A 288,358-nucleotide genomic window follows, 5' to 3' on the forward strand; every position below is an offset into this window, starting at 1 on the left:
AATTATATTCCAAAAGCACTAATAAGACATTTTCCCAAGGAATTGCCTATCATATGTCAGTTTGCCAGAGATACATTTATTCTCTCCTGCATTATTGCTGTTACAGAATAAGTCTCTCAGGAAGATTTAAATTTAAAGAGATATTTCAATAAGCAAAATGCAACTGTAAAAAAACACTTACTGAAATGTATTTAAAGGAAGAAATATGGGGGAGAACCCAGCTACAGAACCCACATAAAAGCCTCTGAGGAGCTGAGATATAACCAACAAGCATTACGGAAGAACAGGATTAGCACGACTCCTGATTGAGCTGAGCTGTGAAGAGGTCAGGTTGCAGAGCACTTGTTGGGACTGAAGGACTGAAAGGCACCAAGGAAGGAAAAGCACCACTTGTGATGGGCCATGAACAGAAGCTACAACAGAAAAGTTACAGAGAAGGTGCACAAGGTGTTCAGTGGCAGCATCACAGCATATGATGTGCACACAATGGATTCCTGACTCCTTTTGCTCCCCCTGCTTCCATCAGCTACAACATATGTCTGCCACTCTGTCAAGTGTCATGTGATGCCTTTTAACTTACACCCACTGTCATCTCTCCCTACTGCCATCTCCTCTCTGCCAGCACAGCAATATGGTTTATCATTCTCTTGGAACCCATTAATGCCACCTTCTCATTTCCCAGAGTATTTCTGCAGGATAACAGCAAGGTGTTCCTTCCCTTCAATGCCTGCATGCATTTGCTGTGGTCTTCTCAAAGCCACTTCCTGCCCTGCGAGCCAGACACCAAGATAAGGACTGCATGCCACATGTTAGCACAACAGAGGAGAAACAGTCAAGCATTAACTGTGTTCATTTGACTCAGACAGAACCCCGACAGATTTTCAGCCTAGATGAAGTTTTGATAAGGAAGACTGAAAATAGTTAAGCCAGTTTTCCAAAGTACACTACACTGGGCAGCTTCTAACTGAAAAACCTCTGTGTGAATTTACGAGGTTAATAACATTCAGCTAATTAAGCAATCGGATTAACTAAGAATGATGAGCTTTACAGCAACACTGAAGATCAAACTGTCAAAGCTGACAGTACCATGTTACACCCAGATACAGCAGGATGTAAAATATAGTGAATTAAAATAGAAATAAATATGCATTATACAGAACTATTCTAGGACAGCAGGAAGATTACAAACTAACTCAGGACTTAACAAGTACCAGAATTAGAGCTGCCTGTATATCTAGAAAACAAGGAAACATATTTGGAACAACTGTCATAAGAAGCTGATCATAAACTTCTAGGCCAGTTTCCAGGGCAATGATACAGTCACTAAAATCACAAATGCAGGCTTAGAAGTCTGGTGATGCTCATGGTCTACAGCTTTCACTTGGAGCCTTTGGATCACTGACCTCAAAGGTAGCAATGTAAAGCGGCATTTAGGAAACAAGCCCACTCGCAGAAGAACTCTGCAGAGTTCTGTTCTCACTGAGGAAAGATTACATGGATTCCAGAAGCAATTACTAACACTAACACTTCCAAAGAGGGGAAAACCCAGCTGAAATACATCTGAACACAAAAAAAGAGACATTCTAATCAAGACGTCATCATGCAAACTTTTGCCATCTTTCCAAAACCAAGGTAAAAAGGAATCAACATATAAAAGGTCTCCATCAGCTGCCCTTATGGGGTTATTGAAGCTTTTAAACATGATGTTGTAGGAAATGCATCATGCATTTAGAAAGGCAGGAAAGATGAAGCAGGTAGAAAAGGGCACTGATAACTAAACCAGCTATTAGCTGGATTATCTGACAGGTATTTGTTCTTACCCAGCTGGGTGTTATTTAGTCCTGACTCAGTGAGCCTGAAATGCTTTAGAAACACCTCAGGGAGTCAACATCCCTGCTGTTAAAATGACAGTGACTCAGTAAATGGGTTCCTTATGTACATGCCAGCATACTCTGCGTTTGCCTGCATGATTATGTCTTAACTCTTTCAAAAATAATAAAAAAAAAAAAAACAGAACAGAAAAGAATCATCTACAATTATTGAAAATATTACTTAAACAAGACTATTTTTTGGTAGGAACGTCAGGTTTAAAAGCTTTTATGTTTACACTTGTACAGTAAGCAAAAGATCTGAATAATCCAAGTGACCAAAAGCACTCATTGCTAATTAAGTTATCCAATTTCACTGGTGGCCTGAAGGCAAGCTGCAATCTTCCACACTACCAAAAAAAACCATAATCCACCATAACCAACAAAAGGAAGAACAATGGCTGAATATTGTTACAAGGAATAAAAGTCTGATCTACATTGGGATCTTTTTCAGTAGATTCAGTGTCTTCAAATGCTGAATTCACAGGAGGAAGGAGAGCAAATGCTAGACAGAAATAATGTCTGTATATAATATAATTGCAGCTGTAGAAGAAAGTTACATAATTTCAAGGGAACATGATATTACCCTCCCTAATAATAGCTGGATTCACAATTATCACTTTACCTCCAGACCATGGCCAAGTAATCCCAAACCAAGGAAACTGGGCTCTTCTGCATTATGGTAGATTTAGGTTTAACACTGTTGCTGATTCCATATGTAATTAATGCCCTTGAATATATTTCTCATATAATTCAAAATTCTATTTTAAGATACATGCTTACAATATGAAACTCATATCAGCAAACTCATTCACTGCTTGCACATGAAGTAGGTGTTGGGGAGTGTGTTCCAGGATACTGAAACCCAGAGACACAGCTGGCAGCAAAGGACAGGGTAACTGGCAGCTTGGCCATTTGGTTTGTTACCTCCCTTTGCACACTCCCAACATCCAGCTAACCCATGAAAAGCCAAAGCCGGTGTCACCTCTAATATTCATAGATGTCATCTTTCGGCGGAAAAAAGAGGAGAAAATAAACAACATCTCAAATATTGCCAGCAAAGGTGCTACAGATATAAGCAAGAGTACATGCTATAAGTTGATTTAAAGTACAAACTGGGAGAAAACACTTGACAAAGCAACAAAATTAAGTGGAACGCTGGGTAACAGCAAACTGGGCAAGAGATCAGAGCTAGTATTTTAGAAGCATTTTAAGAAAAAATGTGGGGGTTTTATTGTATTAAGAAAATAAAATCATATTCCAATTATAATTAATTACATTTTTTTAAATTTACCCAGTCAAAAGAAGTGACATGTACCCAAGTTTTTCTGTCTGCCTAAAGAATCTTCATGTGCATGTTGGTCTCTAAAGGCAAGACAGACATTGGAGCTACTTCATTTCTAAACAGGGCATTTATTTCTCTGCACATTACTATCAAGCACAATATCTGGGAAAGAATGTAGTTTTCATTTTGAAAGTGAGCCTCAGCAAACACATATGTAAAACTGACAGTTAGCTGATGGCTTTCTTGACTCTGGTAATTACTAGATTTGAATCCAAGTCAGATTTTGCAGTGACATAAAAAGTTGTATGAAAATGCTAGCAGGGAAAAGCTTAGATAATCTACACATGTCTGCAGCAAGCTATCTGTAAGAGTCAGCTGCAAGAGATAAACAGTGCTGCATAGACTGCATTAAAACAGTGAAACAAAGGATCTTGAGAAAAGTGACTATTGTTAAAAATGCAACCTCTATTTTTTATTCTTTAAAAGACTTTTATGCACAAAAGTCAAGTAGCAAAGTGCTACAAAGCTTGTCCATGTAAAGAGATGAGAAAATTTAGAGACCTCTTTGAAACCTATTGAAACCTGGTTGTTAAAGATCAGAACAATGGAAACAATCATTATTCTTACAATATTTCAAGGAATATTAGAACAAAATATAATAGTTCTTATTGCTGTGCATCAGCATCAAAGCAGCTAAGTGCATTTAAGTAACAGACTCCTTAAACAACCAGGAAACATGTCTCAAATTCCCTTGATTCCCACCAGTGCAGATTGGTGGGAGTTTCAGTGCAGGCAGTGGTGACAAACTGATGTATTGGCAGGACGATCAGGCTTTGGCCAATACCTTTGTGCAATTACAGCCTACAGCAGGATACTGTGGCAGTCTACTTATACATTCTTGATGCTCCTGAATAAAATACAGAATAATCCATCCCAGTTAAGTAGCTTGAGCCCAAAATTCTACTTTCTTTACATCCATAAATATTATTACAACCTTGAATTGTCTAATATAGTTCAATTGATTAGGATAGGGCAATGTGATCTATAATACTTCTGTACTATTGACCTCTGGTGTGGGTAATCAGTTTTTGCTGTAAAAAATTGACTGGCTAACCACTGACTGAGACAGAGTGACATGATCTTTGACCTAAAAAAAAGAACCCTCAAAACTGAAAAAATGCCAATAATACAGCACATAACTGCAGCAAAATATTACCAGATGATACAGAACTCTGTAACAGTGATTTTTTTTCATTATTTATTAAATTCTCAACTACTGTTCCCCATTTATTTGCACCATAAACAAAATCATTCTTTGTAAAACAATGCTAAAGGCTCAACTTGTCTCTCATGAGAATCTGCAAGGATTATGTCTGTAGTGACATTGGGTCAGTGACATTACCATGTTCACTGACTGCTGATTGTCACCTAACTATACATGAGCCCAAATACCTCTCTGAACAGAAAAGAATTATTATATAAAATGTCTTTGAAGATATATTGTAGAATTTGCAGCACAAAGAATAAGAAAATATGATAAAATTCCAAGGGCATTGAAATATAACTTTGATGTTATAACATTATACTTTTATAAACATCGTATGCTTTTTCAGTATACAATGGTGTTTCCTTTGTGATTGCAGAACTGAAAAGCTACAGCAATTACTCTGTGAAAAAAAGGAACCCGTCCATTAGAATTCTCCTGCAAGAGCCTCAGACAGACCACTAAAGTGACACAGGTTTATTCTCTGCAGAAAACACAGGAACAGTTAGCCTTGCAGAGCAGAAGGCTAAAGATTATAAATAGACACACACTTCTGGCTTGGTTCCACACAAACATTTTACTTTGTCTTACTTGCCACTTATTCTCACTTAAAATCCACTGAGAGGAGAATAATCACCCCTAGTGTATTTAAAAACCAGTAAATATTGACAGTGAAAAACACTTATTTCATTCTCAAACTAGTCCTCAGCTTAAAAGGCAAATGAGTTTTGCCAATCATCTTTTCCACATCCTGCTGAAATTGTAGGACATTTGTTTAGACAAGTGCAACATTACCTAGTGCTTTGTCCCGGTAAAGTTCTAAGGAAAACTAAATAATATGTGAGAGCTTGAGTTTTTCAAGTATATTCACACTATCTTGATGCCAATGACACCTCTAAATTGAAATGCTGAGTAAGTAACTTCTGTTCATGAGCCAATTTAACTTGGTCTTATAGGTGGGAATTTGAGTTGTTGATTGTCCACTGTAGCACAAATTATGAAAAGCTGGTGAAAAAGCAATAATTATAACAATGTGTGAGATATGGCGTGTGGGAAGCATTGATGAAGGAAGGTCATGAGGAAAGAGTATCATTGTTTCCAACACAAAGGTTTTCTTTGTTGCTAGTCCCTTCATCTAATTCCAAAGACGAACAAAAAAAAAGTAATCTGCATACCCCCTGGTGCAGGATAATTGCTAATACTGCTCAGTGACCAAAGAGTAATTACTCAGAGAAACAGTGCTGCTTCCCCTGGCTATTAGAATTTTTACATTCTTAAGTAATTCTGTCTGGTCTTTCTGTCCTAGACCAGTTCTCTCACCTGATCCTAAACAACCATTTTCAGCTCTATTTTCATCCTAGAAAGTGCCATCAGGACTGTCCTAGGATGTGAATCCTTTCAAGCTTCTTACAGCTCTCAGCACCGCTCTTGCCATTTGGAAGTTCTTGATTTTCATTTTTTACTCTTACAGTCTAATTCACTGTAAATATGCACAGTTTGCCCAGAGAAGCTGTGGTTGTTCCACCCCTGAAGTGTTCAAGGCCAGGCTGGATGGGACCCAGAGCAGCCTGATGTAGGGGAAGATGTCCCTGCCCATCACAGGGCAGGTTGGAACTAGAGGACTTTAAGGTCCCTTCCAACCCAAACCATTCTGTCGTTCTATAGGTATGTGTATTGGGGTATTTAGAGCATCAATATGCAGTTTATAGGCCAAAAAATTTGGTTTTTAAGCACTAGATTAATACTTTAAAGTAGATACTTCACAAAAGACACCAGCTCTCAAACTGAGATTACAGAATTTGGCTAAATTCCACACTAGCACTAAGGCTTTTCTTTCAAATATTAAGTAAATTATGATTGAACCATATTTTTTTTATCACATAAATAACAGACTTGCTTCCTTTGCATTCTTAAAAAATCCTAGATGTGCCCCATTTGCACATTTTTTGAAAAGAACTCAAGCAGGTAGAGAAGAATTTAGGGAGAAGTAAAGCACGAGCATAACTTTGCTTTTGCATTATTTAAGTGCATAGGCAATACTTCTGATGCTGCACTACTCAGGTATATAAAAAGCACTCTAAAAAAGGATAATTTATTTAAACTCAAGGGTAGTATTAAGAAAATAAAGCCGCCTCCAATGCTAAGCTAAAGGAACTTGAATGAGTAAACAATGCTTTCTGCATACATCAGACAGACTGTTTGAGGAGGAGTATTTCACCTCCAGGAATTCTAGTTTTGCTCTTCTATCCTAGAAGAAAGTTTATTCCTCAGCAGTTCCACATCTGCAGTTATCATCAGCTGTCCTCAGGAAGTGCTTGCATTCTGCTCAGAGCACACATCTAGTATAGTCATGTTAAATTACTCTACACAAGAAATTACTATTCATCTTTTTGTTATCACTGGCACAGTTTAGTGGCACCTACTAACAGGCAATACCAACTACTACATTTTGATGAGAAAAGAACAGCTGGCCTTTCTTTCCATGCATGAACATTTACAATTAGACACACAAAGGCATCCTGGATCAACTCTACAGAACTGCAAATCGTTAGCAACACTTATGGTCAGAAAAATGACATTTTAAAAAAGTCTAACACTAAACCCAAAAAACCTACTTCACTACACTAACTACAGGTTAGGCATATTAATTTTACTGCCTATCTTGTAAAAAGACACAAATGCCCCAAAACAGCCATTTTCTGAGTGCAAAGAAAAGAAGACAGATTTGAAACAGAGTTTGAAGCCTCAGTAACAGCTAACAATAGTAAATCAAGCAACATCATTACAAGGACTAAGTCATCAGTAACAGGACAAAAAAATTCAGAGGTGCCAGTCCCAGTCTGAGTGATACAATAGATACAGCGTATATTCACAGATGAAATAACTTCAGCAATCAGTGATGATGGAATGAATCAGTGGAAAACAGACACTTTCACCTGAGGAGTGGAAATTGCAAAGCAAACAAACTCAATGAAACAGAAAAGGTCACAACAAACAAAAAAGGGGCTGTATCTCCAAAAATCCAAAACAAAGTGGTTAAACACAATTTTGCACAGAAATGTCAAACACCTGTCAAAAAAACCTAATTTGAGACCCAAAAGGTAATTTCCCAAACAAAAGGCTTCAAGGCACCCAGTTCATTTTGGTTTGGAATTAGAAAGTTAAATTGGTAGTTTATGCCAGCAAGAAATAGTATTTATTTTATAATTACTAATAAATCAATCTCTCATGAAGCAATAGTTTTGCATTCTCATCAAGGTATTTTTTCCTAAGTATGGGGTGGGGTAAGAAAAATCCCATTTCACAGAAAAGTTAGAATAGTTTCATATAAAAATAATTATCAAATTAGCAAGGTAAATTCCAATATGCAAAGGACTCATACTGACATGTTGATATGTAGGGTTACAGAAGTTAAGGCCAAAGGTAAGCATTTACAACATCAAATACTCTAAGCACAAAATGTCAGTGAATCCTCATATGGAGAGCCAGGATCAGCTCACCACAAATAGGAATAAACATCAGAATATATTTTACACATACTCAGATCTGAAACATCACAACCAGTTCTAACTTTCAAAACCTCTAATGGCATTTTTTCCTGAATTTGTTTTAAAGACCATAAAGCTTCAACACTTTATTATTCATTGAAAAAAAGAGCAGAACAAGCTGTTCTGCTGTCATGTTCTGTTCACGTGAGATGCCAAAAAACTCTGCAAAACTCATCCTTGCTAATACAGCAGCTATGCTTACCCTGTTTCTGTGTGGAAAGTCACACAGAGTGCAGACAAGCCCGTTGGAATCAGGTTGTGCTATTAACCCATTGCACAGGATCTCTCTCAGGAAGTTTCACAAGTGTCATCAAGAAATCCACAGATACCAGTGGAGAAGCAAATGTATACCTGAAGGATCCCATAGGATCCTTAAAGTAGTCCAAATATTTTCTAACTGCAAATAATTCCAAGAGGGAGTGTGACAGCTTTCATTTGAACACACTGTAAAGATCACTGTAAACCAGCCAAAAGAAATCACAGGCCTGAGTCTGCATCAAACCATGCTGAGTAATCATTATAAGGCTTGTTTTACCTTTCTATATTTTCAAGAACAAAGAACTATCTTCTACAAAGATGCTCAGTTTTGACATTTGTGAAACTTCTATTTCAGTGTGTTAGAAGATGTTTAAATTCATAGAAATGGGTAGAATATATTATTAAACACTTCAGGAGAAGCTCTAGTTACATGTAGTGGGGAGTCAGCTCCCATCCTACTCTTCCTCTTGACTGGTGATGTCCTTGGACTTTACAGTTTCCCCTGGATATATTATGTCATGGATATAGACTGCATAAATGGCTTAACTTTGTCCTCAATATGACAATACATTGTTTTATGAACTCAACAAAAAAAATCTGCAGTGAGTCTGATGGTTCATACTGTCTAAATTATAGGAAATTATTGCACAAAAATTTCTGAAAGAAGCAAACTTGATTTAGCAAAATTCAGATATGATCCTACCAAATCTGAAAAGAAAAATATTTCTGGTATTAGTGGCCTTGGCCATATGGACTTTAACAGAGAGGTGCAAGAGAAAGTTCTTATAATACACACAGGCCGTTATTATTTTTTAAATCTTCATCTAAAGGAGCCACTGATAGTTACAGACCAGACCAGGTCATGTTTTGGTCACAGAAATTTTTTTAAAGTGGCATAAATGTATTTTTGGGAAGAAAAACCAAAACAAAAAACAGAAAAAATAGTTTTGAGGATGAACATGAGTGGCAAACAGGTGAAGGGAAGTGGTCAAGCATGAACACACAGATCACAGAGTGGCCAAAATCTTGCCTGCTGCAAAGTGTCAAGCTTTTACCCCTTCTTTTCACACAAAAGTTTTTATGAAAGTCTACACGTACTGTAAAATACATGTAAAATTGTGACTAGATTTAACCAAACACTGACTCACAAGTGTTTACTGTTTGCAAGGCTAAGCACAGGGGCTAGGTATGGACACCTGATATGTTCTGTTTGGGTGATAAAGGGGCCACTGTAACAGCTCAATAAAAACACATTAAAATTTGTTAGCAAGGGGAAGCTGTGACTACAGCACCACACACTCCCTGCATCAAATGTGAAATGCATTTTATACATACAAACTCTTCTAAATATGCTGGTCTTGTGTGGTTGGTATCAACACAGAAATACGGTTAAGAAGTAAACTGACACATGTATCAATTTCTGGCACGTCGCTGAGACCAGCTAACAAATGCAACAGAGCACTAAGCAAAGGGCCCGACCCCCCTCTCGCATCCAAAACATTCCTCCTTCTCCCGTGAAAAGGTCCATACTGATTTTTTAGCAGTGTCTAAGACCTAAACCCCATTGCCTGTACCTTTTTACTAGCCTAAACTAGTACTAGAAAGTTTGGAATATTATGCAATTCTTGAAGGTAGGGAGGGATATAAAGGTATTTTGAAGCTCACAGCTTACAGGCACCCAACTTTGCTTAAAGTCTAAAGGAAAGCGAGAAGGAACCTAAGGAATTGTAGTAGGAGATACTTAACAACTTTGGTAGGAAAACCAGATTCTAACAACCAGAAACTGCTGTTGGAAAAGGAGAGCTGAACATAAAATGTTCATCTAGAATTTGAAGTGCAGGTCAGATGCAGATTATGGAGAAAGCAGCCAGAACAAAAAGCCTTCTAAATGCAGCAGCAGAGGGCTGTAACAGTGAGCAACTTGATGGAAGAGGAGAAGACCACACACTTCTCAGTCACCCCAAAACATGAACTTCCATAACTGCATTTTAATATTAATCTTGTTTTTAGCTTTGCAGTAGACTAACAATATCATTTTCTACAACAAGTTTGTACTGTTTTTTTTATCCCAGAGATGAGAAGCCTTAGCGAAGTTGGGATATGCAAATACTTGATCCTTACGGAAAGCAACTAACCTGAGCAGTGCAGACAGCAGCTCACCTGATACCCTTAAAAGCAGAGTACAAAGCAGCACATGAACTTGAGCAACCACAGCTTCAAAGCCTTGATTTATATACACACCAGTGTAATTAATCTGATATTATCTCCTGCTGTGCACTGGTATATTAAGCATTCGACAATAATATTTCATGACACATAGCATACACGACAAAGAGGCTGGAAGTACATTACACACATGCCTGTAACTCTGGTAAATCACTTCACTGGAGCTCAGCTTCTCTGTCATTCTAGCCAGAAATGACCTACACAACTGGACCACCACTCCAGAGGAAAATAAATCAGAAACTATGAAAGTATTGCAGCACCCTGCAATACCTCAGCTTACCAATTATCGTGTTCTAATGGAAACCTGGTATACAGCTGAGTTAATTGCAAAAAAAGGACTCACAAGGGTTCTGCCAACCTCCCGGACCTCGGCTCTCCCGAGCGGCTCCCAGGGACACATCAGCAGAGGGGGTGATCCGCAGGAAAAACCTATTCGGGATGAAAAGCCCAGAAGAGAGGGAAGAACGGTCAGGGAGATAGCGATCAGGCACAACAGCCATTGTGCTGCCACAATAAGGACAAGAAGGGCCATGAAGGGCTCGGGCAGGCCGGTGCTGGCACGGACCCCGTAGGGGCCGGGAGAGCGCTGCCTTTCCGCTCAGATCGGACAGGAAAACTGCCCCTGCGTCTATCAAATCCTGAGAACCCACGTGCGTATATGTGTGTGTGCAAATATATATATATTCAGTGTATTTTTATACATCTATATATAGCACGAAACCCACCACATGGAAACATAAAGCCCACCACTGAGCACAGCCGGGAGCTGCAGAGAGCCGAGCGCAGTCGGGGTGGGCGCAGGGGGAGCCCCTGGAGCTGTGCCCGAGCGGCCGAGCCGGCAGCTCGGCTGCTGGGGCCGCAGCCACGGGGAGCTGCTCCTCGGTAGCACTAAAACCGAGCACGGCCTCCGTTTTAGCGCTCAGCCACAAAACAAACCCACCTGCGTGCGCCAAGACCCGCAGAGCCAGCGGAACAGCCACAGCTCTCGGTCACTTCAGGCCCCGTTCCATCGCCCCGCGGTTGTGAGGGAGGCTCGGGAGTTCTGCCCCGCAGCTGCAGCCAATTAACCAGGTAATTAATGTAATTAATTGCACCTGGCACGGCCGGGCTGAGCCAGCCGGGGCACGCTCACCTGCGCCTCACGGCCTCGGGAGGTACGGAAACACTCCAGGGCAACGACAAAGTTTCCATCTTCTCATACTTAGACACAATATAAAAGCACATTTCTTAAACTATTTTGAGGTGAATGACTCTGTTTCTTCTTGTTGTCAGAACCACGAAAAAGTACATTTCTTCTGTAAATAGCTTCTGGGACTCCAGGCTGCTTTGTTTTCTCTACCAATACCTGAGAGATTTACGAGAGAAAGAAAACAAAATTATAGTGCCTCATTCTAAATTTGTGAGGATCTTGTAAATTTTTTGTCTTTAGGTATTCAGTAGAAATGAACTTCAAAAACATTTCATAACAGGACTCTGAGACTTATCAAGTGGATAAAATTATTTATTCCCATCCTAGTGTGCACATTGAGAATTGTCCAGTGCAGACATACACAGTCCCTAATTCATGAGAATCTCAAAGAACATGGGGGAAATTCACCTGCAAGAGTAAAATACTTGAATATTCTTCCAGATTCCCACCTTAAATTCTTCAAACCAAAACAAACCAGGTATTCTGACATTTGTAACCTCACTGGTGCTTTGTCTTCTGTGTTGTCCTGTAAAATTTCCCTGGAATAAGAAAGGGCAAGCTAAGTTTTATCAAGTTTTTAATACTGCAACGCTCTACACTTATACAGCACTACTGCTGGCCCAGTGAAAAAAGAATTGATTCAAAACCCAGCTGGAGAGGAGGTTGAAGTTTTAAAAGGCTTTTACTGCTTGATCCCTTGCTGCTACCTCCTCTTCAAAGCATGGGAAAAACCTAGGGAGAATCTAATAAAACAGAATCAGGCCTCTTGAGATGAATGTCTTATGTTTTCTTTTACCAATTGCCCTTTGAAATTCTTTGATGGATGGCATCCATCGCATAACAGATACGTGGCAAAGAAGTGTGAAAGGCAAAAGACCCATTTTCCGTCCTATTCACATACCATATATGTGTAAATGTTATGAGTGGATGAGTGTCCCTGTAGGCTGGCAGGTACAGGCATTGACATCATTAAACATATTTCAGATTGACATTTTATGTCATGGTTCCAAATGCTTGCTTAATACAAAATAAATAAATATAATGTAACTAATGAAACATTTGCTTTCTTATTTTCCAATCAAATCAAATTTAGGAATATTTATACACACACAACCAGTAGACTTTCTCTATATAAATATGACACTACCTTTAATAAAATATTTACAATAAAAATAATGGGATCTTTTAATAGGCAGTGTTTTAGAGATACAGTTCATGTTTAGTGTAGTAGACATAAATCATTAAGGTTTAAGTTTAAATTGCAGCTATCAATTATCAGGGGTAACTTCACAGTAGAGCCTATTTGACTCAAAACCCCACATCAAAGCCGCAATGATGATTTTGAAACCCTTTCCAAATCCATTGAGTATTTCCTTCCTAAATAGGAGATAATTTCCCGGAAATTCAATGCAGTGTACATTTCCATTATAAGAAAACTTTTGCATCTAGTTAATATGTAAGCAAATCAGTGGTAAATTTATTGACTGTATGTCAAAGATGTTTAAAAAATCCTTTTTGAATGTCAAATGGTCTTTCATTTCCCCACCTTGAGATTCCTGTCTCTATTCTTTCTCTATATTTCATGTCTACTTGTTCTTTCAACCTCCTTGGAGTGCAGCCAGGCTCTCAGCCTCCAGTATGAATGTGCTGCTCTATTCCTGTTTGATCTTCTTCCCTTGATGTGTCAGTTTCTTTGTGGCCTGCCTACTTGTCAAACCATTTTCACTCTTCAAAACTTTTTATGAATTTTTAAAAAGTAATGCAGATCCCAATACATTTGATGAATTTTTCAAGAGCTAATCACACTCAAATATCACAGACACTGATGTTCATGTGTTAATATACTAAGGACAAACATTTATTTACAAATTTCTTTTCCTAAATCAGTCAGACAGCAACAAAATACATCACAAATAAACTGAGTGGTAGGTAAAAGGGAGAATGCACCTCTTCCAGCTGTAATGGAAGCAACTAAATGCTCCAAATGTGAAAACCAGGGAGAACCATAGCTAAAAGTGTCTATGTCTACAAGCAAAACCCTGAACTATAAATCTTAGCAATACAAAAGACATGCAGAAGAAGAAATAACAGGCAGTCTTCACTTAAAATACATATTTTAGGAAAAAACATATAGTGGTGCAACTTCTTGTTACGAGGTGGCTTCATCCTTCTATGATATAGATCAGGGTTTCTTATCAGCTCTAGTGTGTGATACCCTTCACACAGTAGTCCATCCATATGCATCCATAATGCAGGGACCAATAGATGAATAAACTGTTTGCTAAAGGTCATAAGAGATTACTGACAACACATTTTTTGGAAGTTAGTATGCTTTTCAGATGGTTAAAATTACTCTTGCTATGAGTTCCTCATACAAGCATACATCATATACATCAAAATACAATGTTCCCTGGGTTGGATGGGAAAATAAATCCCAGAATGCTACAATAAAGGATGTCTAATCTCTAGACAGGAAACAATTTAAAATATTGTATTAGTGAGGATGTAAATAATATTGTTTACTTTTAAATGAGAGTCAGGAATGCCATCAGACAAAAGCTATCAATTAATCTAAAATAGCTCATTATGCCCTTTCCCAAGGAAGACCACAAAAAAGCATACTTAACTGAAATGTGCAGTATGAAAAAATACTGCTAATGTCTCTTGGAGTCAATACAAGAGGAGACAGGATAAGTGAATAGAAGGGAAGAAGTATATATACTAAGTTGTAATAAAGCAGGTTTTAATATACAGAACATTCCAGCCAGGAAGTGGTCTGTCCTTCCAGGACACTGAGAGTGTTTGTCATAACCTGTTCCATGCTAACCTGAGGACAACACTTATTCTCAGACCACATCACAGGATATGTTACCTTCTAGCTATAGCATGACATTTTTGAATTGTATACATTCTATAAAACTAATATTGCATAAAGGGTCCCCAATAAATTAGTAGAGTCTACATGTAAAATAAATTATTTTTCAGTAGTTATATCTCTCTTAGATTTCTTGTCCCAATTGTAGAACACACAACATGAATATTATATTTTTTTCAATTAAGCTTACATGTCAATGAGACCTGTGGAATATTGCTTGTTTTAGTGTATTCAATTTTTATTTTCCATTTTAAAGTGCAGATGCTGACACAAATACAACATTTTTTGTTTTCTCCTAAGAGAGCTAAAGTATAGTAATGTATTGAAAATAGATTTGAGTTTTGAAACAAGAATAATTCCTGGAAATGGACTAATAGAATGGTTGGGGTGGACATATGCCAAGAACAGGATGTTGGTACAAACTCAGTATCTGTCAAGGTTGAAAGGTATTTGTCTGTTCCACTTTACAAATCACTCTGATACCTCCACATTGAGGGATCAGGTTCTCAAAGGCATTAAAATTACTAGTTCCCATGGAATAGATTTGAAAATAGGTGAAAAGAAATTCTTACAGCAAACTTGATTCATGAACACTGACTTTTATATGCCATCAGAAACAATGGCCTTAAACAAATCTTTCAGAGCAAAGAGAAGGTTGATTAAGTTAAATAATTATTAGTTCCATTGTTATAAACCACAGCTTGAGCAGGCAGCCTCGGGCATGCTATTCTTTCAAACCCAAAAATTCACCATAAGTAAACAAAATGTATTTTTGAAATTATTATTACATTTTTCTTTTTTGGTTTACTAAACAAAACAAACAAAAAATTGGTCTGCACCATATTTAACACAGGTGAAATGTATCAAAACCCAGAGTGGATGCATGGAAGAAGAACCTAACAAACTGTGGTATATTTAGCATTACTGAATCATCCCTTAATGACTCCAGAGATTTGACTTTCTTGCTTATGAGGTTAAAAATAGTTTCCTTTAAGAGGATTTATGTGATCCACCAACAATTAATTACAAATTGTCCTGTTAAAAAATAGAATACAAAATATTGAGGAGGAATGAAGTGTAGATTTACATCTATTAGTGACATAGAGCACTCTCAGAAACAACTGGAGGAGAAAAACAAGGCTTCTAAAAAAGGGTGAAATAAGTACCATGTTGTGTTAGAAAAAGTTGGCATCTGAGACAAAGATAATTATGAAATTTCTTCATCGCTTAGCTTAGATTTCATTAACTGAAGTTTTGCTCTTATTAAAAAAAAATTATGATAAAAATGAGTTCTGAGTGACCCTGAGAACAAAAAGTTTTTTAGAAAGTTATTGTCGCTTAGAATGTTATTAATAATCCAAGTCCTAGGAAGTACCTGACATAATATTCATTTTACCTTTGTGGATTCTAGAACATTCATTAGCCTTCTTTATTGCCAAATATTTTTACTGAAATTCTGTAGTAGCAGTAGATTGTAGTATGGATAGCAAGAGAAAATCACTCATCTTCCTCCCTGCTTCACCTTCACCATAGATTTCACATGCCAAGTACATAATTAAGCCTTACAGTATCATTTAAAAACTTAATATTTCCTTACCATGGTGCTGTTGGCAGAGTCAACACTCTGCAGTGGAGAGTTTGCTACCTTTAAAATGTCTATGACAAGAAATCACAAATTTCAAATGCCTCAGGGGTGCACGGGATGTCTAAATAGAGACTTCACATATTCAAGCCATTTTTTCAAAGGGGATCATTTCTGTTGTCAGTCTTGGAAGAACAATGATGGCAGGTCATTATGGGATAAAAATGTGATAGAATTGAATCCTGTTCTGACTGTCAGAAATGTCAAGACTGGATTTCATTCATTTTGGTAGAGGCTTTCCTTACACAGAAATATGTTTCTCACTGTGCCTTTTGATGTGTAAACATTTGTGTACAAATAAATACACACTTTGAGGCAACTTGCAAAACAAGTCATTCCCACAGGTAAAAAAATTGTAGTATTGGTTCCTCCTGATGGTACTATTTGCATGAATTATTTATTCCTGAGCACAATACTCATATTGAGCAAGCAGGATGTAATCAATTGATAGTCATCACAACTCTGAAAGTCATAATCTACAAAGAAGCTGTTTCAAGCCATGGGTGTCAATGCAACCCAGCTCTGTAGTGCTAAGACTAGACTAGCAGCCAGACTGAAAAAACCTACAGATGGTAGGTTATGCCTTGGCATACTATATTTTTAGAATATTTAGATTTATTTCATAAACCAACAGGTTTTGCTCTTACTGTCATTTTTAAATTACTATTATGCAAATACAAAAAGCACTATGCAAACAGGAACTGTTCACCTTTCTGCTGCCTACACCCAGCCAGATACAAAATACAGAGACATTATTTAATGCCTATGTTAATTCCTAAGTTTTTAGCTGAATAGGCATAACAGCCTACACACTACAGTAAATTTGGGCCAGTGTCTTCAAAAAGAGCTGTGAAAAAATAGATGGGAATAAAACTGTAACATTTTGGCATTCTGCTTTTAAAGGGTAGGCAAGTCATATACCAATTGGATGAAGAGGCTGTGAAAAAAACCAAACCCTAAAAGGCTGAAATATGCAAATGAAAGGAAAATAAAGTTTTTTAAATAAAAGAAATGGAAAAAAAGTAACAATTAAAAGAAGTAAATAGTTCTCCTTGCTGTTAAAAGCTGAAAGTTTGGAAAACTTGTTCATGTTTTTCTGTGATTGCATTATTTTTCATGTATACACTTGAGCATACCTATAAACATGAAAGAGAGGAAAGGGACATTTCAATAGTCTTGTATAAAGAATTTGGGATTACTCTATTACTAAATTTGGGGTGCAGACATAGATAAGAATAAAAATCCAGCACATGTGAGGATTGTTTTTTTCCTACTTCCAACCATCTTTTTGTTATCTTTTTCCCCAGACACAAACTGAAGAAAACAAGCCTATATACCTATACATCCTTCCATAAATTAAATCTTAATGTGGCATATCAAAACAAGCCACAGGAATAGCTGTAGAATACAGTTTTAAATTATTACAGCATTATGTCTGAGCTGAGTAGTGGACAACTTGCTAACAAAATAAAAGCTGTGTAGCTCATTGCAAATAAAACTTTTTTACTTTGCTTTCACAGTGGTTTTGTGATAGGAAGAAAAAGTAAAGGTTGCAATACCACAGACAAATGGACCCACCCTCCACAAGAAGCAATAGTTCCTTCTAACCAGCAGCCAGAAGCAAGAAACCTTAGAGGAGGAGGGCATTCAAAAGGGGTTTTTGTTTATGTTGACTCCTAAATACCAAATGCAATATTTTTCTCAGTTGCCAGAGTGGTGTCTTCAGATTAAAATTACTTACTTATTCTGATCAGATAACTGAAAATATTTATATTTCACAGACATTCACTAAATACTTATATTGGTATTAGCAGCTTGTTCTATCCTAACCACCAGCATAACTTTCTTTGCCTTATTAGTTAGGATACTGCAAAATCTGGATAATATCCTGTAAGAATTGGAGATTGCCAAGCTTTAGATGAAAAATTAATTGGATCATTCTTACCTGGAATATCTTCTCACAATAGAAGGAAATTCTTAGAGGCTAACAGATCAGTTCTGAAACAAAAGTTCCCTGATGCCTTAGAACATTGAAGTCGTTCATGTGGGAAATCAGGTAAAATAAAATTAAATCTCTATGGAATTAAAAGTCCCAAAGAAAGGTCTATGTGTTATAGCCCTGCTTCTTATCAGGGATCTAAGTATTTGCAGTAGTGAAGGGTCATCTGAGTAAACAAAGTTGTTATGTTCTATAAGAAGGTTATTCAAATCACAGACATTGATAGGGACCTAAACTTTGAATAAGTTTGGCCTGGATCTTCGCCGCTCCTGTTTCTTGGCAGCACAAGGTCTCACCAATGAAAATACCATTTCTTAGAGATCCTAGGACCTTTCTGTCTTCTCAGACAGCATGTCTTCTCAGAAAGAGAGCAGAGGTGCTATTTTAATTATCATGTGAATTGTAGTAGTTGATCAAATGAGTTATTCCACTGACTGATTCTGAGGAACAGGCTGAAGGTCAATCAATGGACAGTGACTTTCTACCTTTGCTTCGCTGTCATCTTTGTATGGATTTTTTATTTTGCAGTTTACCTTCCGGCTCTGGCTTCCTGCTCTACATACTCCAAGGTACTTCAATCTTCATAGTTCACCTGAACTGGCCCTTGTTCAGTAGTAAAGTTTGAAACCTTACATTTCTTAGTATAGTAATTTTAGGTGCAATTTTAAAAGATCTTTCCAAGTTATTTTAGCTTCCTAGTCTTTCAAGCAAACTAGATAAGATGAAATTATTTTATTCTGTATGATGCAATTGTGAGCATTTAATGAAATCTCTGTCTCCAATTTATTATTATTCCTTTCTTATCTCTTTGTTCTAAAAATTGCACACTGTTAAAGATGATTGTATATCAAAGTAATTTCATCATTAAAAGCCTCCTTATAGTCTGTGCTACAGTAACAGTCTAGAACTTGTATTTTGTTGAACCAGCTATGAAGTATCTGCAGAATGAAGCTCTCTACAAACCATTCACACGTGCATATTTCCCTCCTGGTTTCACACTGGAGTAGATTTTCAAGTCAACCTTGCAGGTATAATCTCAGTGTGAAAACTTACGGAAACAAGGGAAGGAAAAAAAATTTGCTATGGATTAAGGGTCAGATAATGCTCCAAGTTATCATGATAAAGTTTCAGAACTGATCTATTAGTTTCCAAGAATTACCTTCTATTGTAAGAAGGTGTTCAAAATAAGGATAAGTCCCAGTGAACTTTTCATCTGAAGATTGGTCAAGTTCAGTTTTCTCTCTTTGATAACTGTCCCAGAGAAAATGGATTAAAAAAAAACCTTAAATAAGATCAGAAATAGTCTATCAAATCAAGTTACAAAACAATCAATCTTTCTGCTATTTAGCTATGCTACAATATAATTTCCATGGCAAAGTTGTTCTTACCTTTAATTACCTCACAATCCTCTTTGGATATTTTCATGTTCCTGTCATAAATCAATCAATAAAAATAGCATAAACTGTTGCTACTGGTTATGTTCACTGACCAACAAAGAGGCTTTCTTCTATATCAAGCAGTCATCTCAAATGAAGGTTTCTCTATGACTGCTGCTTTAGCTAACATAGTCAGCAACCTCAGTTGTATTGTGTGCTTCTTAATTAACATTATAGTATGAAAATTGACATTTATTTAAGAGACCTCTTCTGTGACTTATCAAAAATCTTGAAAATGAGGACTTTGCCAAGATGTGTTTAGAACAAAACACATCTCTGCTCTCAGCTCAATTCTAAGTCACAAATAATGCCAAAACAAGCGAGTGATTTTTTTTTCCAAGACCATTTATAGTTCTTTTAAATTATAAGATGGGGGAACTGGTTCCCTAAGAAAAGTGTCAAAGGCGATTCTAGGCACAGAAGTCAGAAGCTCACCGCACTTGACTTGTGATTCAACATTCATCTCCAGGCAAGAAAATGTTGGTTACTTAGAGGATGTGCTAATTTGCAGTTCTAGATTCAAAAATCAGTTCATGATGATATTTGAAAAACAGAAATATTATTCACACCAGAACAATCCCTTTTTAACCAACATTTTATATCAAACTATTTCCATAGGAGAAAAATAATATTGAAGTGAATTAGTTTGCTAGAAGTACAGTTTCTTTTTCTTGACAGCTGGGTTTTCGGGGAGTGTGATTTTATTTATCAACTTCAAGGACTTAATTTTTAAATTTTTGTGTGACACCAAAAACTTCTGTGGTTTTTATCTTGGATGCTTCTCTCAGATAAAGATATTAACTTTACTCAGTTACTCAGATAAAGATATTAATATTGGCACAAGAATATATTATGACTATTTAAATACTAGAACCACGTAGGTAGTAAGATTAAATAGAAATATTGTAAAAAATTAATCTAGTCCATTAAGGAAAATTCTGCAACATCAGATTGACAGTTCACAAATATGTAAACTCTACTGAAAATAATCATATTTTTAACTTTGAAGCACCTTTTCTAGATATAGTTTTGAACAATAAGGCAGTTACTAATATAAAATATGCTTTCAGAATTAAGGTTTGGGGATTAAAAAATTCCACCTTTTAAATTAAAATGAAAGACTGTGAGGACTGAGATCTCTCATCTATCTTTATATCTCAGTCATATAATAGAATACTGATCATGTTAGGTGTCTTGTTTGGGGAAATTGTAAGTAATTACAAAAATAGGGATACCATTACTATGTAGGCACACAAAACAGGCAAAAAAATGGGGAAATTTTAATGTTGCAGCTTTTATTTTGCCATTTCCAAGCTGTGAAGTACTTGACTGCATGCTTTTGATAGTTTTTATACTAACTACATAGATTAAAATATTCTCATCCCTGGATCTTTATCTCATTTACTTCTCTGTGCTGAATAGCACAGATGGTACCTGATGCCTCATCCTCAATTTTTTTTTCCTGAGGGTGTTTAATAAACCTAAAATTCCTGGCTTGTTCTAATTTCCACTGAAGCTCATTTTGGCTTAAGTGCTAGAAAAATCCAACCAAAAATTACAAAGCACATTTCTATGTTTTCTGACATATGATCCAGCAAATAATTGCACTTCAATTGTTTTCTACTACACCTTATTTATTTATTTTTCTGACACTGTTACAGGAAAGGGAAAAAAAATCTCTATCACAGGAAATTTAGAGAATTCCTCTCATCTGCATCTTGTAAAGTTACTTTTGTTTCCTTTTTCTAAAAGTATGTAGTCTCCATACCTAATGTATGCTTCCAATTATTATAATCATGTAACTGTAATTCAAATGATGCAGAACTCCTACAGTCAACTGTCCAAAGGCAAAAAACCACCAACTGACCCAGTCTGAACTAAGAAACAATAGTAAATAAAATAACAATTGGCCCAGTCTACACAACAACAACATCCTAATTTTATATTTTCTGAGTTTTTTTCTTTTCTTAAGCAATGTTTTGATATTCAAAACTTCCTTCATATTGTGATGGACTAAATCTAAATTGAAAAAATACAACAAAAATATATTAATATATGGATAGTACAATTATCTACATTCAAAAAAAGTCAAATATGATTCACTATCTACAAGACCTGAAAATAGATCAATACCTATCATGGTAATAATAATTATAATTTCTATTTCAATATGTAATGTTTTTCCCTGTCAGGCTCAGACCAAAGTCAATGCAAGCCATTGTTGAATCACTAGATAATTAAATATAGTAAACATATTTCATTAGGTTTTATATCCTAGAATTTCATTCTACTGCCATATGGTTTTTGCTTTCTGCATAATGACAGATGATAACATGTGGACCTATCTCTAGTTTATTGCAGAGAATTAGTTTGCCAAACTCTTTATTACTAATTTTTAAGTATAGTTAACATGTGATTAGTGCAGAATTGAGGAAAGAGATCAGGTTTTTTGGGTTATAAGAAAGAATAGCACCATGATTTATATTCAATGCACAATTTTAGAAATTAATTCCTTGACCAAAGCCCAAAATTACTATTACATTAAATTCTTTCAATGCCTCAAAGAGAAAAAGCAAGGTACAAGCATCCAGCACATATGTGTCAAATTTGTAAATTTTATGAGAAAATAGGCACATAAAATTACTAATAGCCCATAATTTTACAACCATAGCTGATGAAGAGTTAAACAGATTGATTATCCCAGGCAAGATCCAGATCTATTTTGTGAACACTGCAACAAAGCAAGTGCATGTGTGAAACCGATACGGTGCAGCACTCGCCAAAAATACTTCCCAGAATTCTGGGTCTGTATTGAGGTTGTACGTCACAGCTAAAATTAAAGTACATTTTGCCCACTATAGGCTACATGTGAAGGAAGTGTGAGAAATCAGCTGTGCAGTCCCTTCCACTTATTTTGAAGCAATTCTTCCTTTACAATGTGCTTCAAACTGCAGCGCTGACATTTTCACCTTTGAACTGGCCAGAAGCTGAGCCAGGATTTCTCCGTTGTGTCCATTTGGCATCCATGGGAAGAAGCAGGATCTTCATCTTTCCTCAACAAGGCACCTGCACAGAAGTCCCACAGGCATGGGAGTGGGGACATCTGACCATGGCCTCTCTTCACTTGCTCCAGAAGGATGGAAGGAGTGACTTGTGCTCTCCCAGAGACACCTGGCAGTGCTGCAGGGCCGTGCAAGGCGCAGCCACACACAGAGTGCTTCCAGAGACAGAGCAGCCCCGTCACAGGACCCACCCAGCTGCACAGTCCTTTTTCTCTTCTCCCCTGTAGGCCTAATCCCAACTTTATTTACCTTAGGTAAACGTCCCATCTGCAAAATGTGAGTTGGCTAAAAATGTGTTTAAATGCTCTCCTATTCCTGAGGGAAAGAGCTCTCTTAAGAATATTGCCAAGGAAACTGGAGCCATCTTCATGAAAAAGGCAGACTGCCTGGAAAGGCAGAAAGCAGCACAACAAAAAAGCCTTTTGTGTCTTATTTACCACTCCTGTAGTACCAACAGGCTAAGTACTTACAACATCCAAGAGTAGGAGAACAAAACCAAAAATTGGTTCAATTTAAAACTAAGTGAAAAGTAATATTATTTTCAAATATATGTATTGCTCTATCTAGCAGAGGGGCACCATTGCCTGACTGTTTGAAATAAGGAAAGGCTGTCACTTTCAACATTAACATTCAACATAAAGTTTTAAATTAGACCCTATTTAATATAAGCAAGGAAGATATTTCCAACATAGTCTGCTATCAAAACTGGTCTGTCTGTAGCTCTTTGAAAGTGCAGATTATGCATTAGCTTCTCAATATTAGAGTGTGAGTGGACCAAGACAGTGAGATGATCCTTGTGCCCTAAGCCCGAGTTTGCAGAGGTTATAGACAAGTTCACTGCAGGTACAACATATTTCCTTGCTCTCAACAAGAATTTCTGGGAGCAACATTTTAGGTTATCGGTCTATTTGCTTTACTTATACAAGAAGAAAAGTAGAAAAGTAATGGATTTGGTATCTATTTGTAACCCCACTGCTGAGGTTTTCTTTATCTAGTTCTCTGGTTGGCTGGTTTAGATTTTTTTTGGTTTTTTAAACCTTGAAAGCACCACCATTACATGCAAAAAATATTACTTTGAAGCAGTAATTTCATTGAATGACACTGAAAAATGTGCCACCATTACAGAATTTACTGAAGAAAAACACAGATTGCCTCTACTGTGTCTTATTCAGGCACCATCACAGACATCAATATAAAATTAAATGAAAAAAAGCATGAAGCACAAAAAAAAAAACTTCTCCTGGTTTTCTATTCTCATCATTAATACTGAAGAGACTGATCCATATTAAAGGAACTCCAGAAATATTTCTGGAAGCTCTTCAGGTGGAGATGTATGTTTCATTGTATTTTGCTAGATCCAAAGATGCTCTCAAGGCTTTATCCTGGTCCCAGTTGAGCTGATGTAATGATTCTCACTGGTGAGTGCTGATATCAGGCTTAATATCAGTAGAATTCATACAACATCACAGAGCAATAGTTTGTTCTGGTTATAATTTCAAAAAATGGTAAAGAATCTCTGTTACTCTGGTTTTACTGGCAAAAATACAAGAGTGCTTTGCCTTGGAAAGAGACCAAAAGCCAAGAATTTAATGTGGCTTCAAACTATGATAGGAGCTCTGGAGTTGAAGTATTTTTTTTATTATTGGACATGGAATGTACTTTCTAATTAATTCCCCGAGAACACATTTGAAACAGGAACAGACTGTGTACTCAGTGCTTTACTCTCTGCAAGCCTGGAACTCTAAGGTAGGCTGTGACTGTTTCCTACTGAGTTGTTGCAGAAATATTTCCTTTAATATCAAGCTCTGTGTGAGTTTGTAATGGAAAATAACAGGATTATTAGGGGCTATTAACAGATTATTTTGACTTTTAACTAGGATAAATCTCAATGATGTAAAACAAAATAAACATTTCCTGAAATGCTGTCATTTACCCTAACAAATCTAATCTTGCATTGAAACTAAGAAAACTTTTTTTAATGTTTATTTGGGTTTTTGCTTTTTATTTTTAATTTTATTGCAATGAAGCAGTAGCTATCAGATTAAAAAACAAAATGCTACCAAAATTTTCTCATCTCTGATTTTCAGTTGAACATAAAAACATATTTTAACTTATTTGAGGTTCTTGCAAATTATGTATCACTATTCCACAAGCAACACCTTTCTTCTGGAATCCTTTTGATGGATTCCTCTTTAGTGTTCCTTTCGTAAAAGTGCATTAACATTGGTATTTCAGGTCAGACCAATACTGTGTTTCTGAGGTGATTTTTTTTCTTTTGTTTGGTTTTGGTTTTTATTGGGTCTCTTGGGGGGTTATGGGCATTTTTTTGCAGGTTTTTTTTCTGTTTTGTTTTCATATGTCAATATTGTTTAAAGTCCTCAGGTTTAGCCTCACAGCTTTTCCCAGTTGGATTAAGGTTAGAATGGACTTCATGGAGTTTTAGGTCTACAAGGTATGGAAGTGAAATTTCGGATAAGGTCCAATATGCACAGCTAGGTAAATAATAAATCTAAGCAAAATTCTATATATCTCAGTTCTAGAATACTTTCCATAAAAACTCTTTAAGCTCAGTTATTACCTTGCTCTCTGTTGGACAATTGCTCCAAAGACAGAGCCTTATTTCACCAACTCACAGAGGGAAATACCCATGCCATTGAGACTGAGACAGTAGGAAGCTGTAAAACTCTCCATCAGCATGGAGCTTATCTCCTGACTGGCTCTGTGCACAGCACTCTCCACAATTTGCTCTGCTCCATGGCCAATCCAAGTGCAGGGGCCCTTGGCAGGGATGAGCAACCTTGTATTATGCCCTCTCCAATGCCAGCCTGATTTTTCATTCCAGCTGTACCTCGTGCTGATGACTCCTGTGTTGCTGCTGGGTTTTCCTGCATCCTAATCAGGTCAAACCCTTATCAAGCAAAATCTCCTGCATTTGCATATGACAGAGCCATGCTGCTGCTGGTAATCAGCAAAGTGCATGTGCAGCTTCTTAATACAGATTCAAGCTTATTCCTTCAAGGTGAAAAATCTACTTCTGATTCTGCTCCTCATTCATTGCTCTTTAGATCTCATTTTGATCAAGATCAGAATTTTATGATCTTTTTGAGGAAGACAGTTAAGATATTTACCAATTCATGATTATAGAAGAATGTATATGAAAATATGCTGACATATAAATGAGTTTCACCCTATAAATATTTAAGAAATTGTATCCTTAGCTAAATGCTTCCTAATCATATTACTCCCTTTAAATTACACCTCTTCATGCATCTACAGCTGTAGCTAGACCTGATAGTGGTCTACACATATACAATTACCAATGACAATTAAGAGAAAATAAAATCCCCTAGGTTACAGTTTAAAGCCCACTATAAATTTTTAAAAATGTCTTCAGAAGCTTACATGAGAAAAAAAATTGTTAGTTGTGTAGATTAATATTCCAGAAAAAAAAAGAAGATAAATAATGTGGAATAATGGCACTGCAGGACGAGAATTCTCATTACTTGTTGAGAATGTTTTACTTTCCAATCTCAACTTTGAAGATACCAACTTTCAGCAAAGGGACAGAAATTAGAATATAATCAGTGGTTTTGTACATATACCCACAATCGTTTAACCTGCTTAGTATTCTTATCAAGGGAGAGTGACATCCAAAGTAAATGTAAACAAATTACTCTTACTTGGGTAGTACTTGACCCAGAGCTTTTGTCACACAGCTCAGTGCATAGGTATGGATCTCATCAATTGGGCTCCAAGCAGGGCTCTGAGACAGAAAGATGACAGAAGAGAGTTGTGAAAACAGGAAGGAATGTTTGGCACTCTTCTGTATTAAACCAAAGACTATGAACCTTAAATAAATTTTGTCCCAGGGTACACTTGGAGAGCCTGGGGCAGGCTTTGACAGCAGAAGAGAAAATCCAGCCATTTGCTATATAGGAAAAATACACTGCTCTTTTTTTCTTTTCAAGGAAAGAAAAAAGCCAGATACCTTACTATAATGAGGGGACAGAGATGCTGGTGAAATAGATCTTTATGGTGTGATTTTTAACTTCTGAGTCCAGCCAGGCTGGAATGTAGGGCAAGAAAGAATAATGTTCCAGGGTCCTAATGCAGGAAGAAAAGAGCAGAAATAATTGTGAATATCTAATGTTCTTCAAAGCAACTATTTTTTTCAGATTTTCAGTCATAATAGCATAGAAATTTTGCTTTTGTTTCAGTTCCAGGAAAGTTTTTCCCTTTCTATGTTAGAATGCATATTTATCAGGTTAATGTTGGTATTTTCATCTGCTGGATCTACCTGCAATTTAGCATATTTAAGAGGAGCTGGAAGAGTTTTACTGCTGTCAAATCTCTGATTGAGACTGCAAGATTAGAAAATCCCATTTAAAAGATTTTTCAAACAAATGTATAGTATTTTTAGAGAGATGCTCATTTTTAGAGATATGCTCATTTCCAACATTGCAGTGTCTAGAATTAGTTTGAGCTACAGTGGAAAAAAATATTCTTTGGTCAGATTGTGGGCTTAGCAGAAAGTGCTGAGTCTGCTTTCATCAAGAAATGCTATTCCTAAATAACATTATTTTTCAGAGATAACAGCAAACGGAATGTAGTGCCAACAGAGGAAGCCTGATCTGACTTACTGAGGCATTCAAGCAGTATGGAGTAGTGATATAATAATTTCAAAAAACTTTCTGCCCTTTGGCCAAAATGCTCACTGTTTGGACAAAATAAACATATTTTTAAACTGGACTGTGTAACAAAGGCATTCTAGGTACAAAATAGAAGGATCCTAAGTTTAGCATTACCACTCTAGTTACTAATGGCTAATGACCATGCAATCAGTGATAACCCACCACTCAAGCTATGATGAATTATCAATACAGTTTATCCATTTTGAATCCAGAGAAAAGAAGCCAAAGAAAATGCACATTTTTTATCTCTAATGGAAGCAAGGAGCCATGAAAAAGTAATTCAGTGCTAAATGTCTTAGTTAATCGCTTATTATGTGGTTCCTTTCACAGAAACACTGGAGTAAAACTAATTATAGTGAAATTTAAAGCATTACATTTTGGTAAACATTTGTCAAAGATCACTGAAACTATAATTATTTGTTGGTATCATAATAGCCCTCACAAACTCCCAAGTTCCATTAAACCAATCATATTCATGGAGTATATTCCCTCTGCACAGAAGCTTGTAACCTAGAAAATGAAAAAACCAGAAGAGGCAGACAGAATAATTGTGGTTTGTTAACATGAAAATGGGAACAAAATGAGGGAAATTGGGACATGGAGAATTACCTGCTATTGGTTAGAAGAGGATTCAATAGCAAAACCAGCAAATAAATCAAAGTTCTTCCTTTGCATTACTGAGCACCCCTCCTTCCCACTCAAATCTCTTGCCATTGGCATTTGTTGCAATTAGTTTGATGGAAAAGGAATTGTCAGGTTTTCCTTTTCATTTGATCATTCTATCCTTTGCTATTATTGCTCAACAATAAATCTGGTTTATTGCAAATACCTAATTTGAAAAAAAATTAGTATATATTTATTTTTAATAGAGCAATCTGAATACATATATCAAACTACAAGAAAATCACTAATATCTTTACAAAATCTTTTGTTCTATCTCTTTTTGCTCAAAATCTTCTCGAGATCATAATCTATATTATTATAAATGGCTTAAAGGTGAAATACTGAAATACTGGAAACTTTTTTCCAGAACAGCCTATATTGTTTCGTTCTTTTTTCCCCCTCTCAAAACTGAATAATAGCTTTGCTCAAATTCTAGAGTAATATAATATTTTAGAAAGTAAAAAAATAAAAAAATGTCAGCAGGTCTCTGCACAGGTATTTCATCCTTCTTCTTCCAAGAATTATAAAATTGCATCTAAAAGATGTTTCCATTGTAACTGTTGAGAAGCTTTTACTGTAAATCCTTTTGATGATTTCTCTAGAGGTCAATGGCAGATCTTTTACATTTTAAATCAATATTTGTTAAATCTGAATAAAGTTAATTCCACAGCAGTACCTTCCTGCTTATTTGTTCCAATGATAAAATGCAGTAGATCAAAGATGATTTTTAAATATGACTGAAAATATATCTCCTTTTTTATTGTCTACTCAATTATCTGTGAAAATGTCAACTGAATTAGAGCACATTCTTAGACAAGTTTTCAGGTTTTCTGAGGGATGTAAGCACAGCTAATTTTTACAACTTATATTAAATCAGGAAGGGATTGTATTTCTGCACTTCCTTTTTAGTGAATTATTCTCGTAATACAAACAGAATGTTTTAATGTTTTTTACAATCTTAAAAAGCAAATAAACAAACAAGAAAAAAAATCAAGCCTCTGCCCCTCCACTGAGACTACAGACATCTTTTTTCCACCTTTAATACTCAGTTTGGTTTTTGCAGTATCTGAGAACGAGCTGCTGCCCCCCAGCTCTATTACATCTGGGAAAAAAGTGTAGAAAGAGTAAATCATTTTTCCCTAGACATTACTCAAAGCTGCTTCCATGGCTCTAAAGGGACTCAAGAAAATGACACCATAGCATCAAACATCCTGCACCACTGTCCTCTAATATACAACTACAGGGACTCATCAACCCCTTACAAAACGAGTGTGACAGGTCTTTGAAAACCTCCACTGATTGTCAGGGTCCTTTATTTGTATAAAAACAGCCAACCCACCTTTAGGAGTTATTCAGCAATTAAGTACATATACCTTCAATTCCTTCTATCTGAAGAATAGATAAAACTATAAAAGTTACTGCAAACTTTGTACTTTCTGGAATGCAGGAATAGTAAAGATACAAACAAATTAGATAGTGCAACTAGAAAGGGGAGGGAAGCAACTCTATCTCATCAAAACCACATATTTATAAGACTAAAATATGCAGTTCAACAACCAAACCAACCCTAAACTAGATGCCTTAATTCAGTCTACCCTGTATGCCTTGTACAGAGACATCTGGCCTAGCTTGAATACAGGAAATAGTAAACTTTAGAGATATAAAATGAGCCTGTTTAACTTTTCATTTCAACAAGGTGTTTTATTTCCACCTGTCAATTTTATGAGCTGTAAAGTGCAGGATCTCCAAGAGTACTGTAAAACCTGAATACATGAACACTCATTTTCTGAATGACAGCATTGTAGGCCAGAGTAGGAGAAAGCACAAGAAGAACACTTCCCAAGTTATTCAGAAGAGAAGCCTGATCAGTCTTGCCCAAATGCTTAAACACCACCATTAATTTTAAAGTTTTGTTACAATAGATATAAAAATGCCCATGCAATCCCTGCTACACAGCACAATGTCAAGACTCTTCACCTCTTATAGTTAGCAGGGAAGACAGTGATGTGTCTAGAAAATTGTTCACTTATTCCAGAAATAATAACTTAAAAAGCTGGAAAATATTTGGCTCAATATACAAAAATTACATTCCAACATCTACACTAAGCTGACAGTCAAAAGGAGAAAAAAAAAACCCAACGTAACTTTAGAGCGAACTCACTCCAGCAATTTAATCTGAATTCTATTGCATGGCTTTAGTATTAAGAAAGCAGAATTTTATCAGTCATGCTGCCATCAGATTAACTTGGCCAATGTTGCTGAATTTACAGGAATATGGGAGAATGCGTAAGTTAGACATAGAGCGTTCCTAACTTTACTGAACTTAACAAGTAGTAAAGAGATGGCAATAACATCACAGATGCAGAAAAATTCATTTTTGAATCTTAATGTAGCCTTGGCTGTGTGTTTTATAAAGTATTTAGCTCACTACAGAATGATTTAACACCATGAAATATTCCACATCTCAAACACAGAATATATTGTCAGTGAATATATTCACCAATGAAAAATTAATTTTACTACATAGTTAATAACATATTAGGCAATTAGGTAATGAAATAATTTCAGTATACTTAAACACTATGCTGAAATATGCTTATGAAAGATTGCAGAAATTAATACTGAAATTTCCAACAGCACACATATGCAGAATTCTGCATGTTTAACTAGTATTCCTTTATTTCAGAAGTGCCAATAAATTAGAGGAAATTTTGTTTCACATTAATTACTATGATGAAGCAGTACATACAAAGCCCATCAATTACAGTGATACAAGTAATTAGGCTTTCAGTTTCTATGAATTAACAGCATGTCATGTTCTTGGGGATAAATGGCATGCATGATTATCTCTGATTGTATCTATCCACTTAATTTTTAATGAATGTCATAGGATGTATGCAGATTCTAATTGACAATAAAAACAGGTAGATTTATTAGTAGTTTTCAACTTTATTAGTTAAACTTGTGTTATGTTAATGATCCTTAAGCTCAGTAATGGAGATTTCTCAGGGTATTACTGAATGGCCTCAGTGTTACATACTTGGACAGGGTGAGAGCTGTGATAGTTAATAAATAGTTAAACTGCTAAATATGGAACAAACCAGCTGCATTCTGACTCTGCATTACAGTAAATGAGAATCCATAATAAAGTCATAAAACTCCCTGTTGTGAAGCATGCTAATGCTAATAGACTGCCAGGAAAACTGTCGGTTTAAATAAGTAGTCAACAGTAGTTCAAATGGCTCCTTCTCCCTTTTTATTTTTCCATATAATACAAATACATAATTTTTTTTTACTTTTGTAAAAAAGTTTTTTCCCTTGAGCATTATCGAGCATCTGACTATAAGAAGTGGAGAGCTTATAAAACATAGTATATGTTGTACCTCTTATACAATAAATATTACATGTAGCTAATAATTAATTTTTTAAGAATTATGAGGCTGGGTGCAAAAAGTTAAGATTGGGTCCATTTTTTCCAAATGGGTAGACTACTCGACTAATTTTTTTTTCTCAAAGCTAAACAACCCTATTATATAGAATCATAAGCCAAGGAAGACAAAATTTAGCAGAGAGAGATCTAATAATTCAAAATATCAATATTAATTTTGACCTTGATATACATGAAAACTCTGCTATGCATTTCATTATATATTTATTTATATCCATTTATATATTAGAAAAACATCACACAAAGTTTTGCTTTCCAAAATACATGTTTCCTTCTTTTTTTTTAACTAAACAAAAAGTATTTACCCTCTATACAAACACAGACATACACACTGTTATAGCCTAGAGATTGCTGTAAAATCATTTAATCAATATGGTGAATCACTGCAGCCCCTTTTCACAAGAACTGGTGAATGAGAGCTGTGGTCTCATTGAAAATGTACCAGCAATTCAGCTGTGATTGCCGCTGGAGAAATGCATTAGAGTAATATCATTAGTCATCACATATGCTTAGGGCTTTTTTATTTATTTAAACACATTTAATTAAAGGATAATAAAGAAAGGACAGATGAGTAAGGGTCTACTTCCAGGGAAAATAATGAGGAAGGTATTAACATAATTTTGTTTTTATTTCTGTACTTGTATACATCAACTGACATTCCTTTAATAGTTTCATGCTCGCTTTCATGTTTGCTTTGCCATCTTTCATTTGCAAGCCTTTTGGCACCTAAAACACTCTGGGCAATAAAGAATTTTCTTTTTTACATTTGTCATGGAAAAAAGCGACTTGCATTCAAAGGCTGAAGGACCAGAGGCCAGGAGCACATGAAAGTCACACTTCATTCACCATCCATTACCCCAGCCTCGCCCTCCCCTCCTCCCTGCCTCTGGTAGGCCAAGTCTCCACTGAGTGTTTATGCTCCCCTTCAGGGAAGAAGAGCTCTTGGACTCTTTTGCTATGTCATTCTGCAAATTGATGTTTGAATCAACTAATTCTTTAAAAATTCATGAATTTAATTAATGTCACATCCTGTTGCCTGTTTCACTGGACTTAAAACATTCACTTAGCATTACTGGCCACAGCTTTTTCTCACTGAAAGCAGCAAAAAGCAAACCATGGAGGGCTTTTTTTGTTATTTTATTTTTTTCTCTTATTTCACATCAAATAAATAAGTGAGAAAAAAATCAAATTTAACATACTACCAGATGCATATTTTAGAATTCTAATGAAATATGGTCTTTCAAGAGAGGTAGCTAATTGGTTGTCTTAAGGTATAATGCAGCTCTTATAATATGTTCTACATAAATTTGATCAACTTCAAGAGGAATGGAATGTGACAAATTTTTTTTTCTTTTTTTCACTGATCACCCAAGTATCTTTCTGAGTCATAACTCACCAGGAAAGAAAAATCACCTTATTTTCTCCTCTTCTATTTAATTACCTGTTCTCCTCATCTTATCCTCACAGGGGTTTTACCTTTATTTTAGAAGGTGTGGATGCCTGCTCACTTCTGCACATGGCTGAGCAAGAAGCAAGATGTTATTGGGTGATCCATAAGTGGAGAGATTCCAGAGCAGTCTGGAAACACTTCCACAGTTGCACACCAAAGATTTTGTGCAGTTCACAGACAGGACAGCTCAGCCACTCTGGTGCTGCTGAGCTCCTGCTTCCAGCCTGCAGGGACACAGGAAGGTCACTGGCACTCAGTGGCACAGCATTCACAATTTCTTCATAGCAAAGTAAAACATTTCTAAAGCTAAATTTTAAAGCAGTCTATGCTGGTGAAAGTAGTGTCAATGTTATCAAAGTTTTCACTCTAAGGTGACAACTCGACAGAAATATTTTAGGTTAAAAAATGGAAATGCAGTTCTTACATAAAACACATGTATTTAAGTAAACAGAAAATACAAGGTAGGAACCCAGTGGGAGATATATTGGAATTTAATAATAGATTACAAAAAACCTTTAGAATTTCCCAGAAAAGGTTTTAGAGAGAAGATATAAACAAATCTCATCAAATTAATCTCTTCATTGTTCCTAATCTCATGTGCTGTCATGAGATTACCAATGCTTATTTTCATATCAGATATTAAATTTCACCCCTATACAATGGCTGGTTGGATGGGGTGGGTTAGTGGAAGGCTAAACTAGAATAGAATAACTGAAATTAATTTTTTGGTACTCTTTAGTTGAGATTTTCTCTCATAACCCCTTATTAAATAGTCACAGGAGCATCTCTGAAGAAGGAATTGATGCAAAGAATATCACAGCTGTAAGACATGGGTCTCAATAAATAATAATTTATCTTAGGAACATTAAGGGCAGTACTACATTTAATGTGGAACATGTCCAGGGAACAGAAGATAGTTTCTCACGTTTATTGTGAAGATCTTAAATTACAAACATGATGAAACATGGGCAGCAGCAGCATCTTCTTGGTCTGTCATGTTCACTTTTCCATTTGCTAGAACAAATGGGGCAGGGAAGACCAGATCTAAAGATCTGTGATGGCCTGGGATATTTTATGAATAGCATAAAGTGGTAAGAGACACACACTTACATGCATATTGACACTCATGTAATCCCTGGAAAAGCCTACTTTAAACAAGGTTTTTAGCTCTGCATTTCTGGAAACTTTACAATTGCACCACTCTCTCTATTGTAACTGCTTTGTATCGTCTTTTGTTTTAATTGTACCCATTTTTTTATTTTGAAGGAGCACAGTATTTCACTCTCCATTTTTGCAGAGCTGCAAGGTGTCTGTCTTTGTGCCTGCTGGTCCAGTGGGTTCTGGGAGAATGAATCCCCACTGCTCGGCAGCAGGGAAAGGTGCAAACCCTGTGCAGAAGAATGATTACCAGAAACCAAAGGAAAATGTAAAGAACAAAACCAGGCAAAGATAAGGACTGTAGAGTTATATTTTTTAAAACCCACTCAACCATCTGAGGTTTGGATTAAGCATAAATCTTCAGCCTAATGGGATAGGCTGAAGGCAGCACATTAAATATCTCTGCTGTGTGACTCGGCTATTCAGCAGGTCAGAAGAGAAATTCAGTGCAACTAAACAAGCAGGTTTTGGATGAAGTCTTGCTCTGTCAGCCAGGAGTTGACAACAGATACAACACTAACAGGCAGGCAGGACTGCCTACAGCAAAACCCAAGTCTAAAACACGCAGCATTTGTGTTTGCATCCTGTGATGTGTAGCATTTGCTTTATTGTAACAACTGTTTTTAAATAATATGTAACACCCCAATATACTTTTACAAAAGTACTTTGTGGTTTTCAGAGTCACTTAAATAGCTTCAATAGATACTTCCAGAAAGCCTCACTTTTCAAAGATTCTCAGATTAATCATACAAAATTTCAGGTGGTAATATGCAAATAGAATAAGTCTGCTCTCTTCAGCTCGATTTTTACATGAATTTCAGTTCAAGAATCTTTAACATATTATTAAGTCAGTCTCCTCTTTACCAACACATCATATTTTTCATGGATTCCAGAACACACTGGTGGTTCAATCACTAGCTTTTTACTCTGCTAAAGATTGTTGAGCTCCACTTAACACATTTGAAACACAAGCTTCTAGTTTGCAATTTGCAGAGCTTCAGTTTCAAAGACTGTCAATTAACCACAAATCTTTAGAAAGTAAAGACTTGAGAAATCTCCTAGCAGGACCAAAGAATCCTCAATTTTTTCCAGTGTTATGCTCTGACATTCAGCAAAAAACAGGAAGCAGTAGAGTATGACTCTCATACACAATAATATCCAAAGATTAGAAGATGAAAGTACATTCAACAATGAACTATTAAGATTGCCTGATAATAAACTGAACAGTGTTGATACCCATCAACACCATGATTTTCTTTTTCCCCAGTTATTGACACAAAATCTGACCCCATGTGCAGTATCCCCTTATACCATTTGACTGAAAACATAATCAACAGAAAAATTTCATAAAATAACCTTTTGAAGTATCACAGTATTTGATAAAGGAATTGGATCAGAAATAGAAGAAATTTAGAATTCTCATCATAGGCAGTACTAAAGACTTACTCTAATGAAATCCCTTAGATAAAATGAAAAGCATTAATAACTGCAAAATACTGGGGTACAGACAAACTGAGAAGAAAACTGGTGAGGCAGTTTGAAAATTCCTCTTCTGTCTGCCTGGCCTCAGGGCTATTGCAACTATATGATTGTGGCCACCAACCTATGCTTCTGTTTCAAACCTGATCCTGAAAGTCCTAGGCAAAGAAAATACTGCTCTGAAGTAATAAATAGTACATTTATTGTTAGAGGAATTTTTAACTGTCAATATGGAAATTATTGAATGGCAGAGGAAACTAAGAATCACTAAGTTTAGGCATTGAATGGAATTTTTTTTAGAATAACTGTCTAAGCAGTGTGAAATACCCAGATACATGTTTCAAGTACATCAAGTACAAGAAAACATGAGAGAATGAAAGAGAAGGAGGGAGGAAAGGATACTTGAAAGCATCTTGGACCCTGAAATCAGCCTGAGGTTTTTTTTTGTGCCTGAAACCTATCAACCTAAGAGCAAACAGCAATTCAGCCAGCTGGAGTGAAGGGCTTTACTGATTGCACCTTGTCTGTGCATTTGTTGCAGAAACCCGTGGGGCTCAGTCACAGGAGTACAACAGGCAGCCACATTCAGGTGAGTATCTGAGCTAACAGCAGAAAAACAGAGACCAGATCAGAGCAGAGATTCTCCTCAGAGACATTTTCAGTCCACTGACCAGAGCAGCCATTCACAGACTCCATCTGCTCTGGAGAGATGGGTGACTGCTGTCACTGCTTTTCCTGAGTGCAGGGGTGCACTGGCACTGACTACAGCTCAACAAAAGCAGCTGGGCTTTTGCCCTGTGCCAGGGGATTCCTCTCCTTATAACCACCATTCTGGGATGGCAGCCTTTCTCCAAGCATAACTTCATAGAGTGGAAAAGAGGCAGCATTTCAGAGAAATCAGAAACTGGACAATACAATGAGAAGGAAATAAGACAAAACTAAAGACCTTTATGATAAAATAGAGTAAGCCTGCTCAAAAGGAAAGAGCAACATCAGATAGTACTGGTTGAGAGTCGAGCTGTAATTGTGGGGTTGTTTTTCTTCCTTCTTTCTTGCAAGGAGCTATTAAGAAACAAAGTTATTGAGAATACAGTCCAAAGTAAAATAGTGTTAGTGCTGTCTCCCTCTTCTCTCAGCTCCACACTGTTATTATTTCCAGATCTACCTTATCCTTGCAATTTAGACTTCTGCATTAGACCAAATTTTGTTCTGCTGAAATCACCCACAAATATGCCAGCTAAAAATGATAACAAAACTATTTTTTATTCTTTTTTGAATTACTAGGCTAAAATTCTAATTCTCCTACTTGGACTTCTGGGTATGCTACAAGCATCCATCACTAGCAAGTTAACTGGGCAATGATCCCTGACATAAGAAAACCTTTCAAATGGGATTTTTACCCTGAAATAATCCCTCCAAATACAAGTCATTGGAGCCAATGAAACATAACAAATATGCTCTACAGAGCACATGTACTAAGAGTAGACTAAAACCCTTCTTTCTGTGACAGTTGTATGATCATTCATTTCACTTGCTTTTATGGACTATTTGTATAGGAATATAAAATTTGTTTACCCTTAAAGCAAAAATGTTCTGATGTTTCATTTTGCTCTGCTCAGTTGCATAAAAAATTTACATACAGCAAACAATTCTTTAAAACAGCACAGAAAACTTTTCTTGATTAAAAAAATGTATTTTTTTACATGTTCTAGTGAAACATTTCTTTACAAACATATATTTTGGAAGACTAATGAGTAAGAATGAATCTAGAGTAAGGTCTGTAAAAAAGTGCTAGACCTGGGCTCCTTTAAGCTGAAGTTGTCCTTTAAACACAGTGTACACTGATTAAAATTTCTTTTATATATGTGAAATATCATGAAGAGAAAGTTCTACATCCCTCCATAAAACTGACTGAAAGAGAACACTACATCATGTAATCTCAGTTTTAGTCCAGGGAGTCAAAATAATTCTTATACCATATTTTTGAAGTCATAGCTATGATTTCACAGTATTTCTCAAGTGAAAAGCAGCAACAATTAAGCAATTTCCAATTTTTTTTGACACTTAAAATCTAATGAAGATAATTGGTTTAAATTACAGAATTTACCTGAGGAATCAACACCAATTTAACAGCTGATGGATCAAGTTTGTGATATGGGGCTTTTTTTTCCACTTAAGAAGCAGAAATTTTCAATTTAAACAAACTTTTACAGTTAGGAGGTACATGGAGATTTGCATAGTTAATTTCTGAGGTTCAGAGGCTTCTTCAAATTTCAGAACTTCAAAATCCTTAATTAAATAATGTTATTTCAGAAGTTCAGGTACAGTGACCTGTCTAAAGTTCATGGTGTGTTTACAAGTCCTCTACTTTGACTTAAATATGGGAAGGGGAAAAAAATTAGATTCCTTTTAAGTCTTTTGCTTCTTACATCTATAACCTAGAAATGAGGGTGAGCTAAGCTTTCCCTGCTTGTTTATGCCTGTTAATTGAATTCACACACTAAATTCATACATTAAGTTAACAAAGCCATCTTGGTGTTTGTTTTCATGTCCAGATCAATACAGGAAATTTTATTTTACTGCTACTGAAGGTGTATCATGCAAAATAAGATCATATTTTCCTCTTTCAATCCATCAGTCTTGTACTTTTCAAAGATAGACACTGGGGTGCTTAGAGGTCAGGATGCTATTATTTAGTTGCTAAGGGAAAATTTTAGATTTGTTATAGAAAACATGACTGTTACTCACTGGATGTCTGAAAGATATTAGAGTTTTGAAAAAACATCCTCCCTCAACCCCTTTAGAAATACACACAAAATTCTTGGGTTTGACCATTAAGAAGATGTGGATCATGGGTTAAATCTGAAAATGAAATCACAAATTTCACACAATACTGGCATCTGATTTTCAGTTTTCAATTGTTCTTCATGCTAAACAATTTTGAGTTTTATATAGCTGAAATTGTTCAAACTAATTTTGCCTTGGTGTTGGTTTAAGAAAGTGCAAAAAAAAAAGCATTGAGCTCCTGCCACTGAACAAAAAAAAAAAAAAAAAAATCCATTCTGACTCAGATCAAGCAAATCAGCCTAGGTGAAAAGAAATTTTAACAAAATTCAATTGTAGAACAAGAGGAGGGGTGGCAGCTCACCTGTAATTAGGAACACCTCTGAAGTAAACCAGAAACTGACGTGGCACCGTCATTATGTCGAGGAGGCAAAGAGCAACAAAGACTCTTGTTCACTTTGTTTTTCCTCAGCAGACCACCTTGTCTCATAAGATTTGTGAAGAAAAGCAGTCTAAATTTGAAAACATAGTCCTGAAAAACAATGTTTCCTTTTATTGGTGAAAAACTGGACAAAGACACCCCAAAAACCTGCTACAATTAAGAAACCCAGGTCCCAGCAGCAGAAATAAGAGATGGTAAATTATTAAGTAAGAAGCAATGATGAGATCACCCACATATGGTATTAAATTTAGAATACCAGTGAGCCATCAAGTAAGAATAGCTTTTGATAACTAATGGCCTCTATGTGAAAGGCTTCTTTATCCAATTTCAATTCTGTTTTGCCTTCTCTCCTTTCATACATCCTTTCCTAGTTTAGAAAGCAACTTTCATAGGCAACAGGAAATATTCCACTGAGTTTCATGTATCTAATGAATGCTGATAAGTTATTTTTCTGCCCTACTGGATACTGGAACTAAGCATCAATCTGAGAGCAAAATAACAGACAAAAGTTCATTATATTCAGAGATTAGCATCAAAATTCATGTCTGCAGTTACAGAGAATTGTGTTGTAATAGTTATTTAAAATTTATATTATATCTGCTGCAGATATAGACTTTTCCTTTGAGAGTCTCTAAAAAGCTAGAAAAGGCAGAGAAAGTTTCCAAAGCCATAGGTCAATAAACCAAACTCTACTGAAGTTAATTCAAAAAATTTGCATTGTTTTACTTGAGCAAGGGAATTTTTTTGAGCAATCAGCACAGTAATACATTCAGTACTCATGGTGAGGAATAGATAGCCCTCAGCCTTCTGCCTCACATTACCTTTGGCTGAAATAATTTCTTTTTCCCTGCTAGCTGCAAACAGCTGTGGAAGTGAATTCTGCTGCCTCTAACTGAGCAGTCCATTGCTCTGACAGCTGACCTCCTGCAGGCTGTTAGCATCACCAGAAGGGTAATCAAAACCCACCTCTTTAAAATATCACTGTAATGTTTTTATTCAGATAAAAAATACCAAAACTTCACAGACCACCCAGCTTAAAGTAGCATACCTAAAATCAGTGGAGGTATAATGGTCAGACAAGATGATTTAGCCCAAAACCCTTACAAAAGCTGTTGACAAAAGTCTAGTAAAGCCTGTATTCTTTTACTCTCAGGAATTCACAGGTCAATGGTTATTACCATAAAGTGGAAAGGCTCCATTAACAAAGTACTAGATATCAGCAAGGTCCCATCAATTTCAATATAGTATTGATAAAAATATTGATGGAAAATTTTTGATAAAATACTCCAAAGAAAATTAGTATAATAGTAGAAAACTAAGTCATTAAATTCAGAAGCAACACATTCAGGTACTAATGCAAATTACAGTTCAATCTAAGCATTTATCTGTGAAAACTTGTAAAATACATATTTTTACTTGATTACTGAGAGTTTAAAGCTGAAATGCATCCTCTGGGATTCTGTTTAAGACGTTCGTATTGAAAATGAGGTAATAGAACCAGTCAGCATATGCATGTGATTTATACTACTAATGTTTTTAAAATACATACTTATTATTATTTAAATGTTTATCTTCCATGTAAAAACTGGAGCAGGGAAAGGGACAGCTCCCATTGTTTGGATAAAGAGCTCTGCAGGTTTTCCTAGGCAAGAGAGGCACTGCTTCAGCCTGAGTTTAACAGGGGTGACGTGGCACGCAGCCTGGCAGAGGTGCCAGGAGGCAGGCCCGGCCTCGGGAGGCTGTTCGTGTGGAGCCCAGGCAGCAGGGAGGGCAGGGACACACACCCTGCAGCGCTGCCAGTGCCAGGGTGCTCAGGGCACACCGGGCTCTCCATGCTCGCCTCTTGCTAAAGATCTGCTGTGGGATTTCTTTCCATCTTTCCCTCCATTTCCCTTTTCTTAGGCTCACTGGCTGAACCCACCAGCACGGTGACGTGCTCTGCCCCGTGCTGCCAGCGCTGCCAGCCTCTGGGGCGGCACGGAGCAGTGCCACAGCTCCCTGCTGTGCCAGTACCAGGGCTGAGACCAGGGACAGGTTTCATCTACGAGGAAGCCATGCGCAAGGAAAAAAGCTGATGTGAAGGACATGTTGGAAACACATGTTGTACAAAACTCTTACATCCATCCATTTGATATAATTTTAACATCTCTTAGGGGTTTATCCAGTTATCACCATATCTTAACACTTTGACAAGAACAGCCAAACTCCAGAACTACAGGAAAATTCACAGAACTGCTGCTATTTTCTCTTCTCTGAGGGAGTAGGCTCTTGCTAGCATGTTTTTATTATGAAGGGACTGCACATAAGATGGGAAGAGAATGTATCCGTAAGAGGAACCACTGGAGGCACTACAATTTTTAAAAATAATCATTTATGTTACATACAACAGCAAATGCTGCATTCCTGGTGTTTCGGAACACTATACAAACACAGAGTTGCTCTTTCATAAACTAGAAATGAAAGAAGAACTAACTCAAATATATACTGGAAATCAAGAAGAGTGAACAATGCAGAAACTCTTAAGTCCACAGTATCACTTCCTGCTCAAGCAAAATAATAACAGTTCTACTTTTTTGTAGAAAGAAAACAAAAATTAAGATGGAGGGTGAAGGTGTGCCCATATTACAGCTCTGCAGGCAGAGTTGCATGAAGACCCCCAAATGAGAGGAAGTGAGTGAATTCCTTGACCTTGTGCCTTCTCTATCCACTGCAGGGAATGCCAAGCTCAGCATCAAAATTCTTTCCTCAGAACATAAACCTAATAGCACATCAATGCAACTTTAATCCCCATCCCAAACAGGGCCACAACCAAAATAAAAACTTTTCAATAGCATAAGATCTAGAACTAGTTTTGAGCCCATTTTAAATTTATAGTTATTAACATAGTAAAAATAACCCATAAAGGCAAACTGAATAGGAAAACCACTTTCCTGATGTGAATTTCTTCTCAATCTGCCATAACTTCTTCATTTCTACATGAAGAAACTCCATTACAAATTGGAAAAGATTTCAAGTTATGGAGTAAACCTACAGATTAATGTTAAGAGCTCAGAGTAGAAGTCAGAAGAAAAACACCACTCTGTGTCTTATGTATATTTAAGTGTACTTCACAATCGGTGCAATATTTCCATAGCTCTATGGTCTGGGAGCTATACATAAAAATCAGATTTTCTGAACTGAATTTCAGCTTTTTTTCCTGATTGTATAGGAAAAGTTTTCATTCACAACTATATATTCACTTAACTTACACCATAGTCACAATTAATTTTGAAAAAATCAGACTGACAGGTTGCAAATCCATAAATGCCCTTGGCCAGCAGCATATTTCTTAAATTGTTTGGCTACCACAACTCAGGCAGTTCTTCATACACCTTATATTAGTAGTCTCCAGCCTATCACCATACTGTGGTACCACCATTTTGTCATTCTTTTCAGTAGAATAATAATATGCACAGCAGAGAAAAAGGAACTGAAATTACTGCTAAAAAGGAAAATAAAGCCTATTCATACTGTTATCCTCTCAAACCTCAGTGTTAACCACATTTCATTGCAAGATCAAAATACCCAAAAAATAAACCATAACTTTATCTTTGCAAAATGCTGCACAGCACCACAGAATGCTATGCTTGTTAAGGTGATAGCACACAGTGTATTATTTCTAAACATTAAATTACTGTATGATTCATGACCGAATCACTGGCAATCAAAATACACAGAAGTTAACTGCTCACATATTTGAGAATTTTCTCTCTGCTTTGATCCAATACCATCAAAATACTTGTTAACATTTCCCTGGATTTGTTAGAAACTGGGATAACTTCTCTGTTGTATTTGTTTAGTAAGCTTGAAATTGCTGATTATTGCTATGCATTATTGCCTTTGTGTCTCTAGAACCAGTGTTGCTGGGACTTAGCTTCTGTATGTGTGTGTCTGCCTAAGTGATCTGTATAATTATTCCTCCTAAGTCACTGTTAATTACATTTGCATTTCTTCACTAAAGAGAATAGAGTGATAAAAGGTGACTGGCACCATAAGACAAGGTAATTCACAGATAAACAGGCACATGATGATTACAGATAATAATTAATAAAAACAATTTATTGTTCTAAAGTGACTCTAAAGAACCTGGAAACTAGAAAGTAAAAATATGCCTCTGTTGTCGATTAGGTCTTGTATATGAATGTTACTGACTAGGAATTGAGCAGTCAGTTTTGAAAGTTCAACAGCACTTTTAAAAATGTGTATTCAATCTTAATGAGATTAAAAATTTAAAATGATGTTACAGTATATTTCAGGTTATTTTCAGCATGCTAGTCTTGTCTTAGCATAAAATACAGCTCCCCACCTTTATTGTAAATATGAATAGCTGCAGATATATGCATATACACATTTGCATTACCCACATTTATATCCAATAATCCAGAGTTCAGAAAGGAAGGCTCTGAAGATCAGCCTCTGAAATGTTAAGTGTTGAGTCCAGCTTGTAACCAGAGGAAAAATAAAGGAAAGAAAAAAAGAGGCCAAAAGTCCTTAGTGCTCCATCCTCAGTAGTAGCAGAGTCTTCTGAATGGCTCCGTTCACTGAGTTGTCTGTATTTAAACATGTTGCTGTTACCAAACCAACCCACTCAACTTCAATGGGATGTAATGGACAATAAACAACAAAACAAAAAAATTATTTATATATGCTAGTGCTAATCTCAGTCTTAAAAGCACTTCATCCATCCTTAGCAAGACACCTCTCAAATGATAAAAAGCACAGCCAAAATCTTGCCAAGCACTAACTAGCTGTGTCTTTGATTGCACTGTTTGTAAATCTATAATAGCACTTCTTCCATCTGTTCTGCAGTTTCCTTCTATACATTCCATTTTCAAAATTAAATAAATGGCTTACAAATTTGTTATGAAGACCTCTTCCAAGGTGGTCTTCCAGCATATTGACTATTGTGGACAATATTGTAAAATTTGGACAAAAATAATGGAGCCTTGTATAGGAAAAAATAATTTAGAAGAGCTGATAGGATGTTCAAGGGAAAATTTTAAAGAAATATATATCACTAACAACTCAGCCATTGACTTCTTCAACATAATGTACAATTAGTTTACAAAGCTGCTTTGTTTAAAACCTCAATATAAAAAATACTAGCTGGTTTTCAAAAGAAGAGTTAAATGGAATTCCACACATTATCTATAATAATTTTATGGTAAAATTATTCATAGTTTCTGAAATCAGAGGGAAAAGCTCCCTGTTATTCTAGGTATGACTCAGCAAAACAGTTTGGAAGTTGATTTTAAAAGGCTCAGATGCCCCCTGGAAGAAGTCCAGAATTATCCATTACTTTATGTAGGTGATGAGTCTTGTCTTGCTCAACATCCTCTAGATAGGAGCAAACACTGAAATAATAGTCACAATCTATTTTATATATATATATATATATATAAAGCCTAAAATACATGTTAACAGTTTACATTACATAGAAAATGACTATTACAGAATTACAAGTTTTTTTCTGACGCCAAAAGGAAATGAGATAACAACTAAATTTCTACAGAACAAAAAAAATATTTCTCAGGAAGAATAACATTTAATGCCTTTTTTTTCACTGGGTGACTAGTTTGGGGTTTTTGTTTACTTAGCAAAACATTCAGAACAGGATCAGTTTAGAATTATTTTTATGGCAAGTCCTCTATTAAACTCGTTTTAATGTTGTGCATGTGCATGTCTGTTTGGAACTTGTGTAATAGAGCCAAAAGCAAGATTTCCTTTCTGTTATAATAGGACACTACCTTTGCCATTTTTGTTCTTATTGCTTAAGCATGGCACTTAAGCCCACAGTTATACCTAAAATGCCAGTAACTCTGTTAGGCATTACTACTGCTACTACTAAGCAAGGGCCTAACACTTCAAAGGGCTCAGTAGCTGAACAAATCCTCCAAACACTGTTGGAATTAAATAACATGGCACTGATGAATATAATATGAATATAGCTCATGTTTCTTTCTTCATTTACAAGATGCAGTGAGTCAGAAAAGTAGCACTTTCTGACAGCTTGCTCTGCAGTGAACAGTGAGCACTGAGTCACCCACACCACCCCAGAACAGCATCCTTTCCACTTGATATTTTCCATTCTATAATTAGAACAAACGGCATTCTTGGGACACACCAGAATGCTTTTAGTTAACTTTCTGCTTAAACCCATTTACAGAGTCTTTACTGTTCCTGCCTCAGAAGATAAGGTACACAATCATGACCTGTGCTACCTCCACTTTAGAGACAGACCTATTATTATAAAAGTAAATGCCACCCACTTGCTAACACTGGAGACTAATTAACTCTGCAATGGCTGCTTACCAAAGAGGGTAAAAATCACACTTGCCTGTACCAGCAGCTATCCTAGAAAATCAAGAGGATTAGATAATACTTTGTCTTTACTGTTCCCCCCCACCCCCACCATTCCTTTTTCTTTCATTTTTCTTTACTTTTATTTTTAATTTCAACTTATTTTGCTTATAACTGTAATTTAAATACTATTTTTTGTAAAATTATAGAAGTTCTGTCCTGGTTCTCTCTAGTCATGAACCCATTTCCTGGAAAAATGTTTTGAAATCCATTTTATTGTTCATCATCTGATTCATTTTTTGAAAATTTCTCTTTTAAAAGCAAGTCAGATTGATTTCAGTGCTACACTGAAAACTGACAACTATATATATTCATTAACCATATGATATTGAAAGGAAATCTTCAAAAATAAATTGGTCCTAAATCTTTTGTATTTAGGACAGATTTATTAAAGTAAAAGTCAGTTACTATAACTTACCTTGCACTTAACCATCTACATATCTGTTTAAACCAAACTTGCTCAGTTTGAGAAAAAAATTCCAAAAGCATGTCAAATAAATATGCAACTCATCCAAAGAAATAAGACCCAAAAAAACAATGACCAAGGCTCACAACACCAACATAACACATACCTGGAGGGGAATATATTAATTACACCAGTATCAATAAGAATTATGCAGTTCAATTAATTGGCATTGGGAATAATAGCATAAACAATTTGCAAAAAGTCTCTGAACAGACTATAAGTCAGCAATGTGTTTTGAGTTCCCACTTTACTTGCATTACTTTCTGTCCCCAGCAAACAAAGAGCAAATTAGCTTGTCCTGATTCTCAAGAACAGCAGCAGCAGGGAGGGCATGAATACAAATACTTTAGAACTTCAGTTCTATGAACACTTTTAACAAAAACTCTTTTCTATCTTACCATTTTTTCCGCATCTAATATTGAAACCTTTTCAAAAACAGAAATGGCTTTTATGCAGGACAGAGCTGCTCAGAAATGGACCTGTCACTGCTGGCTTCAATGATCAAGTGAAACACATCTCTGCTACCAACTGAGCTGGTGGCTGGATGTAAAGAAGTCTTCCTTTTGTTGTTCTGGTGTTCTGTCCCGGCTCTATAATACATAAAGAAGCAAGAGTATGAAGTGTATCATATTGCTGGTTTAGAAGGACTTGCATGGTAGAGCAGAATTGCTGAAATGTCCCTCTGCTGCTACTTTCACAACCTCTTGCTGTAAGAATCAAGAGGAAACAGGGAAGGATAAGTGGAGGGGTCCAATAGCTGGTATGTGTCACCAGCACCACCCTAGAGCAACCATCTTGTCAGACAGTTGCAGGAGATACAAAAGAGCTTCAAAGAAACGGCATCCCAACAGGTTCCAACAAAAAGCACAACACGGCTGCAGTGTAGGAAGAGAAATTTTAACTATGAGGTTCTGCTTGGCTTATCAAATGTGATAGCTGAAGTCATGCAAGAGTCACCCAGGCATGTCAAGCTCTCCAGAAGGCCTTGAGATACAAACAGGAATAACTTAGCAATTGTTGACCTGGTAATTTTTAAAAACAGAACATATGGCCTGTGAAGGCTTCTTCTTCCTTTGGATCTAGTCCAGCAGACAGGCAGATGAGTTCAACCTTGCAATGGGACACAGCTGCCAGAGAACAAGTGCTAAAGCTCCCCCTTTGCTGCTACCAGCATCATCCTCCGCAGCCCTTGGTGTGTCCCACCTGACAGCAGCACAGGCTGTCCCTGTCCCTCCCCAGGAACTCTGGTGTCCCCTCTGAGCATCCAGAGAGTCAAAGCTCCCCACTCAGAAATCCACACTGATTTGCATTCCACACACTTGATATTAATAATAAGTCACGCCAAGGGAGTCAACACACCCCAGAATTCTTTAATACAAAAATCAAAGTGGAATAATGTATTTATTTCCATTGTGGTAAATTTTGTGGCTAATTGATACATTATTTTATATGATTCCAGATTTGCTCTCCTTTCATGGATTATACAAATCAGCATAGATACACATACAAGTGACAACAGTAACCATAGCAGCAATAAAACTGCATCTGAAACATGAAAGAATTGCTATTGTATAAGATACTAAAAAGTAAAATGATCACTTACTATAGTAATAAACTGTCATTTTGTTCATCACCTACTGAAAATTATTTTTTACTCTTCAGAAATATTCCATCATTACAAGATTTTGATTCCAATCATGGAAGAATCTTTTTAAATTACAGAAATTCCCAATTCAGGCCAGAATTTAATTTTCATATGTCCTGGAAAATATACTATAAATTTTCTTTACTCTTGAAATTGTTGAAGTTGAAGTTGTGAATTAGTCCCGCTTAGCTAGTTTTCAGTTGGATGAGAAAAAAATGCCTATTTTCTGGCAGTATAGAATTGAAAATCTTCTAGAATAAAAATGTCTATTTACCTAACATTTATAATAACTAAATTTATTCTGTCAACTTTGACTTGAGCTAAGTGATATATGCTGTTTCCTCTATACATGATTATTCAAGGACACATTAGGGACACTAATTAATAAACAGGAACAAATGTTAGTGGCTAACTCATATAACCAGACCCAGTAAGGAAATTAATTTATTTAATGTTTCACTGAAGCTTATAAGAAATCAATAGAAAATACTTTATTTATGTAGGAATTCAGTGTTGTAGACAATAGGGTTGGCTTGGGCTATAAATAAAATTAATACTTCAATATCTTTGGGTAAGTAATTTAATTACATTTTTATACAGCATTAAATATAATAAAGACTCCGTCTAGATAAGATCTGTGGTACTATAAAATATATGAAAACAAAGAAATTAGAAAGAAGTTACTGCCATCTAAGTATTTAATTTAAAATAATTTTTTTACTTAGTATAAACTGTGGGTTTCAGATTTTTTTACATGGCATATCTGTAATATTTATTAACATAAATCTTATTTATAATTAAGAATCTTGTTTTCTTTCAAGTTTTTTCGCTACAAATTCTTGTCCTATTTTCTCTTCATGGAGCACATGTAAGTTCTATTATACTAATGAGAGTTTAGCCTGTACATGAAGGGAAGGCAAAACCCTTTTATGTTGAACATTTAATTAAAGTTCTTTAAAGAGTTTCATGTGTGTTATAATGTGCAAATTATTTTCATACCTAACAATTTAAAAACTTGAAGGGAAATAATAGAAGTTGTCATTCTGACCACTAAGACTCTGCATACAAGTTCACAAGCAGTCCAGATTCATGTAGCTACAAAATCAGGGCACAGAGAGTATATATATTATATATATATATATAATATAATTAATTTCTTGAGAGCTTTTCACAGTGCACCACTCATAACAGGTGCTTCAAACCACCACTTATGCCTTATTTGACTGTAATAGACAAGCTGTATTTGGGGCTCAGTGTTTTCAGCCTTTGTCAGTGACTTACCAAGCATATATTTTATGATGAACACCTTAATTTCTTCCTTGTAGAATGCAAGTGACACATAGCAGAGCGCTTGGCAACAGTGCGTGCACGCACACTGAGTGTTGTAGTAACCAACGACAAAAATGAAATTATAGTAGAAATAAGTACGTAGGACTGAATGACATCCAGAGAGTAATTGAGAAAGGACAGCTTGGTGATTCAGTGGGGGCTGAGCTGTGCTTTGTGCATTGTTCTTGTGAGGCAAGAATGGCTGCCATTAATCATTGTGAAATCCGGCTGAGAAACCATTCATGTGACTGCATCCCACCCTCTGCTACCACCTCATCATGGGGCTGTTAGAAGGCTATGAGATGTTTGATGGTTTCTGGAGTTCTGGATTTTCTCCTTGCTGCTTTCATCCAAGGGACATTAAAAGATCTTTCCAAGCATCCACTCAGATATACATCTATGTTCAGATCTATGCTCAGGTGTCCCCAAACCTAGTCAGAGGAGATATAGAGTATGGGTGGCCTTTAGCAGTTCATTAAAAATTAAAAAGAATTCCACATAATTCACAGGCAACATAGCTATTGTGAGATTTACTGTTCACAACTCTCCAGCCAGACCATTGCTAGCCTAAGAACTGAGGTAAAGCTGACCTGATAGCAAAAAATTTGATACCTGCATTCAATGCCAATGAGGTATTTTGAAAACTGCAGGGTGTGGGAAGAAAATCAAAGTGAGCATTAACTCAATCTGCAGACCTGCAACATCATATGCAGATATGATAAAGCCTCTCAGGGGATGAAACAGATTCATTCTGCATAACTCCTAGACAACTTAGTGGCTGATGGAGGCCTGAGAGAAGGCAAGAAAAATAGCCCTGTCCTAACATCATTGAAGAATAATGGGAGACTGCAGAAAACAACACAAGAATTAGGACTGCCCTATGGCTAGGCACCACATCTGATCAAATGTCATTCAGCTGTAGCTTTACTCATTGTGGTAGGTGTTAGTTAGCAGATTTGGAAGCTATGGATTATAAAATCACAGAATAGTTGACTCCATTTGCATTTAGAAATGCCATGAAAAGCTGTAATTTACTCTCACCTTGGGGGCTCCCCTGTCCCCCTCTCTTACAAAGCAAAGGGTAAGCAGTCAAAAGGATCTCAGCCAGCAGGCTCAGCTCATGAACACCCCACAGCCCTATCTAATCAAATATTTGAGCATCATGCTCTTAAAATTTGCTCAGACTGTGAAGGACATTTGATATGTTTGTTAAATTGTTTGTATCTACTGCTGGCAATTTTTAGCTGTGGATTTACTCTAGAAACTTGACACTGAAGTCACAGGAAATCTGGATGTTGACATTGGCTGTAACAGTACTCGTTCTAAAGTGGGAAGAATAAGGATTATATATATCATTATTATTTGACCAATTGTTGTTCACCTGAATTCCCATGTGTCTGTTCCAACAGGAAACCTTTTTTCCCCCTTGTAATATGCCACCTGTTCCTCAGTTGAGACTCCAATTATTTATTTTCAGCCCTTTTTGAATCGGTAGCTAATCTAAAAGCAAATATGTCCTTTAATTTTGTTTCTGCGTGAGAGCTGGGAAGCTAAATGTTGACCAAATTTATAACTGCCAAAACTAATAACATTTTAAAACATTGACATAAGGGAAATGAATAGAAAGCCATTAGGACATATCCCTTAACCACACTGCAAAAGACAGAGGAGAAAGATAAAGTGCTTGAACTGGAGAAAACAGGTTCAAGCTCATGTCCTCACAAATGTACTGGCCCTATCTCTTCATGCAGGAAGGGTACATAAAGGGATACATAAAGATTATAGGATCTGTGATAAAAGAATTTGCTAAAAAGATGCCCAAGATTGTCAGAATTACTAATGCATCTTTTTCACATCTAAACTCTTTATGATACGTGTACAATTATCTCTGTAACTACTGCATTCACAAATCCGTTTGCAAAATAAGGCCTTATTCTTTACAAATTGAATGCAGTCCAATGCTATTTTTGATAAAAACACCAGGTAGTCTGAAGGCTGCTGCACAGCCTACCCAGCCTTCATCCTCCAACAAAATCTCAATCTCTCTACAGCACTACAGCCATCTTATCCTCTGGAAGGCACGGGGAAAGCAAAGCTCTCCTCTTTCCCCACCATGCATACCATTTCCTCTAACAAGGACAGTGTCTCCTTTTGAAGTTTGATTTACAGGTGCTATAGAGCCATTGTGCTGACTGCATGTCAGTCTCCAAGGAAACAGGTAGCAGATATATTCTAGAAGCATCCCAAGAAGAAAAGAAGTGTTATCAAAAGTATTCTCAGCATAACCTCTGCTATGAGCAGAAGCAGAGTTCAAGGTCTTCTCTTGAATGGTTGAAGGATGCTGTGTTCAAATAAAAGGCTCCTAAGGAAATAATAGCAGGTCAAGCTGTGGATCAGGCAGCTGTACAGTCTCCATTTCTGAAAGAGTTGGAGATTGAAAAATAATCTATTTAAAGTTTTAGAAAATCTTGATATTTCTTATAAATCAGCCAATTTTTAGGTTGGCATCTCCTCTTCCTACTTAGCACTTTGTGTAACACATTGTCTTTTTGCTGCAATTACACTTCTCAGCCCAATCCATACCTGCTTGCCCATCTATATTTAAAAGTTGATGCTTAACCTCTGCCTAGATTTTTTTCTCACTCATTTAGAAGACTGAAGCACAAGATATTGCATCTCAGCCATCTCTGCAGCCCTCTGCTCCCAGGAGCCAAGCAGACAGGTGCCTTACAGCTAGGACAGACAGACAGTGCAGCAGCAAGACTTTGTAGTTGGAAAAGGCATCACATCAAAGTGTGCTGTGCACCTCCATGATCATTAAAAATTGTCCGTGGCATTTTTAAAGTATGTACAGTAGAAAAAATATCATACTTAAATTTTAAATGAGGAAATAAATTCCCCTCTCAGTTCCCATCTGAATAAGGTATGTTTACTTCTTTTTGTCTTAAACTAGTAAGAATTATTTTATCTTTGTGAGAGTTTTATCCAAGAAGAGCCGAACTAATCCAAATCTAAAGTTACTAAAGCATTTTGGGAACACATGAAATTATTGATATTAAATAGTATGACATTTTAATTATTGCTGCTGTTGCACTAAATGTTAGAAACAAAGCTTCTCAACACTGAACCTCATTTTCTCTATCAGTGGCACAGTTCAGTACAACCAAGCAAAAGAGAACAGAAAACAAAGCAAATAAAAGAGGAAAAAAATTCCATGAATGATGGATAGTTTTGTTCCCAGCTTGGATCCAAGTGGACCGTGCTAATACCAAGCATTTCCACAAAATAATTTAATTTCATTTTATCAAGAATTTGTGATTTCATAACCCTCTCTGCCCAAGTATGTATCTGAACAGACTCATAATTGTAAGAAAATATCTGAAGACTGAAGAAGGAAGATGTAGGCATTAGCAAAGTTCAAACAGGATAGTGAATTAAGGGTGCTGCCTAGGAGATGAAAAGAGCTAATAAATTTTTCAGAGAAAAAGCAGTTAAAGTAATCAAATAAATATTGCTGGCAATTCTGTTAGCATCAAAAAATCAGAAAAAAAAAAAAGGCACGTCATAGACTTAAGGTCTCATTTGCCCCTGTTGTACTGCTTATCTTTTCCTTTCATAACTATGAATCCTTAGGATACATAAAAGCAACAACTTCAGCCACTCTCATCAAGAAAATTAAGCTGTTGCAATATAACATGGCCAATCTGTAATTTTCTACAGCAATTCTGTATGACCCAGAAATGAAACAACTCTAAGTTGGCACCATGGAACAGGAGTTATCACTTTCTCTATACAGGAAAAGGTCCTTTTACCAAATAGCAACCATGCATACATCTTAACCTGGCTTATATTTTCTTCTCAGAATTGGCAGTAGGACAAATCAGTATTGACAAGACAGCCCTGCCAATACTTGTTCCCAAATCACCTACCCTGCAAGACATCATCTGCAGTTACCATTGCATTATTCTCCCATTATGAAATATGATTTAACACGACATTGTGCAACACGAGAATGTTTTTCAAATCCCTATGATACCCTTTTCTATTTCTTATTGAATTTGTCCTGCATTTGCCATATCAATAGACCTTTGTTATTTGACGTTAATACATTTTAGGTAAATACAGATATATTTTTCTATTGATTTCTACATCCCACGTGAAAACCAGATTAAATTTACAAGATTCTACCAAATGTTAACACTTCATGTGATATTTTACTCTCAAAAATGTGCATCCAAAGTAGACAGCAAAGACACACTGCCAGAGATATAATAGCAAAAAAAAAAAAAAATTCAAAAGCTTTTTCCTCATGATTTGCATCAGTTTTTCTCTTTTCCTTGGAAAACCTTTTGCAAGTAGAGACAGATGATGATAGTTTGATATTCATATACATCACAAGCAAGTTGTGTATATGATATTCATATCAATAACAACACAGCATCAACGTATAGCATTTTACTTGATAGAAAACACAAGTCTATCTCAGCACCAGAACAACCAGACAGGGAATCTGACACGCATGTTTAGAATCATGCCCAAGTGGGGAAAACACAGAAGATCAGATATTCACAGGGCCTAATCTAGTAGAATAGCAAATACATTCTGAGAAATTGCCTATTCCTCCTCTATCTGAAAAGTGATCAAGCCTTCAAATATCAAAGGAATAAAAGAGCAATGTGCAAATTTACCAAACTCAAATTCTAAGATCTCTAATGAGGGAGACAAACAGGGAGCAGAAAGTAATTTTCATCATCTGGCAAGGATGCAGATTTATGTCAATACCTGAAAACATTCTTGTAATGGTTTGAAGAAATAAAGGACTATTAGTAGTAGATTACTCATTACAAGTCCCTCACCAGAGTGAACCAAGTCATCTAAAGAAAGGGGCAGCAGTTAATTTTCAACTAAACCACAAAAAGGTTATATGAAATGATCCTCATTAAGACCCATTAACATTTAAAAAATATTTGATGCCTTTATGCAGAGAAGCACAAGAGATATGCTTTTCAAACTGTAGTGATGAAAACATAATGAGCAGATTTTGTCTCCTGCTATCATGTGTGGTACAATACTGGAGGGATAATGAGTGTTCCTTCAGGCATCTGACCATGTGGAACAGAAAATCCTTTTCTATTCAAGTCTGAAAGATCTGAGAAAAACCCAACTCATTCTCTAGATGAGTAACTTCTACTTAAGATGCTTAGTTAATAAATCCTGTCCTTCTCCATGCCCTTACCAATTAAAGGAGAATAAATTTCTGTTGGAGTTCTATTGTTAGTTCAAACAAGACTTAATTCTTGACCATGTATTGACACAGCACTGATGCTGAAACCCCAAGTGCAGCTCAGTTCTTATTAGATAACCTAATCAAATGCTTAGAATGCTTTTAAAGCTGTTGTATTGACCAGTATCTTGATTAATCATAAAATTTTAATTTTTTAATGTGGAATTCAAATGAAAGAATTATCTTCACAGTTATAACAGTAATTGTGCACAGCAGTCATAAAGTCGGGAGTATAAGATTATGGATAATTTGAGAATAATGTGAAGTTATTCCAGGAGTTATACTAGGTTTGTTTTCTCTGTTTTAAATCAGGCTATTTAGAAAACTAATCCTGAAATTGGAAAGACACATGTTACTAAAATAAATGAGTTCTTTATTTCTCTAGTCACTATAATAAGGGGCAATGCTCTTTTTATCTTAATTGTACAACATACCAAACAATATGTCTAATACTTAAACAAAAGGGAAATAAAAATAAATCCAAGAAAAACTGTTGTGGTTGGTATGAACATCTGCTGACTTTTATAAAGTAGCTTAGTTTTACTGACACTTCCCACTGCAGTTCCTAAAAAACTGACACTAATTATTCAGGCTGAGACTATCACCACTTTGAATGTATTTATTTCCCTTTTTTAATGCAGATTACACATACTGACCAAAACAATATGCTAAGTGATAAAAAGTGATTTTCTGGCTTCCAGAAAATAGATGGTAAGTTGCTGAATGTCTTTCATTTAGTACCAAGATTTTCAAAGGTTGGAAGAATGATCACAGGATCTAATTAATTTTGAAATCAGCTGTTTATGCTCAAAGTAATCACTCTTAAAATCATATCATTGCCTGCTACAAGTATTACTATCAAACAGTAGCTCCTTGCTAGCTTTGAGAAAGGCAGAGCAGGTGCACAGTCAGTAAGACTGGAGAATGTGACTTCTGCCACACCAAGTCAAGTGTGACATTCATTTAAGTAGGATCAAAAGCAAATACACTTTCAGAAAACAGGACTCTCTTGTTCCCCTTTTGGACCCATCAAGCCCATGTATGAGATAGTCTTTCTATTTCAGGACAAAATAATTAAATCTGAATAGAAGAACTTCTAAAAACCAAACAAATATGTAATGCAAATGAAGGTTAAACAAAATTTGCTGCTCCATTTCCTTTTGTTTCCAAGCATTAACCTTCCCTCTTTCCAGTTCAGTCTAAAGTGTCACCCTCATCCCCATTTCCCGAGAGGAAAATGGACAGTAACCTGCACTATTCCAATTCAGTTGAAGAAATCTGGCTTTTCATTTTCTTCCCCCATGAGCAAATGTATCAGTCAGTGATCAGCCCAGTTAGCAGAGACCACAGCCTGTAAGCAGAGCTACAATCCTCCAGAGGGCTCAGAAAATACACTTGTGTTCTAACCTCTTGCCCATGCCAGCAGGTGCAGCAAATTTGATTTCCACAGATGAGTAAAGAAAAGGAAGACTGATACCATCAGCAGATAATGTCAACAGAATACCCTTGTCAACAGAAGCAGGACAGTAATTCCCACGTCTGCAATGGAAACCAGTGTACTGACTGTTTAAGAAGCTGAGCTCACAAGTATGTGAGAAATAGATTTCACATTTCTTTCTGCCGTTACCGCCTCACTGTCTGAATTTCTTGAAAAGAAATTTTTTACTTATGTATATATGTAAAAACATCTGTTGGGATGTTTTTAAGTAAACACTTGAAAACATTTCATTCATTGGTTGAAATCTACTACTTTTTGACAGAAAAAATAATATGACAAAAGCCAACTCCTATTTGAAAAGACATAGGAGTCAAATTTATAGTTTTACTGTGTCACTGATGTAACATTAAAGCACAATGTTAAAACCTTTCAGATTAACTGAGATGAAGCTTTCCATCTCCCCACAAACTTTTAAAGAAATTTAAAAGGATAAACCTAAGCATGTATAATGTTTTAGATTTCAAAGTTCTTTCATCAAAATCACCACTTATAAGTCATCTACGTAGACAATGTCCTGACTTTTAACTGTATTTCTATTTCAATATTTTTATAAAGTTATTTCCACTTCATATTTACTGTATATTTATCTTCATTTTTAATGCTGAAATACATTTCACTGCTCCCATTACCTAGAAGAAAGAAAACTAGAAAAATAAAAACTGTTGCTATAAGAACTTCAGTGATCTCTCAGTTTACAAACACTCACATCTTCAATTTTACACTTCATTAATGTACCAGGTGGTGTTAATGGGCCCCTGTGATGTGTGCAGGGATCTTGCATGGTTGGCTTTATTCCCTGACCTACACATTTGCAACTGTGGCTCAAGAAACATCTAACACAGATGAAGTACAGCAAAGCTCTTGTTCCCAGATCACAAGACCACTCACAAAAAAAGGAGTCAGCTCTAATCCTATCCAAGGAATTAGAGCTCCATAACAATTTTTTGTTGTGTTTTTGTAAAGGTCTGCAGCATATTCCCCACTTGTTCAGGGAAGGGAGACTTTTGCTGGAATGAAATGAAATGCAGCAGTGGTTGGGAGGCTGTGTGACACCTGGGGTTAGCTGGGAAGTTGAGTAGCTCCAGTGGCTGATGGGCAGGGTACCCTTTGGGAATTCAAGGGAGAATAAAAGTTACAGAGCTCAGGTCTCCCACATGCAAGTACCTCAGCTACTCTCTCAGGCCTGGCTATGCTTCATTCCTCTCTGGTTTTATGACGTTGCTGGATGTTTAAGAGTGAAACAATGAAATACATATTCATGCAAGTAATGCACTTCATTTGGTGCAAAAATCTTCAAGAATCTACCCAGAAACAAACAGAGACAGCTATCAACTGAACTGTTGATGACACAATTTTATAATTTTTACAAGTATCAAAACCCAAATAGCGTCTTTTGTTTAATTGCAAGGTATTTAAATTTGGGCTGCATTTTGTCTCTGTTATTAAGTCTAACCAGATAATTAGATATAATTCTTTTGCAAATAAAGAAACTGAGGCAAAAGGCTTACCTATCTGTTACAGTGAGCTCATGGGCACTCTATTTCCCCTTCCCCGGGACCCTGTGACTCTGATCAGATATCCCTGGACCCCTCCTTCCTGCCCCAACGGGGCTGCGGAGAGCCAGGGAAGCCCACCCTGTCCAAAGTCTGTAGAGACCCTGACATTTCCTGTTCGTCCTCTTTTGCCCCGCTCTCCCCTGGGACACCACAGAATAAAGAGAGCTGAACCAACATACCTGGGGTAAGAGCCTCTTTTGGAAATCTTTGCCTTCTCCTGATATTCCTCCCCTCACAGCCTGCTTACCTCTGAGCTAGCCTAGGATATTTTGGGGGCTGTGCAAGGCGGGGAACGTCACCTATCCAGGACAAATAGTAAGAGCTGTGAAAGAGTTATTAACACAGCATGCCAACATGTCAATCCTACAGGTTTTCATCTTTCAAAGAATGTCCCTGTATAAGAAATGTATTTGAGATACCATATGGCTATTTGCTTTCTACCAACAAACACCACAAACTCTTTCTGCATCAGGCATGAAGCACACCTGTCATTTTCTTCAGAATAGCACAATGTCATCCAAACTGCATCAATACATCTCTTACTAAAATTTAGGGTTATCAATATAATGTATAAGAAGTTATGCACAGAAATTCCTGCAATTCAAAATTGTTCAATACCCATGAGAATATGAAGATATTAAGAATTATTGTCAATGTAGTCTTATTTATCTTATGTTCCCCTGACCCCTCAGATTTTTTTCTTCAAAGCTTGAGAAGTAGGAACTAAGATACATTTCACAGAAAAGCTGAACAAATGAAAAAACCTACTTTTTTTTTTTAACATAAAACTGTAACTGCCCTTTTCACATGCAAGACAGGTAATTAATAAACATTAAAAATGTTTTTAATAGCTAGAACAAAATCACCTGTGTTAAGAGTACAAGTTCTTGCTCTAGACTGGTCTCATAAAACACTTAAAACTTGTATTTGGCAACCACCAAAGCAGAATTTAAAAAAACCTAAATTTTTACAAAGGAAAAAAACCTCAGCTTCTTTACAACCTTATGCATCAGAATAGGCATAAATATATTTTAATATTTCAAGATATCATTCCATTCTAATAAAACAGCAAACATTTTTTGTAGATACTACATAGGGACCATATTTTTTAATAGTTGTGTGTATTACTTATGCCCAGAAGAAGGAAGAAGAAAGAAGGCAAAATCCCCCACTCTACATTTACAATATGCATTCAAACACATCTGGCTTTACTCAGAGAAATATCTTCATAATGGTATTGATACACAGATGGAGAACTTTAGTGTGGATAAATGGAGGAATGTACTGGGGGAACATGACATTATCCAAATGCATATAAATTGCTAGATAGGAAAGATTATTTTTTCCCCCTGTCAGGAAGACATAATTATATGAGATCTGGGGTAAATATTCTGGGTCTGACCTCTTTCTAGCAAAAGGTAATAAATACAATTAAGCCCAGGCTTATAAGAGGTGACTAAACAGTACTGTCCAAGGTAAACTTTTCTTTTTCAGCGTTTTTCACGGTGTTATCTGGTTGTCCCAGAGAACTTCATGCAGATCCTGGCTGCACAAGTATTCAGCATAATTTTGGATGCTCTAAGATTAGATGTGCTGCCTCCTGCTCCTTCCCAAGGGGCAGAGGATGCTCTGTGTCCTGGGATGTATTTGCCACCCTCTGCAGGTGACCTGGATGCCAAAGCCATCCAACAAGGCAAGTGCCTTGAGGAGTAAGGAAGTGACCCTGCCCTGGGGGGGTGACTTGTGGGGACCAGCCCCTGCCTGCAGGAGTGACTCCTTGCAGGTAGCTGCCCAAAGGGAAGCTGCAGCTGGCTGAGCTCAGGGCAGCCTGAGCTCTCCCTCCAGGTGGCCTGGGAAGTGCAACTCACTGGAAAGGCTGAAGTTTCTGTCACTGTTTCTCTATAGCTTGTTTTGCAATTTTAAAATAATTAATTATTATTAATTTGTAATATATGTCTCATTTAATCTTTTGTATTTTAAAGAAAGATGAAGGCTTCTTAATTTAAAATTACTGAAAATAATAGCCTAGGAAATTTGCTTCAAGTAAATAACCACGGATGTCTGACATAGTGTCCAAGAAGTAACTTTCTGCAGTCTATAATCCCCATTTGGATTAAAATCAGCTTAAACATCTCCCCATTTCATATATTTATTTGGTGTTTTGAAATTAGAATATTATAAATTTTAGTAAGATATGAGTTGGTGAAGAAATGCAGGGCTACTTTTTCCTTCCTCAGCATGCCTCAGTCATCAACTGCTGAGGTTTTGGCTTTTAAACTGTAGCATATAAAGCATCAGTATGGCATGGCCTCTGGTTCCCTGCTGAAGTGTACTCCCTGCTTCCCAGAAAATCATTAGATGCCATTGTAGCTCACTCTATTATTGTAGGATTTTGCTGTCAACTGGGTAGGAAAGAAGGAAGTGAAAAACTCAGAGCCACCTATTGTTTCTCTAATTTTCATCAGTTGATCCCTGGTACCAAATGCTCCTGAGTGAATCTGAGATCTGCAGAGCCAGTACATTCCAAACGTAGGGCCCAGTTTTACTAGTTTAATGAAATGCATAACTTCTGCTCTGTTGCAATAAACACTTAATGCACAGCTACTTTCTAAGGCTCCTGTTGTTAGAGATGATTACAACAGAAGGATTAAAGGACATGACATTTTAAAATGCTCTAAAAGTCCCTCACCTAGTCCACACCTTACACTACAGCATAGATGCAGCTAAAAACTAGGTGTAAGAGTCATAGCATTGTGGCTTTCTGTTCCTACACTGGATATCTGCCCTGCTGGCCTTTGTGCCACACACTCCAAAATCAAATCACTGCTTTGACCACAAGCCCCAGCAGGTTTGTAGCACATTATCCAAGTCCTCTAATGCTGAATGATGGTGAATGTGCTTCACTTGCTGCCTGGATGTATCCTCAGACAGAGGGTGAGGGAGGAGTGAGATCTACTTTATGCTAGGCTGCATTTTGCTGTAAGAGTAATCCCAGTGAAATGGGAGAAATAAGAGATTATGAATGCCAGGTATGATGGATGGACCCTTGAGAAGGAGAAGAAAAGGCATCAGCACCAGTGCCATGGAAAAGACATCCACAGAACTCTAATCCAAATGGCAGAATTTAGTCCACATATAGGTCCTTTCTAAAGCTTTGGAGGAGTTAGTATTTAATTTACAAGTCATTAAAAGGTTTTGCTAGCTATTTTAGAAGTGTAATGAGCTGAAACAAAATCACCCAATAAGCAATAAAAACAAACCTTAGGTACATAGAGATAAATATTTAAAGACAAAAGTTAAAAACAGTATTTCAGTCACTACTTATATTAAAATTAGTATTTAAATGAAGTTAAAATTGTAAAACTATTTCTGAGTACACAAATAAAAAATGTCTGATGTGCGGATTTAGCAGCACTGACAATTATGGTTTGGGCATGTAAGGAAGGCAGAGAAGAGAAAAGGGATGAAAGGTAACCATGAACATCAAAGACTATGACCTGTGATTAAAGGAAGCTTTAAAGCCAGCAGACAAATGTGACTTGTTAGGGTAATAACAGATCAAATTTTTCTTACACCTGCACTTTTATAAAGACTTTCTGCAGCACAGCAATGTCATCTTAAAACCTCATGTTTCATGTCCCAAGCAATCTGCTTTAAAGCCCTAAGAAGAGCTTTAATGATGAGTAGTCTTTCAAAAGAAAGAATAGAATACATATTTTACAGAATACATTTTTACAGTCATTGTGCTATAGTTTTTATTGATGCAAATTGAAAGGTTTAGGTATCCACCTGAAATGCATCAAAAGTCAGATGAGAGCTGTCTGTACAGACAGAAAGCCAAAGAGCACATCAACATTAGACATTCTTAAAAAATAATAAATTTCTATTTATCTTAAATTATAAATGGCCCACATCATAGTAAATATGATCACTTTCCTGTTTATCATCTACTCTCTCCTGTTGCACTGTGTTTTTCCAGATTATTCTGTTTCATGAAGCAGGGAATCATGTGCATTACACATATGCATGCAATGCCCTCCTTCTGTTGTCAATAATGCTCTTGCAGCAGAGCCTTGAGTGTGCTGCTTTTGGCTGCAGGGGAGTCACTTTGCCCCACGGTAGTGGCAATGGGACTACTTCAGATTTCTGCTGAGCACAGTGGTGATGAGATAAGAGATGTTTTTGTTATTGCTGGGCAGACCTTGTGAGGAGCCATGGCCTTTGTGCTTCTTGCAGCACCCCACCAGTGAGAGGCTGGGGATGCAGGGAGCTGGCAGGGGCACAGCCAGCACAGCTGGCCCAGAGATGTCCCACCCTGCCTGGAGTCACGGCCAGCACACAAAGGTGTTTGCCACCCTTGGATGTGATGGAGCCCTGCTTTCCTGGGCATGCCTGAACACCTGCCTGCCCAGGGGAAGCAGGGAATTAGTTCCTTGCTTTGCTTTACCTGTTAAACTGTCTTTATCTCAACCCAGGAGTTCTCTCACTTCTACTATTTCTATAAAACAAGACTACAGTGACTCCTTCTCATGATGAGAATTTATTCTGTTATTTTGTTTTTAACAGAGGTCTTTAAATATTTGTTCAAAGTGGCTTAAAATAAATCTGCAACATAGTTTTAATCAAACACTGTGAATAAACATTGTTTTCCATATTACGTTTTTGAATGTGCAACTTTTAAATGTGCAAATTTATAACTCATTTTGTGCTAGTCCTGCTGATGTAATTAATGAATTGCATTTCTCTGGAGAAAGTGCAATATGCAAAGCATAAAACCTAAGTAAAGGCCTTAAGCAGATAATTGAAGGGTCTTTTTACTTTTCTGTGCACATGAAATTTCCTGATTCTAAACACAGACTCTAAGAGTGTTTGAAATGGAATGCATGCCTAAAGAATCACAGCAGAGCCTGGGTACCATGAGATGTGCTGCTTTATGGACCAACAGAGCCCCCAGGAGCCCACGGAGTTCCCTCCTTGCACCGTCTGTGTCCAGCATTTTGCCACATATTCTCTCAGCGCACACAGAACTGAGCACAAGATTATTGCCCGTGCTGTGCCTGTGCCTCCAGCTATCAGCCTGCCAGAATTCCAGACTTCAGAGAAGAGATTCTGAAGCCTCCCCTCCTTCACACAACAGCAGACACCTGCTGCAGAGCTCCCTCCTTTCCATTTCACACTCTGCCAGACCCATTGCCACAAACAGCACATAGTATGGGGTGGGGACAATGTTACCCTTTCAATCTTATGGTGACAGCGACTTGCAGGAAAAAACACAGGAAACGTCATAGATAAGGCAGCCCTGTTCATGGTCCTTAAGGCGCTTTGGACAAAATGTTAAAAATAAAGTTCTAAAGATCAAAAATGATAACAAATGATGAAGTTGCTTCACCAAGGGAGGTGAAAGTTACAAAGTTTTTCTTCTTTCTTTGTGTGAAGTCAGTACATGGAAATTCCATGTCTGTAGATTAATTTTTTAATAATTTTCTTTTACTCTCATAGTACTATCCTTAACAAGTATTCCTACAAGAGTTTTGCTGTTTTTCCTTCTGCTTACAGCATTAAATTTTTTTTCCAGAAGTAATTTTTAACTTTCCTTCAGACAATATTTTCTTCCTGTCGATTGCATTTTCATCCAATGAAAATATTAAAAATCAAGTTTAGGTTTGAGGCTGCTGACAACTGGAAAAAAAATTCCATTATAGGATACCTGCCAATGTAGAAGAAGATAATAAAACTTGAAACATCCATTCTTATTCTCTCCAAATCCTGTAGGTTAGTCTGAGGCATGGAATGAATTAAAATAGAACAATTAAACCCTTCTATTTAAGTCCCCAAAGAAGAGACACTAGACCTATTGTTATAAAATTTGCAGATTAATAGTACAATAATTCCTACCACAAACCTCCCATCTCCTAGTATCTCAGGGAATATCTCTTTGCCAGCTCACTAGACCTAGACCTGTAGTGCCATTTCACTACTGGCTGATGTTCAGTCATTTAGCATAGGAAGATGAACAAACCTATTGCAAAGCTGTCACGTGTGCTGTGTCTCTTCTGATGTACAGTTTCATCCATCAGCTCAAATTTAAAATCTGCTGACTGCTTTCAGTACAATAATCAAGAAACTGAAGACAAAATATAAAAAGCATCATCTCATGCCACTACTATTTCACAATATCCAGAAGGGCTAAAACTCTACTTAAAAGAGATCTGTCAGCTTTCAAAATACATTGTTTAGAGATGGTGCAGGAGCAGCAGCAGAACTGGCAGTAGCACCACAAAGCAGAAGTGCCACCCCTGCTTAGCTGCACTTCAAAGCATCCTCAGGAACCAAGACAAAGATCTCTCCAGCTGATCTCAGGGTCCCCTCCACACCTACCATGTTAAAAAACACATTAAGTTTTCTATATCACTAAACCTTAGAATTCTACCAAGTTTGATAAACATTATGCAAACACTGTAGATTTACAGCATATGCTCATAGAAGGTTAAACCCTATTGAGAAGTACATATTTAGCTGTGTATACACAATCACAGATTAGGTACTCTAAGCACTAAATTACATTGCATATTAAGTAAGGAGACTACTTCTTCCTGTAAACAGTTTTTATTCTGTGCTAGAGAAAAACATAAAAGGAAAACAAATATTTAACAGAAGATTTACTGAAATCATTCAGTGACAATAAAACAAAAAAAAATATGCAAATGCTTCAGGTGTACTGAAATTAGTTCTAACACAAGCCAATTCTCAGAAAAAAATATCTCAGGATATTTTTGGTATCTTTGTTACCCTGTAGCTGTAAAAACTGTAGCAACTGTGCATGTTGGCTACACATACCCTGTCAGCCTTTTAAGTGTAGCCCTATCCTCACAGACACTTCCCAAAGCTCAGGCTGCTCTCTTGCTTTTCCCTGCTTTATCAGAAGGGAGCAGGGCAGAGGCCTCATTTCCAAGACTCCCTGAGGTTTTTGAGTACAAGGATGTGCAAAGATGTCCTCTTGCAGCTGCAGGACTGAAGGCTTGAATTTCTGCTCACTTTTGTCCACTACAGGAGAAGGAACACATCTAATTCACCATTAGAAACCTTCATCCTTCCCCTCCTGCAAATGAAAGTGGATGCAAAGAAAGGAGAGGCGAGATGGCAAGCAGGACATGGGCAGATGAAAATTTGATGCTAGAAACCACAGCAAGATTTATTACTAACTGGCAACTTTTCTCTTCCAGCTAGTGTTTCTTTTTAGTATGCATTAAGGTTAAAGAAAAAAAAAAATAAAAAGGACTTTTGATGTCTTGAATAGTAAATGTCATCTACTGAAAGGACCGAAACACAATTTCTGCCACAAATTACTCACTAGGCTACTGAACTGATAGTTAGTGATTGCCCTCAGCCTGTGTACCTATGCAAGGATAGGCAGGCAGGTACTAAAGTCTCCTCCTTCACCCTCTTTACTTTTTCATGTTTTTCACAGTTTTCTCCTTTTCTCTCTCATGTTTCTCTCACAGCCCAAAGTGGAAGGTAAACCAATTAATATTTGAGTTAGATGTTTGACTCCATTTAGTTAAATTTGCCTGGAAGTCAGGCAAAACAAGTATGACCCACTTCAGTCACTGCTGTTGAACTATGATTTAACAGTGGACAAATGTAAGAGCAAAGAATATTTACTTGAAATGAAATAATCCCTATAGAGTTTTGACCTTCTGGCAAAGAAGGGTGTACACCTGGGTAGGACAATGACCACTTAACAAAAAAATAAACACAAAAATGATTGTTCTAAGAAATATTTAGCAACCTCCCACTGAGAATACTTGTCCACCAAGAAATGCACACATCCTTTCTGATGCAAGGATCACATTCCTTTTGCTTTCATTCCAGCCACAAGTCACACATCCAGCTGCAGTTTAGCTCTCCCTGAGGAAAATACACATACAATTGAAGTGCTTTTCCCCTTGATGCCACTTCTCAGGTGCCCTGCACAGAGGTGCAAACCCTTTTGCCAGTCTGGGACAGTCAGCAGGGTAAAATCACTCAGGTGAGAATATTAGAGCACATGGCATTTGTTGGAAGAATTCAGTTACTAACATTTTGAAGGATGCACAAAATATTAACAGTAAGCAAGGATGACAAGCATGACAGTGAGCAGACAGGAAGCCAAGTGTGTAGCCTTGACTGCAAACTCCAACAGTGGCAGGGAGGGGATTTAGGGCTGCTCCTCCAGTTGACCGGGCTCTACTGATGCCAAATTCAGATCCCTGTGTGGGCACTGTGTATAGCCCCAGTGTCAGGTTGCTGTTCTCTGCCAGAGAAAAGATAATGAAGCCACAGGCTAATAACCTGGGGTCCATTAATGTTTCTGTAGTAGCTGGAATACATCAGGACAGCTTGAAGCAGCACCTTCCCTACTCTGCCTGCTCCCAAGGTGACAGCCCAGGATTACACTCAATTACTTTAGGTCTTTGTTATACAGCAAATGGAAAGGATGGAAACTAAAACTGCACTCCAATTGAATATAAAAGTAATTCCAATTTATTAAATTATTGCAGACCACACAGTTCTTGTGAAGCTACTTCTGAAGAGTATGTCTTACTAAATCTCTTAAAATATATTGACTTTGCCAGCTTTAGCCCACATGGCAGATCTTCCATTCAGTAACCAAACTGTTTCATGTAGAGATTAACCCAGTGATCCCACACTTGAAAGAGATCGCTGCAGGACTTCATTCATATTCTAACACCACCATTCTGTTGGGAAAGGCTAATTAATCCACAGTAATAGCACAGTGATGAAACCTGAAGGAACTGCTGAAAGGTGGCTCTGCTAAGGTGCTTTAATCAAACCAGGAAATTTTATATATATGCTATAAATAAATATTATGTTAGCTTATAGGATCAACAAAATTATAGGAAATAGAGGACTACTCTAGGATATTAACTGGATATTATATTCATACTTGGCTGCTAAATATGCCATTTCTGACATGGTGTTTGTGTTATAACATTGATTTCTGTCTAAGAGGTAACAGTCTGCAACAGCTAACTAGGATTTTTTTAACAGTAAAATAAATTGATGAAGAAATTTTTTCTTTACCTTATCCTTGGAATGTAAAAGATTCTTTAAAAATTTTCCAAATTTTAAGAATTGTTTCAAGAAAATGCAGTCCTCATACAAGATTTTTGATTTACAAGTTTACAAAGAAGTATGCAAGTTCTGAGTGAATGCAATTGTAAATCACTCTTTGAACTAATGTAGCAGTGCATAATTGTTGGAACTATTTGCTTCACACTTTTTGGGAAATAAAATTTAAAATGTATGCACATATGCTTAAATTCCTAGTATCACACATCTGGGCCACAAACTTGGAGAGAATTACAAAGGTACCTAATTTTATACAAATTAGTAATCTCAGCAAATACAAATTTCCATCTGAAAAGATAATTATTGCTAATTTGTGGACCTAATGAAACACAAAACATTTACCTACATAATCTTAATACTTTAAAAATCAATTCTAACTGCTTTTATCTGCCATTTTTTTGTCCTTGGTAATAACCAGAATAGATTTCAGTTCATATTTTTCCTTAGACCACCCCCTTGTTAGCATAACACAAAGAATTATATCCAAAAGTTCTATTTAGACCATGTTCTCTAAACAACCAGTCTCTGTACAGTTCAGAGCAGTGTCAGGGAGCCAAATGTCTCAAAGGATTACTGGAAAGAGAGATATTGTCAGGACACTGTTTAGAGTGCCCTGGGTGAAACAGAGACAGTTACTCCCAAGCACCTTGGGCATTCACTAGTACAGGACTTATTAAACTGCATTTTTCAGAGTCAGACTCCTCACTTTCCTCAGAAGTTAGAAATTTTAGGAGGCTAAAAGCAAACACTCAGGCACTGGAAGGGCATCTGAACAGTCTCTCCTTTCTGGGCTTGTGAACAGGTTGGAAAATATCTTCAAATGTTTTCCTGAGTTTAAAAAGACCGTCTACAATTTTATTCTGCGGTGACTAATCAAATATTTGCATAAAGCTCATTAGAATTAAGCAATACCACGTTTCTCTAAAATTGTCCTCAAGAGAACCTGGACAAACATCTTTACACCACGACTCCTCGACAAGAGCTGCTGCAAACAACTGCGTCAGAACCTGCAGCTTTCCAACGGGTGAGAAGGATTTGTCAGAGAAATAGGCTACCTAAAGGTCACTTCACCTCTCTTCACCTCTCTCACACTTGCATCCCTGTCCAAGAGAGCTTTACTTGAAGATCTTCAAGCTCAGTCTGCAAATGAAATTCTGTGTAAAAGTCAGAAGATGAGAAGGAATGTGAGTGATGCTGCAGAGCCCCTTTGCCGAGCCAGTGACTTTCACAGAGCCCTGAGCAAGCACATGAAGCTTTTCAGCAGCACCACACTGCTGTCTTTACTTGAGCAGAAATCATTTGGCTGTCTGAAATAACAGCACAAACCAGAAGAAACAGTTTTCTGTGAATAATTTGAATTTAGACATTCTTCCTTTCAGCAGATCAGACTCAGAGATGATACCAACTCACTCTTGCATGTGAAAAGCCAGTAGGGACGACCAGGTGCTGCAGTTATTCAACTGAAAAATGCTGTGGGGCCCAAAAGCACAAAGGGATTGTGAGGTACAATAGGAAATAAGAAGTCATACTCCAAGAACCAAAGAAAACAGTGTTTGGGAATGACACTGTGCACCTGCTAAAAGCTGGACAAGATTTGACTTTGCACTGGAAAATAATTAAGATTATTGCATTTTAATAGGTGAATAAAGTGAGATCAGGAAGTGGAAACTGATGATAAGGCTGTAGAAAAAAATCTCACCAAAACCTTGTCCTCTGTAGAATGGCCCAGATCAACCAGGCCAAGCTCATAAAATTAGGAAGTAACAAATAAATGCCTCAATAAACAGATAATTGCCTTGTTCCTGTTATGAGACAGTGCACTGAGCCACACTGTCTTTAAAACTACATTTAAATAATCCTTCTAAAACCCCTGAATATAAACAAATATCATTTATCTATTCTCCAAAGCAGGAAATTGAAGTAATGAGATTAAAATATTTTTCCAAAGCTACAATTCAAGCCATTTGCAAATAGGATTAGATCACAAGATCCTAGACCAGCCTTCTGCACACTGGAATATATGAACTCTTTATTAAGCTTTGGGGAATACTTTCTTAAAATAAGAAAAAAAATCACTTTGTCTAAATCTGTGTGTTACACTGTAAATGTAGTAGTAAGAACAATCAATACATTTAACTGATTAGGAAAGGATTACATGTTGATTTTAAAAAATCTGATTGGATGGCTGCACACACTGTAGACCAAGGAAACACCTTCCACAAATGAGGTGCACAGATTATTCTGCAGAGCATCAGGTGCAGCAGTTGGTTTCACCCATGCAGGCTTTGATTCTGTGGGTAACCTTTAAACAGTACTGGGGGGATTTTTTACCTTCCAGTCTTTCTTGATTTGTAGTTCTGATTCATTGTAATCCAGAAATTAATATTAGTTACACGGAGAAGATGAGAAGAGAGAGATAGTTATCAGGGTGTTCTGAGGCTTAATTAATATTTGCAAAGCTCTTTGAGTTTCTTTGATGAAAGAAGCCATAGAGGGCAAAGTGCTATCATATTATTATTTTTATTATTATTAATTAGTTTTCTATTGAATTCATTGTGTCAATATACAGATTGTTGAACCCACTTGCTTCACCAATTGTTGTGCTGTGGTCTTTACAAGTGCTCTTTAGAAGCTTCATTGTGGTGATTGAGAATATTGAGGAGGAAATAAAACAGAGAATAAATAAAGTCTACTTACAAGTTATAGACACAAGTTTGAAACAAGCACTTTATCCACTGATCTGGAAGAAATTGTTGCCATAGCAATGATTACACTGATTATTTCCTTGGATGCTGGATGTCACTTTAAACACTGAGTTTCTGGATGTTTGCAAATAGTCTGCCAAAAAAAAAACCAAACCACAAACCAAAAAAACCCAAACATTACTTGGGATGTTTCCCTCTGTGTTGCAGTAATTAATTACCCTGTATCCTGCCCATGAAACCCTCCCTGGGAGCAGGGTGAGGTGGTGCATGGGGGGTTCCAGGGCACAGCTGGAGCTGTGGTTACAGAATGCCCAAAGCAGCGCTGCCCAGCCCGGAGCACTGCCTGGGCACCATTCACTGCTGGGATGGAAACTGGCACCCAGCATCCTCCCCAAGGGCCAGATGCATATGAGCTACTCAGGTTTTCACCACTAGTGACCATCTAAACCCCCAAACAGCAGATGAGTCATTGAAAAGAAAATCCATATCTAGAATTCATTTGTAAATCAGTCAACTTTGATTTCATATTTAAAAGTTAAGGCTACTTGTTTTTGTGTCCACAATACTTAATTTTTAACATTTCTTTTCTGTAAAGACAGGATGGTTAATTTTAAAATATTAATTTAAAATTTTCTCCTAATTATTTATCTTTTCCATTGAAAATAGTGACCAATCTCATCACAGCTAAGCTCATTTTGAAGTTTCTGGGAAAGAAATATTTTTAGCTCAGTGCTCTTTTATGTACTTGCATTAACTACAGATAGGAATCTGAAATTACTATGATTATTTATAATTGTATTTTTTTTAAATATCAATTACTGTTTTCTATTGCTGATGAAGTTCAGTACTTGTTGGCACCTTATATAAATCTACATTGTTGCAGTGGGAGTTCATCTTCCAGCACCTGAGAATCAGGTTTCTGCACACCAAATTCCAAATCTTTTAACTGTGTGTGACTCACTAGCAGGAGAAAATTTCTCCCTCCTGTGCACAGGGGTATTCAAAGCTGCATTTCCATTTAGAAAAACCATGGTCATACACTTTGGGAAGTGTGCATTGATTTATTTCCTCTGCCAAGAATACAGAGAAGCACAGACTATAGAAAAAACTCCTTTTCCAAGGGTTTCCAGAGCAGCCTCTCTTGTGCCAATCACTCACTTCTATCAGACACTATTCCCACAGACATTTCTGTACACAGGACAGTTTTCCAGCTGGACACCAAGCCTGACTCCATTGCACAGATTTGTTTATAGCTCACTTCTTCCCTTTCCCCTCCCCCTATTTATGCCAGGAACAAGCTGCACTATTTTTCTCTTTGTGAGGATATAATTTAGTTTTCACTCAGCCTTTAACAAGGTTATACACCCATTAAGATTTACGTATGTTTTGCCACCAACAGATTTGACCGCTGGAACATACTCATTTTTTAATTTAATGCTATTTTAAAAAAGGAAGGCAAAGCTAAAATCATTATTATGAAAATTAGACTAGCGTTTGGAAAGAAGAGACAAGCAATTCTACAGCAAACAAAGAGATCTGTAATAACACATCTCTATAGTCAGCCAAATGCTTTGATTATTTTTTTAAGCAGTCATTTTCTTTTATTTATAAATTTGGGATTATAATGAAAGTTGGCAATTGAGTAGGTTACAATTTTTAAAAGATCGGCCAATAGGAATGGAAGTGAGAGTACTGAAAGATACTGTGTGACATGAATAAACACTGTGGAGAATATATAGAATTTTTACTCTTTGGAAGTTTGCATAAAGCTTGGAAAGCATGGGAATACCTGTCACTGCAGGCTGGAGAGCTGTGTGGTGATGCCCCAGCTGCTCTGCCCACAGAGCTCGAGTGCAGACCCCTCGCAGAGCCACGTCCTGCAGTGCCCTGCTTCCCTTGGCACAACTGGCACGGGACCTGGCAGCTCATCCCCCTGCTCTGCTCAGGCACTGGGAAGTGCTCACACACAGCTCACACTCTGCAGTGCTACCTCAGAAACGCTCGCAAAGCATCTGCATTGCATTACAGACACAATAAGGGGTTTAAGTGTGGTGTGCCTTGTTCACACTGATTTCCTAACTCACATTGACTTCCTTGATTTCCAAGGAAAATCCATTAGGACCAATCTCATTTGTTTCTTCCCACTGACTACCAAAAGTGCTAAATCATTCTATAAAATGTTTCTCAGTTTATTACCTAGCATGTTTTATGACTGCAATAATTGCAAGACTTAGTTCTTTAATCTTCAACATATCATCTCAATGAATTCACTTTGTTAGATACATTGAGGGCTAAACTGCTTTTGTACTGAAAAACCCTGAAAGGTACCTGACTAGACTTGAAATATCAAATCTTATGACATAATTGCAGATAACATAATAATAGCCACACCATTCAAGAATATATCCCATCAGAGTGTTTTCATTCTCTAAATGAAGGACGAGAGCAAACACATGTCTTAATTAACCATTTGATCGTGTCTTTATAGGTCTCATTGCTTTGATGCCTAAAACCAGCATTTCTAACAACTAAAAACATGGGCAAAACAGATTCTTGAGGCTGCTGTTGCTTTTAATCCCTGAAAGCGGGATGGCAATCCTCAAAGGTCCTTACCAAATGGAAATACCATACTTAGAACTTGAAAAATTTTTCACCACAGTGCAAATTTCTGGCTCCTGTCCAAGAAATATTCCCTTCTCCTCAGCCTGCTGTTCTTAGCAACTGATGATATCATCTGACCTTTCCCTCTATTCTCACTCTCTGAGGCTATGTTCATATTTGGAATTGCATATACTATTGAACTGGATCTGATATTTAATTCTGAAATATCCTGAAAGAAGAGAATGTGCACTGACTGGCCTAAATAAACACACAGGAGGTCAATTACTCTGATTCAAATGATGTAATCCTCTATATCATCTACTTGGGTTTTTTTTCAAAGACATTAAGCATTATGTACAAGAATAATATTTAGTGCAATAGAATTTCCTAGTGTTGAATTATTTTGCTGAAATTCTTGTAAACTTAGAGCTTAGTGTTCCCAACAATGCAAGCAACTGACACAGGAGTGACCCCTCAGGATTAAGATAGTTGCCTGCATAGTCTGCCCTGCCTTGAAAGGTGCTCAATTAATGTTGTCAGAGGAAATTTTAAAACCAGAGCAGAACTACAGGTTACCTTTCTAGACCATCTCCCCAATTTCAAAAAAACTTTGCTTTTCAGAGACTATCTCAGGCAGAAGTGATGTGTGTATGTTTAAGAGCTGGCTGACTTGCTGTATATATTATACATATGTACTTTAGTCTTGCTGCTGTTTGCTACATTACTATTCCAATTACTGTAAGGCTTTCTTTCACACTGATATCTTAGATACTGCCACTTTTGCAATTACTAGCAAAATACTCGGATGGCATAAGTATAAACATGTCACTTTCCCCTCCAATTCCTGCATTTTAAATGCTTTGAAAGAAAATTGAGCTTAGCAATAAAAGCTAGCACAAAAGAAAATGAAATAACTTAATTGTGGAAACTTACTTGGACTTTTTTTCACTTTCAAAGAAACATTTATACTTCTTCCATATTTAGACACTCAGAAATCTCAAATTATTTTCATTGCTCCGTGTATTTTGTTGTAATTTCGATTACACCAAATATTTGCTGCCTTGACCAAATGAATTTTTTTTCACTGCCTTTATTTAATTCAAGTAATTAAATGCTTATTTGGCTACCACCTATACACATGGGGGTCTCCTATATGTATAGAGTGTAGCCAAAGGATACACATATCCTTGTCTCTCTAATCTCTTTTTGTCTAACTGAATCAGCTTTCCTAACATTATGTAGAAGAAAATAACTTCATGGAAATCCTATTCTCTAAAGTAGTTCATATGTTGACAGATTTATTTCATTGGGTCTCTAAACACATTATTCCTTTACAGATGCTAAGTATATCATTTCATAGACCATTTACCTTTATAGTTATGGACATTTTAGGACTATTGAACTATTAAAATACTAAATCTTAAGCTTTATGCACTGCAAGTTTAAAGATAAATAAGCTGAATAAGTATATATACATCTACCTCTCTGCACTCTATACAACAAAGGCACATACCAGCATGAGGTGATATAAACATTTTATCAGCCGAAATTTAGAATAACCTCATTAATTCTGAGTGGTGCAGCCCCAAATGAATTACATCTGTCATACTATAAAGAGCTATACAATGCCAGTAGAGGGTATTGCAGGAAAGATTTGGAGAAACGGATAAACTTCATTAATATTGTCTTCTTGGTAACCCTTGGCTCTTGAGGTTGGCACTCTAAAATCAGAAAACAATAAATTTCATACATCCAGTTGAGATGGGCAGATATCTGTCTACATCACAAAGTCCAACTTCTCTACATTTTTAATAACAAATTTATGCATGAGTGAAATGCTAGTTTTCCAATGGCATCTTCATATAAAAACAGGTAAGTATATTTTATCTCTAGGTCAGCAAAATTTCTCAAGACTGCTGCAAAGTAGATGTATCTCAAATAATTCTGCCTACAGGTTGTGCACAGAGGGAAATCCGAAAGATGTGAAACCTGCAGTCATTTCTGTGTCTGGAACAGAGTCAGCACAGCAGATTTGTCAGAGCTGCTTGTTGAGGTGGCATTGGCAGCACAGGAGAGGCTCAGCAGAGGCTGACTGTCATTGACAGCACAACTTGGCCTAGGTCAGCAAGCTTAAAGCCAGCTTCATGCACAAAAGTGCAGGGGATCACTTCACACTTGTCACCCTTGGCTGTCCAGATGGTAACAGGGAAACTTTATAAGCAACCAAAACCAGAACCAGTTCTCCAGCACGTGATCGCTCACGTGGCAACAGCTCCATGGCAGTGATCTACATTTCTGTCTTCATCAAAACACTTTGTACAAGAAACTGCCTACACACAATCTCCAGGGCATCCTGCTGCAAGACTTTCTGGTAGTGATCACAGCACACCTGTATTCCATTTTCCACATAGAGGAGTAAAAATAAAAAATCAACTGTAAGTTTAGAGTAAGGTCACTAATTTTAAAGCCTTCAAACTGTCATGGGTCAAACTACCTTGTGGTTGCTTTTGTTATCCATTACACTTTCTGGAAGTGGTTATCATCTAAAGTACTATGGGGAACATTCCCCTGAGAGGCATTCTCTGGAGCAGAGGGCAGGCTGCGCTCCATCAAAGCCCACAGCTGTGAAATATACTATACTACTGCAGAGCACCACGAGCCAGTCTTCACCAAAGTCCCAGGGTAAAATTAATCTTTTGAAACAGATATTTATCCATTCAATCACCAGTAAGATAGCCCAGTTTTCTTATGGAAACAAATTAATCCTATTTGAAGAAGCATTTTAAAAGTAACAAAAAAGAAAAAAGAGAATGGCATTTACTTTTTTATTTATGTCATTTTCAATATAGATAGAGCCCACAGAAATACTCACAGTTAATATAAGAAAGCACTTCTCAATGTAACTATCTTGCAGTTGCTCTCATTATACTACACTTTAAATATTTGAGATTAAATTCTCCCTCTGAATGTAATTTTAAAAATAGTTTTAGGAAAGTAATTCATCCATTTTTGAGACAGGGGCATTTTTCAAACGTGAATAATAAATCGATAATAAGAAAGCTTAACAGCTTCATGATTTGCAATGGGATTTTGCAAAGTTTGGCAGCAACTTAATTTTTAGGATACTGCACTGGAGGTCAAATATGCTCTCTACCTATCAGTCCTAACTGAACTGTAAGGTTCAGAATTATTGTCTGTGCATGCTCTTAAAAGGCAACATCAAAATCCTCTAAAAGTTTAATCTGCACTGAGCAACCTCTTCCCTTTAATAAACATGACTAGCTTCAATTTCTTCATTTTTCTTCTTTAGCATTAGAAAAAAAATTACGATCCTGGTAAGCAACTGCTACATAATAATAAAGGAGATATATGGCCTTTAAATTTCTTACAGAGAGAGAACCTCATACAAATAAGAAATGTAGCTTATTTAGATTAAATCTGTAGTCTATCTTGTTAAAACAGATCAGAGGTTTTCCTTGATTCAGAGCAAGTCAGGTCATAAAAATAGAACCCATCACTTTTCACTTACCTAGCAATGCAATTTACCTCTCCAAACCTTTCAAGCTACTCTCATTATTAACAAACTAGCTCAATGGTATTGCAGATGTACAGGTGGCATATGAGGTTTTTGTTATTTTTCCTTTTTATGTGTTGCTTCAGATACAGAGAACAGATATTAAATTGTTGCTTATTTAAAAGATAGTACCAAACACAGAAATTGAAAATAAATCTGAATTTCTTTCTATTCCCAGGTTTTCTCATTACTGGTTTGATTTAAGCGAGCTATCAGTTTGCTATTAAAGGAAAAAATCCCATGTAACTATAAAATTAAATATTTGTTAATTATATAATATTTTCTGTGTATGTTTTAACTGACAAAAACTTCATCCAATGGCACAAAATAGAGCTCTACTAACCATGGCAGGATAGATTGTAAAGGCACTTCTGAGAGTTATAAATATTTGTGTGCACTCCAAGTCTGGGTCATCTAGCCCAGAGAAGGATTTGTGTGGTGGACAAGGACACTGATTATATCCCCAGCCATCCTTTCCCTCAAAGGGGAAGAGAGGGAGTCCTGATCTATTGAAATTCTTGGATTGCTAAGGCACAGTGGGGCAGGAGAAGAGTTTTCTCTCCACTACTGTTTTATTTACTGCCCTGGGAAAAAAAAATGTTTCCCTGTTAGAAATTGATTTAAAAGTGTATCAGGAGATTTTAAAGAGAAAGAGCTGCAAAGAACTCACCACTGTTACAAGCTTTATTATGAGCTATATTGCAGTGCTACAATTCAATAATAGTTGGAGATACTATGCTGGTTTGAGGCATAAATTTCCTGTAGTGGTCTCCTGTTCAGTGCTTAGGTCAGGATCATGAAGTCAGACATTCTATAAACAGTTATTATAAAAGTATTAGCCTTCCTGGGTCTCAAGAAGAAGAGAAAAACAAGCCTAAACTATAAGTTATTTTCCTGGCTTAGTAAATCACAGACAGGATTTTGGCCTTAGTGAGCTGTAGCTCAGCAAGGTATTCAACATTTCATCTACTCCAGTCTTGTCATTACTTGTCCTTATGTCACTTTTTCTAAAGCTGCAGCAGACACATTTGCTAGCACAGGTGTATGCAAAGCTCTGCCATTTATCTTTAAACACAATAGCACTGATTTGGCTCGTCACGAGCAGGTAGGATAGACCATGACAGAGGGAATTAAAGTCTCACTCTGGGGAAAGTTTGATGAGGTTTTCCCACTGTCACATTGAAAATAGCACCAAAGGGAAAAAAATTCCTGTACAGGCTGTATCTATATTGGAAGCCCTTCTTTGGAGTGCAGAGTGACCTGCTGGGGTGGGGTAGCTGGTGGCCCAGCTCCTGGCAGATGATCAGGTCCCTCTCTGCTCTGTGGGGCACAGGGAGCCTAAGCTGTCCCTGCTGATGTGCTTATGGTTCAGGCTGCAGCCCTGGGCTGGTGCAGACACTGCTCCTCACACCTTTTCATAAAGGACAGACACATGGACATGATGAAAGGTGTGGACCCTCCTGCACCATTTTGGAAGCCAGAATTAGAGTCAGAGTAAAGCTAGGAGCCATGTAACCCTGTCACTGTGACTCTTCTCCCAAGCAATTTCCTATGGTCTAAACTGGAAGCTCTGAGCAGCCTCAGGCAGCGTGGCTGGCTGGGGCTGTGTATTATGATGGGGACCAAGGAAGAATAAGCACACTTCTAGTTAACCTAATCAGCTCTACCTTTGCCAAAAACTTTACTTCATGTAAGTCCATTTGATAGCCTACATTGTTGTCTATTTGGGCTCACTAGACTGCTAACTCTTTAAGCAGGGGCTATTCCAGGAAGCTGAATGGTTTTTAATGCATGGTACTAAGGGGCTTCCTAGAGGTTTGCTAAACTAATTGATAGCCAAGAAATTAACAGCATTATATTATGTTCACTAAAATATTTCAAGACACACAATATTTACATTTTAGAACCCGCTCTTATATTTTATATTAATTTCAAACTCTCTTACTCAATAATATGAAAATATCCATAATTCTTGAATGGAATCTTTTACTGTTTATGAACCTGGAGAATGGTTGTTCTGTCCTTAAATACACTTAAAATCTACACAGAAGTGTAAATATTTAGTCCAGTACATGGGGATTTAGCTGTGTGATTTTGATTTGCATTAATAAATACAAATATTTACAGTACATTTCTCCCAGAACGTTTATGGTCAGATTTGGTGCAATAATAGAATCATGGGGAATAAAGTATCAAAACAGTACTCTTCCATCAAGAATATTCTCCAATATCTAATGCAGCATCTAATATCCCACAGGAAAGACCTTAGCTTAAGAGTGTCCTAGGGTGCTTTACAATAAAAGCATTTCTCCATATTAAACCAGTAATATCAGAGGTAACATGAGGAGGGAAGGAGAACATTTGCAGCTTTGGAACCAGCACTTCTCTACCATACAGGATCCCTTTTTTATTCACTTCCAAGCTAGACCAAAACTTTGCAGAAACTGCAATGCCACTGACACACCTGAGGCAGTTTTAAAGCAGCTAACTCAGGTACCAATGGCAGTGTATCCATGATAAACAAAAAGTCAGTGAAGATAGATTTGTCCTATACCAGCCCCTATCCTGCTGGTAATACCCAGTTTTCTCAGCAGTTTCTATAGTCACAGGCATTACTGCACAGCAGCACAACTTAAACCTCCTTAGCAGGAGATCTTAGCCCATTCAAGAGTTGCCTTTTAATTGGGAGAATCAAAAAAGCCTCAATAAAAAAATGTGTTGCTTAACCAACTTACTTAACTAACTCTTTGTGCTGAAAATGTTCAAAGATCAGCTCAATGTTTTAGAACAGCCAACTCTGTCTGAATTTTGTATGTTGAGTGGTAGCTCTGGCTCTTACTTGTTCACTTCAAAGCTCTCAACGCAGCAACGCTTCCTGCCCCACTGAGTTGTGGTGTTGGGTTTGGTGCCAGCACATTTACGTTTAGCACTGAGCCAAAGAGGGCTCAAATTCATGCAGAGTTACAAAGTGCTGGTGAGGATGGACCCTTTATGAGGTGAGAGCTGCTCCTGGTTGTCCTACTCAGGTGACCCTGGTTAATCAGCACCACAGTGTGAAGACTAACACCAAAAAAGCATGAGTTTGCTTCTCCACATCCTTTGAAAAGATTCCAGCCATAGCCTTTCATTAGCACTTGGCAAAGCCACCTTCAAAATCACTCCAATCTACTTTTGTCTTACACACATTTTCCTTTTAAAGGCTTCCCATGACAAAGACCCTGAGGGAGTAATTCTTCCTCTTTCCCAGTGGAATTTATCTATTCAGTGTGCCACTACAATTTTTAACAGTTAGTTCCTTCTTCATTAAATTAAAAGGTAATGGGATTATTTTTACTTGCAATCTGAACTAAAATGCAAACTGAATAGAGAATATTTATGGCAGACTCTCAGTTCAGCAATAGAAAAATTAACAGTAAATTAAAAAATTCTGCAGATTACCCCATCCCATCCACCAGACAGATAACCAGTGTCTGCTGTATGCTGATTTTCCTGTATGTTGTCCTGACATCAGACGCACCCAGTTGCCATCAGAACTGCATTTGAAATAAAATGCTCACTCTGCATGCTGTGAACAGCACTTGCTGTCCAGCAGCTCTCCTAATCCACCTTTCTCAACTTGCAATTCTCCACTAGGATACAGGATCATATAGCCAGCTGTACAGATAACACAGTTGTAGCCAACATGCATTCCCGCAAGTCTTAAAATTAAATTTCCTTTTTAACAGCAAAAATCTAGGATTACAGGGATAGAGCTAATAAGCAGCTCCAAAGTACTGTCTGGAAAAGAACCAATAAAAGATTTTAAAAAAACCACAGTGATTAAATAAAAATATATATAATAAAACAAACACAGTCAAGCTATTGAACCCCACAGCCTAGGCAGAGCAGCTCTTCTCTGCAAGGAATAACAGAGCCTTTTCACTGGTCACTTACATTCTGTTTTCCCTAAGAAGAAAACTAAAACCAAAAGCTACGACCTTAAACCAACAGATAATTCTCATCTAAATGGTGTTTTAAAATCAAACCCTTCAGATGTCTGTTCTCCTGGGAAATGACACACATGAGCACAGACTGCAAATGGCTTAACAGTTTCTGTTTGTACCACTGTAAGAATAAAAACAACTAAAGTACTGCTATGGATGTCCTTGATTTTATTCCTTTGTCATTTTAGAGGAACTGAGTTATTTTGACTTTTTCCCAAACTTAGAAGACCAGTTTTAATACATACCAAGAGGGTCTTTGATGCTCTACAAATTAATCACCAGTTTTCTTCCAAAAATCAGGCATCCTCCAGGCCATTCTGTGCCCTCAAATTTCAGAGGATGTTTGAAATGCTAAGCTGGTCTTCTCTGTTTTTGGATTTTTTTTTTTTTGTCAATCCTCAGTCTGGGATTTAAAACTGCAGTTACTCTAGCATTTCTGCAGTTATTGTGCAGAAATAATTTCTATTCAAAAACTCAGTAATAATTGTTTCAGAGTTCATTAGTTAACCCACGTAGCCTGCTGTACAAAACAGATGTTACAATGCCCATTTCTCAGATTGGAAATCCTATTCCAGAGAATTGTTTCTTGTGTAGTACCAAATTGAAACAAAAGTTATGTCAGCATTTCCAGGCTTAGTCCTTTAAACTGTATTGTCAAAAAAAACCCCCAAAAAACCCAAAAAACAGAGATCAACCAAGTACAATCCAGTTTGAAACTATGGGTGTTTTTCAAACAAGAATGAATCATAAAGCCATACATAGAGAGACCACCTAAAAACAACTAAAGAGTAAAAAATATATAGATTTTTGGTCGTGTTCACCTATGGTTCTCTACCAGTATCACCCAGAACTCTCAGTGGGAAATAAAGGACACTTCAGCACACATGACTTAGAGGGAAATTATACCCCAAATTTTAAAAGCTGACCATCAATAATGTGAAATTCTCAAGGTGGAGCTGTTAAACAAAAAAAGATTAAAATTAACTGAAATATTTAGATGGTTTTGTCTTTTCTCCAGAACTGGCTCTTAAAAAAAGCCCCATAGCTTCTTTGGCATTTACAGCATTTAGAATTCTTTTTGGTAGCAGCAATATTGGTGCCAATAGTGTGGTTATAGGTCAGCTTTGGAGATAAACAGTTTGTGGGGTACAAAGTCTCTTCTCTGTGTCCCTGAAGTATTAAATAAAATGCTTCAACAAGGCATTGTTGTACATACCTGGGGTTCAAGTTGGGGAAGAAATACAAGGAAATGTGAAAACATGGGATTTAAAGTATCTAAATGAAATTTTATCCATATTTTTCTAGATATTAATTTGCTTACTTCTCTCTTTGCTGCTGTACAACCTCTAACAGAGGGCACAATCCCTTTTTACTGCAATAATAATAACGAAAAGCTTTTTGAAGAGATGAATTTTGCAATAGTAGAGATAGAAAACTTAGTATTTTCCTACTAGTCAAGTAAAACAGCCTCAGGGAGCATCAGTAATTTGTTCACAGTCACTGGGAAATTCTAAAATTATTTATGCCTTATTGAGGCCTTGCTTTCTACCAAGAGCAAAAGATTACCCTTCTCATTTTACATAAGGTTAGTTCCAAAGGAGAATCTAATGTCTCTGTCTTCACAAGAACTTTAATTTCATACAAGAAAAGAGAAATTCCATCAAAAATAATGCAGTGTTCTCACTGGTACCATTCTTCTTCAATTAGAACACAAAATGCACAACAATTCTCACATTTTTTCAACATCTCAAATTTTTTTCTGTGTACCCAATTAAATGTGTTTGCAGTAAACATAAATAGACCTTCCACAATACTGTAACCTTCTATACAACAATCTCACAGTATATCAGGTTTCCTATCATCACAAAACACCTAGGAAAGTGTGATGTTTACAGCTGCTTCTGTATTTCAGACCTTGACTTTTTTCACGTCCCACACATAACACACTTTTGGAGATTTGTCACAAGGTGAAGAACACTGATTAACACTTGGTGTACAGCACTGGACATAACCCTTTAAGAGAGCATGGGACTGACACAGGGATTAATTAACCAAAAATGACAGTAACTAAGCCAATGAAATACGGAGTTTTGCTTTCTGAGAGACTTCTTCAAGAGAATGGGTTTTTTTCCAGTGTCAAGGAGACTTTCCTAAAACTTGCCAACTGCCTATCTTGAGCTTTATTTGTCATCTGGATTGATTATTGTCTTCAATAGGATTTACAGATCCAAGCATCCAAGATTTTGAATGCAATTTCTTGTTGATCTATAAACTGTTAAGCAATAACAGCTTCCTGTATTGGCATGGATTGCCTACCCAAAATGTTCAGCATTTTAAACAGAGAAATAAAGAAAACACAGGTGTCATGCTATGTATAAGGAAGGATAAAATCTTCAAGTGCAACAGACCATCCCATGTCCGATAGTGAAACAGTGTCACATAGGGATTCTCTATGAATACTTTGGTTCATTTCTAACAATGCATGAAAGTCCAAATTCCATGTATTGAACTAGGGCATGCCCACTAATTGCAGAAGCAGGTACTTGAATTGTCTTGCTGGTACAAATACCCAAAACTCAGTTTTAAATGTTTGTAATTATTTTTTGTATATGTTTTGCTGATAGCCCATTACTCTAACCGAAAGCACATGACTATGTGGTGACATCCCTGAATATCAGCAAGCATTTTGTATTTGGCAGTTCAGGCCAGGGAGTCAGACTGATGAATACTGCAGGGCACTGTAATAAAAACACTTGATTCATATCAGGAAGAGTGCATTTGATGGGAAGTGTTGCATTTATGACACACTAACAAGTATGCAGATTGAGTAGATAGTGTTAGCATTTTCATCATTCAGTCTTAGCCATTCCAATAAATAATGCTGGTTTGTGGTCGACAGGACTCTTTTACTGCAGTATCTCAGATGAGTATATAAACATTTATACTTACAGCCACAGTGCTTTCCTTTGTAAAGGAAATTAGGTTCAATCCCATTATTTATTTGCCATGAACTTGCCGAAGGTCACTAAAATGGCCTTTGGGAGATCCTGGAAAAGAGCCCAGGTTTATTGCATGTAAATCATCAACATATTCAGCCCTCAAAACCTGCTGAGTAGAGAAATATAAAATATAAATAACTTGAAATGGTTTTCCCCATACAAGGGTCTAAGAGACAGGCTGGCTTTGGCTTAGATTGGATCTTTTTCAATTTTATCATTTAAATAGTTATATATTTCTTTCTAATAAATAATAAATGTATTGAGCATTTCATCTCATATTTGAACAGTATATATTACCTATGACAAGATAAAAGATACACCCAAAATAGATTAGAATTGTGAAAGAAGACTAAGGGATATAGGAACTTGATTTCTTTGGAAATACAATAGTAGTTGGGTGCCTGACTGCATTTGGCTCTGAAAAAAAGGTCTCAGGCACATACCAAAATAATTTTCCTCTTCAGGTATGTGTTTACCTGAAACCAAATGTAGTGGCTCTGTTGTGCTTCCCTGGAGTTCTAATCAAGTTATACTTACCAGATCTGAAGTACTCCTCAATCTGCATAATTTTCAGAATCTCTTTTCTCCTTAACCCTAATGCAAATAACATTATTGATGTATATAAATACTTGAAATTAATGTAAAAAGCAATTTGTGTAAAAAGAGCTAAGTACTGTTACATATAATTTTATCAAGTCTGAGGACCTGTCTTTTTCATTAAGGATCATGTGTGGAAGTTGATGATACAAAGTATAACTAAACCCAGAAAAAAAAAACCATGAAAATAGGGTAAACTTGCAATAGTTAAAATGCCCTAATTATTAATGATTTTTAAAACGTCAAAATGTAAGATGGAGAGAGACATGAGATAGAAGAGAGATTGGGAGCCAGAAGAGATGTTGATACCAAAACAGTTTGATTTACTGGAAAGGTAACACATCAGAAATTTGCCTGGCCAAAGCCAGGATCTCAGTCTCCCCTGACATTCAGAGGAGACAGTTCAATCTGGTGTCATGGTTTAGGAATGGTATTCTCCAACTTAGTTCTCACACTAAAGCCAGGCAACTGCTTCCCCTCCTACTCTGCTCCAGATGGAGGCACAAAAAGGCAAAGATCACAGGTTGAGATATGGATGACTTACTGAAAAGAGCAATGAGATAAGAAAATTAATTATAACAACACAATATTAATAATAAAATGTAAAAGAAAGGAAAACAAAGTATACATAAAGGCCCTGAGAACAAAGGAAGACCAGACTGCTCCAGCTGCCACCTTTTCTTTACTGGCAGGAACCCCTTTTCCCTGGCAGCAAATCCCTTTCCTTCCACCCCCAGCAATCCCATGAGCTGATATAGAAAAATCTCTGTTGCCCCAGCAATTCCATGAGGTGGTATAGAATAATCTCTGTCCCAGCCATGCCATCTCATGGCAATTGAAAAAAATTAACCATGTTTTGGCCAGAACCAGGACATCTGGACAGACTCCTGAGTCACACCGTTACAGCAAATGAACATTTCATCACTAATTTTGGATGAACAAGGAAACCATATATTAAGTTTTGTATGCAAAAAGGTTCATATTGCACAAAATTCTTTTAGGGACTCTCAGGTTTTATCTGCTGTCTAGAGTAAGGATTGTAAGAATTTGTAAGTTCATCTGCTGTCACTCATGGGGCTGCATTTGGCCACCAGGTTGGGAGCTTTACCAATGGTTTATCTGCTCTAGAGCCTATGTGTTGGCAGACCTAAATGCAGTATATTCCACAGCTCATGCCTGATATTGTCCTATAAAATAAAACTATGGACGTTCATAGTTTCAAGCAAACTGATGTTTGGCACTCAGCATACAAAGAAAACATCAGCTGCTTCAAAAAAGCTGAAATCTACCTAAATGGCAAGTTTTTGGTTCATATTGAAAAAAAAACATATAAAATACATATAAACTATCAAATTATCTACAAGAGCAATAATTTCAAAGCCAAATCAATTATATGTTTACTTTTTCAAATTGAAATTAGCGATTGAAAATGATCACTTAAAAAATTATTTTAAGTGTACCTACTTCCTACAAAGGCACACTGGACATCAACCCTGTGGTCCCCAGAATAAACTATTCCAGATAGTTAACAGATAGCATCTCAGGAAATTAACTAAAAGCAAGACATAATGTAGCAGTTCTCCATTTTCATCACTGTTTACTGTTTAATATTGTTTTCATTAATATTAATATTGTTTAATACTGTTTTCTATTGTTTTCATGTTGCTGAAATAGAGCAAGAGGTTTTTTCATTGATATAAGTACAATTTGCTTTTTTATACTAAAGGTTTCTTTAATATAAATACTAATGAAACAAAAAAAAATTAAGAGTGGCAGTTTGTAGGAAAAATGAACAGTACAATGCAGAAAATGGCAGCAATATATAGAAACCCTGGGCCAATGTTTTTTCACATATAAGATTACACATAATTCTCCTAAATATATAAAGGGTTAAACCTACCCTGTCTTAAGAAGTTTGTAGCAGTCTCAGAAACCAGGAGATAAAACGTCAGAACATCTACAAATAATTGTAAAAGAGTAACATATCAAACCCAACACCATTGTAAAATATTTTATTATAGGAAAAAGCAATAGGACATTACAGTTCCATGATACTATAACTTTGTATGTGACAGCCTAGCAGACCAACAGAATCCTGCCCATTTAGAAATGTCCTAGAGGACATACTGAGAGAATGAATGCTCTGTAATAAATGAGGGATTCCTGGCAAAAGCAAATTTAACATGGCCCAAAGCAGCAGAATTAACAAGAGCAATGGAAACAGCAGGAAAAAAAAAACAGATCTGCTCATAGAATGCAAATAGTCAAATTAAAACAAAAGGAGAATCCAGGTGCTAGGGTTCTAAACAGCCAATTTTATTTAACTTTATACAATCAAAATGATCACATGTTTTAAATAGATGATTGGCAAAACAAGCAACCAAAATAAAACAAACAATTATTAAAAAAAAAAAAAAAAAACAACCACAAAAAAACCCCAGCAAAACCCCGAAGACTGAAAGCTGTCACTAGCCTTTAACAGGCAGAATCTCCAAAAGAATAAGGGAGACACTGCTTTGTGGTTAGAGAATAACTACATTGCAACAGAAATAGAAGAAAATGGGAGTTTCCCACAGCAAACAAGTAATTCAGCAACTACTTAAAAATATTATCTATGAGCACAAGTCCTTAGCTGAATTAAGCTGTAGCTAGCATGAATTAGTTATGATCTTAGCTGTGGTTCTCAATTAAGATCTAGCAGGTGGCAATCCTAGTGGAGCAACCATCACCTTGTACTTGCCCTTACAGAAACCTTGGAAGCCTGAGAGAACATAACAAATTCTCTTGTATTTATAATCAAAATCAGAGACAGATGTCAAATTATATCCCTGAGCTCTTACACCCCAGGAGATAATGCATATGAAATGGGGCCAGGTAACCATGGTCTCCCTCTCACTGATTTAGGAACACCACATATTAATGCTAAGAATGTCTACAGGACTTGGAAGCAGCAGTGAATAAGATCATCAAGTTAGAAATTAACATGCCCCATAAACAGATAACATTAAGTAAACCTTAATACGATGGTGAGCCAGGTATCTTACAATACCAGAAAAAAAGAGAAAAATAAATAAAAAAATCCCACAAAACTATAAAAAATGTGCTGCTACAAATAGTCTTAAGGGGTCTGTGTATTAGGCTGCCATATAGAATATTGTCTGGAGTTTGTCACTTACACTGAAAATGTGTTAAATATTACCCTGCATCTTGGAATCAGAATTAGCAATGGCTTTGCCATTTTGACCTGTGATATTAAATATCTGTCAATGCAAAGAACACATTTCAAGCACTGGAGGTAGTAGTAGTCTTTCAAGATAAAATACATTTTTCTTATTGCTACTGGAAAAAAGCAAAACTGAGCTAAATGACAGCAAATGAGGATATAATAAGAGAATTAATTGCCCCAGTACTGTCAAGGACCACAGAAGGAAGAGAACATACAGTAGGATGAGTGACAACAGACACTGGGTACAACACAGGAAATCTTGATTTATAAGCAAACATTTTCACAAGGAGGATCTCACATTCTGGGAACACATCTCTTAGAAAGGCAGTGCAGCTCCTGTCCAGCAGGTACCAAGAGCCTGGCTGGAAAAAGCTTGGACCTGCTTTGTGCAGGGGGGTGGGCTAGAGAAGTCTGAAGGTGCTTTACTGATAAGGGACAGAGCTTTACAGAAGTGTGAAAAGCCACTTCAGTTTCTAGCATCTGTTTCCTCATTTTAAGATTTTCCCAGGTATTTCATACTTCTGTCTAAAGGGAAAGAAAGGGTTCCCCAGCACTAGGTGGGACAAGATGAGATGAAAGTATAGTAACAAAAACCAATTCAGTTTATTTGAGGGTCTCTGTTGCCAGAGACTGCAGAAAGTGAGGTTGTTCATCTGTACAAAACAGTATTTTGTGAACTACTGCTAGTTACTAGGAAGCACAGGTTACAAAGGAATAGTGAGTACATTTTAAAATTATATTTGTATAACTTTAGTTTTGTGAATGAATGAAGGCGTACTACAGTCCAACACATAAAAGCACATATCAGGCAGTTATCCAGCAGTACAGTTGAAGTTTGGTTCTGAAACAAAACCCTAAATTCTTATTTGATAAATTATTTTCTCTAATTAGTTTTTATGACTTACTGATTCTTAAATTATACCATTTTTAGATAATGTATTTTCACTAATTGAAAGAGACACTTAGTAACTGCTCTCCTAACACTGCCTCAATAAAACAACTCAAACGAAAAGCAAGAATTGACTTGATAAATATGATGACCTTGCTCCAGGCACTCGGAAGTGTTCCTTACACCCCACGCAGCAGCCAGCAGTTGTCTTCCTTAAAGTCCCCGCTATTGATTTCAAATCTGTGGAAAATAAGCTGTTTATCAATTCTATCCCACAGTTCCTAATGCATTCCTGAAGAGATTGATGTTTTCTGAGTGTTCAGATCTGGACATATTGGAAAAAAATTCAACAATTCAGAAGCTAACATTGTTTGGCTTGAATATTTTTAATTTATTTTTTTATTGTTTCTATCTATCATGAACAGCCATGTGTGATAAGCAATTACAAAAGATCCTTGATGAAATTGCATTATATTGTGTTATGCTTTGTGCTACATATGTGACACAAGACATTTATCTCCAAAAAATAAAATCAATTAAAATATGGGATGTGTGGAGGATAATAAGCCCTAGTCACACAACTATTTTACTTGTAAACTGTTGGACCTGATTTTTAAGGTAATATGAAATACAGTAGAATGTTTCTTTTATTTTCATTTTTTTTAGTTCACAACCTTATTAAAAAATCAATCACAAAAAACATGGCAGTGATGCTAATTACATTCACCTAAAGCTAGTTTAGAACCAGCCAACTCACACAGCAGTTGTACAGCAATTTTCTCTGGTTTCCTTAAATTGGCACCCAATTAAATATATTCAATAGGTTTCTTCATTGTTATATCAACCATTGCTTCCTGTATGATGTACCATGCTGAATTTTGTAACTTGACAGCATAAAGTCAAAGCAGAGACAAAGAAGGTAAAAAATAATTTCCTTAAGTAAATAACTCCATTCCTGGGTTTAAACTGGCACCAAGAATGCCAGCGTTTTCCTCAAAAATGTACATAACTTTCCACATTATCCCAGTCATTTGAAAACTACAAATTCCACATAGAGTCTACAGTTCTAGGATTCAAGATATGCATCAAATAACTCTAAGGAATATAATACTATAATATAAGGAATATTTTACTATTTTGGAGATATTCTCACAAGCCTGCTGGGACTGATGCATTTCTATGATACCTTCCTGCCTTAGCAAGAGAGAAATCAGACACTGGCCCGTTTACTCTTTTTTTTTTTTTTGGTAGATTAGTCTCCCTAACCTCCCCCAGTGGTTGTTTTCCAGAAATACCACAGGTTTTTATATGACAAAGTACATAAAATACCTTTGCAATAAGCAAGAAACCCCTGAGAATATTTATCCACAAGTATTTAAGGTTTTGTTCATTTATTCCCATAAGGCTCTCAAATATTACTCATAGCATTCTCCCTAAGCAAACCTTTTCCCCACTGTTATTCTTTTGAGAGCCCTATCCTGTGAATTATGTCTCAAGAGTCTCAGCAGTCCTTTGCCTCCCAAAATCTTTTGTGCAATTCTCTTTTTCATTAAAACTGCAAGATGTTTCTTCATCTTCTCCTCACATAGGCAGAGCAACTTCAGAATTCAATCAACACCTGTAGTGAACTGCCACTGTTTCAGAGGACTGGGAATCAATGAATACTGTGTTCTAGTTTTTAAAAACTGTGCAAAGAATCCACAGAATTGTGGAATTAAATGTGACATATAACACATGTCAATATTGGCATATGAAAGAGAGTTTTACCTATGAGCCTAGTGAACACTTAAAAGGCCGATTAAGAGAAACAAAGTATCTGGCATATCATGAGCAGGTAAAATAGTTTCTGGAACTTTATAATTCTCAAGGCATGGAACACAACATGAAACAGAATCACATAAGTTTACAGACTGAACTCCCAAGAAACCTGTGAAAGGATGATTGGTTTAATGAGAAAGTTAGTTTTCATTAACCAAGAACAAAGAAATTTCCCTACAAAACTACCAAGAGCATCACAAGCAGTCATTTAAACTTCCTGACAATTGTTTTTGACTCCAGACCCAAACCAGCCAATGACAAGATGTTGATTTGGCACATCCACCAGCTGAAGATGAATACAGCAGTGATGCTGAAGACCTGCTTTTCTCAAAGGGCCAATTGTTTATTATTTTCAAGTGCCCAATTTCTTTTACTTCAAAGTATCTTTCAGAAACCTGTCAGCAATTTACTGAGGAGATGGCTGAGGAAGTGAGTTCCTGGTGCTGGAGTATTTCTTGCTGGCCATGCTGTGAGTGTTGGTGAAGTGTCAGCCACTCTCCCATATGGCAACACGAGGCGCGGGTCCCTGAGGGAGCTGTCAGCTCAGCCAGACAAAATGGGCATCCTGGGGGTGTGGAACTTGCAACATCTCAAAGGAAAGGTTCAGAGGATCAAAACAGCCTGAAAAGTCTGGGAAGAGCTGCACAGAATCTCACTAGCCTGGCAGTGCTGCTGCTGCTGCTAGGGCTGGCTACAAACTCTGCAATCTGGCCAGCTCTCCTGCCAGTCCTGCTTTCTATGAAATGTTTTGATGTCATCTCTGTAATCCTGAGAAATGTTTTAATATCATAGAACCTTCATTTTCCAGGAAGAGACCACACAATGAAAATGGAGGTGAAAGCTGCAAGTCCAGAAATGCAGATGGGGAGAAAAATTTAGATCTATGGTACACCAATCACAATTCTCTTATCAGAAAAGCACCACAAGAAAGGGATGGAACTATCATTGTGGACAGCTCAGTGAGATTTTCTCTCAACAGGTAAAGAAATTACAGAAGAAACATTAGGTTGTCCCAAGAGTAGGACAGAATATAATATCAAAACATGCATATCTTTTCATACATCACTGATTTTGTTTCTTCAAAAATACTATTCGACTTCTGTTTCTTCAAACACACTTCACTGTTCCAGTCATTTTATGTAAGAAAGGTTATTAAAAGACTGAAGGAGCACCAAAAATCATCAAAGGTTTGAAAAGACATTCACATAGCAAGACATTAAGTATTCGAAATTATTACCTATAAAAGGCAAAGGAAGCAGAGGGAGAAATAATGCATGAGTTTCTTAAAGAAACTTGGATAACTTCTGTCTTCCAGGCCTCACCAAAACCACTCATTAAATGAAATTAAACAGTGTAAATTCTGGTAAAAGCTGGTAAGTGGTAGATGACAGAAAAGCAGCCTAAGCACATACCACTAGAAGTTTGTTCTTATTATACCTCACCCTCTTCAGACTGAATGTTTTGGAGTTACTGTGGAAGGAATCATTGGGATCTGGGCCTCAAATCTAAAATTAAATCTAATCTTAAATAAAAATGAACCAGCAAGCAAAAATCACCAGCAACAACCACCAGATTTGGGAGTAAAATCTGTTTTTTCAAAATCTCTCACGCTGCAACTTATTTGAATTATTCCATCCTTTTGTCATTACATGAGCTGTAATTTCCTAAAATTGAATTCCATGAACAATCCCTAAAAACTGGACAAGTAACAAAAAACGCATGGCTTCTTGAATGCAAGGTAAAACGGAAAAACTCACATGTAATCTTAAATATACATCCAAATCCAATAAGACATAAAAATAGAAAAGCTGATAAGAAACTAAACTATTAATGGCCAGCTGGAGGAAGCCAAGATTGAATACTGACAGTCACTACTGCTGAAAGTGATAGTAACAGCAGTCTTTTCAAACTTTCAGTCTAGAAATTTCCTATTTCACCATCTATAGATTATAGAAGATGCTCCAAAGACCATTTAAACTGTATTTTCAGAAGAATTTAGCATGTATGAAAACAGCTAAATAATTAGTAAAAGATGTAAAATACCTCTGTAAAATATGTAAAATACTTCCATTTATTTACTGGAATTATGGGACACTGCTGCTGAAAATGTCTTACAGTTTACTTCATTGAACATTTAAAACTTTGAATTTGAGACATTTTGTCCTTTCTCAGTTTTTTACTTACATTGACATCAGTGCCAAATCTACTACCATGACTGCAGTCTGTACATCCAATGTTGTCTTTCATTAAAAATGTTAAAATATACTATGACCTCCCTTCCTGTTATTGTGCTTACACACAATAAAAGCTGACAGTAGTTCAAAGGGGCATTGAGACAGAACTGTGATGCCTGACAGGCTGGGTAGGGACAGTGTGCACCTGGCTGGCATTAGGGGGGGCTGTGGGCTGCTGCCCATGCCCTGTTCCCTGAATCCCAGCCTGTTGCTGGGACCTTACCTCACAGCCAAACCTGCTTCTGTGACAAACAGGATCAGGAAGGGAGACATTTTTCCCTCGTGGGTATGGGTACATCAGAGACGAAGGGGCTGAGCACCCAGGTATCAAGTGTGGTAGTGTCATTCATACTTTTCTTAGACAACAATCCTCCTCTGAGAAACACTAACTATGGAAAATACTCCTTAGCCAGAGGACTCCATCTACAAGTGAAAAAAGAGACACAAATCCCAAATCATCTTATAGAACAAAGCAGTGACACTTCTCAACATTTTTTTCTTTTTTTCTAATGGATGGTGTGAGGGACAAGGTTGCAAAGAGTAGGGGGGAAAAAGCATAGCCAACACTGGAAATAAATCCCATTTATAAGATGACTACTGAAGAAGGCAGAATTTTCAAGCAATAAAGCAGCTGCCAGTTCTGTTTGTTACCTCCTTCTGCTTACACACTGATCTTGGTAAAGGATTTGAGAAAATGGAACATTGAATAGCAGCACTGGTATGACTGAGGCAGCTACAATGTATAGGATGCTCTGTTGACCTTCTCTAGCTGCCACATGGCTACCCAGTCTATCACTCCCCCTTCTCGGTAGGACAGGGAGAAAATGAGATTAAAAACCTTGTGAGTCAAGATAAAGACAGGGAGATCTCTTGCCAATTACTGTCATGGGCAAAACAGACTTACTTGAGGAAAGTTAATTTAATTAAACAATTAAAATAGATTTGGCTGGTGAGAATCAAAAACCAGAGTTAAAACAGTAGGACTGACCTGTCTGCTGGGATGCCACAGACAGATCAAGAGTGGAATGCCGTCACAGGGTTAAGTGAAGCTCTTCACACATAAAAGCTCCTAACCTCAAACACCCCCACACATTAAACCATTTGCTCTTAAACTGCTTGGCAGCTCCTGCCTTTAAAATGAAGAATCTCTGATTTTGTTTCTAAGTAATGAAGTAGTGACTGCTGCCATCATCCTGTCAGTCTCTTTCCAGGGCCAGGAGTGCCCTGGCTGACACCGTTCAATTAACTCATCATCAGAGGTGCCATCAGAGCCCCACGCAGGCACACACGTTATAAATGGCTCGCATGGATGCTCACTGTGCTGCTGCAGAGGTAATAGGCAGCCCTCATGTACTGAGGGCTCACTAAGTTTTGTTCTTTTCTCTGTGCCTATAACACTCCCTGTAATAGCATTCATTTTGTCCTCTCAGCTCTAGCAATTCCCCTTCAATCAAAACAAGTGACCATAAGAAAGCATATTAGAGCCTGACACAACAGGCATCAGACACACTCATTGCTACTGCTTTGAGGAAAACCCTGAAAATGGTCCTGATAACATGAATACAAATTATCTGTGTCCCTCTCTTACCATAAAAACAATGATTGCTAACCACTTTGTTCATATGCAGCTTACACGTAGATTTCTGAAGAGTAATGAAATTTGATTTACCCCACTGTGAGGATACAACTTAAGGTAATAAAACATTTGAATTTAGTAATGCATTCAGTATTTTTCATGCAACTGTGGAAAGGAAGAACTCTGATCAGATTAGATTTTAGGACTATCAACCCTAATAATAACCCCAAAGTTATTATTAGCAGCAGTTATCAAAATTATCTACCAGCTAAAGATGGTTCAAAAACCATGGGGCCACAGTCATGGCTGGCTCCAGAGATGTTGATGGGTCTACCTTCCTTGCTCCACAAAAATGATATGAGATGATGCCATTCAGGCACAATGTCCTGCAGGCATTTGTAACTAAAAAATTCATTTACTAAGAGAGTGCTTTAAATCTAATTACAAAAAACCATCTACACCTTGAATTTGGATAAACATGAATCTCCTTATCCTGTTGAAAAGGCAATAACTTTTCTTTCTCCCAAAGACAATAATCAGCCCTGTGTGACAGGAAATATGCTAACATTTAGAAAGCTCCACCAATATCTAAGCAGCATAGAAAACAAAGAAATATATTACTAAGGTTTCTTGGACATATTATTAATATTTTCTCATGTAATTGGCTATGAAAACAATCCCTGCTGTGGGCCTCATTTTTTTTATGGCACACTCTCAAAAATACTTAAGTTCATCATCCCTTCCCTTTAGAAATACTTAGACAGAACAAAAATTGATCATGAATTCCAAGTGCACTAATCTCAAATGCCATCACAGTTTCCTATTTGATGATGTTTATCCTTGACTCCGCAATGTTATATTCACTGCTTTCCTCTAATGATATTCTTTACATTTACTTAAATATCAGCACATAACAACTGCTTGTCCTTTATTAGAGCACCACAAATACGAATTAGAGGAGTAAGAGCTTTCCTTACTGATCTTATATGAAATACTCCTTACTGATCCTATATATATAGGCAGTTTCTATTTGGATTTTACAGGAAGGGAAGTAAGGCAGAGGAGGAAGGAGGCTCGTGCTGTAGGATTGCACAGCTCACAGGAACCAGACCCAGCAACTAATCTCTCAGATGATAAAGCAAATTTGCACAATTGCCCTTGAAGGGGATACTCTGTGATTGGGGCCCAAATCTTCCTGAAACATTCACTGAAGGCTTAACAGTCACAGAAGAAAGCTCTGAAGTCATTGCTTGTCCTCTTTATTTCTCAAGGCAAGATACAAACAATGCTGAAAATTACATTCCCAAAGGGCATCATCAGTTTTGTAAAAGCCTCTAGCCTGCCGAAATAATTTGGCCAGAAAACTCGCACAAAAATAATCCCTTAAAGTCTTTTCCCAAAGGAATTATGCTCAACAAGAAGGTTAAAATCTACAGTCTCCTATGCATTCAACTAAGACTCACTAACTAGTGCCAGTCTGCTGGAGGCCTGCAGTAGCCATGGCAAACAGGTGGGAATGTGGAGAAGGGTTTCAGTAACTCACCCCAGCAATATCTTAATATGCATTCCTTTTTCAGATTGAAGTGCAAAGTTATCATAGACAGAAATTAGAAAGTTACATTAGAACCCAGCCCCAACCCCCATCACACCACCTTTTTGTAGCTTGGGAAATTAAATTGTTATAGTGAAACAATAAATCAAGATCCCTCCCCCACTTTATTTTCATGGGTATTACATCACTTAATCAGGTTGACTTCTGATATAATCACTTTCCATACACATATGGCCCAAAAAAAGTGGCAAAAATATTGATATATCTTTTATCCCTTCCTATTACATTAAAAAAAGGTTTCATTGTTAAAATATGTCAGTACATCCTGACTTTTTAATTTAAAAAGCTAGACTTTCAAAAATATTAAAAATCAATTATTCTAAAACTTTGTGATTTCTAGCTCTCTATAATTTATTGCTACATGAAGCCCTCTGTCATTTCAACCAGTAGCATCTATAGACTACAAATGCTGATGCATTCCCGTTTCTTCTCTCTGCGAGTCAACAGATAATATAATTGTTCTTTGCTTCTAAATGTAGACAGAAGTGTAATACTCCACTGTAGTACTTTGGGTTTAGTTCTGAGTTTGAGCAATTCGGATTCTCTCTGTCAGATATTAACATAAAAAGTTCAGAGATAGAAGCAGAAAAAATACAGTATGATAATTCTCAAGAATTTTCAAAGATATAAGCACTTAGATTGTGCAAGACAGCTCATTCATTAATGAATAGGAAAAAAAAAATCCACTCCTTGGATTTTTTTCTCCAATCATAATATGAAAAGAATCACCATCAATAAAAGTAAAGATACTCAAGGGCACAGAGAATTTTTGGACTGAAGAGCCTCAGAGCTCTATACCTATAAGATACCTGTAATTATGAAGAAAGATATGAGCTTTACCTTATCTGGGGCTACCAAGAAACATAGCTTTAGTATTAACATCACATGCAATTATCAGAATTAATTTGATACTCTGATTTTTTTTTTCTTTTAAATTAAAACAGGTGAAATTCCATCTAACCTGTAGCACACCTTAAAAATTTGGCATTTTCCTTGAAAATATTTCAGTTCTATCTAAACAACACTTTCTGGCAGAGAATATTTCCATCTATATACAATAATTATTCACATAAGAATTATTCTGTTATTCTTTTCTATTATTTTACAGGAGAAAGAAAAAAACCCAGCCAACTATGGCAAGACAAAAGGCTTGTATTCCATGAAAGAAAACTAGCAAGGACACCCAAACTAATTTCAGACCTTTAATTTACTACTTAAGGATGACTGAAAACAGTCTTAGGTGACAGATTTCAGGTGAAACAAACTTTGAATTTGATTCACAACTTTACTGAATGGAATTTATACTAGAAAAAAGACTCAATAAAATGTATAACAGCAATACAAAATTACACTTCAGATGTAGAGCAATGCAAATTTTACATTTCTACCTCAAAATCCATGAAAACTCTACTTGTTCCTTATAGAAGTGATTAACACGAAGCAACAAGGCAAAGAAATTACTGCCAATTAACTCTGTCTAAAGTGTAGAAAGATTCTTAAGCTCAGATGACACCAGCAGAAATTCACATGTTCAGTGAAAGGGGTACAAGTCTCCAGGCACAACAGGGAACCCATAGGCATTGCTCAGTTTTTAACAACAAGCATTCTAATTAGAAAGTGCTGTCTTTACCACAAATATATCTAAGCATTGCACCAGAAACATTTTCCTCCTTAAAAATGAACACATTTTAGTTATTAACACTCATCCTTTAAATTTAACTGGCTTAATTTGAATTTCATTTGTATAATCCAAGATTTTTTTTTGGTTTGCATTCAAATTATCAAATATAACAAAAAAGAGTTAATTACAGATGAAATTACAATTTTAAGTCAAATTCCATGTTGTTCTTTGTAAAATCTTCCAACATCTTGCATTTGTGAGCTGCATTTGGATCTTCAGCTTCATCCACTAAAATACATTAAGAGCAGCACAGAATTTGTTTCTTTGTCTTTTCTATAGCATAGATGAATGTAGGTATATTAAAATACTAACAAATCATTTCAAGAATAAATAAATTTCTTTTTTACAGCTTCAATGTACAAATGCACTTATAGCCCATTATAGCACAAAAGATTTTTAAAAATTCTATATATACATAACAACCAGTATCACAAATTAAAATTCAATCCATAAATCACATTTTTATCTTTGCATGGTACTTCATTTTCTATTCTTTAAGTATGTTCTCAGTGACTGCAGATCATTGGAAAAAATGAACACCAATTCAGGCTCCAAATAAAAGAAGCTCTCCTGCTATTTCACTAGATGGTTAATAAATTGTCCTATAGGTCTGCCAAGGTGTAGGAAGATGCATTAAAATGTATATTGTTACAAGTTCATAGCTGTGTAAAATTTATCCAGCACAGCGGAGATGTGGGATTAACCTGCTCTGAAATTTAGGATGGAGACTCTTCTATGAAAATTACTGAAGGATAACAACTGTCAGAAAATTTTAAACCATTAAACCTGAGACATCAGAAAATATTTAAGACCTCAGTACTGCAAACAGCAACTTGTAGAAAGACTGAGCTGACAGGCACTGTTAAACATTCTTTGAAGGATCAGCAGCAACAGTGTGGCCAGAACACTTCTGGAAAGCCACAGCATTGGATCTCCTCAGTGCTGCACTTTTAATGCCCAGAATCAGCTGGGATTGTGACCCACTTAAAGCAAAATCCTCTTCCCCACATACACAGACTAGAATACCTGGCAAGGGTATCTAATCCTCCAATGAATACAAACAAAAGCCTCTGAGATCACAATTGATTTTATATTAGACCAACAATTTCATGAAAATATGGATACATATCATTCTCTGAAATCTTTTCTAAAGTAACATCCCTGCAGATAGACCACTGTGATACTGTAGGTGATATGAAGGTGAGCAGACATGAACATGCCATTCCTTTAGTTTTTTTAGGCTCCAAAATTTTAGATGTACAGAGGTAGGATTGTCCTATCTTAACTTTAGTATGGTACAATTTCTCTTTAAAACATTTCATCTTCGCAGGAAAGACTTCATTGAAACATATTGTCTGATGCCATCTTCAGATCAATTCTAACATTTTAGGATTTGGATTACACTCATAACTGTCCTTTGAAATGAGTTTGCTGCTATGGCACATTTTATTTCAAAACAACTAGTTTTAAAAATGCCAAAAAATATTTAACAAAATGCTGTTTAAGACTGAGCTAAAACTGAATCCATATGGAAAGTGCCAAGTTCTAATGGTTGAAATATGCCTGTACACTAAACAGCTTGCAGGGAAAATGTACTATATTTTCATTAAATATATACTTTTTATGTTAGAAAAACAGTCTAATAAAATATTCAAAAGCTTTTCTAAAGGACGTATTCTACAAACTATTTAAGAAATACAGAATTTGTAATAGGGCAGAGACTGTAATACATATGTAAATAACCAACCCAAATGTAGTCATCATTTGAAATAAAGAAAAGGAAAAAGATATGGCAGTACTCCCTCTACTATCAACACTTAGGTCTCAATAAACTATTTCTCCTGCTTGTGGCTGGGAAACCAAGCCCACCTGAGGCAGAAGGCTGTGCTCTCTCCTTTCCTTGCTCCATGGCCCCAGTGCCTGCACAGGTGCCACAACCTCCAGAAACGCGCTCCCTTCCTGTGTAACTCATGGACCGCCACTTTGTGCTCAAGTCATCACAGGGACTGGGAGCACCATGTAGGGATCTCCCTTGTCCTGAGAGCAGGGGATCATCCCTGCCACATCAAGGCACATTATAAAAGGGGACATGGGAAGAGCCTGTGAGTACAGCCCTGGCTGCTTTCAGGACTCCAAGGAGTGTTTTGACAACAGCACTTGGATTGAGGCTGATGCCTAGAAAGGCTGATCTGGAACAGAGGTAAATGGACAAAGCAGGTAGTTATTGAAAGGCCTTAAAGGAATACACCTTGGGCAGCACATGAACCTGGCCAGGGCTACACCCAGACTGAATCCAAGATGGATCCCAGTCACAAGTTTTTACATTTTTATACATTTTGGTTCATCTACATATTGCGTTCAATTGTCCAATTTCAGCTCCAGGTCACGAAGTCTCAACCCGCTGACTTGCACCCTTCTCTTTGCACTGTTAATGCTTTTTGGGTAACAGTTCCTTGATTGTCTCACTGGGAAGGGATTACTTTGTCTAACTACCCTGTCAAGAGAACCTACTAACACCTAATGTGAAGTTTCAGAGTTACATGCCGGGCAGCAAAGAATCTGAAAAATATTAAAGCTAAAGCCCAAGGCATCAAGACTGCAGGCACTTTGGTGCAGGGGTACAACAGACTTTGCAGCAGCAGCCTGGCAACTGCAACAGACAATTTCCTGTGTACAACTTCACCATGGGGACTATTAGCCAGCTAATACAGCTTTGTAATTAAAGATACCTGTTTCCTGGGGAACCAGTATAATTATTTTTGACCCTTTTCCTGAGTTTTGCTGCAGTTTATGGCTTAGTAGAAGGGAAGTGCTTTGTGGTTTTTCTTTTGTTGTTGCTGTCAGTCTTTATTATTTAACGTTTTGAAAGTCATATCTCTCAATACCATTTACAATCTGAGATTGTTTTTCAGTGCCACCTGCACATCTCTTGTATACAATATACTCATGCAGTCACTACATTGAGCTACACTTGTTTTTAGGACTCACACACTAATGCTCTGGCATATCAGTGGGACCTTCAAGAGCACCTGAGGATATAAAACATTAGTGAGAGTATAATGACCATTACGTGCAACATTAAAAACTCTTCACAGTTCAAATCTTGGCCTTATGTGCTTCATAGTTTTATGAAATTACAAATCTACAGGTTATTGTGTTTTTCTACTATCAGCACTGGTGCTTGGCACCAATTGATTGACCATCAATTTATCATTCCACTGTAAAACTTCCATACCTTCTCTCTGTGAGTCCTCACAGGCAGCTCCTTGCAGCCCTGGCTCCTTTTCTTTCTTCCATGTGGCTGGCTGACTTCTTCCTGTTCCTAGCACGACTGCCTGACCCTTTCTGTCCCTAGCAGACATACTAACCCTTACTATCCCTAACATGAACACCTGACCCTTCCTATCCCTAGCAGACATACTAACTCTTACTGTCCCTAGCATGACTGCCTGACCCTTGCTACTCCCAGCCCAGCCAACTGACTCGAACTCACCTCTCACCAGCTGAGCCACTCTTTTATAACACCCATCCTTACTGGCCCAGCCTTATTGGACACAGCTGTGCCCTGTTAAAGGCAGGGCTGCTCCTACTCTTTGGTAATTAGTACAGCTGCAACTCCTCAGGGGTGAGATTGCCTTCAGCGCTAGCTCTAGTTTCCTACAATCTGTCCTCCCACATCGTACACCCCCTATATAAAATTTCCTTGTGATAAACATAACTTATTGCAATGGTGTTGGAGGCAAACAGGGCCATGCCCTTTTCCCCATCCAACAGGACTGATACATGTTGCATCCAGGGAAAAGGAGAGGTCAGGGAGATGTTTTAATGCAGCACATCTGAATCACCTGTGTTAGGTGAACTGAGCTATGAGCACAGATTAGAAACTCCAGTAAAGTTGGAGACTGACTGGAGAATCAGGGAACCAAAACCAGCTCCATAACAAACCTCGTCCTGCATCAAAAAGTGAAAATCTGTTATCAGGCTCTCACTGAATAGAACTGGCAATCAAATTACAAAGTTGCATATAAGGTTTTCAACTCAGAGTGCAGCAATGCAGAGGAATCCAATGAAGTAGGAGAAGCATACAGTGATACAGTGTATTACTTTAAAATCTCTCCTACACTCCTGCTAATCATGCCAGACTACAGCTCATAATTTAAATTATTCATTGGGGAAGAATAAAAGTTTAATCAATAAAACCAGGGTCAAGTCACCCATACCAGAGGTTCAGAAAAATAAGATGCCTTGAAACTCAGCTGTAAAATATTGTATGTTTTGAAGGAAACTTTAATATCTCCCATTGCTCCTATATTCATTAATAATAATAACCCACCACCTCACCTGACCTTTGACTTCACAGGTTTGAAAGAGAGTTTATGAAAATCTTTAGCATTACTGTGTTTCCTTACCACTACTTCAGTACTAACAGTACCTCCAAGAATCCTTAATGTTACAAAGACAGCTCTTGATCTTCCTCCAGAGCTATGTGTAAAACATCAGTTATAAGAAAAAAAGCTTCAAAAGAGAAAGATATTCATAAAGGCGGTCACCACTGATTACTTTTTTGTCTTTTGTTTGATGCTTAAGTGCTACAGCACCAGATTGCAATGTGCATTGATACTCCATCTTTTTATAACTGGCAGGGCCATAGGCAAGTGTTAAAATATTCTGTGTAGCTGCGATTGTGGTGCTGATCGATCACTCTCCAAGGCTGCAGGAAAAGCTGGCAGTTAAAGTCACTGCATAGAGCAATCATAGCAGCACTGACAGGCTGCTGTCAAGCAGGCAGGGGCATTCTGGAGACAGATAGCAGAAATGCCAAATCTGAGACAAATGCTCTTGGAATATGTAATAAATCATATTAGCTGTCTGATGCTTCTCCTTGGTGTATTGATCGTGATTAAAATAAACTAATTAGAATCATAATCATGATGCAGTGATACAGCAAACAAAGAGGTGAGCTATGCAACATAATCATGAAGTGTTTTGTAGCAGTCAAGCCAGACCACTTTCTATCTTCTCCACTTATCAGCCAATTACAGCAAGCAGTACATTTCACATCAGGCTATAGAAATGTCAAACAGAAGCCTGGATATATAGCCCTCCCCTCTTAACAACTGCACATAGGTGCTATATTAAGATCTCAATTTGGGCTGCTCTTCCAGGGAAGCTACAGGAGGATTTGAAGGTGAAGGGTAGAAAGTGGATTCCACCTGTAGCCTCCTGCAGGGCTAGAGGGGACATGAACACAGTCACAGCCTCCCTGCAACCCTCAGGCCAGGAGCCAGAGGTGAGGACAGCCCATAGCCAGGCACATGTACAGAGGAGGGACATGGGACTCCCCTGCAGCAGGAGGGGCCTGCAGGAAGGCACTGTTTTGCAATGGGACTTTTACTTCTGTGACCTGACCCAGCATATAGCTATAGACATTTTGAGATAGCCAGGATCAAACAGCGCTGAGGATGCAGTTGGATATGCAGGAGCTTGTGCTTTCTTGCATTAAAATTCTAATAATTCATGTCATACTATATTGAGATGCATTTGCCAATTTTGTGACTTTCTATATCCATTCAGCACAACCTGAAATATTTAACACTTTTCTATGCCATGTCATGCAGAAGAAAATAGAGCAGTCATATTAAGTTACCAAGTATAGTTGACTAAGGAAACACCCTTATCCATACTGGGAACACCATGATAACTTTAAATAAGCTTTCAGAACTCCTGGGATAACTCCCAAAAATAGCTCTTTTGAATTTCTAGCACCCAAATATTTTAAGTTCCCTGACATGAATATTCAAGTATACAAAATACAAGGATGTCCCAGTGGTTAGTTTAAAAGGATCAGAGGAACAACTTGCATCTGGAAGCAGGTGTCATGCATCAGTCATGAGAATTTTTATATATAACAGGTTCTGTATTTTTTTCTAAACCAATGACTCAATATTACATCTTCATCCTCTTATTATGCCAATTTTACACTGACTTAACTCTATTAACATATCCCTTACCTTTAAATGGCATATTTCAGATTCACATTAAAGTAGATGAGACAGAAGTCAGTGCTTCCTGGGGTTGGTTTCTAATATATTGTTGATGCTGTCATCAACAGCTTAGAATAAATATTTTACTGCTTCATTTAACCTGACACTTCATTTTATCTACTAAAGGTATAATATAAAAAACATTCAGATTAACATGCAGATTTACAAAATCTAGATCTACAGTAAATTTAATCTGTGCTAAATGTATGTGCAGGGCAATGGTAATATCGATGTTAAATCATTCATACAACTTCAGTTATGCAATTCTACACAGATTTCATGTATGCTAATTTCTCAGCAACTGTAATTGCCTGTTTTTAAAAGGTCACAGAATTTCATCTCCCATCTCACTTTACGCAGCAACCAATGAAGACAATGTAATCTTAGGATTTTATCTGCTTGGCCAAAAAATTCTAACTCATCTGCCTTCAGGAAGGAACATTCTATCTCCCATCTCTACTCAGCCATTCTGAAAAGGTGCTGATTAGTTACATGATTAATGTTAATAGTCACTTCTCTAGGTAACTAAATTGGATCTAAGTGACTAAGTGAAGGCAGTGCTGTTTGAGCTGATTGGGCCCAAATCTAACTACAAAGTAATTGACAGCAGAGTGGAAGGTAGCTGCAACTAAAAAACTGGTCTGCAGCAAAATTAAAATAGAGGTATTCAAGTAAGTCTTCACAATACATGCAGATAAAGAATTCAGTGGTGGGTCCTGAGACCACATAACACTAGGCAGGAGTGTGAGTAATCCTATCTGATCTGAAGCACAGAAAGAGCCTGACAGTCATAAAGGAAGGAAGCCTTTCCTTTCTCCCCACAACTGATCACAGTCTCCCTGGAATAAAGCCAGTCAGGCTCACAGCTCCTCCTCATCCTCTTCTCTCTCCCCAAGCCCTTGCCATGCAGCATGTTTAGGGTCCCAAGGCTGCAAGGCTGGATGTCTTTGTGTGTGGGGAAACAAAGGGAAAAGCAAAGGAGTTTCCTATGTAAATATAATTTAGCCCCAAGAATAGTGGTAGTGTTTCCATTCTTTATGTTTGTGGTGGCTTGTAATCAACTGATATAAGTAATTGTGTGACAAGGCTAATGAGATTGATTAACTCAGAGGAAAATGAGGCTATATAAGATACACATGGCTTTATCTATACTGCATTTTTTTCATTTAGTTACAAGATCAAAAAAGGAGCTGTTTTTCGCATCACAGGAAGAAGCACCATAGAAATGCTCTCCATGATTTTTATAATAGCATAACTAGACTTATATCACAAAAATCAGATTAGTATAGATAACCTATTAAGACCAGGGAACTGATTTAATTGAGGTAAAAACTTACACTTTGGCTTTCATCAGTTCTGCTGCAACAAAAGAAAAGTGGAAAGAAAATAAGAAATTAGAAAATGAAATTAAATGTATATCTGCATATTTAACATTTAAAAGGCACAGTTTTTACTGGCATGCTTTCCTATTGCAATTCCAAATTTTAGATTTTGTAACAGTTTCATAGGTGTCAAAGCTGAGGTCAGTGAAGCTCTACTGTTTATCTACCAAACAGGTCAGGATGACCACAAATGCAGAACCAGACAAACTATTACAATGGAAGTTAAACCTTGAATCTTCAAGGTCGTGGGTTTTGGTTTGTTTGTCGTGTTCTGCTCTCCCAAACCTAAAAAGGCCACAATTCGGGTACTTGACTTCAATTAACAGATCAATTTTCCAAAATGCAGCAATAAACTCCGTCACAAGAGCAAAAATCTTCCAATCTGTTTTGGAACTAGAGAAACAAAAATGCAAAAGGTATTTCCCTTTATATAATGAACATAAGTTTTTTGGGTTTTTTTTCAAGTCACATTATTATGTAGAAATGGAAAGCTGGAAAACTTGTTAATCTTCTTTCCTTCCTTCTCTTTGCTTCATATTGGCATAACCTTTTCTGGCAGTAGTGGGAATGCCAATGTTATGTGTTTCTAATAAAAGAAAGAACCTTTTTCAGATTGTACACCAGCTGCTAAGCATTTCTACAAAGTTTCATTTGAGAATTAATGTGCTTTCTTAAACACTTTCTGCAGCTTTTTTTTTTTTTCATGAGAGTTCTTTTAACACAACAAAACGACAGCTTCAAAGAGTCACTTGGAAGATCTCTACAAACTCTGCAAAGGCTTCTCCAACTTCACATAGGACTAGAACTCCTCTTGTGGTGAGGAGGAAAAACACTCCTGTCAGTGAAGCTCAGCAATTTTGTATGCAGACTAAAACATTGGTCACTACAAGAATAAGAATTATTATACCAAAAAAAACTCAACCAAACCTTACCTCTCAATTGTGTCCCTATCAACGGCTTAAAAACACAAGTCCCACACAAGTTAACTGGCTCCAAAACAGGTGTTGGCAGATGGCTTATTTGGGAATGCACAGGCAAACATCAGGCATCAGAAGTCAGCTGGAAAGAGCTAAAATACTGATTTAATTTCTGATTTCTTTATGGCTTTTATTTCCATTTGTGCAACTGTAATCACAGTGTTTCATTTTCTGTTTTGTCATTTTGGAGTGTGTGAAGCACTGATATTATAAGCCAGTGAGTGATTAAATTTCATTTCAACTCAATTATTTTATTTGTTCCTTTTTTTCCCCTTTTAATCCTTCCCCTAGCCTTTCCTTCCTTAACATTTAATATTCTATAAATACAAAATTTCTAAGTAGACAGTGATGTTTACCCTCACCAATTCTTTCTTCTGCTCTTACCATTTAGAAAATAGTGGTGTTAAAAATAAGTAGCACCCACCAGCACATGAGAAAATGACACCAGCTGGCAACAGCCAGTTCTCAAACAGCTCTAGAGTGGCTGTTAAGAGTCTTCATTGCCAGATACATGTTCCAAATAAATGCAGATACTCCCAACCTCAAAATCTCTATGAACTCTATCAGCTGGCTACAGAGACACAGCACTTCAAAGACTGGAGTTGGAGGAGGAAGAGCAAGCATTAAAAAAAGTAATGATACACACAGCAGAGAGGCACTACAAAAATTTGCCTTCAAGAATCCTAGCTGAGTATGTTTCAAAGTACTTGGACTGAAAGCCTGTGACATGTGCATGAGCTCTTAGATCACAGTTCCAATTGTATAAACAGCATCCAGTGATATAACAAGATCCAAATTCAACTGGATTTATTAAAACATCAACATTTTTGATTGAAAAAAATGTGTTTCCATTGTGAGGAGACTGTACTTACAACTTAAAGATATTTTGGAACTGAATCATTACATAGTGACAATTTAACAAAAGAATTGTGGATTATAAATAAAGTTTTCCCTTCCCTCTCAGAAATTATCAGTTTGTAGTAGAGAAGCAGCACCAATAATTAGACAGTGAATGGGCAAAAATACCTTCCTACCTCTGAGTGAACTTACTATCTTCTTACAAAAAATAATCATAGCAGGAAAATCTCAGATCTGTGCAACCACAACCACCAGGTTTGGACACTTTACAACTAGAGTGATTATTGCTTTCTTTTCCAATACAAAGCAGGAATTACAAGAACATTTATCAACAGGATGTACCAGAATCCATGTAAATGTTGGTGGTAAAAAGAAATATATATTGGGAAACACCCTTTTTTGCTCATTAATGGGATAATTGCATGGTCAGAGTAATAATGGAACAGGACTGTTCTCAATAAAATATTAATATCTTTTCTGAAAAGTCTATTCACAGTTGAAATAAAATGCGGTGCAGAGAGGAAAAATACTCCTCACACAGAATATTTCTTTTTCATCCATGTCAATTGTTAACTAATTTTTATTTTAAAACATCTTAATAACTTTTCAAACAGAAAAAAATTATGGAACAAGGTGTAGTTTCCATATAGAGGATGAGTGAAGTATGTCATGCTCTTCAGCCAATCTCCAACAAGGCCCCATAACAATGACAGTTTGCAAGTATAGATAATTACAGATGTAAATTTGTGGCAGCAATGATGCATATGCATGATTTGTGGCATTTAGGTGTCACACACGTCATGTATAAATGACATAAATTGTGTTCAAAATAGTTACAGGTGCCAAATGATGAAAATGACAAGCAGAGAAGGGAATATCAACTGATAGCTGAGCTCCTGTCTAGGAAGAGTGGCACTTGCTGGCAGGAAAACTTCATTTGAAAAACTTGGTCTGTGTAACATGGAAATTAGATAACAAGTAAAATACTTGGGTGTTAAGTAAACTTAATCAACTCAAGTGTCTAAATATTTATATCCAAATATTCAATTTGGTGCACATATGAGATCAGCTTCAAAGACAAAGCATTTCAGAGTGACCTGGATGTGCAGACTGTTCTCTTTGATTCAATGGCATTCTTTTGCAGCCATAGCAACACATAGCTTAATTTTTTAAAGACAGTATTTGTATAAACAGGAAGAGAGTAGTGAGAGACAGAGCACCTACTCTGACCCCTGGCTGGGAATGGCAAAGCCAGGCGACCAATTTTCACTACTGTTCTTTAGCAGTAGAGTATCCAGCTGCTCTTTGTGCCTCAAAATGTAAGCAGAAGGAAGAGAACGTTGCTTTTACCAAGAGCATAGGCACTTATTTCAGTAAATATTTGTCTGAAGATAATCCTTGAAAAATAAAATTACTTTGAAATTCCAACACAAGCTTAACAAATTAGTCTGCCTTTTACAGACCAATTTATGTCTTCACATCACTATTAAAAAGCATTTATGAAAAACTACAGTAGAGCCAGTCATGGAATACTTCTGTTTGCTTTCTTTTCAGCAGTTTCAATTGAGTTTTTAATGAAGTGCCATTCCCTCCCATCAGCAGATCAGGAATACACTACTTGTTGTGATTGCAGTGTTATCCCCCCACCCTTCAGCCCATAAAACATGGCGGTGATAAAAAAAGAAATTAGCAGCATTGCTTTGCTGTATTACACTGATTTTCTAAATATAATTTTTAAAACCTATTATTTTTTTATAGTGTTCTCAAAAACACATCATTCTGCACTTTTTGATAGTATAGAGAAATGTTAGCTTGCTACAAGTGAAAAGATCTGGCATTTCACTCAGCTGTGCAAATGTTACCTGAACAACCAGAAGCATAAGGTCTGAAAAAAGTAACACATTATGAATACTATGTTGCAATATGTCCATAAATAATATACCATAACATGAGTTACTATGGTAACTATGTGGATTGGAGATCATTAGGTTGGGGTTTTTTTCTACTATGTAAGAAAAAAATTCACGTATTTGTGGTATTATCAGGTAGGTTTGATTCCAAGTGGGTTACTATTTTAGGTATTGTTCCCTTCTCACAAATAACTCTGGGAGAAAGAATTTTTGACTCAGCAAGCTTTTCTTAGGTCACTTACTCTACAGTCTTTAAAGCAAACAAATAACATTTAGAAAAATAAAAAAAAAAAGAAAAAAAAGAAAAAAAGCAGATCCTTTACCTGGAAAATGCTCAAATTGGGCAAGTTTTATTGAATAAAACATTTCTTCAAGAACATGTCTTGTTTCCATCCATGGTACATTATTTCAAATTTTGTAAAATCATTACATATGTGCAAGAATGAAATGCAAGGTGGTTCCTTATATAGTGGTTGAAGAGGTGGTGCACAAGTGTTCAAACAGCAACCTGCAAGTGGGCAAAATACAAACATCATATTACCTATTGTTTTAGCTAAAGAAAAAAGTGAAGAATTTTCTATTTTTTTTTTTTTTTTAGCTTAATAAAAGAAAGGGCAGCAGTAAATGTTAAAAAAAATGAATAACCTAAATTTTCTCATTATGTATTTATGGCTCTGTGATGGTCCATATAATTGAAATTTATTTTTAAAGATCAGATGTAGGAAGGAAGAGAATCCACAACAAAGAATTTTAAGAAAAATTACTATTCAATATTGCATTTTCAAGGTAATATTCAACTATTTTGAAAACTTCTCTTGGACAGAACAGTAATTCAGTGAGGTTTTGGCTACACAGTGCCACAAAAACTTTTCTGAAGCTTCTTGCAGAGAGCAAAAAATCACAGAATATTCTAAGGAAAGCAATAAAGAAATTGGTCAAAGTTAACAGTACCTGCTCTATACTTGAATGCATTTGCATATAGCAGGCACACACATATATATTTATGTGTGTACACACAGAATAAAATAGAATTTAAGACAGATAACACATATCACTCAGCAAATATTTTCTAACATTAATCTTAGATCATTTTATAAAAATCTCTTTTCTCTTTATTTTTAATACATAAAACCACCTAACATTAAAATTAAGTCTTGTGAATACCTTTAGTTTCACCTGCTTTTAAGCTGAGTAAACAAAAATATAAGCAACTGAACAAAAAATATTATTATTAAAGTAGTATGGTGGATTTAGAGCTCCTATGTTGATTTATAGTCCTTGTGATTTACCTTTTTTGTAAAATAAAGCAAATAGTTAAGCAAGGACTAACTATGAACAAGGCTACTGGTGATTTTTGCAGGGGTATTTTTTGGAAGGGTTTCTTTGGTTGGTTGATCAGTTTTTTGGTACTACATTTTTTTTTACAGTTGTGTTTCTCACACTTCCCTAACAGCCCAGGAAAACACAGGGCCAAAAGCCACAATCATTTAGTGCACTACAGACATATTTTTCAAGACAAAATTGAAAAATTGTACGTGAAAACAATAATTCACAACTGCACATTCCACAGCCTTGCTGGTGTAGGGTGTGAGTTGGGTGCCCAACCACCCCTCAGCACAAGGCAGAAATTTAACATATTTCTGCACTGGATATTGATCAGTGAAAGTCTGTATTCTGCCTTGTGCAGAATATACTGTGGTTTTTTTCACATTTTAATTGATCTTTGATATGCAGAATAGAAGGCAGTTATCCCTAAGATTTTTTTAGGAGAATTATCAGAGAGTGTGATGCCTCATTTGCTGGATAATAAATGTTCCATCATGGTAATAACTGCAGGGAAGGGTATGTTTCTGAAACAGCTTTTCTAGCTGGAGAAATGGATTAGAGAGATTACCATTTCATCAAAGTGGCAGAACAGTTGAGAGGAAATATGGAAGGAAATTTTTGTATAATTTCTGTAGAGTTGCTATTTGTCAAACCCCACTGGCATCAATCATGCTATATCTTTTCTCCTGATGCAATCACATCAAAAAAAGCTTCTCTTTAATATGCATGTGTTGGAGTAAAAGAAGAGACATATAATTCAAATTTCTTTGAATTTTACTATCACCTAGATAAGAAATGCAGAGATTATACTATAATTTTAATTTCAGTTTATAATTCTTTCCCAACATTAAAGAAATTTCTTTATCTTGATCATATTTGCTATAGCAGATTTTTAAACTAATATTGTACCATGATTTCCAGCAAGGTACTCAGTCCTGTGTATAAATAAGGCACGTATCGATTCTCAGACATGAAATTCACATATAGAAAACTCGAGAGGTCTGACATTCTTGAAGAATAATGGTGATTAACATGCCTGGACTGCATTCAGTCAAGAACCATGTTAATGGATTTTGGAGAAGGCATTCCTATCGACCCATGCAACCCTGTAGTGAAGTCATTAAAGAACAAGAAATAACCAATAAAAGGATTTGATGCATGTAAAAAAAGTAGTTGCTGAATTAGAATAGGGAAGCTTAGAAGTTAGATCATACAGCTTTTTTCAGAAGTGTCTTTTTTATTATATTCTGTTTTTCTTATCTACTCTCACCCCAAGTTTCAAATAGAACACATTTTCTTTACAAAATCATATCCAAAAAATATAACTAGTTGTAGTATGATTACCATATGTTGTTCAAGTGAGATTTGAGAGGCATCCAGAAGCTTAAACTGGTGAAAATGCTGCCTAGTGCCAGAGGAGCTGTGTCTGCTAGAACATAGTATGTCTGTGACTGGGATATAAGTGTAGTGAAGGTTAGTGTATCAGAGAATACTGAAAAGAAAAGGTAAATACAGAAAAATCAAATAGCTCATCACTCAAAGTTTTGAAATTCAGTATATATATCAGCTTATCTGAATAATCACAGCTCTCATGCATTTTGGACTGGCCATGCAGAAAACTACATGCATGCTCCTGAAAAGCAGACAACCAAGAACAAAGACTGCAGTTCCTTTGAAATTTTCCTAATAATACAAAGGATCTTAAAAATTATAGCATAGAGGCATAATTGCTTTTAAATGGTGTTTGTCAGAATTTTTTATGAGGTGTCCTAGGCCTTTAGCTCCTGGTTAAAAGGCTATAGAATGTTTATATTTTGTTTAGCTATTTGCATAATGTAAAAATATTGCCTAGCAATTAATGTATGTAGATTACATCCCAGTGACACTTTCTCGACGTGAATTCTGTGTTTCCCTGCCGTTGTGTTTGTTATTGTGTCCATAATTAAACAGTTTTGCTTACACACACCCTGGTATCTAGGTGTCTCTGTAGACAGTGTTTAGACCTCTGCTTACACAGCAAGCTCCATCCTGTGCAGCTGTAGTTTTCCAATTATCTCCATGACTTGAAACACAAACCTGGAAAAATATAACCCAAAGCGACCAGGACAGTGTGTTATTCCTGACTAAGACTGTGGGATACTCACTTTGCCACACCCTCAGCAGGATCCCAGTGGAGGGGTCAAATGCCACGAAATATTACCATGCTGTACACATTTAAGGTTGAGGACTAAACCTGATAGATGAACAGAACTCAGTCCCATCTTCCATCCATGCATTACCTGCAATGCCAGATCTGCAGCAGGTATAAAATAGGGCTAGCCTACTATATTTGGATCTGGTTTTGCCTGCTGATAAAGTCAATCATACCTTTAATCTAGTTAAATTAATATTTACACAAGCTTAGGGGGTTAACAACAAATTCATATCATTGTAGCTGATCCCCCTAAGCATTACCTGAGGATCACAGAGATCAAATCCCACAGACTTTTAGGTCTCCTCTTCCCAAAAATGGAAAGTTTCATTGAGATACATTTTTGGATAGTTGCACAGTACTGCAATTCAACGGATGCCTTTGATGTATGAGACAGAAGTGAAAAAAGAGGAGCTTTTACTCATTTTTGAAAAATTCAGCCTCAGTTCCTTGGTTCAATGTGGTTTTTTTTGGTGCCTAGGGATCTCAGTCTGGATAAGGGAATTAATTCCTGGTTTTGGACAGTTAGGGCAGACTTTGGTGTGAAATAATTTGTAATGTATCAGTGGTTTCGCCTCTACTCTTTGCCAGGAGTAATACACCTAGATCATTGGTGGGGTCTTTTTGGTCAAATTGCCCTAAGTACTTAAACTAAAAATCTCATAAAGCACTACATTAAATAAATTTTTTAAAATTATTATCTGACCATAACGTATCATTTAAAGCTTTCATGTTCTGAGGAGGAATATTTTTACATAGCTGCGGCAACATTCACCAGGTTTTCAGATATTTTTAAAGGGAGACCACCCTAAAAAACATTGAGATATATTAGAAAAAAAAAAAGGTTAAAAATCAAGCACTTTAAATAGTTTTCAAACTGTAATCCTTCATAGCTTTTGAAAAGCATGTGTCATTATTTAATTTTCATAACTTGCCATTTTTACACATTTACTATCTTTCATCGATTCTTCTGATACCACAAAAAATTGTCTAGAAAAAGTTGCAGTTTTATTCTTAATAAACAAATGCTAGTTTTAACTGGCATTGAAGTTCAGTTGGAGAAACACATGTCTCCATTACCCAGCTGTTTGCTCTAGTAAGAGAAGTTTCACACACAGGAAATGCACCGTGCCAGAGGTGTACGAAGAGTTTCTGCATGTGTATAGCTTTTGACAATATAGATTTTCCTGGCTTCTCTGGGGCTTTTCCTTTCCTAATGCTACCCAGAAAACTGAAACTGATTGCAGGCCATACTGAGGGACCTCATATTTCTGTGCTGATGGAGCACCTGCAGACCATCAGTAGCTCAGAAGTGTGCAACTCGTGCAGCACTACTGCAACACCATTTTATCAGATCATCTGAAGGTGAGCTCTCTGTAGTTTGGGGCACACACAGGCACTCAAAGCCTGAGCAATCCACAGTCACAGTCATGGCTCAAGATATTTCTCCAGGCAAAAGATAAACTCCATTGAGAAAATGGTGATGCTAAAACTGCCGGGCTGTCCCTGGGCTCTGTCCACTGTACCCAGGAGCTCTCTCCCTTGAGAGCAGCCTGAGCTACCAGGGTGGATTCAAACACTGATCTCATTTTCCAGCATGGCACCTAAGGAACATGATTGCAGTGCAGAAAAAAAAACCCAAACATTTACTGTTGCTACATATTATTAGTCTATCACTGGTCCACTGAGGCATGCAAACACTTTTGAATTTTTTGCCAAGACAACAAAATTGCATTAAATATAACACTGCCAACAGCCTGCATACTAGAAACAGGAAAAAGAGCAATGCTTGAAATTCACAATGCATCTCCAGGAAAAGAAATACTGCATTTAGAGAGACCAACAGCCCATGTCCTGGTGGTCAGCAGCTCTCTGTCAGGAGAGCTCCTGTCAACTCCACTTCCTTCCTCTTAGCAGAAAATGACACTGCTCAGGGTCTCCAGCTTGTCAGGCAGGGAGGCAAAGCTTCAGATTCTTAATTCAGCCACTCTTAGAGAAAATATATTTTCTAAAATGCTGGGAACCTTTACTTAATTTGGATCTACTGCCAGCAAAGTAGCAACGTGATATGTAAACATGGCCTCTTCTAAAATCCTCTAATACTTTGCTTTCTGTCTGCAAAGATATTTCCAAGCCCTCATGAGAAGGTTTATGCTACCCTTCTTTAATTGGAGATGTAAGCATGTGGTTATGGGACCAGGTACAACAACAAAGCCATGCAGCACAATTTGTTGAGCTCTTGCTACCAGAAAAGTAAAATTCAAAGTCAAAATTTCTCCAATTATTGCCTCCATACTTATCTTTAAAATTGCCATATATTTATGGCTAGTAACCACTCTTGAATGAACACCAGCCAAGACAACAAAATGAAAACAAGTTTGCCCAAAAGGATTATGAGGACCTCACCCTCTAACAGAAGCTATGAATAGGATTAAAGGATTAGTTAAGCAAACAAACAGCAGTAGCAAAAATGGTTGAACCAGCTTTTAAACAGCTCCACAAGAAAAAGTGAGATAAACTGCCAGAAATACCACAGGTCTAAGCTAAGGGCCAAAACCCACACTGCTTCTGTCTCCCAGAAGAGAGAGACCTGAAGAGGATGTCTAGGAAAGGATAACTACAAATGTTCCAGTCCTACTTTTATGCACAAATAAAAGGCTTGAATGATCAGCTGAGACTGCTTTAACAATGTGGTGGCTGCTTGTAATCTGTTGCTGATTTATAGAGAGAGCTAATAAATAGTTAACTACCCCTTTCTCTCTTCTAGGGCATATCAGGTCATTGGCATCACGCTATGAAAGCATCATGAGGAACACCTTGACCTCATTACACGATGAAATGCAGGGACTTTACAAAAGAAATCATAATGCATGCTTCTTTCCACAGTACAGCCAGGGAGGCACACGCTTGCTGTGAAACAGAGTATTCCCTAGAGCACCTATGGAATGAGGAAAATGCAAAGGAGCTTGGTATTAGGGCAGCTGGAAAAGACCACAAAATAATTACAAGAATCTCTGAAATACCATCAGAAAACAAATCATCTTCTTCACAAAAATGTACAAGTACAAAGATTACAATAATTTTTATAATATTTCCTTTTTTACTTCAATATTTAATTGTTGAGAAATACATCATAAATTCAGTAAAAAAGTATTTTCTTTATGCATTAAAAGCCAAATAACTCTGCCTATAGTTCCACTCATCTGTAGTTACACAACAGAATGTGACTCTAAAATACAGTAATAAAAAGAGCAAATGTGATATACAATACTAAAACCAGCATTCTAAAAAAGCCAGACATTAAAAAAAATTAATTAAAAATCTCATAATTAGTACCAATGTTAATTATTCACAAGTTAATGCACTACTCTAATAGCATGACAAGTTATCTAAGGTGCCCTTGCTGTGCCAGCTAACCATGCTGTGACCACAGTACCCTGTGGTCCTGTCACTGGTCACTCAAAGCTTGCCAGCATGTTTTCCATCTGACTGATGATGATGGAATGAAATCATGCCCAACATGTTAAAACAGTCATTTGTTTGACTTCAGCTTCTGGTAGACCAAACAGTACCTCACTCGTCTTCTCCAGGAAATCTTTAAATTATAGTCATCCTTTAGGTTCCTTCCCTGTCCCTCTCTTTCTGCCCCAGTTTAAGGACAAGGACATTTACAGATCGAAATGTCACAGGGCTTTTGCAGAAGTAAAATGTAGGCTCTTGAAAGTTAACAATGCATTCAGATTTCCTGACTTTCATTTCACAACAAAGTTGGACAGCCACAAATGTTATGGAAATATCATCAAACAATGCAGCTACAAAGCTCCTGTTCAGTTTTGGAGTTACCAAAGCTGAGAAGATCTCAGTAAGGGATGAAATATCCTTTGTTCCCACACATATTATCCACATCTTGCATACTATTTCTAGCTGTTAAAATAGTGATGAAAAACCCTTGAAGGAAGTAATCTTACTCTTTTTTAAAAAAATATTTCATGCTGATTTAATTTTCATTTCCCCAGATATTAATAAAGGAGTTATTACAATGCAAATATATATAGTATATACAGAATATACCAGAGCAGATCACTGCCAGAAGATTTATTCTACTGCCCATCTCTGTAATAACTTAAACCTTGCTGTCTAAATATGGCAAGCATTTGAAATCTAAACTAGGCTGTATGAATGAGCTTCCTGCAACAAAAATCTGTGAAAGCTAATTGCAAAACAAATTGTAATAGGAAAACCTTTTTCTAAGTTGTGATATGGACTTTCCTTAGTCAGCTGAATATCTCCACAAATCAAACAAAGCACACATAAAACATGGCTCCAAAACCTATAGGCAAACATGCAGGAAAAATGAAGCATTGTTGTTTCATACTGATGGTTGATGGTTCAATTTTCCTTCACAATTATTTAAAGTTTCTAAAAGCTGTCAAGGACACTTGACAGAGTGAAGCCAAGTATAAGGAACTGTAACCAGATCTGACTTATATGAGACTTATTGTCCTGATGTCTGCACACAAGCACTTTGTAAAAGAAAGAACAATAGGAACAAATCACGAAAGTGAGTGGCTCTAATTCCATCTCTTTACTCTGCCTAAAAGATCCCTGACTCCATGTCTTTATTATTTCATCCTTATCACTTCTATTCCAAAAAAATCTACAAGTGGCTATACTGTAGTTCCAACACATTAAACAGATAATCCAAAAGTTTTAATAAATAAAAGTATATTTAATATATTTTCAACTCCAGAACTAACTTAATTCTTACTGTTCTTCAATACTCTTTTCCATATATCCTTCAATACTCTTTTCCAAATATCTTGCAGATATTTTCAGCTATCCTTGTTTAACCTTAGAGATGGGAGGAGTTTGGTTCTATTATCAGAATCAGAGACACTCTTCAAGGAAATTTCAATTTTCAAGATTTTCTCCAAGAGTCAAAAATTCATGTATACAGAAAGTTGTCTATTGAACCTAGCAATAAAAGGTTCAAAGGACAAGCTGGACCATGGATTCAGTTTGTTCCTTATCTGTAATTATGTAAAACTAGAAAAACCCCTAATTAAACTAACACTCAGGTTTCATTCCTGTATTATTAATAACAAGTGTTCAATCAGCAAAACTTCTAGAAAAACTGAGCCATGTTCTACTTGAACTATTTTCTATTTGAGGAATCTTCTCTTCAGCCTGCACTATTCCATAAGAAAGTTCAGGGAAGCCTCTGTATCCATCAGTTTCCTATTTATGTGCTTACGGTTACAGACTAAAACTAGAGAAAAGGTGCTTCAGCCACAGGCTACTGATGCTTTAAGGCTTTATTTTCCTCTTTCTTTGGGATTCAGACTGCTGATAGTTACAGTGCATTTGACCTGAACCAACCTGCTTTAGGCCCATTTAGCTGACACTACAGTTCCTTTATCAGTGAAATCAAAACTTCTGCTACTGACATATAGCAAACATCACCTCAGCTCCCCCTCCTCCACTATATGATGCACAGCATAAAATTCATAATATACTCCCTACCGAAAATATAATGAAAAAGCATTCATATTTTCTTTTTCTGAAGGATCGTACTAAAGAACAAGAATAAATATATTCTGTTGAGCTAAACTATTTCTAATGAGAATAATAGAAAAATAATAAGAAAATTGCTTCCTAGCACAAACCAGAAATTAGTAGCCACCTCAAGGATAAAGAAATCTCTAACCTGCATCTGTATATGATAGCTCTGCTTCTCCAAATTTTTGCTATTAAGTTTATAATTTTTAATATATTTTAATAGCCATCTGAGATGAGGTAAGATTTTGGAAGTTCCACTTCTAGTTGATGTGGGACATGACAGTACCCTCATCACAACATGCCATGTAAAAACACTTAAAGAAACAGTGATTTGCCTTGCTTGTGATTTTGGATGCCTCAGACTGGAAGATGACAAAAACATGAAGGGGGAGGGGAGAATATTCTCAATAATTTTCAATTTTTTTTGCTTTGATAAGGTTATATTTTTACACTTTAAGGAAAAGATTCTTGAACACTTGGCACATAAGATCCTGGCCAGATTTTTCTCAGAGCTCAGCATTCAATTGTTCCTATTTACAGAACTTACAAACACATTTTCAGGTTTTGAAATAGCTCACATATTTGTTCATCAGTGAAAGCTCTCCAAAATTCTGATCCTAAAATTTACCAAAATTCTGAATGAAAAATTAATTTGTGCTGTTTGAAAAACAATGGGGGAGGAAAGTTGCAAGCTAGACTCATTTTATGTTCCCTGGTTATTTACTGAAATTTAATTTGAGCCAGAAATTTCAAAGCAGATCTCATTATTTTTAGTGGGGAAAAATGTAAGACTATTCTACAAGTTTTAAGTGTATTCGTTGGCGGTACATTCTAATAATACTGACTCTAAATGATCTTCCCATTTATTTTACTTTACACTGAAAGCATATTTAACTTGAAGAATGCAATCTGTTGCCACAATGTATTTGAATTAGTGGACATTTCACATTTCTCTCTGGGGAGGACAACCTGGGGGCTGCGATGCTGAGCCTGACCCAGCAACGTGAGCTTGCAGCCCAGAAAGCCAGCTGCAGCCTGGGCTGCACCCACAGCAGTGCTGGCAGCAGGGCAGGGAGGGGACTCTGCCCCTCTGCTCTGGTGAGACCCAGCCTGCAGTGCTGTGTCCAGCTCTGGGGTCCCCAGTGTAGGGAAGAACATGGACCTGTTGAAGCAAGTCCAGAGAAGGTCACAGGGATGATCAAAGGGCTGGAGCATCTCCTACAAAAACAGGCTGAGAGAGCTGGGGCTGTTCAGCCTGGAGAAGAAAAGGCTCTGGAGAAACCTTAGAGACCCTTTGAGTATCTAAAGGGGGGCCTATAAGAGGGACCTTTTACAGGGGTGTGCAGTGCTAGGAAGAATGACTTTCAGCTGAAAGAGGGCATATTTACAGTAGGTATTAGGAAGAAATTCTTTCTTGTGAGAGTGTTGAGGCATCAGAACAGGTTGCCCACAGAAGCTGTGGCTGCCCTATCCCTGGCAGTGTTCAAGGCCAGGTTGGATATCGGTCTGAACAACCTGGTCTAGTGGAAGGGGGGACTGAAACCAGATGATCTTTATGGTCCCTTCCAACCTAAAGCATTTTATGAGATCATAAACATGTGATTAATGCATGGCATCACAGACAATAAACTAATATTACAAGGTAGAGGAACACTCAATATTTTCTATTTCTAAGAGCTTCATGAAAAAATAAGCAACATTGGCTGGAATAATGAAGAGGTGAGAAAAAGAACCCTTTATGGTCACTGGTATTTATAGGGAGTGTTCTCAAATACACAGCATACAGTCCTAAATCAAAAATGTTAATATCACTTCATTACAGTATAAAATAATTTAGCCTCTCTCATATTTGATCAGTTTAGTACTTGAGTCTAATCAGTCAAAAAAAAATTATCCATGGTTACTTCATTAATAATATGAAAATCATTCTATGACATATGGCAGGATTTTATGGATTCCATTACCTGTAAAGCAAGGACGTAGGTCCTGGAAATAGCTATATCAACTATTAAACTTGCAAGTGCTCCAACTGAAGTCAAAAAAAGCTCATTCCTTCCTCTGCTAAAGCCAATTCCAGATTTTTAAATATCCTGCAATGAGAGTAAGACCTGAATGTGAATAAGAAAAAGTCTTTTGTTTGTTTGTTTTCAAATAAAGATAATAAACATTTATATGTACCAAGAAAAGTGAAGTGCCTCTGACAGAAAATTTTGAAGCAGTAGAGAAAAGTATTTTATCTGCCAAAGGGATTGGCTGTAAACATTATTGAAGTCTTTTACAGTGCATGCCTTTTTCAGTGTTCATCTATGCCTACTAAATTTTAATTGTATGGTATTTTCCTCTGAAAAAAATTTATCACAGAGGAATTGAAAAAGCATTTGTTAGAAAAGAGGAAAAAGTGCTAGATACTTCATATTGTGTCTGCTCACAGTATTTTTGTTTGCTCACTAATCATTGCATTTGTTTCAATATTTTATTTCTACAGCACAAGCTTTCAGGTGTGAAAAAATCTTTTAAGCCTGTCATTGAATCTAGACAATGTTGGCTATGTTTTCCCCTTCTCTTGGGTACACTGCCATAACCTCTGACTCCACATAGTAAAGTTCATCTTTACTACAAATTCCTTCATCTGGTGAGAGGTCTCAACTGAACTCCAACCCCAAAAACCTTTCCTGTGTTTCAGATGCTCACCAAACCCCCTCAGGTACTATGTCTGGAAATGGATACCATGAAATATACCCTGCCAGCCTGAGGGAAATTCTGTTTGCCAACCAAACCCTTGGTAATCCAATATAATTTACAAACCAGGATGCAGGTATGAGTGAAAGTGATGCATGTTTCTGCAAGACTTTTTTGCACACAGGTGAATTCTACCTTTTGTGGTTTTTCCTTACCTCATCCTTGATCTTAGCTATGGCCTGTGTATCCTACTTTTATCTCAGCTTGTACCCAACCACTCTATTCAAAAACTGCTGCTAAAATTATCCCTTTCATCCTGCTAAGACCCTGCCATACATTCATATTCAAATCAAACCCTTCATCCTCTGCTTCAAGTTCACTGTTCTTCTCTCAAATACAAGGCCCAGAAAAACACAACACATACTTACAGCTTCCTTCAGTTTGCTCTGATTATTTTAAAACTTTCCTTCTCCCCATTATGCTCTTCAGACTTTCATGCCTGTTTTATTTTCTGTACTGTTCCTAAGTTTAGTGGTCCATCTTGCTGACTGGATACAAACTCATGAGTTCACAAATTTATCTTCTTCCATAAAACACACATGCTTGCAGTGAGAGAGGTCATGTCAGGAGAAGGGGAGTTTAACCACCACCTCTGTGACCACATCAAAATCTAGAAAATGAATCACAATTGTGTTTTCACAGTTCATCACACTTCTGAACACTTTAACTTGAAAAGAGAGACTTTTAAGAGCCACATAGACACTCAAATGTTAGGTCATCTTACCTAAAAACATTGAGAAAATCCAAGCAACTTCAATTTAAGATGGTGTCAAGGTATAATCTTTTTAAAACAATGAAAATCTTCTACAAGATTGTTTTGTTGTAAGAAAAAAAAAAAAAAACAAAAAAAACCCGAAAACCTGTAAAACAAGTAAATAGTCCATTTTCTTTCAGAGGGTATTCTTGTTTTGTTTTCAATTCTGACTTAAAAAGCTCCTGACTCTGGAAAGCCAAAAAAGAGAGCTGGGTAAAGTAAAAGTAAAATAATAATGCCCATCTTAAGCCTAACTTTATACTCCTCTGATTTCTTCTCCTATATCACTGAATTCAATTAGCTTACATTTATTTTCATTTAATCTATTTAATCTCTCAGTACTCATCTGTGACTGACACAAGACACTGTTGCCACTACCCTGCAACCGCTGCCTGCTCTCCCATGCTTTTTATCACCAAGGGCGCTCATCCTTTCCATTTCCTACCCATCAACAGCCCAGACACCAGGACAAAGACGGAAAAAAAAATTATAAATTAAAAAATTTGTTTTATGAAACTCCTCACCTGGTAATGTGTGTTCTCAGACACGGACTTGTGTGTCACCGAGGCTCTCCCTGCAGCAGCTTCCCAGGGTTATCAAAACAGCGCTGAGCATCCAGAGATGCTGCCCACCATCATTTTCATGCTGAAAGCTGGGAGGATATCTATTCCCTGACTATGCTTCACTTTAATTATCAGGTTACAATTAGCACCCTGCCACTCTTTTCTGTTTGCTTTGCTTTGCTCCATTTCCTGCAAACTGATTAAAAAAGTGAGAGAATAAGGCTTCCAGAACCTCAGTTTATCCAATAACATGATTTTATATCTGAAAGAATATTTTCATCTTTTAATTCTTTTTCTAATTATTTTCTGTGCCCTGCATTCAGCATTTCCCAAAATTTGCCTATCAATGACATAAAAAGGTTATATTTTTCATATTTCTAGCAGAGAGACAGAGTTAAATCAATCTGAAATTATTCTAAACCTTCAACTCATTTACCCCAGCCTTATTTCATCCTCTTACTTCCTGATTCAGGATTTCTGTGTTACAATGTTGTGATTGAATGCCTAGGGTGAATAGTTCCAGATATTGAAAGAAGTTTAACACTTAAGTAAAATTATTACGTATTATTAGGTTTTTACTGTAGAAAAAGAGAAAATCTTTCAAGATGTATGTTGAAATCTTGAAAGTATTAACAAATGTTTTATCTAAAGATCAAAAACCTTTTGAAGAATGATAGGTAAAGCACAGCAGCTCTGCTGGGTTCAGCTTGCACAATTTCTACTTACTTAATGTCTTCTTCTTTTTTCCCTATGTAGAAGGCTTAAAAACTCTCAAAACCACAGGCATTGGGGCAATTTAATTCACTAAGTTTCTACGGTAAGATTCAGTTTTCAGAAGTCTACAAAACCTTGGGAATTTTTACATAATTCTTAGCTTTATAGATCATAGGCAAGATGCAGGAGAGTTGGAAGAAGGGTGCTACACAGCAAAAAAGGTCATATAAAAATCACAAAAGAAACCCAAAGATGTAAGTCTGTGTGTGTGTACAGTAAATTAAATAAACAAATATTCTTTACATATGAAAAAATGTTTACTTAACATTCTGCCTATATAGAAAAACTGAGTGGACCTCATAAACCAGCACAATACACCTGCTGACCCAATATAGCAAGTCCTATTTCCCAACAAGGAAATGTTTCAGCAGATGAAAAAGCCTGTCTGAACTCCCAGAGACTTGCTGCATGGGTGAGAGGTGCTCTCAGGGCACCAGTGACAGGGACCAGGCTGCAGCAGTCCTACTGCAAACAGGTGCCTTTCCTGAAGGACAAAGAAGAAAGAGTGGCCTCAATCTCTACAAGTCACCATAGTGTAAATTGGAAAACACCTTCTTCACTTGACCATTGAACTTTCCCTTCTTCAGAACAATCCTCCAAAGGAGATAATCTCTTATAGTGCAATATTCAAGGTACACATTAAACAGGGAAAAAAGCAAGAGTCATTGTGCAGCGGTTGATCTGCAGAGTCAATTCTCTCACATTACATGAAATGTACTAATGTGTAATTTAATTTTTGTAGAAGCCCTTCTTCAGTAGTTAATGACCTTTCTATGGTGCATAGTTAAGGTCAAATTCAGTTACTATGGTTCATTATCAGTAAGGCTTAAGAACAAAACACATGTTTTGTTTATCCTCAGTTGAACTTTGAGAAGGACCAGCTTCCTCCTGTTTGGAATAGAAAATGTTACACTGGACGGGGAAGTAATAGGCCCTCCCTTCTGCCTTGAACCCCCTTTTGCCACCATATAAATGCATAGCCAACTGCAGTCACACTACAAGCTTCCAAAAGCAATTCCATTTGCAGAGCATTCCAGCCAAAGCAAAGTTCCTCCTATCCTTTCTCCTCTCCAAGCAGGAATGACCACCTGTGGCAGTATCCTGTGCTCCTCCAGCCATATTAACATTTCACAGTAAGCTAATAGGAGCAAGAGGTGGCTAACTGCCTGGAATAAGAGGATAAAGGTAATGGAGCAGAAACAGAATAGGAAATATAAGACATTTTAATGCTGTTGTAACTGCCTGCTTCTAGCAATTTTTGGCCCTGTGATTGTCTCATCTAAGATTCAGACTTTCTGAATTAACCAAGCTGCATAACCCTGCACAGGGTATTCATGTTCCCTTCCCTCTGGGGCGCACTGTTCTCTTTCTGAGAAAGACAAAGATAACCTTATGTCAGTGTGACAGAAACCTGGGGACTCAGCTGCATTTTAGCCAAAACTCCAGGTGAGATTAGGCTGAGTTTGAACCTCAAAGCAAGGGTAAATCTGAATTTGTATCCCCAGCTTATAGTGAAGCTCAATGCAGGCATCCAAAAATCAATGCACTAAAGCTAAAAGCTTAGTATGGAGTCCCCCAACCTGATTGCTCCTGGTTTTTTTTCACTTCTTTTCTTTGACTCTGAGCAGTGCTTTTCAATCAGTAACACACTGGTGTCACAGAAGGCTGTACATTCTAACAAACAACCCTGAGGACACTCATTAACCTGAGGAATTCATTTTAGATCTTGTCCATTATGCAAATAAGAGGCACAATTTGTTCTTGTTTTCTGTGTAGCATTATTGATTTACGTAACTTCAGGTTAGTCTCGACAACATACTTTTTAATCAGGAGAGGAAAACAAAATGAGACTTCTGAGTTCAAATAAAAAGGAAAACTGGAACACAGTTTTTAATAAATTAAAAAAAGTAGATGAAACTGCAGCTAAAGGTGAGGTATGAAAATTATATTGACCATACAATATCTATTTGATGCCAATCAATGAAGTAAATTGCCTGGAATAGATGACAAAGTATTTATCACCCTAGGATTGATTACATAAGCAAAATATACTTATTTTGATACACCAAAAATGGATTGTTCCCTGGGGATTTGATTCAATGGCAGACTTCTAAATACTCCAAACTCTATGCTTTCTAAAACCCACAGCAACTGATCCTTCCCAACAGAGCAGTTCTCAGCAGCCTGCTCCCAGATCTCAGAGCCAGGTGTGGCTTTGGTGCCACAGGGCAGAGAGAGTGAGATCTCCAGCCACCGCCACCATGCAATCCTTTGGGACAGCTCCAGGTCCTGCACATACCCTGCTACCCACCCACTACTTCCCAGTTCTTATCCCATTTCCTTCAGATAACATGAGTAACAAGCTGAGTAACTTGCTAAAAAACACATATATAAAATCAGTTTTCCTTGCAGCTCATGGAAAAGCTCACAGCAAGCCAAGAGCAAAGATGAATCATTTAAATGGAGACACCGATCGATGCAGTGATCGTAAACCTGCGGCACAAATGCCGGCATTTGAACGTGGCGCTTCAGCAGGGGCACGCACGCACAAGCTGGGACTTCTCCTTGCTGCTGCCCAAATAGCAGTCAGGCAGGGACACCAGACAATATGGACAGGGGAAGAAGGAAGAACCCTTGAACATGAAAATGTTGGGGAGCAGCTCAGTGAGAGGACAGGACTGAATACTTGCAAGAAGCACATTTTTCCTCCTCTGAACATAAAAAGCATGTTCAAGCTCCCCTTTGAATTTTGTGTCCTCACAGAAATGCAGTTCAAAAAAGTGTCCTTTGTATGAGTGATTACACAGGTTTTACTCTACATTTTCATCAGGATTTTTTACACTACCTATTAAGAACAGAATGTCCAGAATCACAGTGAGCTTTCTTTAGGGACTAGATAGAAAAATAGGAAAAAAGTTAAGACCACCTGCCAAAACAGACAAAAAGTCACCCACAAGCAAGAGCCCTGAAGGTTTTTTTTTTTTTTTTTTTCCCTAAGAGGTATGACCTCCCCAAAAATACTCTCTTTTTTCCCTTCCAATGAAGAGTGGATTTGGATTTTTTTTCAGGGTGTATTTAGGAATCTTGATGTAGCTATTAGAGATTCAATTTCAGAGATTTAAACAGGAAAATTCAAAAGCCTACTGGGGAACTATATGAAATAAGAAATAATCTGTACCGATATAAGGTCTAAGATCCTCCTGAGTCCAAGTTAAATTTGCATTTCAAGGCTCCTTTTTACTCCATATTAGCTTCCCTGCCCTGCCTGACAGAGAAGGGCACCACAATGGGTAAATATGGGAATGTTGCACTTTTGTGGTTATGCAGCTGTGGTTTAAATAAAATTTTCACAATAAGATAAGCAGTGGAAAAGACCTGAGGCACTTTGAAATATCCATATTTAGAGATATTCAGAATCTGACTGGAAAATGAATCAGGTGACCTCCAGAGACCCTTCCATAATATTTTGTGGTTCTATGAACTTTGGGTTTTTGCAATCTAATAAAACAGTTGATTGAAGGGTTCATATTGGACTGTAGCTTTGAACAATTACACTTTAAACCAAGAAAACCTGACTGTGACCAACCACAGTGAACCAGGAGCCCCTGTGGGACAGCTCAAGGCAGCAGCCCCTTCACCTGCCAGCAAAAGAGCTCCTACCAAGAGGAGCTGTGCCCAGACACCCAAAGCTTCTACCTGCTCTCCTCCTGCCTTTTTCAGGTTGAAACATCTCTTTAAGCATAAGTTTTCACTGTAAGAATATAAAAAATAGCTTTCTAAATGCATCAATTGCTTTTTAACTCATTGGGGTTCTGAAATGTTTTTTAAAGCATTTTGTACGTAACGTCAGTGGGAGTTCACTCAACCTACCAGTTTAACAGTTCCTTTTAAGAGGGTTCATATGTTAAGTGGTCGCTGGATCAGTGGGATAACAGGCATGGCAGCCCAGAAGGGTGACGGGCAAAACGCTGTTAGCACACCCGCCTGCCCTCCGCGTGTGCCTCCCGCCCCGGCTGGCGCGGAGCCCTGTGCATCACCGGGGCTGATCTCCCACAGCGAGCCCAGACAGCACCATCCCAACAGGGGAAAAGGGCCAAGCACACAGAGCCCTTCCCTTTGACAGCATCCCCAGAAATGTTTTCCTGATGTTCCATGCACTGAGATGCTGGCAGGTTTGCAAGAGACAGATACTGAAGGACTCACCATTGTGACACAGTGCAATTGCAAAGAGCTGGACCAATAGGTTTCTAAGTACCATCTGATTGCTTTGGCTACCAGAGTTAACTCCATGGACCACAAGTTTTAAGAATGCAAATTTCAGCTTCTCAAAATATCCGTGACAAACTACTTTAAATAAATTAATTAAAAAATAAACTCCCTGAAACCAAGCCTTTTGTAGAACGATGAAAGGGATGAAGGCAGTCTTTGCTGAAGAAGACTGCCTACCTCTTGAGCACTTTGGTCGTCAATGATGTCAGAAATATTGCTTACCTATGTTGAAGGTACACTGTTCTCTAACATGTAAATCTCCTATCACAGGATTCTTACTGGAGAAAGCTATTCAATCACAGAAACAGCCTGCTCATGTTTAAAAAAGGGAGCTGAAAGTTCAAAAATAGTTATAAGGTACGTCAAACACAGCCGATGCATTAACCAGCCACTTACCTTACTCTCCTGAGGGCTGTGAAATATTCAGTTTTACTGCAAGAAAAAAGGAGACTAGCAATATGATTTTTTCATCTGCCTGTGCTTTCTGCCTGGGATTTAATCCTGCATATAGATACACAATATTATTCCCACTCAAGCTATCTGTTTTGCATCACAAAATGAACTATTCCCCATTTGAAGGGGCTGTCAGTTATCCATGTTTTGTTAAGTATAAAGCAATACTTGCTATTTCAAATCCCACACTGCTGACAGTCACTTCTTAGGAATCTGAATAAAGTCACTTGAATTATTTAGAATAGTGAATAGAATGCATTATTCCATTGTTCCATTTCTACAATTAAATCAAGATAACAATATAGCTTTCAGTTAAGTACATGCCAGTGTTTGACCCTGATTGAAACTGAGGTAGATTCAACCTGGGCTTCACTGAGGAATTAATCATGATGCTTCAAAAAACCAGAGGTGAAAAACAGGGTATTCTGATAACCATTTTAGGAACAAAGGCTGAGACACTTAAAGCAGGTGGAACCTGTACAGGCAAAATGTAAAACCTAGTTATGGCAGAGTTTTATTGGTAGAGACCTGCTGGAGGACGCATCTTTTGGATAAAACTGACTATGAACACTAATAACTGCTGCTCACATAGACTAGAACTAATGTGTTTCCAGAAAGCAATTCAGTTGCCTGATAGATATACTGGATTTTTTAATAAGGTGCTTACCTATTTTATTTAGAATTTAGGAGGCACAAGATATTCCCATATTCTTCTTCAACATATTTTCTTGTTAAATTTTTCATTTCCCCAAAAGCGTGGCCAACTCACAGCACTATGGCTGCTCCTAGTAATCATTTATAGGGTGTTTTTATACTTCAGGCCTTTGAATCTTATTCTTTAGAAACACAATATATTACATTTTTTCAGAGTAAAAAAAATTCCTACGGACGTCTTCCCCATCATAAACATTAGATAGAATTATTAGTTCAATATAAAGAGATTAAACAAGCTGGAATAATGTCTATTCCAGCCCAGAGATGCAGAGTAACAAAGGCTTAAGAGAAATCATGGTACTAGAAAATTAAGCTTTAAAGCTTCTCCATCATAAATCGAGTTTATGTTTTAAAGTAATGATATTGTGAACAAGAAGGCTGCCTACAACCTGTGGTTTATGCAACTGTCAATACTTGAGTTACACTTATTTCTAAAGCACAATTTTTTTCTTTTGTAAAAGCAAAAAACAGTTTTATGTGTTATCATCAAAGATGAGGAAAATTTCTAACATAACTGTCTCAAACATGGCACCTGAAGTGAAATTTGGTGAGAAATTTCTCACTAATGGTTTTGGCATATTCAAAGGATTACAATCATCTATCTGAAGTTTGCTGAAGCCTCTGCTATGAAGTAACTTAACTTACTATTTTCCCCAAGTTATTGTGGATGGTGTTACAGCAACAAACTAGAGAAACATAAAACTATCCAAAAGTTGTTAAATATCTTAAAAACACTCATTGAACCATCATCTTAAAACGTGTTTTGAAAGTATCTCTCAAAGAACAAACTGTATTTGGTCATGTAAGTAACTATAATCAGTAAAAAAGATTACTGGGGTAGCAACGAGTTTACTCGGAGGATAATAATAGTCCTGGAATGAAATGAAATTCCAGAAAAACAGAGGAAGCAAGCCAGCTCTCCTCTCCAAGCCACCTTTCCTAACACACCCATAAATAACAAACCTTCACAAACATAAGCAACATCTTGTCATAGAGAAGCACTACAATGTTTATATAAATTTCATAAGTTTCCACAGGGAAAACATGACAGAATAAACTATATGTAACAGATTAGTCACATTACTAAATGTTTTCAGTGAGAATACTCTAAGCCACTGGTAGAACTAGAAAGAACAGTCCAGGTTCAACACTTATCTAAAAAATAGAGTCTCATGATTTTTACAACATAATTTTCCCAAATGGAAAAAAAAATGGTTTTAGAAAAAAAATCATAAATAAAGAGGATCTACAGAGAATGTAAGTAAATATAGAACAGTGACAACCAAGAAAAGTAGGTCTTTATCACCAGGTAGTTGAGAAGGAAGCTGAGCAGCAATAAATACCAAATTCCCCTAACTTACCTCGGTTACAGAGTTAAAAATAAACTGTAAAAGTCCAGAAGACTGCAGTGTGTCCTGTGTTATTAGTTTTTGTACACAAGTGTAGCAGTATGGAGACTATGCCAATGTCAACTCCTCAATTTCACAATTTCATTTGACTTGGAAAATAATCTTTACTATGGACTGCAACATTCATTCTCCAATTGTAGCTTAGAGAAAGACCATGTCTGGAAAACCCTGACAGAGAGATCAGTGCCTATAGTTACTGAATGGCTTAACCACAGGAAAGGAATGAATTTACTACCAGGAAAGCCATTAGTTTGTCTTGTTGAAGTAGGAGTCTAGGACTCCTGCTGCATATGCAGTAATATAAAAATTGCAGTTTCTCTTCTTGCCATTCCAAACCAAATGTCAAGACTCAGATTTAAAGATAATTCCTTTTGAGCTAAGGAGTTTGTTTTGCCTCTAAAAGCAAAAGCCCAACAAAAAGAAATGTGGAGAGACCAAACCCAAAAAGTAGCTTTTGGGCAACCTGCAGCTCCCTTGAGAGGGCAGAGAGCAAAGTCAGTTCTCAGGATGAGTCAGGACATCACAACCAAGCAGGCAGCTGTGGCCACTGAGGGACCTATCCCTGCTGCAAGGAAACCCAGAGTGCCAGCAGCCACGTGCCAAAACCAAGAAAGGGAGAGCAGACAGCAAAAGCTGGTCTGACCATGCACAGCACTTCCAGACTGAGAGTGGTGACTGGCAGCATGTGCTCCTGTTGTTGTCCAGACAGAAGCGTGGCTGCTCTTGTAAAAGACATTCTTACAGTTAGCTTTTGGAAGAACTACCTCATGAAGCACTTGCAGAGGAAACAAGTTGTCTGGAACTCATTTTGACTTGAGCTTTCAATATCTCTCTATGAGTATCTAGTTTCAAGCAAAATGAACATTAACCTTAATTTTCTCCATTCTCCTCAATGCAAATTGTGTCCCTCTTAGTGTCTCCCAAGGAGATGGGAGTTGCAAAAACAATTGGGTTTTGTTGAATTGGTTAGCTGAAGCAGGTAGTGCTGTTTAGAATTTTAGCATGATCTTGCTTTCTTCTTCTTTTCAGATGAGGTTAAAAATTATGCATTTACACTCTTGGTGTATTTCAAACTTCCATTTGAAAAGATATGCAAATCAAGCTTCAGTGTCTGGAATGGCCAGTCCAAGTGATCTATTTTATCAATTTCAAAATTTGATGCTCTGTGCTTTCCCACATATTAAGTAAATCTTTCTATATATCCCTTATAAAAATTTAAGTTCATGCTCTTGAAAAGTACAAGTGCTAAGAAAAGATGGGACACCTACAGGATAAAAAATTATAAGAGCTATAAGAGCTCAAGCAATTCTTGTTCTCTCTTGGCTTTTTCAATTATGCCAGGTTTGGGAGGAAGGGATTAAACCATTCCTCCAGCAGTCCATTCTGCATCTAAGGCATACACAGCAAATCATCGATAACAAGAGGAAGAGATTTTATATCTATGACACATATGCTGATAGACTTGGAAAAGAACTATTTTTGCTTAATATTAACCTCCTATGCAACCATGCACTGCTTACAAAAAAAAGTCCCAACCTTATTATCAGTGCTGTGCAAACATGAAAAGACTGATCAAGTCCATTGCACAGCCCTGGCTTGGATGTTTATTGTAAAAATTACAACAATAATTATAAAAAATACGTATCTAATAACCACGTTTTCCTCTTACCCTAATTTATGAAGTGCAGTTTCCCAGGCAACAGACTAGTCCAGGGAGTCTGTAGACCTCTGAAATTTTTTCATTCAAAATATGAACCATTGTTAACTGAAGCTGTGTCAGCTTACACAGGTTTGCTTTAGCAACCTGGTGTGCATTGCTTACAAGTAATCTCTATGTGTGCTGCAATGGACACTTTATGCCTCCAAGCCCTGTATAATAATTTGATTTTCCAAGGCAGTAGAAGACTTTTTTCTGGTTAAAAAAAAAGGCAAAAAAATAGGTGCACACAAGTTTGTGATCCCCTCATCATTCCCTCTTTCCCCACTGCTTTCTTAAGCATGCACAGAAAGAACTTTCACAAACTTCAGATTTTGCATCAGTTTTTGGACCAAATTTTGTAATACCTTCTGTCCCATAATGTCAAAACCAACCCATTACACTAGTAAAAGAAAAACACTCAAAAAAATGGGTATATCTGCATTCAGAACCTTTATAAGTTTTGCCTATCCTTAAACATCACAAATATGCTGAAGGAGCACATTTAATTAAGAACATGAAGTGTCCAAAAGGAAAACATACCAATTCTGTTAATTGTGCCATAATTCCTGTAAAACATACCTGAGGAGAAAGCAGTCTGTGACCTGTAAACATATGCACAAATGTGTCTCTACTTCCAAGCTGTCCTTTGTGTAGAGTCTGAGATGACAAACTAGGTCTACAATGAGAAGTTTCACTGCTATATGCCTGTTCCTCAGCTGAGCTAAATGTGCATCATAAAGTAAGGAGCTATGTAAGAGCCAGTTTTGTCTTCCTATTTTGAGACTTTTTTTTTAACTTGCTCAAAACTTATGTAAACTATGTCACTTAAAACCTAATACATGTCATAGTCTGTTTTTTCTTACATTGGTCATGTATCTTCTTCACAGTCTTGCCAACAAGGCAGTGCAAGAATCAGCATGCCAGGGACTCCTCACAGAGTGAAATTCCCATTTGGCTCCGTAGGCTGCTGTCTGTCTCCATGCACTACACAGATGGAAGATAAGTTCACAAATTGAAGACAACTTACCAAGATCTAAGAGTTCAACCAAACACTAAACATGGGATTTCTCTTTCACTCACACAAGCACCCACTGATATCTCTATGGAAAACTGTCACATATATTGCCTACTTAAAAATAGTGATTTACAATAAAACAGAAAAAGAAAAAGGCAATATTAAGAAAAGACAATATTAAAGAGGTGGGTTTTTTTTCTGATTTGTGTTTGCTATTATAAAAAAAGGAGATTTATTTTTACTGTTATTTTTTTTCTCCAGATTATTATAAATATAGGATAAAGTCTGATACCTGAGGTGATATTTGCATTCATCATCACCATCCCGGTGTAAAACTTTTAAATCTGACCTGAAAATATATTAAGATTGCTGGACCTAAAGTAATCTGCAGGCAAACTTTATGCATCTCAAGACAATACTGTATGATTTCACTGGGTGTAAGTTAGAGCACTACTAATTTTTTTTTTTTTTTTACTTAACATCACTGACCAACATCTAATTCTTGTTCTATTTTTTGTCTAGCTATACAAGAATAAGAGAATGAAAATTTTCCCATCTTACCAGCTTCCCATCAGTCAGTAACTTGATATCTATACTGCAGGAGCCTTGTTTAGAAGTTGCTGCTCAGCCTAACAGAAAAGCTCCTGTGAGAGAGGTCTATAAACAAGGTAACTTGTATAACTTTATGTATAGAGAGATCACTAATAAAAGACAATAAAGTATTTCCCTCACTCCTTTTATACTAAGCAATGGATTTCCCCATTATAATAGATACCTAAAAGCAATGGCTGTCAAAGGCTTAAAGGTACAAAAGCAATTAACTTTTCAAATCAGAAGTGTTAGCACACAAAAATGGAAAGAGTTCAAACTTCTGCTGTGCATCCTTTGTTTCTACTGCTACAGAGTTCCAGATTTCCCACTTCTCTTTTCTCACTTTCAGATTTTCACTGCTGAGAATTATAGGAAGAGAATATGTTTTCCAACATCCATTTTAATTTTAGGAACATCTACTTGGTAACTGAATTTTAAACTCAAATTATGATATGAATTCAACTTTATGTCAAGAGGCATTTCACAAAACAGAAAACACAAAAGGATTTGTGGATGAACTCTTAATTCTGATAATGACTTCTTTTTGATTGCCAGGTAGCCCAGGAGTATAAAGCAATGTTGAAGTGAAAGGCAAGGTAATTCTACCTTCAAGAGTGAAAATGCATATACTATATAACTATCTACAAAAGTAGGAACTGCTGAAAAATACTAACCTTGGAGAAAATGGCAAAAAAAAAAAGTGCAAAAAGCAAAGCTTTTGGGAACTAATACAGGAATGGCAAGAGGCAATCTTAGAAGGCCACTGGGTTAAAGAGCTAATTACAAAAGAATGTCAATCAAAAAACAGTTTATTCAGTCACAAGACCTCAGTGGCCATAGTCTAGTGATCTGGGAATTGGAAGAAATGAATCAATGGGGAAGCATGGAGCAAATCCATGGTATAAGCTGCTTAACTACCAGATATACCAAAAGCTCTAAATAGTCACCAAATTCAAAATTTAGCAGTTATTTCTCTTTCCTTTCTACTAGCTGGGCTCATGAGAAGGAGTCTGTGGCCCTCAGCCATCCTCCAGGAAGTAAGTTAACAGCCTCATTAATTATGATGGACACTCTTTTAAGTGCTATTGAGATCAGTGTAACTTTCTGCAGGGTGTGAGATCATGCTAACAGTGGCCACCTCACCGTGACACTGAGCTGTTAATGCACTACTCCTGTTTCAGCATGTTCATGCCCCATGAACAAATGCTAACATAGCAAATGTCATCATGATTGCTCAGTGCACCCAGAGCAACTTCACAGGCACCCATGTCCTGGGAATTTGGCAGGCAGGGAGGCAATCTGGTGTTTATACTGCATGGCACATGTATGAAACACTTCTCCACTGGTGATGAAGCTAGCAAAGAAGGTCCCAGCTGTTAAGCAAACAAGTATCAGCTGTCATATTCATCCCTGAATGTGTCTGCACCTCCTTGGATGAATGTCCTTGTGCACCTTCCACAAACCCCAGCAGCCTCTCTGAGACATGACTTCATAACAGCACACTCTGTGTCTTCATTCTGTGAAGCAGCTGACCACTCTTCTTCAGGGAAATAATGCTGATGGAACAAGGTAGAGGATCCACAGAAAATGGTTTCATGATTTCAAGATGCCTACAGATACAATAGCCAGTGCAGCAGGGATGATCCTGACCTCACCACCATGGCTCTGCAATCTGTCAGCCCAAAACTGCTTCTGTTTCCCATCCACTCAGCACAGACCACGTGGTGTCTGCTTTCACTGTCTCAATTCAGCAGTATAATGATGCAAATTCTGCCACATCTGACTGTGAAAAATAAAGGTTCTACCCATAAATGATGAAGACTTTTTTCCTTATGATTCATGTTTCTGTTTAATTCTTCTGATTTAAGAAAGAAAACAAATTTTACAAATTCCTTTGAAAATTCTCTGAATTGTATGTTCATGTTTATATTAGTTATAATTTCAATTTAGGGTCCTAAAAAAATACTAATTGAACTATTGGGATCCTAAATGTATCTCTGAAAACTATCAGAATGCCAATATATATTGAGCAAGTACACAGAATATTTCTGATTAAAACCAGAATATTAGAACACTAGGAATTGCCATATTGGTCTGTAGCTGTGGGGTCCTCTGCAGTTTTACAAGACAAGTTGCTGTCTCCAACTTCAGTCAAATTTCTGTTTTATTGACCAACATTAAGCATAAATATTACAACAGGACTACTGAGACAGAGCCCAATGTTAAGGCAAGTTGATAAGGCCATAGAAGAAACAGAATAATAATAGAGTAGAGAACTGAACTTGGCTCTTCCATGTCCTAGGAATTAGATGTAGTCACTCAGCAGAGGTCTGTGAAGAAAGTACTGTAGCTCCAAGCCAGTAAATGAGATACCTCCACTATGGTAATGTGAATCAAACACACACATATTTCCAAATAAGTGCACTGCTGGGACATAGTACAGGTTCATTTCCTCCATTTTTTATGGAAGCAGATAACAAAGGTTAAAATTCAAGGTTAAAATTCAATTTCCTAGCGAGGCAAAGAGAAAGAATTTTTTTACCTTGAAGGTTTTTAATAAGAAAACTGTTTCATCCATTTTCAATAATCAGCATTGCTGAAGCTAATACACAATAAGGAACTAAAAGTTGCTAAGTTTTCCAAGGCCACTTGGCTCTCTTCACACAAACAAGTATCCTGAAATACAGGGTAATCTGAATTTCGAATTTGCAGTTGACTTAGCCTCAGTTGGTTATGCCGTTCATACAACTACTTCTATACATTTCACTGATGATGCATTGTGCCTGCTCTAAGCTGACATATGATCAGGTATCGTGAAGGGCACCTTCATCCTTCTTCACAGATTCCTTTTGCCCTTCCAAATATTGTTCCTGCTCCCCTGGCTCCCTAGTCTTTGTCTTACCCTTCCAAAACATTCACTTTTTGGGGAGTTTGCAAAGCAAAAAGAACGAGCTACACCCTGCTAGAGTCTTGGTGCCCCAGCCCTGGCTCTGCTCGTGCCCGCTCTCCCTGCTGCTCCTGAGAGCAGTGAGTCATTGCTGGGAAACACAGCCTCTTCCTCTAGCACCAGCTGCTCTCAAACTCAACAACAAACTGGAAATAATATTATCTCTCTCTAATAGGATAGAACAGTATTTTCTGGCCAGCCCCACTGGCTTGCTTGGTTTTTTTCCTCCCACTTTTCTTAAGGCTTTAACTGTGTCATTCCCTCTCCCTCACCCTTGAAAACTGAAAAACACAATTAAACCTCATTGTCAACTACCAGCAAGAAAAAAATCACTTTTAAAGTTTCAGCATGCAAATTTTATAGTTGGAGTAAACAAAAACAAAGAATCCCAAGAACGTCATCACTTTCTCCTAAATCCATATATTTTCTTGGATTTCATATTTTCTACGTAGCTTTGAAATTTATATTATGTTCTCCATGTTATGGTAGAAATAATTGCCTCTCCACTGACAACTTGTCAGGTTTCAGGTTGATGCAATATGAGAAGACAGAGATATAATCTTCCAGAGTTATAACAGAAATACTCCTCAGACCCTTACCTAGTGCAGTGGTATCAAGTGGCACTGCAATATATGATAGTAAAAGTTATGTTATCTGAGGTAAAGGATTCCCTGCACACACCTGAGTACTCTCCTAATAACTTTTAAAAGTTATCCATAGCATAAAAAATTATAAAAAGTAACTTCTTTTCACAGTGGTATTTTGTGTTTTACATGTGAGTCTTCAGCTTCTTCAATCAGGTTTTTTACTGTTTTGGCTTGTTTTTATTCTTTTTTTCAACTGTCTACACCCTTGATCTTCATCAAGATTTCTCTACCTTTCACCATGATGATATCAAGCACATAAGCAGGCTGCTGAAAAGGGAAGGATTAAAAAAAAATAAGTGTGTGTGTGTATAAGTATGTACACATGTACCTATGTATCTGATAGCTCCTCAGACATGCTTCTAATTTTATATGTGTAAGCAGAGTATTCACCAAGTTCCCAGAAGCCTTTTGTAGAACTGATTAAGTTCTGAGTATTTAAAATTAGAATTAAATATACACAACTGATGTTTCCTACATGAAATATTCTGTTCATCTCAGAGGGACCAAGTTTGTTTTCAAGGGATAAGGAGCCAGTAAGAAAATGCACAGATAGAAGCAAATGAAAAGAAACCTTCAGTTCATAATTAGAGGCATGATGTATTGTTTTTAGATTTGATACACACAGAGAAACCCTTGAGATACTTTTCACATACAGCTGCATAAGAGGATAGCCAGAGGTCTGAGAATGAGCAGCCAGCAAGTAAAGCAAAGCATGAGCAGGAGCCTCTCTTTCCCCCAGTGTCACAGTGCTGCTCCCAGGCAGGATGCTTCAGGAGCTGCCCTGGCAGCAGCCCCCATGTGAAATGAGCTGCTGGCTCACCCAGCTGAGGTGGCCGCTGTGCCCTGCCCAGCCAGGCCCCCCAGCTCTGTGCAGCTGCCCAGGAACTGACTTGGCAAGGCACAAACAGCTGACTGTACCCAAATGACTGAAGTGCTTGTCACAGAACCTCTGCTGCTGCACAGGACACGGCATTTGTCCCATGGAAATCTCTGCTGGAGACAGTGACACCAAGCTGGGCATGGCACAGACTGGGGTCTGCCCTAGGAAGGCAAACTTCACAAAATTCAAACCTGTTATCAGCTTCAGAAACCACTCAGATTCCATGGCTAGCTAGATCAAAAATGCCACAGAAGGTTAATCCCTGTTTCCAGAAGGCAAAGAAATGAGTGCAGAGTGATTAGGCAATAATCACAGCAAATTTCTAAAATAATGTAATAAACAGACTCTGATATTGAGACATGCTGGAGACAAACCCAGAACCAGTGCCCAGTTTAAAAAGCACACAGGACAGGAGACACAAACAATACAGGGCTGGCAACAGTGCTCAGGGTATGTGCTACAAACCTTAAAACTCCAGCTAAGCCTCAGAAGAGGCTGAATCACAGCCATTCATTTTTAATGCTAAAAATTATATAAAACCAACCTGGCTTTATTTCAGTTCCTGAGGCAAAGACTATGTAGCTGATCAAGTGAAGATTGCTTTTCCTGAGCCATAATATTTAAGGGACTGAGCACACAGGTCCAAGACACTGTAGAAGAGTTCAAGTGACTGACTAACAAACAGGAATTTGAACACCTTTTCCTGTCTACCCACAAAGTAGCAGGAAGGCAGAGCTGATAAAATACACCAGAAAAATGTAATTAAATCCATAATATCTTTCTCATAAAAATACCCTGTCATTAAATACCAAAACCCTTTCTAAAGCAAGATCAATTCTGTTATATCTCAAAACTGAAATAATTACTAGGTTAAAATAAAAACTTTCAAGTGTCTCAACCAAACTTTTCATACTTATTAAATAATTACAAAGACAACAACTTCTGTTTGGGAAAGGCCATTCCATTGTTGCCAGATTATAGTAGAATATTGAGAGCTAATGTGTATATCTCATCTTTTGCTTTTTCTCCAGTGCCTGATCCTGATCTCTGCTAGAGAGATTTGTTCTGAAAAAGCATTGTCTCAAGAAAGACAGCTGGAACACTTTTCCAGAAGTTTCCAACCCCAGTGCTGACTAAACACAAGTCCAAAAAACTTCCAAGGATGAAGAAATACATACAGCACTCTCTTAGTTCTTACACCCTCCTCACAAAGAAGCCTTTTTCTAATGAAAAGATTTGCACTTGCACTGATCACCTCCCTAATTTTCTTCATGCTTAGCCCAAGCCAGGCTCCTGTTGCTGGATCAGCATAAGCAACAAGTAGAACCTGCATGCTGCCTGTACTAAAAGCACAGTGCATTAATGTTCTGCAACCTCTCAGCCTGCAGGAAATCCATCACTTGGGTCTGGCAGGGGGCAGGTGCTTACAGAATCCTGCCCTTTGGCTTCTCTGCCAGGAGGAGTCAATGCAGGGAGCTTTGGGGGCTGTGTGGTTACAGCTCTGAGCTGCAGCCCAGCACACACACAGAGCACGGTGGTGACAAAGAGGGAAACAGCCTTACCTTTCCAATAAAGCTGCACCTGCTAGGGCTTATCCTCAACAGTAAAATGAATCTCCCATAACTCTATAGCTGTAGCAGGATGTAAAAACAGTTTCTGTCACATAACACGCTTAGTGTTGGGTTTATGTGCAAGTAAGCCAAGAATGGGGTTACTCACAGGATGATAGTTGAACACTGTATGAATGCTAGCACTTGCTGGACCAGCTCCCAAGTGCCTCCTTCATTATCTCCATATCCCAAAATTATAACTTCCAATTCAGACTGCTCAGTTTCTCCATGCTATTGTACTTCCTGACATGCCAAATAGAACCTTTCATATTAATTTTAGCAGATGCTTTAATTTATCCTTTATAACATATTTTATTAATGCCTATTGCACTAGCATCTAGGCAGATGGCCAACTTCAAAACCAAAGTTTTATGGAGGAATTACAAGAATAGTCAGGCAAATGGGTTCTTCACAGCTGGGAAGCTGTTACAGTATGGTATATTTATAGTATATAAAAGATACTTGTGAACAGAACAGATGGTAACTTAAGAAATTACCTGAATTTGGATTTTGTCCTGAATTTCAGTAGGTCTTTGTGAGTTTGACATTCAGCAGTTTTATTCTTTCAATGTCTTTGCTTTCTCTAACATCACACACTCAGATTTTCTGAAAAAAATATACTTCCATAAACTTAAAAAAATCTTTCAGAAAGGTTAAGCAATAACTTGAAACTGTTAAGGAATCCAGCAGGTCAGCAGATTTCTTGCAGTCAAAGTTATGAACAGCTGCAGTGTCTCCCACAGATGTGACACAACATAAACACATGGCTACCTAAGTACACACGTGTGACAAACATATCAGCTCATCCTCTCCATGTTTGTTTCATAAGCTATTCAGAAGTAAACTCTTAATTTACAATCAGTTTAGTTTTGAAGTTCAAGTCTAGCGGGGAAACTCTGGAAAATAAGAGAAGCTTTTAGAGCATTTACCTTGCCAACTGTACCTGAGGTACAGTTTACCCATCCTTTCTGAGGTGATTAGGAGGTTTCTACAGGAACTGAAAGCCTTTTGAGATGTCAATCATGAGTTTTAGACACCCATAGTATTTACTAGTTCCTTATACCAAATCATGCACTTTACACTTTCAATACCTAAGTTTATCAGCTGAATTCAAAGAACAGATTTCCAATATCCAAATGGGCATAAGACCCTCACTTCTGGTTGATTTACAAGCAAAATAATGTTGGTATTTAAACCTGAAATTCTGCTTCACAACTATTAATCTATGGCCTGACCATTAACTGGAGTGCTCTGTGCTACAAGAGCACTCTTTTCTTGGCACAGCCACCCTTGCAGATTGTTAGGTTACCCATAGCAACATTTTATGTAATAGAGAACACAACATATACAATCCTGAGTTCAAAATTAACTTTAAACAAAAATAAAGGTTAAAATATTTAATAAAAATTATCTTGTTTACACAGAAAATTTCAAGTCTATCATCTTTGGTCAATTCAGTAGTTAAACTTTACTGCTCAATATCCTAAGTGAGCCTTGGGCTTTTACACAAGCATAAATAGAGATCAGCATATCAGGTATTACATAACATTTGTTTGGTCTGTTTTGTGTATAGTCACAATCCTTTGTATTAATGAACTAAAATAGTTCTTATAAATTCTCTCCAGAGGGACCTGTGAGCCTTTTCTGTGGAGCCACAGAATCTGATTAAATGTAAGAAAATAGACTGCATTTAGCTCTTGATTCTCAGATGGCTACACATCCAGCAGGCTTCCTTAACAGGACAGCTCTGAACTCTTCTAATTCAGCTCTTGCTTGTTTGGATCAACAACAGATATGCTCAGCTCATTGCATACCTCAATCAACTAACTTGCACGAGGAAGCTACCATCCAGATAATTTATACAAAATTAACTTTCACTAGCCTGTTTTGGGGGCTGCTTGGTCATAAAATCCAATAATGTATTAGGATTTAAGGAAAAAACTATTAGTTGTTTTGTCATATAATGGCTTGAATGTACTTTTCCACAATGACAAATCATGTTTTTATTGTACTGGGGAGCAAGGTCTCGGTTGTATATCACAAATATCAAGTTCTTCTTGACACATTTACTTCTTCCCAAAAACTTTAAAAGGAGCCTACGGAGCCTTGTCTTTATAGTGTCTCAAAATAATGCATTTGCTTCCCAGTTAAATATGCATACTGCAAGACTTGACTATACGGCACTGAACTGAATATTAAATATAACTGAATAAATAACTGAATATTAAAGCAGCTCAATGCTTTTTAGTTCCCAGAAAGTTTTCTTGACATTTATATATATATATATATATTAGACTTATGGATCATTCTGGGAACGTCTTGTTTGCTGCTAAGGTAGCTAGTAAGTGTAAGCAAATTTGGTTTAAATATACAGCAGTTGAAATATAGGGTTTAATTACAAAACATCTCATATGTTAACATGAGCAAGAATGCAAAGCAAAGATATATTATATGTTTAAGTTTAGTATTATTGAAACTCTAAATTAATTTCAGATTTCTCCTTTATCTCAAAGATTAGCCTTCTAAATTCCGACACTTTTAGAATTATTCTACTTTATAGAACAGGAAATTGCTATCTGGAAAAAACTGTGAAACCATCTCAATCCTTCTGCTTCCCTGGCTCACTTATTGAGGCTGGCTTTGGTTCTCTTTGAGTTTTTTAGCATCCATGGAAAACAAATTCTACTTAGCACTAATGAAAATTTTAGAAAAAGAAAAAATCCACCCAACAAATAAACCAACCCAAGAGGGAAAAAAAAGGCAATTAAAAAGACAGAACCCAAAACAAAAGAAACCAAGAACAAACTCTACATTTCTTATTTCCACTGAAATCACTTAGGTCCAAATTCAACAAAGGACTGAAGGACTTGAAAGACAGTTGCTTCAGGGCTTGTCTTTTCAATGCCTGGAGATGATGTCAAGACAGAAGGTCCCAGGATGGGCTGTGCAGAGCAGGAGCAAGCAGGAGCAGGAGTCTCATACGGGATTTGCAGCAGCCAGGCTGTGGCAGGGAGCTGTCCAAAACCAACCACTCATCTCTGGGAAATAACAGGGTGAACTCTTTCAACCATTCAGCTGATCTACACAGTGCCAGAACAGCAACGAGCTTCTCTTCTGAACTTTGGAGCAGAGAAGGAGCTGGGATTTTGCCTGTGACAGCATCTCTGCTTCAGCCAGCACCGTGCATCCCAGCCCAGCCACAGGGCAGAGCAGAGATGCAGAGACAGGCTGAGGCTCCAGGCTGGAGGGGCTGTGGCTCAGGCACCACAGGGAGCAAAGCCCACTCCCACTGCAGCCCTCTGGAGCTCAGGTGGAAGCTGCAGCTCAGCCTGCAAGCCCCCCCAGGACGGGGCTGCTCTGGGCACACACAGACACAATGAACCGTGGCTCGGCCAGGAGAGCTCAGCCAAGTGCAGGGGTTGCAGAACAAGGAACAGCTGGGCCCTAAACTCAAAGTGAGAAGCCTGAAAACCCCTCTGCAGCTACTTCCTTACCTCCAAGCTCAACTCTTTCCTAATACGGTTCTCAGAGTCTGATTGCCTTTACTCACCTTGGCAATATTTTTTACAAGGGGAGTACACTAATATTTAGGCTCTCTGCAGTAGAACGTATTGCTCAAAGTGAGCAATAGTGGCAGAATCTATTCCAGGGGAAGGAAAAAAAAAAAAGAGCAATTGCAAACACTGTGGAAAACTTAACGTGGACATTTTTTTAGCATGAGAAAATTCTGGAGGCTTCCACATAAACTCATAATTCAGAAGCATTTGAGAGACAGCAGTGCATCAATAATAGATTTTTAGTAGGTTATATCCTTGAAAGAAGGTAGATGGTAGAGCAGACAAAATAAAGTTGTTGGTGGCCTAATACATTGCAAGTGGTTTGTCACCTACAAGACTGAATTCTTTAAAGATATCTAACACACACATACAGAAAAAAATATCTCAAGTGAATTTATTGACCAAAACCAGTTCCACAGAACCAATTAGTATCTTACACAGGCTGCCCTGCAAGGCTTATGAGGCCATCCATCACTTGTCCATTTAACTATTTAGCATTTGTTCCAGCAATTTGTCACACTGTCAGAACAGTAGCATTTCAGAATAGGAGTTTTGGTTGAAAGAAATCTAACTCAGATAGTGCAGATATTTCTTTTCTAATAAGACTTACACAAGATTTATGTTTCTATTATTTTTAACCTTAAGCATCTTGTCTAGAAGGTGAGGTTAATTCTTTGTATTTCAGAGTTTCCACATTTAAATCAATTGCGTTAGATGAGAATTTAAAAATATTATGCAAGATGGAATTACTTCAAACTTCATCAACAATTCACAGTTCTGGCATCAGGGAGTGCGTTATCTTACAACTGCAGTGCTTACATTTTTATCACTTTTGCCATCTAGTCATTTGCTTTTATGTTTATTTTTGGTGACTTTCTTAATTTCACTGCACCAAAAGAAGCACAAAAAAATTAACTTTCCCTTGAACAAGAGGCAAAGTTTCAACATAACATTAGCATGTCTACTCACAAGGTATTTAAAATTTTTCAGGTTCTATATATCTAAAGGGAAAGAAAAAGAATTGCTGACGAGTTTCAATTACTCACCTCCAGATATTTATAAATATAAATTTAAATGAATGCATAAAAACTAAAATGCAAAAGAAACATTTCAAGCTCTGCTATCTCTAAAAGAATATTTGATGTCTAAAACGCAGGTGCTGGGAACTGTTTCAAAAGACTGGCACTTGCTTTTAAACACATCCAGAATATTTTACCTGAACAACATGTAGGAATTAGACTAACGCAATTCCTACATTAAATGGAAGCAGCTACAATGAGTATGTCAGGCAACCTGTTAACACCTTGTCAGAGAACTCTCGTGGTTCTACCACACATGACACATGGTGGTGCATCCACACACCTGCAATTCTGCCACTTCACAGACTCCACCAAAATAAACAGGAGTTATTCCAAAATAACCTTTAGATTTGTTTATTGTTTCAGAAGCAGGACTCTGTTTTTTTAATGGTGTGAGCACACAGATCAGAGGTCTGCTTTCCTGATACCCTGTAGAGTTTCCTGATTTAGATTTCTTACAAAGCGGCTGCAGCAAAGAAGCCTGGGAATCAAATGCCATCTCTGCATCTGAATGCTGTTAAGTAGCTCCCATGGCATTTCTCCCTGACTCTCAGTGTGTGTCTGTCACTAAGCTCACTCCCAGAGATAAAACAGCAAATGTGAACTCCTGCAGGAAAGCACGTCAAGTAAAAACCTTTTTTGAAGCCTTGAGAATGCTCCAGCTCAGTCAATCTTCAGGCCTTCAATCAGCACACCCATCTCACCTTGTATACAGAAGGTTTTACAGTCTGCCAGCATTAGGTAGGGATAACCAAATGTTTAACAAATAAAGAGAAAAGTTAGTATCTCTGTGTAAAAGGTGTAGCAAATAGATAAAACAGCAACCAGATAACGCAGATTAGCCCTTCTCAAACACCCCAAAACATTCCCCACTCTGCTTTGCTGAGTAATCTTAGTATTAAGCATGCTTGACAGATTTGCCTATTTCTGTCTATAATTAATCACATCAATTATCTTGGTATCTGTTAAATATCACTGTTGTATTAGTCTGCCTGTAGAGGACACATCTACCTTAGATGTAGGTTACTCTGCCCTCAAATTACACTCAGAATAGCACAGCAATTCTTTAATACTGGAGAGGCAAAGTGGGAGAAGGAAAGAACCTGCAGGACAGACCATCAGTTTACAAGAGCCAAGGAGCTGGGTCCAGGCAGACACAGCCAGAAGGCCCAGGTAGAAGGGAGGAAGGTGCTTATGCCCATAGCAGCGCTGAGCCCAGCAAGCAAGAATGCCCAGCTACAGGTCTTGGGGCTGTGGAACTCCTGCTTATTTACCTTTGGTAGAGGGTTTGCTTGTTTGCTCTCTTAAATATATGTCTAACATTAAAAAAACCAAAATATACATGGAAAATTATTCCAGCTGCAGAGAGTGACATGGAAAAAAACACAACCAAAAAAAAAAAAAATCCCTGAAAACAAGTTTGCTGTGTTAAACACAACCCTGAGGGGAAAACTGCCCACAACCAGCAATCTGTCAGTTCATCTAACTGTCTTTAGAGAGAACTTGAAAACCTACCAGTAATAGGACAGACAAAGAAAGCCAGCAACAAATACCATGAACTGAGAGACAGTAGCAAGTCCTTCTACCAGAAACCTGAGGAAATAAAAAATAAACCAGAAGAAAGGATATCCTGATATTTACATACTGCATTCCCCTCTACTCACACTCTTCCTGAAAAAAAAAAATAAAAAGCAAAAAAAAAATCCTCTGCAGTTTCTGATTTCTTTTCATTCCTTTTTGTAAAGGAAGTTCCAGGTCATCTCCCAGAAGCTGCAGAAAAGCTTTTGGGGGTTTAATAATCCAGAGTTAATAGCCATTCATTTGGCAGGCTTGGTACAGAAGGCGGGTCAGAATTAATTTCTTGCTTAACCAAGGCTGAAATTCGCATTTAAAGTGTAAAAAGATATAGCAGTTACTGAAGTCTCATTCAGCAAGAGACATTCAGAGTGAGATGATCGCAGCAAGAACTTGTACTGAATATAAAAGTCATCCAGGAACAGGTACAGATTCAAACACAGAGATGAAAATTGGAAGAGGAAAATAAGAAATAACCCAAATTCATCATGAAGGGCCAAACCAGCCTTTGCCTGCCTGTGTGCAGCTGATGTCAATGACATGAGAATTGACCTCTAAACCATGGCTACTCCATCAGCTGGCACTGTGGGCAGTTCAGTGCAGAACTGATTGGAATCACATAATCAGTTCAAAAAGGTTTGACAATTGCCTTAAATGTGGTGCTTTCAGAAAGGGGGCTCACAGGTATAAAGATCAATTACTATTTAAGTAACATTCAGTGAGATACATTTATACTTCCATCAAGACAGGAAGTGGAAAGTAAGCCTGAACAAGCAGGATTTCAAAAGAAGTACAGCAGCACTTTCCATTATAAGCCTTTCCAGGGAAAGAAAATGCATGAAATGAAATAAAAGATCATCTATAAAATAATCACATTAAGCATTAAAATTTCCTGAAAACAGAATCTGGAACTAGAAAAGCTTATATAAACAAAGCAAAACAAAATTATTGGACACAATATGCCTTGTTCTAGGATGTCCTTCCACATTTTCTTCTTACTGTTCCATCTACCTCTTTTCATCTGGTTTTCTTGTCCCACTGGTATATTTTTAAGGCAGCTAGGAGCAAGAGGACAGTTTTTTCACTGTGTGTATCATGCCAAATGTAAAAAAAAAATTGTTCAAAGTAGACACGTTGATTAGACACCACCATTTAGAAAATGACATTTTAGAAAACATCAGGTACGTGATATAGATATGCTGCTTTGAGTTTCAAATTCTCTAGGCATTTTCTTTATCTAATCCTCTTTGGGATTAAATATTTTACCCCACTTAATGTTCTGGGAGTGCACTTGTTACAAAATTAGGCATGTATAAATATCTCTTTTGTGAATTCAGGCAATGATTTGTATCTTCACCCCTTTCAGGTACGGAAAAGTAAGTAGAAAATCTGATTCTGAAGCCAACAGTGGTGTATTTACATTCATCTTTTACATAAATAGGTCCAAAAGCTTGGGTGCAGAGGAATGTCTAGAAAGGAGCAAATTCAAGAGCAATGATCCTTGTTGCAAGCATCAAGAAGTTAAGAATGTTCTGCTGCACCATGGAGATGGGGAGAGAAACTCTGATGAAGGAAATGCCAGGGGCCATGTCACCAGACCTCTGCCTTCTTGCCCTGCTCTTCCTTGTACACTTATTCTCTACTCCCAAAATACCTATTGGTGATTGCCTTTTTGAGGTAAGATGGAAGACAAAATTCCAGGTGCAACTGCAAAAGCTACAAAACTGATGTTTGAGGCAGCAATAGAAGCTGATAACTGGAGTTCACACTGTTTACAAGGCTTGCTGATGAACTGTGCATAGTTTGAAGTAGATAGACTATATGATAATGTGGCTATAAGTCATGTTTATTTAGAAAGCAGAACATACTGCTAAAGTCATTCTTAGACTGGCTTAATTGCATCCCTACTCATAACTGTATTGATTAAAAAAAACTAAACACAACAAAGACCCTGTGCTGGCATCACTTCAGAACAAATCCCCCCTCTGTAAATGTATAGCCTCTCTGGCAGCTCATTGATGGGAAAAGATTGTCCTATACCAAAAGATCACTGGATGCCAGCAGAGATCTCAAAGCTGCCAAGCTCATTTCTCTCCACACTGTTGTTCCAATCTCAGGGCACCAGGTGCATTGTTAGCATCAGTTTGATCTTTCTGACTCCACCTACAACTGAATTTTCTGACCTTTAATGTTTGCCTTTACAGCACAGGAGTAGGCAGTTAGTAAAATAATGCCAGAATTCATAATGTATTCTGTCATTAATAAAAATGTCATGCACGTGTATCCAGTAAACACAAAAAGAGACCATCAAACGAGTCCCTAACATACTTAGACAAAAATCAAGTGATATACATACAAAAATCAAGATTGTCTTATCATTTGCATTAAAATTCCAGTGAACTAAGTGGCATTATTCCAAACTCATCATTGCTTACCAGATAAGCAGATGGTTCCCCAACACAACATGGGATGAGGAATTTACTGAAGATGTATATTGTTCTCAAAGAAAAACTTGAAGAAAGTACAAAATATTATAAAATGCTTTTTCTTTTAAAGTAGTTTTTTGCTTTTACAGCTAATCTGGCAGATAAAAGTGAATGAAGCCATGTGATAGGGCAGTTATATATTTTATCATATCAGAAGAATTATTCTTATCTCTTATGCTCTTCCTAGAAAACTCAAGAGAGTCAGTCCAATTATAACAGGCAGCATAACATGAGATTAGTTAAAATTTCAAAATAGTGTTGAAATTGTTGAAAGTGCTTAGATTTTTATTCGACAGTTCTTTAACTGAAAATCAAACATGTTATTCAAAGAATAAGTCTTATTTTTTTTAAAGAGATTAATCATCCTTGTTTCTCATTTAAAGTCTGGGGACATAGCCAATCTTTTCTCTCTGTTCTCAGAGGGAGATATTTCATTTTGAAAAGAAAAAACAAAATTGTTCTCATCTCCTTTATACGTTGTCACGGTAAACAAGCCATCACAAGAAAAAAAATTCTGTTTCACATTTCTTTGGGTCACTTTACAGCAATAACACCAGTGCTAAAATTTTTTTGGAGTTAATACAGAATCTGGTCTCTTGATGCTGTATCCGTGGAAAATGTTACCTGAAAAAATGTTTTTCTTATACTATTTAGGGAGGGAGAAGAAATGGAAAAGGAATTGTAATCAAACGAGTAAAAATTAAAACTATTTTATTACTCCTGCATTTTAGGATGTCCTTTGCAATTTAACATCTCCATTTAATCTCCCTGAAAATTTGGAAGCCTTGTAAATGCAGAAACTCGCTAGTAAAGTGTCATATCAAAGCTCCAGTGTTCCATGACTCCTAATTTAATAATTTCTCTTACATAAATCAATTGAATTTATAACACTATTTTCCCAATTAAGGTATTTGAGAGGAAAAAAAAAGAAAAAAAAATTCTCATTAGATACAAAGAATTCTTGGAATTGGGCATCAATTTACTGCTTATTACAGGGGCTGCCTGACACATTTTCTTTGTATGTAGACACAATGTAGGAATATAGGTTCAGAAAACAGATATATTTTCTATGCATTATTGTTATGTATTTGTAAAAGCTGTGAAGACATTATTCTTGCTGGACATTTGTACCGTGCCCTGTGCAAAGCAGTACTGATCAATTACCAGTGGCCCCAGTTCACAGGTATTTGTATTGGTTCTGTTTCCTTGTCTGCAGAAGAAACTCTGACCAGGAAGATGGTAGGAGGATTTGCTTGGTAGCCAAGTTCTTTTTTCTAACTTAAGAACAGTTAGATGGCTAAGATGAAGAGAAGTGAAAATTTTCCTCAGGAAGCCTAACTAAATCAAATGTTTCCTACAACCTAAGATAATTTACCATGGCAAGAACTTCTGCTTAAAATGTAGTTTTCAACAATTACATTCACATGTACTGTGCACATATGCTGTAAAGTGCACCATCAAAACATTCTATTAAACAGAGGCTACACTCAGGCTCTAGAAAGAATTTTGTAGGCTCCTTGACAGGAAAGAGACAATAATCCAATAGCTTCATCTCTTTGAACTATGTAACTAGGGATTTGGGGAAAGTACTTAATAGAGCTGAAAAATAAAGGACCAAGACTGGAAGTTAAAAATACATTTACTGACAGCACTTCTCTCCAGCTAATGTCTTTTCCCAAAATATTATAAATTAACATTACCTTTGTGCAAGTACTGCTCAGAAAAGATTCTCAAAATAATGAGTTGTTGGTCTTATATTAAAAATATGCTTATTCTTTTTTTGTCTTGTAGCTGTGTCTTGAAACCAGAGCTTGCAATAAGGAATAGATAGCTGTGAGGAGGGAGAGGAAACTCGGTACCAGCCCCATGTGCACTTACAGCTCATTCACACAGAGAGCAAAGGCCTGGCCGAAGCAGCTGCATTTGTCACACACTGCTTGTGCCAGCTCCCAGTGACATGTCAGGCCACTTCCTCAGCCTGCTCTGCATACTGGGGCTGGGCAGAGCTGTCTGTCACAGGATAATGGCACCAGCCATCCTATCAAATAACTCCTGTCACTTCAACCACTGAGCTGGCCTGTCTCTCCTTCTGTCTCTGGCTTGGACAATCACTGAGCACTCACACATCGTGGTGAGCACACTGCCCTCCTCCAACTTCTGGCAGATGAGAGTGGAGCAGCAGAATGGGATTTCCTTTCAATCTATTCCTGTGGAATTTCCACTTTCCTAAGAGAAAATATTTCATAGCCCATCCACAATTCCATATAAGACCCATAATAAAAGGACAGCAAGGGGTTTGTTTCCCTAGAATTCTTCTCCTTGTTTTAAAAAAAGTTATACACATTAAACAAGGAACATAGTAAAAACCAGGAAGCTATATGTATAGCTTCCTGTACATTTTTCTAATGTACAAGTACATTTTTCTAATCTAACCCACGTATTCTGTCTGCACTCAGCTTTAATAATTTTAGCAAGTATTACATTATACTTTAACTAGCAGTGTTGAAGCTCAGCAACAGTTATTGAATTTCCAGTTCACTTCAGATCTAGGGGCATGGACAGGAAATTATCCAGGTACCACAAAATCAACCTCAGCTGACCAAGACAGCCATAATCTCTCTTAATCTCATAAAACATGCCTGGCTTTGCCAAGCTTGTCCTCTACCTATAAAACATCACAGAAATCCCTAAAGAAAGGAGAGCTACCAGCACCCTGTGGAGACTTGCAGTTAGTTTTCTCCCACTCCTGATAAGCACAAAACCAACTAATTAACTTCTGAGATCTATTCCCACTAGTGCAGGAAGATGCTGTGCAAGTGAATCAGTAGCTATTTCATTTATGCAGAAAACAGATGAAGTACCACATCAATATTATTTTATTTCTAAAAGCTGCTTCTTAAATGCTGAAGCACCTTTCATCATGCAATATTTAAAACATAATCCATGAAATGCTACTAAGGCTGCTGGGAGACCAAAACTCTCTCATCAGGTAGTGTTCTGTTTATCTGCTTCTCCTTCCTCTTCACTCTTTTCTTTTATCTTTATTTCTATTTCCCCCCCTCACATCATCGTTTGTTAAAATCTATCTTTCCTTACCAATCCTACAGCTGAAAGTCAAAGATAGTTGGTTGCAGTCCTTTCTATTAACAAGGTTTGACTATGAGTGCAAAACATTGTTCCTGCAAATATTCGCTTTCTGTGTGTATTTACATGAGCACATATAGACCACTCAAAAATGTAGTCAGTAATTTGCCAATATATTTTTTGTTTTCTGAACTATCATAGGTACAGTTCAAAAACTAAAATAAACCTGAGCAGAATTTATGGGATGATAAAACAGAAAAAGCCATCATAAACTTAGGCATCAGTGTACAAAAATTGCCTTTAAGAAGTACAGATATTAATGTTAATATTGTTAGCAGTAGTTCCTCTGAGGCAAAAGGAACTTAAATATGACATTACTAAAATGAAGGTTTTTGCATTACACAGACCTCCAAAAGCTGTTGTCTAATAGCAAATGCTAGACACTTCAATACTTTCTCTTTCAAGTCCCCCAGGCATGGAACCAGTGTATGTCAGTGTCATTCCTCTCCCTGCATCTTGGCAGGTTCCACATAATGTTTTTCCAAGAAGCCTATGTCAGCTATCATAGCTTCCCCCTTCTCCTGAAAGCAATGCTCCAGTCAAAGACAACCAAACAAATTGTCCCCTTAAACAGAATCTCTCTTCCCCCTTTGGCCATGTAAAGGATGCAATCCATCTTTGTCTGCCAGAAAACTAAAAAGCAAATCTGCTTTCCTATGTAGACCCCAGAGTTTTGGAACAAGTTGGCTGATAAAATGCACATGGTTTGCTGCCAGCTTCTTCTTCAAGATCCCGAAAGTGCTTGACTCTATTCTGTTTCCCAGGATTTGCTTAAGTACATACAGGAAAAAATATTCCTTAAAAACAAACAAACAACAACAACAACAACAAAAAACTACTGGCTTCCTATGCTGCTTTAAAAGGCTTTACCTAGAATAATCTAATCCAAACTTCTTTGATGCACCTCCTCCTTGCCAGCATCCTTTTCTTTCCATTAATTTGCTCTGACTGTGTTTGAGAATCTATGCCAAGCACACATACCAATTCATGCGTGACAATTTTAAAACAGCTTTCCATTGATTTTTAGCCATTCCTCCTTATTACAAAAGTCATCACACACAGCCAGAAGTCAAAGAAATAGTAAATTCATATTGAGAACTACACAAGTAAGACATCAAGTTTTCTATTAAGCAGCAGTTTAGCATCTTGGAGCAAGCAGGTGTTCTGCACCATATAATTCTAACTTGTCCCTACCTAGACATTCAAAGGAAAGCTCACAGCCAGCAGGGATATCCAGACATAAGCACAAACAAAAAATTATTTTTTGGCTGTGGGCAAAATGAAATAGTTGCTGTCTTTGTTGATAAGTTCTCCTAGGAAGTATGCCTCCAAAGAAAATTAAACTATGAAAATAAAAGCCTGATATTCTCCTAGCTGGATAATGCCTGTGCTAACTTTATTTGCCCCTTATTTTTCACAGAACTCTACAGTAATTTTAAAAGTCAGTTCATTGAAAAATTAGAATCATTTGCTCAGCACCATTCCATCAGACTTTATTTCCCTTTCACCACTACCCTTTCCATATTGCTTCTTTAGCCACCTTCTGCCAGTGGCTTCTGCCAGTAACTTCGGGCTCAGTCCTAAAATACCTGGGAAATCTGAGCTTGCAGTTCAGCTTGAGGGACACTAACAAAATGCATGTTCAATCAGGAAACACTGATTCCTGAAATGCATTTCTTTTAACAAACTTCTAACTCCTCATGAAAAATCTGCTTTGTTTTTCAATGGATCATAGAGCAGAACCTGAATTTCTGGTCTTTCAGGGGCAATGACATGTTACTGCTTTGTTGAGGGAATCATAACTCACACCTCACCCCCAGCTACCTCTGTCCTTGCTTTCAGTCCTCACTGCTGGGCACTCAAACATCAGAGTTCAAGATTCAGCTTGCTCAAAATTTGCAAAGGAAAAATGTAAATATTTTCAAGGATAATAGTATGAGCTCTCCATATCAAAATCACTACTTTTACCTCAACAGAATAGATATTTTTTCATAGCCAGAATCTTCAAGTTTTAGTAGCTTTAGGCTCAGTTCAGCGTGACTGATACCTCAGGGCAATGGCTTTCACAATGTAGTCCACCAAGCACTCAAGGTCTGGGGATATCTGTAAGGATAACTTGAAAAGAAAACATTAAAAATTCAAGCTGATTGTCAGTGGGGCTTTAACTCACTATACAAAGATCTGTATCTTCACTAGAAAAGGTTGAGAGGTTCACAGATCAAAAAAGGTTGAAAACGACAAGCCTATAGAGTAAAATACAAGGAGGTTGAAGTGACTTGATAATTTTAGAGCAAGGTCTAAATATATCACTCTGCAAATGCAATTAACTTCTCTCTCCTTTTCCCTCAGCAAGGTACAAACATCTGCCCTACAGCAAAGGGATGCCTGCAGTCCATATTCCACTAACAATCCCAGTCCATAAGGAGGACTTGGGCTGGGGAGCAGTGCCATGGAAACACCTTGATCTGATGGGATTACCCCATCCCTCAGCGTACCTTTAGTTTTGCACTCTCTTGCTGCTTTTGTCTAGAAAGGCAAATAACATGAGAGAAGCTGAAATCACTGTTTTCTCTCCTTCAGGACTGTTGATGCCACCAGCAAGGGCTTGGCAGGCCATTCTCTCTCGTTGTAATTGTTATGCTAATTAATGCATCAAGAGGGGAAGCTCATCCCACTATTTCATGCCCCCTGAGCCTCACACCCTCAATAAACCTCTGCCTCTGTCTGTTCCTGGAAACAAAGTACTTACAGCCCAGGTGTGCACTACTTCTCTCCAGGTAACTTAATCCCAAGTGTGTATTTCTGTGTAATAAACTATACACAGAGGTAAGGGAAGAAAGTGAATTGAGGAGAAAATTCTCTTGCACCATTAAAATGAAAAATGCCTTCCCCTTATTAACAATTCTCATTAAGGCACCCTCTGCCCATTTTGCTGCTGTGTTTATCTCCTTCCCTTGATGGCAGAAATGCTGAATCATGACAAGCCATGAGGGCTCAAGCCCAGCACCATGCTGTCATCCTGATTTAAGTGACAGGACTGTAGATTCTGGCCCCACAACTCACACAAAAATGGCACTAACAGTAAAGCAGCATTTGGGGACCAGTGTTAGGGGTAGCAGCATGAGATATGGATTTTAATAAATCCATTAGAGATAGGCAAAGATACTTTGCTGACAAATAAAAATGGAATATTTTGGAATAATTTAAATGAAAACCAAGAAGCCTATAAAGAATCAGAATCTACAAATATGTAGTAGAATAAATATCACAGAAGCTGATAGAGTGCAATTTGCAAGTATCCTCCTGATAACATTATTGTTCTCTATAATCCAAATAGGGCTCTTTTTTTTTATATTGCAGGACTGGTAGCACAGAGTCTGTGGAGCAAACATTCTGCTGGAACATTGTTTTGCGTCACTATACTCAATAATAAAACCTTAAATTGTAATAAATATTGAAGTGAATTTTGAGCATATAGGGAAGTCAACCTGCAGCAAGAACTGTAAGGCATTTCTCTAACATGCAGATACAACAGAGATTTAACAAATGTTTCACTTTTTCCCTGAAGACACTTAGCTGGAAATAGTGAAATAGTGAAGTATTTTGTGGTTTATTACTTTTTGAAGGTTGCTTTTGGTACTAATTTTATATATATATATACATAAAATTCTGATCTGTAAAGCAATTTGCAACCACTCCCCCGCAGTCTCCTTTTTAATACACTAAGAAAACAGTAATAAGAGCCACTTGAGACCTGGGCTATCTGGGACTAAGCCACAGAGTGATTTGGCACTGTCACCTCCCAGGGTCATCACCTTTCTTCTAGTGACTAGCATATGTGCTCCAGCACATCTCTGCTCCTCTCCTTGCTGGCCCTTGCCTGGCTCAGCCCTCCCAAAGGCACAGCCTGGGATTCTGCGCTCTGTCCAACACCGGCGCGCCTCGGCAGCGGCAAAGCATTTTCATGAGCAGGGGACAAAGAGGTGAGAGAACATGTCAGTCATCACCAGAAATAATGCATTCCCAGCTGCACCGATGATGAAGGAAGAATATTATTTATGTGACTTCTGCATAAATGCTTTCATTTTCTGCTTGAAATTTTAGGGAGGGAATCAAAGAAATGCAGAAGATTTTGGACATCTCTGGGCATTATATGCATAAAGTTTACTTACTGCTCCAGTGATCCAATTTTCCAGTATTTAACAGACTGAAAAAAACCCAAACACAATTTCTCAAAAACAATACAGCACACAGAAAACAAATATATATGTAATGTATTATCAACTCAGAAATATACTTCACACTCTTCATATTAGCATCTCATCTTTCTATTTTTAAGTATTCAAGAAAAACTGCAGGAAATTCTCTTGACATAAAAATCTTTTTTCTTCTGAACTCAGGGTATATATTATGCACTGTATTCCCTGCTAGTCAAATCAGACAAAGGAGCGTTCCCAAGACCCCAGGAAGCAACAGCAGAGCTTTTCTGAGGGGAATATTTCAGTCAAAAAGAGAGAAAAGGAGAGATGTAGAGAAGAGATCTCTTCCCACATCCTTTACTTTTACATACAAGTAGACACAAGAGACAAAAAATGCTCTGAGCAACTGGATGCTGCCAACAAAATGACATCTACAAAATTTCTCTCTCTCTTCTGTGACTATGCAGTTGTTCTGCAAAAAGGACATCTTATAATGGACAGCAAAGAGTTTTCCACTTAAGACCCCTGTTAGGCCCTTCAAATTTTAGTGGTATCAAACATAAATGACTGAAAATGTCTCTCTGCATACACAAGAAATTTCAATTCTTATGTGGCAGAGCAATCAGCTCTATGAGCACCAACTTGCAATGACAATGCCTCTTGTTCTGCCTCACCATTGTATTCATTGCCTACTAGAATCTTGCTGTGTTTTGTGAAATGGCTTCATCCTAGGCTAACTCACTGTACTATGAATTACCCTCATTTTTTAATCGATGTTATCAAATTAGGTAGCAACTCAGGGAAGAGAAGGAAACACACGGTTATATTTACTGCATGTCTCCACATGTTGTTACTAGTCTATGTTATTTTCAGCATTACCTATTTAAAGAAGTTGTATGATATCTAGAAGACAGCAGGTAGAGTGATTGACTGAGAGTCAGATGTTAAATTGCCACAGAGCTGTGGAAAGGATAAAAATACTTCTCTACCTCAATTCATTCCATAGAAAAAAATCCTCTCAGATCTTGCATCCTTATCATTTTTACACTAAAAGGTTTCAAAGTAAAAAGAAGGAATAAAGGGTAGTGTTTAAAAATGAGAAAAAAGCCACATTTTCACAGCTTCGTTTTCGTCTTATTTTTCTAAAGAGTATAATATTGAAGGAGAAAAAGCTTGCTTGCTCTCAGTTAGGTTTACTAAATCAGTCATGAAGGCAGCTGATCTAAAATGCATCAGCTGTCACCTGCTCAGTCTCAGTTTGACAGTTCAATACCTCCTCATCTTCTGAGAATGGCAGTGCTGAGACCTGAGTAAACTATGTCTGTATGCAAACTGTCACTGATTTTGTGGCATATCATCAGGCCTGATCTCCATGACTGCAGTGACAACAGGGAACACTACAGCCAATCATCATCAGAGCTAAAATTAATGTACAGGTCCCCACATTCAGCAGTAGGCGAGGCAAGCCCCATGAGCAGTGGCCAGTTGATGAACTATGTAATTATAGCAAGATAATCTTACCCCTGCAGAGAATGGAAATCATAAATTCAAGGTATATTTCTACACATCTATATTTTCCCCTCAGCATTTCTTCGGACCAAATAAGACATATAAATGCCAGTACAGCCTAGTTAAATTCAGGTAGTAAAATAACATATTATTCAGGGCCATGAAAGGACAATCTAAGGCACATTCTCAAGCAGTGACAGTCAGGGTCACACCACTCACAGTGGTTAATAAAGTTTTAGGTGATCATTGCTGCAGTAACCCAGGCTCAGCCCAGCCCAGCCCAGCAGCCCATGCCACTTTGGAATGTGGTCAGCCAGCCCAACCATAACATAGAGCTCCAGCACTGCAGGCCCAGGGCAGCCAGCAATGTCCCCCTAGACCCCAGACCTAAACTCTTAGGCACTTTCAGAGCTGTTTAACACCTAAAAATAATTCTCTAAATAAATATAAATGGGGCTAAAACTGATGATTATTCAGACTCCTCATTTTTTGTGGTACTACTTCCAACATGAACTATGTTTGGGCAGTCTGGTATAGTTTGTCATTTGCAGTTCCTAATAAATCACACATAACTTCTGCATTACTTTATTCAAGTTGAAACCTCTTAGCCTATTTTAAGTTGTCAAATCTAAAAGCCCTAGAAACCCAGTTCACTACTATTAGAGTGTCTAAAACCTTTCACTAACCTATCAAGGGGCAGACTTGGTGTTCTTGGAGGTGTTTGCCAACCAAACCAGGGGTCAGATATGAATAAATTCTCTGAACAGACTAATTTTAGAGAGTTTTTAGTTAAAGTAATCATGGAAAGCAGCAAAACATCAAGACCTTAGCAAACAGAAAAGCTACTAGACATATTTCTGTTCTGGAAAATCCTGGATTGAGGACCAGTATCTCTATTAGCATATCCCAAATATTTAAAAGCCACCAATGAAGTATGAGGTATTCAACAGGACCATTACACTTAACTTTAGGGCCTAGCATTAGTCATTTTCTTTATCTTTTCACCATGATCAAAAAAACCCCTTACACAGTGTCAAAAGTTGTACAGCCTTTGTCATTCTTTTTCCAGACATCAATGGTTTTGGGAATGTCCAGCCTGAAAGCAGTTTGATCTCTTATCTATATAAATAATGCTGGCACTCCTCTAGCTCTCTATATTGAGGTTTTTGTGAAAAAAGTGTGCATCTCATTAATTTATCCTAGGCAGCAAATAATTTCAAATAAAACATTGCATAATTCTAGCCTAAATTTAAAAAAAACTTTTATTGTCTTTATCATGAGGGAAAGCTATACTCATAAATCAGTAAATCAGTTTTCCTTTACACTGCATCTCTTGGTACAAGTCTGGTAAAAGTAAAAGTAAAATTTTGCTGTGAAATTACAGCAGTTCTTCCAGTCTACAAGGGGGGATTTGAAATAGTCATCTCAGGGTTCACTACAAGCTTCAAATTAAGCAAGTTTTGCTTACTTTATGTTTCCTATCCATGGTGGAAGCATTTTGCTAGAAAGTGACATTTAAAATTACATTTAACCTTCTCATTCCTACAGCTTTTTGAAGAAGAAATTTTGAGCATCACTCAAGCTGACTAGTTGTGTGAGTTAATAAAAGTGACAGGTAACCTAGCCTCCTTATGTCACCATGATGAAGAGAACCATAATAAACGTCAGATTTTATGAAATTACTTCTTTTACATAAGCAGTTTCAAGGTACTGACATCCATCTCAGTGTAAGAACCATGTTGCAAAGACCTAACAGAACAGTAAAAAGTGTTGTACTCTTCACAGAGCTCTCTGTAGAATAAAAAAAATTGCAGACTATTTGAGCAAGTTCTCACTAATATTTCTTATATTTTGTGTCCACTAGTCTTGTGACTTGTATATAAACAGCCCTTTAAGGTCTCTCGCAGAAGCTAAACCTCAGCTAAGCAATCTTTTAGCTAAAAATCTTACTGATTTCTTGACAATGATTTGTGCTTGACTCTTACTGGCTTAATCAGTTTATGAAAATGTAATTTTAAATAAAATCATCAGGAGTAAATATAGATGTACTTAAAACCTCAAACCTTATCTGCAAGAAATGAACATATGTTTTAGAGCCCTTATGATCTAAAGTTACAGCAAGGACAAAACGTGCATGGTCTTGAACATTGCCTAAACACTTGAATGCCATGGTTGTATTCAACCCCATTTGCCAAACATTATTATCACCTCATAGACAAATAAATTAAGCCAGCTGTAGCTGCAAAGCTTTCTCAATTTTCTCTTTGTATGGTGAATTGCGATAGTAAGGACATTTCTCATAAGGTTAGAAATTCTGTAATGGCTAGAACTTGATCCAAAACAACTCCTACTCATTAGGATGTCCCCACATAATTCATTTGGAGTACCACTTCATATCGCCATTTGGGAAGTAGGAGGTCAATTCTAACTGAAAAAATATTTCATCTCATGTCATCTCACTGCCATATTTCTCTACAGTAGCCTTCTCCACTGGCCAATCAATAATAAAAGCAGACACAGAGTCCAGCACTTGAGCAGATACTTGAGCTTTGCGAAATCTCCATTCCCTTAGGGGTTGGGTCAGTTCCCACTGATGGAAGGAACCGGAGCGCACCAACACTGCACTCCCAGCAGGGACCACTCTGAGCCCCACAGAGGCTGCTGCTCCTCTGGCTTCCTGATCCCCCTCCACATCTCATTTTTACTGGATTTCCAGACAATTACCCCAGACACGATGCTTTCTTCACCATATAGGCTGTGTACATTGGGCAGGAAACTAAGAAATGGACTCAGGGCGGTGGAAAATGCCTCTGAAAGGAAAAGGAACATTGATGTGCATGTCTCAAAAGCGGTGGGTTAAGATAAGGAAGGTTAATCTTTTAACTTGGATTTTATTCACAATTAAGTAGGTTGGGAGACACAAACTGGTTAGAAGCACATACAGGTAAGTGTCTGTATTTTGGAAGTGTTTTCATCCCATTCCTAGGGGAAATAACTGCCAAGGTAATTGCTGTCCGAGAACTACAATATCCATTTCTGGTTGAGTTACTGCCCTTTGGCTGTTAGCTGTTCTTGACTTACGTACCCATACACTGATACACCATCTCTCTTTCCCTGTTTTTTTCCTCAAAGAAGAAACATGATTTTTTCATAATATAGTAAGACAATTGATGGAGCCTACAAAAGTACTAAACCTACATATAATAATGACTACAAAAAGAGCCAAATGTGCAAGCTTAAAATCTCTTTCTGCTAGTAAAGTATCCTTCTCAGCATTTGGGAGTGGGAAGGAAGAAAATGTCTGACAAACTACAATAAATCTTATTTTACACCAGCATGATGAGACTCAGATATGTTTTCCATTAGTTCCATATCAGTTATTAAAAGATTAATGATTTCTTAATAGCTAGCTTACTATAAAGCAAATCAGTGGTCTGTTTAACACACTGCTTGCAGACTCTGTAGTCCTAAATTATTTTAACACTTTTTACTGGCCTTGATGAGCACTATTTACCACACAATATTTTGTATGGTTTTAATATATGTATAGTTGATAATATATAATTATTTTATCAAACAGTATATTTAGTAATGCACCATTTTTACAGAATTCAAACACCTCTCTCAAAATTGCCTTTGTTTTCTCCACATTTTATCTGTTCTGGTTCCTTTTGTGTTTATTCAGAACTTCTTCAAATCAACAAATGCTCTTCTGACATTAAAATGCTAGTTTTCCTATCTCTTTCTTAAAGATTATTGAAAACAACAGGCCTAGAACACAACTTCGCCTTTTGCTTTCTACAACAGCTACAAGAATCACAAATGCAACTAGGAAAAAGAGAAAACATTTGCAGCCACTGACTCTTATCAGGCCTAAAGTACAGAGTCTCTGTCACAGCTGTTTTGGATAACTTGTGATGACTGGGCATTGCATAGGCAGCTTTTATTGTGAACATTTACCCGAGCTAAGTAGTTTAGGTCACTGAAGTAAGACTGTTCCAGGCATGTCACAACTTCACTTAATTTTTAGACTCAAACAGCTTTGGAAATTATCACACCATCTATAGAACAAAAAGATAATTACATGGTAATGAAAAGAAGTTAAATGCAGTAGCTTAAAGGTATGTAACAAGGAATTATTTCTCTTATGCTTCATCTGATTAGAAAATTACCACTTGCAGCAGCTGTAAAATTGTGACAGACATCTCCATGGTGTTCAGAGAGAGAAATCCAAAAAGCATTCAGCTGAATTTCTGGCATATGGCAGTTTTTACTGCAAAGCCTGTGTAATATTTTCAGAATTGCAAGATCTTCAGTAGAAGGAATCCCATACTATAATAAATAGGTGCACATACAGAGTTATCAACACTTGGCATTCACAGTGCAATGTTCTTTGCTACAAAGGGACATCACATCTCCCAGCTCTTCACACCAGTTATTTCTGGAGGCTGGGAGGTGCACCTGCTATGGGAAAACTCATGTACCACTCCAGACCCACAGAGCCCAGCTACAGCTCTGCTTCTCAGGACCAGGAATATTTTTTTTTTTTTTAATACTGCCTTTTTTGTTAAATTTCAAACCAGATTTATCAGGCCACTGTATTGTACTGATGCTGCTTACACCTCTTTTTTATATAAATACCTTATTTAATTTCTGTATGTTTTTCCTGGGATTTATTAGTAGCCAGTCACTTACTAAACACTTCTCATTTTGCAGATGCTTTAGTGAATTTATTCTACTTCCATTCAAAGAGCCTACTCAAAGTTTTAGGAATAATGAGTAAATAAATTGTAGCATGTGCATTTATGTACTTAAAAAGGCAGTTTAAAAATACAGATTAGAAAATATGTTTGGAAGATAGCTTCCAGTTCTGTGGGAGAATTTAATACCAGAAAATATTTTAAAGAGGAATAGGCCTTAAGGAAAAAAAAAAAAAAAAAAAGGAATGAAGTACACAAATAAGTAAAATAACATTCTTCAATAGCCTGATAGGTTTTATTCAAAGCAATGCTCCTCTCATTGAGAACTCTACAGGGACATTTTTGACTGCATTGTGAATATCACTGCCTGCTTTCACCTGAATGCAAATGTTTATGTTGTTATTAGTGCCAATAACAAAATTTCACTGTAGAATTGTTAACAAATGGATCTGTTTCTTTATAATTATATGTCGTCATTTGCTGGTTTGTCTTTAATTTTTTTATAAGAGAAGCAGCAGGGAGTCTATATGCAGTTTTTTCTCTACAGATTTCTCAGTGTATCTAGATTTCAGCCTTCACAAAACAATTGTTTGGAATACCAATTGCCTTCCTCTTCAAATAATTCTTGAACAATTGCAGGTGCTATTTACAGACACATAGCCAATTGTAAAATTTAGATTTTAATTAAACTTTGAAACCAGCTTATTAAATAATTAATACACACTAACAAATCAAAAGATGCTCAAGAACTTTGTGATGGAAAACATAACCATGATTATAATTGGAGCCACAGTTCAGAAGGTCACTGTGGGAGAGGGCAGGACTCCATGTGAGATCCTACCAGCAAGGAGTGAGAAGCAACAACTTGCATTTCTCATCAGCCATCATTCTATTTACACAGAGCAGGAGGACACAGGGGTCTTTTGCAGAAAAAGCCCAGGAAAGTCAGAGATCCACTGCCAACCCCTGTACTCCAAGCCCATGAGGAACAGCACAGCACTTTGTTTTAACAAGTTACTATAATATCAGAAGTCTTTAAAGCTACAATTAGCCAAAACCAATTGCAAAACTAGGATCAGTTGCATGTTTGTCCAGATCCATCTTCTCCCAAACTTCATATAATAAATGAAGATTATGCCTCCGGTGTTTTTGTTCATCTATCACCATGTCAGTGATTATTACAGCGTTACAAAACAAAACAACAGAAAAGCTTAATTTCAAGGAAAATTTATGGTGAGTGAAACACATTTAAACTTGACTAGATGAGAGTAACCAAATAAATTTGATGTTTGCTCAAACAAAAACTTTTGCAACAAAATAGGTTTAAAATGTCACTGTTGAAGTATTGAAGTATAATTACCAGTGTAGGAAAGAATAAACACTGGTTAGTAAGACCAGAATCAGATACATGAGCTAGATAAAAAGACTGTCATGCAGACTATGCAACTGTCATTATAATTTAGTTCTCTATAGTGTGACCTTCAATACTGTCCAAGCTAATTCTATATGGCTACAGTGTCTTAAATGTTGTGCAATATAAAAGCAATAAGCTTAAAATAACCTGCAGTTTAAGAATAGTAGGCTGAGGGAAAAAGAAAAGCACCACAAACAATCTGAAAGCTAATACTGAATCAAGGAGGGCCACTGTCTCTTAAAGACAGGAAATCTGCAACATTAAAAGTATATGTTTTTCTTTAGCTTATGTTTCTGATTGATCTTTTCCTGCTTTAATACCAAGCTATAATGAACTATCAGCACAATGAGGAATGCTGCCAAACACAGAGAAGACCTGAAATGGGCATCTGTGCCCTCAGAGTGCAGAGGATACCCCCCACACTGCCACAGTTCAGCACCTCCCCCTGTTTGAGCCCACTCCCATGTGGAACCTGGTCATTCACACACCCTCCCTGTGCCCCAACAAGAACACAGGCAAAGCATTGTGAGTGCTAATATTTTCTGTAATTTTCCCTAAGAGGAATAGACTCTTCCAAAAGCAAATGGCATGACAGGATCAGGGAGGGGTCCCCTCACACAGGACAACCACAGCACCACAGATCTTTGCAATGGAGGATGAGCACCTGGCATGGACCACGCGTGCCAATAAACACAGTTCTCAGTCATTGCATGAGCTGCCAAACAACTATGTGCCATTATAGCAGGTAGCATAATGAAGTGACAATAAAGACCAGTTTGTACCAGAATTAATTAATATATGTTATCAGCTAAGAAACCTAATTGAGAGGCATTTATCCTTATTTAAATGATGACAAATAGACAGGTCATAAGTTGGATGAAGAACATTTAGGAAACAAAAGGAGGAAAAAAAGAAAGAATGCAATGGCTACACAGGATGTCCAAGTGCAGCAACATATTCACTGCTGTCATCTGTGTAAAATTTAATCAGCAGCCTGACCTTAAGTTTAATAATTTGTCAACTATTTGCCAGAATTGAACAATGTCTCAGTCAGGATCTTGAATCTCTACAGACTAAGCAATTACAAAAATATCTTTGTGCAAGGACCAATCAAATATTGCATCATCTTTGCAATCAATGAACCTACAAAGCTTAATATTTTGTTTTAGGGAGTCTTTAATTGAACTGCAAATGCTCTTGAGCAGGAAATCTCTGAGGGCTGAGGAACAAAGAACAAGACTTCAGCCCACCAGGATTTTCTTTGTAAGCTCTCCATGCTGAACATTTTGCAAGTTCTATATAGCATAAAATGAAAGGCAGAAAAGTTGAGTGGGAGAAGTCTGTTCGAGAGCTCGAGAACCACATTATTTATTTTTCTTCTGTACCGTCCAGACACTGACTTGTCTCAGGTACACAGTGCAATGGGAAACTACAGGAAAGCTGTGGGTCATAGGAGGTCCTGTATGGCTTCAGCAGGACTGATACTTACAGGGCTCTAAAAAGAAGAGAGTAATTTTAGACATACACAAACTGCAGAACATGCTCCTCTCTACTGTCCTTAATTGTGTGGACATGAAAAAGTCCTAAACCTTTCTCCATTTTGAAAATTTGTTACTGTTCTTGAAATCTTATAAAACATATTTTAATTGTACATAAGCCTTTGCTGAAATTGAAGAGGCAGGTGTAAGGGATGTCCCAATCTAGAAAAATATTTTGAAAAGAAACATTCATATTTTTAAGACTGAGTTATTTGCAATTACTTATTAGACTGTCACTGAGATTTGAAGGTTGATGATCCATATATTAAAATTTTAAGGTCTTAAAATATTAAACGATAATGGATCCAAGGGGACAATAACGTACTATTGAACAGATAACTACACATTTATAATGGGCAGTAATAGGGATTATGGTCTATGATATGGACTATTAGGCCTACTCTGAAATTTATAGAATAGATTTTAACAAAAAACACAAAGAATTCATGCTACATTCAGTTTCTACAAGGGAGCAAGACAACACTGTGAACACAAGTGACACCCTCATCACCCTCACAGCTGTCCTTCTTTTTGCAGCACCCACAATAGCCCTTTCAGAGGTCTATCAGCAGATAAGAACAAAATGCAGCAGTGCCCAAGATCATTGTTCCCAAAACTTCCCACAAGTAATTAAATGATGATGCATCATGTAAGACACTTCATTCAAATATAACCCTGCTTAGAGAAATATACAAATCACAAGATTTGCTATTTTCCACAAAAGACATATTCGCCATAATTTTTGTACTTGGAAATACCAATGGTAAATTTGCCAAATCTCCATTTCAGTAGGTCACAATGTTTAATAAAGCTTGCCTTACTTTCCTTTCTGTAATGTAGTAATATAGCAAAGGAATGTTTCAAGCACATGAAATAATATTAAACCCTCATTGCAGTACTGACCTCAGCGTGTAAGATGCATTTCAGCTCCACTTTATTGCATCTCTAAAAGGGGAAAACAGACAAACATAAGAAAATCTAGACATTTCAAACTAATGTCATCTGTCATTCATAGAAATTGCCTTCCTATATTTATCTGGTTTGCTTTCTGTGAACTCAAGAAAATAGGAAATTCATAGAAAAGATCAAACATAGAGCAACACAGGCTCTTTTTTCAACTACAGAAAAAAGCCCAGCCACATAGTGAAGGACAAAAAAAGCCATCTTATTTTTGAAAAATGCCCATACTAAACAAGGTTAGCTGATAGGACAAACTCAAACAAGTAAATGGTATAAGACAGTTGCTGCATGTGTTTCATGCACATAATATATTCATTAGTGAGAAGATAAAGACAGGCTGATTTTAAAACCTGAATTATTTTTGCATCTCTGTTTGTAAAGAAAGAATCAACAGTAGTTTTCTACCATCTTAGAATTAATCACACTGCTATATAAATCCTCTATATTTTAAGAACACCAAAAGAGCCATTTCAGAAAAGCTAAATAATGTATGAAATTTAAAAATGTCATTCTTTTAATATCTCTCCTTGTGAAAAAAAATTGTAATTACAACTATGATAACTGATTGTAGCCTTCTTCTAAAGCATTACAGAAGTTGTCATTGTTTAGTTAAGCAATACAGATTCAGAAAACGTGACCTACCATATCCTGAGGGAGAGACCTATCATAGCAGTAAGCAATACATCTCTACACACTTGTAATTCAGAGGCACTGAGGCAAAAACTGTCAAAACATTACTAAAGTCGACAAGGATGTATGGTTCATTAGTCTAGGAACTGATGTGCTATGGACCTCGTTGTGATCAGCCTGATAATTTAAATCAAGTTACAAGTTTATGTAAACCCACTAGAACTCTATTATTAAATTTTAGATCATGCCTTCAACAAAGGTACTCATAATTGCAGAGATTTATCACAAGGCCATAACTAGCCCCTATCATGCCAACTAAATCAATAATCAATTTATAAAATATCATTACTTTAACAGAAAATCTGTAACTCTTTCTTGCATTGACTTTGAAGAACAAACTGCAACATAACAGCAGTAAGCCAGGCCTGTTCATTAACACAGAATAAGACTGCAAAGGCTTCAATATTTCCAAGCAGTTCTGTGGACAGAACAGAGTGAGCTGCAGCAGCAGAGTTCTCTGCCCCCTTCCCTGTGCTGCTCTAAACCTGTCCAAGACGTCTGATGCTCACAGTGGTGTACAGCTGACAGTACTGGAACACACTACCGGAGCATGAAGCTTCTTCATTTCCCCAACTTTACATCCATGAGAATGATATTTTAAATATGCAGCCACTCCCACATACTCCTAGTCTTCAGCCCATCTTGTTGCCTGAACAAAGACTGGTGCAATTAGGAGTGAAAAGAAGAGATGCAATTAATATCTCCATATGTCATTCACTGCAATAGGACACTGCAAACTAGATCAAGTTCAACTGTAATGGCATTGCTTGCATATGGTGTGATTCTCAGGACTGTTCTGTGCAGGGCCAGTACCTGCACCTTGATGATCCTTGTGGATTCCTTCCACTCAGGTTATCCTACAATTCTGGGATTTCAAGTGTTAAGACTTTCTTAAGAGACAATCTTCTTTTTTCAGTGATAATACATGCTGATACCTGTTTTGCCAACATGAGCTTTCTATCTAGAGAAAAGAAAAATAACTTGGAGATGATAATAGTGCTCATGGACTACAAATGATCAGTGCTACCAAACAGATAGTTCATGTGACAACCCTGATCCAGGATAAAGCTGCAGTGTCCTATAGCTCATTTAGTAATTTTTTTCTGAATATCAATAATTAGTCTAGTAATATTGCATTCCATATTTTGGGCACAGAGAACCATAATTTAAAAGTTTGGTTTATGAAACTTGGACACTCTAGTGAAAGTAGTAATTCCTTCCACTGTGCAGTCCTGAGATAAAAAAAGGATGGGGGGGTAAGTATTGAACTCACAAAACTCTGCTCAGTTCATTCCTTCTCTTGATAGACCAGATACATCAGATTCCACTTTATTAACCACAAGTTTCTGGTTTTATGTTAATTTTTATTCACTTGTGAAAATTACTGCATGAAATATGAAGATATGAAGAAATGTTAAACCAAAAATATGTTTAGTTCTCAAAGGATTTTTTTCCAAGCAATTAATACTGAAGTACTGCATAAAGCCATAGTAAATTCAGTATTTTACATTTGTGTGATTTCTCCAAGTCATCATTAATTCAAGCATTTACTTTCAGAAGTGCCAGAACAAACATTTTGCAAGCACTTCCATTCCATATTACTCTATAACTTCATACTCTTTATCATAAAACCAATTTCTGCAGATCAGAGTGTGCCTAATGAAAGCATCCATGGCAGGTATGTGTTACATCTGCTGCAGAACTGCAGTTTCCTTCCCTTTCCTTCAAATACAGGGAGCTCCTAGAAGCCTTTTATCAACAAATTCAGACCATGATAAAACAGACAAACCCACAGGTTTAAATACCTCGGGTAGATTCCACCACTGCTGAACTGCGGAGAGGGGAGGAACCTGAGCTCTCTTTGTGGGCTGGGTGGCAGCTGAGCTCTGTGGGCAGGGACATGGGGACAGAGCAGGGACACTGCAGACAAGCAATTAAGGACTGGCAGCATGTTCCAACCTTTCAGAATAAAACACTTGCTTCAGAACACACACTTGTCAGACTACAACTCCAAAGGGCTATCAGCGCATAAACACAACATGTCCCAAATTCCAAAAGGCTTTTTTCTATGCCATGTAATGTCCAAGTATCAATAAATAAATAAAAACAAAAACTCCCATTACAAGACAAGAAAAGCAAAAATTATCTTTCTACTCAATAAAAAATTGTGCAATAAGAAAATACCGGACTTAGGACAGACATAATAATGTGAAAAGCTCAGGGGACAATGTTGCTTTTCCAGGTGCAAGGTCCATTAGCTGCAGCTCAGAAACTGCTGATATCTGAGGGCTTGTCAGATTGTCCAAAAAATGCCCTGGGAACAAATTGGATATTGTCTGGGATGTCTCAGTTTGCTGAGGGATGAAACTGTCTCCCTCTAACAGCACCACTTCACAGTATTACTGCACAAATTGCAAGAAGGGTGTTTCCCTGCAGGCCATGATCAGAAATCACTGATGCAGAAGGACTTCCACAAGACACTGGAGAAAGTAAGAATGTAAAACATCTGCTTTCTCTGAAGGGTTTCCCTCTATTAACACTACTTGCATTTCTGTTTCTAGCAAATTACTTACTATTCCTGATCAGCATTAATGCCAGCACTTGTCTACTTCCAGAGATGCTGTTTTTAATGTCAGTTACTGTGGAAAACAGACATGCACTCACAGAATATTTGTTGGGATTTGTTTTGAGAGGTAACATCACTTCAGAAGACAAAAATAGCTTAACTTCTTTAAAGTTGTGGTTAAAGTGTATGTACTCCTATTGCTCTTTGATGTCAGTCCTTAGGAGTGCACAAGGAAATACTAAGAACAACAATGAAAGAGTTCATGACATGCCTAAATCTTTTCCATGACACAGTAACAAGGCTTCAGTGATACAGACTCAAGCACAATGCATCCCTGCACTGAATCACAGCAGTACAAGGAAGGTATTATTTAATGACTCTGCTTGAAAAAAATCCAAAATATGTTTCTGTATGAGGATGTCCATATCCTACAATGGATTAAAGTTTTCAACTTGGAAATTCTTGAGAAAATCTCTTGGAACATGCAGCTACGAGCTTTTATATCAGATTTCTTTTTGAGCTCAGGGTTAAAATGAAATAAGCTTTCAAAGCAGAACAGCTTAAATTTCTTATCTCTCTTGAAATCAGATGACACAATGAATGGTGAAAGCAAGATTGTCTTGGTTTCCCCAGATGATATGTTATTTCTTGCATGAGCTCCTGTTTCTCAGAAAGAGTCAAGATCACAGCAATGCCGTCTACTTACAGAATTATAGTCGTTTACTGATTTTGAAGCAAAATTTTTATATCAATCAAACTTTAGCTTTTCACATGAATACTGGAAGATAAACACTAAAGGAGCCTATATTATATTATTAAACAGGTCACATTGCATGCTATCTTAATAATTAAACAACATCACTTTCTTGATGGAGAGAATTCCTGGCTGAAATTTAAATGTAGGAACTCCAAACAGAAATATGCATGAGTAAACATTTGCTATAATTAACTGAAGATCACAAAATCACCACTAAAGATTTTAATATAATTTTTCTGCTGCTTAGATAAAATTCACAATTTTTTCTCATTGATCAAAGCAGAATACCAGAGAAATGAAATCTCAGCAAGGAGCAATGTGTAACTCAGGATTTAAACTATAGGTTTCCACTCTTTTTTACCCAGGTCTATTCTCCTCTTTCTGCCTTCCCCCTCACAGAACAATGCTTATAAAAAAAGATGGAGATTACAGTTTTTACAAGGCTCCATTTGAAAATAGATGGGACTTTTGGCTCAAAATCCCTTTCAGAGCTCTTATGATTTCTTGCTAATTTGATTATTTGCATTATATTTTGCACAAACCTCAATTTAGTGATTATATATACATAAATTAAAATTACCAACCTATCTGATATATATAATCACAATAAAGTTCACAGGAGTCTTATTTTTCTCACCAGCAAGCAGAGTCATACTTGAAATAAATAACACATCCAAATTAATATAACTTACTGTCTCTATGAAGTCATTGTAATTTTCATTCAAAATCAACAGAAAAAAACCCTTAGTAATACCATGAAAACAAAATTATTTCCAATTCTGATCTTCTCTTGGGCTTGGTGGCTTTGATTCCTAGAGATACCTCAAAGATTAAATAAACAGTTTGTGCCCCAATACACCAGTTATAATACTGGCATTGAGAGAGACCTTACTATGCCTCTCCTATGTGTAACTTCTCTCAGCTGGCACTTTCATTTCTAAGCATTATGCTGCCTTGTTTGTCTGATAGCTCAAATAACCACCGAGCCAAGGTGTTTGTGGGAAGCAGAGTGATGGCATGTAAGGCACGGGTGAATGCTGCAGTCGCTCACACATTTGTAGGAAGGGGCCCTCAGACAAGCCTCACTTACCCTTTCTATGCTTATGTAGGAACCAGTCCCAAGGCAAGCAGCAGGAGAAGGATCATTGTTAGTCTGTCAGCACTCCAGTGCCCTGGTTTTGCCATCACAGAAACCACTCAGAGCTTAGGAAAGGAGAAACTCAAACTTCAAATGAATGTTCATTTTGAAAAGTGAGAAATATCCTAGTCTGGGTATAAGCCAAACTGAGGCAAAAGGCTAAACTTAAAGTGCCTGACAGGTGCCTGAATCCTGTGAGGAAGGAAGGTTTATGTCTCTGCTACAGGATTAATATAAGCTATTTCCATTTGATGGATACAGCTAAATACAGCATCGTTCCAATGATCATTCACACAGTGAAAAAGAACACCAACTGTATAAAAGGAGCTGTGAATTTTAAGTCTCTTTTCAAGAACGTATTTAGCATCAGAGATTTTTATTTGCAACAATAGGACATACAACAATGAGATGCTTTTTCCAGGCTGAACACCAACATAACTGAGGCTCCCCAGATCCCTGACATGGGGCCAGCCAGGAGGGAGACTGCATAATGAAAATGTGATGAAGAGTTGCAAGGGTTTGCACTAAGTTGTCGTGAGGTTTTAAATCAAACTTGTTTTCATAGAGAAAAGGTCAGGACACAACTTCTCACCTGCCTCTCACCAACACTCCCACTACCAACAGAGAACTAGCTCACAGTCCTGGAAAGAGTGACCAGGAGCACTTGTCCTGCTACTGAGCCATAGAGATATTGGCCTTTGCCCTGAATGCAGTAATGCCCACTGCCACATCAGGCCAGAGGATGCCTGCAGACCTCAGCAGTTTTACTTCCACGTGAACCCAGCATAACAAAGAACACCTGCCTTGTAACACATAAGGAGGAAAGCACACACTGGATATAAGGCCAAGAAACTGACTACAATGGTTGGAATCTTCAGGGCATTGTCAAAGAGTTCAGTCCAGTTTAGCAGTTACAGAAAAGGAGCATGCAATAATAAAATAATCTATATGAAATAGTAAGTATATTACAGTTAAAGCTGCTATATATATAGGTCACTTCCCAGTGTCCATTCATTTCTGTGACAGAGAAGTGGTCTTGGGCTCCCAAGACCAACAGCTCCCGCCTGTCACGGGGAAACGAGTCAATGCCACTCATACAGCAATTCCTTCCCTGCAAGCAGCTTCTTGATGTTGACAGTGATTTCTCCAGGTTGTCTTGAAGGCCAGTTTAATGTGTCTTCTTTTATGTGTAATACTCTTTCAACCTTGCTCTTCCTTTAGTGATTCAAACTTGCTGTATATAGTAGATTTTGCACACAAGATACTTGTTCTTTACTCTTTCCTGTCCCAACACAATTTTTACACAACTCCTAAATCTGCATTTCTCTAACTGACCACTGTTGAGTCATTTAAAACTGGGAGGTCTCTGGTGGCCACTTTTGTGCCTCCTCTCATTATCCCATGCCTGTACTCCTCCACGGGGTATCCTGTGTCCTTACCTTCAAGGCTTGGCTGCTCCACCAGGCTGTCTCTCCACACTACACCCCTTTGTTAAAACTACACATACTTTGTTCCATGTGAAGTTACTATTTGCCACTGATATTTTTCTGAAAACACTGTTGCTGTATGATATAGATTTACAAATATTTAGGCTACTAGCAGAGTTGCTCTTACAGCAAAATCAAGCATAAAAAAGGCTCAAGATATTGTCACAACAAGGTGATTCAAAGCATTGTTCAAAGACAATAAGGTACTTTATGAACCCCTTCAGAGACACTTAGTTTGTCATCTACAAAATTTAAAAAACCCCAACAAATCACCCCCACCAAAAAACCAACAGAAAATCCCCAAACAAACAAAAAAAAAAAACCACCATCCCAAATAATAAATTACTTAGTACATATAATTCATAATTAAGTAGTAATACTTAGTACCGAAGGTTTTAGAATATAATCTATATTATATGGGAAAAAAGCAGAAAATGTGGGTTCTCTTGTAAAAAGACCTCTTGCTCAATAAGAACTGCAAATTATAGTGTGTCAGGGAAACACCTACACTGAAATCTGTAAGGGTTAATATATTATTTTCCTGAAAATATTATTTAAGATTTCAGAATTTTTGTCTTGATAGCAGTATTTCTAAAAACCAATTACAATTAAATATATAAAGAGATCAATATATATAGTGCAGGTAGATATGCTCCATCCACTTTCAGATTCATTCATTTACCCTGCTTTATCAGGAAAAAGAACAGAGGAAAATTAAAGGAATGTATCTGTAACTAATCTAAGGTGGCTTGAGAGCTGTTAGAGTTGTGTGTGTGAATTTTAAACTGCTTGTTACTGCTTTACTTACATGAGCTTTGTAGTTAGGGCTGTAGTACAGTATATGAAAGGGTAATGAGCTATTCAATGTCTATTTTGACTGAGCTATTTGTGTCTAGTTAATGCATTTCAAATGTAATTGACAAATTAATATCGCAAACTTTTCCCATTAACAGCATTAAATAAGGAAATTGCTGTTCCAGAATTGTAACCTTATTATTTATTATACCAAACTCTTCTTGTAACATATTAGTTAGTCTAAGTTTTCTTCCAATAAATCAAAGTGAAATAAAACAAACTTCTTCCTTCTATTTATGATCTTCCATTTCTTCCTGTTTCTTAAGGTAGACAGTGAAAATTAATACAATTAATTCCGCAGTTTATATTCAGGTTCTGCAGTGTTCAGTTTATCAGTTGTAAAAGTATGTAGTTGAAAAGAGTCTGAAGCAAAAAATAAAATTACAGTGTGGCACACACTGTTGCTTGCCTTGTTGATTTCAATAATGTCTTCTAGTATTAAAGGACCATGTTTTAAACAATCTATTGTAACTACACCTTCTCCAGAAAAAAATAGCCTCTAGACTACTAAATATCACTATGGCACCCTGACTACCAAGGTGTTCCAGGCCATCAGAGAGGTAACTAAGAATAGGTCAGGTTTTGCTCTGTTTCTAATACTTTAATATCTCAAACAGCAAGACAAGATCAGGTCCCTTCTCTCACTCAAATACCTGCTTCTACCAAGGGCCACTAATTAGAATTTTGGCTATTTCTGTTGGACACACATTTGCTCACGGTTGTTTCTGCTGGTCAGCTGCTCAACTCAAAAGGCGGGGCAAAATGAGTATTTTGACATCCCTTTACATACTGGGTATTTCTAACTTCATACAATTCACTTCCACATTTGAGGATCCATTTACACCTTTAGCTGTTTACTGACAATAACTAAAAAGCCTAGATAATCCACAGGTCAGTAGGATAATTATTTGTGTGATAAACATAAGCATGCCACAATCATCTTGGAGACAACCATAATTAACCAAACACAAATCAAGATAATTTATAAAAAGTATGCATAACGTGAGTAATTTCACAAAGAAGAAATAACCTACAGCTCACCAAAGTACAACTGTGAATTGATTTTAAAGATGTGAATTCCACAGTATGCAGCTAAATTGAAAAGGCTGATTTCAGAGGAGTTGATGTCCTCTATAGAAATATGTCACATATACAAAAACATTTGTTAGATGAAAGGTAAACAATGTTATGGGACATGGAGTTTTGCTCATGCTCTTCAAGTAAAAGGAGAAGATATTGGCATTTAAGAATCTAGGAGCATATTTATTTTACCTGTAATCAAAGATATTCACAGAAAGGTCAAAAGTACTACTTGCACTTCTGACTGTTGAAAAAAAGTTTTAGCTTACCCTGCAACAGTGCACAACTGGAAGAATCCCATACCTTTGATGAGTGAACCTTCTTATTAATAAAATATAATTCCCTAACCTGGAAATGCTCATCTTCCAATCCTACAGATCAGCAAATGCAATATGACAGAGCTACTGAAGTACTTTTTACAAATTCCAGGTCAAGCATATGGAGATAGGAATGCAAACACACCATCACCTCTGTAGATAAAACACACAGAAAAGACTTTGCCACTGTGATCCCTATATTCTGTGTCCTAAGAAGGAGCTCTGTGCTCTGTTAGGTGTGTCAGCTTAAGAAGCAAAACTGTTGTTTATACCTCATTTCCCAAAGTCACTGAAACATCTTTTTCGTGGCACCAGGCAGATAAATTGGAATAGCAGACACGAACGTGTTTAAGCAAACCCTATAAGCAGCATAATTTTAAACTTCTCCTGTGTCACAGATGTTGCTTAGTTAAGTGATAGTTGAGTATATCTGCTTTAAAATGCTTGAACCAGCACAAGTGCCACTTCATTCCTATGTGATGTTTTCATTTGGCCGGACAGGTGCTCTTGCAGCAGAACATCCAAAAAAAGAACATCTAAAATATGTATTCACCAACATCTGTCTCGCTTTGACTTAAAGAAGCAACTCAAGTATGCATGTAAGTCCGAGCAAAATGTTTTCCATTCACTTTGACCTTCTCAAGAAGTTTCATGAGGTTATATGGGAAACCCCACTTTTATACAAAAGTAACCTTGACTACACACAATGTGGGCATTGGCACTTGGGCTAAGAGTGGGGGTAGGGAAAAACCAAAATTCACAACAAAAAGAAACCTCTCAAGCACTGCTAAAAATATAGAGCTTAAAGCAATATATTTTTCAACTGACACATTTTGCAAGCTTTCTAAAAAGGAAGTATAACCAATATGTTGAATATATAATTTTTCAATTATAGAAACATAAATATAGTATTCTGTTCCTAGGCTATGATAGAAATGCCAATTGCTTCATTTGAGAAAATTAATTTTAATTTGGATTATGGACAGTGTTGTGTTTTTCTTTCACATCTATCTACAGCCTAACCTGTGCAGGAGTGTTTCACATTAGATGCAAAAGGTATATTGGTGTAATAGTAGTAACTTGATCACTTATCTGTCATATTTTTCTGTCATGTGTAACAATATCCAGCCCTAAATGGTTTACAAATAACACACATAAATATTCCATCACCAGTAAGATGGGGAAAAAAGAACTGTATGGGGAAACACAAAACTATATTCAAATAAACATGGAAGAAAAATGAGGAAAGGCTGTTTGAAACTAGAGGATGTTATTACCATAGACATCTGTATACTAAAATTACACACTCTTTTTGTAATTGAATTGGAAACTTGGGATTATAAAACTTGGGTTTGCTTTACACCTTAGAAAATATATTAGTATTGTAATGAATTTTATGTAGAGCATGCATTTGTACATTCTCCTGTGTGTGTGCCTGGAAGACTTTACCTGTGTATCCCTCAATGTGACAGACCCACAGACACACAGGCTTACAGGGAAAAGCACAGCCTTGCACTGTTTGCATCTTCAGCCTGGCAGAAATAAAGCAGCTGATGGCATTGCAACATCTTTACATGACTGGTAGTGCCAAGTCACTTAACCAAAAATCTAGAATCCCAAGCAGTCACAAGTATTTTTTCTCCAGAGTAAATTTATCTCTCTATGCCAATTGAAACTTACTAGTATTTATCAAAATCCATGGTTTCTTTGGAGTTTTGTTGAGTTGTTTTATTAAGGCAAGCACAGGGAAATAGCACTGCAGAGCCATTATTTTTCTAATACACGATTAATTTTTATATTGTCATTTATTCTTAAACCTAAATATTGACATGAGAGAAAGGTGTTGTATCTGAGTATCAGTGTGATGCAACTCTTCATTAAATTGTTAAAATAAAAAAGGGATTTTGCCATGAAATCCCCACTGGAAATACAATTACTCCAACAATTTACTTAAAGTTCTGCAAAAATACATCATCACACCACAAACCTAATGGAAGGAACATCATAAAGCAGGAAAGGAATTAAACTCATGTCAAATTGCTAATATTTAATTTAAGTTGAAAAAAATAATCAGCTATAATAGTCTTTCTCAATCCATTAATGTGATGTTTAGGAAGTTTTTAGTGGCAGGATATTGTATTGCAGAATGACAAAGCTAAACTGCTGGTGCTACCTACCACTGGATAAATGGAAATGCAAGGAGCCTGGGCTCACAGGATGCTTGATGGAAGATACAGCTTTGTTTGTCTTATTTGATTATTCATCTTCTTTACAATAGAAAACGGTTAATATCTGTGAAGTTGCTACATTTTTAGCAGCAAAAGTTAAGACTTTTTTTCAGAGTGCAACACCAAAATTCAACCTGAGAGTCAGGAAAGGGATGCAAAAATATCCAGAGTTCAAATGCATTGCTTCAAACACTAGGAGATATCAACACTCCATTAGTCTAGCCTAGATGCAACTCAGAATTACATGAAATAGGGATTACGTAATTTATTTAATGAACATAAAGGCTACTACCCTTGTTCAATATTCTTTATTTTGGAGCAGCTGAAACAAATACATTGGAAATTTGAAAATAATTTTCTATTGAAGAATGATTAGACAATTTGTGATGTGTAGTCATAATTGATTTCTGTCCATAATGACTGAAATGACGAGTAAAACAAAAATTCAGACATTTGAAATGTGAATAGAAAATTACAAGTGGTATTCAGTGAGGAAAAACATGAGGTAGAACATCTCATTAAAAACTAGGCATACTATATGAAAAAAAATTTTGGTGATTTTACTGGAAGATGTTAAAAAGAAATAGTGAATAAAAAACAGGTTCAGAATAAAACAGGACACTAGCAAAGGCTTATATAAAATTGTGTGGATTTTTTTTTTTTTAATCATAGAAGTATGTATATCTGAAAATAGACTGGTAAAGACTACATATCTGAAAACAACTCCAGACAGGAAATATTTATATTATTGTGCTGGTAACTTAGATAAATTAAAATTAGTTTAGGCAGAGCACTAAAATCTGCATATTATTGTAAAACCCTGTTCTGGAAGGAGAATCAGAAAATCTAAGCTGTCTTTATCCCTAACTAAATTTGGAATAAATTATTCAAACCATACTATCAACGCTACAAGATAAAAAAAAAATTCTACCTAAACAAGTACTTCCCTTCACATAATCAGTTACTTTAAATTTACCTTCTACAAAAAAAAAAAAAATAGTAAGTGTTCGTACATGGTATATTGATTATTTTTTAATACTGCTGTAGGTGTTGGAATATTTAAGGAGAACACGCTCATTAATGACTACAACAATGAAATAATTTCTTTCAGACCAATCCTTCAGCATCTCATCCTGTTACTTGATCCCTCAATCTCTAATTTTAATAAAAATAGATAAATAGATATTACATAAAGGGCTTTCTCATTAAAATGCTTTTCTGACATGTTCATATGCATTATCATCAATTCCCTGAGCTGGTGTTATCATGGGAAAGTCAATGGCTTTTGTAATATAAACAAGGCAATATTTGTTGTTGGTTGCACTTCACTCATTTGTCATCAGCCTTTCTTTTGGGATAAGTGTATTTTGGTGAGCCTTGTTCACATCCACTATTAGGTTTGAGTTATGAGTAGGGCAGGCACTTCTTCAGGCTATACCTTTTCATACCAGTCAGAAAATTCCCTTTGTGACTTATACAGCCCAGGCTCTCAAAGGACATGGAATTTGCAGGTATTTATGCAAACACACATCTTAGTGTAAAATGTCCATAGCTGAATAACCACTTATCATTGTGTTTTCCCCAAGACATTAAAATCTCCAAAAGAACAGGCTCAGAACACTGCAAGTAAAATATAATCCCATAAAATCATAGGGTTCATCAGGTTCGAAAAGACCTCCTGAGATTAAGTCCAGACAACAACCTAACCAGATCCACCACTAAACTATGTCCTTAAATGCAAATAACTTCATTTTTTCTCACTGTTCTCCACAGAAAAAGATTTTAAAAAAATTATGAAAGCCACTCAGAATCTTCCAGTGACTCCAGTGCCCATGTGAGGCACTTGATATTTTCACTACACTACACAATTCATTTCTCTCTTCCTTATAATAGTCATTTATGAGCAAAACCAAACAATTCTTATAGCAATCCTAACCAAGTAAACATTTAAAATTGAAAAGTAATACTCCTAGGATTATAATGCAATAGGCCATTTATCTGAACAACAAATACAAATTCTTCTCTGAAGAAAACCAGCTTGTACTATAAAGACCTCATCCTAGATTCATTATAAAGTCTTGATAGCAATGGGATTAGTGGATGCTATTAAAAATAGGAGCTCCTTTCCTGTGCTTTTTCCACTCCAGGACAGATGCTTTTTGGAATGCTTGTACTGCAGAATTTGAGCCCACTTATCCCTCTCCTGAAAGCTGTTGTGCAAGGCAGGGGCAAGTCTTCATATTGCTCGACTGACATTCCAACTCTCTAGAAGTCTTCTGACTACATCAATATTTCAATCAGCACCTGGGCACGAGCCATTTGATAATTTGGTGGTGAGAAGCTTCCCACCCCCTTGTTCTAATGGCAATTGTGCTCATATCAAAAATGCATTTGCTATCAGGAAATGGAAAAGGTCCTGGGGAATATGGACTTTACAAGAGAAAGGACTTTTAAAGGTCTCATATAAAGGCATAATAAATGAGACCTGTTAGATATTATCTATAATGCACCACCATATATAGTGTGCCAATACCCTCTAGTGGATACACTTGCCTGTGTTTATGCCACCTTTCTCTAGCTAGCATACTGAGTCCCATAAGCCTTCTTGTAAAAGATTCTCCTGGCTCACGTGGCAAATTAGGGGAGTTTTAGAGCAAAAGTCTCCTTAATTGGCGTTCTGCAGTCTATTGAGCATGAAGGTTTAACATGGTCCCTACAACAGCTTCTCCCTCTCCCAAAAGGCATAACTTGATTAAAATACTGATGGAGTTTTATGAAGCGCTGTGTGCATTCATGTGGGGTAATAAATAGATATAACTGAAGGCAGCTTGACATTTGTGTATTTATTCCTTTCTGTTTACCAGCCTAACAGTATCTTCTGTTACCATAAAATGATTTATACAACTTTGTCAGGCTCAGAACGTGTTGAAGAGGAGTTCGCGTGAGCCAGACAGGGGGTGAGACAGAAGCTTCCATTATCAGCAGAAAGGCAGAGTTAAAATTGATTGCCATACATAGAGAGCTTTCTCAATTGGTAATGTTTTTTTTTCATCTGCAAGACAAAGTCCTTGTGAATAAATGGATATCCCTACAGCTTATCTGTAATCATTTGCTATCAAACAGCAGCAAGCAAAACAACCCCATCTTACTGGCTTCCAAGTGGGTTCTTACTTGTCAGCTAATAATGTAAAGTAAAGATTCTAGGTAGCATTTCCTGGAACTGTTGTCTATATTTCTAAATTTAGCAATTGTTTCTGCATAAAGGCAAGAGTCTGTGCTCAGCTTAAGGAATTTATGGTTTTCAGAGTGAAATTCAAGTTCAAGGTTTTAGAAGGGCAACTAGACTGCATGCATATGTGTTATGGACCAAAAAGAAAGATCTTTGGTGTGCAGAGTGTTCCAGCAAACTTAAAAATTAATTCCACACTTAAAACAGTCACTTGCAAGTTATTTATTTGTATACAAACGTTACTGTAAAAAAGGGTGGTGATGTACTTGGAAACATTACTAAAATGAAAGGCACTGTTGTATTTGATATTTTGCAAAAGCATGATTAAAAAAGCAGCCATGCTCACAAATAACACACATCCAAGTTACATCCAAACCTCCACTAGCATTTTCTAGCAAGATGTACAGATGAAAATGTTCTCTATTACACTAACAGGTCTTCATACAACACCTCAATTTCTTAAGGAAATAGATCTTTTGCCTACATCTTATAAAGCCATCGTTGCACACAGTGTTGCAAACCATTATTCATATTGCATCAGCTTTTCTGCAGCAACTAAAACCCAGAATCCCTTTCCTGATTACTTTATAGCCTATCTGGGCTGAATTCAGATAAAGACAGTTATCATGGTGTGGGGAAGGAATTAAAGCATTGAACAGTAAAATTAAATAGAATACTGTATACTCTGGCTCTTGACAGATGTAATCAAATAAGCTGCAATTTGGAATTGTGTATGTTGTTCTATAAGGAGCTAACACCCTCCACAGACAAACAGGTACAACTCCTGGTGATTCAGGCTAAAACCAGATAATTTTCCATGTTAGGTTTAAAGTCAAGCCAAAGAGAATCTGAGTAGGTCCTGGAGGCAGATCTAAGGAAAAAGAGTAAGCTAAGGACCTGACTTCTGCTGTGCTTCACAAGAGACAGGTTTTAGCACTTTTGACAGTCTTTGTAAATAAATGGCTTTTTTACTCTTCAATGATTATCACACATAAATAGATGGGGAGTCTGCAAAAAGGTCTAATTAATCACTATGAATAAGGCAAAATTAAAAATATTTATAATTTTAGAAGTTATAGTATCCTGGATTGGGGTTTTGTTTTCTTGATTATAATTGTTTCCCAATCAGATATGTGGCCAGAACAGAAGTAATAGAGTGCAAATATAGTAGCAGCAAACAAATTTTCAGGACAAACAGCTGTCTGTTCCAGAAGACAACACAAAAATTGAAGACTTAACAGAGCTGACCTCAATCAATGCTGAGATTCAGTCTGGTGTTTCAATGATCAAAACTAATTGGTTTCAAAATTACCCATAATTAATGGGCCAAATTCCCAAAAGACTGTTTTCATTCTATCTCCTTGGAAATAACCAGTGTTCAGACCTACCCTCCATAGGAATAATCTGTCAAACATATAGTAGGATGAACTTAAGTAGGCTTCACAATATGAGAGAAAAGTTAAAGACATAGATAAACAGGGATGAAATAGCATGGGAGATTTAATTCATCTATTACACTTGAACAGTATTGTTCTGTTTTAGTGCTTGTTTATCTAACAATTCTGCAGCCTCAATTTTCAGCATGCAGGTATATAAATTTTAAAGAAAAGACATCCTTAGCTATGTGTTTATCATATATTCAATATAATAAAGAAAAACATTTTTCTATGAGATTAATTTTCTCTGCTAAAGAAGTGTATTAATAACAATATATTAGGATGTAATCTAATGTAAGACATGAGGAAGGATCCAATGTGACTTAAATCAGGTCAATCTCTGTCCATCTATTACAAGCAAACTGCAGCTCACTAATTTTCACACAAGTTCTCCTCTTGCCAGAAATTTCTCTTTATCAAGCTTTCTCTTAGGAAGTAGGGAAATAAACTCATTGCACACATGTTTAATCGGTCACTCATAAATACAGAAGAGAAACTGACACCCCTCCATTGCAGGAAGAAAAAGAAGAGAAGCATCACTAAGTATTAAGCTCTTTCTCTTCTAGGTTGCCACTTCAAATGAGACACAAGAACTGCTACCTTGGCCTGATAGATGCTTCATGGGCCATTTTTAGCCCCCACTCTACTTTCACCAGAACAGATAGCACTGAAACACTAATAACAGCTGTCTTTAGCAGAATCTGGATGAGACTTTGGCCAGACTCCTTGGAGTTTCTCCCTACACTGCTGTGATACCTGCCCCGGCTCTTTCCAGGAGCCCCTCAGCACCCTGAGCAGCCCCAGGGGAGAGCTGAGCCCTCACAGCTCTGGCTGCTGCTGCCCAGGGAGCAAACACAGGGCTCTCCACTTGAGCAACCAGAAATACTAAAAACTCGCTCAAAATTCCTTCAGATATAACAACAACAACAAAAAAAAATTGCCACAGCCATGTGTTGGATTCTTAATTTTGCCTTTTAGCCTGGCCTTATAGGATACACAAGAGGGAAAGATGAGAAAGGCAAGGCCAGAAGTCGGAAGGTCAATTCAAAAGATTTTACCCACAATAAAGTCAGTCATGACAGCACACAGACACGCTCAACCGTACATCCCAGGTCCAGACACACTGCTCTGCATCCATGAATATGTACACAGAAGAAAAAAGAAAAAGAAAGGAGAAAAGAAAAAAATCTTTTCCTTCCTACATCCTGGCGGCAGACCAAAAATCAATACCAGTTGCCTGAGTAAAATCTCACCCTGACAGGGCCTCCCTGCTGGCTACGCAGCAATACTAATGGTCTTGTAGTGGTCTTTAGACAACACAGGGATGTCAATATAATTTTGTTCCACTTTTCTTGCTTGCCATCTCCTATCTGCAACCAATTCATAACTTCAGTTACTCATACCTTTGCACAAATGTACTGACTCTCCACCTACACATTTAGCTGTCCCTTTCCTCACTCCAGTGCCTCTCTGATCACTGTGACAGCCTTTGCAGTGTGTCCCTCCAAATCTGCTTTGCCTTTAATATTTCACTAAAATGCCAATGAAAACTGCCTTTGCCTCCTGGGAGCACAAAAATTTTCTTTTCTTCTTCAAGCACAATAGACAAAGCCTATTCCCATCAGCCTAAACAAATAAGCAATGGAATCAGAAAATCAGGGACGTATATTGAAGGCTTTTCAAATTTTAACCTTAGAAGGCTTCAGAGATATTAGTTAACTCCTTAGGGAAAATATTGCATTTCATAGAAAAATAAAAGTTATATATGCATTTAGGAAAAGTGCTGAAAACATACAGTGTGTACTTTCTGGTGAGCAGCAACATGAAAAGTTCTAAAGCCTTTTAGCTAAAATATTTATATTTTCTAAACAGGCAACTGACTGTAGAGAAACACAGGCATAGAAGATGTACAGCTGGATCTTAAGCACACAAAAGAGGAAGGATGAGCACCTTTCCATCAGCACGGCAGTCCCATCCTCCAGGAGCCCAGGCAGGGCAGGGCAGGGCAGGGTCCATGAGCTCCCGTGGGCACGGCCACCTCCGGAACCACCTCAGCTAATGTGGATAAGCCTGCAAAAGAAACCAGTCTGTAATACATAATTCATCAGCCTCACAAGGCCATTGTGAGAGTTAATCAGAGGGGGAAAAGATGAAAAGATAACAATTCTCAGTGGCCTGTGCTGGGTGTCACAGGAGAGGCCAGGGCAGTGCTGCAGCCGGGGCTCCCCTGCCTCAAGCCAGGCCTCACGGGCCTCATGGCAGCCCCTTGCAGGCTGAGCACAGTGGAACCAAAACTCGTGGCAACGCAAGTGTCACACTGTGATCTTGTATAAATGTCTCTCTTAGCAAAGAGCCCTCACCCCAGAGCTCCAGTGGAGCCCAGTGGGTCTGTTGCTAACTCCAATGCTAGGGCGCCCAGGCCTTGCTGTTCCCTACTCAGCCCGGAGGCGCAGGCAGAGCGTGCCACAGAGCGTTTGGCACAGCACAAACCCACACCTCACCACCACAGCTCTGGCTCCTAAAAGCACACCACAGTATGCAAAACAAAGGGTGTGCAAACAGGATATGGAAGATCCACAGTGGTCCATGGCAGAGCAGTTTGGGAGCAGCCACACTGATGATTTAGAATAGCAGGTTCAGTTCCTCATCCCCACTCCTCAGTCTTTTCCCTCCCTACCTCTGGCAGCCCCCTGATCTCCAGCTATTCACAAGAATAGTGAACCAACACCTGGTATTCCAGAAATCAGTCACAAGAACACTAATTGCATTGGATGGAAATCTGACATGGGTCCAGCTGCACTCAATGGACATAGGAGCCATTTCCTGTAGTCTGTATCCATTGTTAACTATTGTTTGGGTCCAGACGAAGTACACCAGATTAAAAAAACCCAAAACAACCAAACCTCCAGATTACAGGTATTGATCTCAAAGATATCACCCTAAATTCACAATGCAGTAAGAATCAGTCTAGAAGCAGCCAAGTAGATTGATATGGAACACTCTTCCTCCACATACTCCCTACAAGCAATTTTTTCTGCACTACTTAAACTTGAATAAAATTGAATATTTCTTATAAGAATTAATATATTGTTTGTTGAATGGTAAGGATTTCGCCATTGCTTGTACATTCAGGCACACTATAGAAGAGTGGTTCACATTATTTCCATAACCAAGGCCACTCAAGGAGTTTTATTGCTTTCTTTGCTTCCTATGAGGCATTTTACCAAGAAATGTATTGACAATTCCAGAATGTCATTGCTACGTAAAGATACATATTTTTTTTAAACCATTTTAAGAAATCAAGGAAAATTAATATTAGCATGTAAATGCCTTATGTGAAATAGAAGCAACAGGGAAGATTAACACCTTGCAGGGAAGAACTAGGAGACAAATGTATTAAAAGAGATGAGAAAACTTTCAAGATCAAAAAAAGAGCTAGAAATACTGGGAATCATGTACAGGAGCTCAGGGAAAAAAAAATATGGAGTAGATGAGAGCCTTTGAGATTTCTTATTGCATGGATGGAAATGACAGATACACATCACTCCCAAATGAAATTAATTATTAAATACATGTTTATTTTGTCAGGATGCCCCATCTTATTTGCTACTTTATATTATTCACAGGGTGTATTCAAATTCCCTGCTAATATATTATAAATATATGTGCTATAGGCCCCTTAGTAAAATTGATTATAAAGATATCTGTATATAGAACTGCTTTTAGCATATCAGCATAAAATTAAACAATATTAAATTTCATTTCAAGTACAAAGGCTATTTATCTTTAAATAAAATGCTTTTCAGCAATTAGTAAACACTCCACTATATTACTGCATGGTGATAAGATTAAAAGAAGCTTATTACTTTTAAGCTATAAAATATACTGAACTGTGAATTAACACAAAGATAAATGCAAAATATCTCACACTTGGCTAATTAAGAACCAACATCAGTTTTCCTCATCATAACCAAAATATTTGAGCCAAATCCCTGGCAAGTAAAAGTCAGTCAAGTCTGTTTACTCCAAGCCTACACTGCCTGCAGCTCAGATCTAGGTTTATGCCCTGGCCTGGGATTTGCACTAATAGTGTGAGCCCTAACAACAACTGAAAGGATGAGCTTCCTACTAAAATCTCTTGTGTCAGCATTTAGGATTAACTTAACTTGAAAAAAATAAAAAAAATAAAGATAGAGAAAAGATACAAGGAAGCAACATCATCAATAAAGCAGAGCTAAGAGGTAGAAAGGGAAAGCAAAAGAGAAATCACATTGCTTCACAAAAATTAGAAACTTCCATAGAAAACCAAAACTTATTACACTGACTTTTCACTTTTTCAGTGTGCTTAGAAACGTAAATTATTTGTGAAGTTTGAAAACTGTTATTTCACATGTTAATAATCCAGGTATGATTCACACTGAAAAAACATTTATTCATGGAAATAGTATTAAACTCTCACTGGGATAAATTTGCTCAAAATTTGTTATTTTGCCTAGGGCAAAGGCATCACATTGAATTCACATGGTAAGTGCTAGAATTCCAACCTCTGTCAGATTTGGACAAACTCTCCTCAAAAATCCATTTCCAAAAATGTTTGGAAGCCAGCTTTCACAGAACTAAGGATGACGAAAACATAAAATCTTCTAATATGTCATAATTAGCATGGTCAGCTTCATTATTGGAAAAGCCAACTTTTCCAAAATGCTTATGACAGAAGAGAAGGGCATTAGGAGGTCCTTGTATTCAGCCTAAGACCAACACAAGACCACACATTCTTCAGTTAAACCATGATGATATTTGTCTCTCCCCTCACCCCCCCAAACACACAGGATACAAAATCAGAGAGCTGGAAAAGTATTTATATTGTCCATTTGCACTAGAGGCAATTCTTCAGGAAAACACTGTGTTTTCTTAGTTCAGCTCCTGAATTTAAAAATAATCATGATACTCAGGTAAAAGAAATAATACATAGCACAGTGCTCAGCTCAGAACAATCCAAAGCATGGGAGTGTCAGCACAGGAAAGATTTTCCTCATCAGACCAGAACACAGAAGCAAGTACAAGGTCTAATTCACTCCAATAGCAGCTGACTTGTCTCAGAGGCAGCAAGGTACCACATCCTCCCAAATCAAAGCCTGGAAATTACCAGTAATAAGTAGACAAAGGAGTCACAAATGAAGATACAAGCCCTGTGTTCCTTAAGTGTGCTAGTAACATGTCTCTGCTTCATGTCTCAGCGTGGTTTTGAACAGCTGTTGGTAGAAACAGATGGTGTTTATCCATTCTAATATTTAGTCATATTTTAATTTATTGATATTGCAACTGTTACATTGAACCAAGTGAGACTGGTAGGTGCAATGACACACAATCCCACTACCTTTAAAATGAAATTGGTAACCAAAACTTAGTCCTGATGGAAAGCAGTAGTCATTGGTATTAGGATACTTCTTAATGTACTGTATCCTTAAATTGTTTTAATTTTAGGAAACAAAGTTTGAAAACTTCCCATCACTTCCACTATTTATATTATGCCCTTGCAATTCTTCACCAAAAAAATCCAAGACAACATTTGCAGAACAATCACAAATAGAAGGCTGGGGTTTATTGTCTAATATGTTAATTTAGTTATCAGTTAGTGCAGTCCAAGATCAGTGTCCTAGTCCATGAGGCTCCCAGCCTTCTGCTCCAGTTCAGTGATTTCCATCAAAACAGAAAGAAAGAACATGAAATTTTTAATACAACTTGATCCCTGACAATTTTTATTTCAAAATTATTCCATTGAAAATGCAGACTACTACAGTTTGTAAGCCTTAAAAACAATCCAAAGTGAAAAGCAACTATGGGAATTTCTCATTCAGCTTTGCTCTCTCTCTCTCTCTATATATATACACACACATATATAAACACACACAGAGATTTATACAATAAGGCAGGCTAAGATACACAAGAAGAAAGAAAAGCAGAAAACCAGCCAAAATTAAGCACAATCTTAACTACAAAAGCTTCAAGGAAATGTTTTCTAATCAACTGAATTTTAATGGGGGGAATTGGGGGGCAATGTATGTGTGCAGCAAAACATCAGCTACATGGACAACAACCAAGGTGATGCCCTCAGCAGGGTCAGATGTTACATTTACCCCTGCAGTTAGGATCTGGTGGGATTTGGGATCATACTTCAAGCTCACTCACAAGTCTTTCTCCACAAGAGGAGAAAAGCAGCCTGTATGCCTTGCATAAGGTCCCAGCACAGCTCTTGCCTTGACAGCTGACAGAGCAGAGCGGTTGCATAAGTGTAAAAAAAAACAAAAAAACACGAGAACATGGACTTGCCTACACAAACCAAACAGGATATCAAGTCACCATAACCCTGGGTGAGGGACCACAGAGGGATCACAAGCAGTACACCCATGTAGAAGAGTTTTTTCTGCCTCTGAAGGAAATTATCCAATACTCCTTATTTTAACATTGTAAGGAAGATTCACACGTTCCATTAGAAAGCACAGTCTTGCTCTTTTCCTGGCCATTGGCCACCATTGAGACTCAAATCAATTACTGCAGAGGTAAAAATAACATCTTGCAAAGAATCATTAGAGGCCATTTCCTCAGTTTTCCTATTAAAAGATACTTTACTATATCAGGAGTGACTATGTGGTGCCTAACTATCAGAAAAGCATTACATATGACAGAGAATCTGGAGCTGAATTTAGAAAAAAAAACAGTAAAACAAAAGAAAAGGTAGTTTTTCTATCTCCTTCCTCTGTACCTAATCTTTAGTAATCTAAAGCTAGGATAAGAAGAATGGGTTAAAACTAAATGGAGCTGCTCCTTCAGAAGTCCAGAGCAATGAGGAGGTTTGCAGTAACAGTGGAAATCACCAAGGCAAGACCAGCTGCCTCCCTGCAGGAGGACAGCTGATGTGCTGGGGCAGCTGTGAGCACTAGGAAGGAAACACTGCACTGATTAACCTGTCTTGTTACAGTTAAGAAAAAAAATTAAACAAATCAGCCACATTTGTTTTTCTAACTGTGGTACAGCAACAGTAACCAAAGGTAATCACCTGCCTGTCTTGGCTCCTTTTCTCCTACGGTAAAAAGAACAAAGAGAATTAGGAATTAGCTCAAGCCTTGTATGCTTTGAACTGTCATGACTTGTGGTCCAGTCTTATTCTTTTTGCTCAGCAGTAACTCTGCCCCACATCAGAGCAGAAGGTAACCTACCCCATGCCTTGCTCCCACACCACTGCCAGGCCTTGTCCCACAGCTGGGTGGTGGCAAAAATCTTTGATAGACAATAAAATTTCCTGGATTTGCCTCACAACCTCTTTCACATCAAAGAAACTGCTGGTGTGTGAATCTCTAAGGTTCAGAGTTCACTCAATTTGGATGAGCCCTGAAGCATTCACAATTTTATTCAAGTCACCCTGGCCAGGATCTCATAGCAGGAACAGACTTCCTTAGGGGACTTCTGGCATCGCAACTTTTTTTCAAGAGTGTTGGGATATGCGCCCATCCTTAAATCTGAAAACATTTCATTAAACATTTCATGGCATTTAAAATAATACTAAAAATTCTGTGTGGCCAATTGTCAAAAATTTGTGCTAGGTAAGGGGAGTCCTAATTCCAGATTTCTCTAACCACTTTTAGTTTTTGAAGTTTCAAGCATATATTTTTTCTGTACTTTGTTAAAAGCTGGTGTCCCAATTTCTGGCTAATATTCCAGAATTAGAATTTCCTGAATTCATCTGCTTCTGTCAGAAAGGAGGCTTAGAGATTTTGGTTGTTTTCTGGAATAACAGATATAAAAGCAAAAGCTCATTGGTTCATGAAAAGACTGATTAGTCTTTTAGACTGATTAGACTCTTAGGCTACACTGTATATTCCACTGTGAGATGCACCAAAACCGAAAAAAGCTATTTTAAGAATCTCAAGTCTCCCTCTTCCACTCTCTCTCCATCTTTATTCTTAAGCATGCCTTCCTGTCCTTTAGAAGCCATGATACTTTCATTTCCCTGAGAGAATGAGCCTTCATTATACACAAATATACAACCACAAAGTGTTTTGCATGAGCTCAGGCAGCAGCACTACAGAAACTACATTTTATTTTACTGGGTCTCCCAGACTGTTTACAAGAAGTTCAGGCTAATGTTAATTTTCACAACTGCATAATCAGTTGCATTTCCTCAGGCACAGATTCTCTTTATTATATGTGTGTTAGTTCTTCAAGTCTGCAAGTATGACCTGGAATAGCTGTGTTCTTACAACATCACACTGTCCATGCTTACTGCACTACAAACACCAAACAGCACCTGCAAAAAAAACCTCCCAAAACAAAAACAAGACAAAAAACTCAGGACCTAAAGCTGAACTTTTGACCCCCTTGAAATCTTTCTATCGCCTCTTGTTTAAATGCAACATATCAATTCAATAACAATTTGCCTGCTTCACAGATGATAAAGTTCCTGAAGATTTATAATAAACAAAACATATTAAAATTAAACCCATCAGGAAGTTAGGATTAGAAACATTAATTCCTGGTCAGAAAACAATTGAGGTACAGTCACTAGATTTGTTGTTCTTCCTTTTAATCCCTTTATTCACAGAACCATAGAATATGCTGACCTGGAAGGGATTCATCAGGATCATGGAGTCCAACCTCTGTCCCTGCACAGGACACCCCAACAATCCCACCCTATGCCCGAGAACATTGTTGAACTCTGGCAGCCTTGCTGCTGTGACCATTTTCCCATGCACAACCATCCTCTGGGTAAAGAACATTTTCCTGATATCCAAACTAAACCTCCCCCAGCTCAGCTCCACACCATTTCCTTCAGTCCTGTCACTCGTCACAAGAGTGACAAGATCACCATTTGCTCCTACAATTCTCCCCTCATGAGAACAGTGAAGATCAGCTCCTGTGGATTCCCAGTTTGTCTCACTTTCATGGTAGAACACAACGCCAAGATACAGTACAGCAATTCATGCAGAGAGGAAAACCACAGACTATTTCAGGAAATGCTGGCTGTGCTTTCTTTATGTGCTACAAAAAAAAAAAAAAATTAGAAAAAAAAAGAAAAACCACAACCCAAACCCAAAAAACCACAAACCAGCCAAAAAAACCCACTCCAAAATAATAGAACAATAGAAGCATAGGAGCACTGTTTTCCTAAAAATATGATTTTTTTGTTTTTAAAATATTTTGACAGGCAATTCTCAAAAATATTTATAGCACAGCTTGAAGGAAACAATATAGATATCATCTCATTACACAAACACTGTAAAAAACAGTATTTTACTAGTAAGAGTTCACAAACCAAAACAATGGGATGGATAAGAGGAGGCAAGAAGGGCTATTATCCCCACAGGTACAAGTAGTTACGAGATCCCTACAGAGACACACAGAGACTAAGTGACATGCTATAACACATGAAAAGTATGTGACAGAGAGATAAGAACCAAGACTTTATTTCATCCCTCTGCTCTCCCCCCAGCAGTCTTTAGCCACAAGAACATCCATCTTTTCACAAGGCTGGGCATCATTTTATGGCATTCTAATTATAGAAATGCACAGACAGATTTAGAGAACTTGAAAAATTGATTTTAGTTGCCTTGTTATACCAGCAAGTGATTGACAACCACAGGAAGATCTGAAAACACTGAGGTGTTTGCAAGATGAGACCCACTCAGTATTCTCAGATAGAACCATACCATACCATTGTTTACCATAACAAGCCTTGTAATAGCTTAGGAAAGGAAGCCTGAAATCCACAAACAGGTAAGGGAAAGAAGAAACCATGTTTATAGTCAGAACCTCAGAGGAGATGGGAGAAATACACATAGGAGGTTTTGTTGCCATTTTGCTCATGAAAAACAAGGAAAAAAGAGGGGGGTTATTTCTCCTTCCCCCACATCAGCTGTGCAAGATCCATAGATAACTTAGGCTGATTAAGAAATCTCAGACTTTTCACCTGATAGTCCCAATATCTCTGCTTTTCACAGGTGCAGGTCTAACTCAAGCCAAAGCCAATTTCAAGTTTCATTGTAGCTTAACTCTACAGCAGCACAGCTGTAGCAATGGCCTCATTAAGTATATTACCTACTGATTTCACACTTGAAACCATTTTAAAGTCCTCCATGAGCCTTCCTATTAGCTTAATAATGAAAAGTGTATCAAAGAGTATCTTGCTAAGTTGACTGAAAAATTCAAAGTCCTCCCAGTGAGACAGAGCCAGTGAAACCATGAAATAACAGCGGTCACCGAATTCTTCTCTCATTATGATACTGCTAATTATTGTATTTGGGACTAAAACCTGAACATCTGAGACAGGCAGAAGGTCCAACAGTTTTTGTGTCTTGACAGATTTGCCACTGAAGAATCAAAAAATTAATTTAGGCAATTAGATGGCTGAACATCATCTGTCTCAGCTGTTTTGTACTTCTTCCTAAAATCTGATCAGGGCTTATTGTACATTAATTTAAACACCTCATCTATGAATAAGGGAGAGGAGTGTCTAGACATTACAGCACATAACTGCTGTAGCTACAAAGCAAAATTTCATAATAGCATTTTTTCTTGACATGCAAAAGAATCCCTCTTTCATTATCACCTGCAATGATAGCTGTATTTTTTTTAATTATTCTTTTAATAAAAAAGCAGTAGTCCAAACTACTACCAAAATGAAAGAAAAATAAATCAAGCCAGTGTCTCAGGAAAAGTTAAAATTTCTATACCAAAGTACAAAAATGGGTGGATAGAGCAGTTTCTTACTCAAGTTCTGGTGAGTAGACTACCTCATTTGAAAGAATTTATGCCATCAGTTAAGTAAGATTTTTTTAAGGAAAATGAAATATTTAGTTGTCAGCATCCTAACAGTCCAAACTGAAGTGTAATTGTTGGGACCACCCATGTGTTACTTGTCATTAATAAATGACAATAAATTATAACAAATGATGACATCTTCGTAACCTGTACGCTCCTTTCTGATGTGACAACGCAGAAAGAATTTTGGTTTAACCTTATTATTTGGATTTATATTTATTAAATTAAAACAAACAAACAAAAACATCTGCAACAGCTCACCAGAACCACTAAGCTGCATTCAGATTAAATTGTTTGTACAGCATATGAAGATGGCTGGCACCTGTTTGTGGTGAAAACTCAGACTCCCCAATTTTAAGAGGAGAATAGAAAATAAGTAGAAAAAAGGTACACATATAGAGATAAGCAAGGCACTGACATGGAACTTTGGAGAAAGACATAACATATTTTAATATAGTTTTAGGGAGCACATCTCTGGCTGAGGGAAATATCACATCTCATAATTTGCCAGAGAATTCTGATCACTTATACAAATAGTCAAAGTTGGTGAGAGTATCAAAACAAAAACACTGAGAACATACTCTATTATCATAACAAATGGGACATCTCCCAGCTGAAACAATATCGTTCCACTTTCCTTACTGAGGCAGATATGAGGCAGAAATGTCTCAGAGTTTCTTTCAGGAAAAAAAAAAATGGACTGAAATATTTCAATGCATAATGTACAGGAGCAGAAAAAAATTTTGATACCAAAAACTTACATTTTTATTAAAACAGATGATATTTCTCCACTACTTGTTGCTTACAGAATTGTTATCATCACATCTCCCCACTCCCCAGAAAAAATAGGTTCAAGAAGGAACTAGAGAGATTACTGTGCAAAAAATAAGAAACTATTTCCAAGAAGTAACAGCTCAGAGAGAAACAGCTATCCCTGTACTACCAATAACAATCTCTTTTATTTCTAAGTACTTGAATTATTTTTGTGTATGGCTGTGAAGAGAAGCTTCACTTCAGTGTACTCCAAAGATCCAAAACCCAGAAGATGACAGAATAATTTCAATTAAAAATATTTAAGGCCTTATTCCCTCCAGTCTCTTGATCTGCATATTTTAGTTGCTGATGTTGCTGGTTTCAGCTACCCTAAAATGATGAATTCCTCTGGGATCCACACAGAACCCAAACCATCAAAACAAGAAGGGATGACAGACATGTCCCATATTAGCCCATGTAAAAAGCAAGAGGAAAATATTATTGTGCCACAAAATATTGTGCCAAAAACTGAATTGAAATAAAAATCTGTGTTTCCTAAGTGAAGGCAATGGGACAGGAGAAAACAATCTTATCATAGTCTAGGTATAGTCTAGATTGAGGAACATGAACTTCAGTTCTGTTAAGAAGGATCCAATTTTTACACTGCTTAGTACTGGTTAGAAGAATAGAGATGAGAATGCTTTTATGGATAAGATCAACATGCCTAATTTCAGATTTTAAAGGATTTGAAAATAGTTTTAAATACATGCACACATACACATAGGACCCTGGTAACATTGTCCAATAAGTAGCTAATAGATTTGCAGATTCTTTTATTGTACAGCAACAGGAAAATCATAAAATTGCATTCTCTTAAGAATAAAAGCATTTAAGTCCCAATTCCCATAGTCATGAGGAGGCTTGTAAATATTTTTGCATACTTTAATAGCATCCAATTATAATTTTGTGCTAATTGCTTTAATCAGCCCGACCTGAAGTGTTATAGTATTTTTCCATAATTAAGCAGTACCACATGACAACCAGTGCTTTTCAGAGCTATTATAGTACTTTCTAATGCTATAATAAACAAAGATCATGCATCTTAATTATAACCAATAAAAATTCCATACACATTTAATTATATGCTACAGCGGAATTCCCATAACTTTAAAAAAAGCTCTGCCATGATTATTAAGATGTTGCTAATATGAGCTCACACTAATGGGCTGTGCCCACTATTAATGTCAATGCAAACAGTTTACATCGGGAATCTGTATCTCCAATTTAAATGTTAATGGACTGAGTCTTTTTCATTTATAGTGCAAGGAAAGGATAAATCTGCTGACGCCAATGAGATTATGTGAAACTGCTAACTAGCATATTACTGGCTCTATCTCCAAATGCATAGTATGGAATATAATCAATTCTCTCATATCTGTATCCTTTTGTCCTGCCAAAACAAAGAAAAACATATCCCTAATACTAGAACATATTGCATTTGAATCAGAGCAAAAGTATAGGTCTTTCATGTGATTGAGGCTAATAAAAGATCATAAATATCTTGACTTGTGTAAACCATGGATTACCTTTAGGTCAAAGGCTAACAAGTCATGTTCCAGTCCAGCACGTGAAACATGAGCAGACCCCAAGGCAGCAGTGCTTTGCTGCTCACCCCTTCTGCAGTCCCCAAAGCAGCAGCTCCTTCTCCAAGGTGTCTGTGGGGAGGAACTGCAGTGATGGAAAGCCCTGAAGCATCAGTGCTCACTCTGGATGCCATTAGTGGATACATTCTCCAGCACACAGCTATGAGTTTGAACAGGACCATTCATGATTTTAAAAGATGAGTTTAGATATTATTTCAAGAAAAAAGCCCATTTCTGAAATTTGTTCTGTGTGTATATGACATGACACTCACTAGATAAATGCCATTGATGTATACAGTTTACGTATCAGCTCCATTTTTCAGACAGATCAGATTATTCTCTCACACTTGATAATGTGATACTAGATAGTATCACAGCAATAATTCAGATGTAAAAATAAATCTGTCTATAAAAAACAATGCCCAGAAAAGTTGTTTATATTATTATGAATATTGCTAAGATCTTAATAATAATTTAGAAAAAAAAATCCCCCCAAAAAAGGGATAAAACATTTGCATTAAAACAATGCTTAGCTGAACAACTTCTCTATTTCAGGTACTTCCTATTCTATTTCAATTCTGTACCTTCACAAGCCAGAGAAACTATTCTATCTTCCTTCTCAGCCTCAGCAACACTCAGACATTGACATGTCCTCTTGAAGCCTGTTACCCGCTCCCACAGCTTATATCACCCTATAATAAACCCATGATGAGACTACCACGGGACAAATCTCACAAAAAATGGTAAAGATATTCTCCCCCTCCCCATCCCAACATTATTGAACCCCCAATTTACAGCCACTGTCATCATGCAGCTGTAGGAGTCTCTACTTCCAAGTTCCTGTAGTCTAAAGCAGGAATCTCAAGGGAGGCATTTGTGCTGTGTTTTCTGCATTTCCCTTCCAGAATTTCCTTTTTCCTCTCATTTTCTCTTTGCCTCTTACCAGCAGTTTCAGAACAAGCCTTAAGTGGCAAGTAACAGGCATTAATTAGGCCCACTGGTGTGCTGTTCTGCACAAGGAATCCTTCTTTGCCACAAAGAGCTTATAGACCATTATCTCCTTTTTTTTATCCTCCATTGTGCTTTTTTTCTTACTGCCTCCTGCCCGCCTTTTCTTCCCTGCTATTTAAATTTTAACATAGAGGTTTTGCAATACCCTCTTATTAGAGCTGCAAGAGCTTAGAAAAAAGTCTGTATGAAATTAATTATTTTTTATTTCAGACCTCTCAAGACCAAAGAAAGCATTAAAAGAAATCATGGGAAAAATATCTGAGTCCCAATAAGCAAAGTTAAGACCAAAGTTCTGGAATCAAATGTCAGTGTTGAGTAAGGAGAATCAGGTTACAAGCTTAAACAACACAACTGGAAACTGTAATAAGTTAGTGACTTCTTTGCTAGTCAGTGTTAATGCCCTGGGGATATTATGGTATTTAAAAGAAGATCTTAGACAACATATTCAGGCCACTTCTTAAAGCACATCTCCTTTCCTGGCCAGCAGTGCTCTCAAACTCTCACCCACAAGACAACACGTTCCCTTGTGTGACCATCCTACTGCAGCATCAAAGTAGGACAGTTCTAAGGAGGAAAGATATAATGAATTCCACTGTGCTTGGCTCTGTCTATGAAATTGTAATATTTACTTTTTCCTGACTGCTGAGGATTGCAAGTCCCATATCTTCTTCTCAGAGGCAACTTCAAACTTCTCTGGTCATTTTTGAGATTCAAGGTTGGCCTTTGCAGCCTCACTTCCCTTCTTTCCATTTCAGAAGAGTATAATGTCAAATTTCCTGGAAAAAATAGTAGAAAAGAAAGACATTGCAGCACAGGACAGGCAAGTACTTGATATCTTTATTTCCATCAGCAAGAGGAAAAATAATTCTTTCTAAAGGTTCTGTAAGTTCTTAAAACAACTAGAAAAGCATAGTTGCCTGAAGATAAATGGATTCTTCCCTAATCCCTTTGTAACACATGGGCCACCATGCACTATTGGTGATCCATGAACCACAGCTGGCCAGTCTCATTTCAGACGCTCAGGGATTAAACCTATCAGATTGTCAGCCTCCTGATAGACTGGGACTTGCTAAAAAGAATTAATTTTCCATGGTATTATTTAAGTGCCACTAACCTCATCTAAGGTCTTCTGGAAAAAGACCTTTTCCCACTTTACTACATTTGGTCATTGTTTTGTCACGGTTTAAACTGTGAATGCCAAATTTTGTCTCTACAGGCTTACATGGAGTTTTGACTGCCTTTGTGCATTTACTCCAAGTACACATGTACCAAAGTGGAGTGGCAGTGTTACTACACTGAGAAAAACAGATAAATAACAGGCACTGAGTGCACTAATTGAACACTGCACTGGTCCCAGCACCAAATGATTAAGAATCCAAGGAACCTTAAGAGAGAACAGAAAGTAGATAATTTTCTCAGAACCTAAATTGCAACTAATGTTTCTGCTCACACTAAAACAGCTGAGTACATCACTCTTCTTTAAAAGATTTGAATTCAGAAATCTTAACTACATGGAAATCACCTCAAAAGCTTTTAAGGCTGGTATTTTGGTTTTTGGAGGGCATCATAAGCATGTTGGCACTTTCTGTTCTCAGCCAAGGATTTCCCAGAGAGCAAAACACACCATTTTTTCTCTGGTTCCTTAATACTGACATGGCCTGCAATGTGGGCAATCTTACTTGCTCCAAATTAATTTGTCTTCTATGGTTCCAGTACCAGCCCCAGACACTCCAGGTATCCAAAATCTGCTCACAGTAAATTCAAGGAGTAATCTGCAGGTGTTAAGAGTAGTTAAGGAAAAAACAAGAGCGTGTCATATAGAGGAATATATGTCATTCCTGGAATGTATTAATGGTACAAGAACAGGTGACAAATTTATGAGAGACCAAGAAAGACATTGCTTTCCTTCCTCCTTATTTTGATATCTTATTTTGAATTGCAATTGGACTAATTATTTAAAGCATTGGTTAGGATCAGTAAGGAAGCTTGGTAGAATTTGTACCTGATCAAGATTTTACAATGCGGGCCATTATGAACATCCTATCGCTGGTCTCCAATACTCCTTATTTGAGTATCTGTCAGCAGACATGTTATAAACTTTTTACAGAATTTGTAGCTGTCATTTCAATTGCTTTGGGATGAAATGTGACCTGTTTCCATCCAAGCGGAAGCCTTTCAGGCTGTCTGTGTGAAACAGACCAGAAATAGAAGTGTTTTCTTCATTGTAGATGCAGCTTCTCACACCAATCCCAATTTAAACCAGAAATAGCACAAACAAATCTAAAAGCTACAGACTTCAAATCAAGATTAGGAGTCTTACATTTGTCAATCAGCTGCTGAGCTAATGTTCTCTGGTACAGAAGAGAGAAAAAACACATCAACAACCATTTTGGGAAGCCATCTTCAGGCACTACACAACAACAGGACCATTCCTGACTTTGGAAGAAACCTCCTTATGGCAGGGCTTGCCTGGAGTTCACAGCAGTGCTTGACTCACAAGGACCATCCCAATCACAAGTCCCTGGCAGGGCTTGTCCCAATCCCACCCCGCAGCCTCTTGGGCACAGCTTGCCCCAGCTACTGTTGTTTGCACTTGAAGTGAGTTTCAAGAGTCACAGCTGCATTCTTGCATCCTTCCATAATGTCTAACCATTTGAAATATTGCCTTCTGCCACAGGGAGTGTTTTTCCTACCGTAGAAAAAAAATATGTGAACATACTTTTTAAAAGCCTAGGTTTTATTGTCCAGTTAGACAAATAATTACAGGTTTTATTATACACCAATTAAAAAATTTTAGTTTTCATATGTTCTCCAGAACATCTTTTAATTTCATAAAGTTCTCCAGAATTTGCCTCATCTTTGTATAGTATTATAAATACAGCAATAATCAAAACTTTGCAGCAATAAATAATTAATATTATACTATACTGGAAATTTTATTGGACTAGAAGGTGGTCCAAGCTGCTGAGCTGCATCTTCACAGGACTGTTACATGACAATTTGTTGGAAATTTTTGATTCTTGGTAAGCCTGCAGGCAATGCTCAAGTTTCAATTATTTCTGAAATTTCTAGTTTGGTTAGAGACATCTACTTAGGAACTAATCAGAAATGTTGCACAAGAAGTAGAATTACAACAGCAGTCTAATCAAATAATTCATTCTTATTTAGGCAAAGAGGATTCATCATGGCTCCTGCTGACACGAGGAACACCAAAGTGTTAAAAACCACAGTCTTCAAATATAGCTAATAAAACATGTATGGATCATTAGGCAGACAACAAAGATTTCTATGGAACAATCTCCTTTTTCTCGTCTCAACACCAGCCTTTGGTGAGAAAGAGAGTGTATTGGACCAACCTTACCCTATGTCCCCTTTTCATCATTCAGCAAATTACAGCTTACTGGCTTCTGCAAAGTCTGTTTGTGCCACTTACTCATACAAGCAGTAACACTTTTCAGTGTGAATGCCATGCCAGGAGCCCCTAAAATGAGACAGTTAAACAGGGAAAGATGAATAAAAGCTACTTCCATAGTATCTTAATGTGACCTAGAAACTGGAAATTGAAACAGGGCTGACAGTGGGAACTCAAGATTTTGCAATCAGAGGGTTTGCAATAGGCTCTGAATTCCAGGAAAAGAGCAACTGGCTATTTTGTATGAGAGTAGTTACAGGAATTTTTTGCAGAAAAAAAAAGTGGGAACTACAATGATGGAACACCCTTCGTATGCTTCAGCCCAAACCTTTTTGGATGGGTATCATAATCAGAATCCATTTCAATAAATCCATTAGGATCTGGAAATGAGAGCCAATACTTCATTGTATATAAAATACAGCTTGATCATTTAATATTTTCAGTAGGTACTAACTTTAAAAAGAGACTTACCAGAGTAAGAATAGTCTCTCTCAGTCTCAAATATTGCCCCCCACTGTCTTGAACACACAGTAATTTTAAAGTATTTTAAAACATTTTAAATACAAACAAAAGTGTTTTAAAGGTTGTGTATTTAATTTAATTTGTAGGACCAAGATTTCCTTTCCAGTAATCGGGGAAAAAAAAATTACAAATGCAGAATCTGAAATGTTCAAAGTTTAATTAATTTAACAATCACAGTGAAAAGGAACTTTGCCATGCCTTGAAACAGTGATGTCCCAAATTCTGCCAGAGGAAAAATAAATTACCAAGTAACCACAACACTATTCCCCCACAATTCACCTTACACAGCTCCTGCAGCCCCACGGTACAGTACAGCTCAAATAACCCCTTTTGATTCCTCTTCCTGGCCCAACCATTATCAGCTAAATGAAGTCCAGCAGCCAGGCCAGAAATACATCCCATTAAACAGTTTAAGGACCCAGGCACACAATGCTTTGGAAATGCTTTCCACACTCTGAGCTTAGTCTCAGTAGCCTGTAGACTGCTAGCACTAGCCAGTGCTGCTTCAGGATGGCTGGGGAAAAAGTGTTTGAGCGTGTCACAGGTTTGGGAAATATCAGTACTTAAACTTACTACTGACAGCTTAGACTGGTCTGGTTGAGCAGGCTGTGATTTTATAACACAGAAATAAGTGTGCAGGTTCAATATAGCTTATTCAAAAATTAATTATATCAAATGCAGTTTCAATCCTTCCCATGGAGGGCAAATAAAAGCAATGTTTATCTATCTGCACTAAATTCTTGATGAACCCATAGTGACAGAGTATTTTAGGAGAACTGAACAATGAATACATTGATGAAATTGAGATCTGCTCTTGGACAATGTAATAATTTGCAAAGAAGAATAAATTTTTGATTTGAACAGTTCACTAAGTTACTTACCATTTAATCAAAAGCTACAGTCTTTTCTAACTGGCCCTCAAAAGCACTTCATAATGGCAATGAACAGATTTACAATCCATCTTGGATTTAGGCAGAAATTTCATTGCAACCATCTGAGACATCTGCCTCTTAAAACATATACTGGGTGTCTGTCACTTATTGCCCATCTGATAACTCCTATCGAGAATCTGCACAATTCTGGCGACAACTGAGGGGATTGCTTTTTTGGTCATTAAGAGACTTCTTATTCCAGAAACTCAAAAGTTGGATATTTTCTGGATAAATCATCTCTTCTGTTCAAGAGACTAATTTTTTCCGTATATAGCATCCTGCACTATAACACTTGACCTTGGAAATATTAAGAAAAAAGAAGACAACAAAAAGAAAAAAACACACACACATCCAAAAACCCCCCAGCAGCACAAGCAACTTCTCACTTAGTTACATCTCCTAATCCATCATCAACTAGTTGAAGAACTAGGGTCAGTTGCTCTCTATCACCATGAAAGAGTTCAATTTCACAGTACTAAAACTCACCACTTCACAGCAACAGCTTTGATGACACACCAGAGTAAAGCCTTTATATTATAAAGCATGGATACCAGGAATAAATACTCTTCTGAGGTCAAGGAAATTGGATTGCATAGAAAAATAAGACCTCAAAAGCAGTATAATAGAGGTATTCAGGGTGATGGAAGTGCTCAATAAGATAGAGCTTTAGATATTTTTACACTGATGAAATAAAAAAAAATTAAAGGATCACTCACAACTTAAGAGGAATAGCAAAACATAAGCAGATTAAGTGAGGTAGTTAAAATATAATATTGCACTTGCTTCTTTTCACAAGAAATATAAGCTGATACACTACAACTATGTAAAGAGAGAGAGTACCTGAATGCCTCAGCTAACCAGTATTACAGTTTCTCATGGTAGAATTTTATGTGTTTAAAGAAAAGATGGCAAAGCTGAAGTTACTGCAGTTAGAGATCCATCAGGGAGGATGTGACCCTTCTTTAACAACAGAATTATCACACCTCCATCAGGAAGCACATTGATTTAGCGTGCTTAAATCTATCATTATCTTTTCTGATTAATATCAAAATTGCTGCTTGCTGATCACTTAAGTAAAGGGGCTTTTGTATGGGGGAAAGGGCTGACAAAGATCTGATGTTAAGGCACAAAGAAATAGAGAGACAAAACAGGGAGTTCCATTTTCAAGACAATACCCTTTCAAGACATTATCCCCCAGGGCCACTGTAACAGAATGCTGTATCTAAATCAGCAGGTCGTGCACTAGAAGATGGTTTAACTGCTAATTAACACTAGATGATATGCTGAAAATTACATGCTAATTAATTCTCTGTAGATCTAAGTGCCCTTCTTTCTATATAATTTTCAGTGAACATATTAACACGGGGAATAGAATGGCATTAATTACAGATTCACATGACAAACATGTGAAGCTATATTAAATAGTTGATGGAGGTTAACTAAAAAGAAAGATGTGGGTCAAAGTTGTAGACTACAGGCCACAGTATCATAAAGATAACCCACATTAAAAAGAAGAGGGCATATATTACCCATTCAATCTTCCTGTCAGTTTGATGTTGCTCTCTTGTATTAGATTTTCTTGCAGGAAGATCACTATTCTGAAAATAGGATTCATCTGTGCAGAATGCAGTCTCACAAAATGAAGGCTAGAAATGGAAAGTAAATAATCTTGCTCTTTTAGAAAGTGACAGTGATTACAGGTTTGGGGGGGTCTTTTTAATAATTTAACTATTAACAATCCCCACATCACAACCATTTGAAAATGGCAGAGAATCAGTTGTATAGTTATGGAGGTAGCTAAAGAATCAATATTCCAAATACTGGTTGTGCAATAGTCCCACTCTAGAATAAAAGAAACCTTTTAAGTCAAATATGTATGGCAACGATATACAGAGCTACCAATTTAATAGCTTTTAATTTAAGGTCTGGAACTACACCAAATAAAGTAAAATCCAGTCACTACCATCAAATCAAACAATCAAATGTAAGACATTGCCCATGCTTCAAGGGTCTCAAATTCCAAGTACTAACTATAGGCCAGCCCAATTCAGAGATGGAAAAATTATACAGAAAATGTGGTTATAATGCTAAAATTAGATTTTCTGTTTATCAGATAATGGTACATCTATATGTATGGCTATTTATTTAGCTCATAATCTTGAGACTTTTCCCTTCCAGTACCTTCCAACAAAAGCACTGGTAATTTGTCATTAGAGAAACATTAGTTACCAACACCTTTCCATAAATTCTTTCTTCGATCCAGTACTGATAGATATAGATATATATAAATGCCTTTTTTTCCCCCACAAAAAGCCACCTCATCAGTCAACATTGTCTTTGAATTAAAAAATAATAATAATAAAAAAAAAGTGCAAGGTTTCCTAAAAAATTAAAATTATATCTCCATAATGTACATTTGTCTATTCTATTGGAATTGAAAATTTCTGCTTTAGTCATACACCTGAATAAGTTCATTTGGGGCACTGCATTAAAAGTAATACTCATCTCTCAATAAGAAATTCAGAAAAGAAGAATATTAATGCTGTTTTTAAATTTTCTTTTAATAGCACAATAGGTAACACCAAATTAGGAATCAGGGAATTCGGTGCATGGACACTAACAACCAAAATGTGTGCCCCAGAGAAGTAAACCTTTATTTGTTCATGGTCTCTAGGGAAAATAGCTGACAATTAGTCATCTTAGAGGTTCCAGACTAAGAACCAGAACATGCCCAAATGTTCTGGCTTTATATTTGGATAGTTCACTCTCCAAAATGACCAGAATCATCTTTCATGAGAGACACAGATGTGCAACTTCAAATATAGCTTTTCTGCCTAGCACAGAAGAGTAATAAAACTTTACTTTATGTTTAACATTTTTCTTGTATAGGACGTTGTTAGTAAGTAATTAACTCTGCTATATGACATAAGACACAAAATACAGAAAAAGAATACAGCCAGAATTTTTTACTTTGCTAGAGACAGCCACAGAACACACGCAAGACAGTTCCAGGTGGATTAACAGAAAGCAAAAATAAAGCCTTACCACAGCTTGTTTGAGGTTTATAGTTCCCTGACCCAAGGAAACATCCAGTATTAGAAATCTTTTTACAAAGACTTTAGTACATGCCTGCCACCATCAGCTCTTAGAGCTGGCAAGAAAACACCAAACAGTTTAGTAAGATACTGAATGAAGGATAAAAGAGAAAATGGGTGGTGGGATAGGATATAAAGCAGATGAGAAATCAGATTCAGATGAATCCATTTTAGGCTGACCATCAACCCTTGATTCAGCTCTAACCACTGCACCTTGTCTCACTTGAGAAGCCCTTGCTGCATTAATTTAATTTCAAATTTTCCATCCAAGATACTCAGAACAAAATCGAAAAATATACTGTAGGCAGTATCTAACTGTCCATAAGCCCCTTTGGTCAGGACAGTAACCTTTGTAGAGATTCCTTATCTTGGAAGGGTGATCCTCTAAAGCACAGATGAACTTTGAAGACAGCTTGAAAGTTTTTAATGACAGCTCCTGCACAGCTGGGTGAACTGACAGGTGTGTTGAGTAAGTTGAAAAGTTTTGTAAAGTAGTTAAGTAACTGCAGCCAGGTGTAACATGCCATTAGCAGAGCAAAGTTACCCTACCAACAGCTATATGTCTCACCTCATTGTTCCAAACAGTGTGGCTTTTGCTGATGGATTAGATTTACTAAATGTTTGAAGCCATTCTTAGAATAGACAAGTGAAAGCAATTGTTCCCAGGTGTGTGTTTTACATGCCTCCCCTTTTCCATCACAGCTCTTGCCTCAAGGGTCCTCATGCATTAGACCCAAGCTCTATACAGACTTTCACAGCAGCTCTGTATTTATAGACACAAAAGGAACTTGAACTCTTCTTCCTTGCATCTGAAGCTTGCATCACATCTGCTACTGTCAGACAGTCAGGTATTGTCTAACCACCCACCCTGTGCAAGACAGGCAGAGAACACTTAGCAGAAGCTGATGAGGTTCTCCTTGACTCCCCCACTAACCAGAGGGATGCAGAATTTACCTTTCAACGAGGACACAACACCAGACATTCTTCCCTCCCTCCCCACAGCTGCTAGGATGGAGTCACCGTTTTCACCCTTAGGGCCTTCCAACAATCAGCCTGCAATATTTTTCAAGCATGAGTAACTGTAGTAGTATCTATTGTTTCTTGAAGAGATTTTCTTCACTAGGAAGCACCTACTGAGATACTTAAGTGGAATTTCTATGGCTTTTTTGCCAAGATTTAAGTTGGGAACCATTAACACAAATGAAAAACATCATAACTGAGCATACGGGCAGCCATCTGAGCGCTCTTGACCACAACTGCTCTGAGAAAAGCCCTGCAGACCCATCATATATGGTATTTCTTAGATATATTGTATCTGATTTTAATAATGTAAGAGTTCTCAATATTGTTTGCACTTTTTAAAGCTTGAATTCCTCACAGGAACAGAGATCACAAAAAAATTAACCTTCTACAAACATCTTCTGTACCAGGTGGGTTAGCCTTGATAGGTAACATCATTCCACTGGTGGGGGTATGCATTTTCTTCTATATGAAATATAATCTGAAATGTTTTCACCTTAACTTATTTCTTGCAGTCTGTGAGAATACATCTATATGAAATTAGTTCCAAAGATGGTTGTAACAAATACCTGCCAAGTACATCGTAGTGGTAGAATTTATATTTCTTAAATATTGAAAAGAGCATTAAGTTATGGAAAACTAAAAACTACTCCACATCTTGCACTTGTACTCTACTAAGCAGAGGACCAGAATGTTTTCTTTATTTGATGAAAATTATCTAAACATGAATAAGCAGGATGGTTTAAGCACAGCACATTAACTGATTAACACATGCACTTTAAAACTGTAAGTAATTACTGCTCATGACAAAGCAAGTACCCAGGGAAACTAGGACCCCATGAGATACACATCTTTTTATGTGTATTAAAATGTGTATTTACATTGATTTTCAAATACTTACAGTTATCTTCTTCAATAAATTAGAGAAGTACTCGAGTTTCTGTTAGTGCTTTAGCCCTTCACTGCTACAACAAGCTGTAGCAGTTGTTCAGATCATGAAATTTTCTCAAGAAGTTCTGTAAATAACATGGTTAAAAGAACGTGTTAGTTTCTTAACTTGAAGACTAAAAAAAAGGACTGTATATTTAGATACATATGAATGCGTATTAACTAAAACATGCACGTATATATTGACTGCTGAGCTAAATACTAAAAATTCAAGATGCTCAGTCTCCCTGAATAGGATAATGATGGTATATAAAATTAGGTGAACCATCACAGTTACAGTCATATCCAGAGGATTTATTTTGCCAAATTTAGAGCCAACATCTAGGAAATACAGCATGTTCCACTGAAGAAAAACAGATTAAGTTCACATTTCTTTCTGACGTTTAAGACGTAGGAAAATCTTGGAAGCACTCACAGAATCAGCACTTCACACCCTTAGCTCTGGGGGCAGGTGGAGCCTGTGTGGCCAGGGCTGATGCAGCCACCCTTCTACCCCAGTTCCTGCACAGAGCCTGCCCTGGCTCTCCCCCCAAATCCAGGGGTGCCCAGAGCTCTTCCCAGGCAATGCTTGTAGCCCTGCTGCTTCCCAGACCAAACTGGGGCTGGGGAGGAACTAAATATTCCTTTCTGGCAAGAAAAGGCTTTTACAAAACCCATTGCTGCTCTGAACTATATCCTGCAATTGTTGGTACCAACACAACATTTTTTTCTCTCATTACTTTCCTGCTCCAGTCCCCACCAGGAGGGTGCCAGCAGCTGATCCCAATCCATGAAGTGGGTGCACCTGGGGCCTGCACCCCTTGCAGGTCCTCCTGTAGGGCAGGGCTCACTCTGCTGCCTTTACAGTGCCAATGCCAGGAGCTGGGTGACACACACAGGGGTTTGTGACTTCTCAGCTCACAAAAAAAAAATTCTGAAAACTTGCAGAAATATCAAAGCTAACAGTGTAACACACGATGAAGCTTTTGTGCTCTTTAACTGAGCACACCGCTCACATGGACAGCAGGAGTTCTGCTCACCTAAGGGCTAAAGAATTTGGCTTGGATATAAAATTTAAAGTGCCTTTAAAAAAAAGACACCCAAGAATTTATGCTGCAGTGCTGAATTAGACACTATTTATACACCAGCAATTATTTCAGGGTATTTTTCTGCCTCTGCTTCCATTTTTGTCCTGGAGCATGGAGACATATTTTCCAGTGCAGGATAACACAGAAATAAGTACCATAATCTCACTGGTGTCTACTCTTTGCATAAAGCCATGAGCATGGCTGTGCCTAAGCTGTTTATTAAGGCCAAGCACCCAGGGGGCTTCTCTGGGCACTGTCACACCCCAGCAGAGTCCGTCTGCCCTGGGCAGAGTTTGATCACTATTGAGTTTCTCTCCATCTTTACTACAACTTCTAAAACTTTGATTCCTGCAGGAATCAAATTTAATCTGTTTCAGTATATTTTATGCTCCTCTGATTTATTCAAAGCTGAATAAAAGCATTGCAATGCTTAGGTTTCCTATTTTACTTTGGGAACTATATTATTAGTAGCCCCATTCAGGAACTAGATTAACTTGAGTCAAGCAGATTAAAAACCCAAGCTACACCTGTGGTATTCAGCTTGCTCTTTAATCTTATCCACTAAATTAAAAAAGCTCTGGATAAAAATGAGACAGGTTAACCTATCACTTGTCTCATGGAAGGGTCTTTAGGGTAAAAAGAAGACTCAGTTCTCCTGCAAGCCTGGTAAATTTTCCCCTTCTTTGCTGAAAAATACCACCTCTGTACCAAATTATTCTATTTCATTGAACAAAACAAAGCATCCTTTTGGGTTATACATGCAAGAAAATGGTTTTGCTGTATTGCCAAATACAAAGAAAAACTCTATATTTCTTATAATTGATTGGTACTACATGAAAAATTAAAGTGATTTATTTTTTAAAAAAATTATTCTGTAACCAATAGATTTATTATTTGATACTCCATCATTTAAGATTACTCTTCTTTATTATAGTCTAGTTGCATTCTAATGTTATGTGAGATTTCTGGGGTTTTTTTGTTAACTAAAATGGAGTAAAAGGGTGAAAATAGTACCTGTATGATGATATATAGATATAGATGAATGCTTTTTAATATAACATGCATATTTGTATATAAGCATATATGAGATGACCAGCTAGTAAATACTTCATTTTATTCTGTATAGGGTAGAATGTACCTAAATGAGCTCAGACAGATTGAACAATAAAACTAAAATGACAAAATGGGTTTTAAGTCAGGAAACAGAACAGTAGAACAATTTCCTGAGTTATTTAAATGCTTTCATTTAAGAAATGTCATTACATACTTGAATTACACTGGAATATAATTATATAAACACCACAAATAACAATGTTTTACCTAGAAAAACAGAAGTTAAGGGAGGAGAACTATTTCCTGGAATATTTCTTCATTTTAAGATCAAGTTCTGGTTGTTATAAGAAGTAAATCAAAAGAAATGTTCTAGATTTATTTTAGGAGTCTAAAATTCTATGAGTCTAAAATCCTAAGTATGTGTATAAATATGTGTATACATTTATACACATATTTATCTTAAAATATCTGATAGATGAATAGCTCTCCATATTTAGTTCCCTGCAGGTTTAAGATGCAGTCATTACACAAAAGCCCTCCTAAATTATTTTGGTCACCTTAATCAGAATTTTAGCTTCACAATTTAGCATCACTGAGGATGATTATGAAAAGACTGCTTGTAAGCAATTAATTCTAATATTTTCATAGGCTGAGTCAGAGGAGTGTATTTTGCTACTCACATGTTTTTGATTTTGGTATTATATGTGCTACAAATTCACCACAAAGATCTGCCTAGTGTGTCTAGCTGAAAAGAAGGATCACAGAAGAGTATTATGAAAAAATAGAGACTCAAACAATCTGAAAAATTGTGTTTACTCAAGAATTTCAAAGTTAAGTGAATTTTAATAGCCCAAGAGGGGCCAGATGAAAAAATAGTTATAAAGCATGTATTGTAGAATGCTTGCTATACTTTAGAACTTTTAATATTGAAGTATTTGCAAATGAGCACAAGCTTACTAGCTGATCTTGCACCACTGATTTCAGGGATTAGTGTAAAAATAGCTATAAATAGAATTTGAGCCTTATCCACTCCCAAAATCTGAAAGACAACTGTGGCTCTTCTTTCTTGCTTGCTCATCAACCCAAATAACCCTGATCAAACCTGTGTATGTATTACAAGTAAAGGTCACAGTCCTGCCCATAGTAACAGTAAAGGACTTGAAGCTGTATTCTGTCACATTGCGAGACAAATTATTTCAGTCGCATACATGTATTTCTTCATCCATTATTCCATAAAACTGTAGGTTATTACCATGCAGTTCTCCTCTTCAAAATAATTTTTGTCTTCTACTTAGCATTTGAGAAAAATGCTTGCAAGTAACCTTCTTCCCAGCTGAATAGGGCTCATGGAGGCAGATCCAGTCCTCATCTCCCTCCTCTTGTAGTCCTGGCTGATAGCACTTGGGTTTGAAATACTACTTAAGTATTTTAAATGCTGTTAATCTAGAAAAAGTTTTTGAGAGCCTTTTTTCTCTCTTTCTTATGCAGACATGAAACAGGGACATTAAAACAAATTAAAAGAAAGGCAAGTTAGGCTACTCAAATCCCTCAGGATAGGGAGAACTGTTCTAAAGAGAAATAAACCAAGTACAAGGGGATGTGAAGTAAAGTGTGATACCATTTCAGAAAAAAAATAGGGCAATAATATTCTTTCCCAAACAATAGCATATACTCTTAGCCATCAATAGGATGTGCTTTTCCTTCAGACTTCATTTATTTATATCCCAGAATGAAAGTGATGTAGGAAAAGAGGGGTCAGAAAATTCTGATATGGATGTTTCAGATTAAGATTATGCTTGTTTTAAAATAGAGCTGGTACTTTAAAAAGACAGTCCATATGGTAAATAAATGTTCAGTCACCTAAATATGTAATTTTGGAAACTCAGGATGTAGATTTTGGAGGTAATTTGTTTAGCCCCAACAACATACTTGTTGCTGTAGAATGTCCCAGCTGCAATCTGTCTTGTAGGGAGTGATGTGCTCATGCAGGGTCCCTGCACACACCCTAAGAAAACTGCTCACTTGAACTAGTAAAAGAAGGAACATAAATCATACAGAAAGACTTGGAAGAAAGAATTTACACACATAATGCTCTTTTTACCCCATAAGTGTCAAGAATGCCATATCAGAAGGAGTAAGGATCCATCCTAAAAACCAGAATATTCCGGGCACTGCAGAAAAAATTTAAAGTCATAGGAATACAAAGAAATTAAAGTAAATTTTTATGTTTGAGGTTACTGCAGAATGAAAATGTGAACTAAAAAGAAAAGTATTTTTTCTCCCTGAATGGTCTATTAAAGTAAAATGACATGTTTCTATAGTAATATGATTAGAAGTTATAAAATTCTTTAAGATGGAGACTGTCTTCAGTAAATGGCCATGGAACACCACAGGATTTTATTATTTAAAGTGGTTAACAACAGTAGGTTTTGTTTCTAAGTCTTACATGGCCTTGATTCAGTACAGACTGAGAATAAATTCCCCAGAGGTTTGTACATCAGTTATATTGAGGCAGCTACACATGGAACCACAGAACAATGGGGTGGGAAGAGCTGGGAAGACACATAAAGAGGGGATAAAGGTGGTGAAAAATCTCATAAGACTCAGGTAGTTAGACAAGTCTCCTCAGAAAACTTGTTAAATTTGTAAGGGCCACAAGGACTGGTGTCACTGAGCACTGCAGAGTTGATTATAGTAGAGCATATTGAAAATTCCAGCTTTTGACCAAATGGCTGCAAACATCCAGCCTTTCTGAGGATTCTTCTTCACAAGGAAAGGAGAAGGTAGCTAAAGTGTACCAGCAGTGTGTGGCTCCACAAGTAAATTTCAGCCAGTCATAGAAGTCTCCCTTACCTGCTATTGTTATATATTTGTCCCTACCTACCTTCAAGGAGTGAGCCAGGTTTATTTATTTATCCAGACTAACATCATTTAGTGCTATTACATAATCTCTCTTCTCTAGAGGAAACAAGCTTAAGGCTAACACTGCCTTGGAGTTCAGACAAAACAAATGGCCCCATATTTGACTTGTCATCAAAAGGAGAGGGATTTTTAAAAAAGAGGCATTTTTTTTTTGTCTTCCTCCTTTCTGTAGTTCACAGAATGGTATATGAGAATCCAATTAAATTAGACAAAAAGGAAGAGAAAAAAACAATTTTTAAATACTTTTGTGCATATTTTGATTTTTGTTACCAGACTCTGAGGACCAGAGGTATAACCAGATGATCTAAAAATGGCAGACACCTTATATAGTAAATTAATATATTGGCAGGTTTGCAGGCTTTCCACTTCAGGCAGAGAACCTAAGAAAACTCTTTTTGCAGGTGCCTACAAACATCCTCCTTTCAGCCGCATTAAGGAATTGCTAAACTACAGCATGCAATGTCATGCAAAATGTCTGTACACCTCACAGATATGGCATGGAACAAGTGCACAAAGAAAGGGTCACCCTTAGCTGGGAGTACATACTGCTCAAGCTGGTAGTAGAAAATAAGGCATTCTCACAAAGCCAACAACAGAAGAATATGCCCACTTCTATTTCGACCATGGTAATAGGATTAATATTATTCATGCCTTTCACAAAAGCTCTTGGCTTCAAGGCTTGTCCCCCTCTAGTAGTGGATACCCAGGTAAAAAGGTTGCAGTTTTGTACTGCTTTTAACATTAAGCTTATGGAAGATGGAAAATAAGTGTTTCTCTAAGTCCCTTTCAACCACTCCTCACTCTAAATAAAAAGTAGAATATTTTTAGTCCACAGGAACAGCTCACCCTGCTGTCAGGCACTGCAGTTTGCAGCATGTGCAGTTCAGAATTGCAGTGTTGTTATTGACTGTGGGTGTAATCTGCCTAACGTTCTCCAGATTACACAATTTTTTGAGATGACATCTTGTAGAGGTTCACTGTTAGGAGGCAGGTTACATCCACATTATTACTGTGGAAACAATGGTGAGGGACCACACAAGAAGTTCCCATGGTCATAAACAATGGATTATATAAAAAAAAGCACCTAAGAGAAGGAGCACCAATTCAGCATTCTCTTTAGGCTGTTCCAGAATAGCATTTACTTTCCATGATGACATTCTCAGACAAGCATAAACATCACTAAAAGTGTAACTATGACATCCCAACTGCCCTGAGACCATACACTTTGATTATATAATGACCCCCTGGCAGCTTCATTTTCCCTTTACCTTAGATCTGCTTTCTTCATAAAATTCTGTCTTGAGCTGGCTGGGGTAGCATAGAGCATTGATGGAATCTCACCCACTAATAATTATGCAACTGTATTAACTCCTTCCCAACGTTAAACTGAATTTTTTTTTTTTTTTTTGGGGGGGAGTAAAGTCGATCACACTGGCAAGCTTGAAGAGAGTAACTCAATGAAATAATTTCAAATCCCTGACCTTCTAAAGATGGTCTGATACTCTGGCTGTATTTTGTTTTACTAGCTGCAAAGTTCATTCTGACCTTCTCTATCTTCTGAACAGCTCCTTTACTATTCAACTGCCTGTACTGTTTATCCTTCCCTGAGGAAAGAGTTAAAAGGGAAAGGAGGAAAACATCTACAATTAAATTGCTCTTAAGTTGTTCCTGCCTCTTGGCAACTGCAGGTTGTAATTCAGCAGTTTACAACTCTCCCTTCTCACTTTAGAAAGAATGAATAATGTAGAGACTTACATTCATATTCGCAGTAGAAAGGGGATGCTGGGAGTTACAAATTGCTGCTGAAGACAATAACATTCAAAGGGACAAAGGCTTCAAAGTTAAATCTCCTAAAGAGGTCTCTATGAGAAAAATGCCCAAAAAAAAAGTCAAGTTGTAATGGCTTGAAGAAAGTATTAATTCCAGTATGGTTGGTTTCAAAGCAGTTTGTACATCTGTCTAAAGGCATAAAAAGAAAGGAAACTTACCTCACAGAATTCCAAGAAAATGTTCAAGAAACACCTATAAAGAATTTCTTTCCAGTAGACACCTTGTAAAACTGCCAGCTTGTAATTTGCACCACTGTCTAGTTTTGTTACCCTTATTAGCCCGAGGTTGTACAAGTTTTCAGCAAACATAGCCCTGTAGTGTACTTTGCATGTTGTATTCTCTTGACAATCAAACAAAAGTAAAGGAACTCGGAGAGCAAATTTTAAAGCAAAATTGTCTTCAGGTCTAGAGACTGGGGAGTCTGATGTGTGAGCTTTAGAATCACAGACGGGCTGCACCAGGCACCTCTGGAGGAGATTGTCTGGTCCAACCCTTTGGTCAGAGCAGAGCTAGCCATGGCAAGTTGCTCAGAGCCAGGTCCCAGGCTATCTCTAAGGAAAGAGACGTCACAAGCTCTGTTGAAAATGTGCTCCCGTGTTTCATTATTTCTGCTGTAAAACATTTTTCCCTACATTTAACTGGAATGTCCCATATTTCCATTCTGCCCATTTCCTCTTGTCATACCTCTTGTCCTGTGGAGCACAGAATTGGACACAGCAACCAAATATCTTTCACCACTGCTGATTTGAGAGCAAAGTTCATGTCCCTGGGTCTGGTGGCAATGTTCTCATTCACCAGGAAATCAAGGTGTTCCACTGCAGAGCTTCTTTTCAGGTGGCTGCCACCCAGCAGCTACTGGCACACAGGATTACTGCTACCCAGGTGCAGCACTTTGCTCTGCTTTGCTGGACTTCATGCCACTTCTGTGAGCTTCTCTCCAGGTCCCTATGAATGACAGTACCTGGTGTATCCAAGACTCCTTCTGGTCTTTTATCAATTGCAAAGCTTCACAGGAGGCACTTTCACTCACTGCCCACTTCACTAAGGGGGTAAAGCAGTGGCTGACTCAGCATTCCTGAAGGCTGGCCTAATCAGGAAAGACTGAGGCCAAAAGGTTCTGAGTATCTTGCCTTTCCCACATCCTCCATCAGATCCCCTGGCACATTAAGCAGAAAAGCTACATTTCCCTCAGGTTGTGATTTACAGCATTCCCTCCACCCATCTCCATTCCAGTACTACAAAATGGGATGCTTATTGCCAGTTTGGGAGTGCTTACTTCATAAGCAGTTTCAGCTGTCCTGTGAGCTACATCACACATCCAATCTGGTGCCTTTGCTCTTCAGGTGGTTACTTCCAGCTGAGAAGCAAGGTGTAAAGTGTGAGCATTCTATCACTGCATCTAAATCTGTCAGAGATAATCTGTCAGAACCCTGACTTACATTTATAAAATGCCCAGCTCCTGAATGCCTCCAATATAGGCAGCTTCTTTTCAAAGGACAATAGGTAGAATATTGTACCAAATAGGTGCAAAATGTGTGCTTACTGGACTAGAATTAACTGATAACAGAAAGCAATCAATAAGTGGGAGTTTATTCTCATTTTTCTATTAATACAGTTTTCTCCCAACTCTTTCAGTACTCTCTGTGGAAAAATGGAGCAAATTTCAATTTTTTTTATCCATTGCCTGAGCAGGTTTCAGTACTACAAGACTGTGCATGACAGCGAGGTGAGTGACATGCTGTCATTAGGCACACTGCTTAGGATGTGGCATGTTATAGAAAAGCAGTGACATATCACAAAGCAGATGTGTGACATGACAGTCATTTAGATGATAGACATGCAAGTTACTCCAAGACCCTAAAGTCTTTGCTTGTTTGCTCTCAGTTCCTACTCATTTTGAACAAATGCTTGTGCCAAGTTCAAAATGTTTTTTAAAAACTGCTTGAAATATATAGTTACACTATAACCTTTCAGGATAATTTATCTGATTTAATTTTTTAGCACAATTATCAGCACTGTTCAGAGAGCACAGTCTCCATCTACAATGATACTGCCAGTATGCACACTACTGACAGAGTGATCACTTTTGCATAACTCATCCTGCCAGAATAAATACAGGAGAAAGCAAAAATTAACAGTCCCCCTTACCTCCTTGACAGGATCCAACCTGTGGGGGAAATTTTGGAAAAAAAGAGCATAGGCTGGTAATTTTGCAGAAAAGTGTGCAGTCACAGAAAATGTATATTGCCACAGGTTCCCATGTCTTCTTTCCAGGGTCCTTCCTTCCTCAGCATAGGAAAGGTGTTGCAGGGAAGTGGGCATGAAAATGGCCTTTGGTTGGGGAAGACTGGAAAAAGTGAAGGATTTGTTTTGTGTGTTCAAATACCTGCTCAAATCTGGGAGTTTAATCACAATATCAGCAGGGAGAAACAGCACTGATGTCAAATCCCATCACATATTTAAGGGAAGCAAGATGCCTGTAGCAAACAAACAACAGTTCAGAATTATTTCTTCAGGTCTAATTCAAAGACCCAGAGGCAACAAGGGGAGAACCTTCCACAGCTCACTAGTTGCAGATATTTAAATTCAATTTTCAAAGAAATATTATGACATAGTTATTGCATTAAAAAAAGACTAAAACATGGAATAATGTAGTTAAAGCACAAAACAGATAGCAATTAGTAATTAATCAGTAAACACAACCATTTGCACCTCCCATAAACTGATGCTTCATTTTATGTTGGCAAAATGCAAAAAGAGAAAAATAATCTCTTTTCAATAAGTTTTGACAGTGAAAACTAAATAAACAGTGCAAATAATGACAAATACAAAAGATTAAAATTTTTTTGATCTCTAAATCCCATAAGATGTTATTAAAAACAAAAGTGAAACAATGAAGCCTGAAATAAATGTAGTTTGGTTTTCTGTGGATTTGTATCTCATTATTTAAGCTCCAATTTGAGCTTTTCTTCTGGTATGGGAATTTATAACCTCTCACAAAACGTAAGTTTTCTCTGCTGTCTTTCCTTCAGTCAAAGTGCTTATGGGGTCTATTTTTCCAAAGCTGCTGGGAACTCAATTATCCTTGAGACTACTTCCCTCCTGTCAAGTTTGCTTGACACTGGTCAGTGGCTTTGAAAGTTATTAGACAAGGCATTTAGACAGTCATACACAAACAAATGCAAAAATATTATTGCTGTAAAAAACAGGGCAGAAGTATTTTCCAATAAATTATTTTATCTTTTTGTGTTCAGTTTCATGCACAGGGAAATATATGATAGCTAGATCCTTATAATAAGAAATCCTAAGAAACAAGTTGGATTGCTGTTTAAGACTCAAGAGTCTGAGAGAAAAGAAAAACACCACATGATTTCCTAGTAGCTGAAAGTGCATTGGTAAGCAATGACCATTGCAAATCTTCACAAAATAACACAAAATGCTACTCATGCTAATGAAAGTCAACACCTCACTAAAGAAATGGAAAGTGAAGGTAGCTGGCAGAGCTCACAAGTTCAGATAAGGACTACAGGCTCAGCCCAGCAGTACCTAAACTGAGCTCCACTTTCAAGACACTGGTAATCTGTTCAACCCACTAACTTATTGTTTCCACCTATTTGGGTCAGATAAAATAACATGCAATTTTGGATTAAATGTAAAAGTGCAGATAAGCTGCCCTATTTTTATTTATCCCTTCACTTTTTTTTTACATCTATACAACCTTGCAGTACCCAGAGTTTACATTTTTCTAAATAAAGTGCTTGAAGTTAGGGGATTGTTAATGAATGTCATAGTTTTAATGCTTAAATTAACCTCTTATTTGAAAAATATACCACCATAATATTTAAAGACATAAAAATTACTTTTATGACACAGGCAATGTCTTTCCATGTATCTACTTACAGGGGGAAAATAATCACAAATGAAAAGATTAACCTGAGCACTGAGGACACATTTAACATAAGACCTCCCCAGGCTCATCATTACCTGTATGGCACTGCTGACCTTGAAAAGCTTTCATGTTAACCAAAAAAGGATGTAGAGACCTAAGACACAGAACTCAAAAAAATACGCATTGCCATGCAGACTGCGCTCATCATTTTGGGATTATATTCACTTTGAGATTTATTACATATTTCTACCTTATAATGACATTTTTAGCTTTTCTCTCAATAATTAATTTATTTAGTAGCCTTAATCAGAACAAATAAACAGAGCATTTATGTAAATTCAAGGAGTATTTCTATGACAAGAGCAGCTGGGAGAAGAATATTCGGCACTTGACCTCTTATGACAGAGTAAGTCATGGTGCGAAAGGCACGTCCCATCGCCCCGTTCTGAAGAGAAGTTACTCCAGCAGAAGCAGAATCCCGGAGGAGTCCCCTGGAAGGTCATGAAGGGACAGGCTGGGGCTCCCGTGGTGAGCAGGGGGGAGCCTGGTTCAGCACAGGGGACCTGAGATGCCGCAGTGCCATCTCTGCGGGGCCACGAGTTGGTCCCTGAACAAATCTGTCCTGTAAGAGGGAGGCAGGGCTCTGGCAGCAGAGTTTCCATGCCCTGAACACTCACAAACTTCTGCTTACAGAGTGAGGATTTACTTTTCATTAAGATGCATAAGTAAGCACTAAGAGCATTTTTAGCAGCAGAACAAATATATTTTAAGAGTCTCAATCTACTGTCACAGAGACAGAACCTCAATGGGTTTGATTATTTGCAGGGTAACAGTGGTTTCAGAAATGTGACAGTGGATACCATTAAAATCAATCCAAAAATTCTCACTGCAACATCTGTAAAGCTTTGTGTACTTAACTCAGGATTAGATTCCACTCCCCTACTTGTACTGAATCAGCAGAGTATACCAGGTCTCTGTGGCTTGCACCTCTGGAAACCTACCTTTTAGAGAATAAAACCATTAGCAAGACAAATAGGAAATGCAAAATAAAATAAACATAGATTGCATGGAATGGCATAACTTAAATCAGATGAATAAGCAAACTCAGCAAACCCAGACATAACTAATCAGTAGCTTACATTTGTCTTTGATCTTTGTAGTTAATTTTTCTTGTACAACAATCAAAAGACATCTCATTTTTTTTATGTAAAGGTCATTTTTCCTATGCTACCTTCTATAATATATTGCTTTAATTTTATTCACTCCGGTAAAAATGGAATGGTATGCTTTCAAAACCCAGGTAGATTTGCATTGTCTTTTGAAACTCTCCATTTAGCTGTATCAAACAGTTTGGGCTGGCTGAGATCAGAAGGTACAGTTAATTCTATAATTCAAATAGTCCAAAGAAGAAACATTTGATTATTTTATCTCCATCCTCACTGTGACAAGACAACCAAAATATATTCTTCCTGGATGTGGAGAAAGGAAAAATGATCACATTAAAGACTTTTTTTTTATTAGTCTTTAAGCTGTGAAATACACAACAAGAAAGAGCACTAAATGACAGAAAAGGCAAAAAAGGCAGTGCATGTGTTGCTCTCCCATGAGCTGCCTGCACTGAGCTCCCCTCAGCAGCCTGCCACTCCTGCTGGTCAGGTCTTTTACTGAAAGAGAGTTTTTCTTTCAGTATTTATGTAGTGCAGCAGGCAACTGTTTACCTCAGAGGCATAAAAGTAAATCCGGATGTGTTTGATCCATAGTGCCACAGCAGCTCTGTTGCCTATGGAAACAAAGGCTCCTTTCATGGAGTTCACACAACAGGCCCTGTGACACAAGGGACCCATCAATTTCAGCCACTGGATTATTCGTAGGTATTTTGCTAAGATACATATATATATAGATACAGATATATATCTAGTATATATAGTACAAAATACTATAGTCCAATGATCAAGTGGGACAGTTCCCGAGTCTCATATTAATTTTATGTTATTTTATTTAAACAACATAATCCCCTTTTAAACAAATTGATAGTTGAAATGTAAGTGTTCAAGCTATAAGCATCTGGTTTTTTCCTCCACCTTTCACCATGCAGGTTGTTGAGTACTTTGTGGACAGCAGCTTGACAAATCTGTTTCATGCTTACTCACAAATTCAGCTTTTGAAGATGACCCTGAGCATGGAGTTTAAGGATGCTGCAGAGAATGGATAACATCCCAGCAGCACCTTGTTAAAGGTTTCCTTTGAAAAAAACATTTATTGGGAAATATGTTGTAACTTCCAAAGTTCCATTCCTGTGCAGAGACCCCTGCACATTTTACAAAAAACTGGTCAAGTATGATGCACTTCAACAGATCCTAGTGCAATGTTTGTTACAACCTTTCCCAGTGAGAACCTGAGGTGGCAAAAAAGGAATGTGGTCAGACCCAGAACTTTAATGCAAAATCCATTATATTTTTCTCCATGTACAATGCAAGAATTGGGTGAAACTTGAACTGTAGGCATTGGCAGCATCAGTGTTAAGAATACAGCTCAACGCCTTCTTCCTTTTACTGACATCATTAAAGAATATAGTCACAAAATTCATACCTAACATGACTTTCCTTAAAAACATCTTGCATGAACCTTAATATTTCAATTCAAGAAGGCAATTAGCAGCTAAGAGCACCTTATTAAATCTGCTTTTAATTATAATTCACCAGTGTTTATAGCTCACTTATAATTTTTGCATAAGATTACATTATTAGAGATCAAAAAGAGTGAGCAAAGCATTAGTTTACGTGCAGTGATAATGTTTCATAGAAAATTAAAAGAAAACAATAAAAACTCATTTAAACAGGAATATTATTCTCCATTAGGAATCTAGGGCCAAAAATGCCTTGAAAATGTCATCTGTATAAATATTCATGTACCTGTGAACAGATAACTTCAGAAGCAGATTTGACAGAAACAAAGAATAGCTTCTTCACGTTGCAGTAGATGACTAAGATCATTTGAATGATTTATTGATAAGACAGTGTACAAAATAAATACAAAGAGAATGGGCTGGACTAGCTGTTACCAAAAAAAATCATTACATGACTGCCTAGCATGCAAATTCATAAATATAAGAGTAGTGTGGGTAGGCTTGCATTACAAAAAAGTCAAACATAATATGAGAAAGACATCAATAATCTGCAATTTCCATTACTTTTCTGCTTTTCTGAAGAGGGTATTTTTATTTGCTTGGGGTTTTTGGTTTGGTTTAGGGTTTTTTTATAACTGGAAGTTGTGGGTAAACCCAAGGCAATAAGCACTAATGTCATAACAACCAGGTGGTGGGCAATTCAGATGCTGATCCCATCACTCTCCTGTGTGAAGTGGAGTAACCCCACTGAAAACAGAGGATGGCTTGTACACTGAGAGCTATTTAATGGAAGAGTAGCAGGCTGGAGGCAGATGAAGCAAAACTTATTAGCTTATAAACTCACTGCTTCCTGGGTAGCATCTAACCTCAATTCCCAGAGGTACCAACACTCTCCTAGATGTTCACTCTGTCTATATGTTCCAGAACTTATTCAAACAGTGAAAAGCCTCACAAGATCATCAGCAGCAGCTGCTCAAGTTGTCATAGGATCAGCTTTAAGAAACACTGCAGATCTCTTCTGCAGATCTCCAAGCCGAGGCATTTTGGGACCTTTCTCTTTCAGGGCCCTGCCTGCAGCTGGGTTGCTGGGCAGTGTGCAACCCCCAGACACACTGCACTGAAGAGCAGAAACATAGAGGTGTGTATCCAGCAGAGACATTTTTCCTAAAACCCTGAACGGAATGTCCCTTCTGCTCTATGACCCACCAAGACTGAATTCAGCACTAAAATCACAGATGCATGTGACAAAAATGCTTCTTTAATCCTTTTCCATTCTGAACAGACAACAAACCAAAATGCAATGTGGCCACCAAGTATGCACAGAGATTAACACCTGTCAGCTTTGGAGCTTCTAGTAGATTTACTTAGCAAAGCAAGGAAAAATTCTGGAGTAAACTCTGGCCTAGTTTTCTCTTTAAATATTGTTCCTAGATTGTTAATCTACTTAAACTCTTGGGATTTTTCTTACTAAGTAGACAAAAGAGAAGAAAAAATGTTGCTTTCTAAACCATTCAAAGTATGTCCTATACTTTACTGCAACAGCCAAGACCATCCTTAATATCATAATTCAAATTATGTTCAGAATAGCTGACATGGCAATAATCATGTAAAAATTCATCATCCTATCAACCTAAAAAATAGGAGACAGAATCTTAAATAAAGATGAACATCAGGTGAACACTTTCAAGTAGATGGGACCAATGAACTTCAGGATAGTAGTTAGAATAGGGGAAGAATATTAAAAGAAAATCCAGCATTAGATTCAAAGCTCAATATTATTCTATGTTGTGTGCTTTTTTTTAACTTCAGCCTTTGATAAGAGAGGGTTGAACAAGAGCAAAAATTTAGCTGCAAAAGCAGGCTCATTTGACAAGTTTGGCAGCACATGAATAGAACTTAGAGTATTATATGCAGCTTAAAAGATAAAAAAAATAACAGCCTTCCTCTTAATTAGAGAAGCCATATGCTCTATGAAATGAATCCTGGTAGGTTGTAATTACAACCTTATTTTTAAACAGTTCCTTTTAATTCTATTATATTCTGTATTTCTGAATTATTTACTAAAATATTCGGATCACAGAGTTGTTATGAAAAAGTTTACTTCACAGTTGAAAGAATACCATGGCACTAATATTGATACATCTCTTCCTACAAACAGGAGATGATAAACAGGGGTCTACATGTTAAATATTATTTTCTTCTCTACAGGAAAAGTAAGAAAATAAAGAAGGGAAAAAACAACATCTGCCATTGTGAGTTTGTCTTGCTCAGTGTTCTGTCTGTACAGATATTTAGTAGGGTTCAAATTAAAATAGGCCTGCAGTACTGCCCACACATTTTATAATCAGTGGGTCGCATGGGGCATCCAATCCAAGCACCTATTGCACCTTAGTTTTAGGATTATTCTTAATTTTTCCTTTGAAGTGGGAATGGATGTTACTTTTTTTGTAACTGTTTTCCTGAACAGTGTAAAGTTTTGACTCATGCTTTTTAGAATTAATTTCACACAGAAAAATTTAACTGTACTTCTTCCTGTTAAATGAAAATATCTTTAAACATTCATCCAGAGAATCTGCAAAAGATCACTGCCATCCTCAGCACTTCTAGTCACTCATAATAAGATGGTTTCATATAAGGAACTATCAATCAGTTTTACAGATGCAGGTATGTTTCTATAACTATATAATAGGTATCATTCACAAGCATAAATCACACGTTTTCTAGGTGCCAGACTTCCAACAAAAAGATCAGCCTCAAGAAGCACAAATCAGCCCATGCATGTCACAAACACAATTCCCTTGAGAACAAAACTTCTTGCTAAGAAATAGAAGGTAAAACAATTAAATTCAAGATAGCAATTTGACTTTTAGTGGTGTTAGGCCCAGGTCTGGTTTCTTGCTAACCTCTCAGGTTAGTATTTTACATTTCCATGGCTAGTTGGTGCTGACCCTCACCTGCAGCCACTGCCCATCCTTCAGGCAGGCATTCAGTGCAGCTTGCTTCCCTTTCAAGTATTACGGGAGCAGCTGACACAGGGTGATGCTAGTTCTGCTGTTCTGATTGCTGAGCAAAAAGGACAGGAAATCATTATAGTCAAAACATTTCTAACAAAGGTCACTTTAATACAAAATTACATCAATCACCTCGAACAAAAAAAGTACATTTCAATTGATGTCATTTGTTCGTGGGGCTAATATCAGCTTTACTTTTAAAAATTTGGCTGGTTCCGGAGAAAAAGCATTAAAAATTAACTATGTCTTTCAAGAGAGATTTAAGTCTTATGCGAGAAGATAAAATTGCATGAGTTGTTTCATATGATAATCTGAATGGCACTTTCAAAATTTTTTTGAAGACATCACTGTGAAAGTAGCATTAATGCAAAAGAATCATCTAGAGAAGATGACTCTGGATAACGCATTTCTCAGAATGTACCCGGTCTGGCTACATGCACCACACAATCCAGGCCTTCAGCTCACAAATGTAGCATTGTACAAGTGAAACAAGCCAGAATTACTGTACCTATAATTCATAACACATACACACATTCAGAGCTATTAGATACACTAGATGAGATATCTGACTGTATAAAACTTTTGCAGTAGATTTTGACATGAGCACATCGTAAAAATATCTTTTAGCACTGTAGATTAAGCTTTATACACCTAAAACTTTTTACTAGGGATTGCTAAATGAATTTGTAGGTATAAATGAGGACCAGGCTTTCAGACATTAACACTTGTGTGATGCCACATTCAACAATTAAATTTTCACTGGTAAGGGATCATGCCCATACGTCTTAACTCAGACCATAAACTACTTTTATCTGTAGCAGAGTACATAAGAATGTGCTTAGAAGTGTGCTGTTCAAAGGAACTGAGGGACTTAACCACATGTCAATTGCTGAAGAACATGCGGACAGTTTGGAGAAACTGATTTTTTCTACGGTGGTATTGTGGAACTGAATTCTACATGTACACAAATTCCTATCCAATTAATCTTTACATTTATATATAATTAACAAAATACAAAAGCATGGACAAACAATATAATTATACATAATTTTACAACACAGAGTAAACATGCAATCTCCGCATGTTTATCTACTATCTGCAGCATGTCTTCTAGTGGGATTAGTCCACTGCACAATTTTAATTCCAGTAAATGGTTTTTGAAGGCTAAGGACTATCCTCATAAATTCATATGTAAGCTGCAATTTTAAAAACAATTCCCCAAATATTTTAATTTTGATTTATCCACAACACATCTGTGTACAGATTTGTAGATGCTATATTCAAGCTCTTTAATTCAAATCACACTGTTTTCAAAAGGCTGGTACAAAATTGAATGTCACTTGATTGTTATTTTGCTTAGGAGAGACTACAAATGAAGGATCAGTGAGGGAGAAGAGAAAAACTCCAGTGAGAAATAGCATGAAAACAAAGTTGAGAACGTGAAGAATGAACAACTGAGTATGAAAAAGAGAAGCACAGAGGGAGAATATAAAATTCTCATACATTGGCATTTAAGGGACAAGAAGCTTACACAGGCCACTGAGCTGTGCCATCCTCACTTTTCAAGGGTTAGTAAACTCACTCAGGGGTAACCTGGCAAAGAGCAGAACCTTCATCAGAAGGTTCACTGAAGGAAAGTTTCCTACATCAAAATAACAGCTCCCAAATTGCTACTAATATCTAAAATACAACTCTGCAAGCCCCATAAACCCTTCACCCCATCCTTATGTATCCTCCTGTCAGTGTTCCCAATCTGCTATGCCCAAAACCACCAGAAATTTCAATCCCTTTTAAAAGCAATGAGTCCTTTCTAAGCTGCAGCCCTCCCCAGAAGAAGCACCTGAGATGCTGAGCTTGCCACTGGAGAGGCCACGGGCTCCGAGGGAGGTTTCTGTCCTGCTGTGCTAGAGCCACTCTCCTGGCAGACATGGAGCCATCACAAAGAGACACAGACTCTGCTGCTCCCTGGCCCTGGAGACACCATGGCCACACAGCTGCAATGGTGGCATCTGATTTTTTTTCTTTCCAGTTTTTCAAGCCATGGTTTCTAAAGGTGACAATGGTAATTAGTCCTAAACGCTTTATGTGTCATAGAGAAATGCAGGAGAATATGTCCAGCAGGCAACGTTTTTTAAATCTCTACTAACACTTTGATCACAGAATGAATTGTCTGGAATACTGTGAACTCTTTACTTATTAAAATGAAACTGGGGTGTTGTATCAATGAAATGTATTTTATTGTGTTCTGTCAATGAGACATATGCTATTATATTATCAAGGTACCAATTCAGACTATAAAATCAGCTTTCCATTTCTCTTAATGAGAGACTGTACCAAAAGTAAATTACATGAGTTTTCATCACTGTACTCTTAATAAAAATAGGGCATTTTGGCTCTTTTTGTTAAAGAAAAATCTAATATAGTATTTATGAAGTCTGTGCAGTGAGCAGTTAAGGACTAATACTGAATATCCAAAATGCTAGATCTTTAGTCAAAATGGAGCATGACAATATGAAACACAAAGCATTTTGTCAAGAAAAAGAAAAAAAATGTAATAGGAAGAATGAAAGGATATAGATGGTGAAAGAGAACTAGCATTTCCAGAAATGAAAATGGGGTGCATTTTTTTAAAAAAGAAGATATCTGCTAGACTTTAGTTGCATTTTCAGCAGATGAAAGAAACAAACTTGTAAGTCTCCAAAGAGACAGTAAATGTAGACACTGAAAAATCACCACAGCATTTGAAAATAAATGGGATCTTATTTTAAAACCATAAAACTATGAACTGCCTCTTTTATTATTTAAGGGGTCTTGCTTTTCTGTTCTATCAAGAAGACTTCAAGGTCAAAATGTCTGTATATGTCTGTAATGCCACTTTAGATGCCAATGAAAGGAGATTACAAGAAAAATGAGAACCCTGGGGCTTGCCAGGCCTTTCTGGGATAAATGCACCTGGTAAAGTCAAGGTTATATAAATGAAGAGAATCCATCATCTGATGTTGTTGTTGGGGGTTATTTACATTTAAAGAAAAAGAAAGTAAATTAATAATATAAAATAGTGAAATGTTCAAAGATTGCATGAAAAGGACAATTTTACACTGTAATATGTGCAATACTAAGTTGCAAATTCTTCTTTCAAGTGAGAGCTGAAGCAATTGTTATGGGAACAGAGACAGTCATAGTCTGGTAGACAACTCCAAATGAGGCTAAACCCTTTTCCAATTGTCATAGTCTGTTCCCTGGAATCTTGAGGACCTGCTGAAGGTAAACCAAAATTGCAAAATTCCAAAATTCCAATTGGTTGGAAACCAAGAATGTAGGAGAAACTTGCCCATATCTCAAAAACAGAAATTTTAACTCTAGTAATTTCAGAAAAAATTACTAGATTTTCCAACCCAAGGAAGTGTTTTAGGGGCAATATTTCAAATGTTCAAATGTTTTCATGTCCATCAAGAAAGACATGAAGAGAAGTTTCAGTATTCTGTAATAGTTGCAATTAGAAATATTGCTCAGAAAGAGTCAACAAGGGTTCTTCTCTTGCTTTACTGCACAATAAGCAAATAGATTCCCAAGGTCTCCAAAAGGTCCATTTTCCTAAAGGACAGAGGGACTTTTTTTCCTTTTTCTTTCTCATTCTTATCCCATTGTTGGAGATGTGGTTTCATGTCTTACAGGTAGGGTATTGTCCTATCTTAATATGATCAGCAGCTCAACCTGCTGCACAACTGATTTGCTCTGCTCAGTGCAAATGCTGCATTAAACTCAGCAACTGCAGTTCAGTAGACAGTGCAGATGTAAAGCAAATTAATTGCCTTTTCCCTATACCTTGATGAAAGTAAATGAAGGTTTCCTGGGAAGTTCAAGGTCTGGAGGGCATTGTTTCCATGCATTTACTATCTTTAGTGTTCAGATTTGGAGCAACATCCCTCTTTGGTACAGAGATCTAAACAATGCAGACAACAAGTACATCAAAGAGGGAATTACTGCTCTAGAACTTACATCAAATTTCACTGTTAATTGAAAACATCATACCTTTGCTTACAGATACATGCTGCTTTAATGGAGGCTATACATTTAGCAAGGGAAAGAAGGGACTGAGGTGGGTACACAGATTCCAGGAGTAAAAGCTGTCAAGAATGGTAGTAAAGCAAAGAAGAGCTTTCTCTCCATTTGCAAAGGAGCTTAAGTGAGAAAAGATTCTGAGACCAGTCAGAAAGAGTGGAGAGAGAAAAGCTGGGCAGGAGGTTAAGTGAGCAGAGTTTGACTACTCATCCAGATGGACAAATGGCTTTAGAGTTAAAAAATTTTCTCTGTCAGAAAAGAGCTCCATATACTAGAAGAAGACAAGAGCTTTGCAAGAAGATCCACAGAAAAAAATGAAACAATGCCAATTTCTTAAAATGCTACTGTGGTATCCACCTTCCACTATAGAATATGCAGGTCTCTTATTCACAAAGTCTCCCTTGAAATCTTTTGACCTTCGTGCATCTTCCATGGAAGAAAAAGTGCAGACAGAGTAGTTCCTGCCAAAATATTATCCTCTGGTGTTTGCTGTCTTAACCATACAGCATCAGAAAAGCAAAATCAGCAGCTGCAGGTGTTAAAAGACATATTTTAGGAACAGAAGTCTACATTCAGGAGAGGTAACGCCCTTCACTTCCAAAAGGCACCTCATTATTAGGCAGGGACTCTAACACAGTACTGCAAACACTTACTTTGGCTCCAGTCTCATTCCTCTCCTGTGTACTTTGTAGATTGCCCTGTTCTTTACTAATCTCAGACTGAACACTTCACCACAAACAAAAGCTAGAGAGGGCTCTGCAGCACCAAGAGGAACTAATATTTGCTCTTATTTCCAGAAGTAGCATAAGGCCTATAATAAACTTATTTTGATTTTGCACAAAAACCCTGAAAGATTGCCAGCTACATTCTTATTTCTGTAAATTTAAAATGTGCCTTCTTACATAAGGACTGGAGGACTAAGCTGGTATTTTGATACTAAAGTGCTCCAGAAACATGGACTTGCAAAGTCACAGAAGTAGCCAGAGAATTAGATTTCAGGGACATGCTGAGATTGAGCCCACCAAAGGCCATGAAAAGACTTTTTTTTTTTTTTTAACCACTGTATTTTGGATCAAATTTTCAATCAGGTTTGCTGATTTGGCCCTGGGGATGCCTGATTCATATATACAGGCAGATGGAGAACCGATATCGTTGTACAAGCTTCCGGGATAAGAAGAAAGGTATTCACAGCTGAAAGCTGCAGCCTTTCTATCAGCTCTGGGGATGCTAAACTTGCAGAGCAAAGGCACCCCATCCTGCCTATGGTTTGCTTCTGGCTTTATCTTGATTTATATCAACATTTGTGAAGCATTATTAATGTCACAAGAGGCAGACCTGTCAACTAGAATAACACTCTTGGAAAAATTGCTCCCACCTACTTTCCCTTTCAGGTTCATCAGAACTGGCATTTGTGTCTGGAGTTACCCAACCATAGATAAGAAACACGAGAAAAACACTCTGCCATTAATTACAGAGGCAAACAAGAACAGCTAAGTATGAGGAGGTTGGGTAAAACCAACAATCCTTTACAGAAGCCCACTGTATTCATCTGCTAACTCAAATCACAGCTGAAAGCAGATTGCAGGGATTTTGTATTGCATTGGAAAGGCAAGATAAGTAGCAGAGTATGGTTTGTATCCTAACATTATTGTCCCTGCAAAATCAATACTCCCGTGTATGTTTTAAGGCAGCTTCCAGGGGAGATGCAGGGAGTACCACAGGGAAAGTTTGGCATATGCAGTAACATTTGCAAGGTCAAGACCCTGTTCTTTTAACGTATTCCACCAAGGTTAATGTGTTATTGTACAAGATCCAAGACAAGGCCAATGAATCACTGGAAAATCCTTCTCAAAGCCCAGCTGTACAGAAAAGCACATTTAAGGCACAGCTATAGTGATATATATCTTCTAGAATAAAAAAATATATTATTTTTTGTGAGGAGGTATTGTGAAAGGCTGAACCCCATACATGGACCTCCAAGTAATCCATAAGCACTACATTTGTAAAAAAAACCAAAAATCTCTGATCTGAATTTACATTAATAATTGTGATAAAATATCTGGGATATTTTTAGAGACAAAGCCACTTGCTGAAATGTTGGTTTTGTGGCCACCTTGAGCTGGGATAAGCTGGTTTTCCTGGGGGTGATTTATCATGGCAGAGATGGTACTTTCTTACTAGTTGCCTCCCTATAAGAACCATAAAAACGAGTTTATCAATTGATTTTAACTGCACCGCAATTAGATATTGATTTATTGGCACTCAGGGATAGTTATAAACCTGATATTAATATCCTTCCATGAAACTAAATTGAAGATGGAAAACTGTGATCTAGAAGTAATCCAGATTCCACAATATTGAAACTTATGCTCTTCCTCTTTATACTTAAATCTTTTGCAACAAGATAGAGGTTTTAGGGTTTTTTTTTAAAATTATTATTATTTTGATTGTGAGAGTCCTTGGATACAGGATCCTCAAAGAGAAAAAAAATTAGACAGGGACAGCAAATAAGTCATAAGGGCATGATTTCATTTGGAACAGGTCATGCAAGATTAGTACCCTGGGCTGCCCAAAGCTAAAATTTAACTATCATAACTGTGAGCATCAGGTTTGAAAAGGATGAATGTGTGAGAAAGCGCAGGAGGGGGTTTCTTTCATTTTCTCTGCTTTTGGGAAGAGGGATGTGTGAGGAGAATACAAATCCACTGATTCATACCTATCTATTAGTCATACCTCTGTTGTGCTGGTTGCTTATTCTGTAGACATTCTCTGTTGTATAAATAAGGTGCACTGCCGCAGGGCTTAATATAGTATGTCTTTATACCTTTGTTTTTCTAGTTTTGTTTCTAACCTCTGATCATTCTGCACTTTCTTTTACATACTTTGTAATTCAGCTAAAGAATTTTGTAACACAAAAAGTTTGTGTCATTTACTAGTACTTTCAAACTAAGAATTTTTGGATTTTTAACCACTACGGCCATCCATTACCTCAAGAAAAAAAATCCGTTTGTTTATCATGTTTTAGAGCAAAAGTATTTTCAATGAATGCAACATTTGAAGAAATACAGAGATATCTTTTAAAATAATCTATTGTATGGACAGATGTTTATTTCCACAACAAGACAGAAAAGACAGACTAAAGGAGAAAAGAAAAGGAGAAAAGAAAAGGAGAAAAGAAAAGGAGAAAAGAAAAGGAGAAAAGAAAAGGAGAAAAGAAAAGGAGAAAAGAAAAGGAGAAAAGAAAAGGAGAAAAGGAGAAAAGAAAAGGAGAAAGGGAGAAAAGAAAGGGAGTAAAGAAGAGACACAAAGAGAGAAGTTGTATCACACATTGACTAACACAAAGCAGACTGTTTTTAAACAACAAATTTTAACAATTTTTCCCTCTTTGAACAACCAGTTGAAGGAAAAGTATTGGCTTGGCTGCATTTTTTGATGTAAAAACATCATTTTGAATTAGGCTAAAATATATGCCATGTGAGCTTCAAAGAAAATATTGGAGAGAATCATAGAGGAAAAAATTAAAAACTTCCTTGCAGGGATTTCTAATCTCTGTACATATATTATTTAAAGCTTTGCAAAAGACTAGTCTGCAGTGCTGAATAATTATTTTGCATGTACTTGTTCAAATATTCCCTCTTCTGTTTGCTTGTGTTTTCTATTTTGATTTGCTAGCAATTCTTTTTGAGTAAAAAGGAACATTATATGCATTTTTTTAACCTAAAATGCAGAAGTTACCATAACATTGGTATTTTTTACCTACCCATTTGTATCATACAAATGCAGAAGAAATTTAACAATTTAAATAGCCAAACTCACAGTTAAAAACTCATTAGTGATATGTGATTTGACAAGGAAGAGGTTTAACAGGGATATGTGATTGCACATGCATTGACTTTCACATTTCAAGTCAAGAGTACAATAACCTCACCTGATGTGGTTCTGAACTTATCAGTTGTGATTGGTGGAGAACTGTAATGCTGGTGACTTCACCTCCAACCAACACTGAGCTTTCTTGACTCTAGTACACTCCAGTCTTTTAACCTTGTCAAGAAAATAGCGAAGCAAGAGAGTTAAAACGATAATTTGCTTCTGGAAAGTATAGATTTTTTTTCCCCTAGTAAAAATGTGGGGGACAGGTATTGCTTTTCTTTTTTTTTAATTCTAATAAAACCTTAAAATAGGTCTTGCATAAATACTGCCAACCAATATTTCTCCAAAGCGAAACACAAAATTCAGAACCCGCTATTCAAGGGAAATTTGCCCTAGCTTCACTTGGCTATTTGTCCCAATACAAGTCAACAGTCATTATTCAGGATTTAGCTTAGTAAACACCTGCCTGATGACCAGACAGGCCTGTTTCCTGTGTCAGGTTTATGGGCACAACAATAAAGTGCTGATAAATGGTACCATCATGTTCTTTGGTCTACCTAGTTAAAAAGAAAAATGAGTTCCCAGGAGTTCCCTGGCTGGGAGACACATGTAAATCCCCCTCTTTCCTATGAATACTGCCCAGTTACAGCCTGCTGGATCTGGGAGCAAGAGTAACCATCCAAACATCTGTGGTATCAACACAGACCCTCTCAGTTACTAATATGAAGTAGATCTTAAACCTACAAGGCTTCAAACATCATCTCTTAGAGAAAGAGACATCACAAATTTGGCCAGACCATGACAGCACCAGCAGTATGGGACTCATTTGACCCTTTGTCAGGCACCAAGCTTCTTTTTCTGAAACAAAAGACACATCTCTGTTGTGTTTAGTGATTACTACAGAAATTGCCTACGTATTAATTCACCATGTCTCAGTCTGGTTATGGCCATTGCATACAAAACTAATAATCTTTTAGTGCAGTTCTCATTCTAGAGAGGAGAATAAATGTCTTTTTCCTGTTTAGTTTTTCTGGATTTACGTATATAGTTTTTCCATAAAAAGTTCCTCTCCCTCATGGCAAGAGCGCCTGATCTTTGGGTCTATCTCACAGAACATTCTTTGATACATTGTCTTGGCTAGAGGCATTCAACCCTCTGCCTGTTTTGCATCTCTATTTTAAAAATAAAAGGTTTTCCTATTCTTTTAATTCTCATAACATTAATTCAAGTCTGTGTCAAACACGACTCATTGACAGATTAAAGTAAATGTGCCACAGAGAGATTACCACCAACATAAAACAGTGCCCAGCATGTGCCGCTTCCCTTTGCTGCAGGCTCAGATCAGACTACAGGATTATAGAGATAGGCCTGGCTTGATACAAGATACAGAGCACCTCTTATTTATCCAACACTAACTAATGGGGAAAAACATGAAGTAATATTTAATGTTTTCTATCATTCATTTAAATTCTATGTCTTTACTGGAGCTGAAGAAGCTTCATTTAAGACTGGAGGGTACAGGGTAGAATGGCCCAAGGAATGTTCCTGTAATATTAAAATGGAACTGAAATACACCATTGTGGCCTGCAGTATCACCCAGGAAATATTTTAGCTAATGAAAGAGAGCAGTGATATCCGAAATTCACCTGAGAGAATATAAGAATAAAATTTCAATGAAATAAAATTATGCGTAGTGTTAATATTTGTCCAGTCATTAAATAAGGAAATTTTATGTCTGAGTCCTTCAGCAGAAAAGTTATAAAAAAAATTTTGAACCCCAAAAAAAGAACACTGATGAAATACCATACCATAATTTTTGTTTAATAAATACCAAAGCTTCCTAGTTAATCTTTACAAAAAACATACATCCTTGCTATTGCAGGTTTTGGTTGGCTTTTTCTGTTTTGTTTTGGAAAGGGTTTTTTATTACTTCTAGGTAAGATTATTGAAATCAGCGGAAAGAGACCCAATAATAATGAGTTCAGAATTAATTAAATCTCCTGGCATTTCAAAGTAAGCAAACTAACCAAAGCTCTGAAACTGGTACTCTATCACACCCCAGACAGCCTCATCTCCTTCTATGTCCCTTTAAACATCTATACTGAGACTGTTTCCTTCTGACAAAATCACCTGCATTCAGAGGAACTACTAAAACAGCTAGATTAAGAAACTTGTAGACCAGCAGTAAGCTTCATCATCAGTTGATCTGTTTCATGGTTCCAGCAACATGTCAGGCGCTTTTGACATTTAACTGTAAACTACTAGTCCAGGGATAATAGCTATTGACACTGAAGCTGTGAGTCAGGATGAAAGGGCTTAGGTGTCACACATTTGCAGCTGCAATTCACTCTGTGGTAGCTTCTCACCGCAGAGAAAATATTATTGGATACATTTAACCTTCCCCTATTTCTAATGCAAAGAAAAGAAATCAGAGAGACATTATAATTCAGTTTAGTTCTAATCCACACAGTGAGGAGAAAAAAATCCATTATAATTAGAACCTATACAAGTTAGCTTTCTTTGCGCTGAATTTGCAGGGCATAAAAAAATAAAAAAACAATTCCTGTCATCATCACACCACACCATGATAGAAATGTATCACTAGACAAAGACATTAGACCTGTGACTCTTAATGCTGTAATTTATATTATTAAGTTTCCTTACAGTTTCATATGTTAGCAAAATACTTACCTTTGAAAGTAAGCCTAGCAGAAGACAGAAGTACAGAGACAGAAGATGAAAGTTTGCATGTAGCAAAACATTCAATGGAAAGGAGACACTGAGTAACTCCATCCTGTGATTTGGCAGGCTGGTGGGAGGATTTTAAAAATAACCCCAGCCTACCTATAGAAAACAAGAGAAAAGTATGATTTTAAGAATTCATGCAATACCTTCCCATTTTGCATCAAATTCTCCCTCAGAATACTAACTCCTTGGATTCTGTACTACCTATACTGCCTACCAGATAGGCTCTAGGCAGTTTTTGGTCATTATGTGATTGATGTTGTTTCATACTGCAGAGAAATAGCTATAGAAAAATGACCAGAAAATTTCCAGTCCTTCTGCTTCACTTCTGTACTTCAAAGTTTTTTTTTAACTGATTCCATACAGAAAAAGATTCTGTACTGGTGTTCAGAAGGAATGGCACAAGAAACTGTGACTGCTCATTAACTGCTTGCATCCTTATGGAGGATTCTCTATGCTGCTGAACCTACACAGACTAATCTGATTTTATCCACTGACTATAGGAAAGATGAAATTCAATTCAACAACTGATTCTGAAAAATTACTTTTTTTTTTTTTAAACATATCCTCCTGTTTTATTTGTACTAAGGAACAGAAAAAACTTCTATTGTTAAGTTTATTAGAAGATGTATGAAGAAGGCAGTTATTTTTTTACACCTTCCTAATGTGTATTGGATGACTGAATATTGTAGTACTGATACCATTTAAGACCAAGGGGTTTGAAAGAGCTACTAAGAACATCATAAGATAAAATATAATTGATGTCTAGATTTAAAGGCCTTTTCCCTCATGCCCTCAGAGACTATTCTAATTTTGTAGGGGGGTTTCTTTCCATATTCTCACATGTCTATAATTTCTTACTTCTCTAAATATATATACATTTTCAAAGATATTAAGTCTCAGTATAAGACTTTCCAAAATACAGAAGTTTTGTAGAAACTATCAGGGAGGGAAAGGCAGAGAGCAAAGGTCCTGTATTTTCTGATCAAACTCAGTGTCAGACCTTTCACTAACTTCACAAATGATCAAGTTCCATTTCTTTACTTGTTTGTCATCTGAGTGGTAGACTGATCCAAGCAGCAAAGTTGTTAGCACCATATGGCTCACAGGATAATACAGCACACTCACTTTGAAGTTTGTTATCTTCAGTAACAGGTTTAGACCCAAATTCTTAAATATGCACAGGCTGTGCTCATCCTACTATTGTATCTATTTTTTCATTTATTATTATACTAGGTTCCTGTAAAGCAACTTTTTGCAAGACTTGTTTCTCTAAACCAAAAAATCTGAACCCATTAAATCAAAATCTTTCGGACTTGGGATTCAGAATTTGTGAAAATGAGTTCTATTGAAAAAAGAATGTGCTGAGTTACACTTACAGAAGTAGGAAACAAATACATCAAGTCACACTTAACCAAAATAGATATATTTTGATTTGCAAAGGCCAAATACTGATAATATTCCTTACTGTACTTTATCATCCATTCCAGCCCATATGAATGCAGAACTCAGTCCTCCAAGTCACATAAAATGCAAACAAAGTATGTGCAAAGGAAAATGAGAGCATTGCCATATACAGTAGTGTTTCTTCCACAATGTTTTATTAGATAAAATTTTCCTTGATAATTTTGATTTTTTTATTTACATAATATACTACTCCCTTGTTCCAACACTGATATAGCTAGAAACTTATATAGAGTGAAACCGACATACTACATAAATCAGAGATATTTGTTAACTTGATTTGTCTTAGAGCATTTCTTTTCCCTAACGTTGGGAAAAGGCTGGACCTTCAAGAGGCAATTATCCTGAGAGAGAGCATGCTCCCATAAAGCAGTAAAGAAAGGAAAGATATTTTTTGGATACCATCAATTTATCAAATCAGTAACTTGGTGACCCAGAGAGGGTTCTATATAAATATGTCACCCATATTAAGTCTGTCACCTAGCTGGACAAGGGCTGTATTGTCAATACTGAATACTGTCAAAGCCAAAGAAACTCAAAAAAGCCAGGAAATCCTATACTAATCTGGTCTAGTTTTAGACTGCTCTGGAGAAAGTAATTCACACAAAGGAATATTTTTCTAGATAAATCACTGCTGCTTGAAAATATGGAAAACACAAAAGGTAAAGAAGGCTGACAAAAAGTGCATATTGAACAAGTCCCTTCTTGCTTAGCCTTAGATAAGATCAAACATTGAATACTACCTTTAAATAGACATGAAATATTGCAGGCAACAACAAATACAGAAGCGTTGTCATATGGTCCAATAATATTCATCATAATTTTTACAGTTCATGTAAGTTATTTAAATTTTGAATGTGTCCAAACAGAGCCTTCACGTGACATGCACAGAGGAGCTCTGGCTCTGTGCTAACTCATAAACACAAGGCCTTATTCCTGGATGAGTCCTTCATCCTCCATCTAATTCAAGAAATTATAGCTGACCTGGGGTTCTCTGGAGTTGTGTGGCAGAAGTAGGAGACTGGTTAGCAAAGAGTAACCAGACCCCATCTTGCTGGGGAAGAGCACTGCAAGCATCACTGGCAGAAACCCAACACCAACAAGGATAATTTCTTTTGCAGTAAAAAGTTTTGAAGGAAAGTAGAGGATAACAAATTCATAGGAATTAATAATTTAAAACCTAGGATGCTATGAATTCTCTTCTTCAGCTGCTGAATGTTATGGCTTTCTGTAAACTCAGAGCAATTCTTTTTAAATTCAGATTACATATTTCCACTAGGGTCCAGATTCTGAAGTGCTTATTCAGAAATTGGTTTAGGTAAAAGTCCTACTGAAGTTGCTGGGGATTTGATTTCAATTGAAACTGCATAAATACTGAGTGCAGACTTCTGGATTTCACCCTCTAGAGTAATAGACTGTGTAAACTAGAAAGGTCTAGTAAGGAACCAGCAGGTTCTTTTAAGTAATTAATACTTTTCTTATGAAAACACAAATCATTGTGATGTCTGTGACAATTATTTTCAGGAAAAAAAAATAAAAGAGAATACCTATTTAATTTCTAAATATCTTGAAATTAAGATCTTAATTCACAAGACTGTCTTGCTGTTGTACCAGTGAATGCCCATTATACAGTCTCATCCTTTTACATATGTGGATAAGCCAATTTAGTATTCCCACACCTCTGTAATTAACATATAAGCACTGATTGACTATATTACTAAAACTTTCAGCTTCAGATAAATATGCAAACAACTTCACTAATGATGAAACAATGCACAAACCCCATTTTGTTTCCCTGAAAAATATTCTCAAAAAATAACCTGCAGCTGAGACAGGTTCTGAACCCAAAAATCACTGATCCCAGCAACAGCACAGAGATCTAAGCCAAAATTCCTTAGGTAGCTTCCAGAACTACTTATAGTACTAGTATGTATACATAGATGGTGATCTGTTTTGTATTAGCTCAGCTGAAAATGTTTGCAAGTTATGGTCTTTGAAAAAATACTAATATGAGCTCCTGGTACTCTGACATATGCCATGCTAACTGTACAAGTGTTAGAAAAATGGCCAAGTTGTACAGAAGTTATTCACATGGATAGCAGATGCTGTCTTTAGTAGGGTTATTAGTATGAGTTATTCATCCAGGCTATAAAATGTCAATCTGACTGTCTTTATGTGTTAGTACACAGCAAGTTATCTTATTTACATTAAAAGTGAAGTATAATACAAAGTGTTATATTTACATAAAGCAGAGCATCTCTGGCAAACTGTTAGGCAGTAGGTGGGAGGATGATTATTCTAGATATATAAAGGGTATGAAACTCAGGGACATATGGTGGTTGCCCCATGATTCAATAAAATACAGCAAAGACAACACTTTATAGAACAAGACATTGACTAAGAAAGATTCTCCTTAATGATCAAAATTCTCATCAGTAAGTTTTATCCATTCATTTTTTTTAGTAAATTTACCATCATGTTTCTTTTTCTAGAAATTTTTAAGTGTCTCTGCAGACAGAGAAAACCAAAGCTAAAAGAGAAGCTCAGTTCCATTGATTTCCACAAGAAAATGCTGACATTCTTTTCAAACTAGCTTGAATTTAGTATTTGTTAGTCAACTATAGAAATACTGTTGACATTTATAAATTGGTTTTATATCAAACCAGTTCAAAGCTTTAAATTTAATCATGTAGTAATATGCTTAATCTCCATTCTAGCTACAGAAAAAAATTAGAAATGTTCAGATACTCCTCTGATTATAGCTTTAAGGTTCCCAAAAGTAGGTCTTTCCAACAAATCAAGCGAAATTATCTGCTGGGAGCCATGTAGTATCAAAGATAATTCCTTTCCTTTGCTTTCCCTCAATCTTCTTAAATTCCTTCTACAGAAAGCTTTGTCCCCAGAGCAGGAGAGGGGAACAGCACGATCTAAGTGCTCTGTAGTTTTGCCTGGAACCTCAGTTCACCTAGGGTCCATCTCACACGCCCTCTATGGCATTACAGGCAATGTATGCAGTCTCCATTCTTCTCTGTATCTACCCAACCCTCAGCAGAGCAGCAGCATTCAGAATGCATTTTTCCACCTCAGAGTGGATTTTACCCTCACAGAAATCTAGTGCTGTTCCTTACCTAGACATTTCTGATGGAAGTTGTGTTGTGAGTTAAACAATCTTGAAATTATCAAAATGTATAGAAATGTCAGCACAAAGCCAGGGATGGAAATGGTCATAGGGCAGCAGTCACAGTGTCCTCCCCCAGCAGTGGCTCAACTTCTGCTGTCACTGATCAGCCTGCCTGCAGGGTGGGGGCCTAAAGAGCTTGGACTGATGGTTCAAAGAGTTGTGAAACTTGTCAAATAGCATTACATGCTTAGAAAAAATAACTGAGCAGTCAGTGTGATATTACAGGGCAAAAACCATAACTCACAGATCTCAGACAAGAATGTTCCTCTTTTGTCCCCAACATCCAGGTATACAGACAAACACAGATTTTGAATGGTATCCCATGACACATGATGTTAAATCTTGGATCAAACATCAACAAGGGAATTGTTCTATGTAAATCTTTGAATTAAATTAGTCTTTTTCCACATACCCAAACATTATAACATTTCCAAAAAATTTTATTAATATATAGCATGACTTCCGGCATGCTATCCACACATCATATTTTAAAGAATATGTCATATGTATAATAAATGTAACAAAATGTTGCTTCCTTGCTTTGAAAAAAGGATGAGCTTGAAGGAACCCCCCTGCTGTAAGTACAATAGCTGTTGTCTTTTCCTGTATCTTTGGATCTACATTGATCTGTGGATATGAGTAAAAGATAGCTATTTTAAAAAGACAATGTGACCAAATACATGTTTGCTTTTCTAATTTTGTCAACAATTCAGAAATGTAATTCCAGGAGGAACATGGTTTTACAGTTCAGATTGCTCAGCTCCAGTATCTACATCCTTCTCAGGCCTGGACATTCATTGACAGATATGCTTACTAAAACAATATTGGCCTTACTTGTGTGTCTATATTTGAGACCAAAACCACTATAATTAGCTTTTATTTAAGAATACTTTGTTAGGGAATAGAATTGCAAACAATTTTTTTCAGGTCTTCATAAAGGATTTATGTGGTAAAACAAGAATCAAAATCCTTTCCCATCCAACATGACACTTCAAAACTTATTCAAACAAATTATACAAGTTGCTACTTAGTAAAAAAGTCCTTCCAGTGTTGAGATCACCTCAGCATAGAGAGCAGAAAACCATTACAAATATTCTAACAATTACATCAGCTGTGACCTCATACTGTGGTCTATGAGGACGGGGTATAGGCTGGAGAGAACCAGAACATTTTACTGTCCAAACATCCCCTCTCTGCCCCTCCCCAGATCACTGTGCTCTAGGCTTACACAGAAGTTGGCATTACTTTTGTGACAGAAGGGAAAAAATTGTATTGTAATCAAAATCAATGAATTAAGAAATATTAACATATTATATTATTTAGCTAAGTATTTTGAAGTATTATTATTTTACAATATGTCAAAATATTGCTCATATAATGTGGAACAAAGGCAGCAATCAACCATACTAAGCACTTGTTTGGATGTCCTTGTTTAGTTTTCAACACTACTCTAGTTCACCTTATCTTGAAAGCATTGTAAATATTTGAAGGAAAATTGGCATGCTAAAATACAGGACAAAGATTTCTGATTCTAAAGTAAATGAAAATTCCCTAAAATCATAAAGTGTTGAAGCATTTCAACTCCAACTCTTCCTGAAGCAATTAAAGTATTTTCATTTAGTTTTACAATAACTCCATGAGGCCTTTCTCTCTTCATTAAGCAGCAATAGACTGACCACAGGCTGTTTAGATTTGAACTAAAGCTTTCCAAAATATGGAACCTGTCTCAAAACCAGAACAGGAACCCATTTAATAAGAGATGTCTTTTGGGTTACTTAGCATTAGCCTTTCTCTACACATCATTCAATTATTCACGTCAGGACCTTTACTCATTTTACTGCATGAAAACTTTAGGACCTGACAGTTTGTGACAGGACCCCAGCTTGGCATCAGGTTTCAATTAGACCTGCCTGGACTTTCTAACTTTACAGCAAAAAAATAGATTAAAAGTTTCTGAACTCAGCATAGGAAGATGTTTTTAAAATATATCTCCAAATGGAGAAAAGCCAAAGTGGCTGGGTTGGACTCAACAGAGAAAGGCAAAGTGATCAGGGCCCAGCAGCACAGAAGCAGAAGGGTTTTTCTGCTGGAGTTTCATGTCTCTGGGCTGGTGGTCTCAGGCACTCCCCTTCACCCCAGCTGACTGCCCAGACCCTCAGGCACATTCTCAGAAGCTGCAGTTCCCAAATCCTTCCTGACATCTCCCTGTGGATAACTGTGGGCAGAGCACTTCTGCCCAAGGCCATCCCTCAGCCACCCATGTCTCCCGAAACTAAGGCAACAGCCAGGAGAAAAAACCATAACATGATGATGTTCACTTGCCTGTTCTGGCATCCAGAAGGGTAGCAGCAGCTGCAAGGGCAGCTCAGCTCCCCTTCCAGGTCAAGCCAACAGCCCAGGCTTTCACATTGCTGGCTGCTGGGTTTGGCAGTGCTCCAGGCTCAGTTCAGGTGTCCAGCCAAGCTTGGACAAGAAGGTGGCAGCCACCCTAGTGTCACCTTTCACCAGTGCCCCACACAGGCTGCACACCCACAGCTGGGAGGTGCAGGATGGGTGGGGAGCACAAGCCAGGCACCAGCAGCACCCAGGCTGTGGCTACTCAGGAGAGCTGCAGCCTCAGCAGAGCTGTGCACAGACCTCAGCTCCCCCAGCATGGGGCACCTCAAGGAGATGCACTCACAGAGAGGTCACAAAACCAGTTTAACACAGCCTCGGGCACTGGGTACTTTCATGAGGAACCTCCAAGTCTGTCTCACCAAGCAGGCACTACTGAAAACCCAAGGAAGTTGAGGAGGTGAACCAGGGCAGTGAGCTGGAGGCAGGGTGATCCCCTGGCACCGAGGTCTCTAAGTGAGGGAAGCACTCAGCAGCCCTGTTCTAAAGCTGACCCTCCTGAACTGTGTTAAAAGAGGCAGTCCCAAAACTCGCTGCAGAATCCCAGTGATAGTAAAACCTTTCATAGCAATATACCTTTTCCTCTTACATCATTCAGTTTACAGTGCCCACATATGCTTTTCAGCAGCATAAAGCAGATAACAGACTAATCTTTTTACCCTTCAAATAAAGCTAGTTCTTGCCATCTAATTGCAATAACTAATTTTAAATTACATTTTATATCCTGCATCTATAGTTTAATAATGCTGAAGATTTCGGACAAGATCAAAATAGGCAGGTGGATGAGGGCTTTTTGTACTGTATGTTTTCAAGCATTAATAGTATCATTTGCATGCTAAAGAAATGAAATTTTGATTTTGAAGAGCCCACTAAGGATTAATTTAATGATTTGGACAGAGTTTAGGCTGCTTTGCAGTGGGAGTGAAGGTTAAAAGGTACATCTTGATAAATATTTAAAATCTTCAAACTTTTTGGTGTAGAGCCAACTGATTTGAAGTCCACTGCTCTGTTACCTATATAGAAAAATTTTAACTTGCTTGAAATTTGTACTTCTGATCTATAAATCCCGAGGTGCTGTACATGACTGACTTTTTATGTAGTGATTTATAACAACATTTTAAAACTTCCCTTGGTGCTTTTTCAACGCCCTTATCTAATTCTCCAAGACTTCGTGTTCCCATGCAGAAGAGATACAAGACTTCTCTTTCTGGTAGGGTCTCTTTCCTTTCAGTTCAGGATGCAGCCCCAGCAATAACTAAATGGAGCTGTTGAACAGCTCATTCCAGCAGCTCACAGAAAAAAAAAAAATAATTTATGGTAAATAAACATTTTTTGAGTGCTGTATACATTGATTAGTTGACATCTGGTATTCCCCTCACACACTGTCAAAACACAGAGCCAGTCCATATGCATGAAGGGTTTGGCAGCAAAGCACATTTTGTAGAGCATCAGCTTTCTTTTTCTATCAGATGAATTCTCCTTTCACTATAAATGATACATTACAAGAAATCTGTTCAAAATACAACTAAACTGAGTCATCTTTGTAAATATCTCTGTAGGACATCATTAGTTTATAAGGACCATAAAAGTTATACACACAAGCAATAAGGACAAGCAAAATTATGCAATGATCTCATAAAAGGAATAGCAAGAATATCTTGTCTTTCAGGAAAAATACTGGAAGGGCAACAGCCTCCCCCCCCCCCCCCCCCCCCCCTTCCCCCGAAAAAAATAAAAGCCTGCCTGCTGCAGCTGATCTGCACCACAGACAGACATTACCAGGTAATGCCTGGTATAGATGCTCATGACTATATTATTAAAACTTACTCCAGATTCATAGATCCACTGTCTGCTCAGTAATTCTTAGGTGTCTTCAGTTAGTGCCGTGACCCTTAAAATCTCAGACAGTTTTTCAGACTTTGAGACTTTGATGATGTTTCATTTAGAGGGTGGATTTTTTCCCTAAGCTAAGAATTCTATAATTTAGCCTTCTATTTTTTAATCTATGTGCAGAAGCTCAAGATAATTCTCTTTGACAATGTATAGCTCTGTACTTGGGAGTTTCAATGGTTTCAGTGCAATGGGTGAACCCTGCAGGGCACCCTGCTGAGTAGGGCACAGATGAGCTATTTGTAGGGGAAGGTGTCTCTTCCAGCAATAGCATCAGAAACAGATAAACAGAATCTGTCCCTTAATAAATACTACCCTATGTGATTAAAAACTTGTGAAGATAGCCCCAACAAGAGTCTCAAATCTGGAAATTTTTTTAACAGTTCAAAGGTAAGACTTTGCTGGTTTTCAGATGCTTTAGAAAACCCATCTGGGTGCATACCTACCTCTTCTAAAAGTAGTTCTCTGGTCTTTCCACCCCCAAAGTAGCATAAAAATATACTGTCATATGAAACCAAAGCATGAGTACATGAGATTGTATATATTATGCTGATGAATAGTCTATATTAAGTATTATAAACTTAATACTAAATAGTAACAACATAATTATAGGGTAATCTTAAACATAATCAATATCAACAGAGCATCTGAAATTTGCTATTAAATTCAAGGGCACAGTGAGTGCATGTAAACACCCAAATGCTGATTTTTATAAATTTCTGCTCTCAGCAGCAAAGACAAAGTTGATGGATCATCCCTCTATGACTGGAACACACTAGGAGCCATGGCTTTGGCATATGCTTAACAGGAACAATCCTTATGCTTTTGAATCATCTTCAAAATCTGTCAGAAATTAAGATCCTTGAACTTCAATATTTTTATCCTTAGTATAAACTCAGTTTTACTTCTTGCAATATATTCTGAGAGGACTTTTACAAAGAATAAGGTTTTGATTATACAGTTTATCATATCAAGAAAATTCAGGACATCATTAGTCATTAATTATCAGTAATTAATTTTAAATAGTTTCCTGTTGTTTATTAAAGAGGTACTGGTTTTATACTATATGTTTCCTTCTTCTAATTCAATTGATTTTGAGTGTCTTGTCATTAACATGCATATTTCTAGACTTATTACCCAAAAAGGAAGACTCTTTCTTTAAAAATAAAAAAATGCAACCAACCATTCTGATTGTCAGAATTTGAATCAGCTATAATATGCTGTATGTTATAACTTGATGAAGTCCATGAGCCAGGAGCTGCAACAAATAGAAACACAAGCTGAGTCATGAGAGAGGGCTGAAGAAAGTGGTTTAAGAATCCTTTACTTTCAAAAAAAATTAAGCCTACCTCTAATTTCCTGACTAAAGCCATTATGATTTGTAGATGGATGGCAGAGCTGGTTTGTAAAGCCAGGGTGATTTGTAGATAGATGGCAGATCTGGCTTGATATTAAATACATCAGGGAGGAAATTAGGTTGGAAAAATCAATGGCTGGTTATGAATACTAAAATCAAAATAAAACTTCTGAGGAATAGAGACAGGAGGCAAGCTTCCAAAACTGCCCCATTAAGAACTTCTGGACCTAGACTTATCTTTATTTAAACAGCCAGAGAAATATGCCTGCTCCTGTCTTTGGCAGAGCCAGCATCAATGTCCACTAGTTATTTAAATTAATTCCAAATGTGCAATTCCTTTAAAATATAAATTAATTTTAAAGAATAAGCAGATATACTTTGGAATATATATTGGCTCTGTCTTTGTACTTATAAGAACAGAAAGTAGGAATAGTTTTTTTAATCCCAGGTATTATTTAGCAGATAAAGTAAAACTTACTATTTGATCAGTAACATCAGAAGAAAAATATGGAAAAATGGCACACCAAAAGACCCATCAAACTACCTCATGTGCACAACAGCAAAGCATTACTGCATTGTGTTGAGGCTGCCAGGAACACACTGGCCCTGCTACAACTGTTGTGTACTGTAACTGTGTGTTACTATACTCTAAGTTTGGTTGTCAGTACCTAGATTTGTAAAGTTTGTACTCAGCAGCTGGTAGAGATGCACTCACCTAACCCCAAAAGGCCCACAGAGTAAATCAGAATAAGAGCTAAGGCATTCCATGAGGTAGAACTGTGACCAGCTCCAGGAAGGTAATCCTTATTCCAAATTGTCCTTGCTTGCTTTAGAAAATTAAGTAAAACTATCCTAACTGCTGGTAACAATTACCTGAGACACAAGGACATGATTAAGCCTCCAGCAGCAAATTAGATTCTGGATTTGTGGGGGGAAACCCTCCCCTTTCTCCCTCCTCTCCAAGTGTTTCTCACAGAAAGTGAAGCCTCTCTTACTCACGCTCTCTGAATATGCATTCCCTCCTCCAAATTTTAAAAGCCACCCTGCTCCACATCTACTGAGAGACCCCTAAGTTTAATGAACTTCTGCTCCCTTCCAGTATTTAAAGAACATAAAAGGAATCAAGAAACAACACTTATCTGTGTTACTCAACTTCTCTAAGTGCAAAACTCATTGCAGAAATTGAATGCATCATCACAAGGATTCAGAATCACCAAGCACTCAGCTGCACATGACAACTCGTAACAACAATGTTAGAAACTGAGAAAAAAAAGTGGAATCTGTCATATCTGAAATATTGTGCCTATATTCAGCATTAGCATTTCATTTTGGTTGCAAAACAGTATTTTGCAAATGTGTTTTTAAATGACTGTATACTGTGGTTATTTCTGTTAAAATATGCTCAAAACTCTGTACCATTTATGATTAATGCATTACTGCCTCCATGAGAACACAGATGTTGTGAATGACTAAAAATAATAAACAATATTTACCAAGTCCAACTAAATGTTGGTTTGAAAAGCATGGGGTAATAAAATGTCAAAGACCAAGACCTGCTGCTTTTATTAAATAATCCTTACATAAAAATGTGGATTGCTGTTCTCCAAGACATACATCTGTGCCTGTATGCCAGATAACAGTTTCCCATTTATAATCACTTGTTTGTACAAAAAGATTTTGTCAAGCTTTTGAATTCATCTGACAGACTTATTGTCTAATGATACATTCTTCAACTGAAATTGATTAGTGAATCTATCACATTCATACAATCATTTAATCAAGTCAGAAGATGAGTTTTCCTTCATCTTTCATCATAATGCAACCAAAAAAAAAGGTTGCTAAGCCAAAATTAGACCAGACATGTTAAAACTTATAACAACTCCGAATCTTAAAAAAAAAAAACCAAATAGATACATAGATAACTCCCATATAATTAAAATGTACAGTGGTTAATAATTCAAACTGGATGTGGCAAATTCTGCTTAAATTTATGTAGGAAAGGAAGTAAACAAACACTGCAAAGTAAATTCAAAGGTTTTTATTCCAATATTGCTTGTGAAAATTAAAGTAGTCATTAGATGGAGACTGACTCTTAGGTTAAATGTGAATGGAAAAAAATCTATGAGATTCTATTTCCATCACTAAAAGCTCCAATTCAGCAAAATCAGTTTACCAGGTAAAACGTAGCACCCAGTACACCAGAACACTAAGAAGAAATGAAACACATTAGTGTGGGCCTTGAAAAAACTTTTCATTTTAATTTTCTGATCTTTCTTTAGAGAATCATAAAAATGATAAAGGAATATTTTAAGCCCATGCCTGGAAGACATTTCAAGCAGCCATCTACTCTGCTGCTGGGCCCCACCATCAGTCCCGACAGGTTCTGCAAGTCTCTATCACTGCCACTCCACAACTGACAAAGGCAATCCTTTCCCACACAGGACTCCTTTTGGCACCAACAGTAATCACCCTCATTCCCAACATCAGTTTCTCTTGCAGAAATCTACAATTATTTCCTGTCCTATTCAAGGTGGAGATGGAGAATGGCTCATTCCCTTTGTGTTTGCAGCAGCATTTTATATCCTTGAAGAGATGTCCTCCTTCAGTTTTCCCCAATTCTGTCCATTTTTCTATTTGTATACCAAACAGTTCTCTTTCCTTTTCTGTAGAATCTCCCTTTTTGTCTGTATCAGTCTTGAGTTGCAGTGTGCAAACAACCACACTGCAGCTGAGGCTTGCTCAGGAGCTCACAAAAGTTACCTCATGCATCTGGCAGGGTGCACTGCTGAGTGCATCAGTCTCACAGCCTTATCAGGATCACATTTTCCTAGAGTACTTGTGACAATTCTTTTCAGCCATGAAAAAACTAGCAAATTTGCCACTTTACACAAATTTAAGCCACATTCAGGTCATGATCCACTGGAAGCCCACTACGGCTTCCTGCGGAACTTGATACCCTGCTGTTCTAGCTTTCCCTCCCACAGAGCATAACCATCAGACTTCATCCATCATCTTCAGAGTATTTCTCCAATTTTTCAACATAATTTTTGGATTCCGTTTCCATCCTCCAATACATTCAAATTTTCTCCCAGATGTGATCCAGATTTAAAAAGCTGTCACGTTATTCAGTCCTCTAGCTATTTCATTATAAAAAAGAGTAAATGCACACCGAAAATAACCAGACCCAAGAAAAGTAACTGAACAGCACTATTCAACATTGCCCTCCATTTTGAATCTGGACCACCAAGCAATTCTCTGGGTATGGATTTCCAAGTAACTTCAACTACATTTTGCTCCCTCCAGAGTATACTAAAATTATTTTCCTTAAAAGATCTAAATCATTGTAACTGGTTTGTTGTTGTTGTTTGGTTGGTTTTTTTCAATTGGACCAGCCTTTCAGAAAAAGTACTTAAGGAGTTTTCTGTGACAGTTGAAAACTGGGTTTTTTTGGGTTGTTTTTTTTTTTGGTTTTTTTTTTTTGCCTAGGAGGATAAGTTTGTTTCTGCTGGAAGGTAAGAACCTTTCCAGAGATCAGAGACACTATAAATTTTTGGCTGTCCTCATTCAAACTACCTTTAATACTAAGCAGCTAGAATTTACCTAGCAGGTACAATCAAATCTAAAAAGGTATCTGTCCCCAAAATCTTTGTTCTCTATTATTAAGTAAAAGAAGAGACAATTTGAATTAAAGTATGTGATTGATTTGTTCCCTACTGTACTCCTTTCCCAGCTCAGCCACTTCAGCCCCTCTCTCATCACCATGTGCCTTGGGTTACCCTGTCCCCTGCTCACCAACAGCTTCACTCAGGCCTTAAATCTGGCAGTTCATAGTGAACATCCCACCAATAGTGCTCATCATGGCTCTTCTTTCTAACTGTCACCCAAGGATCAGAGGTTTTCCATTCTCCTTGATCTCTGCCTTGGAAGGAGCATAGGTAGATTTCATATACAGAGCCATGCCTCTTTCTTTGAAGGACTTTTTTTTTCCTTTTTTTTCAAGATTTTGTCTTTGTTGAATAAATTCTTCAAGTATTAGTGTAGCTGTCACATAAATTACTTCACAAAACCCAAAACTCTCTACTTTGTATAGGCCTAACAAAGACATCAAAGGTGATCTAAAAACTTGCCTACTATTATTCTCCATTTCTTTGAGCTTATCATTAAAAAAAGGTATAAAATTTCTGATTTTTGACTCTGGCCAAGAAGAAACACCACTTACTTGCAGATTCTTATTATACCTTCATAGACCTTAATTTAAAACTCTGCACTGGTGTGAGGAAGTTCATGAACATTGGTGTAATGTCCAAGCTGGACCAAGGGATGGTGCTCCAGCAGAAGAGCAAATAAAAAAATGGATTTAAGATGAAGCATTATAAACTTTACCTGGTTATTCATTATTTGTTACTTCTCTTGGCTTTATCAGACCAGACATATGCATGAAGGAAAAGTGCCATAACCCACAGAAATGAGACAAAGTTAGAAGGAACTCAGTGGTCAGAATCCCCAAGCGCCACATGTATTATAAGATTCCTTAAGAAATTACACCAGCATAGTTTTATTTACATCACTTCTGCATTTAGTTAATCACTGTAGGAATTCATTACATCCCTTTCTTGTTAAAAGCAGAGGAAGAATAATAAATTTTATGTTCAGGAAAAAGTTTGCAAAGCATGTATATAGATATTTGTTTATCAGCTGAAAATAAGAGGTTTTCATATATCAGGCATATGAAAAGATTTATTGACACTAAGTAGTTAGGACAAAAATATTGATTCAGTGCACCACAAGTTTAACCTCCTACTACATTACACTTCCACAATGCCTGTAAAGACAAATGTGATAAGCTCTGGGCACAAATTATTTTCCCATTACTTTTATCAAGTTTTGTTTAAGCAAATATCATAATGGAATAATTATGTTATTGGTTGAAACAACAATTTCACCTAGTTCAGAGACTCCACAGATGGAGCCACGATGGATGTCAGACTTTTAATAGAAACTCCTGGACAGAAAACCCCATTTTAAAAGGTTGCAAGCAGAAAGTTGTCTTCTTTTCATAAATTGTTAAGTTCAAGGCAGGAGAACCACCCCCACACATATTTCCAGTTCTCAAAAGCCCCAAATAAACCTGCCTCAGCCTTCAAATCTTGCAACAGGAATACTTTAAAGAAAAATTCTTGTCTTTCGTTGACTTGAATCAAACAAAATTTTGAAGAGTAACAGCTTAATTAAGCTTCTGGAACACCAAATTATCAATTATATTTCCATTAATGCCTTAGGAGAGAATGCACAGTACATGCAAAAATATAGCAAAAACAACAACATTTTACAATTAAGTCAGAATGAAATAAAGCCTAATAATTTTGTAGCAAAGTAACCTTGAAAGTCTGCACATAGGCAAGGCAAATGGAAAAGCAGAACTTTCTCCATATTCCTATTTCCATTCAAGTCAGAGATTTTTTTTTAATAGGAGCATCTTTACATACTGCCTTTTCCTCACATAAGAAACTGACATGGGGTTGCTAGAGAAAATTTTCATGCCTGAAGCTAAAGAGTGAAGGCAGCAGCCCCACCATGAAGGCCCTGGACAGGTGGTCTGTGCTCCAACAGGCAGAAACACCTCCCGGGGCCCCGAAATCCCAGCCACAGCAGAGCCTCCATCCCTACAGCAGCATCTCTACACTGCCCAAAATCAACTTGAGACATTTTTAAATTCTGTTTCTCATGGAATTATACTTGTTCATCAACCAGGAGAGAAGATCACCATCATCTTTTCCATGCTGCTTTCTTTAGGTTTGTTTTGGGATTTTTTTTAGATAATTGTATTAAAACATAACACATGGTTTATTTAACAAAACAAACAACCCTATTATATCAACTGCTCCACAGCTAAAGAGCAAAACATTCACATTAATTTTCTTCTTCTTGTCCTGCTTTGATTAAAAGCTACAACCACTAAATCTGATGCTGAAAATCAGAGTAAACCAACAAACCAAACTTAAGCTGATTACTCCAACCTAATTTTACCAGCTGAGGATATAGCCTCAGTAACTTTTACTGCTTTAAATAATCAGAGAAGTCACATATTTATATACACATATTTATCATCCACTTTGTCTGTACTTCATGAGCTCAAGCTGTTATATGAAATCCATTTTTTTAGATTATTCTGGTACCATCACTAAAGATGAAAAGTATAACCAGTATTTCCCTATCTCTTAAAAGCCTATTTAGACAGGTAGACTTCGTGAGCGGAAAGATAATTTATCTGGTACAGCTACTGATTTTTTTCATCTTGCTCCACCCTGTGAAAGACAACATGTGAATCATACGTACAAAGAGTAGTATTTTTTTGGTACCATCACAGCAGGCCTTAAGCTATTTTAACCACACCCCTCATGGGGTAGAGTTGTTTCCCAGCAGGACATTATAAAACAAAACAAGATTATGTTACTGAAATCAACTTCAGTAAAACAGAAAACATTTTGTGTCTCAGTGATCCAAAGAACATGGCAGTTTATGAACACTGCAGCCTGCTGTGGTGTGTTCTATCACTGCTTCAAACTCACAATTACTGCCCATCAAAATAGCAATCTGCAGGAGCCTTGAATCTCTGCAATGTCTCACATCAAGTACTTTATGCAGCACTTCACAGCACTCTGGGTTTGATACCTTCCAAGACAGGTGTTTGTGTCAGTAGTGTTGTCTATTAATTACTCATCTTTCCTTTCCCTGGGTAGATCATAGGGGTTAGTGGCTTTACCTGACCCTCTCAAAGGGTCAGCAAAAGTTTCTGAAACAGAGTCAGATGCTCTTTTGAGGACACCTTGGTATTTCACAAGAAGTGGATTTCTCCAGTTTAGAGGCACACAGCAGCATCTAGAATAGAAGAAAACTGGGCTGTCATTCTTTTGAAGTTTCCCAGAAAACCTAGTTCCTTGATTTCCTACTACACAACGCAGCAGGGTGACTTGTCCTGCTGTCACCAGCCTGCTCCAATGTTTGACCTCTTCTATCCTACAAGCACAACGTGTCCTCAATGCTTCCAACGGCAGCGCCGGTGTCCCCAGCACAGTCACTCTTCCTTTGGTACATGATGCACTCTGGCACAAGCCCCAGGACTCAGGAAAAAGACACAGCAAAAAGAGGAGGTGAGGGCTCTGCTCAAAGACAAGGACAACTGAAGAGACTATATGTAGAATGTCACACTGCAGCTGAGAAAAGAAACACCTGGAAGCTCTGCACACCCCTAAATGGAGGAACCAGGGACAAAAAGTTGAAGCAGTGCTTAAACAAAAGGTTTAAGAAGAGCTTTGTGCTGGTTTTTAGGGATTAGGTATCTGTTTCTTGTGGCCAAGGTAAACCATAGATGGGGCCAATTTTACCTCTGAGTTTATTATTTTCTTTTTCCCTTACTTCAGTTCCCCTCTGCTGCTGTGGTATATCTGCCTTTAAATCCAATAGATTTCAAGGTAATATTGCCTACTCTCTCTATTTTGCAACATTCAGTATTTCAACTCTGAGCAAACTATGCTAGAATCTGGTGATTTTGTGACTAGGTCAACTTTTGATTTACAGACAATAGCAAAAAACCTCATAAGTACAGAGAAAATCTGAAAATACATGCCCTAAAAAGCTAAAAAATGGCATTAGAAAGAACAGGAAGTTTCTTAAGGGTCCCACAAGTTACAGGGTCGATTTTGAGGTATTTATTAGTTTTTTAATCTTTTCCCTGCACAGTCTTCTGCCTCATTTCTGATCCACACAGCCTCATTTGAAAAAAGCAGATTAAGAGCAGGAAAAACATAAATTGAAGCTTCTTTCCTGTCCTACCCCCTTTTCTATTTTTCAGTTTTGATCGCTTCAAATGCAAGCTCATATGACACTTTTACACAGCCTTCCTAGTACTATGACAGTAGCATGTTGTAATTTAATCGGAAACAAACAAGGCAGTCATACTCACATTTTTTTCCAGAATAAGAAAATGGAGGAAAAAAAAAAAAAAAAAAAAAAAAAGAGAGACCTTGCAACAATAATAAACATTTTGCTGTTTCTACAATGAGAGCAAATACATGCAAGGATGTTTCTTTCACTGGAGAGTAGAGAGTATGTCCTGCCTCAGACTGAAGGACCTGCTGGACTGACCCTGCCAGCTTTCATTTTATGACCTTTACAGAACAGAGGCTCATGAGTGTTGCAGTAACTAAGTTTCATCTACTGAAATTGTGGAACTTTTTTTTTCACATTCTCCTAGATACAAGGATAAACCAATGATATTGCTTGTTAAAGCCACTGGAATCCTCTTTTTATATGAGAAATGTTAATTCTTCTTAAAATTATGCTTTACATGCAGATGAGTTTTCACAGCAGAGTTCATTAACAAGGATGCTTTTTTCTTTTAAAGCATTTACTGTCAATTGCAAAGATTCTGGAATTACAGATGACAACAATTTTGCATTTTTATTCCTAAGATTTTATGTAACATATGGTTGAATGCTGTTTTGGCAGTCATAAAGCATAGGTTCAGATTTCATCATCTCTTTGTAATCGCTGACTATTAAAGTCATGATTGTTATATTCCAAACAAATCTATTCACACATACTCTATGTGCATGATTCTGCAAATCCTGTTCTTTGGTATATTTTGATCCACCTTCAGGGGGAATAACTACTGCTTCCAGAGGAGACATGCTCAGTTTTGTAGAAATGTCATCACCTCCATAATGATCCCAAGGATCAGCCCTGGAATGCCTTCCTGCACCTTGGTACATCACAACATTAATGGGTTCCACACAATAATTGCTGAGTCTTCAGGCTAAAAGCTACTTATTGCTTTTCTTTCAGCTCATTCCCTTCTCATGCCTGGATCCACGTTTGTGCAAAAGAGCACCATTTATGTGTGGAGCTCATTCCCCTCTGTTTCACTGCCTGCCTCGATAGCACCTGGGTCATTCGTGGTGCCAGGCAAACAAGAGATAATAAAGCATCACATTCATTTGCTTTGGTAAAACACAGGATCCATTCTCCTCCTCCCAGATGCAATGATGCATCCCTGAACAGTTGAAATCATGTGGTTTTGGTTAGATAAACTCTATCAAAGACAGCCAATTACTTCAAGATCTATTTGTGGGAAGCATGCTTTTAATCACAGCTTTTAGAAACCTAAATGATGGTGTTAAATAATAGACAGAGACAAAGCAATATTGATTGCCCAAGCTGATGTAAAAAAAAACATTAATCCATTTGAGAATCTGAAGATCATTTTATATTGTTATGTATTATACTATGACACTTTTTTTTCCCAAAATATTTAGATGTGACCACTTTGATAATAATTACAAAAAATAATAAATGACCTGAAAGAACCTTAAGAAGTCATCCCATTTATGCCCCAGAACTTGATACAAAGTCAAGTATAACTATGTTATCCATGCAAGATATTTGCCTAAACTATAATTAAAATTCTGCTGTTAAGGTCATTTCACAGCCTCCACCTGTAGCCTTTTTTAGTTCTTAAATATCCATATAATTAATATTTACTTGATCTAAATCAGCTTTTCTTAAAATTGCCTTTTTTGTAGCCTTTTGATTTTTAGAAACTATGAAAATAACTTCCTCCAACCTCTCTTTTCTATGCTAAACAAATATAACAACTCTTTCTTGTCAAGTATGGCATAAGTCTTGCATATACTGCATGATGTATTTTACATATAAGAGGGCAATAGTTTGTTTTGGACTTGCTGAAACAAATGATTTTTTAATATTCTAATTTTTATTACCTAGGTATGTTTTTGCAAAATTCTGCAAATAGTTAGCCTTTCTGAGTAAGTATTTTCCAATTAAAATCCAGAAGAAAATAAAAACACCAGAAGAAAATAAAATCCACAGGACCTTTTCTCTGGCAACATTTAAAAGGCCCAAGCATATCCTCAGATATAGATTATTTACTAAAATTAGGTATTTTTTGCAAGAATTAAAAGTTTGACCTTGCATCAGGCAATAATTTATTCAGACTCCTATGTTGCCAAAATTGTAATAACAGTCCTAGATAGTGGTTTCATTAGTGCTAGATCACATAGCTCTTTCTAAAGGAAATTACCTTTCTCCCCCAACCAGTCCCTTGCCAAAGACATTATTGCTTACAAAAGGTTTATAGGATTTCCCTCAGATTCAAATTTAGTCATTTCTTTCACCAAAACAAAATCTTGACTCTGAGCAGCTTTCTTTCACAAATCTGAATTCTCACTAGTATAATTTTACCAAGAAAAAAGCCATCACTACAAACTTCTGGTCTACTACACCATAGACCATATTTTATATGTGACTCTCTTTCTTTGTGGAGCCAGAGAAGAAAGCAGAAGAACTGGGTAATTTTAGGTGAATTGGCTCAATGGACAAAAGGTCTGGAACACTTATTAAAAATTGTTTGTGAGTGCTGGGACAACAGCAGGGAGGTTAACAGTAGCCACTGTGTTAAGTCAAGAGCAAACATCAAATCTGTCCAGTTTCCGTTCAAGACAGACTGTATGAGCAGGAAAGAAGGAATAAGTGTCATGTTCCTTGGTATTAGTAAAGCTTTTGACAGTTTTGCATGACATTCTCATAGGGAAGCTTCAGAAATATGATGCAAGTGAAATTACTATGAGACAGATGTAAAATTAAGTAGATAACTGACACAGAACCTAGGGAGACTGCAGGTAACATTGACAAGCAGGATTAGAGTTTGAAATAATCTTGACAGAGGAAAAAAGAGGACAGAATTCCAAAGTGAGACATCCAAGAGTCAGTGTGGGCAGGGGAGCTGATGTGTGAAGATCCTGCCCAGGCACCTGCACTGCAGGGCAGAGCTGGAGCTGCTGCGAGCCCCCAAACCAAAGGGGCAGCTTTGAGCAGCACAAATGCTCCTTCAGGAGGCACCAGACAAACAAACCTTCCCAAACACAGCCTGGCATTCCTCCCACCTCCCCCAACATGATTAATAGTTGGCTGTCTACACCATTCACACAAGTTCTCATCATTTTAAAGACTTGACAGAGATTTTATGAAAAAAAACTATGAGCCTTTTCTTTATCTGCAGCAGCAGTTCCAGTGGGGCAATTCCCTAACTCTGAAGAGAATCCTTCAGTCTCTTGGAAATGTATCAATGTATTGCTTGTATGAATGACAGAAACCCTTTCAACAGTTACCCATTCACACTCATTTTTATGATCATTATCTAGTCCAGAGGAATGAAAAAATTGTCACAAAGCTAAGAAAATAAAATTACTATCTTTTGTCTAAGTTGGTCATAAAATCTGACCAAGTGAATTAGACCCCAAATATGAACTAATTAGGAAAAAAAAGGATGTCCTGTTTGTTATTTGAAGAGAGCAAGATATAAAGAAAAGCTTATGTTTTATTTCAGGCTAGGAGACAAAGTCTAAAATTCAAGATTTTCTTGCAAAGTTTATATAGGTCCTTTGACCTATTATGTAAAGTGACCCAATTTAAGTGAAAAAGCACTGAAAAATTTAGTATGGGTCAAACTTTCATATCTTTTTTTGTTCCTCTTGTTTGCTATATTTCAGTCATCTCCCTTTTAAATCTGATCTTCTCAAGTGGGTCAGATAAAGTATATATGTTGCACTTGAGTTCCTGTGGGCTGATTCAGTGTGACTCTAAATCAACAAGTCTGAGTCACTGCCTATGCAATCCTGTTCCAAATGCCTTCACAGGGCCAGGAAAGTGGTACAGAAAGCAAGAAACTGGATCTCTAAACCCTGCAGGTAGTGTCTCTATGCTCACCTTCTTCTGGGGCAGCAAGAGGCATCCCTTTGTCAGTGTGCTCAGGAGGGAATGTGTGTGGATCTGATGATGCTTGCCTGAAGCACAAAAAGCTGATGGGCTATGCAAGAAAAGAGCTCTGACTCAGCTTTCCTGTTTATTCTTTTTTAGGGACCCGATTTATTATAGCATGACTTGAACTTGGCTGTCCACTAAAGCAGAGAGCAGGAACAGCTTTAGAGTGGGATCCAAATACATGTGATGACTAAAGAAAGAAAGTTAAAATGACATCTGAAGAGTGAGGTTCAGCAGGAAAATCTTTCATTTCATACCCACTGAGCAGGACTGGCCAGAATATCCCTAACTGCCAACAAACACTCAAACACCCTTGCAGCTGGCACTGAGGGCTGTTTGAATAAGACACCTGAACTGTGTGAGATACAGTCATCTTGACACACTTTTACTTGAGTTTTTTAATAGATGTTCCCAGGATAATTTGACTCCTTGCTGAATATTCTCAACTCAGAAAAAAAATTTAAATATCCCTTTCTTCTTTTCTTTTTAATGATATCCAGTTTTTCCTGCTATAGGAATGAATGGCTCATATTGTAAAGCATGACTCTACTCTCTTTCTTCATGCTAAACAATGTCTTTTTCCTTTAACACTGTTGAACACACAGTATCAAGTATCAGTACTCGTTATCATTGGTAAGGCAGCAGGATTTAGCTCTTGGTCAAGATACTTTCGAAAAAACACCAGATCAAAAATCAGTCCCAGCACAGAATGCAGTTTAGTAACATTCTTTTCACAGATGCTCAGATCCCTGTAAGTCACATAAATAGTCAGGTCATATAGTTTGGTTAAATAATTATTTAAGAGTGACTTTGTTTAAAACATAAATGATGCTCAGCAGTTCTGCAGTTATTTTCAGCTGCTGAAAAGGCTGCCTGTTAATGACAGTTGTCTTACTCAACTGCATTTGAATGAAGACCTCAGACAGTAAAAGAAAATAAATTTTTAAAACTATACTGCATTATTTCCTTCAGAAAACTCTGGAGTTTTAATGTTTGCTGATGCTATATGCTTAATCGAATAAAATTTGGTCATAGAAAAGATGAAAAATTTTGTAAGCTGTGTTGACATTTTGCAGTTGGTGGGAAGGATATTTCAATAAAATCAGGTTCGAGCACTGGAAATCAATAAAGAATGTGAGCAGAATGAGAATTCTACATTGCAGACAAGTACCTCTGATTTCTACTGAAAGTGGAAGAGGGATCATTATTCTGAGCATGATACTGTTACACTGCAACTTCATCCACCATGGGCTCCTCAAGGTGGCCTCTGACTTGCTTTGAATTTGTGCAGGAAAAAGACTTCCCTGCAAGGACCAAATGAATGTCACAGAAGACCTCACAAGTACAAAGTGGAAACATTTTGTAGGTAAGAACGAAATAGTGAGAGAAAGTAGAAGTAGCTTAAAAAAAACCCTTCCAGTACTTAATACAAAAACACAGAATACATTTCTCAAAGCAAGAAAAGCTTTTTATGTTGTGACAGTCTTGCTGTCTCAGTAGGGCAGCTGGACACAGTCACAATACTCAGACAAAAGTACCTCCTCAAGCCTTCTGTACCATAATAAAGTTTTGTGGATATCTGTGAATATCACAGAGGAAGTGTGACAATTTCACAGCTCCTAACAATTCATACTGACAAATCTGCATGCAGCATCCAGAGCAAAAACTTCTGCTCTCCTTGCTGGAGCAGGGCAGCGTACAGAGAGGGCAACAGTTGTTACTACCGGAATAAAACTAAAAGAGGAAAAAAATGAAATGTATATTTCAGTAGAACAATAATTGAAGTAGAAAATATAGAAATATCTCTCCTAATGGACTATGCATGAATGAACAGTTTTCCAGTATATGTGAAGCTTCCAAAAGGATCTACATCCTTTTGCGCTCCTTTCAAAGCTGGACTACATTTGAGGTGTCATAATTTCCATGAGCATTTAAATTCCAGTAACAGAACAAAGTTTAATCTATTTGAAATAAGCAAATAAAATTCTCAACCATACATTAAATACTGGGCTTCAAAACATGGGTAAACTAAACTATGGACCCAAGGACTGGTAAGATCTTCCTTTATTTCAATAATGCAAGAGCTTGCATGTGAACCATGATATTTCACTCTTTTACCCAAACAAAAGGCTTCTCAGTGATATTCAATTGCCATTTAATGCACTGAATGACCAAAGAGCAAACAGTGCTGTTATGCACAGAAAGTATGAAAATGTAACAACTCATCCAATAAAACAGCAAAAAGATGTGCTGGAAACTACAGGGTTTTTTCCATAAAGCTTTTGAAGAGCCTTTTCACTTTTAAATGACGTACACCAGTGAAATGCAACCTTTGACCTTCAAGTGTTTGCTGCCCATGTTTCAAAGCACAAAGTATCATTAAAATCATCAGCACCAAGCCCATTTTCAGCAAAGCATGGATCTGTTTCTGTAAGCAAGCTTAATTCACCAATACCTTGGGCTTATCCAAAACTGTCTCACCTTCTCAGCAGACCACCAATGATTATTCTCTAATTCCACTAAACCCTTAGGAGTTTATTAACTCACTAGCAGGTTGAATGCGTCAAAGGAAGCCCCCAAAACTACCTGTCATGAGAACTCCTATTTTTGCTGTGAATTTTAAAGTGTCAGTCATAGTCAGCTGTAGCACACGTGTACCTGTGGTCAGTTCTAACAGAGACTTTGTGGTGATAATGGTCTTGAGCATATGAGTTTCTCAATCCAAGGCTCACACAGGAAACAGCAGTTAAATGGTGTTTGTTGTAAATATACTAGTACATAATATTCTTCCTATGACAAACAAGGGGTTTAAAATGTAAGGTTTATTCAGTTTTCATTGCAGTGGAAGCCAGTCAGTATCAAAATAAATGTATTCAGCTTTCCTTGCTCAAACTTTACTCTTTAAAACAGTTTCATATAAGCTCTGAAAACAATCCATTGAAGCATGAGCCATGACCCAGCACCACTCTCCTCCACTTCTATTATATTTCCAGCTTGCATCAGTGAGAAGGCTGTAAGTTTGATTTGTGTATTTATAAAATACACACCACTTTGTAATACTTGACTGAGTCAGGTTCTTCTGACAGTAATTTTTGTACAAGTTCACACAGACCTTACTAACTAAAGCAGTTCTGGATTTCTAGAGGTTCAGCTGAGAGCTAAATTTGACCAAAGTCTCAGCAGGACTCTTAGCAGAACTGCACCCTTTTTGCTAGATATAGGATTGAGAACAAATGTGTTAGAACATAACCCTGTATATGGAAAAACTTCCCTTCAAAATTAGGCAAATATTTGCCTTATACCCACTATAAATCACAGATCCTTCAGATGTCTTAAAAAAGATTTGGATAGATTCAAATCTGCTAACAGTTCATCAGATACCATTCTTACCATATTGTTGTTCTCAAAGGACCTGTCAAATGATTCTTAGAGAATATTTTCTGAAGCCAAATTTACCTCAGGGATTATAGTTTTCTGTCAACACATTATATAATTTGTTTTCAGAACTGTTCTATTCAAGGGCAGAACCAGAGCATATGCTGTAGCATACCTCCCCCATGTACTGCTCTACTGCTCCTTCCAGTTGGTGGCTTTCACAGAAATTAATTTAGCAAGTATATAGTAAAAATCTGGACAAAATAAGATTTTACTGGATTATGGCCAAATATCTAGATATAGCACTGCTTTATCCCTATTCAGTAACTAACACGTACTTGACAATCAATCTAATACCTTCTCCTGTCTAGAATTTATGAAGGCCAAACATTTAAAAATTTTTGGATGTGAAATATCTGATATCTGCCTGATTCTTGCCCCAAAAATATTTCTTAGTATTACAGTTACTACAATCCATCTGGTAGTTTGTCTAAAAAGAAGAAAAAAAACCTTTATAATTGCAATGTTTCTCCCTTACATTCCAGCAAATTATTATGCAAATATTACATTTAAAATGGACACATCTTAAAATTCAGATACCTACACCTGAAAATATGGCCTTTTTTAGTTTGTTTGTTTTTCTTTAAACCCTGTCCTTACAAGACAAATATCTCTAAAGATCAGGCCCATCTCAAATGCTAATTTAGTCACATTTTCTTTAACAGGTCAGCTAGTCATCTGATAGCTCCAACCCAAGAAACCAAAATCTGAAATGCTATTGTATTATGGCTTCCCCTTACTACTACCTCTCTGGATTCTCTCTTTCTCAATTTACTCCTTCACAGTCTCAATTCTATTTGTCTCCAAATACCTGTGGTGGTTCCACAAGGCTGTTTTTGCCTTCAGCCCTTACTCCTGCTGGTTTGATCACAAGTGCTAGTTTAGTTATTCTCTTGATACTGACAATCCAAAGCCAGGGATATAAGGGCTCAAGTAGTACAAAAGACAACCTCAAATCTTAATCGCTAAAGTCTCAACCAAGTTCTAACTGTCAGATGAAGCTCCTATGGGAAATTCAAACTGAGAAGGTGCAACAAAAACAATAAACAATGCTGACTTGCATAAGAACTGGGAAAACAACAACAAAATCTGTGAAAAGTTCCCAATTGTAACAAGTTATGGCATAGTACAACTTAACACATGACATATTTCTACTCTCTTTAATTTCTCTTTTGTTATGTCATCCCTGCACATCCCTATAAAGTCAAAATACAGAAAATTATTTCAGCAAATTTAATGGGGTTCTGGTGGGACTCACTATCATTTAGCAAAGAGCCACCCCCTTTCTAGACTCACTGCATTCTCCATGCAGCTTTGGACAGAATTTGGTCCTCTCAGCTTCTGGTTACTCTGACACCCTTTTCATTAGGCTTGCATCCAGCCCACACAGTCAAAATTCTCCTGCGAAAATAATTCCATGTCTGGCACTGTACCCATTGCTCTTTGCACAGTAACATCTCTCTATTCAGACATGTATTTGAAAACAACATATCTGGCAAGACTATATAATTAATTTAGTGCTTGCACTCTATTAAGTGCAGCATTTGATATCATTATATAATGCATATAACACAGCAACTTCTAACTTCCAGTCTTGGGCACACCTCTTAGCTCAACAGAACCCTTGGTGCATGTCATGGTGTATCCTGATTAACTTATTCTCAGCTACTTGCTTTCATAATTTCCATGAAAAATATACAGATAAAATATAAAGATACAACCCTCTAATCTTTGTACCTCAGTCCTATCAGAGTACAACTTTTCTTGCTTAACAGTCAGTTACCAGTTTGCAATGGCAATGTATCATTTGCCAAACATGCCAAAACTTTCAGACTACTATGGAGACATTTGCTGTCATATAATTTCTTTAGTCTAAACTCAATTTCTTCTTTTTTGAGAAGATTCTTCCATACCCAGCATCCCATTAGGTGTTCCAGGTCATGAGGGCCACAGCCCTGGGTCCCTTCACATGAGAGCAGACTGACATGGGCCCCTGCTGCACACAGAGAGCCAGGGGCCTCCAATAATCTCAAACGCATTGCCCAATGCATTCCATCACTCTTCTGCACTCCTTTCCATGTCATACCTTTGTGCAAAATTGAAGTAATTACAATCAGATGCCTTGCATAGTTAAGCTATGAAACCATAGAAATCACTTATGGCATTTCCAATAATAATTTGGGTCTCAAAAATGACCATTATTCAAATTGTTACCTGCCTACAACCTTAAAAGCTGCTTCTTTTGCAAGCTTATTATTAAAATTGTATCACCAGCTTCTTACCCTAACCTATGCAACAAGTTTATTATCTCATTATAACTTTCTACAGCTTTCTTCAGAGTCAATGTTTCTGTCAGAAAAGGCACTTACAGAAACAGTGTATTGGTTAGGAAAAAAATTAAAATCTTTGTTTAGTGTTTCTTCACAAATGAGATCACTTTATATCTTATTCATTCTGGCTCCTCACTGAGGAAGCCTTGAGAAAGTAATTGTGAACATTACTCCTAGAAAGTAACTTGGCTATTTATTTTGGGGATTCTTTTGGTTTGGAGAAGGGGGGCAGGGATTGGATGTTATTTTGTTTTGGAAAGGTTTGTGTTTGGTTTTTACTTTTTAAGCCAATACTCTTTGAGACAGTGCATTTCATACTTAAACATTTCATTTGATAGCAGTAATAGGAAAACATGACCAGTCACAACTGAGTGAATGCACCTTGAGCTACCTTTTTGTAGTTGGAGCCTGTCATAAATGCTGGTTTCTAACGTGGCAGTAAGCATCAAGACTGCTTTCCATTCTAATCTGAAATTTGTTTTGTGCATGCCTTAGTCACATTAAAACAACTTGTTTATAAACCACTGAGCATTTGTGATTACTGGGATTTCATTTGACTTTTTTCTGTGAAGCAGTCCTTCCTTTGAGATAACAGGGTGCTCAAAAAGAAGTTAATTCTCTGCAGCTCAATAGGTGCAGCAGAGAGCTCTTCTCTCTGTTCTGCTTTACCTTTGCATTTTGAACCACACAGTGTGAAGCAGATTTAATTACCAGCTTACATGTCATCTTGGATTTCTTTTCAGAAGGAGAAAGGTTGGAGGACAGCTGCCCTTGCAAATCCACAAGGGAAAAGAAAGGCAATCTTTTGGTTCATTTTCTGGAAATTAAAATGTAGTTACTCTTAACATTTTTGTTTGCTTTTTTCCCCTTAAAAACATATGAAATTTATTTGCCAAAAGATGAAAAAACAACACTAAATCATGTCATATATGCCATGTATTTTGTTAGTTAGTTAAAAAAAAAACATATATTGTCATGCTTTAAATTTTAGGAAGGAAGACCAGAAAATCTTGGAGAATTTTGAAAATATTAAGTTCACAGAGATCATTACCACACTCTTCTTCAGATCCATAACCTATTAAAGGTTCCATTGATTTAGCACACACATAGCTTGATTCCATCATTTATGCACCGATATTACCATTTCTTATTAATTGTTTACTCTACAGTTTTGTGTGTCTGCCATGGTTAGATGCTGCTAATAAAACCCAAACCTGAACATGTATAAGGCACTATTTCTGGCTCTTACATCCTCTAAGGAGTTATTCTGTTCAGAATGAATTAAAGAACAATGATTTGCATTATTACAACATTTTTTGCATGAAAGTGAAAAGCGGACTACAACAAAACATGCCAACTCTTTAATGCTAAATTCTAACATGAAAAGATTTTACACTGATCTGTTGTTCACTAATACTGGTTGGAGTTCCAGTCATACTGCCAAGTTTCCCTCAGTAACACATTTTTATTATCCTTTTCTTTCTAGGATAATTTTTAGTGCTTGATGTGGGGGTATCCTTCATTCTTTTCTCTGGATTTATGTGCAAGAGCAAAATCCTTTACAGACCCAATCTTTTTCTAGTTTTTTCATATTCTGACTTAGAGAGACTGTACCTTATGTTGTAATTTGAGGTGAAAGGAAGTTAATTAATTTCTTGCATTTTATATTTCATAATTAAATCCATTTACACTACAAGTGTTCCATCATCTAAGACTTCTTTTAAAATAGCTCTTTATTTTTTGCTAATTTTCTCACATCTCTTACTCTGCTTATTTTTGTATATTCAAATCTGCAGAGTCATGTATAGGTTATTGCCATACTCATCAATCTCAGAATTCACAGGACCCCTGGGAGGGTTACTTATTTGTTCCACACAAATTTGCTTTCAGGTCATACTGAGAATTCTTATCAATAGTGCTAGGAGATTCAAGTTACTTCCATGGAAGTGGCATAAACATGATATGTCAAAAATGGAGTTGGTTTTATAAACATTTTGAGGCTGACTTGTACACATTTCACAGTCTGAAGAATTTATAATTCTCAATTTTCTTCTGCCAACATGAATTTTCAATGGTGGGCTTATGCCTTTGAACCAAAAAAAACAGTGGACTGTTTACTTTCAGAAGAATACAGAAGAGGCAGAATAGTCAGTGTGAAAGAGGTGTGAGGGAGGCTGGGCACTGGAACAAGCTCCTCTGGGAAGTGGCTGCATTGCCAAGCCTTTGGTGCCCAGCAAGCATTCAGACAATGCCCTCAGATGTTTAACACACTGCCCTGTGTGGACTCCACGAGCCTCATGGGTCCCTTACAAGTGAGGATATCCTTTGCCTCTGTGAACAGACCACTGCTGCTTTGGGCTTTATATGCAAATAAAGTCGCATCAGCAGAGTCCAAACCTTGATGACTCATCAGGTTACACAAACCAGACAAGGTCCGAATGCAAAAAAAAAAAAAAAAAAAACAAACCAAAAACAAACCCTACCAAGAGACAAAGTGTTCAAAAAACACCCCAAACAAATCATGAAACCACACCAAAGTGGAAATTTCTAGCTGGGGGATTTTCATAAATTATTAAATAGCAAACCTCCAAATAGCCTAGTTAAGCACTGTTCCTGGCAGAAGTATCTCAGCATGTTCAAAAGATGTAATCCTAAGTGGCTGACCAACATATGGTGATGGTTTTTTTGGGTTGTTTGGTTTCAGGTTTTTTTTAATCCTTTCTTAAGAGTTTTGTTTCCTGTTTCAAACCAGCTCACTATTTGAAATACAGTTTATAACTTTGGGATAGGAGCTCAATGATTAGGCTCAGCTAGGAAGTTTTTTTGTCATGTATAAACAGCAAGACTAGACAAAAAATAGCAATGACATAAATGTGACATATGACACAAGTTGGATCAAATTAAGAATATTATAAAAATAGCTGTGTAACTGACAAAATGCCCTGAGATAGAGGGGAAATAGGTCATCTAGACCCCTGCATAAAATAAGGCAAATCCAAGAGCAGCCTAGGGATAAGCAGGAAAGGGATGAGAGAAACTAATTGAGTTCTTAGACACTCTCTTTATATGTCCAGTATTTTTAATTCAGAATTTTCCAAAGAAACAAATTCTACAAATGTGTTTCCTGTTGTAAATTATTTACAGTTATTTTATTATATTTAAAAAAACTATATGAAGTGAAGCCAGTCAGAATAGGATTGGACTCCTAAACATACAAACTTGCAATGATGGATTTCTCCAGTGCCAGATTTGGAGATTGATGACTTTGGCACAGGGGGGAAAACAAAAGCCAAAAAACAACACCCCCAGAATTAATATTTTGAAGGAAAATAGAAGCATTCTTAAATGTAAAAGTGTTAGTTTTAACAAACTTTTTAAGCTCTTTGAAATTTCTTTTATAAAATTCCTTGAGAGTTACATACAGAAGCCAAGAAATGCCCTATAGAATTAAAGAAAGAGATTAGTTAGGAATAACTTGAAACAGTTAAAATTCTATTCTAGATTCAGGGAAGGAAGTAGTGAATGTATATGCATAGGGTAGAGAACTATTTAATAGGGGCACTTGCTTATGCATGTATACAGATGAAGAACCTTGAAAAAGTTCCTTGAAAAATCTTTGCCATGTTTGAGAAAGGAAACAAACCAGAAACATTCTGCTTCTGGCATACCTCAAAGTCTTTTTGAATGCAATTGGTCGTCATCCTTCTAAGGCATGGTTTTCAGTAAAGGAAAAGCAATCCTTCACAGTAACTACTTGCAACTCTCTGGAAGCCCCAACTTAGAGGTTCTCTGGGAGCTATGTGATACTGCCAGAAATTCTAACAGTCTGGCAAGAAAACCTAATTAGAGCAGTATTGCAGTAGATCATAGTGCTTCGGTTTCATTTGGGCAACAACATAGTTTATAAAGGGAAGAATTCTAAATGGAGCTGGAGAGGACAAGCAACAACTTTTTGTTCCGATTTCAAAAGGGTAGGTGTAAAAATATAAATCTTGTGATAAGTACTCTGGAATAGCAATATCCTATAGCAAAAGCTTAGAATATCCATTGAATTTTACTTAGAAAAAATAATTCTCATTATTAATAGCATGGTCTATATCTAATGTTCACCGAGATTTTGCATTCATTGCCTTAGAAAGAATTTTAAACACAGATTATGTGGTCTATGCCTTGTAACAGTTTCTGCATAATGTCCTTGTTCTGCAGGGAATTTCATTAGCATGTGCCCTGATCATGTCCTCCGAACCCTCATTGCTTTAGACAAGCATGGATTTAATTGAGAGAAAACCAAGCTGTGACTGTGGCTCAGGTGTGAAGGCTGTTTCCCTCAGCAAATTAAATCCAGTGTAATGACTGAGCTTTCTTTTCCTCACAGTCCGTTTATGAGAGATTTAATACTGCATATTAATTATTTTGTTGGGCTCTCTTACTATGATATTGTTTTTCCCATCATTTTGTGGGAGATTGATGCACAGATCAAATTGACTGTTTAATGTACTGTGAAGATGATTAACACCTTGAGGATGGATCACAAGGTCACCAATTTTGATGTGACTTCTGCTTTAAAGCATGGCAAAAAATGGTAGTCCCCGCTGACAGCGTGCTGTGTTTGGCTGAGCCCCACAGGTCTTACACCAAAGGGTTCTGCAGAAAGGCCTGACAAACTCTGCCACGCCAGTGGGGAGCTCTCAAAGTGACATCAACCCCTACACTGACATCCAACAACTCATCCCTATTTGTCAGCAGGACCAAAGCAAACATTCAGGGAATATTCAACTCATGGTACCCAACCCCAGAATAAACTAAAAAGGTACAAACCACTTATTCCCCTCTGAAAAACTAAGAAAGGATGCAGCTCCCTTGGAGATATTCCCCCAGCAGAAATAATGTGAAAAGCCCAGAAAACAGGGAAACATTTTCTGTAAGGAAAGTGTGTCAGTAGCATAGAATCTGAGCTGGGCCTGATCTACCAAAGATATGTTTCACAGTCACTAAATGTAAATGAAAGAGCTAAATATCTCTACTTTACCATATGATGAGTCTATTCCATGCTTGTACACATGCACAGACACACACACATCCAGTTCATGAATCTAAAAGTCAGAGCACTATTTCTCTCTTCCATTCACAGGGAGGGAAGCAATATAACCTCTCTGTTGGGAATGCAAGCAGTAGCTATGCCTGCATGCAAATCCTGTTTATCACTATTGCCATCAAGTTTATGGGCACATAAATTTCCTTTCATAATACTTTTTCATCAAAGATCAATAAGCAGCCAGAAGCAAATCACCTAAAAAGAATGAATTTATATAATTGACTTGCTGTATTACATCCAGGAAATCATTCTAAAGTTTCCTATGCAGCATGCAAATTCTCAGTTCTAAGGAATTTAGTAAATGACAGGAATTTAAGGAAGATCAGTTGTGGTAAATCTATTAAGCCTTTTATCCTGGTTGAACCCAACACAATACTTGTATTTTAAGATCTTCAGTCCATGGATCATATTAAGCATATTAGAAAAAAGCAGCTATTGATAACTATAAATTATAGATTTATATATAATAAATTATAATTATAAATTAAATGGATTTATAATGCCATAAAGTATACCTGTACATCTGTATACCCCAGTATACAGATCTGCACTAAAATGGTAAGAACAAAGGAAATTCATTAACTAGTCTATCATCTGTCCCCATGGAGTCATAGCATCTAGAAAATTTTGCCACCCACTGGACCATAAACTTACAGTGCAAAGGATACAGTGTTAGCTGAAGGCTGGAGAAAGCAGCTCCTATTCTATCCTGTGTGCCCACTTAGCATCAACCATTAATAAACAGCCAGAAGTGTCAGAAACACTGCTACATGTTTTATAGCCTGTGTGAAGAAATATGGTCTTATAAAAAAAGGTGGGATTAAAAGCACTAAGATCTAGAGAGAATGGGACTGACAGCTTGGAAAATCCCCAGGCTGATGTTGCTCCAAGCCAGGCCCTCATAAAACTGCTCTGACCTGATCTGCTCAGGGAAAAACCTGCACTGGGCACAGATGTGCTGTTAAATATGGAGGCTCAGATGTACCCAGCCAGTTTTAGAGCAGGTCTTCAAGTTCTTTCTTCTGTATGGGCAATTTAAATTTAAATTTAAAAGTTTACACATTTCTGCTCGAGAAACCTGTAGTAAAATAGAAGTCTTGTAATGGAAACAGAAGGAAAAACTGAATTAAGTTTATGTATCCAGAAAATCAAATAAAATAATGTATCTTCTCTTCCAAGTCAACACTAAGAAAAAAACTCTATAGTCTTAAGCGCCTGAAATTGTAACAAATCTGATCATAATCAAAAAGACTGCTAAACTCAAATGTGTTTCCTCCCCACCCCCACCCCTCTTCACCTACTCTCTCCATTTCCCATTTTCTACACTCTGTATTTGCCACTTTGTAACTCAAGCCTCCAAAAACAGGGAAAAAAGACCTTTTCTGCCCCCTAAAAAAATTAAAAAATAGAAGTCTTTGTTACTTGATTTGCCCCATTTTCCTCAATTCCAAAAAAGGTGTTTATACCCATCAAATGACACATTCCTAAGAAGCTTAGCAAGAGCTACAGTCCTGACTGACCTCAGTGAATGAAATCCTCAATGAATAGAACTGTTCTGGAAAAAAAATTAAAACCAACCAAACCACAAAAAAACTCAAGACTCCCACAAAACAACAATAAACTCTAAAAGCTAACAAACAAAAATACCCACAGCAACTTAGATTTCACTGGCTGTGGGGCAGCAGCAGCCATATTAATCTGGCATCTCTTCATAAAAATTTACTTTAATTCCTCTGCTAATATGTCTCAACACATAGCTTTCTAAAGAAAAGACCAATTTGTTTTAGCTAAAAATATACCATTATGCTTCTGGCAAACATGCAATGAGTTCTTTATAAGACCACAATATTCTTACACACTACAGAAAAGTACTCCTCCTCTCAGGTTAATTCCCTAAACTATGCAAAAGGCTGTTCCTACTACTACTAACAAGAACAGCACAGAAGTTGGTTGGAGTGACCATAACCTTGCACCTCTATTATTCAGAATTCTCTAGTTTCACTGACATTCAGCCTTGATGGTGCATGATTGGACTGCATTTTAAATTTTGTGAGAATAACATAGGGCTTTATAAATATATTTGTACATATAAAAATATACAAAAAATTATACACTGTATCTACAAAAACTGTATATTCTTTAAATGCTCTACGTCTTTAAATTACTTGTCTGCTCTCAAACTTCTTAGCACTTTAACAAGGTGTTTTGGATGGGAATAATAGAAATTGCAAAACAAGAGATCAGATACTTCTTATTTGAGATTTCCTGAAAAGCCCCAAATGACTGAAATGAAGGACAGCAGAAGAAACTAAAGACAAGGAAAGCAAGAAAGCCTGTTGAATCAATAATAGACAGTTTCACTCAGAAGTACTCTGAAGAGACTGCTCCTGGGTCATGAGCCTGGGCAGGTTTTTGAACACCCTGCTCTTCAGAGAATTTAGCCTTTTGGCTTCCCCTATTCTGTGTAAAAGTTATGTTGCTGCCAAGACTGTAAGATGGTATCTCAATCAATATCTGCTTTAAATATTTCTGGCAGGCACTCTGCTGTAGTTGACAAGTCTATTTTTTTTTTCTTTTTTTGTGCTAATTTTTGCCATAATTTTCTTGCTATTGAATGCTTCATAGGCAAAAAATATCCATAGAAGGTTAGTATTCTGGTATGAGGCTCTTCTTAAAAAAAAATTTCCAAAACATTTTAATAGCATCTAGAAATTACTTAGGAATGACTTATTTTTCTTATCAGTAAGATTACCTTTTCAAATACAACTTCTATATATAAAATGTTACAAACTGTTTTAATATAAGTATAAATATAATCCTTTTGATAAATAAAAAAGCTATTTATTACTAGCAGCCCAGACAGATATCTGTCCTTGTTCAGACTGGCAAAATGTAAAATTTAGTCTGGTCTTAATTAGTTAAAGATTTAATTTCTTCTATTTCCCAAAGTGGAAGAACACCTCTGTACTTATAAAAGACAAAGGTAGCTATTTAGCAAGTCCACATTCCACCAAGAAGCACTTACTCTTCATTTGAAAGAGGTTTATGACAACAAAATTTGTGTAATTCCTCCTGGATTGATTAATTAATGGATGAGAAAGGCCAATGGTATTTTGCTAATCCCAGGAACATAGTCAGCATCAACATTTTATTGTTTTTATTACTTTAAAACATGACTCTTATTAAACACACATATTTTTAATCATATCTTCAGACAGCTGGAAAGCTCTAGGTCATGATTTAGTAATGAATTTAAATGGGTGAGTCCTAAGGTATTCAGCATGAGTGTTTAAACATCCTTAAAATGAAACATATACTTTTCTGTACCAGAAGGCTTTCCAGCATTTGTTCCTCAGTGCTCTTTATAGACTAAAGTCCTCTTTTGCAATATTTTCAAGAAATTGTAAAGCAATTATCAATGAAGACTCATTTAAATTGGCACATTCTATGTTAATAGCTAATGTAGGATGTATAAATAAATTACATATATATTCTCAATCTATTTTCCCCTTTTTTTGTCAATATTTTTTCTGTGTATCATTTTCATGGCAGAGAACTGCTGAGCTACAAGAAAATGAAGGGAGCAAATAATGACTGCAGGAAAAATGAGGGTAAGTGGCTAAAATGGGGCTACTGTGAGCATTTGCAGATTTAATATAGCTAGTAGTACTTCAAAAAACATTTGTCAGTATTTGAAGCTTAGCATGCTGCCCGTCCTGTGCTGTCCAAGGAAAGCAAGCTGCTCCAGGGACTCTGGGACCATCCATTTATTTTAGGCCACAGTCAACCACTTTCTCCAAAAACATCCTTTCTGCAGAGTTATAGCCTTGGTTTAAAACTTCAGCCACAAAAGTATCTGAATGCAAGTCACATTTACATCTTTAAGAAGGGACCAAAGTAGGATGGTTTCAAATAATGCTACTAAACCTAAAGCCACACAGGACTTAGGTTTTGTTAGTTTACTGCACTTCATTACCACTGAGAATTGAGCTTCTTCACCCTGTTTTGGGACCTGTTTTAAAAACTCAGATGCATAGGCAAGTGGGATTTCTCCATCTGTATTATAAGTCTTGCTTTATCATCCTGTTTAACTGGTGATCTCAATTAGTGTTTATTGTTCAAATTCATAAGTTTATACAACCTCAGACGTGCTGATTAAAAATAAATGTCTCTAGCAAAGGTTTTAGTAGGTAGACATTGTGCAAGTGGCTCCAGAATCATCCTCTCATTTCAGCTGGTAAGTGAAATGAGTGACTACTTCACCATATTGACAAAAAACCCAAAAAAATTAGGTTCCTTAGAACACCGGATTAGGCTCACTGCTCAGTCACTGATCCCTCTTCTCAGGTTTAGAATCACAATTAACCTGCAGGCAGGCTCTCCATCACAAAGGAGAGGCCAACATCTCCACCAGGACAGTGCTGGTACAGAAGCAGATGGCTCCTGTTTGACCAAGAGAGATGTGATTCAGCACCTGTCCCTGGGCAGAAGAAACTCATTTGGCAGAGGGCTGCAGCAGAGCCTTGAACAGGCTTTTAAAGGCACCCTCCCATCAGAGAGCAGCTCCTCTGCAATGCAGCTGATCTCCAAGGGCGCAAACTGGTGCCAAATTGCCTAAGGCCAGATTCATAGCTAAGATTCAGTGTGCATTTGCTTGATTTATTTTGTTTTCCATTCCATTCTTACTGCTCTTTTTTTTCCCAGGCAGCAGCCTATGATTTTAATGGGATATGCCTTGTTAAATACTGTTTAACACTCTGAATGCACCCATAGGATCTATTTTGCCTATTTTAAAGTGATGCTATAAAGCTTCTAAATCCATATCTTGATTATTAAAAGAAATTTAAAAATGCTTTCTTTACTTAATGGATTACAGGTTAAGTAGGTGGTCCAGGTTAATAGTTACTATGCATCTATAACCATTTTCTTCAAGTGAGCTGTTATATCCTTTCAGTCATGTCTCCAACATGGAAGTACTCTAAAGAAAGATATAAGTACAGGAGTCCTCATGATGCTGGAATACTTGAGGAGTGCAGGGTTGGAATTAGATGATCTTTAAGGTCCCTTTAAGGACCAGTTAGAGGCAGACCATTTCACAGGCTGCTAGGAGCCCGTTAGGATGCTGAACAAAATCACTCACACAGATGTGACAAGGATTCATATCTATAAACAATGTTGTTGCACGTTAAATCACTGTGGAGGTACAGCCTATTGATTGTTATTGGAGGATCTCTATAGTTCTCTAGTTCACGAAGGATGTTCTCCTATGCAAAAGCCCATTGTGTGGCTGTTAATTTTGAATATATGAGAAATACTGAGTGTTACTGCAGGTGTTCACAGAACTCATTCCTCAAATCTGCTCTCCAGGAAAGGAATAACTGCAGGTATAACTCCCCCCAACCACCCCCTTCTTGCCAACAGTGAAAGCAAATCAAGGCACACTTGTCTCAAGCATTTGTCAGTGCTATCTGAAGTTCTTAAGCTGAAACTTATCTTACTTCAAAATTTTTATGTAGTAACAACAATGGTCATTTTATTGTTAATCACCAAAAATAATGAAAGCTGTAAGTCAAACAAAACACACTCTACAATCATCACAAATGTTTTTCCAAGATAATTAAAAACACTTATGGGAAAAATAAAAATGACATTTCCATTATGGTGTCCTTTGAAAAGACACCTGGAATTACTCTAGAAAGCATAATAAAGTATTTTAGTATTATTTTTACATCAGATGTCAAAAATCACATGTAAAAACAGTGGCAGGGAAAACTTATGCTGTACATTTGAAAACAAACACTTCAACAGGCACAGAAGGCCTTGGAACCTTGGAATTAGATCCTCTCATTTCAAGGCTGACTGTGAATGAAATCTTTTTTTGTTCCTTGCTTGTCAGAAACTATTTCTTTCTGTTTTGAATGTATTTTGGTTTCCTTCACTTCTCGTTTTGTCTATCCACAATGTCCAGGTGGACTTATTACCCATTCTGTGCTAGGTCAGTGAAAGCCTGAATCCACACTGTACTTACTCCAGGAACTTCACTGCCTTCTGCAAATGCCTTGGTGTCATGTCAGCATTAAAACTATCATAGGATGTGAAACTCTTATCTATGTGAAACAACAAACCCAAACTCTTATTTTTACTTGTTATTCATCATATTTTACTGCCTGAAAACTCTCCCTATGGTTCTACTAAAGCATGGGACTTTTGAAAATGCTACCTATTAATAATAGCCTATTTAAAAACACCAACACAAACTAAGACTAAATGTTCCAAATAGTCTAATAAAAAAACCCAAACCAAAACCAACCCTTTTCAAACAGTGATCTACTTAGAAAGATTAGTCCAAGTCGTAGAAATGCAGAAGATGCAGGCAAGGGCATAAAAAGGATTTCCTGATAGAGATCAATTTTCAATCACAACAAAACTGAGGCATCCAACCACCAGAAGTTAATTTTTTAAATGTAAAGGTCATAACTAGCATCTATCTCTCATATTCTCATGTATAAAATAATGTTAATGACACTGTTTAGAGTTTGCAAAGAGTCTGAGACTGAGAGAAAAAGCTCTTTTTAGGTGCCAGTCAGGCCCACGCATGCTGCTAAGGAACCAAAGCACCACCATTTACTGCACATTCTTGTTTAAACACACAAGTGGAACCATGACCTTATTCCACCGACAGTCTCCCCTCTTCAATAAGGAACTGCAGACATGAGGAGCAATGCGATTTCTACTCCCAACAACAAAAACCATACATGAAACAGAAGGGACTGCATGCAATTTTTGTGTAACACAGGCTCTCTATGGGATGTACAGAAATTAAGAGATGAGTGCTATACAGGGATACAGGTTATGAGTGAAAGGATCTTTTAATTTTATGGATGGTAGGTTATCACTGGTTAAGCTGCATGGCTTCATCTTTGAACCCTGGGTACCAAGAGAAATTAATAATAATTTATTAATAATAATAATAATAATAATCAGACAAAAGTTGTTCTCTCAATACTCCCTCTGTGCAGTGTTAAAAGGTTCACTATAGGACAAATTTAGGATATTCCCTTAGGTTAATTAATATCCACAGATAAAATAAAGGGATCATTTTCATGTATGTCTCTGTAGCAAGGATGATATTCTCAGCTAGGATAAATCCAGTGAGATTAAAGCTGTGCCATAAGGGAATGTGACTCCCAGTGTTTCTCTTACTGCAAATTGGGGACAGCATAGCATAAATTCTGCTGGATTACTGTGCTAGCTGTGTTCTGACAAATTATTCAATAATGCAAGAGAAATTGCAAAGTAATGCATAAGGTGTATGTGAGAGTGCATACTCAAACTATTTGTCAATAATTATAAAAATCTACAGAACATAATTTAAAGGTTTTAAATATTATAGCTTGAAAGACTATACTGAAAAATTGTTATGGTTTGCAATGGGTCAAAGCATTATTTTAGCAAAACCACAAATTATTTCTAAAAGTGGGTAACATGCATCATTAGTAATAACCACAATTCCACATATGGATTGAACTCTTTCAGCCAGAGGATCACAGTGTTTTCCTGTCTGTATTCATGTCACAAACTCATTGTCAGAATAAGTGGGCTTACTTCTGGAAAACACTGAAAAAATAATTGGTTGCAAGGCTCACATTTGCTCTCAGTTGTGCCAATTGCTTTTGTGCATGACATCAGCTAAGCTGTTAGCTTCTCTGCATTTTCCTGAGTACATGTTCGTGCTCTTAAGAACTCCTTATAACATGCCAGAATTTTTGAGTTGTTGCAAAGCAAGTAATAATTTATGTTAAAAATAATTCAACAGGTAAAGGCAGACAACAGGCCCTGTGATGACCTCCTGACATGTTGAAACTGAAAGAGTTGTGAGGAGAGCTCTTTTATCACTTTACAGGAAGCAAAATAAAAATTGGAAAAAGGGGAGAAAATGAGGAAAATAAGGAAAAAAAGAGAATTTTAAAAAAAGAAAAATTCTCTCAGATGTAATCTACTTTTAATTATTTCTTAGACTTACTTCTCTGAAGTTAGTCAAAGTGGAAAGTAAAGAACCACCACTGTCTTAGTAAAGGCTGTTCCACTCACAGGGAACAAAGTTTCTCCCAGCATTTAATCAAGTGAAGTGTAATTTGCTGTGACAAAGATACATGCTTCTAACAAAACATAAAATAATGAAAACTATGCCAAAGAGATTTGTAATAGTACAAATTAATAATAATTCTTACTCCCCCAAACATATTTATGTTTATGACAGATTAATTACAAAATATGATAACCAGTTCTAAATTAATTCAACAAGGAATGTGAATCTGCATAGCAAGAGCTCCCTCCTAGCACTTCCCGATCAAACAGATGCAGGACCACACTTCCATAAGAGCCCAGGGGGTTAATCTTCAAGGGCTCAGCACCATCAGTTGTGGATGGACAGATTTTTCAATATGCCAAGGTCATATTTAGACGCTTTCATGATTTCAAGGAGCAGCTGCCCCTCGTTGCCCTGGCAGTGCCACAGAGATCAGGATCTGTTCACAAACGCACAACACTGAGCCCTTGGGTTGAATACGATCACTTTGTGTTGGTGCCTAAACTGGGGATAAGCTTTTGAAGGAAGTCTGGCTCACAATGTGGATAATGACTTTTCTTTTAGAAATCTGGTCCATAGAGCATTCTTTGGATTTCTGACAAGAACCTCCTTTTCTCATCTAAATCCAGACAGACCAAGTGGGTGACCTGCTGTGCATAGTTACATGGAAGCTGAAAGCTTATTGCTCCATCTGAAGTATGTACTGGACAGGAATCCTAACTATAGAGCGAATACAAGTTGTAGTTTTTCCTCTTCATTTATTGTAAAATTCTCAGGACTCCCAGTCCTTCTAGAAGGGATTATGTGGCACCACAGTAACACTTGACAGCCTGTGGAATGAGCTTTGTGATCTTGTTTGCTGCATTACTACCACCACCAAACACTCCAGTGGACAATGGACATTGAGTTCTAACATGTTAATTGTAGCAAAGAACATTGAGACAGGTTTACATGCACAAAGAATTATTAGTAGGGTCCATAACTAATGGCGTACTCTAATAGTGCAGATTATTTGGTGATAAAATTACAAGAACAGAACAAACAGAAATGACAAATTGGATCTCTGCCCAGTAACCAGCTGGGGGAAGGTGAGTACCCCACACTGGGCATCCCCATCAACACATCTCCCACAGTAACTACCTCAATTTCATCAGGACCTGATCCAACTCCCAACAGGTTGCTCCTGCTTATGACACTGCTTGCACTGACAGGAGCAGGCATTAACTGGGGCAGCTGCTGCTCGGCAGCTGGTTTGTCATCTTTATACGTGTGTCATTGGGTCACCTGCTGTAAACCAAGAGCTGCCACCAACTGCCAGAAAAAAGAGGTGGCCACTGAGAGACAAGTCTCTCATTGGCAGTGATCTGTTCCCATAAGAATTGTACACTGTACAATTCTGAATTTTGTAGACACACCTGAAGTGCCATTCAGAGCAAAGATTCCGTGAAAACGACCCTTTGCTCATGTCTTCCTTTTACCAGACACCATGGAAAAGGCAACATTGAGCTACTATGAAAATAGTGTATACTAATGTTTGCTACATCAAGAAATGCATCCTTTTTTAATAACTATATAAATTTAGGTATCTGAAACAAATAATAAAAATTGCTGATTCTCAGAGAATGTTTTACTCAATTATGTGCCGTGAAATCACAGGAAACTCAGATATGTCCAATGGGTTTCACTGTGGAAAAGATGCTGAGTCCCATGGGAACACACAGTGCACGTGTTTAAAGAGGGCAGGGAAAACCAGGTACCACTTGAAAACATGTGAAACAGGCACCTCTTTCTGATTTTTTTGGAAATACTGCTTGACTTGCAGGAAAGCCAGCTTGTCAGAGCATAAAACAAGGGATCTGTACTTCTGGCTTAGAAAGACAGCCCCTATTCCAAGGAGTTTATAGGGTTTTGCTGCATTTGTACAGTACCTGGCTACAACAGAGTATAAGTCAATAACTTGTGCTCCTCAGAAAAGTTGAAAAAAAAAAAGGTACATTTCCCTGCCATGTCACAGAGTATGTCATGATGTACTTTCCTCACTCCTCCACTCTTATTTCCTGAGAGTGGTAAAACTCAGAGATTAAGCAGTATTCCCTCCTACTCTCCCTCTTAAGGATGCTTTAAGCTATAACTTCTCAACAGACTGCCCCTGTTTCTCCTTCCATTTTGCTCCCTGTGTAGGTGAGAAAAAGCTTTTGCAGACATGCATTCCCCAGGTTACACATCCTTTCCCTCATAAAGGAACCAGGCACCAGCTTCTTTCAAGGGCTTCTGCTGCATTTGTCCTGCTAAACAGGACAGGCAAAACCAACCCCTTTGTCCTCCAAGACAGCCACACGTTGAGCACTTCAGCCAACTGAACAGGTTAAATCCAACAGGCATAGAGACACTGGAATTAAGCCAGAGGTAGGAGGGAGTCATGAGGAAGGAGCAGTTAGTCCTCACCTCAGTAAGGAAGCTCTGGTTCAGGAACAACTCACTTCTGAAGACGTCTTCTGCAAATCCCCAAAGCCCTCACCTCAATCTCTTGGCCGCTTTCTGCTCTCCCTTCCACATGGCCACTTCCAGCATATTCTCCTGGAAAACAGGGTCAGTGCAGAGGTGGCTCCACAAATTGCCCTGGACTGAAAGCACTTCTGAACAGCTCAGCCTTTGTGGTTCAGCAATTTCCATGGAAATGAGTTCTGCCTCCTCGGGGAGTGGGAGCCTCCCTCTTCCTCAGCAAAGCTCCTGGCTGAGGGCACAGTCTCGTGCCCACCTCAACATCCCATAGCAATCCCATAGCAACCTCTACTCCTCAGCCAGTTCCAGCCTTCTTCCCATACCTGCCAAGCCCATTCAAATCACTAAAAACTGAAGGTGGAAAAGTAACTTTTTCTTATTTTCAGCTCAAGGGAACCACATCTTCCTGCCCTCAATGAGATGGAAGGAAAAGGAAAGGAGCCAACCTCAGGAAAGCGAGAGCAATAAGGCACAAGACTGGGGAGACACTGTGTCACCCAGGGTGCACACCAGAGGCCTGCATTGGCAGCCTCAACAGACCCCAGGCCTTCTGGCACAGACTCATGCATGATTTGGAGAAAGATAGCCTTTATCTCTTGTCTTCAGTCCTCTTCATTAAAATAACACAGGACATCACTGTGCAGCTCCAGACAGGTCAGACTCTCAGCAGTGAGGACTCATTTGGGAGTATCCAAAAATCAGGAATTATACTGGGCTATAATCCTTTTAAGTTTCTCAATCTTCTTCCAAAAAGGCCATCATATTTTATTTCAGAAGTAGTGAGGCAGGTGTGACAGCAGGCCTGCTACACTAACAGAGATGAAAACCAAGGTTTCCAGTGCAAGTAAATCAGCCATCATCAGCATAAAAGATTATATTTTTTTTCATCTTGTTGTAATGTCTTCAAATTACCTTAACACACCAACTGGCATGACAATGTTCTAAAATTACCATAACTGTTACTATAAAATGCTAGAAGATATTACTCCTCTCTTTCATATTTTTTTTTTTTTAACCCAAATAATATGGAAAACTGCAAGCAATAGTGTTAGAGAAAAAGGCAAACAACCAGCTGGAGATTGACAAAAAATGTTAATATCTTAAATTACTAATCTTATTTTCATTTATTTAAGGTTGTTAAATACACATTTCTTCTAATTGGTGGAAAGTACTTAGGAAATATAATCTACGTATTTGGCCTGGGAGAGCCCTACTTGTGAAACAGAGAAAAAGATTTCAATTTCTGCTCCAGCCATACAGAGCCATAACAACAACTGACTTCTGTGGTGCTCCGCTACATTTATCCCAGCACAAGTGAGTCTAGACCCTGACCCTTGAATCGTTCACAGAGAATCTAATGCAGCCCTTATTACTCCTGAGAACAGATACATGTTAGTAAAGTGGGCACTTGGAATAATGCAAAGTGCCTCTTCAATAATGCTGTTTGTGAAGCTGCACTGTGTTTTGTTCATAATGGACAGCTTCAACCCTGGTACGGCACTGGGCAAGAGTTCTTAGAGAATGTAACAAAGATCCATAGAGTAGCTATGTTACTGCAACAATTAAAATCACTTTGAAGAAGAGAAAATGTCCAGATGGAAAAGATGAGACAGCAACAATTACACAGTGACAGTGGTTTCTGAAAGATACCCAAAACAGAAAGAGATCTCTACAGAACAGATGGAATTTATGTTGACAATGCTTTTAAGAAAACCTATCAGAAATAACCCTTTGTCCTAGGACCAAAATGTTTTCCGGGACCATTACCTCTTCCAGGCTCCTCATCCCCTTCATTTTTAATTAGCTTTTTCCTAGCTGCACTTGGTTCCATTTCCGCTGTAATAGCTGTCTTTACTACTGTCCTCATACCAGCAACGTTAGCAAGCAATCAGTGCTCTTGGGACAGGGACTTGGATTACAAAGGCACAAAGAAGCAGATTTACAGGCCAGGCTCCTCCTGCCTTTGGGCAGTAAATTGTTCTGAGTAGTGGGGCCCAGTCTACATGGATCAACAGACACATCTGCCCACTCCTAGATATGCACCTAAAGGTAAAAGCAGAGCCAGCTCAGAGTAGCAATGAGGCCAATACTTGAACACATTGTTTTAAAAGCGAGCATAACGCCACAAGCAGAACCCAAATCACCAAAGCCACAAGATCAGATTTTTTGATACTTCTGTAGCACCTTTCATTTTTATAAATTAATTCTTGGCTTCTACCACTGCATCCTCGATTAGAGCCTAAGCCCTAGTTTTCTCCAATAAGAATAAATGAACCTGTACTATCTCCCTTCCATTAGGCTCTACAATTGTTAAACTACTCAAAGGGTTGATCCTGGGGATTTTGGCTTCATTTCCTCAAATTTCCTGAAATATTTCACAATGCCTTTGCTTTATCTCCCCAGCTAAAAAGGGCTTTCTCTGAAATGGATTTTTATACTTTAGCAAGAATTCTGAAACATTTAAGACTATTCCAATATGGTAGAGACAGAAGAATTAACATCCAACAGCCATTTTTGCTGTTCTCATTGCACTTGAGCAGAAACTTGATACAAGTCACACATTTTGTGCTCTCCTCTTTCACAGATCACTCAGACCCACTGTCACTTCTCATGAGTGTAGCAGAGGGAGCTAAGAACCACCACCTTCTTTTTACCTCTGACAAAGGGCATTATAAAGCTTATCATTCCCAAATACAGTCAGATTCACAAACCACTGCAGGCATTTCTCACTGAGCTAATGTTGCATTCATGTTCTTCCATATGGCTTCATAGTAAAGTTATTTGTAAGCACACTAACAGACATGATCATGAAAACAGCACATAGAAACCCCCAAATACTTAAACTTAGACCTCTAAACCACTTCCCTCTCTGGAATTACCTTTTCTATTACATATTTCCTTGCTTTCCTTAGCCCCTACTAATCAGATGGGTTACTGAGATAGGCAAACATGATTATCAGTTTCTCAAGCATTCAGTATTTTTGAATATTAACTAAAGGTTCATCTTAATTCTATTTCTATCTGAACTAGTTTGCCCATTTCTAATGGCTTGGTTATATTAAAAAAAATAATCTTTCTTATTTTAGCATTGAGATTGCAGCTCACTCTTCTCCTCATTTATAAATGTTTTAAGGTCTCAACACTACAAATATTTCCTCTTTTCCATGTTAGTAAGGAAAGGTGCATTTCATTTTAAACTGCTTAATTAATACACATTTTGTAAAATATTTTGCAGCAGTAACTTCCCCAAAATGATGATCTTGCAATTATGCATCTTAAATTGTAATGACAGAAGACCAATTCAGTTGCTGCAAAATTAACACCAGCATCAAACAGCTGTCTCTCTGAGCCTGTTTATTCTTTTCTACTGATCTAGAATTCTTATCAAGAGCATGATAAATTATTAAGATGTATGAAAACAAAGACTCCTCCTTGAGTGATACTACAAAGGCATACTTCTAATGCTAAAATTTTTATTATTATCAAAGCAATTGAAAGAGGCAGGAAGATGAAGTAGGGTCCTGTATAAGATTCATTTCAGGAAGATGTGTACTTAAGGTCCTCCAAGTAAAGAAGAGAGACAGCCAAGGGGTAATGCTGAATCTATGGCATTTCACCCCAACACTCTTGCCATTTTCCATTCAGATAGTGACTCTGGAAAATGCTGAAGAAAAAAAAGTTATGGTCCAATATTCTGTTGGCAAAGTATAGTCACTGGCATTTATTTTGTCATCATAATAGCCCTTGGCAGGCTATCCTTCCCAGCAATACAACAAACATTTTAAATGCCTTTTCAGCTAAGCAGCTTGGAGAGCTGTGCAAAAATAAACCACAAGTAAGCAGTTTCAAACCAAGAGTTAAAGCAACAGTAACTGCTACTTAATTCCTACTCATTTTCAGTTCCCATTGTCACAGCACAAAGACAGAAGCCAGTGAGGATTTATTGCTTAGGTACAGTGAACAAAAACTTACTGCATAATTCTCAGCTAAGATCATAGAACAGTTTGGGTTGGAAGGGACCTTAAAAGTCATCTGGTTCCAATACCCCTGCCATGGGTAGGGACATCTTCCTCTAGATCAAGTTGCTTAAAGCCCCATCCACTGTAGCCTTCAACACTTCCAGAGATAGAGTGGAACGTTCCAGTGCCTCACCACCCTCAAAGCAAAGAATTTCTAGAGTCTAATATCAACCTACCCCTTTCAGTTTAAAGCCATTCCCCCTTGTCCTAGCCCTGCACACTCCTGTAAAAAGTCTCTCTTTCATAGTTTCTCCTTTAGGTACTCAAAGGATCTCTGAGGTCTCTCCAGAGCCTTCTCTTCTCCAGGCTGAATGCTCTCAGTACATCTTCATAGGAAAGATGCTCCAGCCCTCTGAGTATCGTCGTGGTCTCCCCTCTGGTCTCACTTTAACAGCACTATGTTCTTTCTGTGTTTGCAGCCCCAGAGCTGCACACAGCACTGCAGGCTGGGTCTCACCAGAGCAGAGGGGCAGAGTCCCCTCCCTGCACTGCTGTGGATGCAACCCAGGGTGCAGTTGGCTTTCTGGACTGCAAGTACACAATGACAACAAATTTTACTGAAGAGATACATTTGCTTAGTGAAATAGAGTTGATAAGCCTTTAGGAGAAAACAGTGATTGAACACAAACAGTAATTTGCTGATGAAAAGGCCTTACAGATTGCTGGCAAACAAAAGGTTCTGAGCACCAAACTAGTGTGTACTGAAGTTGCATCAACAGCAAGTTTTCAGCCCAGAAGGTTTTCTCAACTTTCCTTTTGTACTTCAATCTTCTTTTAGGATACTCTGCATATATGATCATTTTTATATACGTTCAAATCATACCTTTTTCAACAACATTCTCAAATTGCTCATATTGAGGAGAGATCCCTTGTTGTGGACTGTAGGAAAAGTGTTCTCATGGAGAGAAAACAAGGAGAGAGGAGACACTGAAGTGCTCATTTAAAAGAACTAGTAGCTTGGAATGAAAGAAGGTTTTTTTTCCCCTCTAGCACTACATTTGGATCTTGTATCAGTCACACCCTCAGTCTCTCTCCTGAGTCTCTGACTCTTAACTTTTGATAAGCCTCCAAGACCCTGACAAAGAGTATTTTCTCCAGACCACAAGAACCTCATCTGTCATCTCCCTACTGCTTTAATGGGGATAGGACTCTGCCATAAATGCATGTGACCCCCAGAAGGAGCAAAGGAAATTAAATTTAGAGAGAGTTCACCTGCTATGTACTAAATAAATGTACAAGCCTAGGCCATATTGCTCACCAGTACATGTTCTCAAATGACACACTCTTAAGCAGCAGATACACTGATCACAGAAACAGATTTTGCCCTTCAGTTGTGAATTAATGCCCCTACCAGACATAGAATAGTTCTGAGAAATAATGTGTTCTTTAGGATAAAATATGTAAGATTAGACAACTAGAGCTGAGTCATTGGACACCATGTCTAGTCCTAGCCCCATATTACATAATTGTCTCACTAGCTGACTAATTTCCAGTTTAAATGTAAATTTACCTTCTTGTTTAGTATTAAGGTGGCAGTCTACCTGCAACACCCACTAGCAGAAAAGCAGAGGCACAGCCAACACTGGCTCTGCTTTGCCCTCTCTAGTGCAAGTCAGAGGAAACTGAGTCATGTGATTGCAGGTGAAAGTACATTTCCCACTTACAAGTCTTGCTGGAAGGCTGCTCCAGGCCCTTGCTCCAGGAAGACTAGAAATCTATTTCTAAATCAGTCTAAACATTCACAATTTATCTTTTTTGGTTTTCTTTTCTTATCTTTAAATTACAAGCACATAATTCTTCCAGTCTTCTTCATTTGTCATTCTCCATTTGTCTTCTGCATTTGCCATTCTCCATTATATTTCCCTCCATATACTTTCTAACAATACCCTTGCAAATATTTTCCTGCCAACCAAAATTACAAAACTTTATGCATTCCCCTTACCAGCCACTCTTTTCAATGTACAATACTGGTTTTATCTACCATTGGCAACCTAATTCTGATTGTCTAGTATTTATTTTCCTTCTCCTGTCATGTATCTCTGTTTGCTTCCTTTTAAATTTTGTTGGAGAATTACAGCAAAAATTACAAGTCCTTTCATAGTCAGACAAAGGTTGCATCAGTTGAGTAGCTAAATACTGTACTTTTCTAAAATTACTAATTTATTTAACTTATATTAAATACCTGTTCTCTGCTACAGTTAAATAACCACCCTGAACAGCAATTTGGTTTCCAGAGTTAAAAACATTTAAAATCCACTCCTGCAAATACATTTTCTTTCTCTACAAGGGAAAAAGCTACAGGAATGATTGGGCTACTTGAGAATATGTTCTACAAGCTCTGATCTTTCAAGGTGATGAGTCATTAATTCTAACTGAATTTAATAGAGTTCAAGTTCTCTGCACATTTTGGGTTATTGTCCCAAGCTCAGAACAAAAAAACAGTAAGAAGTTTTCAGTGAACATAGAGCAGCCATAGAGAACAGGAAGATTGAAGAGTTTACAGAAGAATAGGTAAAAGGACAGGAAAACTGGAAAAAAATGTTTGAACATAAATCTTTAAAAATCTGAAAACCTAGATCAGCAGCCAATGCATATATTGAATAAATGAGCCATTTTTCTTACTCAAATAATCACAGCAGCATACATTTTGATGCCAGTTTGAAGAGATCGGAGCAGCGACAATAATATTAAATTAAGTAAACAACTACTGAACATACATTAGTATTCTGTGTCTTTTATGACTTAACCCTTTGGAATAGCAATTAGTTTTCAGTTTAATTGATCAAATAAAGTTGGTAGAATGACAAAAACTGAAGCATTTTATTGATCATAGTTTTTAATGCAAACTGAGGACTGCTGAGGTAGCAGAACTGTCCACAATAGGTTACAGCATACAGCGATAAACTTCCCATCTCCTATCAAGCCTTCAGCCTGCTGTTCACTGCACAGTCTTTATCTTCACATGCTGACACATGTAATCTAACATTCTCACTTTGCCACAGTAGAAGCAATTACTTGACAATTTGATTATGGTTTCCTGTCAGCTCATACACAGAATATTCTTGGAGCTTTCAAGATCTTCAAAATATTTTGATTTTACAATGATAATAATCTTGTGGGGAAAACATCATTTAAAATATTGATTTCTGATAGTCAACCTGCTACAGATCTGCATGCAGAAACTGCTCAGAACATCTAGAAGCAGATATTCTGCACATGAGAAGAGAGGCAGGAACAGCAGTAATGTGCAAATAACAGAGGGAGAGGTTTCGGTGGATGAAAGCAGTTACTGTCTGACAGCTGCTTCCTCACTGTGTGAAATGAGTGGATGGACCCAGTCTGGGCTGTGGGAGACAGGTGTCCTCCCCACAAAATCCCAGACAGTCTGAGCATAGTCAAATCATAAAAGGATACGAGGGACACCTTTATGTCTAAAAATGGTTTTGGCAAATCCTGGGTGAGGTTCATGGAACTAGGGAATGGCAGAAGATACGCTCAGTCACTGCCTTTTTAGTTGAATCCCTGAGACAATTGAGCATTGCACAACAATTGATGTCAGTCTAGCACCTTGGGCTTGTTTTTCAGAACACATTCTGTAGCTCTGTATCTGTGGGTTGCAGCCAAAGAGCTGTTGCTCAGGTCAGAGGGGCCAAAACTGAGCTGATGCCACCTCTGCATTCTCTCTGCCCTGTGGTGGCTTGGTATTACATTGATGCCCTCCTGGGTTATTCCATTTTATATTACATATCAAAATCCCCAGTGGCTCAAGGTGATGTCTAACATCCCACAGCAAGGTCTCCGTCAAACTCTTGGGCTTTGGCCATATCCTAAAAGCTTAGTGCTCACACAGAGCTCTTGGTATAGCCAGAGATGTCAAGTGGGCTCTCTGTGCTAACAAAACCACCACAGCAGCTGCATCATTCTTGGTAAGCTGAGCCCACACAGTTCAGTTTGTTGCTTTCAAATGAAATTTCAATAAACATTTTGTAACAAAAGAACACTTGCTTTCCTGAATGTCAAGTGATATAAAGGTCTGCATCCTGAGGAACAAATTTTGTGAACATTTTAGAGACCAGTTTCTTTCACCATACAGTCTGGATTCCTACCTCAACCTAAAGCAAATGGAAGACAGATATCCAAAGAACTTTACTTAGGTGGCTGCTGAACATATGTGGAAACATTATCCTAAAAGCCAAATTGTCTTGGCACAAAAATTCAAAGTAAACCTTTTATTTGCCTAAAATACAAGGTATTATGGGTTTGGATTTTTGGTTCAGGGGTTTTTCTTGTCTATGTTGCTGTTTTCAAGACATCAAAATACATTTTCTTTTCATTTTTCTTGTTGCCATTGTCCCCGAGGTATGACAGTTACATGAAATAGAACAAGAGAATAATCACATTGATGCAAGATAGAGCAGTCTTGGATATCTAGAATAAGACTGAAAAGCGAGCACATTAAAATGGCAGAGACACCACTGAAAATAATCCCATTAGTAAAACTGCATGACTAACAGTAATTTCTATGCACCCAGAACATATGTGCACCCCCAGAACACAATCAATCACTTCACATGGAATACAGCCACTCAGCACTATTATATTCATACATACAAGCTGTTAGCTATCATTAATCAAAATGCTTTTAACTAATTACTTTAACTTTTAAACAACAAATTTATGAATTTGCACTAAATTACCAAATTGCCATAATATCTTATTTCATCAAAAGTTATTCAGCTAATAATTTGCACTGTGACAAATGCTAGACAATCTTGGTATGTCCCAAGAAGGAAACATGTCACATTAGACACCCTGTGCTGGTAAAACCTTCCCACGTGTGAAGAGCTGTGACATGCTGTGAGACAGGGAAGCCTCAAAGAGCCACATGGACTCAGAAGACCGTGTGGCCCCCTACATCTAATGGGATCACAAGAAATCTCCAGACTGAATGAAAAAAAAAAACATCCAAATGTAAGAAAGACATCTTCACTTGCTGTACAGGATACCACAACTCACTGAAGTCAGTTACTGCTGAACAGGGAGAGCAGCTTAGGAAACAGAAATTATCTAGTGTAATATAAAAGAGGCTTTCTTCCATCACACAGAAAAGTAGAGAAAGCTTCTCTCAGCCTTGTTAGATGAGACTGTTTAACCTACGGCACAACAGTGTGAAGAAGGATTATTTAGTTGTAACCAGTTTATTCCACTGTTGTGCTGTAGCCAGTCTTGCCAAGAGTGTTAAAATACCATTACTATTTAATGATAGACTTTTCATTAAAAAAAAAATAAATATGACAGCCTGCATGAGAAGGGAGTATGAACTACTAAAGCAGAGTACTTTGACAAATGGAGTCTCAGATTAGATTAATTTGAATGGGCTGTATTTTCTAAAATACAATTATGTATACATTTTATAACTAATGCTGATTTACACATACAAATGGAACAAAAAACAGAAAGCAATGCTGAGTAAAATATAGCTCAGCTTTTTCAATTCATATGAAACTTTTCATCTTTAAAGTGATCAAAATTTAAACTAAAGTGCTTTTTAGATGGTATCTAAGAGCTGAAGGAGCCTCTTTTCTCTTCTAGCTTGAGTTTTTTGTGACCAATATATAATTTCTCACCAAACAGCTCTTTTCAGAAATGCAATATCTAAGGCTGCACAGCCCAGCAGTGTAGATATGAGGCTGTGATAAAACACTTCTGGAGTAGTTTTCTTCCACAATTCTGTTTTCATTACTATGCAGATACCCTTCCCAGGAACTGCATGGAATTCATGAATTGTGTAGCATCAAAACCACAGTGTTGGGCCTTTGCAGTCAGATCTAATAGACCTTGACAATATAGAGAGAATACCAAAAAGAACAGCCTCTCATCTCTCTGGTTGACTCCCGGAAGCATATAATTTATTTTATAAATGAAGAAAATATATTTTTATAATTGCAGCAGGTGTGGAATATAGATGGCTCTTTATGCTGATAATTAAAAATAAATGTCAGGCCTACAACATCCTTGATCATTTAAGTCACTTTAATGATACACGAAATATAAAATAAGTCTTCACTAAAGGTCTCTAAACAGAAAAGGCCAACACCAGTAAATAAAGAAGGATTATCATGGTAGGACAAACTTGAAAGAAGATGATATTCATCCAAAATGCAATTTACTTTGGCAGTAATTTCCTATATTTTCCCTGCTATTATTGAAGATTTGGTTTTGACTAAGAACTTTTTTCTTTGAGAACCCATTCTCTTTGGTCAAAAGTCCTTTAGTCCTGTTAAGTCATATGTTAATGGCTTCACCATTTACTACATAAGAAAATTTGTCATGATGTCATCAACTTGTCACTTAGAGCCCTAATATAGGGTGAGGAAACTGAAGTGTCTTCAGACATGAATTCAAAATCAATGAGTTCAACTTCATAGAGCTGAAATGTGAACAATGAATGCACAATCATTTAAAAATTCATATTTTATGCCAACAGTTAATATGGTTAATGTATGGTAAAACAGTTAATATGAAAGCATTTCCAGAGATTGTTTCTGAATTTTTATAGGTGATTATTAGTTTTAGTTCCTGTACTTTGACCTTCAGAGGTATCAGATCACTCCAAAAAAGGATAACTCTAGGAACAAGAATGTAAACAGATACCACCATGACCCCTTCCCAGCAAACACAGACAGCACCTGGTATTATAGGAAGACATGATTGAGAGCACTGTAGGAAGACAAGCCTCAGTGTCACTCAGGCTCTAATATGAAACCCTTTGATATATTCAATGGAAGTCAATATAACCTAAAAAAAGTATTAATTATCTTCATCTCCCACTTCCACAAAGGTCCAATGCACCAGTTAGAGGAGAGGACACTGCTCCTCCTTTATACCTCAGAGGAAAGGCAGACATGCCCCCCTTTCCCTTGGTCTGCACAAACCAAGATGTGTCAGATGTGTCACCATCTCCTTGGTCCCCTCACTCCCTTGAGGGCCAGCACACTCCAGCATCTCCCAGCTCCCCAGCCCTGTTAGCAGCAGTCCCTGGCCTCTATCCACACCAGTGCTCTACATTCATTTACATGCATCCTGTTTCAGACTGTAAACTCTGTTAGTGCAGTCTTCTGCAAGAAGCTTGCCTTTATTATTTTTCCCCTAACTCTTGTCATTTGCAAACCACATAGTTGTAGAACAGCCCTTTTGGGGAACACTCTTTCAGCAACTGCATTGGTTCACAATGCAGATATGCAAAAATCAGGAAAACCAGGAACACATTTATATTTTAAAGCTATTATTCTCTGCATCGTTTATCAAATCACTTCTCTCTATTGGCAGCCATTGGGTAAACAAAAAAAACATCTCTCAAATCATAGCAATGCTGACTTTTTTTGCTTTACCACTGCGGTCTCATATTCTTACAAGGTAAAATTAGTATAAGTGGCAGCATGTTTCCACAAGGCACAGCAATGTAGCTGTCATATCAGGAAAGCTGGTTCGTCTCACTAAAAAAAGTTACAGAGAACACAAGTCACAAAAGGCTTTTGCCGAGAAACCATCTGCTTTAACTAACAGACCATTTCCTGCTCACTATCTTATGTTATGGCAGGGTAAGGAGGATTTCTTCCTCTGTCAAGCAATATCCTTGCACAAGAGCCTGAACTCTAGACAGCTTAGATATATGTGCTTCCAACATCCATGATTTACAAAACAATCTTAAAGACTGAAAAGTGCCAGAAGTGATGAGGAGAAATCCCCCCTTGGCAACAAGAACAGGAATGATAAGCAACAGGGAGGACAAGGACCAATCTTCAATACCTCTGCTTCAGGAGTGCTAAATTTCTCACAGCTTATCCAACCTGATAGTACTCCTGTCAGGGGACTACCAGTACAAAAGCAGTTATTAAGCTACTATTCATGCTGAGCCAAAGTGAAAAAACAAGGTAGACAAGCAAGCAAAAGCAGAAATTGCCATTTAATAGTCATGGTCCTATCAAGGACAGCACATCTATTCTTTCCACTCTCCTTGCTGTTGAGCATCTCCCTATGACTTTTGAATTCTGCCGCAGTAACTGTTCTCCTATAAGGAATTTCCTTGGGGCCTCACAATGTCCTCACTCCTTCCTCAGTATTTCATTTATGCTTTGTTTCTTAATGATCAAAATATGGCTTGGGTTTTTTTCTTTCTTAAATCCCATACCTAGTTTATGCCTTTCTATTCAGCTGATATCTCTCCAGTAGCTGGTGTGAAATGAGTTGGTGACCACTTTCCATTTTGCAGCAATACATCCATTTGCCATCTATGCTTGTCACACCAGACTGAGCATTTCAGCCAAAGTCCAGTAAGCAGCAGACCTCTGCAATGTTATTGTGGCAATGAGAAAGAGCTCGATCAAATGAGGCTTATTTCCTGAATGCAGCATCTGCATTTACCATACAGACTCCAGTTTGCCTGGAGATATCAAGAGATGGTTGGAGAAGGGACATCTGATCATCTATTGACTACCTCTGGTCTGCAGATATCCCTGGTGTAAAGGCAGCAATACCAGCAATCTTGCACACTTACCACAACTAATGCTGCCTGCTGGAGCTGCTCTTGGCTGTCTGCACTTCAGTACCAGCATGCTGGGGCTTCCCTGCTGGGGAAGGGTCCTGAAGCAAAATGCCTACACAACATGCCTGTCCCACTCTGCCATGCAGTCACTTTTATTAGTGGTAATATCTGCTCTCCTACTGTCAAATCCCCCCTTCCCACACAGGGAGCATAGAAAGGGATTTCATACTGTGTTTCCATTAAATACAAAAGCTCAGAAGTAACTCAAACTGTCAGGATTTATTCTGAATCAATTTTTCCCATAATAAATAGAAGTTCAGTTTTCTTGTGGTTAAACAAAATGAAATGCACACAGTGAAAAAAATTAAAGCTGTCAAGCCATTAGATGTCTCATATTAATGTGCATAAATGTTCAGAATTTAATGGGGAAAGGTGTGAGCTTTAGTAATTAATATTAGATGTTGCCAGAAAAAATTAGACTTCGTTTCAGAAAACGGGTTGACCTCTTGATCCTCCAGATCATTGCATATGAGATCCGTCTTTCATTACACAGTTAAGTGCTCACACACAACATCCTATTTCTGATGAATAAAGTAGGCCGAAGGGGTATTTCTTGCCGTGATTTCCCTACAGGTTTGACAAGTGTGGAGTGGGGAAGAAGGAATTTAAGCAACTAGCTGCTGAAAAGTTGGTTTATGCCATATTACTGTCATAAATTATTTTTACCTGAATATTCTGCTCTGTACTCCGGTTGTGAAAGGACAAGAGTCTTTATTTTTTTAGACTAAGTATTTGAACCATTTAACAAAACAATTTTCATACCAGGCAGTGCAATTCCTGGTCTAGTTTCCGGTAGGACTTCTGGAGAATTAGGCAAAAATACTTAATATCTTTTCCCCAAGTGCCAATTTTTGGCTGCTGAGCATGTAGCCCACAGCAGCAGATGATGTGCTGGACAGCCTCTAGGGAACAAGAGGCGTTATCCTCTGCTAATGTTGAGAGCCTGTGTGACACTCTTGCTTACTGCTAGTTTCTATTTCCAGCAGAAGGCAGCAGACCTGTTTAATACAATGTTTGAGTCAGCCCAGCTGCTGGTGGGTGGATGGCCATATCCTTCCTTCCTTATCTTTTCCATGACATGCTGTGCTCTGGAGCCCATGAGTCATGTGAAGGAAAGGCACCTGCTGGCAGTCACAGCTGTGCACATCAACCCTTCACAGCCACTGGGACAGTGACTGGAGCAACTGGGAACTTGTCTTTTATGTAGCCCATGGTGTGACACATGGTGAAGCAGCACCATTTGGAAGAGGAAAAGGGCAGCAGGCCAGGAGAACTCACTAAGAGCCAGAGAAGTGTTGAGCTGTCAGAGCATCAGTACCTGGAATCACCATGACCCCAACACTGTGCACAGACCAGCAGAGGAGCAGATCCCAGCCCAAACACTGTATCTCTGCTGTGTCCATGCAGGGCAGGCAAAGAAAGAGCAGACTCTGCTTCTCCTGCCATCCTCATGCCTCACCTGTACTGCCTGCTTTGCCACAGCACTGCCACCAAGCTTCCTTCAGTTGAAGGTATGGTGATATGCAAAGTGCTTGCAAAGACAGAAACTATGAGAAGCAATTAATTTGCACTGGCCATTCAAACTTGACAGCAATGCTTGAACAACCTGGCTGCTCAACCCTTCCCCTCCACTCTCCACCCCCTATTTGCTGCAGCATTAGATCATCCTGAAGGGAGGGAAAATTGGATTCTGTTCATGAAAGCACAAATGAAAGTGATTTTTCGTTTACCTACGAGAACATTTTAAAGAGGAGAAAATTGCATTAAACACACTCAACTATATTTACTAAATTATTAATCTAACAAAAGCCAAGCAAAGATCACACATTCAGAAAACATTGCATTTTTTATTAGTTGGCTGAAATGTCCCCTGGTAGCTTCCTCTAAGACTGACTATTGTATAAGAATGAAGAACTCCAAAAAAAAAAAAAAAAAGATAAATTGTTTTATAATTAGAATAATTTGTAATTCACCAGATATGTGGACTAATACACCTTGCAAAAACCCGCCCATGTTATATTATACAAAGGACTCACTCCAGGCTTATACCACACAAAACAGCCCTCATGGCTTTAGTTCCCAAGGTGCCAAAAATTTAGAGGTTGTA

At 37.3% G+C, this 288,358-nt stretch overlaps 2 long non-coding RNA genes across 2 annotated transcripts; both read right to left on the bottom strand.

Moving 5' to 3' along the window:
- Positions 1 to 84,434: 84,434 nt before the first annotated feature.
- Positions 84,435 to 210,771, bottom strand: LOC144246768 (uncharacterized). The gene is made up of 6 exons (XR_013340478.1): positions 210,534 to 210,771; positions 202,931 to 203,045; positions 193,678 to 193,824; positions 180,777 to 180,896; positions 107,066 to 107,250; positions 84,435 to 84,492 (listed from the first exon to the last, which is right to left on the bottom strand). It is a non-coding gene; the product is annotated as an uncharacterized LOC144246768 (long non-coding RNA).
- Positions 210,772 to 210,881: 110 nt separating this feature from the next.
- Positions 210,882 to 230,117, bottom strand: LOC144246769 (uncharacterized). Its single transcript, XR_013340479.1, has 4 exons — positions 229,999 to 230,117; positions 227,366 to 227,478; positions 212,236 to 212,326; positions 210,882 to 211,206 (listed from the first exon to the last, which is right to left on the bottom strand). It is a non-coding gene; the product is annotated as an uncharacterized LOC144246769 (long non-coding RNA).
- Positions 230,118 to 288,358: the final 58,241 nt, after the last annotated feature.

The sequence above is a fragment of the Lonchura striata genome, chromosome 9 (assembly GCF_046129695.1).
Source record: "Lonchura striata isolate bLonStr1 chromosome 9, bLonStr1.mat, whole genome shotgun sequence".
In the NCBI taxonomy this organism is placed as follows: domain Eukaryota; kingdom Metazoa; phylum Chordata; class Aves; order Passeriformes; family Estrildidae; genus Lonchura; species Lonchura striata.